Source organism: Anguilla anguilla, chromosome 12 (genome assembly GCF_013347855.1).
Source record: "Anguilla anguilla isolate fAngAng1 chromosome 12, fAngAng1.pri, whole genome shotgun sequence".
In the NCBI taxonomy this organism is placed as follows: Eukaryota; Metazoa; Chordata; class Actinopteri; order Anguilliformes; family Anguillidae; genus Anguilla; species Anguilla anguilla.
This window is the reverse complement of record NC_049212.1, coordinates 16,390,534-16,678,891: the sequence shown is the minus strand read 5'-3', so window position 1 is coordinate 16,678,891 and position 288,358 is coordinate 16,390,534. Positions and strand designations below refer to the sequence as shown.

The following is a 288,358-nucleotide window of genomic DNA, read 5'->3' as shown; positions in this document are numbered from 1 at the left end:
TAAAGCAAGATATCATGAATGCTGATGTCTCTAATGGCAGCCCAAGTCCATCAGAGAGTGTGATCTGAATGACTGAGGAGTCTGCAGTTGGATGTTTGTAGATTTTGGGATTAAAATCTTAACAAATGATTCTACACCTTATAGCCTACATTCTAGGCTCTTTGTGTTCAGCTGGATCTGAACTTTATTGTGCAGAAGAACGATTCATAGTAACACCTGTCCCTATTGACATACATACCCATGCCATCCCCAACCTATTATCACATACTGTGAAAATATATATATGTAAAAAGGTAATTGTCCCCTTAGTTACTCAATCAACCAACTAAGCGAATTTAATTTATACATAGATTCTGCTGATTGAACACAGCCATGCTAGATAGCAGCCAGCCCTGCTGAGTCTAAACCTCGCTCATATTGAACCTTACCATCAGAGTGAAGTAGTCACCTACAAACACACTATGCCACAATCAAAGGAAATTCCAGAAGAGATGAGAAAAACAGATGTTGAAATATATCAGTTTGGAAAGGGTTACAAAGCCATTTCTAAGGCACTGGGACTCCACCAAACCACAGTGAGAGCCATTATCTCCAAATGGAGAACACCTGGAACAGTGGTGAATCTTCCCAGGAGGGCAGCACATCGGCCAGTCAAAATTTCTCATAGGGCACAGCGACAACTCATCCAGGAAGTCACAAAATATCTCACAAGAACTTCCAAAGAACTGCAGGCCTCTCTAGCCTCAGCTAAGGTCAGTGTTCATGACTCCACAATAAGAAAGAGACTGGGTAAAAATGGAATTCATGGAAGAGTAGTAAGACGGAAACCACTGCTAGCCAAGTGAAATATCAATGCTTGTCTCACATTTGCAAAGAGCACCTGGATGATCCCCAAGCCTTTTGGGATAATGTTCTATGGACAAATGAGTAAAATATTTAACCTTTTGGATGACACAAGCGCCGTTATGTCTGGCAAAAAGCAAACACAGAATTTCACAGTAAGAACATCATACCAACAGTCAAACATGGTGGTGGTAGTCTGATGGTGTGGGGATGCTTTGCTACCTTGGGACTTGTAAGACCTGTTATTATTGAGAAAACCATAAATTCTGCTTTGTAAAAGAAAATTCTTACGGAGAATGTATGGGTCATATGTCTGTGACAGCGATCCAAAGCAAAAAAGCAAGTCCACATCTGAATATTGACACACAGGGACAGACGCGCAGACACACACTCACACACATAGACAGACACAGTCACACACTCGCACACATAGACAGACACACAGTCACACACTCGCACACAGAGACAGACACGCAGACACACACTCTCACACAGAGACACACAGACGCGCAGACACACACTCTCACACAGAGACACACACTCTCACACAGACGCGCAGACACACACTCTCACACAGACGCACAGACACACACTCTCACACAGACGCGCAGACACACACTCTCACACAGACGCGCAGACACACACTCTCACACAGACGCGCAGACACACACTCTCACACAGACGCGCAGACACACACTCTCACAGACGTGCAGACACACACTCTCACACAGACGCGCAGACACACACTCTCACACAGACGCGCAGACACACACTCTCACACGTTTGTGGCAGGGTGCCATCGGGGCTCTTTAGCTCGGTGCCTTAATGTAATTACGCCTCGCAGTGGTCCACATTTGAGAAATGAACACTCTGATGAAATGCGTGTAGCGGCGGTGCGCAGGGAGCGCTGGGGAGACGTATTTACAGCGTTGGCAGTGCCAGCCTTGGGCCTCCAAGGGCCCATCGGGGCCGGCCGGTTGGCCCGCTCGTAAAATGAAATCATGGCGCACGTGCTCGGTTTAATTTTGATGTCTTTGTAATGTATTACACAATTAGATTGATTTGACAATTTCCATTATGTTTGATAAAATATTTATCGAGGCCCGAGGATGATAAGTCTTATCTAACCACCATCAGTTCTGCAGATGTGACATATTTAATATATAAGTAACATCACTCAGATGTGAGTCCCAGTTAGCCCATTAGCTTTTATTTGCGGAGTAGAGCGTGAGGTCATCAATAACGGGGCGATGGCTGCCTGTCCCGCGCCGCGCTGACAGGTGCGTCTCTCGCCCGCGCAGCACGCCGAGCCGCCACCCATCAATCACGCAGTAGAAATTTACTGAGCGAGATTGGGCTCATCTGTCTCAATGCTGGATGCAGATGGAGTTTGTTCTGGTGAACGAGGAGCCGTTAGTCAGCTCCGCAGGCCAAGCCGCCACCCCCCCCCCACCCCCCCTCCCGGCCACCCGCCCCCCCGACCCCCACCCCCATCCCCCAAACACACACACACACGCACACGGAGCACCCTGCTCCACTCACATACACGTAGAGGCTCGAGAGGGAGGTGGGGGGGGGGGGGGGTGCGATGCGGACGGAGGGGATGGGAGGCTCTCGGAGCTGACCACTTGTTCTCCCGCCCAGCCCGGGCCCAGCCGCCCGGCTCCCTCGTTAATAAAGAGCCAAACGAGCGGCATGCATAAAACATGAAGCGGCGCGCTAATGAACTGCTGCTCGCGCACTGCTGCTCGCTCACCGCGTCTGAGGGGCGGCCAAATGAAGACAAAATATTTGTAAAGGGATTCTGTCACCTTTGTGAACACAGAACACTAATCACATCATCTCTACACCCGCGGAGGAGGGGGATTAAGCTACAGTATGCATTATATATATATATATATATATATATATACACACACATACATATATTCCTTTCTTTTATTTATACATTTATAATATTAATACATTTCTTTCTCACAAAATAGTTTCTCACTGAATTTGAATATTTGAGTGAAGTGCATGCTGGGATCAGCTCTGCTGGATTGTAGTGTGATAGACAGTGTACGGGGTTATTGCTCATTCGGGTTTTTGGGGAGAAAGGGCAGTGGCAGAACTCCAGTGTGCAGGGATTGTGGGTAAAAGCTGGCATGCAGGGGGCGAACAGAGTGCTGGTTTGAGAGTTAATGCAGGTGCGTGAGGCATAAAGAGCAGCATGTGATACAGGACACATGCAGCTCATAGGGTGGTGGAAGGGGGTCAGAGGAGGGTAGCTGTGGTGTGAGGTGGTGGGGGATGGTTAAGGGAGGCTGGAAGGGTATCTGGTAGCTGTGGTGGTGGAGGGGTGGATAGGGGAGGCAGGTAGGGTAGATGTGGTGGAGGGGTGGGGGTGGTTAGGGGAGGCAGGGAGGGTGGCTGTGTTGTGGGGGGGGGGTGGTTAGGGGAGGCTGGAAGGGTAGCTGCGGTGAGGGAGGGTGTGGGGGGGCTGTCGTGGGTGGGGGTGGTTAGGGGAGGCAGGGACGCTAGCCCCGGTGTGGGAGGGTGTGGGGGGTGCGGTTGGGTTAGGGGAGGCAGGGACGCTAGCCGCGGTGAGGGAGGGGCACCCTCACGCGGGCCCGTAACACAGATTGCTGCAGAGTCCCTGAGGTGACAGCGCGCGGGCGGGGGTGACATAATGAAGGTGCGGGACGTGTCCCGGGGTCAGCGGTGATCACACGTTCTGCTGGGCTGCCGCCGAATGAGAGGGAGGGGATGACAAACGAGCGCGATCCCCAAGCCGCGGCATCCAACACAGACAGACGAGCCCCCGCCACCGCCCCCCCCCCAAACAGCAGTGTACTTAAGCCTCATACACATTTCAGCTCCCATTCCCCCCTCCCTCCATCTCTCCCGCTCGAAAGATCCGCAGCGGACCGCTGGCTGCTTCTCGCCGTGTAAAAACACTGCGGGGAAAAGGCACCACATCTCCGTCCTCTAATCCCACGTGCGCAGAAACAGCGCTCAGTATCGGTCTTTGATCCGTCACTGCGCCTAAGACACGCTCACGGCCTAATGCTAGGAAAGCGCTGCCTTCATGTGATCTGTTAGCATCCTAATAGGACGCATCCTCGAGATTACGGGATTACATGTGATTACACGCTATTAGGCGAGATTAGCTCTATCGTACAGTAGCACATTACTATCATATACAGCTAACCAGCTGCATGTAGCGTCTGCTTCACATAAACCTTTATTTTAAACAAAACAGCACAGAGACATTGATATTTAAAAAGGTTAAACATGTGCAGGGTGAGAGGGCTTTGTATAACTGACTGTTCAATTTTGAGGCCCTTGAATCGTAACAGAACCTTTTGTTTTGACCACTGCCATTGTAGCGGTGAAAACAAATGCAGACAAGAGGTCAAAGGTTATCAAAACGGGCATCTGACAATTTGAGTGAGCACAAAAGTGCTCTTCATTATCTTTCCATCTCTCTCTCCTCCCTCTCTCGTGCCAAATGAAATTCAGTTGAGTGTTTTTATTTATGACAAAACATTATAAAGGATTGGCAAAGCAATTACGTTGTTAACATAAAATTATCAATCATAATTAATCAGCATACTGGTTATTGCCATCAATAATGATTACAACACTGATAATTAGACCAATAAGCCTGTTAATTATTAACATACATAATTTAAACATGATATGATATCAATTTAGGCACATGCGGTGTAGAATTGAACCATGCAGTAACCTTCAGGCAAACTGCTACATTTTAGACATCGCTATATCTGTTTTTTTCATTGTATGAAATGGTAACTTCTTCCGTATCAAGGTATTTCTCCTAAACTGCAAAACATCTGTACATTTTAAAAGAAATAGGAGGGTAGTAGGAAGTACATCTGCATTTAATTTGTCTTACACTGATCATATAGAATTTACTCTTTGGCAGCAGTGGATTTTTATATATCAGCATTTTTCTATGTCCACTTGTACAATCACATTTTTGAAAAATGGCAACAACAGTAATTAAGTTTGCCATGTGTTTTGATTTAATTGTCCCACTGTTTGTTGCATAATTAGGATCATTTCCATTTTTGGTGGTTTAACAAAGCTGGTCTGAGTATGGCAGGCTATATGTCCATACGATTTTCCAAATTAGTTCAAGACCAGTTCACTGAAATTTAAAGCTTGTGTTTTGAAACGTGTTAATCAGAGCATTGTGGGGACTTTGACCATCCTTTTCTGTGAATATCTCCACCTTTCCACCTCTCTACCGGTCTCGCACTTCCTCTCTGTTCGCCTTTTCTCCTCAAAATTCAAACTCTTTCCTCCTCTTTTCCTTTTCTCTCTGTATCTAATCAGTAACGGGTCCATCTTACGTGTTCCATTCAGAAAATCCAAGAGCATTTCCACACTCTTGCCAGACTGTCAGAAATGGAGCTCCAGCTCATGGAAGAATCTGAAAGGATGTTTGTCTCATAAATGTTGGAACGGAGTCACTGCCTTTGGTCCAGAAAAACAAAACATCTTTCAGATCTTCAGATTGTATGCTTGTAAAGGATGTCAGTTTCCTCATATTTTGACATTATTTACAGTAGGATTGTTTTGTTGTACATTATGCACATCTGAAACACATTATTAATATGCCACCCACTAGAGAAAGGGAGCATGTTCTACCAAAAATATGAATAAACACAGAAAGGCACATACTAAAAGTGTGAATAAATGATGAATGGATGGATGAATGAAGACATGCATGAATGAATGAATGAATGAATGAATGAACGAATGAAACAGAAACATTGAATTAATGTGCTAGTGTGTGAATAGATAAACAGCAGAGCGCTGCAGAACGGATGGATACAGATGAACGAGGGAGCATTGAAGGAGTGTGATAGATATGAAGAGTGAAGCCTGGAGACTGACAGCGAGATTGAGGAGAAAATGGCACAGGACAGAGATGGAATGAGATAAACATGACAGTAACAGCGAGTTAAATTACACTGAGGGGAAACGTGCCCCCCCCACAAATACACACGCTCAGCTCCAGCCCTGCAGCAAGGGCTGATGGGAAAGTGCCTCGCTCACTCCCTCACCCTTCAGAAACGCCCCGTTTCTCTTGCTTAATTGAACCAAACAGCTCCTTTAAGTAAAGCCGCACGGCTGTGCTCAAGGAATGACATTTTGTTTTTAAAACTTCATCTAATGATCAGTTTTACATTGAAATACTTGCCGATTATTTAAAAATAAATGGTCAATGTTCTTGAATGTAAAACAGAAGAGTGGACAAGATCAATTAGATGGTTGTGTTCATGAGCTGCTGATTAAAAGACCCATTTTCCAGTGTCCAAGTCCAGCACAATTTTCAGTAGAACTAGAGATGTGAAAAAGTCTACAAACAAAGGAGTTTTGGGATCGTTTTTCCAGTATGTATACATGACCTTTCCTAACCCACCTTAAATTATAGCGAACAATTTTTCTCTCCACAATTTCCCATACTAACTCTTCGGTCAGTGGTCATACACAATGAATAAATTAATTTTCTTTATTTTCTTCAAAAGTGAAATAAATGCATGGATAATGCAATATAACTACAAAGAAAAAATATTAATAAAATTTACATTACATTAGATTATTACAATTATAACAGTTTAACAGTTATTCAAATAAAATGCTGGTTTAAAAGCCTAAAAGGTAAACTAATTATTCAATTGTCCCAGACATTCTTCAGAATAATACCAAAAAAATGTTATTTTCTGAAAAACATAATAGATTTTAGTTTCTGTATTGAGACCTCACCTCTCACCCTACTAATGAGGAAGTACTACTGCACAGCATAAAACGTCTCACGCAAGGGGGACATTCATAAACCTACAAATTATTATTTTTCATTTTCTGCAATATTTTACCTCCACAGTTTCTTTTTAACTTTTTTTGAGTCAACACAATTTGCCAGAGCTGAAGCCTTATTCGACGGCTGTGATATACAAACTCAGTAATATTTAGTAATATTTATTTCACCCATCCTAAGCTAAATGTATGCATAACTAACAGTACTTGGGTGGTATATAAAATCTGCTGTACATGAGAAATGAGGAGCTAAAATTGTTTGACAAATCAATATGTGCAGTATTAATATTTATACAGGAAAATCAAAAAGTTCATTTTTTAGCATGCATTCTGGAATGATTTTTATACTGCTGATGAGAATGAAAATGGAAAAATTACACGGCACGTCATTAAAAAAAACTTTTTGTTTGAAAATTCTCCATGGCTTCAGCTTGCTGTGGTTGGTATACGCATGTTTACTCAGTTATGATTTATGCAGTGCTATTTTATCTGAGCTGATTGTGAGTACGCATCTGCAGCTCTGTCATTCTGGGCCTTACGCTGGATTACCACATGAAAACTATTTAAATTTACAATAACATTACAGCAAGCCACCCCGCGCGACATTAACATTTTTTTTAAACTGTAAATATTGATGAAACGGTGGCTTCCCCTTAAACGCATTAAATTTCAGCACAAAACCAACTCTGACCCTTCATCCCATCTTTCATTTCAGTTTTTTTTCTGAAAAATTAATCGGGGTCCGCAATTTTTCCTTTCAAACCAGTGGAGTGTTGAGAAAAGAAAAAAAAAACCGCCAACTCTAAACTAGCAACAATGCCAAAGCCGTGTCCACAGATGGAAATCAATACTAATTAAAACTGAACAAGTGTTCTGCTTTATAAACTCAAAGAAGGGATTGGTCATTAAATAAATTTTGATCACTTATTAGTTTAAGGTTTTAAATGAAGTCCATGGCGTCTGCGTCCTTTGGGATAGAGCTTAATGCCTTCGCACCCGTGTACTAAATTTAACCGTAATCAAACGGCAACAAAATTAAGTATCAAACAGTTTAATGTTATGTGTCAGTCTTTTAAAACAATCTATATTAAAACCAGTTAATTAAACTTTCAAATTCAAATGTACTAATCAGTTTTCTGCAGAGTGCACTTGTTTTCCGTACATTAAACAACAAGAACGCGCGCGCCTCCTCGCTCTCCTGGTCATTAACATGAAGGTACCATTTGCATTTCCTGATAGACTATTACAGTTTTAATATCCTTTTTCTTGTCTTACATCAATCACAGGAAGGAGGCCACCACAGGCCACCATTAACCCTCAAAATCTACCACAAAACAAATATTACAAGGGCTCACTAATTTGTAGATCAAAAAGCCACTTGTCCATTATATAATTGAAGTGGAAGCGGAGTGCTGCGGTTCTGAGGAGCTCAGTAATTACCGGCGGTTAATTGCACACTTGTGGTGCCTCAGTCTTAATTAAGAAGAACAGCTCGTCACCGGACGATAAGCCGCGGTGGAGAGCGCCGGTTTAATCAACAAAGCCAAGCCCGTCGTCTCCGCCGCCGCCAGCAGCAGCTCCGCAAATCTTCAAATATCCCAGGCAGATTAGAGCCCGTCCGTTCGGAGCGGCGGAGTTCTATTCGGGCCGCGGGAGCGCGGCGCATTTGAAGTCCTCCTGCCGCGGCGTCCCGGCGCATCGCCTCTAATCAGGCCTCCGCCAGAGCTGATCGGCCTGGAGCTCAGCGGGGGAGAGATGTGACCGGCCTGCCGGGCCCCTGCGCTCTCTCTCTCTCTCTCTCTCACTCTCTCACTCACTCTCTCTCTCTCACTCTCTCCCTCACTCAGTCTCTCTCTCTCTCCCTCACTCAGTCTCTCTCTCTCTCTCTCTCTCTCACTCTCTCACTCTCTCCCTCACTCACTCTCACTCTCTCTCTCTCTCTCTCTCCCTCTCTCTCTCTCTCTCACTCTTTCTCTCTCTCCCTCTCTCTCTCTCTCTCTCACTCACTCTCTCCCTCACTCACTCTCTCTCTCTCTCACTCCCTCACTCACACACTTTATCTGTCTCTCTCTCACTCTCTCTCTGTCTCTCGCTCTCTCCCTCTTACTCCCTCTCTTTCTCGCTCTCTCTCTCACTCTCTCTTGCAAATTTGTTACTTTTCATTAAAAAGAAACAACACTCCACTCTGATTGAACAAAGCAGGACAGTCCCTTACAGTCCCTGCCTCAGGTGCAATAGATAACCAGGGGATGGAGAGACTCTACACTTGTCAGAAACTCACAGTGTTGACCTGCCTGACTACCAAACAGCTGCTCCAAACTAGAGCAGAAAATATATAACAGGAGCAAAAAAAACTTTTTGTGCTGTAATATTCCTGATAAGGTATCTGCTATAATTCACCGCGTGTTTATAAGACAGAGACAGCTGTTTTGGTCAGCGGAGCAGCGAGTTCCAGCCCTCTCCCACACGCCTGTCACCCCGCGGCGGAGTCACCGGGGTGTGATAGCCCCTTGACCCGCCCCGCTCCCTCCCCCTGACCCTCCTGTGCCTCCTCGCTGATAAAAGTGTCTGCCAGGAAGTTCCTTTCTCTCGGCTTCCTCCCTCTAATGTTCAATCAACACCTGTCACCGCGGCGATGGCGCGGCCCGGCCGAGGCTGACGGACCCTGGGTTTGGACCGTCTCAGGGTTTATCTGAGGAAACACTCGCTCGGGCGAGGATGGGCTCGCCGCAGTGACAGATTAATCGCAGCGAGGCCCACTTCCTGCGCAGAGACGACACTAATGAGGAGGAAGGCCCAGACAGCACAATGAGAGCTGACAGCTAAGGAGAGCGCAGACTCTCCTTCCCTCTCCCTCGCTCCCTCCGTTTCTCAGTACTCCCTCTCCCTTTCTCTCTCTATCACATGGCACTCTCAGACTTACAGGTCAACTCTCTGAGTCTGACAAGCTTACAGATGCCCAAGCACACACACACACACACATCCACACACACACACACACACACACACACACACACACACACACACACACACATCCACACACACACACACACACACACACACAGTCTTCAGGTTCCCGAGTTAATGACATCCTGTTTACAAACAGTCAGCTCAGAGGTCATGGTCACTCACACCCTCCGAGTTATCTGTCTAGCAGTGATATCCTCGCTTTGAATATGACTGACCTTTCACCTTTGACCCAGAGAAGACAGTCTGACAAGAAACCTCAACAAGAGCATGAGAAAAAGCCAAGCGAAACTGAGTCTTCAACAATTTGAAAAAATTCCCCATTTCCTGAACACACGCACAAGCACAGAGACCTTCGGTTTCATGGAAACATGGCATCAAAGCCATCAAAACGCTCTTAATTAAGAAAGCAATTAGGCAAGGAAAACAGTGTCTCACATCCAGATGGAAACAAACCGAGCATTAAAATGAGCAGTGATAGAGAAGCCCGGCCAACATCACTTGTGTTTGTGTATTTTTCTATAAGCTCTCTGACCGTGTTATTTTACACAAGCCGGGAGATTTGAGGTTGAGGGGCTGTCAGCTGTGCGTCATACGCAGATGTTTATTTTTAGAAACAGATTGTACATTTGCTCAGAGCGCCCCCGGCCCCAGGGGTCCCGGGACGTTTGCGCGGGGCAGAGCGGTGTTTACTCGCGGCTGGGAAGCCGCGGGCGGCGCCTTTAAGAGCTTTTACTCAGCGCCCCTGGGGCGGGACTGACCGGCCCGCGGGGACACAGGGAGAGGAGCAGAGACCCCAGCCAGACCGCCTCCCCTGGGACCCCTCTGACCACAGGCCTCAGAGCGAGGGCCACGGCCCCACCCCTCCCCCCCTGCCGGGGCCTGCAGGCTGCAGTGCATCTCACTGCCCTGCCACTGCTCCACGTCTACACACACACTCCCCACGCTGGGACTGAGAACAGCAGCTGCGTGGTCGTGTGTGTGTGAGTATGTGTGTGTGCGTGTGTGTGTGAGAGAGAGTGTGCGTGTGTGTGTGTGCGTACATGTTTTTGTATCCCTACTTGCATGTGCATCCATTTAAGTGGACTGTACAGCATGTGTGCATGCGTTTGTGAGAGACCACACTGTATGAATGCAAGAAATTATGCACTGACCCAAAGTGTGTGAGTGATTGTGTGCGTGAGCACATGAGTGTATGACTGCATGTGTGAGTGTGGGTACAGGAGTGCGCGTGCACACACGTGTGCGTGTATGAGGTCAGGGGTCAGGGTTGTGGCGGGGGCCGGGGGGCGAGCGCGTCCAGCTGGCGAGGCGAGGCGGGCGTTGGGGACTCTGCCATGCCAGCAGGCGGGGCTGTGCCGCTGGGGCGCCACAATGCGCCTGTCAGACCTACGGGACGTCCCGGAGGAGAGGGGCGAGAGCAGCCCCCGCCAACTCGCCACATCAATCATCATGACACTGCAGCCCAGGGAGCAGGCCACAGCCTGGGAAACGCACCGGTCCACCCCCCCTCAGGGCAGGGGGGGGCTTTAATCCCCTAAAAACACATTGTTTAGTTTATTATGACTATTTAATGAGGACAGAGTGAAAACCAGCTCCGTTTCAAACGCTTCCAGAAGATGCATATAAAAGCCCTGGTGGACAGAGTACAGCAGACAGGGGTGTTTAATAGCTGTCTCTACGTTTTACAAGTGTGCAATCGAGATCTTGTAAAAGAAATCCTTGATTCCTGTAAAATGATTCATTTTGTGCCTTTCCCCAGACATCTGCCACCCTGTACTACAGTGAGCTGCTCTTGCCTCCGCACCTCCCAGCTCTTCTCTCTCCTTCTCCCAGTCTCACCTCACTTCTCCACCTTGCCCCTGCCTTCCCTTTCTACTCCATCTTGTTTTCTGTCATCCCTCTCTCCACCTCTCCTCCCCGACTCTCCCTGCGCTGTTTGGCCCCTCCTGTTTGGCCCCTCTCAGAGCGCCCCGGGTGCAGATAGCGGAGACCCCTCCCTGTTGCCACCGGGGCAAAGTGTCGGTCGCTGACGCGTCGGCTCGCTGCGGGGATTACATCTCTCACCGTTTGGGTGGCTCGCTGGGCTCAGCGCAGATAGTATCTGCTAAGTGTGAAGATCTTTTACTGTGGCGGGCTGTGAAAACAGGCACACAATGGCCGCCTAATCGCACTGATCTTCACCGGACCGCGCGGTCTGACAGCTCCATTAACGCCCCGCACCGGCGCGTCCGCCTTCGCCCGCCCCGCCCGGCCCGGCCCGACACTCAGCGTGACCGCGCCGGGCCGGCCGCCGCAGAGCCTGTTTACTTTGGGAAGGGGACCCGGAGCCAATTAAAACACACTTAGCCGAGGCCAGGCCGCGTGTTTTTTTAAATAATGCGAGCGCGGAGTCCCGTCAGCGCGGGCGAAGCGGGCCGCTCTCCGGCGTCATCGTCTCCAAATGCAGCTTCGTCACTCAAGACAAGATACGCATCGGCTGCGGCCGTGAGCGAAAATAACCCCGGAGTGCATTCTCTTTCAGCTACAACAATATTATCACCGTCATAACAACTCAATGACACGCTTTATCTAAAATACGGCCACTCGGAGGATTTTACTCATTCTCATTTTAGTATAATTTCTCAAATTCAAACATATCATTAAATTTGCGCTTCCCATGAGTATGAGTTACTTGTAAATGCAACATGAATGAACTCTGTTTGTGAATAGCTCTACGTAAATACGGATTTGCTAAGTGAGAATTCTCTAATTGTACACGAACCTCTCCAAATGCATGTGAAGTAGCTCTGTCTGTGAGTATGAATTAATACCGCAGGCACAAATGAATCGACTCTGTATGTGACCATGAATTAGTTATACATGTGAGTCAACTAGCTCTATGACCGAGTATGAATCAAATCCATCTTCGAGAATAAAATACACAGAAGAAGACTGTGCTCTGGTCACCTGTGCAGGTGATACTGTAGTCAGCTACACTGGAAGGGAGCCACAGGCATTTCCGCTGCAGAATTACCTGGGCCAACGGTATGTTGTTCAAACCCGGTAAGTGAAATGTAAATAGCCATGTTGGTCCAGCGTGAAATACCATAGGGCAGAACATGTCTGCTTCAGTTCTTACAGTGCTGGCAAGAGAGTACAGCACTGTTTGAATTATATATGTAAGAATTACAATAAGGCCTAACCTAAGACACACGCATACACAAACAAACACACACACATGTACACTCCCACTAGACACACACACACACACACAAATATCCACAAGCACAGACGCACTCACAGCGATGAGGTGCTGATAAGCATGGGTAGAGACAGGAGCTGTGTGTGTTTAAAGTCTGTAAATGAGTGAAACCCTCATGCGTTCCAGATGGAGGCAGTGAGGTCCAGATTGTTCTGACAGGCCTGTCTTTGATGTGCTGCTGCCCATTAGCGACATTATCAGGAGCAGGGCGGATTTCTCCCTAATCACTTCCAACACCACAGCCTGGCTGCATCAGAACAACACACACACACACACACACACACAGGTACAGACACGCACGCACGCACGCACGCACACAGATACAGATAGACACAGATAGACACAGACAGACAGACACACACACACAGGTACAGACACGCACGCACGCACAGACGCACACAGATACAGATAGACACAGATAGACACAGACAGACAGACACACACACACAGGTACACACACGCACGCACGCACGCACGCACACAGATACAGATAGACACAGATAGACACAGACAGACAGACACACACACACACACACGCACACACACAGACAAAATCAAGACAGTAACAGCTTTTTATGTATCGAGTCCCCCCATTTTAAGCTGTGCAAAATTAAGTTAATGGATGAACTTAAAACTAGTCAAAGCAATAAAGACTAATAGGCAGCATAGTCCTTCAATGCCATAACTGCATCAAATCTACCACCCATTGACATCACCAGATGTTTGATATCTTCTTTGGAAATGCTTTTCCAGGCCTTCACTGCAGCTTGCAGTCGGTCTTTATTTGGAGTTTCTGTCTTCAGCGTCCTCTTCAAGAAGTGAAATGCATGCTCGATTGGATTTAAATAAGGTGCCTGACTTAGCCAATCCCAAACTTTCTACTTTTTCCCACTGATGAATGCTTTGGTGCGTCTGGGGTCATTGTCTTGGATGAAGGATGAAGCTCCAGTTCGAGGAATGTCTTTGTACATAGCCAGACAAAATCCGTCTGTACAATCCCAAATTCATCTTATTGCGCCCATCCTCCACTACATCATCAATAAAGACAAGTGAGCCTGTTCCAGAAGCATCCATACATCCCCGAGCCATGACACTGCCTCCTCCATACTTCACAGATGAGGTGGTAAGCTTTGCATCATGGGCTGTTGCTTCATTTCTTCATACTTTTGGCTGCCCATTGTTTGGACAAAGGTTTATTTTGGTCTCATCTGTCCACAAAACTTTGTTCCAGAGCTGTTCTGACTCATCTCTGTATTTTTTGGCGAATTCTACTCTGGCCTTCCAATTCTTGCTGCTGATGAGAGGTCTGCATTGTGCAGCGTAGCCTCTATAATTCTGCTCTCAGTCTTCCCTGTATGGTGGCTTGTGATATTTTCACCGCTGCCTTCTGGAGACTGCTGGTGATGTCACTGACTGTTGTTTTAGGGTTTCTTCACAGCTCTTAGTATCTGTCTGTCATCAACTGCAGTTGTCTTCCTTGGCCAACATGTATGGTGTTTATTTCTGAGTCCACCAGTGGTTTCTTTCTTTTTCAAGACTTTCCAAAGTGCTGCATTTGATATTCCAAGTTTCTGTGCTGTCCTTCTTTATGAATTCTTCTGTTCTCTCAGCAGCTTACAGATCAGTTGTTTTTCAGCCATAATTAGTTATCTGGCCCTCAAGATGGTGTGTGCCTCTGACTCCAAATGCAACAGGGAAAAACAAAGGCTAAAACCATGACTAGACATTCATTGCTCTTTTATGTGTGAGCAATGCAAAAAGAAATTCCAGAGCAGCAGTTAAAACCTGTCAGTCATCCGTTCATTTTGCAGAGGTGACGAGGGGGGACTCAACACAAAAACAGTTGTTTCTGTAAAACTGTAAAACACACACATGTAAAAACCATGAAATAAAAGCTGTTTGTCCGTACTTGTGTCTCATATTTCATCCCAAATCCAAATGCCTTAAGTATTTAGCAAAAATAACAAATTTCACTCTACCCTCACCATACGTTTGGAGGGCACTGTATGTGAGTGCGCGCGCGTGTGTGTGTGTGTATGTGTGTGTGTGTGTGTGTGTGTGCGTGCGTGCGTGATAAACGTCCTGCACAGGCCCAGTTCCAATGGGAGCAATAGAGAATTTATGTATTTATGTTGACTAAAGCCATCATTCTGCAATAAATCTATGATACCTGAGTAAATATAGCAGTCACATACAGGCAGGAGTCAGGAGGTCCGGTATGTGTTTCTCACTCTCTGTGGGACCACTGCTTCCAAGCAGGAGCGAGTGGGCTCCAGAGACCCCAAAACAAGGCTCAGCTCTGACTAAACCCGCTCCCCCAAGCAGAGCAAAGGCCCAACCGTCTGCCCTCCCTTCCACCGTTTCACTTTTGGGGGGTCGGTGGCGGGGGGGGGGGGGGGGGGTGTGTGGGCGGGGCGCGGCGGCGGGGGAAGTCCATTCTTTATCTCCCGAGTGCAGGGGAATGTGGAGGGGTGCTCTGGAATCCGCCGTTTTGTCTGCTCCTCCAGGAGAGCGGGGTGAGCCCACTCCAGAGAGCGGGGGAGCGGGCTGGAGGGCCCTCCACGGGACAATGGCGCGGCCCGGGGACAAAGTGCCCGGCTGACGAGGGAGCGCTGGAGTGGCGCAGGTGTTTGAAGTGAAGAATGGGGGCCTGGTCCCCCTCCCCGCCCCGATAATCAGCCCAGACGGCTGAAATGACCCCGCTCTCCCGTCTCCAAAAAAGCCCTCAGCTCTTCCCCTACCCCTCTGTGCACCCTCCAAAACCCCCCCCGCAAATACCTCCAAAAGCACTGTCGCACGGAATCTCTCTGTGAACGGTCAACGCAAAACTTTTTTAAAGCAACAGAATGTGCTCCGTGCGAGACTACTGCCCCCTGACTCCGGGTCAGGAGTCGTCCCAGTGATCCGGCAACAATCCGTATCTGCAGAGCTGTTCCGCTCATTTCATATTGAGATTTATTTTTGTGTCGCTGAAATAACAAATAAATACAAATCACTCCCCGGCCTGCTTACATTACGTCTATCAGCGATGGGATAAGATCAGGGGGTCCCCAGGACCGCAAACAAACAGGGTACAAATCAGCATCCCTGCCACCGTAAATCAGCCGCACGACCGTTTTTGGAAAGTCCCACAGAGTCGGGACGGCACGTCTGCCTGAGTCGGTCCGGGGCGCTCCAGAGGGGAAACCGTCCCGAGAAGAGACGGACGCTCTGAAGTGAACATTACGGAAGTGTTGATAAAACGTCACATTCGACGGGACTTTTATTTGAAACCCAACGCCCGTCGTGCCTGGGGCAGGGCATTCGTACGGCCGTTAAAAATAATGAAGAGAAATGATGTGTTTAACCGAAGAGAGGGCTGGGCTGGACGGACGCAACGCTCACAGCCCCCTAGTGGAAAGCGGACTCCTCGTAAGCTGTCCTTTAATTCCACAAAGTGCTCCCGTTTCTCTGAACAGAGGGTTACGATCAAATGAAATACTCATATAAAACAAATGTTAAAAAAACAGTTTAACAAATGAACGGATACGACAGTGTCTGCGTGTCTGTGTTCGCGCTCCTGAATCCAGCATGTCTGTGTGTTACTGCAGACAAGCATGCAAGAGCACATCTGTCTGCATGCGCACTTTACTTTCCTTCCAATCACTGCTTGTTTATTACTTGCATACTTTACTCTGCAGAAGTATGAATGAGAACCAGGCCCTGTGTTACAGTACAATCACCTTCCATAACAAGGGGGGGGCATAACACTCACCCAAACCAGGGTACTGCACCCCTCATTTCTGTCCTTAACTCTGGCCCATTTCCTCCTCCACAGCAGTCAAAGCACTGCGTTCTGTACTTTGCAACAGGAGCACAAATAATTCCTTCACTTTAAGACGGCAATTCTTTAACGCTGCCTTCTTTATAGGAGCGCGCTGCCGGACGGGGGGCCTTGGGGAGATCAGCGCCTTTATACACCAGGCTCGGCAAAATAAAATACCGAATTGACAAACACCTGCCGCCCGGTCCCCGGAGCCCCTCCCCAGATGAATTACACCCCTCCCCGCTCCGGGGGCCCCGCGCCGGCCCCCCGATCCCGCCGCCAGATTTATCTTATTTTCCGACTTATTTTCATATCTATTTCCTTTTCTGGGCGAATTAGGCAGTAAATAAAAGCGCCGGGCCGCGCGCGAGCCCAAATCAGCTGGAATTGGCGCGCTGGAGGCGGCGGACGGGGTTCTGCCGGGGCCATCCTGCCGGATTTGGGAGAGCGCAGCTGATGCAAACAAGGCCTTAATGCGGAGGGAGCGGCCGGCGAGCCGAGCTCCGTGCGCTGACAAAGATGAATGGCATCATTCCGGCCGAATGGTAATTTGGGGGTTTTTTGTGACGGGACCTTAGAGCAGAAGCGACTGGCGCGGCACAAAGCATTCTGCAATCCCATTGAGCGCGCTCCGTACCTGCCCACCAGACACCGCGCATTGTTTACCAATCATCTGATATTGATCGGTTTCAGACTAAAGTTTGAAGATGAATTAGGGAGAAAGGAGGTTAAGTCTTAACCTTGAAAGATTTAGTCTCTATTCAGGCCGCGGGTGCGGGCCCTCCTCAGGCCGGGTGCGGAGAATAGAGAACTCCTGAAATTCAATAGGGGGGGACACAAAACGTGTCACATTCACCAAGTGAATCCACTGGAAAAACATAGAGGAGCCCCCCAAAAAAGTATAATCTGTCCCCACAGCTGATAGAAATGGTAATTCCGTGTGTGGGATAAGGCCGAGTCCCAGGCCATGGTCGAACAGACCAGCTATTTAGGTTAAAAAAAAAGGGCCAACAGAACAGCTCCTTCTAAACACTTTTGTTCGCTCTCTTTGGGCTTGAAATGTTTACTAAAAAAGAACCTTCAGACCCGCTCTGTGTCTCCCCCCCCATTGTGCGCCAGGCGCAGCTCTCTGAGCGCGGTCGCTCTCCCGCTTCAGACCTGAACGCTGATATTTCACAGAAAACGTGTTATACGTGTCGGCGAGCGTGGATCTCTGCGCGTAGCTCGCCGTTTCCTGTGAGCGAGACAGGAAAGAGTTTCGTTCGAGATGCTCAGCGGAACCCCACACCAAACGCCCTCCCTAACGGCCTCTTTCACCCCTCATCTTTAATTCAGATAACCAGCGCTTCAGTTCATAATAAACATTCATCTATATCTCTTTCTACATGATGTACCAGAAGTTAATAGTTTATTATAAATTGAGCATTGTATACGTATAACCCACACAGACAGACACAGACACACACACACACACTTCCAATCTAGGCAATGCACTTCTTATGAAAGTGGCATTTCCATTTTCCATGTGTATTACACTGAGTATATATTTTGCAGCGATTCTAAGCTTACTGTTGAAGTTCATGTGTGACTTGACCTGCTTGCATAGTCGATGCCTGTGTTCATTTTACACATTATCAATAAATACTGCAGGAAATGAATGGAAGCAATTTAAAATTACAAATGACATACTTTGCGCATAGTTACAACAGCAGTATTCCATCTGGGAACTGAATCAGCAACCTTCTGGTGTGATGCCGAACCTCTTAAAGCCCTCTGTGCCATTATTTACATACCTAGACCATTACTGCTCTGGATAGGGGGTAGTCGAAATGGATGGATGGGGGGTGGTTTAAATGGACTGGTGGGAAGGCCCGTCACAGCTGGCCCCGCCACTTAACCCCCCCACTCAACCTCCTGGCACCGTGATGTGGAAACAGGCCACAGCACAAGCTCAGCAGGGCGTTGGGGGGTCAGAGGTCAATGGCAGAGAGTGCTGGCCTAAACTATGACCTGCAAGCCAAGGGCTGGAGTCTGGATGACGGTCTCTGAGAGCCCCTGGACTCACAGCGCTGTCGTACAGGGTCTCCTCGCCTGTCCGTCAGGGGCAGGCCTCAGCACCACCGTCACAGGCTCTGTGGCAGGCAGTGGGACGGGACCAGGCAAGCCGCGGCTGAGACGCTACTGTACGGGAAGTGGGAGGGGCACAAGGGGGCGGAGAGGATGCAGCGGTGTCCACACGGTCCCAAGCACCGGCACAGAGTGGCAGGAGGGCAGACAGGGTAGGGCAGGAGGGGGGGCAAGAGGGCAGATAGGACCCCAGCCAGAGGAACTGTGGCATAAATCACCTGTCATCACCGTCTGAGGGAACAGCACACACACACACATTCGCGTGTGAGGACACACACGTTCACACTGACACAACTCAGACTCATACTCGTTTGGACACACTCTCTCTCTCTCTTTCACACTCACACAACTCAACAACTCAGACACACTTGAATAGACATACTCTCTCTCTCTCACACACACACGCACCTAGTGAAAGTCTTTTATACAGTATGTAATATGGTCCAGAAATATTGTCATTTTTTCAATATGAATAAATTGATGGAAAATACCTAAATAATTTAATATATAGTCAATATTTTCTAAAAAAAAAAAAACCATGGCATGCGATTATATGCAGCCTATACTGGAAATAAAAAACTACATTGTTCAGTAACAATTCAGCTCATTATTCTTTTAATATTTTGTTCCCCCTCCCACGTTTGAGTCACCCAAAATGTTTAAAAACAACAGTACTGTGACATAACATTTGATAATACAGGGGGAAATCCTGACTTGGAGAATTAAGGGCGGACTTCAGCACATTTTATGCACTTGACTCAAAACCATATCCTGACTCAGAATTGCGCCAAACTTAAGTCTGACACACCCTCTGAATACAGACTGAATATCTTGACACTGAATATTAACGGGACATATCCCAGTCTGAATGTCCTCAGAGGTAAAACACACACCCTCCTGGTGGCTAATAAAATACTTTGGCTCTGGCAATCATATGTTGGTTTAGCTGTGGTCGTATATTGGTCATATGTTACGGTGCATTAGATTGTTTTATTCTGACCATTGGAACTGAAGAATAATAATGAGTACCTGCCTATCATTGTCAACACGCCAATATTGTTTTGATGTAGCTGAAGTAAAATCCATGCTCTTGGGAAAATTTTCCTTGTGTGTTTATTTCAAGCGCTTACAAGTGGGAGAGTTACATATAAATTGTCAAATTGTCACAATCAATATCACATCATAATGAAAAATATCAATACACTGCAATATCGCCGGGCCCTAGCAGGCAAACAGCGCAAACTGAGGGCGAGGGCTTAACTCTCTGAGCCTCCATACTCCCGGCTTCAGCCCCCAGTGTGTGCAGCACTTAAACTTTCCCCTTTTCAAATGGGGAAGACAAAAACGCGACACGTCATCGAGCGGCCGATCCCACACAGGGGCGAGGGCCCCGCACACGCTCAGACGCAGAGTCCCGCGCGCGCATTCAGCCAGACTAGATAAATGGCAATCCTTTTGGGGAGGGTGCGCGGCGCGGGGTGCAGCTGTCGCGTCCGCGCGCGGAGGAAGAGCACGCTTGATTACGCCCTCTCTCCCCGGAGCAGCCAGAGGCCTTTCACCGCAGATAAGCCTCTTACTCATGAAGGAGCGCCCAGCGCAGCGCTTGAGTGACAGCAGGAAGGTTCCCCCATTCAGCGGACAATGCTGCATTCTCCACTTTAATCTCGCGGGCAGACAATGATCTGTATTTCAGTCCTCATCTCATCTCTTTCCCACAGCAGTAGGTGACTGGGAGGAGGAGGAGGAGGAGGAGGAGGAGGAGGGCGAGAGGAGAGGGAGCGCCATATCTCCCGCCCCTCATGTTTCCTCAGCCGGCTGGGGGGTGGGGTGGGGAGTTCCAGGCCAGGCGCATCAATCACAGATGCACAATCGGAAAGTGATGGTTCAGTGGCGTGGAGCGGCGGCCGGGCAGGTGAGGGGCCCGATTACGTGACACGGGCCCGCTTTATCGCCCTGATCAGCGCGGGCCGATGACACGACGCTGCTGCGCCGCGAGCGCCATTGTTCGGCCGTCCACGGGTCTGTTTACGCAGCAGACGCGTTTCAGAAGAAAAACACCGCACACAAACTCCTCCAGAAATAATTGCTGCTGATATTTATAGACATTCAAGTTCAACATATGGATGAGTTTGTTGTATCTTTTTAAAAAGGTGCCACGTTCTCCATGCCATGTCACTACACTCACCTGTGTGACTCTTTCACAAATGCACAACACTTGCAGAAGATCTATATTTCCAACATGAAGTGTAAAAATGTTTATGAAAGCCTGTAGAGGCAAATTAATAAACAAAGTAACAGTTTGAGTTCAGGAGAGAGGCTCACCTGAGAGCAACCTGTGGTGTATCACAGATTGTACACTTGTAACAGGGTTTGTGTGGTGTACTTCAGACTGTGAATGGAAAACACATGTATTAGGGTGTGAAGGCTTAATAGGATGAGTGTATTAGTGTGAAGGTGTAATAGGATGTGTGTATTAGAGTGTGAAGGAGTAATAGGGTGCATGTATTAGAGTGTGAAGGTGTAATTCAATGTGTGTATTAGAGAGGGTGAAGGTGTAATAGGATCTGTGTATTAGAGTGTGAAGGTGTAACAGGATCTGTGTATTAGAGAGTGAAGGTGTAATAGGATAGTTGTTTAGGGAGTGTGAAGATGTAATAGGATCTGTGCATTACAGAGTGTGAAGGTGTAATAGGATCAGTGCGGTGTATTAAGAGTATAGAGGTACCAGATCAAGGACCTCAAAACTTAAGTCCTGAAAGGCCACAGTGCAAGTTGGTTGTTGGTGTGCTTCAGAACATAAAGAAGAATTCCAGCCTAATTCTATATTGTGGCATTTATGAGCCCTGCCACTGTTGGCAGGTTTAAAATCCACATTTTCAAAGTTACGGTTATCTAGATAGCTTTCTTGCTGCATACACAATCAGAAACACACCACCTGGACTCTGCTATGCCTTGTCATTATATTGCCCAGACCTCCTTTCCCTATTTTTGGTTTTGTTTAACGTGCATTGAACTTTAGTGAGTGATTCAGATGGGATGAGGGCGTGCGAGTAAACGCTGTTACTTTTCATCATCGGAATAATAAATGCTACTTCGACCTTTCATTTCCCATTGCGCTTCCTTTAGTTGATTGATACTTTTGCAGCAGGCCTAGTGAGCGCAATACGAGACGTCAGCTTGTGTTTCAGATAGTAGGCTATCATTAAACGAGGCACACGAGACAAATTATTCAATTTGAAATTACACGTATAGGTAACGTTATTTAGCTTGCGAGATGCATTCGTCATAAATAGACACTGATCCAATTAGGAAAACAGTCAGCCTAACTGAAGAAAAGAGCTGTGCAAATAGTTTCAAAATATAGTTCGCATTATTCATTGATACCTTACTATAGCAATCCATCCATCAATCATTCAAACTTGGTATAGCTGAACTTACTATCTGCTTCCTAAACAAAAGTCTAGCTTGCTTTCTGTCTAGCTGTCCACGTAACGTTATCTACTTACTTAGAAAGCTGCCCAAAATTGGTCGCTGGTGTTGCACGGTGCGTCTTTGGGCTCTACTTCGGACAGCTGGGTACTGCTGTCCGCAGTCCGCTGTCAGCAACGGTTTTATCGCTGCCTTTCATGCTCTTGCACCGTCACAGCAGTTTCCTCGGGCTCGAAATAACAGTGACTAATTTCAGAGAAATTATACATTACATACGGTTATTTAATGTCATCAAACAAACTGTTTGCGCTAGTTATGTTTGATCGGCAGTTATAGTTAACACATAAGTTTAGTACCAGGACAGTGTTTGCAACAGGATTAATGTGGTCGGTGGCAAGGAGCTGTGTCGCAATACGTGAATTATCCAGCTCAACATCCGCGCTCATTTTTGTACATTGTTGACCTCTCGAGAGTGGGTGTGGCAGCCCTAGTGACGCGAAACACGAAAGGATATTCCAACGCCCAGCTGATATGTTCAGTGCTACCACACACCTGATCACTATTATAGCTGTGTACCGCGCGAGTACAGTACTTTAGTGAATATTGTGGTTGATGCCTGAACGCTGAATATATCCTAATTTCCTCGTTTCCCTCCACAATACTCCCTGGATCTGACCCTCTGTCCATCAGCAAATTTAAAACACCGTTTATCCTCTCCCCTAGCTTTCAGACAGACACACAGACACAGACCCCTTCAAAGCACACCGTTGATGTACTGTCAAAAATGACGCCTGAACTCCCTCCAACATGACCTCCCAGGCTGCAGTAATGACCTCCCATGTGCCTTTGAAAAAAGACGGTTGCTTTCTGTCAGATGTCAGCATGTGAAGGGGGATTTTAAAAAGTCTGCGTTTGAGACGAACAAACCTAAATGAATGGACTTCTGTTCGTGCTCTAATTACTTTATTTGCCAATGTTATGCTTAATGTCAGGAAACACCAGTCAGGGATATGGCAAACAAGCTTTCTGGCCGCTGTGTGGGTCTGTCTGAGTGCCATTCATCCCCAGCGCTCCCCCCATCTTGATTTGGTTTCCATGTCTGGAGCGGAGGGCGGCCTGTTGGCCTGTCAGTGCAGACGCAAGGGCAGCAGATTCTTACAGAAACACACACAAACGTTTCATTTGGCCTGGCTAATGAGCGTGCCCTTTGACCCCCTGCTGATGAGTTCCATACCTGCGTGCATGCGTCTGCGAGCACCTCTAAAAGCAGCCGCACCTGACAGGGGAATGACTAATGAATCCTTGACACAAATAATGGGCAGGAATCAGAGAGGAAAAAATGGAAAGAGAAAAAAGCTGGAAAGAGTGAAGGGGAGAGAAGGAGAAAGGGGGGAGTGAAAAGGGAGGAGGGGGGGTGACATGGGGGCAAAGGGTAAGAGTGAGAGAGAAAAGGAAAATGTTATTGGACCCTAAGAACAATCTCAGACTACATGTCAAAAAAATCAGATAAAAACTAACATAGAGTAATGGCGTGGTGAGCACAGCCTGGCCAGTCAGCACAGACAGACCTGCCTCAGTCTGGCCCTTAAACCAGGCTAACGCAGGCTAACCTGCCTCAGTCTGGCCCTTAAACCAGGCTAACGCAGGCAGACCTGTCTCAGTCTGGCCCTTAAACCAGGCTAACGCAGGCTAACCTGCCTCAGCCTGGCCCTTAAACCAGGCTAACGCAGGCTAACCTGCCTCAGTCAGGCCCTTAAACCAGGCTAACGCAGGCAGACCTGTCTCAGCCTGACACTTAAACTAGGCTAACGCAGGCAGACCTGTCTCAGCCTGACACTTAAACTAGGCTAACGCAGGCAGACCTGTCTCAGCCTGACACTTAAACTAGGCTAACGCAGGCAGACCTGTCTCAGCCTGGCACTTAAATGAGGCTAACGCTGGCTAACCTGCCTCAGCCTGGCCCTTAAACGACGCTAACGCAGGCTAACCTGCCTCAGCCTGGCCCTTAAACGACGCTAACGCAGGCTAACCTGCCTCAGCCTGGCCCTTAAACGACGCTAACGCAGGCTAACCTGCCTCAGCCTGGCCCTTAAACGACGCTAACGCAGGCTAACCTGCCTCAGCCTGGCCCTTAAACGACGCTAACGCAGGCTAACCTGCCTCAGCCTGGCCCTTAAACGACGCTAACGCAGGCAGACCTCATGCTGTTCCCACATGGTCACAGTTGGTAGGTTGAGATAGAACTGCACTGCCGTGCTACATATGCGAATAACTGATAATTACATCAGTGGCTTGTAACTGTTATCAATCTTTCCCAGAGCAATGTATTAATCTCATTAAGTATTTTTAATGCCTTTTCCCTCCTCTCTCCCCATTTTAGAATGCTCAAGTGTATTCATCAGTGCTCATTGCCATAAACTTTGCTATTGATTTGGGAGAACACAGACGAGCGTGTGCTCTCCTTCCAAGCATGTGATGTCAGCCGCAGCTTCTAATCACAGCGCAGTTCAGGAGCCTGGCTCCCACAGACAGGGGCCTGGGAAGGCGCTTCATGTGCAGCTTAATGGGCCCCTGATCGACCAGCCAGGGGACCGAAACCTTCAATTCAATTTAATTCAACTTTATTGGTATAGCGTTTTTAGAGACACTGTCTGAAAGACACTTGACTGCCTGTCCAGTCATCTGCTACCATGTGGGGAAATCCAGCCCTCAGCATCCTGTATTGCGCAATATCAGCACCTTCACCCAGACCAGGGTGCGAGTCTCCTCCTGCCACACCTTCAGAATTCAGAAACCCAACACCACCCATGAACATCGGGCTGAACCCTACAGCCCCAATCAGGGGTGCTGTAAGAGGGGGTTTGAACAATTCCATGGGTCTAGACTGACAGGGGTCCTCAAAAAATATAATATAACATAGGATTTTCTGCGGTGCTGGGATCCAGTGTGAGATCTTTTCACGGAGCCCAAAATCCCTGGTGGCACCCCTGACCCCACACTACTGGTGAGAGAAATAATTTAATCATAGCATAATCTGCACCCCAAGAAAAAAAGAACACATTTGAATTAATGTTTTGTTTTTCCAAACCAATTTATTATAATAGGATAAAAACACCCAGCTGGACATGAATCATAAATCATAATCACAGCTGATCACCTGGACCTGACCAGACCGCAACCCCCCCAACACACTCACCTGGCCCCTCACCCCTCACACCCCCCAAAAACTCACAAAACTGGTCCCACGTGCCCCAATCTGTGGAAATGCCAGGAGAGAATCGCATTAACACACAGAAAGCATTTCTTCTGAGGCATCGGGCCCCAACCTCTGAGATTCCCTTTGTGGATTGGGCTCCTCTAATAGAATCTCCCCCCCCCCCCCCCCCCCCGACACGCTTTTCGTGTTTAAACATTCAGGGACCCTGTCCACAAGGTTTACTCGCGTTCCGTTCAAATCCGCCCCTACAACTGATCAAATCAAGACGGAGAAATTACATTTATTCAGGACGATCGAATACAAACCGCGCGGCAACCTTATTAAAACCCCAGCCTCCGCTGAGTCCCCACTGCACAGGCTCGCATTAAACAGTAACATCAAATAAATAAAAGACAAAGGGAAATCCAATCTTCCCGCGTTTCACTTGTATTTTCTTGACTTGCTTTTCTGTGTGACAGGGTAACCCAAGCAAAATAGAGCAGGCTGCAGTCACTGTTTGCCACTTCAGATTAGTCACAACCGCAATTAAAGAGCAGCACCAAGAGCCACAACTTTCGAGACCACGAGAAAAAGTTGCAACCCCCCCCCGACAGTTCACCACCAAGGAATTTCACGTTGGGTTTGGTTTCGGGATATCTGAGATCACACTTGCGATATCATCATTGTTGGGAAAAAAAAAATTGGTTGTCAAACATGAACAAAAGTTCAAAAGTCATGAAAAAATGTCAAACAGAACATTAGGCAGATACCAAACTGCGCAGACACCTCACGTAATGTAATGTAGAGGTTCCCGAGCCAGTAAAGATCAGCAGATGGACAGACATACGGACAGACGCACAGATAGACCGATGCACAGACAGATGGATGGATGGAACCATAGAGATATGACCAAACAGATGGTCTATTGGCACAGCTACTTGAGTGACAGATGGGAGACTAAAGGAATGAGTCACCTCTCTACAGCACCTTCCTCACACCCACCACCCCACTGTCCTAGAGTCACAGTTTCTCGGTCTCTAACCCCCAACGCACTGCTGAACATCAGGAAACGCTGAGAGATACAGTAACGGACAGTCGAGCTCCGTGTTTTCTTTTGGGAAAAGGAGTATTGTTTTAGTGGAGCCGGAGCCAAAACTTTCGTCAAGCCACCATTTCATCAGTCAGCGTTCCGAAAACACAATGAAAACATTAGCGGTGAGGTGAAAAAGACTTTCGGGGGGAAGTGAAATGTAAAAAAAAAAAGAAGGTGGAGCCTCCTTTTTTTCCCAGAACCGTGTCGACACCACTCAGAACTACCGCGGCCGTTCCCGCGGTAACATGCGTGCCTCTGCGTGGGACAAGGCGCGAAGCACAGGTTCGCGTGATCATCACAAGAGTGTGTTTTATTCATAAATAGCATAACTCGTACATCATTTCCTCTCCCCGCGAACCGGCCGTCCACACAGCTAAAACCCTTGTAGACAGAATTTATAAGCCAATGTCTGCATTAAATTCTTCAATAGTGTTCTTAATCAAGCGGGCGTGTGCGTGCGTGGGGGCAGTATTTCACACAATACACAAGCGCGGAGAGCCGTAATATTTCTCCTCACGCAACGTCAGTGGAATATCTCCATTTCTCTGGGCCTGACAGCCTGTTTGTCACTCCCCCCCCCTCCCTCCCTCCCTCCCTCCCTCCCAATACTGACCTTCACTACCACTGCCCCCCCCCCCCCACCAACCCTCCTCCTTGTACTCCTCTCTGCCTCTCCCCCCTCTCCTGCTCCCTCTGAAACCTTTGTCATTGATCGCTGATGCGATTGGCTGCCCACATGTTCGCGGTGCGCCTGCAGGAGTAATGAGCTGCCCGTCTGCCCAAATTAAACTGTCAGTGGTCAGCGATGGATGGGCGGGCCCGGGGCCGACCTGCAACACCTGCAGCGCCGGACGAGGCAGGTGTGACAGGTGTAGACGCGTTTGATCGCCGAGCTCCAGCCGGCCCCACCGATCGCTGTGCTCTACCCCTGCGCTCTGCCCCTGCGCTCTGCCCCTGTGCTCTGCCCCTGCGCTCTGCCCCTGTGCTCTACCCCTGCGCTCTGCCCTGCGCTCTACCCCTGCGCTCTGCCCCTGCACTCTGCCCCTGTGCTCTGCCCCTGCGCTCTGCCTGCCCCTGTGCTCTGCCCCTGCACTCTGCCCCTGCGCTCTGCCAGGGAGGCCGGGAGGGGCTAAGGGGGGGAGCAGAGAGGAACAGCAGCGACTCCTCAAGCGCCTGTGCCAGTGTTTGAATGTGCCTGTGTGTGACTGTGTTAAACAGAGTGTGTGTTTTTACCTGCAGCATTTGTGAGTTTGTGCGCAAGTGTGTTTGTAATAGCAAATTGGGAGCGTAGGGGAAAATGAGAAGGAGAAGATGTTCGAGCAGGCCTGTCTGACTCACACTGCTAGAGCAGTGTTGTAATTGGCTACCGCTGCGGCTCACAGTGCTGAGGCAGTGTTGTGATTGGCTGGCGGTATGCTAACTGTCAGTGTAGTGTCTGTCTGCACTGATGAATGTGAGGTTTCCAAAGCCTCAGACCTCCATTCAGACGCTTGGTCCAGCAGAACAAGCAAGAGAACAGGGAGTCTCTCTGAGGTCAGGGCTGGAACAGGGAGCTAAATTTAAACCTTTTTGTGTTGTTGTAGTAGAAAAGTGCAGCTTTCGCAAGACAAGAGCTGGTAGAAAAATAACTGCCCAGACAAAGAACATGTGAACTTCAACAACGCTCTCAACTCGTGTGAAAAAGTGAGGGAGACAGAAATATCTTAGCGTGCTTGTGCACACACACATGCGCACACGCACACACACATGCGCACACGCACACACACATGCACACACGCACACACACATGCAGGCACGCACGCACACACACACACACACACACACTTCAGACAACCTGCAATATCTAGAGTAGCACTGAACCAATGTAATTTACAACTGTCACATGATCTCCCTATGCATGGTGGTCATAACTCTGCACATAATTAAGACGGGGAGTGCAGGGCACCTGGAAGTGTGGTCTTATGGAGCCCAGCTGGGGGCACATCGCAGTAGCACACACACACACACACACACACACAAAAACACACACTCTCTCACATACAAACACACATGCACTCACATACACCTGCACACAAATATAAAAACGCAAACACAGGTTCATACACACACACGATGCACACACACACACACGCACCCACACACACACCACACACAGGCATGCACACATACTCACACACACACACACACAAACATACACACAAACACAAACACACACACACACACACACACAAACATACACACACAAACACACGTGCATGCGCACACACACACACACACACACACAAACATACACACACAAACACACGTGCATGCGCACACACACACACACACACACACACACACAAACATACACACACAAACACACGTGCATGCGCACACACACACACACACACACACACACAAACATACACACACAAACACACGTGCATGCGCACACACACACACGCACACACACACACACACTCACACACAAACATACACACACAAACACACGCACATGCGCACACACACACACGCATACACGCACATGCACACGCACACGCACACACGCACACGCACAGGGAGAAGCTCAGCAGCCTCTAAGTTCTTCTGCATGAAGAATAACACCGAAGGACGGGGACGTTAACCTTAATCAAAACAGGACATCCTGAGGATGGGCCATCCCGGCCCGCTCGCACCCGGACGCTTGTTTTGTGTTTGCGAGGGGGCTCACAATCTCAGGAAGCGGGGAGAGGGGCTCATCAAAGCGCGGGCGGGCGAAGAGCGCCGCGGCTGGAATTCGCGGCGGGGGGAAAGAAGCTCCCATCGTCCCATTGTTGGCCCTTTCCTCCTGCTCATCGCTCGGCCCGGTCCGCCCGGGCCCCGCCGCGCCGCGCGGCCAGGACCGCAGGTACGGCCGCTAATCAGCCCTGCATTCCTGCCGCGGAACATTCTTTCCACCGACACACACCCCCCCCCCACCCCCGCCCCCGCCCCCCCACCCCCCTCGCCCCACAGGAAGAGGAAAGCACTCAGACGCTCTTCATTAGACAGGGTCAGGTGGTAATCATGTTCTGGTTGGGCTTCGCCCGCAGTCACCGAGGGCGCAGAACCAAACGGACGGGACGCCTTGATCTGAGAGAAAATGACACCTAGCACCTCTGATTACACCAGAGTAAGCAAATAAGCCCGCCCTCATCAACAAATTTCCACACCTTATTCCTGAAAGTAAGTTAAACTATCGGAAGCCGAAGGTCCCGTGGTGGACGTGACCTCTCTCTCCCTCTCTCTCTCTCTCTCCCTGTCTCTCTCTCACCCCCTCTCTTTCTCTCTCTCTGTCTCTCTCTCTTCTCTCTCTCACTCACTCTCCCTCGAGTTCATCATCAGCTGCAAGAAATGGTTTCCTTCCCCCCCAGAGATCACACTGTGGTGGAACAAACTGTTATCTGCAGTTTCACAAAGTGATTGTTGGATAATTCCTGTTTGTGGCTGCACTCCAGTGTCTGAAACAAAGGCCCCTCGGCCAGCAGCAGGGACATTTCACAACAGAAGCTGGAAAAACACAGAGGACGTCCAGTATGAGGACACACACACTCACACTCACACACACACACACACACACGCACACAAAAACACCAGGGACGTCCAGTATGAGGACACACACACTCACACTCACACACACACACACACACACGCACACAAAAACACCAGGGACGTCCAGTATGAGGACACACACACTCACACTCACACACACACACACACACACGCACACAAAAACACCAGGGACGTCCAGTATGAGGACACACACACTCACACTCACACACACACACACACACACACACAAACACCAGGGACGTCCAGTATGAGGACACACACACTCACACTCACACACACACACACACACACGCACACAAAAACACCAGGGACGTCCAGTATGAGGACACACACACTCACACTCACACACACACACACACACACGCACACAAAAACACCAGGGACGTCCAGTATGAGGACACACACACTCACACTCACACACACACACACACACACACACAAACACCAGGGACGTCCAGTATGAGGACACACACACTCACACTCACACACACACACACACACACGCACACAAAAACACCAGGGACGTCCAGTATGAGGACACACACACTCACACTCACACACACACACACACACACAAAAACACCAGGGACATCCAGCATGAGGAAACACACAAACACACACATACACACACACACACAAAAACGCCAGGGACGGCCAGCATGAGGTCACACACACACACACACACACACAAACTCCAGGGATGTCTATCATAAGGACACACACAAAACACACACAAAACACCAGGGAAGTCCAGCATTAAGACACACACAAAAACACCAGCGACGTACAGCATTAGGACACACACACACACACAAACACCAGGAACATACAGCATTAGGAAACACACACACACACACACAGTAGGGCTGTACAGATAGTCGTCCTGGGATACTGAGGTGTAAACACGGGAGACACCTGTTTTATGGAGTATGGGTGGAGTACGCTTTGGCCAAGATCAAGTGAAGGAACTTCACACACTTCTTACAAACATGCACATAGACACATGCACATGAGCATGCACGCAGGCCTTGATACACATGCAGTTAAATTCTAAAGTACTCTGACAGTTGTGTCAAATTTGTGTGTGTGTTTCCTCTGTACTAATCAAAATTGTATTTTAAATCAAACAGTACTATGAGGCAAAATTTACAATGTCTGCATTTATTTGATGTGTTTTTTAAACAGACATTTCAGTATTTTACAACAACGCTATTCAATGAGTCAAGTCCCCCTTTTCTAAGTCAGTATAAGTATTAGGACAAATGACTGTCAGCTCTTTCAAATTTCACCGGTTTACCATATCACTGAAATTATTTACAAATGGAAAGCTCAGAGTGTCAGGGCATTTGTACGGTCTACTTTACAACCTAAAAGATACAAGACAAGAAAACGGCAGATGAGGGCCAGAGAACTGATTATGGCAACCAAGACAGCCATTGTGAGGATGAAAAAAAAGAAAAAATGTATTAAAGCTGTTGCCAAATGTTCGCATATCCTGAATTCATCAGTATGGAATGTCCTACAGAACAGAGTCACTACTGGAGGACTTAGATATCACCGGCGATAAGACCGTCCGTGGAACGTGATGACAGGATGCTTATAAGAGCAGTGCAAAAAATAATAATAATAATCCTACATTGTCAGCTTGAGTAACTGCTAATGATCTCCATACATGGAGGCTAAACGTATTACAGGACACTGTGTGCAGAAGACTGAGAGAAGCAAACTGCAGAGGCTACACTTCCAGATGTAAACCTCTCATCAGCACCGAGAACAGAAAGGCGAGACTGGAATTTGGGAGGAAAAAAAAAGAAAGAAGAGCCTGATGAGTTTTGGAAACAAATCTTTTGGACAGATGAGACAAAGATAAACTTAAACCAAAGCGATAGAAAGATGAAAGTGTGGAGAGAGAGAGGGACTGGACCCTCAGAAACTACTTCATCTGAAGCATGGTGGAGGCATATGGTGGCTTGGGCCCGTATGGCTGCATCTGGAACCAGTTCAGTGATCTTTACTGATGATGCAACCAGTGATGGCAGCAGAAGATTGACAGCTGAAGTGCACAGAAATGTACTGTCCACCGACGTTCAGGGAAATGCCACCAAACTCATCACGGAAGATTAACACGCATTATCTCAAAGGATCGCAACATGAACCTAGTGACGGTCATGAGTAGTAGATTCAATGTAAATGATCAAATATAAAGGATAAGCAATTAAATACTGACCTTGAAATACTGATCATTAAATTTGTCTAAACTTACTTTGTCCTAATACTGACACTGACTTGAAATAGGGGGACTTGACTCATTTAATTTTATAGGCCTATAAAATAAGTGTAGATATTGTGCCTCATAATTATTGTTTGATTTGAAATACAAATGTGATTAATACAGAGGAGAAACAACCATGTAATTTGCCATGACTGTCCCAATACATTTAACTGTATAGACACTGACACATACAAGCACACTGAAAAACACAAGATATTCACAACTATGGGACATACTGATGTATGTGTGTTCACACAGACTCATTCACACCCATGTACTCATGCACAAAAAAACCAAACTACCCACATAACCCAATAAGCCTTCTTTAGACCCATTTTGGAATACAAAGTTTTCTGCTTCCTGGCCACTGGGGAGGTTTACCTCTGGAATTGTCCTTTATGGATAATGAGGATATGATTGCATGTCTTTTAACCTCGATGTATAATGACTGCATACTGTATATCTGAGACGCTCATTGCATTAATCACTGTCTTGTTGTCTGCCAAGGGACAACAGATGAAATTTAGATTGTTAGTTTGTTCATTCTGGGACAGCGAGCGGCTGTGCAGTATCTCTGTCAAATAAAGCACCAGGAGCATCACACCAGTGGGATCTGAAATGAAAAGCAGCATACTTTCTCATGTGAGGCAGTACAGTGTACAAAGCGAGGCAGTGGGATTACAGGTCCAGCTCATTACCTGGCCAGGGACATCTCTGAAGCAGTTTCATTAGCTAACGAAGCTCATTTCTCAAACTGAAACCTAACCTCACTGAGGATGCTAGCTGCAAAAGAAATCATCATTTACTTGGTGCCATGGTAACTTCCAGAATTCCAAACACAGAAACAATGTTCTCCCACATTCATAAACGCCAACACAGATATTCATCCACTGGCATCCACACACACACACGCACACACACGCACACGCACGCACGCACGCAAGTACGCACGCACGCACACACGCACACACGCACGCACGCACACACGTACACACACACACACACGCACACACACATGCACGCCCACGCACACACACACACACATACACATGCACGCCCACGCACACACACGCGCGCACACACACACACGCACACACATGTAAAATGTGCTTAGTTTTGCACCCGCTTGCAGATGGTGACCTCAGTCTTGGCACCGGAGTCTCGGACCGTGGACAGACCTCAGCCTTTGTCTGCACTCCCTATCTATAACTCAATGACCTTTGAGAAGAAAAAAGGGGTTTTTTTTATTTATAAAGGGTAAGGTTAGCTCATTGTTCTGTGTTGGTACGGTTTCCCTGCCGTAAACAGAGCGTGGTTCCCAGGCACACGGGCGTCCCCGCCCGAGTCGTTCCCACACTCCGTCTGGGTCAGAGCGCCACCTCACCCCCTGGGCCCGCCCGCGTCGCCCCGCCTGCGTCGCCCCGCCTGCGTCGCCCCGCCTGCGTCGCCCCGCGCGCGCATCGCCGCCACAGGCCCCCATCGTCTGTCCGTCCGTTCGAAAGCCGTAGCAGTCTTAAAATCACCACGGCGACCGCGTACCCTCCCTTTCACATTCTGCCGCACAAACTGCACCAGAGCCGAAGCCAACAGACAGGAAATCATAAATCATAAACACTTACACCTCCACCGCCCACCTCACTCCTGCCTCAGCATCCCTGCAACTGGCTGCCCGTCAAAACGGACTTTCAGAATTTACTTTAGGATTCTTTTCTGGGTTAGTAAGACTTTAAGAGCCACCGGCCCCACCTGCGTGAAAGAGTCGCCCTCCTTCTAGCCTCTCACACATTCTTAGGCCAATCCCCTCCAGACTGCTTTCTCCAGAACGACTTCCTGACCACCTGACGGTTCCCCAAAAGATTAAATCTGGTCTGAGAACTCACTGCCACCAGTTTCCATTTATGCAAAGTCTACAAACATGAAATATATGTATCCATACTCTACTCTAAAATACACTATACTGTATTGTGTTATTATGATTTGTATTCATGTTTTTCTTATTAATCTTTTTCATGATTTTCCTTTACTTTATGTACAAATGCAGGAATCATCTTCCTGGATTCTATATGGGCCAAGGCCTTCATGCAAGACCACCTCCTAGAACACTGCAATGGTACGGTCCAAAAATCAAGGGACTGGTGGGAGCTGAAGTCACATGTAGTTTAAACTCAGCCCACAGCCTCTAGGACTGGGCTTTTCACTCTACCTCCACTAGGGGCATCCCAAGCAGTGTTCAGCAGCTGTTTGGGATGCTGCTCATCTCTATGGCTACAGTAACTCAGAGAAAGAGAGACAGACTCAGCGTCTCATGCAGGGACAGGACAGCAGGAGGAGACAGAGAAAGGTGGAGGCTGTCAGTTACAAGTATAAAAGTCCAACAGTACAGACACCTGTACTCACACACTCAAACAAACACACATATGGACATACGTGCACAAACATGAACACACTTTTGTAAGTGAATATGCAGGTATGCAAACACAAGATACATTGACGTGCTGTATTATACAAACATAGTACATACACAAAAAGCATGCATTGACAAACTAATGTACACAAAGATACTGTAGATGCACACATGCACACACAGTGTATAAACAAATTGTATAAAAGGCACACACTCTCTCCCATACACATGCATGTATTTGCACAGACAACAGACATTTTCACATGCACAAAAAAATTGCAAAGACACATACGCATGCATAAAAACATACACATGCATGCATGCATGCATGCATGCAAGAATTGGGAATATTTCTGGTAAAAACACTTCTTCAGTACTGTTCTTTCTATATTTGGAAGTTTCTACAAGTGCTAAGGGAACACAGGCATTTATTTTCACAGTGAGTTCCCACTTTCAAATTAAACTCATTCATTAATACAAAATATTTATAAATAATAAGAAAAGGAAACGTACCTAAAGCCTAAAAAATTTGTGCAATTCATTTCCAAGAACAACTAAATTAATGCAGTGTGTCGGCAAGCATGAATAATAAGCAAGCGCTCGTTTTTTTTTTTCTTTCTTCTCTTTTCACAGGTTAATCAGAGATAATATGAGAGTTTACGCGGCGCTCGCGAAAGACCGGACCTGGGTCGCAGCCCCGGGAGAAATACGGCGCGCTTCGTCCGCCGAACTCCGGGAAACAGGCGAGAGAGAGAGGGAGCCGCGCGGGCACGGAGCGGCACGGCGCGGCGGGACTTCCCCAAACAACGGCGGTTTAATAGGCTCCCTCTCCCCGCACCCGCTCCTCTCACCTTCTAAATGGCCCGATCCATTAACCCTTTTGAATTTGGCTTATAATGGGGCTGCAGCAGACAAACAGTTGATGCATGGCCCATTGCACAATGCCGACGCACTCTTCAGGAATGAAACGCTGACAGGCGGGGAGAATGCAGGCTGCACACGGCTCTCACACACGGCTCATTCAAATGCCATTTCACACGGCCGCATTCCGGCTCCTCCAGTAATATCTGCCTTTGATTCATTTTCCTTTTATTGTGTGGGGCATAAACATAAAGTCTCATACCGGAGGAAGTCATCACTGGAGTCAAAGAAGTAATTGTAAAATCATAATATAAATTATAATAATTATAACAACCATGACAGTGTGAATTATGAGAGCTGAATTTTCTATGAGGACTATTTTCAGAATTTTATTAACCATTGTTTTATCACATTTGTATTTAAAAATGTTCAATAGGAATACAATGTATATGCATGTAAAGCGTTGTTATTTTACCAAAAATGTATACCATATTAAATAATCGCTGAAACTGGAGTTATACCACAAATCTGCTGAATATACTTGTTATTTGTCCCACAGCTCCCAAGAACAAAAGGTTAAACTTTCCTATGGTGGATTATGTGAGTAAAAAAGAAACATAATACAGCACAATGTGACTCAATGTTTCTAAATGACTCTGAACATCTCCCAGATCCTTATCAGCCTACTGCTCAAATTATGCCACTTAACCTTTAAGAAGGTCCTTTGCAGACACTTACTTGTGGCATTCACACTGTTAACACCAGCTCATGAGAAATAAAGTAACACAGATAAATGCACACGCACACGTGCACACACACACACACACACACACACACACACACACACTCATTTTGCTGAAGTGTGGATTAAATGGCCGTTGTGGGGTGTAAAAGCATGAGAAATGACGGTGTATTCTAACAGTCTCTCTGTTCTGAAGAACATCTGCTGTCCTCACGTCTGATGTCATCTCCCCAGCTTTTAGGAAACTCATTATGAAACTGGCACAAGTGACATAATCATCATGAGACTCCAGTAAGTTCACAAAGACAAAATAAGTGAACCAGCTGTGGCGGTGCAGCAGAACAAGGAGCTAACCGTGCTGCTCCTAGTGTGTATTCTCATCACAGTCAACCTCACTACACGTTGAATTCTGTTTTTTAAATTCACACTTTGTTACATTACAAGCGCTAGTGGGATTCCTCTTGTCCCCGACTTTCTGGTGTCCACCACAACTATTTTCTGACCATTTTTTACACTAAAACACCAACTCAACACCTCAGATGTATTGCGGGACATTTTACACCAAAGCACCGATCCTGGGAACAGATCAGGCAGTGCCGCACAGCCGGGCGCTCTTGATCCAAGGGAAAGTTTACGTTCTAAAACAGAAAACAGCACCTCGTATCCCGTCTGATTTCACATGTAAAGGCGTGAGCTTGTCCACATGGCTGTAGAGAGCCCAGCGTTTGATTGGACGCAAGCCTGGCACAGCTAGCGAAGTTAGCCTTCTGGGCAGCGTTCGCTCGACGCCGTCGCCACTGATCCAGGAACAGCGCCGCCTTCGCCTGGCTTTCTTTCCACTTTTATTATTTGAGGGGCCGTGCTGAAATCATACCAGCTCAAACAAGCACACAAAGAGATGTTCGGCAGGACGCGGCGGGCGTGAGGAGGCCACGGCGTGCGTTTAAAAGGGCCTTTCCACACAGATGCACACTGAAAGTATTTACAGGCAGAGCTGTTATAAGGAGTCTGGGAATTTAAATATTCAATGTTGACATTGTGCAGATCTGGCTGGAGGCCAAGCAAGCTCGGTCCCTGGGGACCCACAGCCAAGCGCCCTGAACATTCTCTCCTTCTGACTTAATAGGTAGAAATCTTCTTCTTACATCTTGAGTAAATAATAATCTTTAAATACGCCTCAAATTATCCCCCATTCTCAGATTGTAAGTAATGATTTTAAACTATGCCTGGAAGGGTGGTGTGGCTCCTGCTCGGCTCTCGAATTCCTTTACTTTATTTTTAGCCACAGTCAATCGCTCGGTATTAGTCATTCAAAAAGCACTGCTACACGGGCAGACGCTTTTCAATCTTCACCATCACTGCGTGTGTGTGTGTGTGTGTGTGTGTGTGTGTGTGTGTGTGTGTGCGAGAAAAGACAAAGAGAGAGCGAGAGATTTTAAAAACGCCATTATTTTTTTGAATAACTATTACTGAGGAAAACTATTAATTCAGAGGGAGAATTAAATCATAGAAAATAAATGTAGTTCCTTGTTATGACACATACTGTCCTCATGCAGAGCGGCAGTTTGACTCGAAAAGTTGCATTAATATCAACTGTGATGTACGGCCACTATCTAGATATGAACAAAAGCCCAAAGTGAGGACAGATATTCTTTTAATGCGACCAGGAAATAATATTTATTTACTAGTAAGATGGATTCATACCTATGATCTATTGATCCTTAAAAGCAGTTCATTCAATAGAAAAATATAATAATGATAATGACTATTATTGCCATTCGTGTTCTTCTTTATATTATTATTATTATTATTATTTACATTATAAAGAAAGTTTAGAAAAGGTGCACAAAAGGTCAGATGACTTGTGGCACTGAAAAGTTTACTAATAAAGTGGATGTTAAACTGTCAATTCCAGTTGATTTACTTTCCTTCATGTCCTCATGTATCGTGAAATGATTTTCAAGTTGTACAAGTAAGAAAAAGTCAATAGCAACAGAAATGATCAATTTGAATATATTTATGTTGCGCATAAGAGGTATTCTTTTAAATATGCAATGTTATTTTAACACAATAACTTCCCTGCAAAAATCGAACAGCATGCAAACATTGACTCGTGTATTTAATAAATGAATCTTGAAAAGATACATTACCTTGAAACATTACAATCTGCCCTTTTTAAAGTATCACCTAATTGCGATGCTGGGACGTGATGAAGTACTTCCAAGGAGTTTAACCGTCCCAGCCACTAAAGACTTTTCTCTTGGCGGGGGACAGTTACATGAAAAACTGCTATATGCAGCGGCAGTGGGTTTTTTTTATTGTGGACAGAAAATTAAATACACAATAACATGGTCACTGCAGCGTCTGGTGCTCTATAAAACGGATAACACCCACGACCTCAGCAAGTAAGAACGTCTGGCCCCGCAAGAATGTTTCTGAGGATAAAGGAAATTATATTTCCGAACATTATACTTATCCATTTCGGAATTATTTCCTTAACTCTAGTGCCTGATATTTAAACGTCACGAAGAAAAATATGTTTTGCTGTAATATCAACTCTACCCCCAAATTAAAATATAGTGTGTTTTTGTAGATATACAAAGCATCATAGTAGTTTTTTTACACTGGATTAAAGCGTTGCTCCAATGAACACGAATTCAAGCACCGCTTTTAAAATTAAGCTGTGTTCCATGCGATATCAATATCAAAATAGAAATGGGTTACGGCTACTAATGATCAATTTGCATATAGTGGTATTCATATCTGTAGGTTTTGGTTACTAGAGGCATAACAAATAAAGTAAGAAATAAAATTACAATAAATAAAGGGGTTCCTTTACTGTCCATGCCGGAAACCACCGTAAGTGTTTATTAAAGTAAATAGCAAACTGTGGCAATAGCCCCCAAATCATTATTTATACGCCCTGCAGGACATTAGGGAAGTTCAATTGCTTGCAGGTTTAAGAGTCATTCCTTAACTGCAGATATTAGCGAAGAAAAAACTTAACACGTAATGTTTAACAAATTAGCATACGTTTGGCTAGAATGTGCGCGTGTGTCAAATTGTCCCCAAACTTTCTTGCCCAAAGGGAAACGGTTAATTAAGCACCACAAATATATTTATCCGACAGAGACAAATAAAACAGACAATAAAAACAGCACGGCAACTTCTGAAACATTACATTTTGCAAAGTGATTACTCTTCCATTTTCACTTGTTGCACAATCCCTGAAACATCACCGTCAAAATACTTTTTAAAATAAATTTGACTGTCACAAAATAACGGCACACATTTATAACATATGCGAATACTATTATACTGCCACTAAAAAGAAAAGCTATATGCTAAATCTTACAGCACGCTAGCCTACTCGATACGCTTTACAACGTCCCCATTAATATGAGATTATAGAGTTATTACCCGGTTACCGGGTACCTGTAAATATTTAAATGCTCCTGGCAATTTTTCTGTGTCTTTCGTTTCCGGTACCAGCTCTAACCCACCTGCCTTTTCAAAGCTGCTGCTGCAAATTGAAGTGACCAGGACCCAAGCGTGTGCAAAAGCGGTGTCACAGAACCGGACAGGCAAGTTACGCTACAGCGCCCACTACGTGCAAAGCAACGCCGTTAAGAGCAAAATCCCAGAAAAGTTCCCTTCACGTTTACACAACTACAACTTTGTGTTACTATTTCGGGTAATTCCATCTAACGGACTTAGCAAAGAGGTTTTCGCCAAACCGGCGCTTGCGATGTCATTCCGAACCCTCTCCTGTTTCTCTTTTACAAGGCAGCGTGAAGTGTCTACAACTCGCGGAGAGGTCAGCGCCAACTGACATTAATGTAAAGAATACAGGTTGTAACTATGTTTAGATGTGAAAGAATTTATATCAGAGATATCCATGTACAAAATGGCAGTTTCAAACGGCATAGAAAGGGATAGTGCACCTACTCGTGGCCAGTTTCCGTGCCCTGCCTTTGGACCTCATGGTGCCAGTCTTTCGGCGTGGGTTTGTTTGATTTTTCTTGGATCTTTTCCTCCTTTTTCTTTTTTCTCTGTTCCTCTCTCTGTTTCTCTCAATCCAGACTCGCTATCTCTCCAGCATTGTCAGTTTGGACACCTTCGCACATGCGCATAGCCAAACTGCCAGCGCCGCCAAAAAGTTTGGAACGATTTATCACTTGATATTACTGATCTTGTCAGATGGTAATCGCTGAGAGATCCCCTTTCGTGTCAGATCTTCAAAGATCACTGAGTCAGAAACGGAGCCGTCCGCTGCCTCAGATATGCGGAGAACCAGAGACATTAATTATAATGAACTATTCTCAAACAGCTACGATACATACTTTGTGCTTAAATTAAATCACATTAATCACTGTTCAGCTAAATTACCTATTTAAAACGTTTTCATTAAACGTTTTATATATTTAAATTGTGTTTTTGACCATCATTGCGATTATTCGAAAATGAATGAAAAGTTTACCCCTCCCCCCAGCGTGTGGAGAGGTGGGGATTCGGAACCGACATCTCTAATAAAACGCTGCCCATTTTTTGCGGTGGTGACAATTATTAATCTGTAAAGTACTTTAAATTATTGCGTCTTACTGTGCGTACGTGTAAATGCCATTGCTTGCGGGGTAATTGATACCCCAAAACCTGCTGATAAATGGTACTCCTCAGTTTAAACCTCGCGCTAATAACGTTTAATAATCAGAGAAGGGTCCTTGTGGTCATATCCCTTTATTTATAATTGTAAGTCATGTCATATTATCCTTATGCATACCGGACAGTCTACAGTATAACTATAGTCATAAATGAAGGACAAACGCTGTTAATGCAAGGTTAGGTGTTAATTATGCTTTTGCCTCAGTTTGTAGTCATTAACGAAAGACCTTGGATTCGTTCCTTAAAACTGACTACTTTATGAAATACATTTTTTCAAAGGCAACTCAATAAAGATAACCTAAAAGTTATAAGACAGGAATAGTCGAAGAATAGCCGTATCATAATTGAGCGTTATTATCAAGCCTGAGAAAAATTTAAATGATCTGATTGCTCATAAAAAAACTTGTATGAAATAACAGTAATGGTGCATGGATACGTGTGAAACAGGTTGTAGCTCCCGTCCCTGCACAATTCTCAGGTGTTTTAATACATTCAGTGAACTATAGCGTCATTGTGCACACCACGAATCCAAACGGGGGTAGGACATAAACAAAACTGCGTAAACAATTTAGAAATAGCGTATAAATTGCATAACATCTGCTTTCTACATATTTGTGCTCCATGTTTTAAGCCAATTCATACCAAGTCCCTCACAATTCAATTAACTATTCTCTTCCCACGTTCTGATTTAACAGTGGATATTGGCTTATCGTGCTATTGTGTTGCACGTGCACTTGAAACAATTCAGCCTATGGGACAAACAGTTCGCTTACTTATACAATTACGAGAACAAAACTAATGCAGACTTCACCCTGAATGTTAAACCAAAAATAAAAAAACTTCGTTTGATTTTGAACTCGGTAGGCTATTTTTATTTTTTATTTAGGTTGACCAGGCTACTTCGACGTGTTTTGGTATTTATAATAGCCTATCAGCAAATTCATCGTCTAAAATACAAACCGTCAATATTTAATGGCAGAAAGAGCGTAGGGAGTATATACTACTATACAATAGAAATTTCAATGGTCTTCACATATGCTAGATCTAGGTTTAAGGTTAAACTACATTGTTTTAGGCTAGGCTATAGAAGGCATACATCGCGCTGTCTTGCTAATCAGCATAATAAATATTAACTTTGTTATTTTACAGTAGTTACAGTTCGCTTTACGAAGAAATACAAATAAAAATATTTAGATGATGCTGTAAAATATTACAGTGTGTTGTAAGGGAAGCACTGGAGGAAGCGGAATTTCAGCCTCACAGCTACAGCTCGAGGCAGCGCGCTCAATTAGCCTAAATGGAAACAGTTTTCATTCATTGCAATAACTCACTGTTCTCGAGACTACTTTCAGAATACATACTTTATTATGATACGCTGACCCCGTGGCTCGGAATGCCAAGACCGGGGAGTGGCGGAGAGATCTGTACAGCCCTGTGGGCTGTAATTATTAGAAATTAATTGGGTTCAGGACCCTGGCTAGTATAGCTAAATTAATAGCTTGTCCTATAGTTCAAATGTAAACCTTGTCCCAAAAGGGGGCAAAGCAAATTTAAACGGCCGCAAACTGTATCTTAACATTTTGTTTAATTCGTTAGGCTATTTACTACTTTGCATTAGGAGTAGCCCATAGTACTGCGTGTTTTTAAACAAAACTACCAGCCTATATGAAGTATTTTTGTTGTATTTGTGAGGTAATTTAGGGGTTAAAATAAAAACATAATTTGTGTAGTCGGAGCTGTCGCGCCAGTCTAAAAGTGAAAAGGGAGCCTCAGGCGCAAGGAAATTACCGCGCGCCCGCGTGACCTTTGAGAGAGGTAATCAATCAAGTGATCAACAGGGATATTTATCAATGCTACATCCGGCTCGGTACTTTACGAAATAAAATAAAAAGATGAGTAATTCCTATATCTTGGTGTAAACTGCATTAAGTATTTCACAGTACAATATTGTAACTTATTTTGTCAGGAATTCAATAATAAACGTTACCGCTCTTATATGCAATCCGTTTGGATTTAACTTGTTTCGGCTATTAGCCTACACACATCAATTTTATTATTGTCTTATTATTTTTATTATCATCATCACAATTACTGTTGCAGTTTTACGTGTTGTTCTGCTGCCATGAGTTTGGCCTATTTATATGCGCTTTCACAAGAACTGTAATTTACCTTCATGATTGTATTTTATATTAATTAATTCGGATTCGTATGATAAATCATTTGGTTGTGTTTGGTTTCAGAAGGGGTACATTTTATAATCAAGTTGGCCTATTTTTATTTACATTTTGGTACGAATCAGCTCATAAGAGAGAACCCGAGATCTAATTAATATAAATGCATTGGCATCGTTTCCTACTGTTATTCAGTGGTAATAATTCATATGTCTGATGTGAAAATATTTTGTCAGGAGTGGAGCTCGGGACTGGAGAAACACGGTCCCGGGGGCGCAGTGCCCCCTACGTGGAGACTAAAGTAAAGCAAACTGAAGCAGACTTGTTCAGGCACATATACCCCCGCAAAATTTAGCCCACCAGTGAATTTGACTGCAGACCACAAGCCCTGTGACTAGTTTACCTTTTAAAATAACCTGTGCGTCATTTCCTTACACCCCACGCGCCGGGGCACGAATCAAAATTAATACAATACTCTACGTTCATTTAAATGGAAAAATCGTTTTCTCCGATGTGAATGTTATAAAAAACTAAATACATGTTTGCTGATGAAAAACATTTTAAATATACTGCAATTATTTGCTCACGTTTTGTGGCGTATTTTGAATCGGTGTGTCGGAAAATATACGAACATTCCAAAAATAAGGAAATTGGCATAACATAACAGTTCACCTGTGAGAAAATAAACGTGCCGCAGTTTTTTTTTTTTTTTAAAGACAACGTTGAATTATTATGCAACTTTAAAACTTAAAACTTTAAACCCCACATTTTGCCATACCAGGCTGGCTTCAGATTCTGCATGAAATACCAGTTTATGCATAGGTTATAATATAACACGCTTTCGTCCCAGCATGGACGAGCTGATCTACTGGTGTTCTCCTGTGTTCTCCTGGCTTTTTATTATTAAATTGAATAAAATAGCCACGGTTTTGGGGTTATTTTCTCTATGCACTTTCAAATTTAGTGCATTCACATCAAGTACATTTGGGTACAATTTGCTTATTATTATACACACTGTTGGAAAACATTCATTTAAATATTCATAATTCTTTTCATTTTTTCACACACACAATCTATGGGTGCATACATGTTACCCATTTCAAATCTGGGTCTCGTGGCACAGCATGAAATTAACATTTGAGTAAAAATCTATTTTCATGTTTTCACTGTTAAGACAGTTATTTGGCAAACATGTTATAGGTAATTATTTGGTCTGATGAGTCCAGAGAGTGGACAGAGGTCAAGACCCTTCCCTCCAAACACACCTTATGTTGGGCTGTTCCATCGCCATGGAGAAAGCGCCACACTTACTAAGGGAACTGCTTTCCAACTGCCACCCCCAGCCACTCCACTCCTCTCTCTATAAATTTGCTTTTGGAAAAAGTGAGCCTTCAGAAAGGAGAAAGGGAATAAAATAGTTTTTTAAAAGGAATGGTTTTGGAAATGAAATTAGACGCAGGGCTGAGAGCGGAGGAGGTGATGGACAGCGTGCAGGGGAGGCCCCTCCGGGCTGACTAACAACAACCAACAAAGAGCAAATAAACATGACGCAGTTTCTCTACCAGGAAGAAGCCAGAGGAAACATGTACAATAGTTCCATTCATATTTCATAATGGGCTGGAGAGACGGCTGTTGAAACAGCCTGGGTGCATGGCACTGCATGCATGGGGGGGAAACCTGTGTTTAAACGGTCATTGAAAAGTGAGCGAAGAAAACACCCTTCCTCCCTCGTTTCTAACTCTGTTTAAAACAATTCCCCATTTTATGTGAACTCATTTGCACTGTGTATGGGGTTAAGTGGAAGGGACTGTATCCCTAATGTGAATTTCTCACACAGGGGGGCAGAGGGATATGTCAAAATGTGACAGCTGAACCTGTTGATTGGTCAAACAAAACCCAATAATAAAGCACACACCAAGCAGCCATTTCACCTGACCATGTAAAACCTCTTGCTGTCTCACACAGAAGTTGATTGGCCAACATCACTTTTTTGTGAACCTACATTTTAAGAATTTATATCAGTCAGGTTGGATACAAAAAATGGTTTTCCACATTTTTGGCTACTGTGTTCTTACAGTGAAAAACTGTACCATGTTTTTTGTATCCAACACCATCCTTTTGTGTATCTACATTTTAAAAACTTTGGATCAATCAAGTTGGATACAAAAAAATTGCTTTTCCACATAATATCTGGCCACTGGTTTTTATACAGTGGAAAACATTGTACATTTTTATCAAATGTAACTCGCAGTTACTGCACACCAAAAACTTCAAGACTGGGGAGTGTAACCAGATGAAAAGTAGCCATTCCTGGAGGTGTTTATTTCCATGCACATATGCTCTCACACATAGCTGGTAATTATTTTCTGCCTCCAGTTTTATATCTCCGCGCCATATTTTTTAAATTAGCATACAACTGCTTTTCCATTCATGTTGTGTCAACTATGCTAACATTCGTGGGAGATCACAAGCCGTTTGATGCCTGGAAAGGAACAAAATAAATACATTCAAGTGGAAAGAGTTATTACCTATTATACTATAAATAAAAAAGGACAGTAAATAAGAACATCGTTTTGGAGAGCATCATTAGAGAAGAGTAAATGATTGCTCACCTCTGACAAAACCAGTGTAAATATTGTGATGATTAATCATCATAAATTACTCTGAAGAATTATGAATTACTCTTATTCTTATGAAAAGGACAGTTTAATCTGGCATCATTGTCATTTTCTCTGACTGAAACACATTTACATTTGTCAAAAAGATTTGCGTGAAATGTAGACATTTTCCTGCACATATTCCAGTACACAGTAATAGCGTTGCGCATTTTAGAAAGCATTGGATCAGTAGTAAAAAAACAAAACATGATTTCATAAAGATGTCTTAAGTGACTTAAGTGACTGTAATAGAGGGTCTATTAAAGGTAGATTTTCACTGCAAACTCCACTTCACGTTAGTTGGCATGGCCCTTGAATGAGGTCATTGCAATCGTGCACACATCTTGTTTCTTAAAGGTCCATTCAATTTTAGTGACCTTTTTTAAGTTCAGTAAATATCTAGATAAATGTTCATTGGCTAAGTCCAATGGCAGATAGGTGCTGCTCAGTGCACAGAGGTCATCCTCACTAACCTTTACAATGAGGCCGTCCAACCTGACCTTTACAATACTTGTTCATGGGCAAGGCACTGAAAATGGAGAACGTCTTTCAGCGTTGCAAAATTAACAGACGCAACATTTGCAAAGAGAACTGTAATCTAAGGCTATTATTCCTATTCCATCTCAGTAAACTTCTGAAATCATTCCGAATGTAAAAAATGAATAATAAAATAATTAACGTTATGAAATAAAATTGAATTGTGAAACGATATTCCCCGAAGTTCGCACGTGGCATTGCATGGTATTTTGCTGCCACCTAGTGCTCACTAAACTACATAGCAGTACTTTAATGGAATATAGATATAGTGGTTGCCTAAACTGTCATTTTTTGTGGTGGGGTTGACGTTCATAATAAATCTTAAAACAATCACAACAACATCAACAATCGCATATAACCACTCTGACTAATTCAAGGAGTAACACCCACATAAAAATGTGCAGACATTCGAGAAGGTCGGCTTGTTACAGCGGGTCTCGATATTCGGGTGATGAGTGGGGCGGATTAGGCTACGATGTTGTTCTGGAGAAAATCTGTCGAAGTATTTATGGTCCCTCTGGGACAGCAGATGAACACGCGCAGACATTTATGTTTGATCTCTGCGGGGAAGGAGGGTCTACGATACAGTATACATTGAAGTTACAGGCTGCTCATCAATACCTATCGACTTCGCACTGATCCAGTGTGTTCGCTGAAGACACCTGACGGGTAAATCAATCCGAATCTCAATCTCTTTTATTTATCGTCGTTTCCCGTAAGAGCGGGCAAGAGGATTACCGTCAGATCCGGCCTGAAGCACGCTGTAAAAATAGTTTTCAGGGTGAGCGATCTGTGAGTGCGCACCGCAGGATCCTAAATGTCTATCTAGCAGAACAGTGTTGCTTTCAATTTGTCACTGTAATAATATTAACGTGACTGGCTCATGAATGTAATTGAATGGAAAAAGGATAAATAAATAAAAACTGAAATTATACAATATAAATTGATTATCAGAATGGAATACCAAATATGGCTATGTTGTAAACAAAGGTGTAGCTGTAGTGACGTAGCTGAGTAGATTTTTTCATTTGAGCTGAATTTTTTTAAATTTTTTTTTACATATTATAGTTGACAATTTCTCCTTAATTGCAAAGATAGAGTGTCATGCATGGTATCGCACACTTTTATGAAATTATAGGCCTATTTAGAGGCAAGAAAGAACTTGTTTATTTACGATAGCATCGACTCCTCAGGGTATGCTTCAATTTACTATTATCTCTAAGGATTCTTTGATGCCTCTATCAAGGAAGGAAGACAAACACTCTTTCACATTTGCATTTAGCAACTCAGCAAAACCCCAGTTTTCCAAAACTCGTTTTAGTAAACAAAGATTAAGGTCACGGTGCGTTGAAATCTTCTTAGTTTGCTTCTACTTCAACGCTGAATGAGAAAATGAAGTATAAATAAATACCATAAAATGGATATTATTCCATACATTAAAGCATTACCGTTGAAAAGGGGTTTAGCAACTCCTCTTATGAAATAAAAATATCTCCCATACACAAGAAATTACCACTCTTGTGAGTTATTTATTTTTTTAGAATTAAAGTTGTGGAAAGTCCAAAGAAAATAGGCCTACAAAGTTTGATTAACAGGCTAGCTCTGGAAATGTAGGACTGCTGATTACTTGCAGTGCTCAATATTTATTTATTTATTTGTTTGTTTGTTTGTTTTTTCTTTGTTTATGGAGGGATGCTTTAATACCCGAAAGCATGCATGCTACCAGAATCGGAAAAATTCAGTGTCCCAGCGTGTGATTTCTATGACATCACAGACACAAGGCGCTTGCTCTGTCTGTGAGAATGCGGGGCCTGTCAGTGCCATGTTACAGTGACCGTTGCAGACTGAGCATAAGCATGTGCATGCGTTCCACAAGTCCTCCATAAAAAAGCATCGCATTAACTTCAGTAATTATTGCATGAGAGGAACAGTCCAATCTATGCTGGACTTGAAGGGTGTGAGTGTGTGCATGTGTGATAATGCAGCATATATCACCAGAGGTTAGGGGAAATGGTTTTGAAGTGTGGGTTGAAATGACAATTTTTATAAATTCACTGAGTATCATCGACCTTTCCAGCAGGTTCTAAATTCATGAGGTCGGGGCCTGTTGGGCGAGAGGCAGGAATACACCCTGGACAGATTGTCAGTCCATCACAGGGCACACACACATCAATCACTCATGCACCCATAACTTCGGGCAATTTAGATCCCATTTAGAATTTAGTTTCTGATTCATACACCCTTCCCAGTAGGTGGCAGTATGCCCTTTTGGTTATTTTGGCACAGGACCATGGACCTGTGTCTATGGACCATGGTTGACCTTGTACTGACTTGAAGACTTTAACACACGTGGTGGATTTATGATTCAGAACTATAGCAGATCTGTAAAGTGAAAGAAAACAACAAAACTTGGCAGGGTGTAGCAGGAATGAGATGGTTATTCCAGTCAGTTCTGTGAAAATGCAAGTTTGCAGAAAAAACAACGTATTAAATAGCTAGCGGTAGTTACATTTTTTGAATGTAAATATAAAGTTGACTAACAAAATGATGACTGTGACGGAGGTGGATAAGAAAAAATATGTTTGACAGCGTGGTGTAAAGTGATGTCCAGGTAGCGTCCCGTTGGTTCCCAAATGGTGATAATTTGCATTGGCCAGTGAAGAACCGAAAAACAAGCGATTTAAATTCATTTTTATTTATTTTAGCCTGCTAAATTGATCAAATCGATAACTGTTCTATATTAGTGTTGTGGGCGGTCCATAATTCCTTAACAGTACCGTTGGTTCCCGTAGTGTAGTGGTTATCACGTTCGCCTAACACGCGAAAGGTCCTCGGTTCGAAACCGGGCGGGAACAGGTAGAACACCTTTTTTCTTAATTGTTTTTACGGAAATAGTGGATAACAACGTAACGCCTCCCTACAGTAACAAGATAACCGCATAGCTGCCGCTTAGCACGACTGCGGTTACATCGGTGCTTTTAGGAGGATAGGACGAGGCTACGTGAAGTTTAATAATATGAAGTGACTTTAAGGTCCAATTCATGACATTGGCTTCGTCTAAAAAAAAAAATTTTCCGCGTAAATTTTTTGCAAGCTGACCACAGCACAAGCCGAGAACTGAACAAGAACTGAACCGCATTAACACATTGTAAACGCCTTGGAACTGATAGTAGTATATTTTCACGGCAGGGAAGCGGGGGCCAGCCGGTGTAACGCGCTCACATGGAAACGATGGTTTGAATCCACCCGTGCACAAATAAATAATTGATTTGTTTTTCACAGAAGTGTGATTTGTTTTTCACAGAAGTGTCTCAGATATCACTTCTTCTTTTTTAGGTTTGATATTAACATGATATTTGTTCTCCACCTCCATTTTATTATGGAGAGGATCAGGAAATCTTTTCTGCCAAATCAATACATATAAAGTTATCAAAGTATTTACATCAGATCAATTATTGCAACAGTACAAATAGGATTACAACATTACATATTACAATTCTTAATAAACACATAAACACAACAACAGCCAAGTATAAATGTAAAGCTATATTTGTATTTTCGTTCATAACAGTATTAGCAGGGTTGATATGCACAAGCATGAAATGGGATTGAGGCTGGGACTGGAGCAGGTGGATTTACCAAGGCTGCAAGGTGACAACTGGCACACATGCAGTCGGACTGCCTGCAGTCACATGCTGCCACGGCTGCTGGGCCTCCTGAAGCTCCTCGGAGCTTGGGTGTTAAGAGAAGTACTGGCATTGGTCTGCTTTTGCCAAGTACTTCATGGGCCACTTCTGAAGCAGAAATTATATTTTTATATGCAGTGAGCTCCATAACGTTAGGGACAAAGCCGTATTTTCTTTACTTGGTTCTGTACTTCATAATTTTAGATTTGTAATAAAACAATTCACATGTGGTTAAAGTGCAGCTTTCAGCTCTCAGCTCTTATGAAAGGTTATTTTAATACATTTTGATTTCACCCTGTAGAAATGACAGCGTTCTCTATACATACATACAACCCCAATTCCAAAAAAGCCGAGACAGTATGGAAAATGCTAATAAAAACAAAAAGGAGTGATAATGTTAAATATTGTACATTTTATTTACCCTGTACTATATTTAAAACACTACAACAGCACATTATTTGACGTTTTACCTTGTGAATTTAATTGTTTTTTGAAAATATACACTCATTTCAAATCTGTTGACTGCAACACGCTCCAAAAAAGTTGGGACAGTCGAGTGTTTACCACTGTGTAACATCACCATTTATTTTAATAACGCTTATTAAATTTGGCCAATATTTTTCAAGTCAAAGCAAATTTAAAAATTACTGCTTTCTGTTTTATTTGCATTTCATTTACCGTCTCAACTTTTTAAGAATTGGGGATGTACATACATATTTTCAGGGTGCCATAATGTTCAGGACAAATGGTTTCACGTGTTTCTGATTAGTCAGGTGTGTTCAATTGCTTATTCAGTACAATTATAAGGTATGCCAATGGAAGGAAGCCATTATGAGGCTGGGATATATGAAAAAAACAGTCAGAGACACAGGCCAAACCTTAATCTTACCAAAGTAAACCTCTTGGAACATCATTAAGAACGAGAGCACTGGTGAGCTCAGTAATCACAAAGGGCCTGGTAGGCCAAGGTGGACCTATAGCCTACAGTTGATGACCAAAGAATTCTCGCTATAATTAAATAACATCAACTCGAAAACAGAGACCTGGACAGTAAAATTTGGGGAGGGTTTATATTTTCATGGGAACTGTACATCATGATGCTGTATAAATGGTAGATTCTTTATGCCCTTGACCTTATGTTTTGCCATTTTGATACACAACCTTGTGTAGCTTTATCACCCAGTATTATCAAATTCTCAACATGAAAATTATTATTGTTATTATAATGATTTTCCACTGATCTCCCTTTTTTGTGTGCTGTCAATCCAGGGGATAGGGTGGGAGGGGTAGTTAATATGAATTGCATTACACAAATTCTGTATTGTCTGAAGTTAAGGGCAGAGACGAAAATGTCGTTCCTTCATCGGGGACGGAACAGCGCCGCGAAATCAACGTGTGGCCGAAAACATATTACATCCGTAGTGTTAAGAACTACCGTTGAGAATGAACGGGAAAAGTTAAGGGAAGTTAAGCTTAACTATTAACGGGCCCCGCCCGCGGAGGCTCGAACACACACTCCAACAAACATGCACTAAAGTAATTAGCTCGATGTGACTTTGTGCAGCTACTATAATACACTGCAATCTATTGAGCAATATAAAATTCATGGTTTATATGCGCATACCGCATTCCACAGTATTGCCGTTTTAATTTTAACTGGAAAAATTAACCAAATTAAAAGCGGGAATCATTCACGCATAGCGCGTAATGTAGCTTCACATGCGCATTCACGTGAAGGCGAGTCGAAAAGCGGCAGGAAACCAGCATTGCTTGTGTCGGAGGTGCCGCGTGGGTAACAGCTTGATTCGCTTTCAGTCACACCTGTCCAGAATGTGGGCTTTTTAACAAATTAGGATGTGTCGCCACCATCCCCCTGCGAATTACGCTCATGCTTCATAGGATATGTTGACCAAAAATAAAAATGTTTAATTACGTCGGCCTTGTCCTTTAGAAATGTTTAATTCAGATGTGGAACTTCTTCTGCCAAGCCTCCTGCCCACCAAACTTTATTTTTAAAATAATAATTTACAAAAAAACTATGTGATGAAGCCTCTGGGGTGGAAGGGTATAACAAAAACCAAATTCAGCAAACTGTGAAAAAACAATACAAAACAAAATATAGTAATAAAAATGCAGACGATTGGTATTGGTGATAAGGACAGTCATAGACAGGCGTAGATAAACAAAAGGGACAAACACAAACAGACATGGACAGATAAACACAGATAGGGAGAATGGGAAAAAGAGAGTGTAAGGAGAAGAAAATAAATCAATAAAATAAAAACTAAGCAAATAGAATGAATCATAACCCGTTTTAATGGGCAGTGAATGTAAGTTGGTGTAGATGTATATGAGTGTGCCCACAAGAGAGAGTGAGGAAGAGGAAGAAAGAGAAGTGTCAGGGCATATTTGCTTACGTGTTTGAGAAGTTTAAGCAAGTACGGAAGTGATGATTGGGTGCCATGTTTGCTCAAAATGTTGCATTTGGTTGTTGGTAAAAGCAGTAATTTTTTCCATGGATATATACTTGAGTGGGAAGAGTGGATATATTTCTTAATAATACAGTTATTTATACACATGGTTAGATTATTAAAATAGTGAAACTGTGGTCTGCTTCTCACTTAAGCACCTAGCTGTCAAACTTTGGCAGGAAAAAGACAAATAAATGTTACTGGAGGTTCTAAATTCTAATCTGATCAATATAATGTCAGTATTACATATTGGCAAGCACACTATGCCCCCAAATAATTAAATAAAAATGTTTGTCTGCATGAGTTATTTGTAATGTTACAAAAACACCACACGGGGGAGCCCTACATCCTTGTACAGAATACAGCAGTTTGGTGGCAGGCATGACAAACCTTACCTGATCTCATTATTTATTATTTATGACAGGTGATCTTTCAGGGCCATAGTGACAGTGTGCAAGACACGCCTATCAAATGGACTGGTGGCAATCCAGCTACCAGCGTATTGCAGTAGGCCAGAAGTGGTAGCGCAACGGCCTGGACCACCGCTTCAGTGGAACCTGATGGCAATTTTTTTACAGTGAAGGAGAATCCGCAGGACTGGACTACCAACGCAACTGCGTGATTGTTAAAAGGAGAACTCGTCATCGAAGGTGGCACTGACATTACTGACAAAGTCGGATTGGATCGGTGTGGAGCTATCCAGGGTTACTTTTGGAAAGGAGAGCATTTGCTGGAATATAGTCCAGGTCTGTCTTGGAGAGACTTTCAGGTGATGAGTCACCATTCAGGCACAGATTAGGCCTACACAGTACACAGCGCGCTGTAATATACATGGATATTTGTGGATCTAATTGGGCAAAATAAACAAATGTGTTCATTTATGCATGCAATGTTATCGTATTGTTTGACCCATTATCTGCTTCTTTCCTTTATAAGAGTCCCTAATGCCACTGAGTATGTAAGTTGAGTACACTAGAAGAGAAAGTTCTTAAGTAGGCAAAATGTTCTTTAAAACTAGTATTTAAAATTTTCGGATGACATACTCATTTTCGCTAAATCATTCAGGAGCCCACTTTTCAGGAAGTAAACTATACTTTTTGGGAGGTTCCAGTGGGAGGTCCCATAAATCAGAGAGGAAGAGGCAGAGCCTCCACAGGGGTTGGACACCTTACAACACTTCTGCAGTACTGTTGGACAATAGTATGGAGGATATTCTTTTGCAAACTGCCCGTCGCATACTAAAAATACACACTAAACAGTCGGCAGTGTGTTTAGCCAGACATATGAGGACAGAGCAGTAAGGAGGCTGTTTCGGACACAGCCATAGTTTGCGAGTAAGAGGGGGCTGTGCTTCCGTGAGTGACAGCAGGTCAACTGGCTTGCTAATCCCCTAAATCAGCTATGTTGCCATGGCAGCATATTCACTGGCAGATGGCAGCAGCAACAAGGACAACTGTTCCCGTTAGCAACCAACGTTGCCTCTAGTCTACACCGATACTGTTCCTCAGTGACACGGCAATACATTTCCTCTAGTTCCAGTAAAAACCCACATACTCAAACCACACACCATATGATCTTTACCAGGAGAGGGCTGTTGTATGAGGAACAGACATGTCAGAAGAGAGATGTCCAGTTCCCTGCTGGAAGAGGAACGGAGGACATGCATGATGGCCATCCAGCCAGAATTACTGAATGATCCAGTCACAGATGGTCTAGCAAGACTCCAGGAATGATAAAAGATATATCACTCATTCAAAAAGTAAACAAAAGATTCAATGAGAAGATATATTCCCAATAGCATTTACATACATCAAAAACAAAAAGAAAACTAGGGTATCTGATCCACAATGGCAGCAATGTTATCTTATTACGAGAAAGCAACATATTAGGGGAGTAAAAAGGAGGGTCAAACGATAATTTCTCACACGCTCTGGGTCTCATACACTCTGGCTCAGCCCCTGATAGCAGCCTGCAGTCTGCGGACACCTAGCACATGATTGGGAGATATCAACTATGAAATATAAAAATCCAAACCGTTCTAGCCAAATTAGTCCCTACAAAACAGGTAGCTTGCATGTCAACAAGAAACGTGGAAATCTGGCTGGCTCATGTGAATGAATAACATCAGTCAATTCCTAACACCAGCTATTTAAATTACATATGCTGCGACATGTGCCACAGTATGCTGTTGAATTTATTCTGATAACGTAAGAGCATCTTTCTGTATGATTGCCAAGAGTGATTCACAAGAAAAACTTGTGTTGGCATGATCAGATATTTCTCCTGCTTTTATATATTAATGTCAGACATTCATTTTTCTGTAGTAAGTAGGGCAAGAATCTACACTGTACACTGAATCATATGAAGAGCCCCTGGGAAAGGATAAGAGGCGGTTTATCCTTGGAAATAATTTAATATAGGCCTATGTATTTATTTATTTATATTTTTCAAGGAGACCATATGATCTTCTTAAAGGAAAAGTCCGTACGCAATACAAGAAACTAGGCTGTTTCCCACAAATCGACTTTGTGTTTTATAGATGATTATACTGTCCTAATTCAGTGCCCGTGTCTAACAGGCAGTCTATTTATAGTATATGATATCATACCCATTGAGAGAGCGAGATAACAAAGAATTCTAAATGGTGTTAGCAGCACATCCGGGCTTTGTTGCGCAGTAGTGTCAGGCTTGAGCCCTGGCAATTAACTTTAAACCTTCCAAGAACAGTGTCAGGAAAATAAATGCTAAATTACTGTATGTAGTGCTGATCTGGAACATGCTTGACAGTTCTACGAGTGGTTAAGGAAACTTCAGCTTGGCAGTCAATCCATCATCAGAAAATACAGAATATGCACTTTACAAAGAAATAAACCGGACCTCCCCTTTAGTTTTAAGTCACATACATCAAATTTTATCAACATAAAACCATATTTAATTTAGGTACCACTATGTTGTGCTAGTTGATCTGTCTTTTTTTAAATGTATTTATTTTATTTTATTTTTTTACAATTTTTGGAAGTGAATATTAGTGGGATGTTTGAAGCCCTGTGTCGGTTGCTAGGCAACTAAGGAGTAATTGATTTTGAAGTGTGACAGCCCTAGTAGTAAATATATATATATGTTTTTTGCTTCAATGTACTTGAATGGACGAACACATTTAGATGCCAAATATCAGTTAAAGGTCTTTATTTTGTAAAATTAACTGAAAAACATGCCAGCCAGCCGCTTCAGTTTACCAGTAACCAATAGCATGCTAAAAGCCATATCATTCCTGCCGAGTTGATTGCTAGGCAGAGAAGCATGTTTTCCATTTCCTTTTCTTAATGGTTATCCAACAACCTAATAATTGGTTAGTAGAATGGGAATACTGTAAGACATATACTGTATAGTTACAATGAAGCTATAGTTTGTCAACGATTTGTTCATAATACAGCATATTCACCTGTATGATATGTGACTGCTAGAACATATTTTAATGTTTGGTATGTTTGGTATGTTTTAATATCCCATCCTGTGATTATCATAGGGGATTTTCTTTCTCCTTCTATCCATCTATCTATCTATCTATCTGTAAATAAATTTTATTTCATATAGCATCTTTCAAGCATAGAGCACAAAGCGCTTTCCAGAGCAGATAAAATAATAATGTGAAAATGACAATGCAAGTGACACAATAAAAAGCAGCATAAAAGGGAATAATGGACGGAAAATAAAATAGCCATATACGAAATGGCATTAATAAAACAAAGAATAAAACACGGAGAAGAAATAAGCACAGTAAAACTAAGCAAATAAAAAACAGCAGAAGGAAATGTCAAGACAGTAGCATAAAAACCCAGCAAATAAACAAAGAAAGAAAGAAGCACAACAAATAGCTATAGCGAAGTCATTACGGAAGGTAATTCAGTAAAAATAGGTCTTTAGGTTAGATTTTAAAAACAGGGACTGTATCAGAAGACTTAATGTTGTATGCAAGGCTGTTCCACAGCCTAGGGGTATCCATCCATCCATCCTCCCATCCACCCGCTAACCCATCTATCCTCCCATCCACCCGCTAACCCATCTATCCTCTCATCCACCCGCTAACCCATCTATCCCCCCATCCACCCGCTAACCCATCTATCTAAACACTTAAGATGAATACCCATAAAATTCTCATAATCTGTGAATCTATCTATCTCACATACCTTGGCAGGGCTATGGCAGTTTTCAACAGGCCTAATATATATAGCATTAAATTGCATTTGACCACAAATAAGGGTTATAGCATTTTTGTACAATAGTTGAAAACACTTAACCTTCTTAACAAACAATACATCAAAGAAGTTCAACATATGAGCTTCTCATTGAAGGACAGGTAATGTTTTCTAAACATAGTCATTATCTGTTGAGGTTTTGTGTACTTTCTCAAATATAGCCATTATTAATAAATCATATTCAAAAATTAAACAAAAAACTAAACAGTTATCAATAACTATTGGTCAATCCACATTGCAGAATCATCACCCCAAGCCACTGTCTTCACAGTAACTTACAACATTACAACAGTAACTCTCACTATTTCTATAAAAATAAACTTTATAAAATACATTTACCAAAGGATGTTACATGTGACAATTTCATGTGGCAATGTTCACGGCTAATTCTGAAATAATTGAATTAAAAGATAAGAGCAGCTCAATTATAATGCTTAATGGTTTATTAATTGTTTCCCTTGTGCAAATAGCTTCTGTAACATTGCAGGCAAACGGTTTACCAGATTATGCATGTATACTAAGCTTGTATACTTGTATAAATATAATTACAATCGCACTCTTACATTTGATGTAATATGCTAGATGAAATTCTCTCTGACGTAAAATGTACTCATTCCTCCCCTTTAATTTTTGATATTGCTGCTTTTCTGTGAGATTTAGAGATTTTGAAGTGTATTGCAATGCTTCTTCTCTACTGAACAGATCTGCTGCATTTGCTTCAGAAATTCTATCTGTAACCGGCTGCCCAATATAAATTGTGTCTTTGCTGGCCTCATTTAAAGGCCTTTCCAAAGGCAGCTCTCCCCCGCTTTTTAATTTGGAGTGCTTTGCTTCCTGAGCTCGTCCCAGCCAAAGAGTAATGAGGCTAATCTGAGATTAATCCTCACTTTTTAATGCTGGATTTCGGGGAATTTTTCGGAATCTCTTTAGGTTGCTAAGCCTGCCGGAAGAGCAGTCTCCATTAGCAGATGAATTAGCTCCTAACCAGAGAGTCCCGCACACATGCGCTCTCCTCCTCTTCAGCAGATGGAATACTCATAATTTAAGATTCTGTACCCATGGCAACCGCAGCTGCACCAGGCAGCCAATGAGAGGATGATGGGAGAGCGTTGAAGCTTAAGGAGCCTGTCAGCTTCAGCTGGGATTTGAATTAATCCAAACTACTGCTCATCTCCTTTTCTAAACTCCTTTGCACTGAGCATGAAACCCATTTCTGCATGTGTAAAATGGTAAAAAAAAATGTAGCCTAATAGTGTTGGTTGATTGGACGTGATTCATATAAATCATGAGCATTTTTTGCATTTCTATCAAATTATTTAGGAACTAAGGGAAATTCAATCAGACATTTGTGTGAAATGTGAATGCGTGGCTGGGAATTACACACGAAACCCGCTGGAAGACACCAACTACAAGCAGCTTCAGACACAGCACAGTACCAACTGCTGCATTATTGTGAAACTCAAAGCACACAAAGTGACACCAGTCACTACCCCTCACTCATTGCTTTGATATATGGATGAAATCCTTCAGTTTAGCTTTAACTTTACACAGACTAATTGTGACTATGACAACTATAACAATGACAAAGTGGCCAGTTCATCATTTGATCACAGATGTAAGTTTCACGTTCTTACGCATGTCCAAGACAACGGACAGGGACCAGAAGAGCTGGTGATCTGATCCCTGTGTTTAATCTGTGCATCGTATCTATTGGCTGTTTACAGAAATCGCACAGTGCATTTTAAGTGAGGAGAGTTTAATTAAGAGAAAAGCTGACCCTCAGAGGAATCCTAATCAGGCAGCTCCATCGCTGAAGAACATAAAAACACGGTCCAGCCTGGAGGAGAGCAGACCCACATTCTACTAATAGAAGGCTAATGCACACAGAATGAAATATTAATCTGGTACTGTACTACTCTCCCACTGCACGAAAGAGAGGCACACCCTCAGCCAGTCTGTTATTGCCGCTATTAATCATAACACCCATCAGAATCCATAACCACAGATGCAACCACTCCACCTCTGACACCCACTGCAAGATCCACACACAAATACACAATCACATGGACTCATAAAAATACACCCCTGGATGAACAGCAACACCACACACTGAAATGAAACCACTTCTATTTCTTAAACAGTTTACTGAAGAAGCAGAGTTAGGGGAAGAGATGCAAGAACTGTCCATTTTACCCTTGAGACACACCTATAATGAGTTCCCCTGGGTGGCATTTTGCTTTGTAGACGTGTAGGTGTGTGTAAACTGCAGTCAGGGTTATAAAGACTGGAGATACGTCCAGCAGAGAGGCTGAAGATAGAGAGTGGAGATGGAGGGAGGAGAGAGGCAGCACATTGGCTCTGGTACAACGCTGCATGAAGGCTGTGCTCAAGACCCTCACTGTTTAATCTCCTCATTCTATAATGTAATGAATGTTTTTTCTTTTCAGCAAACTCAGCAGAGCAACAGCGCAGGCTCCAAGCCTGCGGGTAGCTGTAGATTAATGCAAGACCATCTTTTCATCAATATTCCTACAGGAAGTTCACAGAAGGGTGATGCTGCCTCAGCACCCCGCACTGTCGTTACTGCTAACACGCCACAGCCACACCCACAAATACTGTAACCACACCCTCAATTACTCCACATTTATACATGGTAGATACACACACACTTAATCTAAAGCCATTGCTGTTCTGTTATAGATGTTTTTTTTTTTTCATTTGGTAACTACACCTTAAATACAGTGATGTCTCATTTTGAAAGTCAAACATAAGACTTACTGACCCTGTCACAAGAGAACCCAGCCTCCCGTTCTCACCTTCCCCCGGCAGTCTGTTACTGCTCTACAGTTCTTAACAATTTCCGACCAATTTCAAACCTTCCATTCCTATCCAAATACTGGGAAGAACGGTAGCAAATCAACCGTCAAATCACTCATGCACTAATAATCTTTTTTCTGCCCAATTTCAGTGTGGGTTCAGGTATTTTCAGAGCTGTGAAACCGCTCTGACACGTACGGCCAAAGACAGTTTTAATGACTCTTGATTCTGATCCATCCTCAGTATTACAATTACTGGACCGGAGTACAGCCTTCGACACTGCAGATCTCAAAATTCCTTTGCAAACTACATAGAAATCCATTTTGGAGCCGAAGGGTTAACATTAGCATGGTTCTGCTCCCATTCACTAGATAGAACTCAACATGTGATCTTTAGGAAAATTCGGTGTAACACAGGGATCAATTCTAGGTCCGTTATTATTTTCTATTTATATGGCGCCCCTCGGGGATATTATCCGGATTTTATTTTTATACTGACAATATTCTGCTGTACATTCCCATAAGCCCTGATGACTCCTCTCAACTTTTAAACTTACAAATTGCCTTGCTCAAATTAAAGCATGGCTGTCTGAATTTTCTGCTTTTAAATTCTGATTAAACCAAGCTGCTAATTATTAGAGCAGCCAAACACAAGCATCTGTTTGAAAATGTGACTATCATCATTGATGGCTGTAAAATATCAGAGCCCTACAGTTAAAATCTTGCTGTAATCAGTAACAGTCTCCTTCATTTCAGACCCACATTAAAGCCATAACTAAGACAGACTTATTGTGGTCTAAAAGCCGACCAATCTTAATGGCTGATGCCAAAATCTTAATATACACATTTTTATCTTCCAGATTTGAAGATTCCAGATTCCGTATTTGTCCTTTCCTCTGGCCTACCTGACACAACCAATTCTTCAACATGTTAAAAATGCTGTGGCCAGAATACTAACAAAAACCAGAAAATGTGATCATATTCTGTCCTATTTTCTTATTCTGTCTTCCCTCCACTGGCTGCCATTACAAGCTAGAGCTGATTTCAAAATCATTTTTTAATATATAAAGCCCTGTGATAGACTGGCGATCTGTCCAGGGTGTATTTCTGCCTCTCACCTGGGATAGGCTCCAGCACCTCCCACAACCCTGACCACGAATAAGCGGGTTAGATAATGGATGGGTAATGGATGGATGGACACATAAAGCCTTGCATGGATTGGCACCATCCTACCTCTCTGATCTTATTACACCATGCACAGCAGCACACACCCCGCGCTCCAAAAGAACAGGCTATTTATCACTCCCCAGATTCAATAAGAAATCAGCTGGGGGCAGAGCAACCCAACAGCGCGCTCCCTCCCCCCAGGAATGCTCCTCCCGCACCAATTACAAATGCAAGTCCTGTTCATATTTGACAAGAAGACATGAGACACACTTTTTCTATCTCTCCCAAGGCCCACCCTGACTGGTTTCATCTACCGGTCGAACAGCCCTAAATGAGCGGTTTTATTATTGTTGTTATGTTGCTGCTCACGTGCTGTGTCAGTGTGTTGTGTCTTTATCTTTCATTTTGTTCTAAATGTGCAGTATGTTGAGACTTCTGTGAAATGCACTCTAGGCTAAATAGTAAATGAAGACTTGACTTGACTGGATGCCTTGTGTACAAAATTCACTAGGCCTTTGGAAGCCCGTTTAGGTCAGGGAGCACATTCAAATGCAGCACATAAACGCTACGCAAGCAATGAGCCGCATTTAGCGTGTTTCTTATCACAAAAGAGTTTGCCAGGTTGACCATTTCCACAGGCTCACAGCCTGAGTGATGATGCCTATCGCACCTCTCCTCATCCCCTTCCCTCCAAGCCGCTCCAGAAGGCCGGCGAGTACGTCTGTACTCACCGCTCAGCACTCACCGCACACCAAACCCATCTCACAGAGCAGGGCCGCTAACTGCACATCACGTGCGCCTGCATGGTGAGGTAGCTCCAGTCCGCAGGTTCTCTGAATGTAGGTCAGGGAAGCGCTGGGTGTTTAAGGCTCTGGAAGAACTCTCCTGGCGCACTGCTGAGTTTAGCGACGACCACAGTGCTCATATCTCAGGGGCTTATGCTTGTTCAAATGCCTTTTCATTGTTGGTGCATTCAATGTCAGTTCATGACTTACAGTGTTTGCAGGGACTACAAGATGCCATATGCCCTCGTATGACACAGGCAAGACATTTTCACTGAGGCCTTCCATTAGTGTGCACGCTACCCGTTTCACATATCAGATTGGACCGTTCCCTTTCCACTGTGTTGAAATGGTGCTAGGATGTGTGGATTAAGCAAGGTGAAGTCTCCTGGGCTTGACGCAGAACAGGAGCACGATTCATTGCCTGATGTCATTACTGCCGCGAGACAGCGACTGCCCTCTCTCACTCACTGCTCAAGGATTAACCTGTCCTCATCAAATCTCAGCTAACACAGCGCACTGTTACACAGAAGAAGAGGTGGATTGTGGGAGGCCGGGTCCAGCTGCGGTTTTAGATGTCAAGGCTGTCTGAAAGAGCATGCTCTGTCCACACACCACAGCCTTTTCAACAGATGCATTTATTTAATTTATAATACATTTTAAAATCTCTGCAGTGGTATACCTGATTAGAAGAGTATGAATAACAGTTGGCATTGTGACCATCTCTAACCGAGCAGCACAGTCCACTCTTCTAATTTGATAGCCCATCTAAATCATATATGTCTATAGGACCAAGGTTCCTTATTGCAAATGGTGCATGTTAGTTACCTCGTTGGTGTGAGTGACAATGCTCTGATTCAAGCAGGTGGATCTTTGCCTGATTGAAAGTCCTTGTCCTCCCCTGCTGGTTAAGTGCAAGACAGTGCCAAAAAAAAGTTTCAAATCACAAACAAGCACACCCTGTAGGCAAAGAGGGGGTGAGTCTGACTCTAAGCCTGCCCAATACACCCCCCCCCCCACACAGGTGACCTCATGCCCTGGCATCCAACACACACCAAGTGTTTGTTTCCGCAAGTCTGTCCGTTCACGTATGTTTGCGTATATCGACACGTGTGTGTGTACATACGTATGTAGCGTGTGCATACACATGTATGTAGCTGCGCACCTTCCTCTCAGCTCATCCCCCACTCCTCTGATCTTCCCCCACTCGCTGCATTTTGCCATGCAGCACCTACATAGCAGGGGACGCATATTTCGAAGACAGCGCCCGTGACTAACAAATTTTTCCTTTAAACGGATTAAGCTTTCTGGGTTATTTCTGGCTGTGTAATTCCCTGAATGCATACAGTTTGTGTGAGAGGAAGACTGAGTGATGGAACACTCATGCATACGCATTATTAGTCAGAGGGATTGGACACACCTGTAAGCACAGGTCAGGTGGCAAAGGAAGAGACGATCCTGTCAGAGATTATCTTTCAATATAACAAGATACCAGACTCTTTATTCCCTGCAGTGACTTGAGCACAAAACTCTGATCTCACCGTTGATGACTGGAAGGTTCCATCAGCAGAACTCATAACTCAGCTTTGAAATTCTTAATTCACAAAGTGGATCCGTATTGCACTGATGTGGGCCAAGCCACAGTTATTCAAGTCACGAGCAAGTCTCACGTATTAGACGTCAAGCTCAAAGTCTCAGGTAAGTTCCAACAGTGCTCAGATCAAATTAGAAGGCCCCAATTTGAGATATCAAGTCTTCAAGTCAAAATAGTATGGTTTTATACACACTCAAATAATTGTTACATTGAATTGAAGTTATATCTCCTTTGTTTCTTTAACAACAGTACATAAACCTGATGGATAATGTTTGAAATATTTATTTATTTATCCGTAACAAAAAAGCTATTCATTCAAAATGAAGGAAATTAAATATTTACTCGTTTTTTCCTGCAACATCACGCCCACTCAAACTAAAAATGACAAGCTCCAATTACACCTTCGATTACAGCATTCGTGTTGTCCACCCACCTAAGATTGATACACTGGTATTTCATGCGTGTGTGCAGAAACTTGTGTGGTTAGTCTAACAGAATATAGCCTACATATAAAATGATAAAGTTAATCTACATTAATCTATGCCTCGCATAAACCCAGTGTGCAAGTACACAAGTTTCGTTTAAACATTCGGAATTCAACTGTAGGCCCACTACCCGTTAGAGCGCAAAATCAGAGCTTTAAAAACCGCACATGAACGCACATATTGGGGGCAGATCAAGACCCGATTAAGGCATGGGAAACTTCCCGCCTGTCTCCAAAAAACCTGACAGGCTGTCAAATTCAATTAAAAATGGCTCTGCGGCAACTTATAATTAAAAAGACTGAAGCAATACAATATCTGTTCGTCATCTACAATGACGACTCTCAGAGTGAAGACTCGAACTTCGAGCAATCTTCCGTCATCTTAATGGCTCAACTGCTAGAGATGCATAGCCTACTCACCTGCAAGACTGTGTCCCTCCTTTCTGCTCTTGATTTAAGACGTACTTCACAGCTATGGACTCCGTGAACTGTCAAACATGAACAATTCAGGAAAGCAGTATCAGACGTGCTACAACATACTACTCAGAGGAATCAGTGTGTCGTATTAAAAACCTTCTCATAACAGTTAGACCTAAGTCTTTCCGCTAGAGAAATTTCAGAGTTAGCCACACTTTGACTCCGTGTAAAATATTCAAAAATGTTTGCCTTTTTCGTTGGCTTGGCGGTAGTTCAGCTCCATAAACCAGCATACAAAAGCAATCTTGCTTGGATGAAATCAGGTTGTCGTTAGCTATTTAATTAGTTTCCATCTTAACATGGAGCCTAGTTTATGACGTTACCCAAGCTTTCTAGCTAGAATACCAAACGCAGATTGCATCAAGCACGACAATGTGACAAAACTTACATGATATAATGAACATCTTCATAGGGCATTTTATCTTACATAAAGGCTTTAAGTATTGGCCAGGTCAAGTTTCGTGCTCATGATGTGGCCAACAGTGCCTTGGCAGACAATCTCATATAGGCCTCCTCACTGTTGTTTGCGAAAGCAAGCAATCAACGGCATTTTGCTTTGCACTCTTAACTTTTTTTTCTTGTGGTCTAGTTCATTCAAGCCAATCAGATTACGTGTTTTTGAGACGACATCTTACCCTTCACAATGCGGATAAAATGAGCCAACTGTCTTCAACTGTGTTAAACGTGTGTTTAACTCTGCCTGTTCTACTGCCCAGACACAGCCTCAAGCATCTGTATCCACTCAACAACAAAAAACAACAACAATCTTTCAGTTGAGAAACAAATTTCCACGTTGACTGTGTTTGAGCTTCTGTTACTTTGTTGCAGTAATATTTAGAATAATTCTGGGTATTATTCTGAGCAATTATTATTTTGGGTATGTCATTTTCAGGCTTGTGTTATACAGCAAGGTCATGTGACCTAAAAATAGACCGTAGAAGTGTGGAGCGATACCGCTGTGGAGACGGGACCTGGAGATGTGGCGCTGGCGCACGTCACGAGCTGCGAGAGTGGAGACTGTAAGGGTGGCACGAAGCCGATGCCATCTCTGTGACTAAACCCTCGTAGGCAGCGTGACAGATCAGAGAGAGACAGAGTGTGGGAGGGAAAGAGACAGCTGAGTGGGCGAGAGAGAGGGACACATAGCTGTTAGTATTTTTGGACCAGTGGGGAGCCTATTGTCCCTATGTTTTTTTTTCTTTTGTGTATTTTCCCCCTTCGTATGAAATGACCTGGTCTCTGCAACACCTGCCATAATCAACTGTATTTTGTAGATTTTCCTCTTCTACACACAGTCATACAGTTTTGTGTCCGTATTACATGCAGTACATGTATGTAATATAGTGGATATCGCCATTGCACAGAAAGCCAAGTCGGATCTGTGGCTTGCAACACTCATAAATTTGCAAGCAGGTTCAGAATGTGATAAAGTTCTGTCACAATGAATAGCTGTCTGCAATTAATAATATAATTATAAAGTTGCCTGAAAGAAAGAAAAGCAGTGTTGTTGTTTCATGTTCTTATAAATTTAATGTTCACCATTTTTACTATCTTGTGTCACTTAGCTTGGTGCCAATTTTTCACCATGCCTCCTACCATTTTAATACATGGCAGTGAAAACAATTTTTTGAAAATTTACATATCTCTTGTTCTGCCACTCATGTAATCCTCAAAATGTACACTTTTACCAGGGAACATCCCTTTGATACGCGCATTTGAATTTGCAGTTAGCTGTGTCATATGTCTTGGCATGCATATTGCATATATCACATGTAAGGTACACTGACTCAAAGCGTTTTTTAACGTCATCCTTTACTCACAACGCCTTCCTGTCTGGTACATGCGGTCTATTTTTATTTTGCAGTGCCTTTGATATGTCGGTTCAGATGCACTCATTGACATAGCACAGCGGTGATATTTGTTCCAGGGAATGCAATGTGAGGGAAAAGCAGATCCTCTGATCGGTGCTTTGCATAATCCCCTTATTCTCCCCCCCCACTGCAGGTAGGTGACACACATAGCAGTACTGGCAAAAACACATTGACAGAGAGAGCGAGTGATGGAGGCAGAAAGAGAACAGGGCTGTTGGGGTGGTGGGAGAAAACACATCTGAGGGTTATCGTCCAACAGAAACTTGCAAACATCACCTCTCACCTTCAGAGGTCATTTTACTTACACAATCACTTTAATAGTTATAAAACTATCCACATTACTATAGTCCCTCTTATTTCAGCCAATTCTCTCTCTCTCTCTCTCTCTCGCTCATTTTCAGGTTCAGAGATGAAGTAAGCCATCGCTTTGTGAGCACACAAGGATCATCTGCAGTCTGTGAATGATGTAACAATCATGTCACGACCAAGCAGAGGCTTAAGGAAGTGCTCAAAGTCACAAGTTATTCCAAACCTCAAGGGACCAGACACAGACACCCTCCCAGCCAGGAGGCTTAACCACTGATTAGCACGTAGCAAAACAACACTAACCATTTCCCACTGCTTCATAAACGGTGGTCTGCTTGCGGCTGTCTGACACCATTGGTCTGTTAATTGGCCTCAATCTGTGGCTGATGTGCGGGTATTGATCTGAGCAGAGAGCCTCGGTGTCCCACACCGCCTGCTGCTATCCCTGTGGCAGTATGAGTTTTCACTGTGGGAAACAAACATGACTGATTCTGCTCTTCAGTCCCCAGCTGTTTCCCAGTTTGCCCTCCTACGGCCCCCTGGATTCCCCCAGTGGACCACATGAGACCTGCCTGATAGACTCAGCCCCAGAATCCATCCATCCATTATCTATACCCGCTTATCCTGGTCAGAGTCACGGGGGGTGCTGGAGCCTATCCCAGTATGCATTGGGCAAGAAGCAAAAATACATCCGGGACATGCCGCCAATCTATTGCAGGGGTGTCACAGAATATACTCAGAAAATACATAATCAACTTAACTCCACCCCAGCAATAAACAATAAACCCCAGCAATAAACTCCTCCTCAGCAGCAGGCTAATGTTAGCCACAGCCTGACTCTCAACTTTCAGCTGAAAGCTTCATTGACTCTGATTACTTTGCATGCAGTGTTGGCTTTACCTGTATCTCTTATTTGGTGATCAGCATTTCTAACAGTGGGGAAGTTATTTTGGCGCACTGAGTCTGGTGAGATTCACAGTACGCAATCTCTCACGCAACATTAAGCGAACATTCAACAGTACGCTAACATAGACACCATGTGTCCTTCACCCAAACTGGTCCGCACCTTCTCTGGCCATTGACGATAACAATGAGAAAAGGAATAATGATCCTAAAATGAGTGCTTTTGTGATGAACACAAAGGCACAGTGCAGCCTGTTACTGATGCTCTTTGTGTGCGGATAGACCCATTCTGACTACAGCTGCTCTGCTTGCTGCCTGGATACCTCCAGTGAAAGGGAGTATGGAGCAGTGGTTCCTCTTTACCCTCCCCTCTCTGCAGATGGAAAATGGGAGTGTATTCTCTCTCCTGACGGTGCCCCGTGTACACAAACGCTTGCGGTCACGGTAAACCGGTAAACAGAACAAACGTACAGCATCAGGGCCGCTGAGAGATCCTTTGAACTTAAAACGCAATCCTGCCCCCTGCGCATGTACGTTGTTTAAACAGAGGGCTTGTTAACATGCCCCCTCCTGGCAAGGCGAAGAATTGGGGCAGGAAAGCCCCGGGGAGAGGGGCTGTTTTATTCACTTATTTGGATTGAAAAACAATGTCTCCCTGGAGGCGGAGCAGGCGGGATCAGAGCGCGGCATGTTAAACGCCCTGGCTGGAGCACTTGAGCAGATGGATGATGTCATGTTGTGGGCGGAGTCAGGCCCAGAGTGATTGATAGGCGTGATGCCCCAGACAGACGCTTGCTGTGAGTCTCACACATAAACAGCGGGGGGGGGGGGGGGGGGGGATTGAAGCTGGAAGAGAAAGCAGGGGTGCAGGAAACAACAGAACTGTTCTCCTTCAGCCCTGAGAGTGTTTCCACCACACTGCTCACTGAGAGACTGCAGGCAACCGCATTTTCAGCTGATGAGCTCTGTCAGACACAAATGGTGGTTTTACAGACCGGCTTCAGCTGTGGAGCCTGGGCTTTGGGGGGCAGTGCTGGCATCATACGTAGTGAAGCGATGGGGGTGGGGGCTGCAGGGGAAAATAACACTCACAGCTAATGATATAGAGCAGATACAGTGATGCATACACACATGCACACAAACACTCATGCATGCAACATAAATACACACGCACACACACACATAATCTCCCTCTCACACACACACATAATCTCATTCTCTCTCTCACACTCTGTCTCTCTCACACACACACACACACACATGCACACTCACACTCACATAATTACACATGCACATACATTTTCTTTTCCATACTCCTGTCCGTATATTTATGGCTGTGGTAGTGTGGTAGTGTTATTTATGGGTGTGGTAGTGTGGTAGTGTTATTTATGGGTGTGGTGCTGGCAGAGATGATGTCAGCAGAGACAGTGAAGAGCAGGAATGAGAAGCTCTCTCTAAAACCAGGTCACACCCCTTGGAGAAAATCCTGCCCCCGCCCCGTGGAGCTCTTTGAGGCTCCGCCCCCTTTCCCCCCTCCTCCAGTCCTGGACCTGTCCATGGTGCTGAAATCCACTGTGACAGCGCTGCTGAGAGAGAGAGAGTGAGAGAGAGAGAGGGGGAGGGAGGAAGAGAGAGAAAGGGGTGACGTGATAAGGAAAGAGAGAAATAGAGGACAGGCGAGAGAGAGCGAGGGTGTGAAAGAAGAAGAGTGAGAGAAAACGACAGAAAGGGAGAGCGAAAGAGAGCGCAGGCAGAAGGGATGGGATTCGCAGAGAGAGCAGCGAGCCGGCTCTTTGTCAGGTGATTTACGGCGTGCGGTCTGTGATTAATCTGCGGTGGCTGGGAAGCGGCGGCGGGGAGGACAGCGCACAGGAGCCGTCTCTCCGGAGCAGAGCCCCTCCAGGACGCGACACGCAGGGGAGCAGCAGCGCCAGGAGCAGCCGGGCGAGGAGCGCCATGCCGGGAGGCTGCTCCGCCGCTCCTGCCCCGCGCCCGTGAGGCGGGGAGCTCGCGCCCGCGGGCGGCGTCGCTCGCAGCTCGGAGGACAAGGAGCTCCCGCCGAACCGGAGACCAGGGAGAGGCCCCGCCGGGGGGGAGGAGGAGCTTTGCCGACTCTCGGCGACACAGAGATGGCCGGGCGCCCCCGCGCGCCGTCCCGGGGCTTCCAGGACCCGCCCCGCGCCGCCCTCGCCCGGGAGAGCCGCGCTCGCCTGTGAGGCACGCGTCCTATGGTGCCGAGACCCGCGGCCGCCCGCACGCCGCTGCGCCGAAGGGGGACCTGCGCCGACGGCTCCTCCAGGGAGAGCTGAACCCTCGCGCGCGCCCGCGCCACCACGCCGGAATTCAGCCCCGTCCCCGTGAGTACCGCCGTCCGCCCGCCGCTCGATTCCGCGTGTCACTCCAGCGCGTCCCGCTCAGCGGGCTCACCGCAGAGCGGTTTCTGAGACGCGCGGAGGAATCTCGCATTCCTGCATCAGCACCGTCCTCATTTCAGTGCGCCGTTGCCTGGATACTGCGCCTCATTCTCTTAATTCTGCACTTAGAATCAACCCCCTGCTCCTGCAGGATCACACACACACACACACACACACACATTTGCCTGTTTGGATTTAGGGAAATGAGAGAGAGAGATGGAGACAGGGGAGAAAGAAGGGTAGAGGACAAATGAAGAGTGGGGAGAGAGGAGCACTAGAGGGAAGGAGAGAAAAAGGGAGACAACAGTTACTGTAGAGAGAAAGAGAACAGAGGAAGAGCAGAAGCTGCTCACATGAATCTGTGAAGCACATATTCAGATAAACACAGATTCCCAGCCTTGGCAGTGATGCCTGCAAGGGGCAGGCAGGCTTATAGGATTAACTCTCTCTCATGCACATACACACACACACATACACACACAGGCACACGCACACACACGCACAAATACACACTTACAAACACACAAATTCACATGCAGGCACACACACACACAAATACACACATGTGCACATGCACACACAGACTTACAAACATACATACATATTTACAAGCACACACAAAAAATACACACATATTCACACGCGCACACACACACACAAACACACATTTATACGCATACACAAAAAAGCACACACACATATTTACACGCATACACACACAAAAACACACACACACATGTACAGACACATACTTACACACACACACAAAAGAAACACACACACACCTACACATACACATATATATATGCACACACATATACACACACACACACACACACATATGTACACACACACACACACACACACACACATGTGTACACACACACACACACACACACACACACACAGGTGTACAGGAGCGCAGGTGGTGCTGGCCCCTGAGGTTGATTGATGCACAGATGCAGGAGCTCACGGCGTGTGCCAGACAGTAGCCTGTTTGCCTGTTAGCTGCACATTGGCATCTGGCCCGCCGCCAAGCCTCACGTCTGCACTCTCACCCTGGAGGAGGCAGGCAGCGCTCCGCCCCTCTCCCAGGCACCGCTGCATCCCTCCCTGAGAATGACCCACATAACGCAGGGCCGCGCGTAGCGGGCGCTAGCAATGCGGCACCGCGGAGGGCAGCCGGATAACAGTGTCAGAGCGCTGTGTGATCACAGCTCCAGAGAGACACAATGGCAGACGATGTGTAAAGAACAGGCGCTGGACTCTCTCTGTGCGTGCTGGGCCTCTCGTGCTGTGAGCTCATTGGCTGCAATCTGTATCTCAGCGACAGGCATGATGCAACTGTTACACTGAGCGAGAGCCAGCTTATCCAATCAGAGCGCCCTGTGAAGCTAACAAAACGAAGGGACCAGCACAATTACAGAGAGCCCTCAAACTCTCACCTTAGTCATCTCATATTTTCAATAACTCTCTTAGATTGACCTATTCACTCTGCAATTCTCTCACTCAGGCTTAAACTATGACATCCTCCCACTCAAACAAACACTTTCACTCTCATTTTCTGACATTCTCACATCCACATGCTTAGTCACATTAGCATACACATCATGCTTATTTGCATTAGAATAGTTGACAATAAATCTCTTCTGAAACTTCCTTCGTCACCCTTTCATAAATATACTCATATTACTCTCTCACGCTCACAATGTCTCACATTCACATTTACGTGTGGAAGTCATGTGACATTCACATCATGTGCATTCACAGCATACAAAATGGTATGTGTGAACAAAATAGATTTCAGCAGGTGAAATCCGAGTCCAAGTAAATATACATACAAATATATACACACATACAAAGTGCACATACATGTGCGTATATGTTGTAAACACCTGAGTGTAATTTACAGCAGTGTCTTCATCATGTGAGAGCAGGGTCTCCATCACTGACGCGTGTGTTTCCTCCCGTTCAGTGTTTGTGACTGGAGAACAATGAGCTCTGAGGAGGACGCCTTCAGCAGGTTTTTCCAGTACGTGGAGGACAGTGGGCTGAGAGCCTATGACGGTCTGGTCATCCAGAACGCCTCGGACATCGCCCGCGAGAGCGACCGCGTGAGGAATGAGACCAACTGGGCGTACCTGCAGGAGAAACACGAGAAGAGGAGGAGACAGGAGGAAGCCATAAAAAGGTAGGAGACAAGTTCTATTTATGCATGAATGCACGCAAAGGCAAACACACACATGCATACACACACACAAGTACACACACGTATGCGCTCACGCTCACATACACACACTCACACATACACACACACACACGTCTACACTCACGTTCAGATACACACATGCACACGTTCAAACAAACACGCTCACACACACATGCACACACTCATGCACACACAAACACACGCGCACGTGTGCACACGCACACACACACATGCACGCACACGCGTACACAGACGTATACGCTCGCACTCACATACACATGCACACGCTCACACAAACACACTCACACGCACACACACACACACGCATGCACACACTCACGCACACACACACATACACTGCAACAACAGATACATGTATTGGTTTGTATTTTGGAACTGTTTTAAAGTATCATTAAAATTCTGGTTCTATGGTATCCTTGCATTGTTTTCTGCAATTCATGTTGCAGTAATACGCAATGCATGCAACAACTGGAATACAGCCCTCCCACCCCCAGCCCTGCCCTCAGCAGATGTGTGCTGACCCAGAGAAAACTCCCTTATTTTCACCAGCCAGCCTTGGCAGGAGGGTGCAGAGACCTCCTGTTTCCTCAGTCCTCTTGAAGAGACATGTTCAGTCATTTTTTATTGGTCAATATTGCTGGTAAGAAATACCAGCTGTTAAGGGATCAGTAAGCACTGGGTCAGTATTGCTGAACCAGTACTGCTGAATGTACAAGCTCAGTTTAACTGAATCTGCTTTATTGTGCTTTTGCTACTCAATACTCCTGGGTCAGTACTGCTAACTTGTCATGCCAGGTCAGTGCTGCCAGTATACTGGACATTTAGATGTTCTTGCAAGAGAAGAGAGGTTGATTATGACTTACAACTTGCCAATAATGCAGTATTTTTTTGACAACAAAACATCACACTTCAAAATCACACATTTACAAAATGCTTTGAGGAATCAAAAAAGCCGTTGTTTAATATGACATCCGATCCCTTATGTAGACAAAATAGACTGTTATTATTATTCTTGTTATTAATATTGTTATCATTATTATTATTACAGTAGTAGTAGTGCTGTGATTGCATTAGTACGTTTGCTGTCTATCACTTACTATCACTGTTTACTCTTCTGTGTTAATATTTAAATATTTATATAAGAAAGAAATTGCTGCCAATTTTGAATTTGACACTGAATATGAGAGAGAGAGAGAGAGAGAGAGAGAGAGAGAGCAAGAATGAGAGAGACAGAGAGCAATAACAGTATTTCTCATGAAAAGAAACAGGTCAATGAGATGACCCTTCCCACAGTAAGAGATAGATAACGGGCCTGAGATTAAAGTGTGAGGCAGAAGCAGCACAGAGCTGGTGCTCACAGGCAGCCCTTCAGTTCTGCCCAGTGATCATTGATCCCACTTAGCCAATCAGGTTCCACAGCTGCTGTGAAACGGGGAGGGTCTTCCTGCATACTGCCCTCCCACTGTAAGTTTAGTAAGAATTATAACTAATTTACCAATGGGTAGTTACAGTATGATTGTGTCCCAAGTTAATGGGCCTGTTTCAGCAAATCCAGTGAAGTAACCTGATAAAACTGCTCTAGATTCCAGAGGTCAAGTTTGCACAGTCCACTCAATATCTTCACTCAGTGATAGTACCTAATGGCCTACTTCATCTTACTGGATCGTATAGTAAAGACTAGGGCCAGAGGGTATCTACGGTAACATGTCAGGTAACGTATTGTCCTATTGGCACAGGGCAATATTACTTTCTTAAATAACTCAGATCCACTCATTTATTTGCCAGACATAAGGATGTCATGTCCTTAACAGGACATTTCTAAACAAAAGGAAGACACAGTTGGTTAACCACTGGTGCAAAGTATCCTTTGCCATCTGATGGTGTCATTGTGTCCCAGATTTATCTTTTTCCTATCCTGTCATCTCTCATTCACTCCTCAGTGAAGTGGGTGCATCTGTGGCATTGCTAAAGTGCGTCTGTAAGTGTGCCAGCAACTAAATTGGCAACAGCCTCCCCCCCCCCCCCCCCCCCCGATTTCCATGGCACCCTACGTCCAATGAGGAATCCTCACATGGTGCGATTTTAGGTTGACAGTTATGTGAGTCTGTAATCTGTAAAAACTGGGATTTCATGAGAAACTATCAATGTGTACATCAATCAATCAATCAAATAAATGGATAAATGCGTTTAAGGTTGTTCCAGGTCTCGAGGTCAGTCAGGACCAAAACAGCCTCTCTTTTCCTTTCAGTTTCCTGTAGCTTTTGCCCTTTTCTTTCTTCCCCTCTCCCCACTTCCCTTCTCTCTGGTCGATACACTGCTGAGAGCAGTCTTATTCGGCGCTCTCCTACATGAATTTCCCAGCGCCGCCCTGAAAGCTCTAATCATGAGAGTGAAATAAAGGATTGATTTCCTTTAGAAAAGACCTACAGCGTCTCCCTGTGCATCAAAGCCAACCGAAACCCCCCTTTTCCAGAACACAGAGCCTCCTATCAACCCTCATTAACCCCACTTCTCTTCCAACACACACCAATCCCCCCTTTCCCCATTAATCTCACACCTCTTCCAGTGCTCATAATCTCCTTCTCCTCATTAACCCCACTCATTGTCTGCTGCTCACCCCTTCCTCTCCCTCTTTATTAACCCCACTCTCCATTTAACCCCTCTTTCCATTCAGATCGCTCTGTCCCTGGCACTGGCTCTCAGCAACAAACACACAGCTCCCACCCTGTCATTAGACCCCACTGATAAATACCCAGAATAAAGAGACACTGGGAATTGGAGATGTTAGTGCAAATGGCAGTTAGACTGGAAGAGAGGCTTGTAACCAACTAGCAGGTGTCAGATTGCTTGGGGATACAGCGCCCTTGTATTCTGGAGCTTACAGTACTTTGAATTGCGCCAGTAAATCTCCAGCTTTATTCAATGATTACGCACTGTTTATAATGGAATTCACCGCGGATAAAGTCATAAGCTATGTGGAGAATGAGCTACGTGAAGTAAATATGCATGTGTCACAAGTTGTACTGAATTTAGAGAAAGTCATGTGACATTGTATAACAGTGCTCATGTTTGCACTGTTGCGTTGTGCGCCTCAGTGGATGGGTACAGTGATTTCTGTCCCCGGCTAACCTTTCGGAATAAACAGTTATCTTTGATAATATTGATTCAGCACTCCCAGGTTTTTCTCGGGTCACGGTGTGTCTATTTTTGACTTTTCAGCCCTATTGACAGATAGACTTTGCAGTCGGGCAGAATCCAGATTTCCACACAAATGCTCTAATGCACATTTGTAGTTATACCAACGGTTCACAGTTCGCTGCATTTACATCGAACGTGTTATCATAAAAAAAAATGTCAGAAGGTTTCCTCCCGCAAATTTGCAACTTCGGACAAAATGTGGCCGTTGATGTGTTTTTTTAAATTTTATTTCCGCTTGGCAGTTTTATGGTGAGACTCACCGGTGATTGCTCCCCTCCTTGGCAAACCAACGAAGATTTAGGCTACTCTCTGCACATCACTGGCACAGTCTTCGCCCAGGTGCAGGCTATAAACTGTACCATTCCCAGTTATATACAGTAGCTACAGCTCAGTCAATTTTCCTGTCCAGCTATATCGATTTTCTAGCTAACGACTGCCCACATTTCCCTGTCTGGCACAGATTTCCTATAGCGGCAGCAGTGTAGCTGTTTCTACTGAAACTGACGGACTCGTAGAGCAACCATAGAGACAGGGAGGACTGTGCAGACATAATATAGTGAAATATCTGCATGAGATGTCAGGCTGAGGTAAGATAAACCTGAGCTTCTCCCAGCTGTGATCCAGAGCAGGGCAGCGAGGCTGTAATCACATCTGAGTGCTGAGCGGAGATCTCCGATAAATCAAACTATCATCCCTCTCACAAACAGCCCGCCGGTGACTGGAGTAACGCCGTAAATCCGGCTGTGCTGAGCGTGCTCAGAAGGGCGTTCTCACTGCGATGGGGTCAGGCAAGGGTTCATTGTGCTGGGGTGCGCTGGTCAGTGGGGCTCAGCTGACTTGGCCTGGCATTGATTCAAAGCTTTCGGGTCAGACCTGAACATCACACAAAGAGGCAGCTGTCTGCATGGCCCAGACCTTGAAAGAAAATGTATTTAAAGTATATCAATTACTTTATAATTATTTTTCATAAAATATTTTAACTTACTGTATATTATTTACAAATTGAAGTTGTTTTTTTTTTTTTAAAGTTTTTTAAATATTTGATTTATTTTCAGTTATAAGTTCATATCATAAATATATTTGGAATGTATATTGGAAAAATAAACATATTTTAATTATTTTAATCATTAAATAATAAATCATTATTTAAATCATGACTCAGGTCTGATGTGCAACTGCCCATCTACCTCCACCTTGGTTCAGAACACTCTCTCTCCCCAAACACATTCTGTCACTGCAGCTAACTGCAAGTGCACAGGTACTGCTTTCCTTCCCCTGTGAAACGGTAAACACAAAAATGTGATATTACACAGAATGAAAATCAGACAAATGAATGCAAAAAAAAAATCATCAAAATTTGTTATGATGATAAATTTGGAAAATGAGTGCTTTGCCTTTTTGTGTAGGTTTCATTTAAATATTTTCTTCCCTTGCAGCACGAAAATGCTGCTTCTGTGTGTGCTGGTGCTTGCAGTGATTTTTAGAGTTGAAATGGGGGGAGGGTCCGGTGAGGGCTGTCAAGGGGTCCTGTTAAGGGGGGCCTCTGTTGTTTGGGGGGTTCCCCTCACGGTCGTCTCTCTGCATGTGCTGCTCAGTTATGACAGCCTTTGTGTCTGGTTTGAGGGGTTTTGTTGCCAGGCAGATTTAAGCCTCTGACCAATGAGTCTCCTCCTGCTTTTTCTGCACTGCTGGTGTTTATTCAGGATGGAGACACATGGTACACACACAGCACATACTCACATACATGGATATGCACATGGGTATGCACACAAACAGCTTGCACACACATGCATGTACCCATTTAAACTGACATCCGCATGGATGCATACTACACACAACACATACAGTTCCGCACAAATACACCCACACTCACTCACACATATATGCCAACCCACAACTTGCACACATGCCACAAGCACTTCCATGCATGCAAATCGAAATATGCATTCACTCTCACAAATACATACAATAGGGGTTTGCAAAAATAGAAGCGTTTATAATTACCACGTGCTAGGAGAATCATGTGCACTACTGGCTGGCATACTGCCTTACAGTGTTTTTCTGCTATCCTAGTGGGAACTGTTTTCGGGGTGGGGGGAGGGGATAATCACGTGCACATGCAATGCTGTGACAAGCTATTAAACCTTTGTTTTGATGAGACAATGGGCCCCACAGCTGGCTTACCCAGAATCCCACGGGGTGCACAATATGGGGTGGCTGCTGAAAGTCACTGACCTGATACGAGGCAGGATTATCATCTCAGTCGTGTGGGTCCTGCCGTCGACCAGGAAAAACAGACTACATAGGTGTACCTACATGGCATTACAGCGTGTTCTGGACTGATGTCCAATGAATATCATGGCATGACCAGTTGGTACAGTAATTCAGAGTGATATTTAATCCCGCTCCCGCATATTAAAATGCACACTGAGCTGCTGTCGGTCTAAAGAGCCCTGAACCTGGAGGTGACCTTTGATGGCTCAGAGCAGGATTAATGTGACAACTCATGGAAGCCTTTGCCTCTCGACGTTTTTTCCAACAAGAGTTTTGTGCAGAAAACAGCCCAGATATTTGTCATTTCACCCATGAACTCACCTCCTCCGATGGAAGAATGAAAAGAGCCTGAGTCAGCAGAAGGTTATGGGTGGATGCATTCTCCTTGCCAGCATTCCCCATCATTCGCCTGTTCTAGCTGGACCAGCAAGCAAAGCTGAAATGAGAATGGATTTAGGCAGGCATGCTGGGTACTCCCAGCCCTCACAGATTGATGTCATCTGTCATCTTCAATTTACACCTGTACTTTTATTTCTTACCGTTTCATAATCTCTTAAAAGTTCTTTGACCTTTACTTAAACCTCATGTAATGCGGTAAATTTTATGTGGATACAGTATGTCTATGGTATGTCTAAGTTTAAATCCTCTTCTGTGTGCGGTGCACCTTGCAGGGAGAGGGTGAAGGCTCTTATCATGCGTAGTGTCTCAGAAGTGGAGAGTAATTTCCCTCTGAAGCAGTGAGTGGCCTCATTCTCTATCAGTAATGTTGTGTTGTCTCTCTCAGTAAGATTGTGTAATATTCTGCAAATTAATGTGGCTTTTGCCTCACATGGATACTGAATGTAAAATTATGTGGCATTAACACCAGACATATTTGCCCATCACAAGATAGCCTACTTCCTTAGCCCCCAGCACTTCCTGTTTGGATGAATATATAGCACAGCAACAATAGCAAATCACAGCTGTGGCATTTTACTGCCGTTTTCGAGAAAGACTGCATCCTCCTAATTTTCCGTAATGAAAGAGATTTTAACATCTCGGCTAGGTACACCACTAGCTAGCCTCCAGGCCGAACATTCATATTTCTGGGTCAATGCTGCTAAATACACAAATCTAAATACGTGCATTGGTGGGTAATTGGCGGCTAGTGTAATGTAAGCGGCATCAGCCTCCAGTGTAAAACTGACCAGATAGATAGAGCTGCCATTTTGTAGGTGAGAAATTGTTGACATATTTGATTCAGTTAATGTCATAAAGATTTCAGTAACTGCACCCCAGTAACAGTGAGAGGTTATTGGCAATTAATCACAGTATAGTGAAGCTGTCAGGCTCAAACATACAGTATTTATATTCCTTTATTTCTTTCTTTTGCTTTCTTGCTAGCTTTCTTCCCCCTCCTCTCCGTCTCTGTCTGAGAAACAGTGTGGAGTCTGCCTCTGTGATGAGGCAAATGAGGTTAGGAGGTAATGGAGCGTGGAGACTCCTGCTGTTTCCCATCACTGCCTGAATCTGCTGAAAACAAACTTCAAAAGCACATCCCTCTCCACAGCCACATTTACACCAGGTTTCGGCTATCTTGTTATTCCAGTTCCTACATTTTATTGTACTAGTATAATTGTACTAGTCATATCAAAGCACATCAGACAGCCGTGGTTTCAGACTGCATAGACGCAGTGCGCCAAGTGAGAAGCATGCTGCTCAGTTTGTACAGACCTCTTTATTACCACCGTTAGTTGATAAGACACTAGAAGATGTATGCTATAACCACAGTCAGTGAAAAGTGCAGGGGACATTGATTAATGCAGGAGAGGACAGTCATTATGCAAAAGTCACTAAAGTTGCCATGTGTATGTGCACATTAAGATCCAGCAGTACATTAGCTGGTATAATTCCCTTTTTCTTCACTAGCAAGCTGCTCATCAAAGGTAGGCTAACTTCCGTGGCTAGTAAATCAGAGTTAACAAAATCATACCTTGCTGGGACTGTAAACACACGTTCTAGTTCATCTCTTGACCTACTGCTATAGCTCCTTTTGAGTATTTGATGGCTGCCTGTTCAGGCTACAATTACTGGCACTGTCAAGTGTGAAATTTATCAACCCAATGAAATACCGAATAGTCTGCAGTTGTGTGAGCAAGAGAAGCAACTAGTTTGCTGGAAAAGTTAATGCAGCAATTTACAGTATGTGTGAAAGTGGCAAATCAGCATTTTTCAGTGCTGTGCTTCATCAGAAAGACTGAGTGTTCAGAAAAGGTTAAACTTTTTGAGATGGCTTTGTTCAGTGTAGTTCATTAGATGGGGTCTTGGATTAGCACCCATTGTCACTCGGTTTGGTTCAGTACTTATTCAGAGTACTTCATTTAGTGCACTTAGTCAGAATACTTGGTTTAGTGAGCTGTGTCAGAGTACTTGGTTTAGTGCGCTTGGAGTACACGGTGTAGTGCACCTGTTCAGAGTATTTGATTCCATGCACTTTGTTAGAGTGGCTGAAAGCCCATTTTCACAGTGTTTGGCTCAGTATACATTCAAAGTACTTCATTTGGTGCGCTTCACGGAGAACTTGGTTTATTGTGCTTCAGCGGAGTACTTGGTTTGCTGCGCTTTGTCAGAGTACTTGGCTTAGTGCCCTTTGTCACGGCGTTCGGTTTAGTGGACTTACTCAGAGGGCTTGATTAAATGGGTCTGATGTCCTGATCGGACTCAGATGCGCTGACACCTCAATGACACGCTGTCCCCCGCATCAGTGCTGCTGATGACAGCAGAGCATACAAGAAGGACGCCATTATTCAGTCAGGAAAGACTGAGCATGTCAGGGGTTTCTGGGTTGGTTATATTTAGAACCTGAATAAGTGAACATTGAGTATTATACTTTATAATTTTTTATAGTAATAATAATAATAATCATCATCAGCATCATCATCATAAATATTATCATCATCGTCATCATCATCATCATAATTTTTTTTTGTTCAAGTGCCTCACATTTCATAGCAATCTCAAAGTGTTTTACAGTGGGTAAATAAATAAAGATGCCTTACGACTATGAAGTGTGTTATTGGAATAGAAAAAAAATACATTCAGACATTCTGCTTCGGGTGAAGTAAAAAATCAATGTGACAAACAAAGAATTATCTCGGTTGAGTGGCAGTAATAGCACACTGATCATTAGCGGGTAAGAGAGCCATTTAGTCCATTAGCACACCTCTCCTCTCCCAGCTCCCAGTGTGTGTATGCAGGTGGGGGTGCTAGCTCGCTCGCTGCACCCTGCTACACGAGCTAGCATGCTCGCTGCACCCTGCTACACGAGCTAGCATGCTCGCTGCACCCTGCTACACAAGCTAGCACGCTCGCTGCACCCTGCTACACAAGCTAGCACGCTCGCTGCACCCTACTACACGAGCTAGCATGCTCGCTGCACCCTGCTACTCCAGCTAGCACACTCGCTGCACCCTGCTACATGAGCTAGCACGCTCGCTGCACCCTGCTACAGGAGCTAGCACGCTCGCTGCACCCTGCTACAGGAGCTAGCACGCTCGCTGCTCCCTGCTACACAAGCTAGCATGCTTGCTGCACCTTGCTACATGCTCACAGACACAAGCATCTGCCCAACACAAACGCTAATTATGGGAAATGTATTTTATTGGCGAGGCCCCTCTCCTTAATCTCATTTTGCCCAGGCAAGCGGGGACGGCCTCCGCATAGAGAGAGGCTGGGCATCCATTTAATCAACTTTCTTGCTGATTTACTGCACTCAGGGCAGTCTGAGGAAATTGGCTCCTTCTCGATTTCCAATCCCGGCAATTTGAATTTCAATTACCCCTCCATGCTAATCAGGGGCTGAGACCCTGTCACCTCTGCAGGACGCTACCTGAGGGTGACAGGTCGTCTGTAGGGATGTTCAGTCGCTTCCATGGCTGCTTGATCAGGGTTATGGTCAAGAGGTGATGAAAATGAATTTCATGTGCAGGCAGTCCAAAACACTTAAGTTGTGTAAGTATTGAATTTCATCAGGTACACTGTAATAAAGTTTAACCACAGGCACAACTGTTTATCTACTTTACTATACCATGACCTCAACCTGTATTGTTTTATCTGCTTTACAAAATGACGACTACAACCATTAAATACACTCTACACTCTACACCATGAACCAATGCACTTGTTGTGTGTCGCTCTGGATAAGAGCATCTGCTAAATGCCTGTAATGTAATGTAATGTAATGTAAATAGACATCATCTATTTGTAGATGTCTTTACCCTAGGGCAAATTACACAGATAATCTTTATTTATTTATTTTTTACAATTTATCTGTGCAGAGTGCTTTCGATTTATTGTAGCAATTTGGGTAAAGTACCTGTCTGGGTATTGCTGAAGAGCTCCACTGAGGATCTGAATCATAACAGTCGAGATCAAAATCAGGTACACCACACTGCCACCCAAACAGCCACAATTATTAAGTATTTAATACCTACTGATTCCATTATGTGTAATGTGTTCAAGGATCATATTTAAAATCCCATTGAAGATTAGAGGGACAGAGGGGGCGTGATGTGACCCTATCACTCTCTCCTGGCAGGATTGGTGAGGACGTCGCCAGGGGGACGGACGGCGGGTATCCAGGGAAACACTTCCGCATGGGCTTCATGACAATGCCCGCCCCGCAGGACCGTCTGCCCCACCCGTGCGGGACGGGCTTCTCCGTGCGCTCGCAGTCCCTGCACTCTGTCGGGGGCGGGGACGAGGACAGTAGCCCGAACTCTCGCAAGCAGCCCCCCCCGAAACCCCGGAGGGACCCCAGCACCAAGCTCAGCATCTCGTCGGAGACGGTGAACACAAGTTCAGCCTCAGGCCGGGCGGGAAAAGAGCTGGACAAGTCCGACGGTGAGTGTGTGCACCTGACCCCGCGGCCCTCTGAGCTCCGGGTCACACTGACCTTCCCCGCTGTCACCTCACATCACTGCTCCACGCCTCTTACCCTGTGTGACCCCAAACTTTGTCTGTTAACCAATCAAATGCAGATCGCACAACAGCAAAACGTACAGAGAGAGCTGGAGTGTGCACGATTATACTATTTCATTCTTCAAAGTGAATTGGAGGGCAACGTTTATGATATAGCTTTATTAATATAATGTAAAATAAATGTAGTACTTAGCTAGCAGAACCTTGCTTTGGTGGAACTGGGCTGCCAAAATCGGGCTCTGGTAGTAATCATGAAAGTGTCTTTTTTTTTGGTGGGTTTTGTTTGTTCTTCCATATAACTTGTCATCATGTATATTTCAATAACCAGACAAGAACACACTTTTTTTCCTTCTATATTATGACTGGATTTATAGAGCGCACTCAGTGGGAAATGAATAGCTCTGATTAAACGTGCCTCTAATTTAAAAGCCCATACCCTGCTGTGTCCTGGGCAGGCAGAGTAGCAGGCCAGCTACTGTAGCTCGCTAACATTGCTTCTGCTGACGCGTCCTGGCGAGAGGTGCAGGCTATAGCCCATCAAATCATTTTTGTACCTTGTTAAAACTTGTTTGTTGGCCAACTAATGACTGAAGCTGTTTTTATTTTCAAGCTAAGGATCTGCTTTTCATTTTTTCACTGAAGTTTTTGGCAAAACACATAAACATTACTCTTAGAAATTGCAGGTAGGACTACCCCTGCAGTGATCTGAAATGGTGACTCATGACCTGGTTAGATACAAAATACAGAACCACGGGGGTCACTTCTATAGGGACAATAAAGCCAAGCCAAAGGGAATGAATATTGCAACAACAAAAAAAACCTATCAACTGGTTAGGGTTACTTTAAAATTATATAGGGATGCTTATTCATTTCTGCTGCTAAATTAATTTCATGGTGTAAAACCTTTCAGTCCTCCTTTAATGGCCAAAAGCAAAACCATGAAAAGAGCCCCCTCAGTCAGCTAAACGTGTGTGCACTGCATGCTATAGGCTAACTGCAATCTGACAGCAATACCTTCCCTGAAGCTCCTTTCCTGGGAGAGAGAAGGGGAGGGAGAGAGAGGGGGGGGGAAGAGAGAGAGAAAGCGTGCGCGAGAGAGAGAGAGAGAGAGAGAGAGCTGTAATTTCACTGCAGTCTGACAGTAATATTCTGACTATAGCTCCTTTCCTGTTGATCGCCCCCCACCCAACACTGAGCTGAATAACAGCCAGGGGGAATCTGACACGCATGGCTGTGTTCTAAATCTTTCAACTCAAGCGTCATATAACGTAGGAGTCCCCTTTATCACACGAGCGTCATCTATATGCATGTTCTCATTTCCTCCTCTCTCCCTCTTTTTTCTCTCTCAGTTCTGTATCTCAGCTGTATGACGTGGTTCCTTCCTGCGGCACTTACTCTTTCTTGACACTGCTGCCTCCTGCTCTCTGTTTTGCTGTTTTTTATGAGAGGAAATAATGTGTATTCACATTGAAATGGATGTGTCATATCCATGCTGATGTGGTTACATAAAAAAATATTCTTTAGGCTTCCTTTGCTGCCCTTTCCCTGCCTCCCAGAGCACAATACTGTGCATCCACTCTTTTCTGCAGCCATGCACTGATGCCTCTAGAGACCAGAAAGGGTACTGCAAGGCCTTTCATCTTGAGTGTGAATGCAAGGAGCCTCAACTCTGACAAACAAGAACTGTGACCTGGACAAGGACAAGTGTGACTGACAACATACAGACATGCACATGCATGCACACATGCACAGGCAGTCTCACACACACACACACACACAGGTCAGTGTTCCCTGTGCTTGTACAGTGCATTGCAGGGAAAAGGACTATGGATCAGCTGAATCAGCAGTCATTTGTCCACCAACTCGCATTTATTTAAGCATGATGCAGTTCAGTGCAAGCATCGCCAGAGGAGCAAAGAAGGCTAAAATTCTGGCTAAAATCACTACCTTCTACCTGCCCTTTTACTGAGTAACCTAAGGGTAAAACATCTCTCTCCTTTCCTCCCTGACACCCCTCTTTTCCTCAGGACAGTGGATACTCCAAGACACCCCTGTCAGGACCTATTTATACATGTAATGGAACATGCAGTCCCCCGCCTGCCCGCCCACACACACGCTTGCACACATAGACACGTGCAGTGACAGGCTCACATACAGGCCCTAGTATGTTCTCAATGAGCAAGTTACCTTTGTGTTGACTCATCTTTTAAATGAATTCATGTAAATTATATGCCAGGCTGAGATTCCGCACAGAACAGTAGCTCTCCATTTCTCTGCCAGCAGACACAAGCACCTTCTGTCAGTCTTTATGTGCAGAATGCTGTCTGGGTAAGCACAGACCCCAGCACATTCTGCCTGACTGTGCGTAGACCTCATCACCTGCTATCTGAAGGTATGCACAGACTCCGGTACCTTCTGTCTGTGCTCAGATGTGCTCCCATTCTGTCATTCAGTACTGGTGCTGAGGGGGAGGGGGAGGGTCTCTGCTTGACTCCCTGTGAGTAGGATGATGTCATCACACAAGTAAAGCAAGCTGGTCTTCCGTAGTGCCACAGCAGCATTATCTAGCGCAGGCCCACAGAAGTTACGCAAAACCACCCATGGGACCGCCTCCTTACAGCTTCTCCAATCAGGGGCAAGAGACCAGGGACAGATCTGTGCGTTCTTCATTGAGAGGATACAGGGTTATATGGAGCTACCGACTGTGGGCTAATTATTCAGTGCAGAATTCATTCATGAAGCACAACTGACCTAGATCCCCCTCCCCTCCGTGCTCCCCCCTCCCCCCTCCCACATGCTGCGTGCCTGCAGCCCCACAGCGCAGTCACACAGCACACACACACACAGCACACACACACGCACAGCACACACACACGCAGCGCACACGCACAGCACACACACACGCACAGCACACGCACACGCAGCGCACACGCACAGCACACACACGCACAGCACACACACAGCACACACACACGCAGCGCACACACACAGCACACACACAGCACACACACGCAGCACACACACAGCACACACACGCAGCACACACACACGCACAGAGCACTCACACAGCTACTCAGCTGAAAGTCCCACTGCAAACGTGTACTAGCAGTGACGCACAACAGTGTGGCTACGCCCCCAAAGGGAAATGCGCCCACTGTGAAGCTGGGTGCGTGTGCTCGAATACAAAGGCGAACTTGGTCAAAATGGAACCACAGCCGAACACGGTGCCGCACACAGACGTGTGCACACTCACTGTGCCTTCCAACCGTTTGCTCAGTTACACTCCATGCCTGTGGGGCACGCAGGTTCAGATTCTGCGGTTGTAGTGACCAGGGGGAAAACACGGAGTTGACAACGTTTTCTGCACCAAACACAGAAAAAAAACAACGAATGAATGAATCATTGCATTTATATAGCACTTTTCCGTATACTCAAAGTGCTTTACAGTGATGAGGGGGAACTCACCTCACCCACCACCAATGTGTAGCACCCACCTGGGTGATGCACGGCAGCCATTTTGTGCCAGAATGCTCATCTCACATTGGTTAAGGTGGCTGCGGTAAAGTAGCATAAACCTCAATAGATGGATGTTGATAATGAAGTCGCTTTAGTTTACTTAAAGTAAACTAAAAAAAAATAAGAAAAGAACACAGAGAAGATGGTATGTTTGGTCACTCGTTCATTAGACAAGGAGACAAGACCATAGACTGTAGGGACAAGATGCCGCCAGCACAGTCACCCATGTGATATTTTAGACCAATTGCAACCAATCTCCGCATTTACGTTGGTGTGCGAACATTTCGGTTTGGCCAGGAGGGATGTGCACACTGCAGTGGCCGAAGTCAATGCAGAGTTTTATTTCCTGTGCAAGTGCATAATTTTATGTCATTTAATTACGAACCAGCTGAAGTTCGTTTCCACAGAAAATATACGCTCAGCTTAGTAATTCCTATAGACTGTGGCCAGTGCTTTCTCTCAGCTTTAGAAGATCAGTTGTAGCATCAGTCTGTCCTGTGTTTGTAATAAAATGAGAGAAAATATCATAAGATGATAAGACGTCTGTTATCAGACACATTTGCTTTATATGTGAAAATTGCTTGCCCTTAAAGGCTATCACTAAACATCTATGAATCAGCTTGGCAAGGCCAAGTGTCTTTAGCTCGATGTGTGCTTAGTACGTCCAGCTGTAACACTTTGTCCTGGAGGTCATTTCAAAAACTTACTGACTTCTCTCAGATAATATAGGCTGCACTGACATGAATGTCAAGTACCACTGCTTGGCTTTATTTAGCTGCAGTGAAGCACTTGTTCTCATTCCTGGATAAGGATTAATTTCCTTCTGTCCAAGTATTAATAAAATAACAGTCTTAAATAAAATAAGGTTAAGACTGAATGAAACATATGCAAATACTGAAGACAAACTAGAACTAACCTGGTCCTCTTCATTCACAGACGACATCTGTTTTGACTGTAATCAGTTGACATGTTACAGTCAGCCTTGACGCTCATTTTCTGTGTTTCTGTGCTCACCATGTCTCCCCTTCAGTGTCAGGCAGGTCCCGGCCCTGCAGCGAGGACCTCAGGAGGGTCCCTCCCCCGAAGCCCAAACGGAACCCCAACACCCAGCTGAGCACCTCCTTCGACGAGTCCTACATCAGGAACCACGGCAGCAAGAGGACGCCCCAGCGGGAGAAGTCCTCGTCGCAGACGCAGAGCCCCACCCGCGACACGGACGAGGACGAGCCCGTCTACATCGAGATGGTGGGCAACATCCTGCGGGAGTTCCAGCGGGACGAGGAGGAGCCGGGCGAGGCCGTGTACGAGGAGATGAAGTACCCCGCCCTGGAGGACCTGGCCCAGGAGCCCAGGTGGGAGCCGGTGGGCTGCTCCTCCCAGTGCTCCACGCCCACCATCCCCGACCTGGAGGTCACGCGGGCCGCCACGCCCCGGGGCTCACTGTGCGACATCCCCGCCCCCTTCCCCAACCTGCTGTCTCACCGGCCCCCGCTGCTGGTGTTCCCCCCCGCCCCCGCCCAGTGCTCCCCCAACTCGGACGAGTCCCCGCTCACCCCCCTGGACGTGACTAAGCTGCCCGTGCTGGAGAACGTGTCCTACATCAAGTCCGGCGGCGAATCGCAGCCCTCCTCTCACCGCAAAGCGGAGAAGGAGCCGCCGGCCACGCCCACCATCACGGCCTCGGGCCGCTCCTCCGCCCCGCCGCTCCCGTCCACCCTCTACAAGTCGTCGGCCTCGGCCCACGGGTACCCGCGGAGCCACTCGGCCTGCCCCTCGCCCGTCAGCATGGGCCGCTCGCTCACGCCGCTCAGCCTGAAGCGACCGCCGCCCTACGACGCCGTGGCGACGGGCGGCATGCCGCGCAGCGCCTCCGCGGTGCCGCACTCGGCCAAGGGCGCGTCTCAGGAAGGGGGCCGGCTCTCCGGCTCCTCCAGCGCCCACGGCTCCATGCAGAACGTGTCGCGCTCGCGCACCCCCACCAGCCCGCTGGACGAGCTCACCAACCTGTTCAGCACCGGCCGCAACATGCTCAAGAAGTCCTCCAGCGGCAGGAAGTCCAAGGAGCCCGCCGAGAGTGAGTACAGCGTCCCTCTGAGCTGAACGCCACAGGAAACATGAGGAGTACATTTTAATATCTTAATATACTACTGCACATCGTATCTAAATATTCCACAATTACTTCCTCTTTCACTCATGTTGCTTTACAGTTACATATATATTGTACAACATATTATCTATAGCATTCTACCATGTTTGCATATAATTATGTATCCATCTTTTAACAGTACATTAATGATTGCCTAAGCAGAAAACTTTCTCCAGAGCTCACAACTTAACCTATACAGCACAGTTCAGTATGCACAGTTAGATACAGAACTAATTTAGGTGAGGTGTGAATCAACCATTAGCTCCAAATTGTTTTGACGTTTTAAACAACGATATTGTTCTGGATGTCATTATTGAAAGAGAACAGCAGTATTTTAACTAGTGAAAGTGAACTGGAGCATACACAGTGCTGTTTAAAGACTGATAAAGGCCATTAAATTGTATAGCAGCACCTAGCTCATGCACATGTTCTCTTGTACCACTAAATGTGAAATTCCCCATAATTCCCATGGAGGGACCAGTCAATGCAGGACAAACGGAGGGCTGCATCAGACCCATCCTGCACTGCTCTCCTCTCTTTAATCTGGGAGGTCTTTAAAGTCTCCTTCAGAGAAGCAGCGTCTTAATGAAAATTTAATCTTGCACACCAGCTCCTGTGAAGCCCGCCTTCCCATCCAGTGCAGAGTTGCCGTGACAACAGCAGAAGATTATCCAATCAAAGCACGGGATAGGTCAAGACTCATTGGAGTGCAAATGTTGAAAATGCAGAAACCTTTAAATGACTAAATGTAACCTTTAAAGTGAAAGACAAATTATCCACTTTTTAAAAGAGATACATTTCTCATTAATTAGACCACAGATTTAAAAGAGAAAACATTAATATTGAGGAACTCCATGATGAATGGAGCTCACTGGATTTATCACACAATTCAGTGCATAAATCAGCACCACACTCAAAGGGACACAAACAGAACAGAGCTACATTAAAACAGAGAGAGAGAGAGAGAGAGAGAGAGAGAGAGAGAGAGAGAGAGAGAGAGAGAGAGATAGAAATGCTTGTTTACCCATCTGTCTGGCCATATGTCTGTCTGTCTGTCAGCCTGTCAGGGACCTGCAATCACAGCTGTGTTTTGGCGGAGCATGTAGATGTATGTCTGATGAACTCTGCATGTAGCGACTGTCAGCTGCTAATCCATCAGAGCTTGTGTGCTGTCAGGAAGCCAAATTATAAAGCGAACAATGCATTTCCCATGCCTCGTTCTGTCAATGGGTCCTTCTGCTATGCAGTCAAACACACACACACATACTGACAAAGAGAAAACAAAATACACACATACACAAACACAGGAATAAAGCAAGGCACCAAAACTCAAAAGAACATAGACAAACCCATAAACACACATGGAGAGACATCAATATTATGCATGTGACTTCAGGTCCAATGTTCAGGTTAGAATAGCCCTGTCTTTGTTCCTTGATTTTATATCACCGATTAATAAAAATGCCTTGAACCAGTTAGTTGAGAGGGCGTGAGGAGCAAAGCTACACAACTTTACCATTAAGAAGCTTCTATTTTGCCACTAAGGAGCTACTATTAACACATTATTAACATTGTCACTGTCAATATTAATGATTCTGTGTTCATCAGCTGGGTGCTTAGTCACACCTGCAGCACTCCGTGTCTCAGCTGTGCTGTCAGGTGGATTTTTCACACCGAAGACCTGTCATAGCTTTGCATTGCCCTGACTGTGCCAGATTCTGCACTTAGTGTGCACACACACACACACAAGTACACGCACGCACACACACAGACAGACACACACACACACACACAAGTACACGCACGCAAACAGCCACACAGACATACACACGCACACACGCATGCACACAGACACACACAGACAGACACACACACACACGCACCCATTCGTAGTTTCACACACACAGATGCCTATAGTCTGTGTCTCTCATCTCCATATGCACATACACATTCCTGCAGTGTCTGGCTGATTGTGTGGACCTTGGAAAGGTTATTAGCATTGATAGACTTGGCAGCAAAAATAATTGAAAAGCTTTCATCTGTTAACAGAGTAATTTCTTTAATGCTTTCGGAGCACTTGAAGGACATAATGAATGAGCTTGCTAATGGAGTATAAAAGTTAGTCATGGGGAGAGTTATATTGACAGGGCAGGGATATGGGCTTGGCCCCTTTCCGACACCATTACCGTTTCAGTGAATGCTGTATCCTCTTAAGACAAAGCAACTCATTTTTGTCCTCAGTAAGGGACATGTGTCTTTGGTCTGAGCCTCTGGTTTTAATCTCAAGAATCATATATTCTACTATGCTGAAACCTGTGCTACAAGGGACACTCAATACAAATAAAATGTAATTTTTGAAAATATTTTTACTGTAACATGTTTTTGTCATCAAAAATTATTACGTATTACGTCAGAAATGTACATACTTGAACTTTTTCTGTTGGGTCTCAGGAGGATAAAAGAGAACTTTCATTCAGTCACAGATATTGTGTAATATTGACCAGATAAGCAGCTTTGGCATTCCTTGAGTCCTTCACACTTCCTTATCTAGGAGGTTCTGTTGATCTGGTTCTCTTCTCTCTGCTTTATAGTCCTTGCTGTGGACATAACCCCTGCACTGCTCTCACCACATTCAATCTCTCTCTTATCTCCCAGATTTGAAGGCCCAATTGAATTTGTAGGCCATCCTCATAGTGCTTTGCCCTCTGTAAAATAGAGGCAGTAACTGTTTCCTATACAAGCAAATACGCACACATACGGGTTGAATATATTTTGTAGTACACTGTATATTTTGTAACATATTAAAAGTATACTTTTGATTTGAATGTTTAGATATTTGAAGGATACTGCTCCCTCCTTGTGACTCACACTGATATTGACTCCTCTCTATGACTCACACTGCTCTGTCACTTTTTTTTTGCAGGTGAGGTCAAGAGCAGGAGTCACAGCACGGACACGCTACCCCGTCACGAGGGCAGGGACAGGGGGGGTCACCATGGTGGCAAGGAGCCCCCGCAGGCGGGCGAATGGGACGGCATGTCAGGACAATCAGCCACGCCCACACCCACATCCACACCAATCAGGCTGGGGCGCACCTCTGTCAGCCCCACCATGATGCTGGGGAGCAGTAGCGCAGGTGAGGGCAGCAGCAAACCAAGCCGGGTGTGCCCACTAACCAATATCAGATCAGACTGAAACACAAAGAGCAACCCAAACCCAGAAATTCAAACCAGACCTCTACAACTCATTTCCCCACGTTAATCTAACTGTTTACGGCCTTCCTTTGTACACCGCTAGGCTAACAGTTATCATACAGCATGTGGGTTCACTTCAGAGAACACCAATGGGCAAGTCAGTGGCCGTGTCCGCACACTTGCATGCTTATTAAGTATACTTGTCGAGTACACTGGATGAGAAAGTTGAAAGCTTCTCTAAATGTAGTGTACTTAAAATTCCAGGATGATACTTATTTTTGAGGTTTTTGGTGAATATATTTTTGTGCATACTTTCCTGGAAATAAACAACCATTTTGGTCCCCTAAATATAATGTGAAGTTTCACTTTAAAAATGAGGCGGAGCTTAGCTGATGTTTTTCACGCACTAAACAGTACACAGTATGCTTATTAGACAGTACATATCAGTTAGTAGGCTGGTTCGGACACAGCCAGTGTGTGATTTACTCTCCCTACATTGTAATGATGTGTAAAGATTTTGAATTTTTTTCTTGCGAGACAGCCACCTAGTGGTAGCTTGTGAGCGGACTAGCATTCTAATTTTCCACCACTGAATCTGCAGCTGCCAGCTGGCTGCTGAGCTGATGGACTAGGGCTGAGATAATAATGGCTTCCTTAGTTGTAATGACCCACATATTGCACTGAACTGCCTTTTTCTCACACTTTTTCTTAAGATGTAAGACTTGGTGATTTAACTGAACCAGAGAGAAAGTGTTGACAGAGTTTGTTATGTACTGAAATCAGTCCCGTGCCCTGGCTGATTTGAGGCCTGCTCGGTGTTGGCTCACTATCAGACCTGACAGCTGTCTCTCCTTACAGAGGCCAAGGCCGGGTCCAAGCTGAGTCGGTCAGCCCCCACGCCAGGCGTGCCCCCCCCTGCAGGAACCCCCCAGCGGCAGGCCCCAGAGCCGCCGCACAGCCAGGTACCGCCTCTCCCCGGAGAATGACCCGGCCTCACCTGTGTGTCCCCTTACCTGTGTGTCCACCGTCCGCCCCGCCTCTCTCTCTCTGTGTCCCGACCTCTGACCCCGGCATCTCCTCTGTCTGTCAGGTTTATGCAGGAAGCTCTTTGTTGTGTGTTCTGCGTTTGTCCCTCATTCTGTAACATTGACGGATGGATATATACAAACATCAAATGAAAGTGATGATCTCAGGAGCAGGGATCCGAAGAAGCCATTGTTCTCTCTGTCCCTGAAACGGCCCAAGGTGCCCCAGACACCCGCTAAACGCCGCCAGGTTCAGAAAACCCTAAAGCAGCTATGCAGTTTGTACACCTCTGATGTCATTAGATTTTTCTAGAACACAAAACCACCATCTATTTATTTATTGTATTGTTTGATGTGTGTATATATGCATTTCATAACTGTGCTGGACATTTGTTGAAGCATTGTCTGTGTCTGTGGAAAAACTCTGTTGTCAAAACTGTTTGTGTTTCCTGTGGTCGGAAAACGTACTCTCTCACCCTGTCACATGTGTGTGGGAACCCTTTAAACTGTGAAGTCTTTAATGTCACACCTGATACTCACAAGGGCGGGGCTATGCCCCCTCACACGTGCCATCTACACAGTGCCACTCCCAGCAGACTATACCCTTTTATTTATATAAACACTACTGCACCTCAAAACACACTACTGTTCACCCAAACACACTACTACACCCAAAACACACTACTGTCCACCCCAAACACACTACTGCACCCAAAACATGCTACTGTTCACCCAAACACACTACTACACCCAAAACACACTACTGTTCACCCAAACACACTACTACACCCAAAACACACTACTGTCCACCCCAAACACACTACTGCACCCAAAACACGCTACTGTTCACCCAAACACACTACTACACCCAAAACACACTACTGTTCACCCAAACACACTACTACACCCAAAACATGCTACTGTTCACCAAACACACTACTCCACCCAAAACATGCTACTGTTCACCCAAACACACTACTACACCCAAAACATGCTACTGTTCACCCAAACATACTACTACACCCAAAACACACTACTGTTCACCCAAACACACTACTACACCAAAAAAACATGCTACTGTTCACCCAAACACACTTCTCCACCCAAAACATGCTACTGTTCACCCAAAAACTCTACTACACCCAAAACACACTACTGTTCACCCAAACACACTACTACACCCAAAACACGCTACTGTCCACCCAAACACACCTCTTTATCCCAAACCACTCTACTATACCCAAGACACACTACTATGCCCCCAAAAACACACTAACGATGCACCCAAACACACAGCTATACACAAACCACACTACTGTACCTCCCAACACTAATGCAGCACACCCATGCACTACAGATCCCATCAACCCTACTGCACCTCCCCACAAACACACTACTGCACCCCCACACCACCACACCCTGACACTGTGCTGCTCCTCTACTGGGCAGTACTCCCTTTCCATGTATGGGAATGTCATCTATTTAAAGCCAAAATTTAAGAAAATAAACCCCTTTGAACCCTCAGTCTTATCCTCTCCTTGTGGTGTTGTCCTTTTATGTCTGTCTGTGTCTGTCGAGTGAAATTATTTGCTGAAGTGTGTGTGTGTGTGTGTGTGTGTGTTCGTGTGTGTCCTCAAGAGCAAAAGCAAGAGTGAATATGCAGCGTTTGCGTTTATACAGAGGATAGTGAAGTCATGCACAGTGACACACTGACACACATAATAAACATTGACTCACACTCTCGTACTGACTCGCACGCACACGTTTAACACTAACACATACACTTCCTCCCGCTAATTTACACGCGGTCGCACGCAGATTTTCCTTCTGCCTGATGAGAAACAGATCCGCTCTGCTGACTCACCCTCCTGGCAGCTCTTTTTCCCGCCACCTGGTGCGTGCGGCTCATCTCCGTCCTGCAGCGCATGCGCACGCGCGCGTCTCCACATCTGCTGAAGTCGCCTGGCAAAAAATACGCCTGAAATACGCTCCTGCTCTTTCACTTCCTATTACAACACATTAAAGTTTCATATTGCATAAGTTACTGTTATTTCATTATGGAGAAAACGTAATATCTCTGGTTATTATAAAATAGCCACTAGAGGGCAGCAACTGTTACTGCTGTAACTTATATTTTGTACTGAACCTTCAGACACATCAGTGTTTATACATTCAAGAGATAGTGTATGTCACTGGCACCAGGTACCTATGATATCATATCTATGGTACATCAGCATTTCTAAGGCAGTAAGGTATCTACTATTACACCTGTATCTCAGTGGGGCACGTGTACAACCAAATGATACAATGCACACAACCAGCACACATATACACTACACAACTAACACCATAAACTGCCAAAGATCTGGACCAAGAAAATGTGAATCAACCTCATTCCGTATGATTCCATATGAATCTAAACCTGACATTTATACACAACCACAATCTGCAGACCCTGAGTTGCTGCTTTTCTCTTCAGTTCCAGATCTTCATTTTTAAATCTGGTATTCCAGTAAATTTGTAACCCACTGAAAGTAAAATCTGCAACACCTACAATGGCCTTAATGGCAGAAATGTCACTCCACATTTGAACAATACCCAGTAAGGAAGTACTCTTAAAAGATATGTTTCACACAGCAGTTATGCCCCAGACAGATGGATGCATACATACCCACATGCGCTCACGATAAAGTGTGCAGGAATACCAACCCTGTGTGCCCCCAGCAGGTGGCGCTCTTGCCGTGGGCGTGTGGGGACAGCACCATGATGGAGACCATAGAGAAGAAGCGCAGTCTGTGCCGGGAGATCAGGGCGCGGCGGGGGCCGGAGCAGGGGGCGGAGCGGGGCCTGTGCAAGCAGGAGAGCATGCCCGTCCTCCCCAGCTGGAGGAAGAGCAACGGCCCCAAAAAGTATGGCCCGCCCCCTTACTCCACCCACACCACCGTCTTCTGGGACACCGCCATTTGATAGGCTCACGCCCCGGTGCCACGCCCACTCTCAGCACCAGGAATGCATCGAGCCAATCAGAGTAGGGAAGAGGGCACGTCGGGACGTGCGGGTGGTCCAGTGTAGCAAACGAAAATATCCTGGGTTTCAGACGATCATGTTTTACTGTAATTGTTTATATTTCATATTTTTGTATTTGAATTATTGTCTTAATATGAAATCTACTCAGTATTATTAGCTATTTTCTAATCAAAGAGGAATATGTTTAAAAAAATGAAGAAATGTAGATTTAGTGATGAGACGTTTTGTTTTTGGATCTTGTTTTGGTATTTATATTGCGAGGCACTCATATGCATCAATATCGCTTTGTTGAGAAAAATATTATGATGTGTGTTAAAGTCAATTCAGTGAGTATGTCACTGTTTTTATATTTTAAAAAAATCTTAAAGATTGATTTTCTTAAGGTCATAAAAAGTACTATTTTGAATGGAATATATTTTGGCATGTTGGATTGAGATGTTTACAGGAGCCCTTTGACTATAGAAGACTTCCAGCTCCTTCCTGTCCATCCTCACCTTATTGAGCCCGAACAGAGTCCTCACCTGTGTGCAGCTTCACGACGTCTGTCACGTGACGTGTTGCGGATACAGGTGATGTCATAGGCGATGTCAGGCTTCACTGGTGACCTGGCACAGGAAACAGAAGGGCAGGGACTTTCTGATGGCGCAGTGGTGCCAGGCATGGGACGGGCACATGAGTGTGTGGGTGTGCCCAGCGCTGAATTAGGCCATTTGAATCATGGTGCCTGTACAGGAGTGTAGAGTCAGATGCTAGAGACAAACCTGTTTCAGCCAGCTAAAACCTGTGAGCTGAAATAACAAGGCTGTTACCCTGGACACACCAGAGTAGTGGCAATAACTACATGCAGACCATGATCTTTACCTGTTCTGCACCATGACCACGGCTCTCACACAAAATGGTGAGAATTTGCGTGTCAAAGAGGAACTCAAATACCTTTCCATCACTCATCACACAGCAAACTACCATTGCTTCCTGAAGTATTTCATTTGGCCAATTTAAACAATTAGGGTGGAAAGCTAAACGTGTCAAAGGTTTTCTTTTTAATTTTCATTGTAGTTCTCTTTAAACTGAATATAAGTAATTGTTTAAATTAACATTTCTACGATGTGTCGTTTCCAATGTACATGACCCCACTCCATCAACAAGAGTTTGATACCACTGTGACTGATAATTGGCTGAATGCGACATGTAATAAGCAGTGATTGGCTGGTTGCCCGGTAAATGGTCATCAGTCTGTAAGGGTGCCGCAACCATAGCTCCAGATCTGCCCATTAATAAGGGCTAAATCTGCCACCTCCTGAAAACTACCCTACATCATACTGAGATAAACACCTCACTGTCCAGACAGTAGAAACATTACATTTTCAGAAATAATGGCTCAAAGCCTGTTTTCCATTTCACTTGATGTCATTTATGCACTTTAAATTACATCATTTCACTTAATAATAGGTAAAAGTTTAACTTAACACCTGGTCTTCTTTTGGTGCCAACCTACATGGTTTTCTTCTAAAGTGCCCAAGGCTAATGCTATGACCGATGCAATCCAGTAAAGTGGAATCAGCTGCTAATGGGAAATCTTCATGTGAAACCATCAGGAACTGGCTTAGAATCACCATCAGTCCGAAAGCAAACCCTCTCCGTTCACCACTGCTATGAGTGGGCAACCAGGCACCATGTAGACCCTTTACTGGACACTTGCGTGTCTCATAAGTGGTCATGTCTGCTCTGTAGGACCTGAAGCCCCTTGCACTACTGAACGTGTTCCTGTGATGTGCAGGACTACATGCAGAACACCAGGCCACTCAGGGAGACACAGCCTAACTGTCCACAGTGCCAAGCCCCAAGAGAGACATCAGTGGGGGCTTCTCCCAAAGAACTCCCCTAACCCCTCAACTCCAATTCTCCCTCTGTCGCCTCCAACTCCCACTCCCTTTCCTGTTCCTCCTATCTCCTTCCTGTCCTCCTCCACCCCCCCAAAACACAACACGTGCACTAAGCCACACATGCACAAACACAGGCATACGTAAATTCATACATACACAGACAGACAGATAAGACAGAAAGACACACACACACACACACACACACACACAAACACACACTTGACCGGCGCCAGCGGACATCTTTGTTAAATGCGTTGCCTTGGAGACCAGGGTTCACTGTGACATGGTGGTCACTTTGGGGTTAAAGGTCACCCACACTGAGGGTGTCGGTCAGAATCACTGTTTCAGTTGCACAGTGAGCTGGTAAACAATGCGGGGTTGATGAAAATGAGTTTTTTCTTTTTTTCTTTTTAAAGAGCAAATAGCAATGCTATTGAGCTACCAAATATCTGCACTGCAGGTTAATGCAGAGGCCCAACCTGGAGGACAAACACGGCGTGCAATCAAAGACCAGCCTCACCTGAGGCTCACACGGGGCCAGAGAACCCCTGCCTGCTGTGCGTGTCCTGAGCTGTTAAACACACAGGTCGGTTATGAAATGATTGTTTAAAACTCTGGTCTCCGCGTCTGTGGGTGCAGATTTGGAATACAGGATAGTGCTGTACAGTATATTTTGTGTTGAGGTGAACTGTGGAATCTAAGAAAAGCACAGTGATGTCACTGTATATGTCTTTCTTGCACTGAGAGTGTTTCAGTTTTATTTTTTTGAATATGTTGAAAAGGTATGCTTATTGTAACTGTTTTTTTTTTGAGAATTTACAGAAGATGAGAAATAAATATGTTTTTGCATTCCATTGAGAAGAAATGCAGACTTAACGACTGGCCTCTTGTGTTTTTGATAGCGAACAAGTTTACTAGCATGGCTGTGCATCTACAGACAGACAGAGGAATAGTGACCACACCACCATCATTGCTAACAGAATTATAAGCAAGAGCTTTCCTTCAATGCTGTCCGAATGTTTCTCAATAATATTCTCACATTCTCCCAGCACTGTGTTACAGTCTTGTGATCTACTGAATGCATCCCAATTAAACAAATAGGGGGTGATTATCAATGAGAAATTACTTTTATACAATCTCCTTTTGGGCTGCAGCTAAATTGGGGTGAAATGTCCATTAGAGCAAAAGAAAAACAGACCTGCTGATTCCCATCTGCCCTGCACGTGTCCGTTTCTGCACTGTAGCACATATTCCATGGATTAGAAAAACAGGAGGAAATTCCTTGGTTATGCTGTGTCTAAAGTCATCAAAGGACAGAGATGTTAATGCTACATGCACCACCAGGTGGCCATGTTAGCCAATCGAGGCACACTGCCGATCTGCTCTCATACTGTAACTGACCGGTCTGCTTAACTGATGGGGGACTCTCGGGGACACACCCTCAGAACAATTATGCATCAAACAAGGTTGCTGCAAAATACAAAAGTGCAAATTGTTGATTTTGGCAATTATTACATGCTTAAATATTAGTATCCCTACCAAAACTGCTGCTAGAGAAAGCTGTATTGTGTATGTGGTGAAATTACCAACCAGCCAACACAGAAAACAGTAACTGACTCAGTCCTGAATAAGGCACTGTACACTGAAATATCTTAACCTTTGTATTTTGCAATGCCACAGTTTGACAACTTGCACATCAGATCAGAGGTCAGATTAGTGAGAAATCAATATAGACACTAAATATGCTGAATTGCATCCTGTAAGGGACAGAGGAGAGGGGGCGCAATTAATATTTTTAGTAAAATATGTATTTGCTTACCAATAATTATCAACAATGTGACGTCAAAAATATCATTTTCATTTTTACTTTGAATGTAAGATGAAGGTGGAAAAGAGAAAACATTAGGGACAAAGAAATAACAAGAAACGGGCAGAAAGCAAGGAGAAGGAGAGAGGGAGAGGACAAGGGGAAAGAGAACAAAAGAGAGCATCAGAAAACAAAATGAGGGAAATTGAGAGGATGAAAGAGTAAGGCAAAGAGGGGGTGGCAGAGGGGCAATAAGTGGAAAATTCCTACAGGAGACGATGTATTTCTCTTTCCTCCATGCGCGCGCACACACACACACACACACACACACATACACACAGATCTACAACAAATGTCGAAAGCCTGTTTTTCATTTCCTCATGTAGCTACGTGTGAGATGTGTTTATGTGCGAGTGCGCATGCATATGTGTGTGTGTGTGTGTGTGTGTGCGTGTGCGTGTGCGTGTGTGTGTGTATATATATATCACAGATATTCCCACAAAGACAGAGAAAACTCGGGCCCTTCAGGGTGGTGAGAATGTTACCAGGGTGACCGCCAAGCATGCGCTGTCCCTGCTGGCTTGCCTGAACCCCTCCACCAGCCCCAACATTCCACTCCTGTTTCCAGGGTAACCTCATAACAACAGCAAAGCTTTGGGCTGCCGTCCCTTTAACCATTTACTGACCCAGCAAAAACACTTCCTCTCGGTCTCACACTACGCACATACATGACAATTCACAAAAAGTGCTAATCTCCATCTCAGCTAAATAATAGCCCAGTGAATGCACGGAAACGTTCATGGTTTATATTTTGACACATATACTATAGCCACAGCCAAGCAATCACTGTTTATGTTAAAATGCATGTGGCATCGCACTTAAATTCAATTATGCATCACAACAAAGAGTTGATGCCATACCATTTTCACCGATATACCAGCATTTAATGAGGCCATGACAACTCATAAGTGATTTTGTACAAATTAATTATGTCTAATTATGTGTCTTTTATACTCAAAGCGAAAAGTGCTCCCAAATGGCACATCCAACTACAGTATTTAGTGTAGCTATGCACCCTGTGTCCAGACTCAAATATGGTGGCCCATTCAGACTGGGGCCAGGAGTCTCCCAGGGGGAACCATGATTTCCCACAGCTCCATCCAGGGAGGGGTGGGAGGGGTGTAATCTGCAGGGCCCTCCCTGCCTCAGCGCTCCATACTGCCACCCACGGTCACTCAGATGCCTCAGACCTCCCTGCGCCAGCTGCGTTAGCTGCGCAGCCACTCGGCGCAGTCGCCGCCACGGCTCGACTGGCAGGGTTCAACATGGGAATGAAAGGTCGACTGACTGACGTATGTCTCAGAGGACATGCGCAGTGTCTCAGATTCAACCCTTTAAGTCGCAAGATCACAAATATGCGATTATACTGTTCTAAACTGAACATTCTGTTGCAGATGTAGCTATCACTACTGGTAACTGAAAGCAATGGAGTTCAAGAACACAGACTTGTAATTCTGGGGGGAGAAAAAACAGTACAAAAAACCTACTCTTTAAAGGTTTAAAGAGAGCACAGAGGCTTTTTCAAAACTGGGGAAAAAGAAAAAAAAGAAAAAACAACAACCAAAAACATGAGCAGTTTGGCCGTCACATGACCCAGTTTGAGAAGGATGGTGGAAACAGAAATACAAGGGAATTTCAGATGCCTGAAATACCTGGTGCAGCTGCCATAACTGACGCAGCCATTGACATCAACCACTGAGCAACAGTGTAACGGATCACAGCGCTGTGAACTTCTCATTTATGTCCCCACCATGTCGCACTTCAATTTACTGAAGAGTCATTTTAAAGTTATAAAGAACGATAAGACAGCATTGGTAAACTGTTCCAGTACTATGCTAGGTTTGGCTACAACATGAGTGTGCACCATTTACAGTGTACATATACGAAAGACACAAGAGTATTTAGCTGCATTACAACTCCCACTGTGTGATTTACACCATCAGACCAGAATGATGGCCAAATGACCATAGAATAAATAACCTTAAAACAGGGGATGAGATTAAACTCCTCATTCAGTCTGAACCCTAAAGGCAGAACACGGGAGCTGGACTTAACTGAGGCTGTGTTACTTCTGGCATTGTGTTTGCGCACGTATGCGTTACTGTGTCTGTCTGTCTCCATGGGAGTGGTACACAGTAAATCATCAATGGCATAATATGCCCTTCTTTGTCTGTCGGCCGCTCTCTCTCTCCACAAGGGCGGTGCTCAGTTCATTAGGACAGCACTGTAAGGAGGCCTGGGCTCCGAGAACACAGGGCAGCAGCTGATACATTTCTGTGAGTGACGCAGGGGAGGCGGGGCCTCACACAGAGGGGCGTGTCTTACCGTTGATCGCTCACAGTTTCCCTGCAGCGGTTGTCAGAGACCTGAGGATATATTTGCCTGGGAATTCCAAAACAAGTAAAGGAGGGATACAGGGGCTCTGTCAGGGGCTCTTACAGCACAGGAGATCCAGTTTCAGTTGGCAACAGGTCCCACCCCTCACCCGGGCATCCATAATGCTGTCTCTTAACCCACAGGTTTAAAGGTGAGGACGAAATTAGCCATAATTTACATAAGAGGCACGGGTGGAATCTGTGTCGAACACAGAGAGTGATCTGACTCAGCTCACGCACATGAACACTCAGATTCACACGTGAAAACTCGCACGCAGGCACGTACACACTCGTTCAGTCACTCACTCACTTAAACATCTTTCATAATTAAATGCATGGGGGGTGGGGGTCTCGGGGGGTGGAGAGGGGCAGTGGGGTAAGAGGTAAGGGGTGGGGCTGGTATTGGCTGTGATGGTGGAAGGTTGTGGGAGTATTTATTTCACCCCCTAGGGCTCATCAAGGGTAAACAGTGTGTCAAGGCATTGCTGTCCCTTGAGTCACTTTAGAAAACCTCTAAGGGAAGTAAATGAATAGGTCCATTAAAATGTAAAAGCATAGATGCAGTAATTCCAGCAATGTTTATCAGCTATGAAACATGAGATGGCGCACACACACACACACACATACACTGCAAACACACACACACACGCACACACACAATGCAGTTATATTAAGTTACTGTGATCTTATCTAATGTAGCTGGTGTGTGTCATTAGGAGGTTCCTTTGTTGTTTAGAAATAGACCTGAAAGAGAGCAGTGCATCGTGGGGCTGTCCTTCAGGTGGTCTTTCTCCTGCGGGAGCAGGCAGGGCAGGGTCTTTAATGCCTGTCCACTGAGGAAATGTTACATGTCACTGGTGAAACCAGCTTGTTTGGATTACTGGGATTACTGGGATGTGTAACATCTCTCTTCCTCTAGCCATGTCACTGCGATCAGACTGGGTGAGTAAAAGCCTGTGCTTTTACAGCTCAATTTGCATTTTTAAAGATAGGCTAACACAACTCTTCAAGAGCAGTCCTCTAACGCAGCTCAGTGGTCTCACTTGCAAGTACTACGTTCACACACATTAACTACCTAACAAAGTCACACATGGACTGACTGACTGACTGACTGACTGACTGACTGACTGACTGACTGACTGACTGACTGACTGACTGACTGACTGACTGACTGACTGACTGACTGACTGACTGACTCACTGACTCACTCACTCACTCACTCACTCACTCACTCACTCACTCACTCACTCACGATTCTGCACCTGCAGTGCAGCCATAAGCCTGAACACAGCAGTGTGAATTCTGACTTGCACTACTGCAACACTAGACTGCGGTTTCAAAGGAAGAAGTTGTGTTAAGATGCCTAAATCTCCAGGCACATGCGCGCGCGCACACACACACACACACACAGAACACTAAATTTAGCTTCAAGTATCACGTTTCAGAAACCTTTAAAGGGCAATTATATTACTGTAAGTGAAATATTATACAACTGAAACTGGATCATAGTCATGTGGGGAAAAAATCTTTTTTTTTGGATAAACACATTTGTGTTACACACAAGTGAGAAGGGAAATACTGTGATTTGCAGTGAAGGTTTTTCTGAGGTTATTCTGTCAAGTGTGCTGTGTTTCAGGGAGTCTTGGTTTCAATGTTAGGATTTCTTTGTGTGTGCGTGTGTGTGCGTGTGTGTGTGTATGTGTGTGTGTGTGTGGGGGGGGGGTCTATCACATAGGGTGAGCATATGGTCTTTCAATCAGCCATCATCAACACAAGTGAGAGGAATAGGACCACAGGCCTCCATCTTTATAACACACAGATTAGGGTCGTTAAATCCAGTTCACTACTTGGCAGCTATGCCTTCCACACCTGTGATGTACGTCCATCACCCACACACCTGTCACAGAATCCTCCCCCCTCCCCTCCCCCAGAGAAGCAGTGCTGAAGTGAGAAGCCATTTTATATGTATAGTTGCATTAGAAAATGAGAACTGCACCTCAGGCCAAACACACTTCTATTTTCATCTGCCATCAGTTCTAGCCTAATTAATTCCAGTTTGTCACAATACTTTGAGAACAGTACAGCAAACACTTATCCATAATCCATTTTATTCTGGGTCCAAAAGCAAAATGGTGATTCACAGCTTACATTATTGTAGTATCTAAAGAGTTAAAACTAACGTTTCATTACAGATTTTGCATTCTGAGGAAAAATAAGATTTTTACATAAAATGGTTCTCAAATTCAGTCCAGGGAGACCCTGGTATACGCTGGTTTTAGTTACAACCACAATTGCAATCCCAGAATTTTAACAAGATGTTTTCTTAATTGCGTTTTTCATGTTTTGAGGGATTGTTTATTATCTCAAGCCACATTATGTCAGAATTTGTCATGCATGCCATGAAGAATGAAAGTCCCATACTTACATGCTATATAGCAATGATTAGTTATAGAGAGGTACAAAAAATCTGTAACTGATCAAATTCAAGACTAAGGGGAATCAACTGGTTCCTAATTGGTGAAAGTGTGGACATGTAGCCACTATAACTAAATATTAGGTAGATAATGAAGAATTGAAAGACAATGTAAATAATGCGCCAAACCCGCATAGTTTTAACAAGTTTAAGGATGAAATCAGAAAGAACATAAACATACATGTTCAAAAACCTTCACTGAACAAGGGATTGGCTGTAAAGAAAACCAGAACAGACACGAATCCACTAGGACCGAACTTGAGAACCACTGATCTAAAATACCAGCTGGTTGTTTGATAGCATGCTAACTTTCTAAAGATTAAGGGTCAAAGTGTTCACTTGGGGTCCAGATAGGGTTACCTAAAACATGACACGGGGACAACCTAGGACACCAGTGTCTCGGGGTATGTTTTAGGACCCCATTTTGTGTGTAATCTGTTAAAACTCATTGAACTTTAAATAATTTGAACGGCACATCTAATTCATGTAGCCCATTTTTAGCTAATGCACAAAACTTAAAGATCAGTGAACCTAAATCCTGCTAGACATCAGTCTGACAGCCCCCAGAAGGAGCGATCCCTAAAGACCATTATTACCATTCTTTGCAGCACAAGGCTTGCCAGAGTACACCAAACCAACAGTTTATCCTCAATCCTGAAGTCAGAGAACAAACAAGCGCTCTGTAATGTAGTTTTGAAATTCTCTTACTCTCATCTTTACAGCCCAAAGTAAATAAAGAAGCTTATGTCAGGCCTCATCCGAGCTTCACACTGCGTAAACAGCAGATGTAAGGGTGAGAGTGATGAAGGCAAAGTGGTGCTAAGCGGGAAAATTTTCACATTTTCCTCATAAATTCAACTCAGTACAACAGCTGGTACAGGCCATTTAAATGGTACGATTTGAAATACGAGCCTAACCAAGTGCTAGTATTTGTGCTATCTGGCCTGCATATTTGCCCACAGACTTTAACAATAGCTCACTTTTGTTTCCCTTCATTTGTGGACTAAGAATTCTGGGAATGGCGCTCGTGCATTTTCTATTCACAGCGTTTGAATCTACCTGACTCCGATGGTTCTAATGCGGGACCATCCCACCCTCTCACTGCCTCCGGTTGACAAAGGCCGTATAACACGCAGAGAACTGAGTGAGACGACTTTAGACCCCCGTCTGTTAGGGATGACATGTGAAACTGTGCATCTGGTTGCCTGTAGTACACACACTCTTTAGTAGACTTAATACACGATCAGACAACGCCAAATAATTTAAAATACATATTTGACTCAGTTCTAAGTTACAGCACAGAGAGTGTAACAAGACTGAGGGGGAAAAAGGATGGCGTAATCGCATTATTTTAAAGTCTTACTGACGCTGTGCCTTTTTCACAAGGCTTAGAGATCTTACTGTTTCTCTGATCTCTAAACTCTGTCATGTCACCACTGAGCAGAACTTGATCCAGACTTCATGGCACAACACTATAAAGCAGCTCAGGTTTTCTCTGACGTCACTTGTTGTTGACGATCACCGACGCAGCGGAGCGTCTACATTTCTGCTGAATCACAGTGATTTACAAATACTGTGATTCGAAGCTCACAGGATACAAATAGGCTTGTAAAAGATTAACTTCCTGTTGCTGGAGAGTACGTCATAAAGATAATTATGAGCTTTAAGAATTTCACTAGTTTAACATTCTGAATGTCTGAATGGACGCACATTCAAATCTGGCTGCAGGACTGGGCCTAAAACCTGCTATTCTCTGGCACCCTAATACATTTTGAATGATTCTCATAAGCTGAGCGTGGCTTTGGGTTTCAGAATTCCAAGTCAATATTCTGCCCACAATTACATGAAAAAGATCCCACTGCTAGTCTGACTCACTGTGGCCCTTGGTCTGTTATATTTCAGTGTTCTGTGCAAGTAGGGGTAAAAGGGGAGGCTTCAGTAGTTATGAGATGAGTGACTTATCACAGTGGAAGTCTCTGCCTCCATCCCTCACTCTCAAGCTCAAGTTCAAAAGTGTTTTATTGGCATGACAGGTTTACACTTGCATTGCCAAAGCATTTGAGAACAAAACTAAAAGCATTTTAAAGGGGACGAAAGAAAAACAAAAAAAACAATGAAATATATCTCTCTGTAACACATGCACGCACACACAAAATAGGGTGAGGTCAGGCTGTGACCTTGTGACCAGGTTTGGTGCCAGGACCAGTCTGCTCTGATGGTACAGAAAGAATACCAGAAACTTCTGGGTCTAATTATGTCGGGGGAACATGCCTTTAATGGGGTCACGTCATTCCAGTGTACAAATACAGCCTTAAAAAACCCACCACAGAGCCACACAGTCTGTAAAGGCTACATATCCTCATTCCTCCCCCGACACAACCGTAATATACACGCTATATCCCCAACGCTGACACTGTATCCCACAACACACTACACCCCTAACCATCAAACCACAACTCGCAAAACTCACATTCAACAAACCCCGGCAATAACAATGCCCTCCCAACACACAATATGTCCCCATTGCTCACACTATAAGGCCTTATGCTCCCACTCTTCCACAGACCTCTAACCTTATGTGACCTAGCACAAGACTCCTTAATTAAAAACAATTGCATGCTGTTCAGTATTTCCCCATTAATGAGCATTTATAAAAAATAAAACCACTTTTGCTGAGGTCAAATGACATTAAATAAAGCAATAAGCTTGGTGGAATTTACAGCTGGATTTCTGTGCACAAAAGATGTTTTCTTTAGAGTTTTAAGGCCAAAACAATAAACAAGACAGCTCTCAGATCAGATGGTTAATGAGCTGATGTGTACAGATGAGGTATGTGTATGTGTGTGACTGTGTGTTTGTGTGTTTGTGTGGTCATAGGGTGTGTCAAAGCAGCCTATCCAGAAGGATTTCAACTTTTTTTAGTGATCCTTTCAGAAACTCTATCAAACAGGGTCAAACATATGATTCATGACAAGTGGCCTTTTCAAGTTTCCAATTAATTCCACACTGAAGTAATGCGGTCCAATGAGATGCTACAATAGCAGGAATGCCTGAAGTATGTGTTTGCGCCAGATGCATCACGTTGAATTCGCCTTTTGCTGAGCTTCATCTCACGCCGGGTCCTGCGGATTCTCCCTTAACCACATCGTGAGAATCTGCCCCTTCTTCTTCCGAGGGGCTAAACAGCCACGTGCCGTCGGGCCACTGCAGTACAGGATACTGCTGCCCAGGCGGTCTTCAAACCTGCTCCAACCTGCCTGAATTTGCAAAAGCTACTCTTTTGCCTGCGCTGGCTTCTAGTGACTGCCCTCATGCAAGCAAAATTCCCTTCAGGGCAATAAAGGTTTTCATTCAATTCAAATCAGTCACATTGGCATCGCAAGCTGCGTATGGTACTGCTGCTTCCTGTTTTTAGATAGTGAGACTGATTACACAACACACTGCAACCAGGCCTCTCCATTCAGCCTCCCATCACCAGCTGGCTGTCCCATCGCATTCAAAGAACATTCAGCATTCAGAACGAACACTTATTACATTCTCTATGAACACGAGTAACAAGCATCCTTGGCATTCCGAAACGCTCATTTAGCAGAAGCCTTTAGCCAAAGCAACTTAGAAAGCGCATTTCCCATGGTACGCACACACTGCTAGAGCTAGAGATAGTCAAAGTTAAAATCATTCTGCTCCCCAGAGCCCCGGCACTTGTGACCTCATCCCCTGATGGCAGAATAACCTTCCCCAAACAGCCAGGAAGGCAGATTCACTGGCTATTTTCCATAAACATCTAAAAACACTTTTTTTTTTAGACTACACCACAATTTTTCTGTTTAAGAGAACAACACTAGCACTACTCCTCCTCCATCTCGCAGGTCCCAACGCGTGCGCCATGACAGTGGCACTGAAATGATTTTAACTTTGACTAGCTCTACCTCCAGCAGTGTGTGCTCACCATGGGAAATGCACTTTCTAAGTTGCTTTGGCTAAAGGCCTCTGCTAAATGACTAGACTGCACATTGTAAATTGTATGCTCCAAGTGTCTCAGAATGCCAAGGATGCTTGTTATTCGTGTTTATAGAGAATGTAATAAGTGTTCATTCTGAATGCTTTCATTTGGCATGGATGAGGATGCCAAATATAGGGCGACCTACAAGTCTGTAATGGCAGGATACATGAAACAAAAGCAGTAAGAGAACGATTATAGAGCAAACATAGATAAATGTGGTTCAGAAAAAAGACTTGCAGTGCAGATATAACCTTTTGTTGAAGAGCTTGTTTTGTTTTTGCTTCTCTTGCGGGACCGAGCGAGGTTTTGTCAGGAGCAGAGGCACGGGGTCATCGGTCAGTGATGGCACTCGCTCACCCGGCTCCCCTGCCTAAATGACATGGCTGAAACCCTGCCTTTTCTCCCACAGGGTAACGGTCCCCACACTGCCTCAGTGAACGGTCCCCACAACGTGGGTACTCTTCCGACACCCACGACACACACGCTCACGCAGCCATACACCAAACACTGTAGACATGCAGAAAGCACACTGTCCCTCAGCGCCAATGCTGTAAACGCTTACAATTAGCGACCAGGACCCTGTTGCCCTGTGCCTTGCGCCAGATTAAGAGGGTGCTTTTAATCCAGTGTTTACAGTTGGGCGTCCTGCGCTAATCCGAGTCACACTCCCCCCGAAGTGAAGCGGCTCCAATGTTTCCGTTAGCAGTCACACGACCGCTGCTATTTCTGGCCTGATTGTTGCCACAGCGGTGCGTCATTCAGCATCACCCGTAAGGCCCTCCGTTGCATATCTAAATATGGACATTGAAGGTGGGGGTTAGCTAACCAACTGTCAGGTCAGAGGGGCCAGGAGACAACGCTGTCGTGGCTACAAACACCACCGTCGGTCTCAGAACAGCTAAAAACAGAAACAAAACTGCCTGCTTCCCTGAGAATGTTAAACCCGATGATGAAGACTGTAATCACTGATAAATAAATAAAAACTCAAGATACTGCTCAATACAAACACAGGCCATCACTCTTAATCCTTAGAAACACATTCACGCAGCTAGCGACAGAAACCTTTCCGATACGCATTCTGCTGGAGTAAATGGAAGTGTCTGAGGCAATGGACCAGTCTGGCTCAGTTCTTGTAGGACATAAGACAAGTTTCTCACCCTCCACTCAACCTCAGAACACAGAACAGGCATTGAAACCGACTCCACCGTGGCAGTAATTAGCTTAATTAACTGGTGTGGGATAGCTCGAGTGGAACACAAACCCCTGGCAGGCGAGCAGGGCCTCTGGTATCAATGACAGAGATGAATGTTTCCACTCCAGCAGCAAGCAGCCACGAGGTGACGTCATGTCGCTGAGCTCGGGGTCAGATAAGAGCACATCTGCTCAACATTATCCTTTATGAGTGGAGGGGGGCTCATTCCTCTCTCTCTCGCCCTCAATCCACCCCCTTTCTCATGGACTCACCTCTCGTTTTTCTTTGTCCTTGCAAGGAGTGGAGCCACGCCCATCACTTGCACCTGTACATGACAACAGTAAAGAGCAGTTAAATGACAAACGGCAATCTTTTGACCCGTGTACTTTCCAAAATGGCTTCAAAATGCCAGTATGCTACTTCTGGCTTTTGTTCCTGAAAAAAAATTAACTTTAAAAATGTACCTGGCCACTCCCTTTCAGTTGGAATCCTTTTGTAGAAGTTCTCAAAGTGCTTGCAAAGATGGGGAAGTAAGGGGGGTCCTAAATCCACTGGGGAAGTGAGGGGGGTCCGGAGGAGCTGTAACATGATTGGAGGAACAATAAACCCATTTCCCCATGCAGTCTAGAGCCTTGTGCAGCCAACTGCATATTATTAGCCTTAAAATTAGCCTGTGTAGTTCTATATTTGAATCATCACATATATCGATCTGTCACAATTCCAATTTTTTGAAACAAGTTGTATTCAAAAGAATGGATTATGAAAATCATTTTTAGACACATTAACCAAAGAAGCAGTCTGTATTTTTTTTCATTCTTCAGCATTGCACTGGTCATGAAAGTCAAGGGCATTTGAATCTGCCATACACACACTTCAGATTAGCATATGAGGCAGTCAGCAGTCAATGTGTTTACTGCACAAAAAAAGCTTTAATTTCACTCATTTCTGTAATGCATTCTGGGATACATGATATTAATTTGAAGTGGCCATTGCTGTACGGCACGGGAGCGTTACTCCCTGTGAAAGTGTGAAGCTCTTCCATTAACACTAATAAACCTAAAACGATTTCAGTGCAGATCCCAACGTACTTGGCTTCTGCAGTTACACATGACATTCATGTACATGGTCAGTCATCATTGGGAAAGATCAACACATTGGTTTAATTAGCCCAAGCGATGCTTGCAGCCGACCAGTTGACTGAATCTAGTTGATCCCTTGATAGCAAAGGAGCAACCTGAACCTCAGGAAAACATAGATTTTTTTTGTCACAGAATGCAAGCCAAAACCTTGGTGAAACTCAAGATCTGAAGACCGAGGGCAAAAAACAAAAACAAAAAAACATACAGCAGGTATATGGACTTCAAGAAATGAGCCGCTTCATTTGAGTATTGAACTTCCTTTGGTTGATATTCCTCATTAAAAAAGTATACACTTATGCACCATCTGGTCCACTCGCCAGCTATAGAGCTGACAGAGACTCTTTTGAACCCAAATACTGCTAAGCCATCTACTTCCTTTAGCAAAAAAGCCAAAATCTAAAAAAATGACTTGTGATGATTTTGAAAAATTTCATTGTGAACAAACTCCACAAAATGTTTTACTTGAGTAAAACATTTCATTCCGCTGCTACTGAAGTGGATCCTTTGTCACTGTGTATGGTTATCGCTTTGTACGAGTATGACAGAGGGAAATGAAAGCTCTTAATTATTCGGTGTTTCTTCATGAATGTGTTTGTCAGAGAAAGCTTGAATAGTGTATGTGGAAAGAGCGGAAACAGGCAGGAAATTAGTTTATTCTGAAGCTCTAAGACCTCCTCATTCTGCCTTTTAAAGTCCCATTACAAAACAAAACTGCATGACACCAGTGTACAAGAGAAAGGGAAACATCTCTACTTTATTACACAACAGGTTTCAGAGCAGACAAACACTTCCATGTTCTCTCAGGTTGGAGGTGGGGGGGGGGGGGGTGTCCATTCTGCTGGAGCTGCCCTACTGCTTTCCATTGCATTCGTTCTTTCATTCATCCATCCATCCACTCACTTCTCCTGTACCAATTCAAACATCCATTGGATTGTTCATTCGTTTAAATCGAGCACTGCATTCATCCACGCATCCGTAAATTCACCCCAAACCACCAGTTTCCTCAATTTGACATTTGTTCATTAATTAACCCACCCAATTCTCTACATTTTATACAGTGGAAGACGTGGTTGGTGCTGGCGACGACCGGGCAGGAAGAACTACGAGCCTGTCCCCGGCCGATCCGAATTCAGAAGACAAGATGGCAAAATCAAAACGCGACGAGGGGGGCGGTCCGACCCGGTGGGCAGGGTGCGGTGGCACACCCGCCCACGGACCACCTCACAGATGTTCACTACACATCGGGCATCGTAGGTAAACGGTCACCCGTTCTTTCCACGCCATAATTAAGCAATTCTCCCGTGTCGAACAGAACATAAAACAACCGCAGACACATATCCAAAAATGTGCCCTTTACATTTCATTTCCCAAAAAACAAAGAACCAACATAAACCATGAAATGTTAAATACTTAACTCTGAGACAAACATGAATGCCATTTTCTATATTAAATAATTTACACAGACTGTTCTCTTCAGTCTTTTCAGCAGCAAATGAGACAGATATTATGAACTCCTGTTTTCTTGTAGCTGTGATCCCCTTAGGCACACAACTGAGGATTTCTGATAAGAAATGAAAACCACAAAAGTTAAATAAAAACAGCAAGCAACTTTACAGCAGGTTTTCTGCACAAATATTAATTGAAGCTTACAAGAGAAACAGGTCGGAACAGACTCGTTCATTGGTTTATCAATTTAAACAATGGTCAATTTTGATTTGACATGGGCAACCTTTTGGCTAGATATAAGAAAAATAAAAAAAACAACTTTGGGCATTGGTCATTATTACAAATCAAAGATCGAAGATCACGGGTCACAATATCTGAGTGGTGGCCCAGAAGAGATAACAAAAGCGCGTGGAAAAGCACGCGCAGCGGTTCTGCATTCTGATTGGGTTAGGAAGCACGGTTGCTCAACGCGTCGCCGCGCCAGTCGGACGCGCCTGACGCTCCTGATGAGCCGTGCGCTCGCGCGGCACTGTGGACCGCGGGCACCGGCACGGGACAGCGCTTCATGACACGGAGCGATGCTACTGCTAAGCGGAGCGCTGCTCCAGACACTGCAGGAATTAAACGCCGCGAGGCGCTGAGCTGTGACCCGCGATGGAGAGCATCAGGCACAGGGGCTTTGGGGGGAAATGGCATGTTTGTGATCAAAGTCAAAGCATGCGACCGTTATGTCAACAGCACAGTCACATGGTGCTCCGCCTGCCCGGAAATCAGACAGGGGGAAAAGAAAAAGAAAAAAAAGATACTAAAAATCCCAGCAAAAGTGGTAGCCCATCTATTCTGTAACAAGTCATAATTGTTATAGTAGGAATTGTTGGAATTGCCCCCAAACATAAAGAGAAAATCCCTAAGAAACAGGGAGAGGCAATGCGGATTGGCTGAGGTGCCGTGGAGGAATCTGTCTGCACTCCGGTGTGTGCTTCAGTTCACTGGGTCCTGAGATGAGACTGGGTAAACAAGGCCGCCTGAAAGCACTGTCCTGCTTGCTGAGGCTTCATGCCTTTGAAGTACTCCACTCTGAGGGGAATAGACGTGCTACACCATAACGCTCATAAGGGTGGTGCTGTACCGTCCGTCTGTGTTGCACCATCACTGTCCAGAAGGGCGGTGCTGTACTGCTCGTCTGTGCTACACCGTCATGCTCATGAGGATGGTGCTGTACTGTTACTCTGTGTTGCACCATCACTGACCAGAAGGGTGGTGCTGTACCACCTGTCTATGCTGCACCATCACACTTGGAAGGATGGTGCTGTACCGTCCGTCTGTGTTGCACCATCACTGTCCAGAAGGGTGGTGCTGTATCGCTTGTCTGTGCTGCACCAATACGCTCATGATGGCGCTGTACCATGCCTCTATGCTGCACCATCACTGTCCAGAAGGGTGGTGCTGTACCGTGCCTCTGTGCTGCACCATCACTGACCAGAAGGGTGGCGCTGTACCGTGCCTCTGTGCTGCACCATCACGCTCAGAAGGGTGGTGCTGTATCGCTTGTCTGTGCTGCACAATCACTGTCCTGAAGGGTGGTGCTGTACCGTTCCTCTGTGCTGCACCATCACGCTCATGATGGTGCTGTACCATTGATATGTGCTGTACCTTTACTGTCATACAGATGCTGTACCCCAGGTCTCTGCTGTACCTTCACGGTTGGAGGGAGGTGTGCTTTGTGGCAGGGTGGGCAAGCTGACTGGGGTGTAGGGAGGTCCAGGTCTTCATTCTGCAAGAGGCAAGAAGAGAAACACGCAAAAACCTGGATTAAGCAATATTAGTTTCCCCTGACATATCACACCCAAAAGGTAAATGTTCCGGTACTAGGTCTAGCACACAACACCATAAAATGTATTCTTTATTTATATGCTTGTCATGCAACTTATATTTAAAGACATTTTCCATTTACTGGGCTGGATATTTACTAAAGCAATACAGGATGCTCAATGGCACAATGGCATCGCTTGGATGTGAACCTGCAACCACGCTACATGTCCTGTCCCCTCGTCGCTGCTCCAGGCTGTGCCGGCCATGGAGAGCTTGCAGGGTGCTTACAGGAGGCTGATCCCGTTAAGCTGCTAAAAGCCAGGGCCATTTCAGTGCAATGCAACATGGAATAAAGCCTTAATGGTTTGGGAACAAATGGTCTCCATGTTGCTTTTCCGGCAAATTATAAAAACAAGTAATGAAGTCCTCAGTTTTAACTGAATATGAGCCCACTTACTAGCAATATAACAACTCCTGTTTTTTCTAAGTGAAAATATGGCTGTTAGGGTCTGTTGTTGTAATAAATGTTTTTTACCACTATGTATAATACGTAATGCGATAATGATATTCTTGCTAACTGATCACCCCACCTTTGTGTATTTTAATAGCTGATTTCAATCGCATGATTCACAAATGGACAGACATTTTAATTTTCCAAATATTATTACTGCAAATTTACATACCAACCATGTACGCAATTCTAAAATGGCAAGAAATTACCTTGTGACCTAAGAAATCCACATGGACAAAATTTGGAGACTTCACCTTGAAAATTCACTAGCATGAAACAAACTTAAATCTATACTTCAACATGACAGCACAAAGGTTTTTCTGCTTCTCCAGAACTGTTCTCAAACACAGATGGATTTAGGAACCCTCAGAGAGGAGTTCACCACTCATTCAGGCAAGATCAGGTAAAACTTCAACATAGCACTTCACTTTCACCAGTGAGGGAAGTCCATCATCTAACATTAACAGCAGTGACCATAAACAGAGATGCAGGCTCTGCGTGAAGCTGGGAGAACGAATGAAGGATCATGGGAACGAAAGACCTGCAGAGGGTCCACTACATTTGTAACTAACAAACAAGCATCTGTGTTTCCCTAGCAACCCATAAAACGGCACCAGACGAGCAGCACGGAGCGAAATCCCGATGACATCATCTTCTGGCAGAGGCAGTCTGGGAGATCTGCCCCCGTGCCCCACGCCACACCCTGCCCCCACCCCCTGCCCCCACACCCCCAGGATTAAGAGAGGTCTGCTAAGGGAATGTCCTGTTCTTTCCGCACGTCTGATCTGCTCTCTCACTCCAGACTCCTGCAGGCTTTTGTTGTTGTGTGCTCGTTACATAAGCGCCCCGGTGATTATGCGGTCCCAGCAGGGGGGTACCCACAATCACAAGCCCACGGTCACCAACCAATGCTCCTGACTCTGCTCATGGAAGATCCGCATCCCTGTGACTGGCAGCCAGACAGACAGACACAGTTACTCTGTGCCCTATATACGGATGTAGCGATGTGCAATGATTCCTCTGGACTCCAAATGTCCTCCCTGTATTGACCAAATACCTCCACTAAACTCCATTACCCCCCCAACACACACACACACACACACACACACACACACTCTTTTATTTTATTGTATATCTACCTCATCCAAGTGTGTCTTCAGTGTCTTCAGAGGCTGCACACAGACACAGAGTCTCAGTGCTCTGCCTTCGCAGCTTGTGACTAATTTGTTCTGACAGCTGCTTTTGGTGCATTCTGGGAGATCACGCAGTGCGAGAGAGTGATGGGCCAGTCACTGAGTGTCACCGTTCCCACGGACAGCTACCGCAGGCAGTGAGAGCGGTCTCACGGACAGCTACCGCAGACAGCGAGAGCGGTCTCACGGACAGCTACCGCAGGCAGCGAGAGCGGTCTCACGGACAGCTACCGCAGGCAGCGAGAGCGGTCTCACGGACAGTTACCGCAAACAGCGAGAGCGGTCTCACGGACAGCTACCGCAGGCAGCGAGAGCGGTCTCACGGACAGCTACCGCAGGCAGCGAGAGCGGTCTCACGGACACCATCAAAGGGGAGCCCAGCTTTTCATCAATGACCTTTCAGCGTTCTGATCACAGCCAAAGTCTCAGTACAGCACCAGCAAAGAAATTCAATTCCAGCGCTTTCATAAGGCGGGGCTGCACTTCCTGTGAACACGCGTGTCATTTCACAGCGCTGACTGGCGAGTTAGTGACAGAAGGAGCGATGGGAACTGCTCAGCTCTAGCTGGCCTAAGCATGAACGTCGCTGATAGAAAACCACAAGCGGAGTCACCCAGTCTGCACGACACATACCACACACAGCCACATCGCCAGCGACCCCGTGACTTACAGATTCTTTCCCACTGAAGGGTGTGACATGGTGGGACGAAGGAGAGAGGGTTTGCCTGGCAGCGGCTGATCTGGGGGGGACGGGGTGGGGGTGGGGGCTGGTGGGGCGGGATCAGGCCATACGAAGCCCACGGACTGACTTCCCCTTTTAAACACGGCTCTGAAAAATTAGCTGCTGTTCACCCTAAATCCAGCAGGGACAAACTCAGAGGCATTTCCACCGCATGTTTGGGAGGGGGGGCAGGGGGTGGCCTAATAACACTAAGGTCAGAATCTCCTTTTAGGGGTGCGTGCGTGCGTCTCTCTCGCACCAGCGAGACCACAGGTGCTGGGTGGAAGGAGTCCAGCTTGGCACCGGGAGATGCATTTAGGCTGGGTGAAGACATGCAATTGCCACACTCAAACTGCTACACTCTTGTAGCTACTAGTTTTTTTCTTTTTAAGCTTCGCAACACTAGTCAACTGACACTGGTCAGATGAATGCAGTGTATCAATGTCCTACATGCAACTAGAAGCCGGCGGAAGCGGTAACCTAGCTCTAACCTAACAGGTGCCAATCTGTTAGCTATCCACTGCTGTGTAAAGGCAGTCAGACTGGTCAAAAACGCACAGCTGCAAACAGTGCCAAGCGCAATTAGCTACAACCACCGTTTGTTCACTAGCCGCCTGTACAGCGCACTTACTGCGCAGCTTTCCCATCATGCCTGGCACCAACCTATGACAAATAGACATACTCGCTTTACCTGCCATGGGGACGCTTGTCTCAAGTTGCACAGCTAGCCTAGCATTATATGCCTTACTCTCAAACAATAAACAGAAGCGACGAAGAGAAACTGATGAAGAGATGCTCATTTCCAAATGCAGCGGAAAGGTAGCCTACTTTATGTACCCGAGCAACCAGTAATTTCATATAATATCTCAACTTCAAAAAACCCAACCAATATCATTTAAAACAACCCAAGGGTAAAACAGCCTTGTTTACAAGTTTTAATTTGGCGTCAATAATTACAACATAACAAAACCATCTCTGGCCCATGAACATAAATGACTGAGCTCAGGGTGTGTATTTCTAAAGGCTCACTCAGCAAAATACACAGTAACACCAGCTGCAGAAGATGCGCATTGAACAGCTCAACTGGAATTTTAAGGGGCCATTCCAAATTGAAGAACAAAGAAAAACATTTCCCAAAAAGGCTGCACACAAATACATTCCAAATCGGAAATAAACTTTCAAAATACCGGAATGTAATTATGAATTACGTAAATCGTGTAATTACTGTATAGGGCTACGTTACAGAGCCACAGCAGATAGGCCCCACCACCTGAAGAAAATGGTGAAAGAAAATGAGCATTTTAACTGAACAGGAGTGAAGTCATTTCTGTGAAAGCAGCAGAAAGAACAAACACAAAATGTGCACCTTGGTCCCCATAATTATCTGAACAGAAGCAAAAACCACCAAATGTAATTTAGCTAGCAGAGCTGAAGTCGTACCACATGCCCTGTTTTGACACCGGCTTTCACCAGCCTGTCTACAGTCCACTGGAAGCTTTCAGTTTGTACAGACTCACCAGCTGCATGCCCACATCCTGCCCTCCTGCCTGCCCGCCTGCCCGCCCGCCCGCCCGCCCGCTGCTGATGTGGGAAAGCCATTAACCGGTTGGCTACGAGGCAAAAAATAAGTCATGCAATAGTGACCTGCTTTGGCTTAAACTCTAACATTGTGTAACGGCACAAAACTGATTTATATCATTTTATTTTAAAAGGTTGTAAATCAAAAGAACATCCGGAGGAGAAAAAAAGCCTTTAAAATGGAAAGCTAAAATCAGGCAGATGAAGCTTTTCTTGCTGAGAAACAAAGAATGCAACGCTTTAATCATAGCTGTGTGATGTGAAAGCACTTTTGACTTTGCTAAATTCCATTCCCTTCAGCAAAGAAAAGCCTTCCCTCCCCCTCGATCCCCACATGTTTTGCCGACTTCAGCAAGTTGAGACACACGCAGGTTTTTCCCCGTTCGGCCCCCTGGATGCTGTGAACCCGGGGGGGCCCTGCAGCAGGTTCTCCCGGTGCAGCACAGCCCTCGCTATGTTTGGCAATGAGGTCATTTTCACTGAATCTTCACCAGAGCAGCAAACGGACAGAAATGTAGCGTGTTTGACTCCCTGTCTCCACACACCTGAGCCGTAGCATGATTTAAGGAGCGGCGCAAGACCGAACGCAAACATTTCCAAGTCAAGTCAAGCTTAAAGACACGAACAAAGACAAGTTTCCCAGTCTGTATTATATCGCTACATAAAAATGACATCACAAAGCGCTTAAACCTCATATGAACCAAAGAAGGCTGCAGTGTGCTGGTTCTATCCCTGGATCAGATAAAAAATGAATGCAGCTATTGATGGTGACGGCTATAGCATCTATCCTGCTAGACAAGAAGAATCACTTAATTTCAACAATGGAATTTTTACGGCTGAATAAATACTACTCAGAAACAAAAAATAAGTGCCCATCAGCATGTCCTTATTATGGACAAAAAATAAAGAAATAAACCCCTGCCCTAGAGGTGAACTGGGGGCGGGGGGGGACCTCACACAGGACGAGCGGAGCAGCTGAATAAGAGCAAGAGTAGGTCTGCACAGCAGAAACAAAGGAGGGCTCAACGCAGCGCATAAAAACATGTAAAAGTTTCCAGCTTCAGGCAGAGACATGCCAGAGCGGACGCACTTCACAAAACTTTCCACTGCTGCTCCCGTGACCTCGGCGATGAGGACATAAATAAGGACATAAGCACTTGTGGAAATAATGTCATAAGGCTGCGGGCGATGAGCCGGGATGGCCGCCGCAGAAGGGACGCACATGCAGCCCACAGCGGTTGTTTACAGTCTAAATGCAAACACGGCCAGGTTTCAATAAGTTTGTTGTAGTTTATTGTGGCTTCTCCTGGACTCCCGCCAAAAAGGAGCCCTCCCATTTCTTCGCGGGAAAAGGGAGCTCTGCAAGCCGAGAGGCTCTCCCCCCCCCCACCCACCCATCCCCCCGAAGAGCAGGCGACCGCTGATCCCGTGTCTGATCAAAGCGAGCGAGCCCGTCGGAGCCACGCGGAGACCCGCGGGTCACACAACCTGTCCCGGTGACCGCCGGACCGGCCAAACCTGAGGAACAGCCAAACACCCCGCCGGGCCTCTTTCTGGACACGTTTCACTAGGACCGTCGCCACGTAGACGCAGCACAGATTAGCTGAACTTCACAGCGCGTACCCAGGCTGTCATCGGTTCAGTGTGTGGATCAGACGAGCCGATCCCGGCCGCCAGAACCCGTGAACTCCGCGGCGCGGCTCACCAGCGGTGATCTTTACAAACGCCAGCCCCCCGCGAACAGCGCAGACCCTTCAGACGAGCGGCTGGCCGGGTCTGTCCAGACCGCGCTGCGCTCTCCCCCCTGCACCGAGCTCTGTGTGCGTCTGGTCTGGTCTGGCCCGGGCCCAGGCCGGCCCGGTTGCCAGGTTACCCTCGGCCAGGGGTGAAGCGAGGACAGTGCGCCGTGCGCTCCAGCGGGGCCGGGCAGATCACACAGAGCCGGGCGGGGCGGGGCGCCGCCGAACACAGGGGCGCAGGCATCCCTCGCCAGCCCCAAACAGAAGCCCCACATGTTCGCAAAACTTTGGGCCAATTTTCACACCTACTAGAGTGTATTCAAACAGACTCTTAAACCTTCTCCCCCACATACTCGTGCGATGGCTGGTTTGACTTCACACTCGTGATTCTGAAGTGCACCACAGTCCATATGCACATGGTGATCCATTCCCCAATTCTACTGGCCCCAAATCGCAGGAGTTTACAGAAAGGGGCCAATCATGGAGGAGCGCTCACAGAGTGACATGCTTGCCAGTCTTCTTTTTTTGATTTGGCGGGCAAACCAAATGGAACTGGATGAGACGGAACAACATGAGACTGCCGAGATTGCGTGTAGTGAACGGAGTGCTCTTGGAGAGGATGCTGCAGGCGTGCTCTTACTGTCAAAAGGTTTCAGAGAAATCAGGATCTGATGGCGCACGCATTCATCAGACTGTAACTGGGACCAACTGCTGTGGCCCGCCACCAAGGTAAACACCGACTTTGTGCACAAAGTCCACTAAACCACGTAAACGAGCTACGCGTACTTGTGCAGTCACAGCTGCAGTAATGAAAGTCATTAATATCACACTATAATACAAATGTGCAGATGACGGACAGCTGTATATACTACAAAGTATGTACATCTTTACATTTTACTTTAATTGTGAAATTTAAAAAAAGGATATATAGGCTATTCAGGAAATTGTAGGGAGCGTGCTTTAGAGTGTTTTTTTGTCATTTCAGAAGTTGTTATTGAAACACTGACTGTATTAGCTAGTTTTTCCACTGTAAATACCGTTAGAACTTTAGCTGAGAATTCTTATAACAAATGGGGTTAAAATACACAATAGGTCTATTTAACAAATGTGTTTAATGATGGACTGAACCAATGAAGAACACTACCCTTGGAGGTGGTTAAAACTACAGTGATACTCCGAAAACAGAAAATCAAGGCAAATCAAAGATTTCTTTCACACAGCGAACCGTACCACAGTTCACAGAAAGTGGACCCCCAGACCCCTGTTTTCACATGGACTTGAAACTGGCATTTTGGTGCTTGCCAGATTTAAAAAAAACTTTCAAACTAAACTAAACGTACAGCTTTCGGTGTGACAAAACAGCTTATTACTGTGAAGGACCCACAGAAGACAACTGATTGTGAATAAACATTTCCCTGTTCCCAAGGCCAGGGGTTATGTTCCTCACGCACACTTCCATAGGAAGTTAATGCATGTCATTGCCAGGGCGGTCTGAATGCCAGTGCGATCTGTACGCACCCGAGTCATGCAGTCAGCCTCTCCACCGACCCTAATGCTACGAGCTTTCAATTCAACAGCCATGCGGGACGAGGCAGAGCTTAAGGAGCTGTGGAGCTGCAGGGCCGGGCGGAGGAGGGGTCTGGGATGGAGGGACATTTGCAGATGGGTTGAGAGATGCCCCCCTCCCAGCAGAACATCCGGAAGCTTTACAGGAGCCCCCATGATAAGACGATCACCAAAAGAGAGGCGCCGAAATCACAGGACCATTGCCACAGAGTTTCAGCCCTGGAGCTACACTCTAACTCTCAACACCAAACGCCCCCCCTTTTATGGACATTCCTGTACAACCCCTCCTTCAAAAAGCCCCCCGCCCGGCCAAACTGGTGTTGTGTGCAAATGCTAAACGAGTGCAAAGACATTGCTCCATTCAAAACATTGCAGCTACCAAGGTAGTCTGTTACCAGACATCTGGACATTGGTTGATCACTCTGAAAACAAATTTTCAGTCACACAGTGGGTACTAAGAATGCAAATGTGGTGGAGCACAGTCTGATTCTCAGGAATGTGTTAACAAGAGCCTCTTTTCCTCACTGGGAAGTGTGAAGTCATTGAAACAAATGTGTATTAGCCAATAAACCTGAATGGAGCATTTTTCCCCAAAAGAAACCTCTTATCTAAGTGCCATGATGCTGTGCAGTTTTTCCCCCAGTTTTCTGCTCTGAAAGTCACTCCGCATTTGCAGACAACATTTGAGGGCAGATGACTTGTTCATTTCTGCTCACTCTGCTTCTCTCGGATATGGCTGGCCGTGACACCGACAGAAGATCAGTAGGGCAGATAATGAAAATGTGCACCATTTTCACTGCCTAGGCATCAACTAAAATGTGAGGTTCAAACAACGAAGCTCACGTGGCATAAAAAAGAAACCTGTATTTTCATTCCAAGGTCGGTTTGATTCCAGGGCAGTCCATGACCAGGGCGCCGTCCTGCCTACACACAGCTGACCAGCCCGTTATAAAGAGCGGACAATGACAGGCCATTCAAGCATCGGGGGAAAAAACGGCAGCAAAAAAACAAACTTCCCAACATACATGCGCGCAAGCGTGCGCCGACACGAGCTAGCATGCACGCACACGCACTCTCAGTTTCTGGCGTAAACAGGACATTGTTTTTACCCTCAGCATGTTAAACACTTCCCCTAGATAAGACGCCCCTCACAACCCGATCCCCCCACCTCCCCCCCCCCAACCTAAATCCCATAAAGGGTTTCCCACAGGGGCACACATGCAGCGGAGCAAGAGGGTTACACAACCATGCATGCCCCCCCACCCCACCCCCACAGCCCTGGATAATCACCGCTCTAAAGCATGGGATGCCTGCAATTTCACTCCCTTTCAATTATTCATTACTCCGCACGACACAGACGCGAAAAGGCCTCCTATCTTCTGGACGTGTGGGATTTCACGCAAGTGCTGGATGCCATAACCGGATCCACACACACACACTCACCAAAACAAACACTGCACACATGCTCACAAACAAATGCACACTGGCCTCGCCCCACGACTCTCTGTAAAGGCTGTATTTATAGGCAAGTGAAAAGTACTTCTGTGAAACCCTGTTCTGGTGACCAGAACAATGGAGGATACGTTCTCATGTGGAGACACCATGCGGTTCGATATTAAAACGGTTTTCCAGCCAACGCCAAAACGTACATTTCAGTGAATGTTTTTTTTAAATAAGCAAATATTTACAATAACCCTTCCAGTATAATTATACCTTTCACACAAACAAAAAGCTTGTGATGCATTCGCTGTGTCCCAACATTCCATTCCCAAACCAGCCATCATCCGCATGTGTACAAACCGGCAATGTAGCTTAGATTTTAGACTGGAGACCATAACGATGAACGTATATCCACCAGCAGACACACCCACCCACACACCCTACACACTTGTTCCTAGCAACAGACCCTGTGACTGTTTCTCATGCATCATCAGTGAACCACTGTATTAAAGCATATGTAAAGAAAACTACATAAATAAATTAATAAGCTCATATCAACTCCTTCTCCTCCTTCTCAAGACAAGCTTAGCTTTTTGGTTCTCGAAACTACACTTTACTCCAAAGATCAGACAACAGCAGTGCATGTCGCAGAAAACATACAATAAACTCCTACGCCCATACAATCATTTCATGACGACAGTATCTGCTTGGGGCAGAGAGATAACGGCAGTGTGCGTGCGTGTGTGACGGGCTGACCTTCTCTATGTGCCGTGGCTTTCCTCAGGTCTTCCTCCTTCTGAAACCTGATGCTGGCGTAGGTGCTGGGGTCATCAGAGGGCCCGGCCCTGGGCGGGTTCTGCTCCTTGGCCAGGTCCAGGTCCATGTAGTTGAGGCCGTTCTGGAGGGCGGTCGGCGGCGTCGCCTCCCTCCTCTCGCACGGCCCCAGCTCGCCGGGCTTCAGCCACACGTTCTCGAAGGAGGCCGAGCTGTGGCGCTTCACGTCCTCCGCGCAGGGCGAGGCCGCCGCCACTCCGGCTACCGCGGTCGCCGAGGAGAAGGTCTCCGAACTGTGCCGCCTGCGCCCTTGCGGGTCGGCCCGGATCACTTTGGCACCCTGGTTCCGGTTAGGGCTGGAATTGACCCGGGAAAAAGCGCTTAACCCCGACATTGATCCCATCAGCCCAAGACAGCTGGTGTTTGGGACCTCGCTCACCAGAGCCCCCTCCTGGTTGGGCGAGATGGAGCAGCTGGGGGTCTCAGCAGTGCTGCTCACCTCTGAGTACCCGACTACCATCTGAGCTTCCGGGTAGCCTCGGCACAGAGCTCCGAGCTGCATGTGAACGTACTCACAGGTCTGCGCTCCTGCACAGGGACCTGCAGGCGGAGGGGCGGCAGTGGCAGCCTCTGCACCGTCTTCAGAGCAGGCAGGGCCTGGGGCTTCAGGCCTGGGCTTTCTGCCCTGGGCCCCCAGCTCCATGTTCATGTACTCTGAGGACCGCGGGGCCCGTCTCTCGGAGTTGCTCTCCGCAAACGCGGGCGCAAGGAGGGAGGCGAGGCTGCCGGAAAAAGGCCTGTCGTTAAACTCCATGTCAACGTACTCTCCGGGGCTCGTAGGTACCGGGGGGAAGGGGCTGTCCCGGGCCCGCGGGAGCGTGCTGGCCCGGCTGCCGTCCAGGGAGAGGCGCGTCGGCCGTGTCAGCCTCCCGTCCGCCTCGTCCGGCGGTTTGACCGGCAGCTGCCCGCTCCCCTGCCCTCCCAGGCTGTCACTGCTGGTGGAGGAGGAGGAGGAGTCACCGAAGGCCAGCCGGGCGGAGCTCACGGAGAAGCGCAGAGGGCTCTGCTCCTGCTTCCTGTGGGCGTGCCTGAAGGAACGAGGTAGCGAGTAGTAGGAGTGCCTGGGTTTTGGCGCCTCTTCAACCTGGTTAAAGTAGCAGTCGGGCGGAGTGCTGGTGGTGGAGCAGCTCGCGGGGGACATGTTGATGTAATCCCCGCACAGGCCTTTCCCCTCGCTGCCCCCGGACAGCGTGGGATTAGCCCCATTGGTCCAGACTTTTCCAAAGTTTGCGCTCTCCGGGGAACAGCTCACGCTAGGCGACATCATCATGTACCCACTGGAGTCCACTCTGCAGTGTGGCCGTGGACTGAGGATCTGTTGGGGCGCAGACACACTTTTGGGACTCATGGGCATGTAATCATTGCTCTTGCAGGCAACAGGAGCCACGCCTGGTGACATGGGCATGTACCCATCATCCACCAGTCCTGTCCTGCTGCCCTCCAGGGGCAGGTCCAGACTCTCCTCAGGATACGACTGTGATGGCAGAAATGCGGACTGCCTGTACGACGATGTCCTGCCGTAATTGGGCATCATGGGGGCATACTCCTCCAGTGACGCAGTGGAGGACTGCGACGGGGTCTTCTGGTGACACACGGTTGGGGGCGAAGCACCCGAGGAATGGGTCCGCTTCCTGAAGCTCTTCTCCAGCTCGGAGTCCTCCAGCCGGGGGGGCGTGCAGCGAGGCTGGGCACGGCTGCAGTGCCCGTTAGGCACAGGGCTGGGCTTTGCCATGGACATGTAGTTATTCAGCTCTTCCTCCCGGGCCGGTGGGGTGTGCTCCAGGGAATCGGGCGTGGCACTGCGGAAGGAGCTCCGGAAGTCACAGGGGCTGGAGCCATACTCGTCAGAGGAGATGAAGCCCCCGTCGCTGGGGGAGCCAGAAGCAGAGGCGCTGGAGCGGCGGGGGTACAGGCAGTCGGAGGTGGACCCATGACCGCTGGTGCTGCTGGATGAGAGGCTGACGGGGCTGGTGGCCGAGGGGGAACAGCGGGAGGACGGCATGGGGATGGACCTGCTGTGGCTGAGGGGCGGGTGGAGCCGGGAGCTGCCCCTGTGCCTCTGAGCGTGCGTCCGAGCAGAGCTGGGACTGCCTGGGCTACCCTCCACAGAGGCCGGCCTGGACATTGTGCCCTCTCCATCGCTGCAGGCTCTCACTCGGAAAGAATGACTCTGTTTCCCTCGGGTCGCTGGAGACGTGGCCGTAACGCTTTCTGCCCGGGACCTCCTGCCGAGCCCCACCTGGCTGGGGGGCGGGTTGTTGTGGTGGTGTCTTCTCAGCGGTACAGAAATGGGAGTGGAGCAATTGGAGGAAGACTGACTTTTACTCCTTGGGCGAAATTCCTCACTCATTGCTTTCATGGCTTCTAGAATAGTTTCGTGCATGTTCTGCGCTACAACTGAGTCATCAACTTGCATCCAAAATTCCCCGGGTCCTGTAACGGCGGATCTCCCCACTTCGATGAAAAAGAAATTCTCAGAATGACCACATCTCCGAATGTTCATCAGCTGCAGAACAACGGCGGCTGCGTCCGAGTTCAGCTTAACAAAGCTGATAGTTTTATTCGTTAGGCACAATCTGTAAATCCCGATCAAATTTTTTATTTGTCCCAGTCCCTTTGGTTTTAAAATAACTTGCCAAACTTCTTTGAAGGCAGGTCCCGGCGTGGCCTCTCCGTAAGTGTCCTCCCCCATTCCGCTGCCCGCGGCGGGCTCGTGCAGCTTACCCCTGTTGTGCAGGTCGAGCAGCGCTTGGTACCACAGGTCCTGCTCCTGTTCACTATCGGCTGCGATTGCAAAATATTCCTCCTTAGTATACAGCGCCACCAGATACTTGTTTTTGGAGTCGGCCCTCTTGTTAATATTGAAGCAACTCTCTAATGGAATCGATCTCTTGGGAGCGCCCGATTTGTGTCTCCATTTTTTCTCGTTTTCGTAGTATTCCAATCTGGAAGGTCCAGAGACACTTGAAGTCCGCAGTACAAAAAATCTCCTGTGCATGCTTTTGGGTTTCCTTAAATAACCCACCTTTCTCACGTCCGAAAAACAACCATGATCGGAGGCCGGGCTTGCCATGTTCGGAAAATATGTGGCTGTATATACTGTGTTCAAAAAGTGGAATAATCTCTCGAAAACTCCAAATCATATAGTGAGTCAAAAACAGGTTGCACAACGAGACTGACTCAGCTATCTGCAAAACACGTTTACGTACCCTTGTTTCATTAGCTAGCAACCTCGCTAACGTAGCTAGCCAAGAGAGCGGTTCAATTAGGTAACAGCTCCGTGCCAAAACAATCCCTTGCTAGAGTACGGGACCTTCGCAGAGTGTTACATCTTTAAATATTTCAGCATTTATAATACACTCGCTGTGTGCCATATGCATGGTAAACTACTCAAAGATTTGAGTAGAAAAAATAAAAGAAAAATTGTATCTGCTTTCAGTCCGGAGTTCCAAATGCACGACCAAAACAAGCACCGTTCCCGTACGACCCCATAGAGATAACCAGTTTGCTGATTCAGTCAATATCCCTGCAAACGTAAAAGTGCAAACAAGAAAAATAAAAGAAAATATGCACCCGACTTTTAAAAAGAACAGAAAAAACTCAGAGGACGCCAAATGTGCAAAACCGGCACAATGCGCTGTATTCCGATAACTGTTTTCTCGCCCACTCAATTTGTGAATCAAGAGCTCCAAAAACAAGGCGCCGTGCCTGTTTGTGTGCACAATCCCTCCTGCCGACTCCAGCTAGCTCTGAAGGAGGTGAACACGTGATGACTCGTTGCGTGGACAGTTCAAAAAGGAGGTACAACCTACCATGGCAAAACACTACGGTTCGACCCGCCTCCGTAGTCTGATTGGCTAGTAAATTCACGGGGACTCAAATAACCCCATAGCAAAAGCCGGGAGAAAATCTTGGGCAAACTACTTGTTTAGATTATTCTTGGGTCCCGATTGGACAAACATTACATCAATCTAACTAAATGGCCAAATGTTCCATTTGAAAGTTAGATAGAGCTAAAGCCGTCGTACTAATCGTATAGTAAAGGTAGAATAGCGACGGACGCCATTCTAGGTCGTTTGTTCGTGCCTAAATATGTTATGTATTGTCATGCATTCGATGCTACCTTGAATAGCAGGTGTAATCGAAACGCTTAACAATTAAGAGGTGTGGCAGGCTGTTGAAATAGTAGTTGTTCTCTGAAAGTGACTGATCGCCCTCTTGAGTGATTCTAAATTACTTTCAAGTAGCAGCCTACGCAAGCCTGCTAATGTTGGCTTTAGCGCCAACATTTTATAAGTGCGGTAAATTTTCTATATAGCGTTATTTAATCGTTATCGTTGACAATCCGGACTGAATTAGAAGCGAATTAATAGGCTACAGTTTATTTCGTCCTTATTTTCATTCAAAAACTTTTCTTAAATTCGTATATAGCTGGCACTTGGATTTGACTATCATAAATATTCTCCATATTGTTACACCAAGAAAACAAGGAGCTGCAATATGGAGAATTTGAAAACAAATTCTGCAATACAATTTTACGTTACCTATTACATAATGTATAGAAATACGTCATGAACTGATTAGGCTATACTAATATCTATTTATTATTCATTATTCTGGACCAGTTTTGTGTACATTAACTGATTTAGGCTCAATGAACGGTTCATTGCTTAGGCTACAGTAGCGGTATCAGTATCTTAAAAAAAAAAAAAAAAAAAGTCTGGATTGTCCACTGCAGCTTGACAGACCCCACTCGGGCGCGCGCTGCCCAGCTCACCACAGTGACTGCACAGCACGCAAGCTCAAGCCTGTCCACTCTCCATCAACAGCCCTGTCAGCTGCAGCATCAAATAAAACAACCGGCTCCTTTTCATAGCACACTGTTTCCACTGATTAGTTCTAAATGATTAGGAAAGCACGTACATAGTATTTCAGGATTGGGTAAGACAGGTGAAGCCTTTGTTGTCAGAGACCCATTGAACATCAAACAACACCAACGATTAATACACCTGCAAAAGGTGGTTGAACTCGGATCACCTTTAACATCAAACCATGAAGCTAGATGGTTTACTTCCTCGTATAAAAAGGGAAAAAAAACTTGCAATATTTTTGTTAAAATGAAGATCCAAAAATTTTTTTATTCACGACCTACACATTTGGTAGACTTGCACATGTCTGTGCTGAACTTTGTGCAAACTTCGTTTTTTTAGACAGCCAGTTCTATTCTGAAAGAAAGCCGAACAATATAGCCTACTTTACAGACATTCAAGAAACGCGCTCCCGACATATCCGAAGGTCCTCGCCTTAAAGGGGAAGGCTTATTTTGAAATCATGTGACCAAATCGTCACTATTAATTTCACTGTCATCAGTCGGAAAAGACTGAGAAATGACGAAATTTAATGAAACTTGAAATAAGTGACGTGTCGGAAACTGGTTGAACAAATGTTTAAGACTGAAAGTAAAGTGCAATTCCGTGTAAGGGGGTCGAATCAAAGGATTGATCACACTTCTGCGGGCGCACAGGAGAAGCAGGAAACCAGAAGTAAAATATTCGGTTGCAGTAACTTGTCAACCGGAGCTACAGGGCCGCTCAAAGGCGATTAATAAAGTACGTATGGCAGCTATTTTTCTATAGTCATCCAGTTTATTGGCCAAACTGGGCATCAATGCGATTAAAATTTTGTTCGATGAACTTGATAGGAATACATTTTCGGCAGTATAAGTCATCTACAGAAGTTATATTAGTGGAAACGTTAGGCTACATTAACATTGAGTAAATGTGTAGGCTATTGCGTATGATGAAGTTCTGCAGCAATTCTAAATTTCTGGTTTAAACGAGACTTTCGTTATTTTACAGGCTTGATAACTATCTCAGTAACGTATTAATTTCAAATGCGCAGTAGTCTATTTAGTCGAGATGCTTCAAGTACAGTTATGTTTTCGTAGTATTTGAACGACGTCACCTACAACGTTTACACGTTGCGTGACAGGATAACCTTAGCAACTGGTAACGAAATCATCTAGCTAGGTTTAGAAACCGCATGCTGCTGGGTGGGAACTGCATCGCATCTGCGCGGATTGATTGATCGTAAAATCATCTGGACAGTTCGTTCTGCCCACTGATTTTATCCAGTTTTGATGAAGATCAGTGGATGTGCGTAGGCTCTACTGATAAAGGCATATTTGACCCAAATAGTATGTGTTTATTATAGAGGGACACAAATATAGGCTTGGAAGTATATGCATTATGCAGTCAGAATGAACAACGTAAGGCAAGTATCGCTAACATGTGAAGCTAATATGACGTGGATTAATGCATGAAACCGAAGTTTAGTGGGGTAGGCAAGCGCTGTAAACATTAGGGGAACCATTGTATTACAGTAATGAACAGTATGTAAGGAATGGTGGTAGTTCACAGTCCACCCCCCCCCCCCCCCCCCCCCCCCCCACGCTACTGTTTAATGAGGGTGTTTAGTCACATGGAGGGTACAGTATTATAATCACAAGTATTTTTTTCTTAAATAGACTAATTGAAAACCACCACAAAATTGCACACATTTTGATGATCAGTCCTGTTAATGCTATAGGCATAATAGTTAAATGTCAATGGAGTATGAAAATATTAGTACATGAGTGCATATTTTTCCTCAGATTTGTGTATTTCATGTTTAGGCATGACATTTTCCTGATGAACAAAAAGTTCATATGGGTAGATGGATTGAAAATAGAATATTATTATGTTAGAATTATGATAGTTCTGACACGTATGTTTTCCTTAACATTAGTTTTGTTTTGAATGGGGCTTGTGCAGGTGTAACTGCGACCTAAAGATGCAGGCCATACTGTAAAGCTATCCTTTAAGCCCCCAGGCCTTCAGATGGTCTTTTAGCCACGTGCCATGATACCTCTTAGTAGTGATTCCATGGTTTGTGGAATTGAGGACCTAAGAGGTGGTAAAAAAAACAGCACCATGACGCATATTTTAAAATTGTCTCTAGGCATGGGGGCGACCCTCAACCTTTAGTAATGAGTGGCACAATTACCGTGTCTCGCAAGACATCTGGGAATTGAAGTTTCTGAGGTGGCAATCCTGGCATGTATGAATGGAGGGAATGCAGTGCGGCATTATCATAGCGATTCAGTAGCCCAGTTAAGAAGCAGTGCAGAGGCTATATGGTCAGCAAAAAACTGTTCTGCACAACCCACGTACAGTAGTGGTCTCATAAGGATTTTGAATTTTTCTGAAGAAAAAAATAACCGTTATTTGAAATTTTCCCATTATGTGTATTATAAATGTATTGTCATAATGTATGTGGATTTTATGTCAGAAAGATCTGTTGATCTATTTGAATTGTTTATTTTCACTTAGTGTTCTTTTGGAGTAAAAATTTGAGCATATTGTGCAGGTGGGTGAAGATATAGGTGGCACAGACTCTTATTTTTCATTTTAACCCAGGCTTAAAATCAACATCTTACAGAACCCTGTAAGTTTAATTTCTTATTTTATTTCTATTAGGACCAATGATGGTGAACCTGGATTGTGAATCCCTAAGAGGAATGTTGGCTTTGTTAATTAAGCAAACATTCCTTCTTCTGTGTAATTAATTCAACTTTAATATTCAGGTGGACAGATCACTTTATTTCTTTAAAAAATGGCCACAGTATCAGGAGACGTGGACCCGTGTGTTAAAACTGGTTTACCTATGTGGTGTGTGTCTATATATCAGGCCCACCTGTGCTTTCTCAGCTTACTGGTCCATCACAACAATAACTCCATAAAATGGATGACTTTAGCTGAACCTAAATCAGAGCTCATGAGAGACAGTAGCAGCATTACACAGCTTGGGGCCCTCACCAATTAGTCGGTCCAAAAATGTCTTGGATGGCTAATCTGATTGGCTGAGAACGGCTGAACTCGGGGTACACTGCGGCTGGATCCGACGTGACAGTGGCACTAATGCTCTGGCCTACAACTAATTTTCTCTTGGGAAAAATAGTTTCCACTGTCTCTCTGAGATTAGAGAATTTTTTCCAGTTTGTGGATCAGGGAGGAACAAGGGTGTATGTCAGCATTTAGCTGCACTGTTTCAGACAAACACAGTTGGTAAATGTTGCATATTTTCATAGCCGTGCATAAACACATTGAACACAGACTGTGTGGGTATGAATCACTGCCGAGCCGTAGTGCAGTAAGGTCTCCCAGCAGACAGTCCCGTGTTTGACACAGATCTTGTCCCGGCCCTGCCCTTTTGGGTGCTCATTCACAGCCATATCTGTGTATAAAGCATTTCTCAATTGTAGCTGATGCAGGATCGCTGTGCTGGTGCATTCCTGACATTGCAGACCTTGAGGGCACAGTCAGCTGCTGTGTGTGTTTGTTTCCGTGCATGAGCGTGTGTGTGTGCCTGTGTGCCTGTGTGTGTGTGTGTGTGTGTGCGCACGTGTGTGTGCCTGTGTGTGTGCGTGTGCGTGTGCGTGTGCCTGCGTGTGTGTGTGTGTGTATGTCTGTGTCGTTGTGTGTGTGTGTGTGTGTGTGCCTGTGTGAGTGTGTATGCCTGTGTGTATGTGTTTGTGTGCCTGTGTGTGTGTGTGCCTGTGTGTTTGTGTATGTGTGTGCGTGCGTGTGTGTATGCCTGTGTGTGCGTGTGTGTGTGCCTGCGTGTGTGTGTATGCATGTGTGTGTGTGTGTGCCTGTGCGCGTGTGTGTGTATGCGTGTGTATGTGTGTGTGTGTGTGTGTGTGTGTGTGTGTGCGTGTGTGTGTATGCATGTGTGTGTGAGAGCTGCGCTCTCATCCCATCCTGCCCTTCATTTGCTTAGTGTGGGCGGTGCAGAGGTGTCGGCGCGTGGCTGCCCCGCGGCACACAATGGCCCGTTTCAAACCGGCGCTGGAAATTTGTACATTCTGGGGGTGACAGCATGTTTTGGAAGTTGCTGCAGAAGTTCAACAGCATTGCCCTTGTCTGCCTGTTACTGCGAGTTCTTGTGCGGCAGATGAAGAGGTCGGGGGAAGAATTCAGGATGAAAGCAGAGAAGTTTTCCACTCAGATTCCCAGAGCTTTCTCACCCTCTTTCAAGTGAACGCAGTGTGTGATTAGGCGGTTGTGTGTGATGGGGCTGGTTACACATGAGGGAGGGAAGCTGGCCTGTTTTACAGTCTGCCCTTCACTGTATTGCCTTGCGGTGGCATCAGCAGGAAGTACTTGCCCATGACCTCCCTCTTTCCCACGAATCAGGGTTATAAGCCTGTCTCCTCCCGGCAAACACATCTTGTGCTGTGGTCAGAAAGTGCATCTCTGTGATTTTTATCCTGTTATACATCAGACTGGGAGAGCCCCTAATCTCTGTATCGATCCTGTGAAATTTTAGGTGTGACTCTAAGCGACCGTTACAATGAGGAGCAGGCAGAGGGGTGGGGCGAACCTGGGCCTGCTGCTGCTGGCCTCTCAGATCTTCCAGATGGGCGTGAACAACATCCCCCCTGTGACTCTGGCGACGCTGGGGCTCAACGTCTACCTGTTCCTGGCGCCCCTGGCGCCGCTGATGCAGGCGTGCATCAGCGTGCAGACGTGCTGGGGCAGGGACTGGCGCCGCCTGCTGCTGGCCCCCCTGCACCACGCCGATGACTGGCACCTGTACTACAACATGGTGTCCCTGCTGTGGAAGGGCTCCCGGCTGGAGCGGCGGCTGGGCGGGGCCTGGTTCGCCTACCTGCTGTCCGTCTTCTCCCTGCTCACGGGCGTGGCCTACCTGCTGCTGGAGCGGGGGCTGGCCGAGCTGACCCACGACCCCTCCTACGACATGCAGTGCGCCGTGGGGTTTTCAGGTGTGTGTGTGTGTGTGTGTGCGTGTGTGTTTGTGTGTGTGTCTATGTGTGTGCATGTGTCTGTACACAGTACCAGCATTTGTGTTTATTTCTATCTCAAGATTTAGATTGTAGCAGCTACTGAGCAAATCTGTACGTGTGTCCAAAGTGGTGTTTGCTGAATCGCCATTTGATTAGATATTGGCAGGTAACGGTATTACTCTAGCACTTTAGAGCTCAGTATTCGCCTTAAATTTCTTCACGTTTTAAGTTGAAAAGGATATTATGACTAGCCGTTCTTGCCAGTGTCCATAGTATCCAATTTCTGCCCCCCTCTGTCTTCCAGGAGTGCTGTTCGGTTTAAAGGTGGTGAACAACTATTACTACCCTGGAGGAGCCACCAACGTGATGGGCTTCCCAGTGGCCAATAGATATGCCTGCTGGGCGGAGCTGATCCTAATTCATGTGATGTCACCAGGGTGAGTTCTACTGGACCAAGTTTAAAGCAGCGCTATGTGCCTTTTCATCAAAATTTCCAGTATTTATACATTTCAGACAACCCACATCTCCATCATTCTCATGAGGGAAGGGTGAAATGTTCAGAGATTTCCACCAGATCAGGCCCTTCAGGTTGAACTATGACAACAAAGAGGTCCTGACAGGATTTTTTTTAAATAAAAAAAGATGGACCACACTGCCCCCTGCTGATGCAACTGCATTCTAGTTTTTTTTAACTTTCCGGCTGCAGCGACAATTATGTAAATGACTCTATGCCTCATATTGTGCTCAACAAACTTGTTGATCCAGTCATTTCATGCATGTGTGTGTATGTGCTTGTGCGTGCGTGCATGCAAGTGTGTGCATTTGTGTGAGTGTATGTGTGTGTTTGCATGTGTGCATGTCCGTGCGTGTGTGTACATGTGGGTGCGTGTGTGTGCATGCTTGTGTGTGCATATGCATGCATGCATGTGTGTGCCTATGCGCGCTTGCGTGTTTGTGTGTGCGTGAGCATGTGTGTTTCTGTGTGATAACGAGTAGCCTATACTGATGAAAAGAGTATTGACCACACAGGACCTCATTTGTGGGACATCTGGCTGGTATCCTTGTGGGGCTTCTCTACACCACAGGTCCTCTGAAGTCTGTCATGGAAACATGTGCAGGTGTGTCCCCACACCTCCCTGCATTTCTCCTGTCATCACGCTCATGCCCAGCTGTGTCCCTCCCCCCGTTCCTCACACCCATCTCTCTGTCACATGCATCTCACCCCTTTCCTCTTCTTCCTGACACTTATCACCATAATTTAATGAATGTGTGTATGTTCTGTTTATGAATATGACACTTACATTTATTATATTATGAATCTGCACATCATATTCTACATGAACACCATGTCATACAGTAAACTTATAATATACAGTGTATGGTAATTTTTTTTTGTTGACAAAACACAACTTCTGCCAAGTAAAAACTCCTTCCAAATAATTATTTATCACAGTTTTATCTTAATTTGTGGAGAACCTCTTGTTTCCTGTTTCAAATAATATGTTATACAGATAGATGTTTTGTGTGTTTGTGCAAAGTTAAGAAATGGTTATATTTTAGGGGTTTTGACATCCAATGGATACAGTGCAGGACAAAGAAACTACTACAGTTCCTCAGGTATGACAGTGCAAGCGCATGTATGAGACCTATAAGACGGTTCAGTTCAGTAACACTGCAGTATACTTCACACTTAGTAAGCAATTTCAGGTAATCATTACTTCTCACCTCTTTCCCTTTGTGCAGTGTTGATAACCTCTGACGTTTGACCCCTTTCCAGTAAACATCTTCTGCAAGCCGTTTTTGGCATTCAGCTGTGTTAGAGGTCAGGCAGAGGTCTTTGTGATCAAAGGCTGCTGTATTGGTGTGAGGTTCTAGGCCTTTGTCCTGTGCGCTTTCAGTTGAACAAGTCTTTCAAGCAAATTCCAAAGAATGGCAGACATCTAATATTGTGTAATTAATTTAATAGCCTATGCTTACCGGAGTATATTGCAGTATGGCTGCTAGGAAGATATAATTTTCATAAATACTGAATCTCATTCCGTTGAAATACTGTATACTGAAATGTATTATTCACTTTCTGGTACTAATTCTTGTTGGTGGTTTGTGCGGGTACACCATGCAGGATACAGTGGTTATGGTGGGACACGTTCAAATTACCCCTACCCCCAGAATGAGTCCCCCAGGACCCACACTTCCCGCCCGGGGTTCCACCCCTATGCCACTGGCCTATCAGAGGAGGAGGAGTATGAGGCTGCAATCAGGGCCAGCCTGAGAGACAGAGGTGAGTAACCATTAGTGGTTTTTATGACCATATTAACTCATTAATTTTTTTTTGTTCTGAGCATTTTAGAATGACAATAGGGATTGAGTTCACATGGTTTTATACAAGACTGTATTAGGTCTGTTTAGTTCTATATTAGCTTTTAGTAATTGCAGGATTGTTGTGTGGAGTTCTGGTAGTTTGTTCCCGTAGCAGTTCATGACCTTTAAACAGACTGCAGAAATTCTACTTTTCTACTTTCTAACTGATTGTTGGTCTTAAGCTTTGGTTTTACTTGAATAACAAGCACTTGTCATCTGAATAATCACTTGGCATAAACCCAAAAGCATTCTCTTAATTGTCTCACATTGGAATGTCCTCTGTTTCATCACACACACACACACACTCTCCCCATTCCATCTTAATTAAATCTGGAGGTATAATGTGGTTTGGTTTTATGTGTATCCTCCTTCTCAGCAGTGTTTTTTCCATGTGTCCTTTAGGGGGCGCTGCTCACGAAAGCCCAGCCTATGGGTTTAATATCCCACAACAGCCAGATGTTTTGGAGGAGGTTCGACAGCGCAGACTGCAGAGGTTTGACCGCTGAGGAGGCTCGCTAGAGGGCGAGTAGTCTCCCCTGAGGAGTGCTCGGGATGAGATTGGGCGATGAAGGGTTAACTCTGCGGACTTGGGTGGCATGAGTCCCTTCTCCTCCGCTTGAACTACAGCCAAAATGTGTCTGTTTACAAATCTGGAAGTAGTACGAAGATCAGTCTTCATCAGACTGCCTTCACATCCAGCTAAGTGCTGAGTATCTTATACTCTGATAGGCTTTCACACAATTCATTGGCCCCAGCTTTTTAAACCATACAGTTTTCTCTTAACATGGTTTGCCCGCTTTGCAAATCAGTGGCCATTTTTAATGGAATGAAAGTAAACCTGGTCAGGAGTGGACGGACTCCTGCTCAACATCGGTGGACTGAGCCATAGGAAACAGCTTCGTTTTGACTGAAAGGACGCTGCTTGGTCATTGAACAGGTTATTGTTTATTGTATTTCCTAAGCTGATTACAAAAATATATTGTGATTAAAAAAGTATATTTCAGTATGTCCTACAACATGTTGGATTTGTAATACATTTATGTATTTGTACATATATTCATTTATTTTTTTGTAAAATAAAAATGTATTTTTCTTTTTTGTTATAAGGTATATAAAGATTTGCTGAACTATTCATAAGGATTTTACAGAATCCTCAAAGACAATGTTAAATACTCTTCATATATACCAGTGTGTGTGGCCGAATTATTGAACAACAAAACTTGACTCAATATTGAGAACAAATATCTGCTATAAGGTGTGAGGTTTTGGCTGTATTTTCTCATGGAAATACTTGCAATACTGGCATGTGCCGAGAGAGATGTAGGGGTGTTGGTGGAAGTGTGCGGTAAGGGTTCAGTGCTTGTAGGGGAGTCATCCTGTTTGATTAAAAATCAGAGACTGATGGTATTTATCATTAGTGTATCACTGTCTGGATTGACTCTAGTTTCAGAATCGGCTATGCCCCTCCCCTACTACTTGTGTCCATCCGGTCAAACTAAAGTGCTTCTTCAGACATGGCCTCTGGTAAGAGTCTTCAGAAGCCCAAAGACTAGGCTGGGAACTGTGAACTGGTCATGCCATTTTTAAAAGCTCAGTGAATCCAACGTGAGCACAATCCGTTTAAAAGCAGCGGTGGCCAAGAGCTCTTAAAACAACTGAACATAGGACAAAGAGATGCAGCTTACAAATGTTTATTTGAATATCCACAAACCCTTTGATAAGATTTTAAAATCCTCCTTTTAAGATAAAATGTTTTGAAAGGTGAAGTGCACAGTCATCTATGGCATTTGAGCTTTGCTGCTCTGTGGTGCTGGTGTAACTGGACTACAATTACCAGGGAACTGGGCTGAGACAGCATAAGAGAGGCGTACAGGGAGCGTGCGATGTCTCGTTAAACACCCGTCCAGTAAGTGACAGGCTATGTCGTGGACTGTCACAACATGATGTCATGTCTACTTTATCCACGGCCTTGTTTTCAGCAATGATCACTCAATCACTGTAGTCATCAAGACAGCAATCTGATTAAACTCAAAATATAAATGCATTGATTTTGCAAGGAACAATGGCAGCTCTGTGTTATGAACAAGCAATTTTTGTGTCATTTGCACTATATGGAAGATTAAACTAGTAGGTAGTATAAAGTATTCAATTTCAGTAACCATGTAAAGTAAACTTGGCTTATTATATAAATAACCGAGTCAGAACACTGTTGTGTTTCAAGTAGAGCAAAAACTGCAAATTATGCTCCTGTTACTGGAATGTGAAAAGTTTCAAAACTGTTACTTGAAAGTTTCAAAACTGGATTTTCTCCTACTCACCGACACACGGCACTCAGAAATGAACACGAATAGTTTGATGTAGGCCATCGCATAATACAGCAACCTGTGGCTGCTGTAATAATAAACCTGTTGAACACAACCTTGTCTATTATTGGATGGATTGAACATCTAAATGCAGTGTTCAACCCGCCCATGCTTACAAATAAACGGCTGAAACATTTAAAAAAATCTAATATCAACAGGGTTTTAATGGCAGCCATTTTAAAGATGGTATTTATGTGTGTTCAATAACTTTAAGCCCGGGTGTTGGTGACCCTGGTGCTACACTGGATGTTGAAGCATCATCACTTGAACTCTTCCTCTCCCTAGTGGTCTGCTTGGCCTTCCCACATGATGGCCAAAAAACCTGAACCTTTGACAGCAAACTGGAGACATACGTGATGCCCTCCTCTTTGGAGAAAGCACGTTCACCATTTCAAATAGCACCAAAATTATCTATGCCTAAATAAATACTCTTGACATTTACAGTAAAAATATAAAGAAATCCTGTTCGTTAAACAGTGCAAACATATGTACATACAATAGAAAATAATGCAAGGTTCAAAAACATTGAGGAAAAAGATTTAAAAGTCTGCGGTTTAGGTCGTATAAACTGCTATATGTGTGAATATTACGTATCATTAATACTGTACTGTGTTAGTTTTAACTGCATGTTAGTCTTTTGAATGTGAGTTAATTTGTGTTGTGGGCAGGTGGGGTGGCCTGAAAATCCCTTGGGGTGTTGTGGAGGAATTGCCTTTACCTGCTAGGTCTCTGAGCCTGAGAGCTCATTTTAGTGTTGCGGTGACGTCAAAAATGGTGGACTTCACCTGACACCTGTGTGTCAGACTATGCAGACTATGCCCCTTATACATGTAATTGAGGCAGAAAAGGCAGAAGAATAAAATATTAATGTCTTTTAAAATACTGTTCGCATTTGTGCAAGTATGCAAGGGGATCCCTGCAGTTGAACGTGTGACTGAAACCTGACAAAACAGCTCCAATTCCAAATGCTGTACAAATCAGATGCTGTCAATGCACGTTACGTCAACATGTACACACATCATATACAACGTACTGAATTTGAATGTGCTAGCAGTAGGTACTGGGACTCAGAGGAAAAATTATAACTGAGATGGATACTGGCAATGAAGTTTACAGGCTACAGATGAAACACACAGGTGAGCACATGCATATGAACGCATTCAGTGGAGCGCGCACACGTTCGGACAGTGTTTAGAGATGGGCTGCATTCCAAACTGGTCCCTTGACCCACACTCGGCTGTCGGAATGGGGCGAGCAAAGGGCAAGACCACCATAAGAAGGACCCCCGAAAAGTGTTAAGGTAGTGATGGTCTGCCCAGTTTGACTGAGTGTCAAGATCCATGTTCATCCACAGAAAGGGATTTCTCAGTTTCACCTGCACAGACCACTATGTGAAAATTAAAAACAAGTCTCTTAAGGACAACACAGAAAGAAATGGCTTACAGACCTCTTGTGGTGATTTTGGATTACTTGCTTAAACAAAAAAATGAATTATCTATATAAGATTAATGGTAAACGATTAAAATTGCAAACATTTTTCAAAGTGCTCTCATACGGATACCACCTTAAACACCCTGGTACAGTATTTCATTGATTCGGTTGCATTTTAAAGTGTTGTTTCAGTGTGCTTCATAGTCACTCGCCGTGGGGTGCAGGGGTGAGGGAGCAGAACGGAATGCAGCCACAGCTCTCTGACCTGTGTCCCAGCGGTCTCCATTGGGCTTCTCCTCCAATGGGAGCTTGCCTTACTGACTGTGGAGCTCCAAGCCAATAGAAATATGCATAACTGTATGTATGCAATACTATTATATCACTATTGTTGTTTTTTTTACACTAAAAAAAAACAAGTCTTGTCAAGTAGGTTCATTGAATGAACTTAGATACAACACATTATAAAGGAAGGTAAATATCAGTGTGTGTTCACAGCCTCTCAGATAACCAATCGGTGTGTTCACAGCCTCTCAGATAACCAATCAGTGTGCTCACTGCTTCTCAGATAACCAATCAGTGTGCTCACAGCCTTTCGGGTAACCAATCGGTGTGCTCACCGCCGTTCAGGTGATCACTCGGCGTGCATTTTCAGTGCAGTTCTCACAGGAATGTGGGCAGGAGCGGGCCTCGGGTGCGGCTGGCGGGTCCGAGACCGCGGGCGTGGCAGCGGAGGCTTCACTCCCTCATGCAGACGTTGCAGCGGCTGGTGCGCTGGCGCTGCTCCCACTCCTCCTTCAGCGTGCTCATCGGGGGGGCGGGGCTGAACTGCTCGGCCATGCCCACGTGCGTCAGCCAGAAGCTGTAGGCGCTGGCGAAGTAGTGGCAGGTGCCGCGCGGGCCCTGGCACTCGATGAAGGGCTGCCGGCGGAAGTCCTTCAGGCAGCTCCCCGAAGACGTCAGCGACTGCCCGCCCCCCTCGTCACCTGACCCCGTGTGCTGCAACACACACCTCACAGCTCACGTCCTGTTCGCCGCATGCACACGCACCAGGAACCCCCTCCCAGACACAAAGGCATCCAGGGGACCCCATCATAAGTTAGAAAGATTTACATCAAAAAAAAATAAAAATGTTGTATATTTTGAAATATTTTCTCAAATCTATATATAATATAATTACAGTAATTCCATAACAAGTCTGGCCAGGGACTCCCTATAATACCTTTAAGGACCCCCAGGGGTCTCTGGACCCACTGCTGAAAGCCCTGGCTATATAATGAGCACAGGCACTATGTTATGAGGAATTCTCTCTCTCTCTCTCTCTCTCTCTCAAAGGCACCAAGGTGAAGGCATACCGTGCTGGAGTACTGCACGCAATAGGACAGAGTCACTCTAATGTAAAGACACGGCACTTAAACACACACAGACTCACCATGAGGAAGGAGTAGCCCATCCACAGGCTCCTCCAGTTGTTGGGGCAGGCGGGGACGCTGGTGTCCTGGCTGTGCACGGCCACGGCGGGGGAGGGGGCCTCGCACACCACGCAGCGGCTCACGTGCCGCTGGATCTGCGGCCCCGACACGGGCGTGGCCGGCGCCGGCGCTGTGGTCGACAGCCAGTACGACTTGTCATTCCTGCTGGCGTAGTCGCAGGACGCCATGCTGCAGGAAGCGAACGGCATCGTGCCGAAGACCTTCAGGCACGACCCGGCGTGGCCTGCGGGGGGGACACGCGTGCGAGAACGCGCACGCGCAGATTCACACGGAAACATACACTGAATTAGAGACGCACGTGAGCATACGCACACAAAATCACACACTTTCCAGCGGAACCAACCACTTCATTTCTGTTTGTGCGTGGGAGCGCGCAGGCATGTATGGATATGAGTGCGTGTGCATGGGTTTGTGCATATGACTGTGTGCATTTGTACATATTTGTCTGTGGGGGAGTTTGACTTTGAAAGTACGAGCACGACTGTGTGTATCACTGCGTGCGTATGTGTGCGTGCGTGTGCGTGGCGTGTAAATACCCAGGTCTTGCGTGTGCGCTCTCTCCTGTCCCTCCAGGTACAGCAGACTGTAGCCACTCCACAGCGTGATCATGTCCGCCGGACACTGGGGAATGGCGTCTGACTGGCTGTGCATCACCAAAAGGAAGGCGGCGCGAGACCTCCCGGTTGGGCCTGGATATCCGCGATCCCCCATGGGACCAGGGGGACCTGTGCCAGCAGGGAAAGGGCAGTCTCAGTACATTGGGCAGGAGCAGATCTCCAGCCAGGGCCATTTCAGACCACCTCCCCCTCATGCTCACCTTGCTGGCCAGGGCGTCCCAGCTCTCCAGGCAAGCCTGCATCTCCTACAGGTCCAGGTGGTCCTGGAAGCCCCTCTAATCCCGGGAACCCAAGCCACCCTACCGATCCCTTTAATCCTGTAACAACACCCACATTAAGACTTCTCAACATGACCTGAAACTCCCTCCACCACAAACACAGGCTCCTCAGCACAACACATACTGAGACTCCAATACACCATACACACTGAGACTACCCTTCATCACACAAACTCCATCATAAGGCTACTCCACATCAAGTACAATGAGACCCTCATTGCGTTCCTGTAGACAGGTCTCTGGGGTTAGACGAGCGTTACCTCTATGCCCTTCTCTCCCTGGGGGGCCAGGTTTGCCAGGAATACCCAAAGGCCCCGGCGGGCCAGGGGGCCCTGGAATCCCAAGTGGGTGAGGTGGAGGTGGTGGGGGCACAACCTCGCCTTTAGGACCCATGGGGCCTGCAAAGTCCCAGAGAAGAGTCAGCTCAGACAGAGCATTCCACTACAGAGTGTAGTTTCAGTGTGGAAGAATTAGGGGGCAGCAGTGAGTCAGCATTTAGCTTTTGAGGGCTGAGGAGAATCATCTACAAACAGGGGGACAAAATTCCTGGTATCACATACATCTGATGACAGCGATAGCAGAACAGTGTCTTTACAGAAAGTGACTGCAGAATGTGCCCGAGCACAAGTAGCATTTGTGGTTAGGGATTTATCTTGGATGGGACTGATTCGATAGGACGCTTCATTTTTGCCCTGCAGCAAGTTGTGTGCAACCTCTTATTCTGTACCTGCTCATGTAGCATTTCTGTTCTGTAAATTACACTGTCCTTTATGTCAGAAAAGGGTAGCTGTAGTGCATAGACTTTACCAGCAGGGGGCAATACTGACCCGGTTGTCCTGTGAACCCTTTTTGTCCCTTGCACCCAGGGGCACCAGGTGTGCCAGGGAGGCCAGGGGGTCCTGGATACCCTATTAACCCAGGAGATCCTCTCTCACCTGCAAGACAAACATCCAATGATTCACACACGATGGTGCTGGTCTGGCCAGCGCAATTCACTTCCAATGCCTCAGTTAGAGCCAGCATCTGGCCGAAATGCAGACGTACTAATAGTGGCAATTCATTTAATGTTCAATTAATTGCTTCCCGTATCTCCCTGTCACTGTCAGCAAAATTTGTCCCTGATATTCACACACACTGTCAACAGTTTTACATTCTCTTATCATCACTTAATTTTAAAATCAGTCCAATGAAGCATTCTTCCTGCATTTCTTCAAAAAAAATTATTACAGCACTTTCCAGTCTCAAGAAACTGATTGGTTATGGGGGACACAGCTAGCTGCGGTCATGTGACGGGCGCTAACGGAGGGACAGACATGTGTTACCTTTGGGGCCTGACAGTCCTGGAATCCCAGGAGGTCCTGGGGAGCCTATAGGGCCTGCTATTCCTTTGGCCCCTTTGCATCCTTGTCCACCAGGGTCCCCCTGGTCTCCCGGGATCGGTACAGATGGACCAGGGGCCCCGATTTCACCCATTGGCCCTGAGCATCAACACACATATATACATAAGATCACTCGACTGTTTAACACGCACACACACACACACACACACACACACACACACACACACACACACACACACACACACACACACACACACACACACACACACACACACACAATCTGACCTGGTGGACCATCTGGTCCAGGGAAGCCCATCTCTCCATAAGGCCCTCGTCTGGCATCTACACAGTCATTGCCTGGTGGACCAGTAGGTCCACGTGGTCCAGGGGCACCTACAACAATCACAATTTTTCTATGAGTAATGAAAGGGTCAGAAAGGACAGCAGATTGTATAGCTCAAGGAGGGTGCGACACCAGAGACAGAAAATGCATTAGTTTTGTATTTTTCAAAGATGCATTTAACTGGGAGTGACTGAGGAAGAGAGGATTCAAAATTTCAATATTATGAACATTGAAAGTCTAAAGTTAGTGATACTCCAGATATGCAGGAGGTAAGTTTCCAGGATTTCAAATTTAATTGTTATCAAAAACCTAGAGATTACAGCTACACTAGTTTGGTATAGTTTCACTGTGGGCTAGTTGGATGTTTAGTACTGGAAGCAAACAGATACACCGTCTGAGATTGTAAGTCTGGATATTAATATCAGACGTTTTCTCTCAAAAATAGCTGACTTTGGAAAATGTATTCTGAACTGAAGCAAAAGCAGAATGTTTCGAATTGTATTTCTTAAAGATTTGAAGTTTGTGGTTTGAAGATGGCAATCCACCAGTGCAGACTGAAGGGCCTGAAGGATCTTGTAAGATTCTGTGAAGTTCCTCCATACAGAATGAATTTCCTCCATATAGAATGTTCACCAATCTCATTCAACGCAATGGAAGATGAAGACATAATTCTGTATTTCACATACCAGAACACCCCAGCTGACCCTGGGAACCCTTTGGGCCTGGTTGGGAGGGCCCAGGAAGGCCCGGGGAACCACAAGGGCCCTTTTCCCCTAGGTAGCCTCTGGATCCTGGGGGCCCTGGGATACCTGGTCCTGGAAAACACAAACTGCCACATAAAAAATGGAGAATACACACACACACAGACACAGACACACACACACACACACACACACAAATAATGCACAAACAAGGAGTACCACAGGCAGAGCAATAGAGCTGACAGAATGTGTTCATGGATACCTCTGACCCCCTTCTCCCCTTTCACCCCCTTCAGACCATCTAGACCGTGTAACCCAGGGGGTCCAGGAGGGCCTGAGAAAGAAGGAACCAAAAACATACAACCATCAACCACATTGACCGGTTCGCCATTCTTGCATCTCATTTAAAATCATCTGACAATCACATCAATACACGTCTTTATCAATTTCACACTCACCATTTTATTACTACCATTGGTAAATCACACAATTGTCTGTTGAAAGGTACTGTTTGGTATCATGGCCCATACATTTTCATGTCATAAAAATACTACTGAGAAGCCAAGTGCCTGAGTAAAAATTAAATTACTATCTAGGAAAGCTGTGGATGTTCAGCTAGTTACATAACAATTAGCCAGACTGTTTGCTAACTTTTCAGTAAACTATAGTAATTAACAACAGTTTACTGAATATTTTCCAGTCATACAGTACACACCACCATCCATTGCATAACAAATACAATCTGGTTCATGATTTCAAGGCAATAACTGATGCTGAAGAGGTATACCTCTGATTCCAGGGTATCCTGGGTTTCCACTGGGCCCCGGATATCCAGGCTGGCCCATTGGCCCTTCAGCCCCTGTTTCTCCACAAGGCCCTGGAGGCCCGCAAGCACCTTCCAGCAAACAGTGAAGATAAAGGATCAACTGGGGCATGTTTCCCTGGGCAACATTGTCAGTTAACATAATAATCAACCCTTCCATCCAGTTAGACAACAGAGATCAGTGAAAGTGCAAGACAATCAGGGACCAGTTTAAGAACCAGCCTGGGATGCGTTCATTACCTGGGGGCCCTGGAGGGCCCGTGTGTCCTTTCGGACCAGGATGGCCCCTGCACCCTGGGGCACCAGGCATTCCTGGGTCACCATCATCACCTGGTTCACCTGATGGAGCTGAGGACCAAAAAGAACAGTGAGAAGCACAAATAAGCTGTGAAGCAACCTAATCTGAGTTCAGGAACCTCATGTTTACTCTACCTTCTTTTAAACACAATAACTGACTGGCTTAAAAATGAACTGCCAAACTCAGCTGAATAAGCACTCAAATGAACTAGCACTCACACTGGAATACTTCGACATCATACGTGAAAGATACAAGAACGGAAACTTGTACCCTTTAATCATGGAAAACAAATTTCTTCAGGCCAGGGTATAGAGGAAACAATGACACAAGCAGTTCAGTACATTCACAGAAAGAGGGATTGATTGTCAGAGGTTGTGCACATGCACAATGCACATCCCATCTTTGCCAGGCCCCTCCCCAGTTTTGTGATTATGCTGCAGCTTTTTACCACGTTGTCCATTATCACCAGGCGGTCCTCTGTCGCCAGGTGGACCGGGAGCACCCAAAGAGTCCCCTCTGTCTCCTGTTCAGGAAAAGAGCCGAAGTGACCACCTCCTCAAACTCAGTATCTCTCAGTCACCATGCCCTCTTGTGTCCCAGTCACCCCAATCAGCACTGAAACAGCTGCTGTCAGATTAACTAACAATCTACTCATAGGACCTGATGGTGGGTTCATAATATACTTCTCTTGTTGGATCTGACAGCGGCATTAGTCATCGTCAATAATAACATCTTGAGTAGAATGGAGATTACTCTCAGTGTCTTTGATTGTGGCTCTTTCCACTTAAAACCCTTCCAAAAGGGTCTTTAAGATTGAACAAACCTGTCAACTCATCAGAACCCTGTCATGCAGGCTTTTGTAATGCTTGTGGTATTTTTGCTTTAATACTTCCTGACTGCAGTGAAACAGGCTAACGGTACATCAGTCTTATTTAGCCCTTCTCTCTCATTTACATGCTATATACAGTTACCTGCTCAGCTAGCTCTCAGTAACTCTCACCTCTGCCAGCCCCCTTACATCTATTACAGTCTCACCCCATTATCTCCAGCAGGGTTCAAATTATGGGGTAACCAGGGGGAGCTCAGCCCCTAGGTAACAGACCAGCCCCACCCCCCGCAAGAGACCTCAGCCCTCCTAGTCAGCGACTGCACCCCCCGCCCTCATCAGAACCTTTCCCCGGAAGCCAGAGTGTACTCTGAACCCTGAGAGCCCCCAGTGCTCTAGCATCATGTACTTTAGAGAAACATTATACTGTATCGTAGGACAGTCTGACCTTTAATGCCATTGGCTCCGGGGGGGCCTGGATTACCAGGAAATCCACTGCGCCCAGGATCACCCTGAAAGAGCCAGAGATTGTGCTGGTCAGAGATTTCTTCCTGACAGAACTTATAATAACAAACATCCAAACACCATTAAACACCATACTTCAACACAATCACACCTCCAACACCGTCCACCACATTGTAACACACTCAAATTACATAGTGACTCTACAATGTCATGCAGTAAGGGAGACACACCACTCCCACCATCCACGGCACTTGACACAATCATGCCACACCATAACAGTATAACATTACACTAACACAATCACAACACACTATGACATATTCAAACATATCTGTGAAATCATCACACCACACTAAAACACAATTAAACCACCTTGTAACCCCCACACACGACACAGTAGCATCATGTCTGCACAGTTACAGCATCATGCCACTCTAAATACACACAGACAGTGAATCACTATAGCTAACACGCTACAGGTGAATTGATTCAAATTCAGACTCTGAAGAGTGAATCGCTGTGACTGCTTAAGGGACAGTGCTGCCAGTCATCTCTCAGCTCTCACCTGGTCACCGGCGTCTCCAGGGAAACCAGTGAGTCCCCTAGGACCAGTGGGCCCAGGTGGGCCAGGGCCACCATTACGCCCACTCTTCCCAGGTGGTCCTCGTGGGCCCACCTCAAAACCTGGTGGGCCGTCCCAACCGGGATACCCAGGGTCACCAATATCTCCAGGCCAGCCCTTATCACCTGAGAAATTATCAGTGTTAAACACAGCACTTAAATGATGTAATTATACAGCTATGGAGTGCATTACACTCAACTGACTAAATTGCAACAAAACCGCATTGTACTGCATCTTGTATAACTGGTCATTGGCTTTACCAAGCTCACTAACTTTAATGCACAGTACAATCCCATCATCTTGCATGTATACACGCACACATCGTTTAGTGGCCATGAGAGCCTAAACAAGAATCTGCGGTTATGAGTAAAACTCTGTAAACACTAATTATATAATTAAATCCAGACGTATTAGACATTTAATAAGCTAGTTGCTTATTATGACATTGAAAATGAGTTCACTTTATGCAAATTAAATTTGACTGGTGGCATAGCCATGTCACCTCTTCTTCCAGTGAAGCCCTGAGGGCCACGGCTTCCAGGGCCGCCTGTGCAGCCCTTAATCCTGCTGATTCGCGGGGGTGCAGGAGGGCCCGGATCCCCTTTGCGGCCTGACAGGAAGGGGGGAAGGAGAAATCAAGGGACAGTCAGAGCTGTGTATGAATGAAACACACAATAGATGGTGCTGAGCGTATGAGTGAAGCGTCAACCACAGCTGCGTTCATGCACGAACCCCACAGCTGATTCGGAAGAGCGAGACATCTGTGCTTCTCCTCCAAAACAAGTGGCGTTGGCAATCTCCTTCTTTCCACACCTCAGACTACAGCTGAGCTTCCACTTGACCCTATGGAGCTACAGGCCACAGCTGGCACTGGGACGGTCTGGATTTAATCCGAAACTGTGGGGCTCATCCATTCACCAGAGCGTGGTTGACTTAACCAAATGAGCCACCTGGTTGTTGCTTGCTCATTTGTATTGCACATACTTGGTACAGAGTGTGTGAGTGAAATGTCAGACTACGCACTGTATGCTGTGTGTGAATTAAATAATAGCATAGCATATGTATTCTATGTGAGATGGCAGTTATTGAATATAAAAGTGAGAAAATACGTCTGTGACGCGTGGGGCATTATGCGTCCCAGTACCCTTTTCTCCTTTCGGTCCATCATCCCCACACCAGCCATCACGGCCTTTGAACCCTCTCTCCCCTTTTTGTCCCAGACTTCCAGGTGGCCCTATCTGTCCAGGGCCACCAGGCGGCCCGTCTCCACCAGGGACTCCACGAAAGCCTGTAGGCATGACACAGCACGTTCCAAAGCACGTATAACATTACAGTGCAAGTCCAAGAGCAGGCATGACATCAATGTGCATGCGTGTTCCGAAGCATGTACAGCAATTCAGCCCATGTTCCAGCGTAGCCGTGGCATCAAACCCTGATAGCCTGGTCCAGCATCTCCACTCACCCTTCTGTCCCGGCGTGCCCTGGAGTCCAGGGTCCCCTGTAGGTCCTGCGGGGCCCTGCTGTCCAGGGCACCCAGGCTGCCCCGGGCGGCCCGGTTGCCCAGGGCGTCCTTTCCTACCATACCCGGGGGGCCCTGTGTCTCCCAGATCACCTTTATCACCCTGATAACCTGGGAAATAGATACATACTCATAACAGTGTGGCTACTTCCATATAAAACAGATACATACTGACATTACTGGCACTGTAACCTTGGAGACAAACACACTGTCATAACAGCATCATTGTCATCTTGGCAAAAAGAAAGAAGCTCATTACAGTCTAGCTGCAACATAGCAAAGTCACAGACACACATTCATAATGGTGCCACTGTAAACTTAGATGCAAGCATACTGTGAGTAGGAAATAGGAGCTAGAGTATCATGTTAAGTGTACTTTTGACATCACCCAATGAACCTGCTCCTACCTAGTGGTTGAATGCTCAGTGGTGAGGATGCTGCTCTATGCAAGAAGACTCACCTGTAGGGCCTCGATCACCTTCTAATCCATTAGAGCCTGGGGTTCCTGGCCCTCCCATGTTACATGGAGGTGTTGGGCCTTGGGGGCCTGGCTCACCCTCCTCCCCTATGTCCCCCTGTGGCCCCTTTCTCCCAGGCAGGCCGGGGGACCCTTGGGCACCTGGGAAAGCCCCTCTATTAACACTCAACTACAACATAATTACAATTCATCTACATTGCCTCTAACAGCCTATTTTTTTTACAGCCATAGCCCACATTAACCATCCTTTGAATGACTTCAATGTAGACTTCAAAACAAAGTCCAACCTAGCTAGTGAACATTAGTTATATGTATATAAATCATAGATAACTAGCTAATGACAAGGAAATCATTACTTTATAAAGCATTCATATTATGACTGCAAGTGCTCCATGAGAGCTTAAGAGTAAAAAACAAACAAATCCTATAGGCCTCATTGTGCAAGAGTGCAACATCACATTTGACAGACTTAAAGAGGCAGAGAAGCACGTACACTCCTGTTCCCTCTCCTTTTCACACACACAGCTGGTACCTGCTTCTCCAGTTGGACCTGGAGGCCCCGGAACTCCTTTGGGACCAGAAAAGCCATGTATTCCTTTGGGCCCCATAGGCCCGGATGCACCGTTTAAAGAGTCTCCTGTCGGGCCCTGGAACCCTGGTGGACCAGGCTCGCCCCGCTCTCCCGGAAAGCCATCATAGCTCAGCCCTTCAGAGCCTGGGTCTCCCACATCTCCTACCCATCCGGGCATTCCTGCACGAGGAGGAACGCGAACACACACACATTAAAGGAGTACCATGGTGATTTTCACACTTTCTCGGTTTTATGTGCTATTTGCACAAGAGGCATTGAAGAAACACAATGAGCAAAGTATTAAATATGTCCGTTCTGTATTTTTGGAGAAATATGCGTCCTATTTTCAACCGGTTGAGAAAGTTGTCATTTTTCTGCGTCACGAATACAGTAACCACTCCCATTTCCACGCCCCGTAAAGAAATCTGACAGGACACACCGTCCTGCTGTTCAGACAATGCAAATATTTGACTAACGTTAGGTTCACTTAAATTAGAGTGCCTTTAGATTATTTCTGCTTATATTCATTTAGCTAGCTAGCTAACGTTAGCTAGCTAGGAGGTTTGCTTTCATAAGGCAATGTTATCGATAACGTTAGCTTGCTAGTTTGCTTTTATGGGGACGTTATAGTTGTGCTTTTATCTTAACTTGGCTAGCTAGATAGCAAATATTATAATTGGATATAAGTCAACGTCCTTACCTTAGCTATCTATCGATACTTCATATACTACTAAGCTAGCTAGCTTGTGAAAATTCAGTCTCCCAAAGAGAGCGCGTATCATGGGGGTAGCTATGGTAACGGGGCACGGTCTGTCAATCATAGCTAACTGACAGTTCTCATTACCACACCCAGACGGTTCGGGTGAATTTTTATAGTGGGAAATTTAGGCTTAGAAAAATATGTTTTAAAGTACATTGAAATGACAGAAGAATAAAAAAATTATGCACATTTGTTTTGTTGTTGCCTAAAGACAACTGGGAAGTGTCACGTTCAACCACCATGGTACTCCTTTAAATCTTTTCTTTTCTGTGCACGGACAAACAGTGAAAACTGGCTCGCACACACACACACACGTATTTACTACATGCAATGTGAACATTTGACCTGACTCAGTACCTTTCGGACCGCTCACACAACAAGGCCCAGGCTGTCCCCTTTCCCCCTTGGGCCCGTCTAGCCCAGGATACCCGCGGTACCCCTCACTTCCTGGTGCCCCTCTGTTCCCTGGACAGGGCCAGACAAAGCAGCGGGTCAGTCTTAATTCACTTCATTTGCCCCGAGCAAGGACATGAGGTTTACAGTCCGGGTGTGAAAAATAACATAACACACAATATGAGACAACTACCAAAACAAATAAATGAACAACATTACAAAAAAGGTGCTGAAAATACAGTCACATCTTTTGCAAAAGTGCATCAGGAAATGAAGTTCGAGCAGCCATAGACAGAACAGGGTAAGATCACTGAGGCATGCTTCAGCTGACCTGGGGTACCGGGCAGACCCTTCGGGCCAGAAGGACCAGGATCGCTGGGCATGCAGGGCTGTGAGTCACCTGTAGGGAACATTTAGAGGCGAATGGGATTGGGCTAAAATATTTTGACCATGGTGATCATAAAACACATGTGCAGCAGTGCACAGTACTGTCTGTATCAAAGGCAGGACACATAACACCATGACCTGGCCGTAAGGTGTCCTTCTACCCCCCGGGGGTTTTACCTTGGACACCTTTGGGTCCAGGGGGTCCTGTAAGTCCTAGGGGGCCCTCCTCTCCTTGCGGTCCTCGCTTGCCCACAGGGCCCATGATACCAATGCCAGGGGGGCCCACTAGACCAGGGGGTCCCTTTTCCCCAGGATTACCCGTATACCCTCTGTCACCAGGAAACCCCGGGGAACTATCACCCTGAAGGACAAAGCAATCAAACACAGAGCCGTGAGAACAAAGCAATACAGAACAGCCAGGCACATCAACACACATCGTGGACACCATTGGCTTTAGTTGTGTTATACAAGTAACTCCTGTGAACTTCTTCAGGTATATTTACCTCAGGGCCACGGCTCCCAATTTCACCATGCTTCCCTTCCTCCCCAGGTCTGCCAAAAAATCCCAAAGGGCCAGGGGGGCCAGGGGGCCCTTGGTCACCTTTCGGACCTGTGGGTAAACCACTGGCTGGTTAAAATCTGTCCAGTAGCGTAGCCCACAGGGACACGCTGTATGACAGTGCTGCATCTCACCTTTAATGTCAACGATGAAGAGGTCACCTTTCTGACCCTTTTCACCTCGATGCCCTGGAAATCCCGAGAAGCCCTGCAAAAAGAAAACATCATAGAACAGCGTTAAATAGGCAAAGCAGTGGACATAATCCACACAAACCAGCTTGATTGTTTTGCAGTGTTTTAGCTTTAAAAGACAATGGCTGTTGGCGTGAGTGTCAGACAGTGTAATCAACAGGGTGAACATTATGTCTGGTTTTGGTGAGTCATCAAGACAGGTGAAGCCCTCATAAGAGCCCTGCACCCACCTACCCAGACCACGTCTACAGGTTGCAGCCCAACACACGCCAGATTGCTAATTTTGGGGTTTCTCTTGAAATGCATGCATGATGCGTGTGTGTGTGTGTGTGCTTGAGCATGTGTATGTGTGTTTGTGCATGTGTATATGTGTTTGTGCATGTATATGTGTGTGTTTGTGCATATGTGTGTGTGTGTGCGTGTGTGTGTTGGTGTTTGTGCGTTTGTGCATGTGTATGTGTGTGTGTGTGTGCGTGTGTGTGTGTGTTGGTGTTTGTGCATGTGTGTGTGTGTGTCTGTGTCTGTTTAAGTACAGAGAGGGGTGATATCTGTGCTCACTTGTGTCCCCCTTTCTCCAGGGTCCCCCAGCTCGCCTACATTGCCCTTCCTCCCTGTACTTCCAGGGGGGCCTCGGTAACCTGGTGGGCCCCGTGGACCCATAGGCCCAGTGTTTCCAATCAAATTCATGGGACCCCCACATTCACAGTCTCCGTTGTCACCTGTGAGAGGAGACACCAAAATGGCAACACGCACAAACACACACGTGTGTACATACGCCTGTATGCACATACAAATACACAGAAATACAGACACTGATATGCATACAGTGCATCCACAGAAAAGAATACACCCACACAGACATGTACACACACATACACGCTCTCTACACTCTCATATTTGCACTTTTAAAAGTGCACACTCATATGAAGACACACATTAATGCATGCGCAGATACACCCCCACACATGTGCAAATGCACACTCACAGAGGCATTACCTTTCATGCCACTGTCCCCGGAAGGTCCAGGTGGACCTTTATCTCCATCTTCACCAGGGTCTCCCGTCAGGCCAGGCACACAGTAATACCCTGTGTGATTAAAAACATCAACCTATCAGACACAAACTACATTAAATGTGTAAATGTAATCTAATAATACATGTAAAATCAACTTTGATAGAATACTTTTAACGCTAACAGTGTCTCCTTTTGACTTAGTCAGCTGATTTAACACTACCAGAGTTATCCGGTGACTCTTCTGTGAAATATACTCCCATCACACTGATCGTCATCTCTATCTCCTCACTGTCTCACTCTCTCAATGCCGTATAGTACTTCAGAATTCCAGCTTGGAAACGGGAGAGTGCCAAACCTGCTAATCTAAATCTGTTGGATCTACATTACCACAGTAATGATAAACAAACATGTTTCTCTTAATAATCTAGTATTCTGTAAACAAAGATTTCTAAATGTATTTTCATAACCTTAATGTTGCTGAGATAAGCAAAAACAGTGCTCACCTCCAAAGCCTGCCGGAAGCCCACCCCAAAAACACCATCAGACACACAGTGATGATGTCATGCCAGGGAGACACATATCGAACAGCATAAGAGCATGCAGAACAGACATTGAACAGGCATCAGAGTTCAGAACACAAACATACTACGGGAAGAAGACAGCATCTACTGTATTAGAAAGTACTGACAAACTGACAAACATAAAACCACTAGATCACACATTATTGAACTGTATTATTCTTAAGGTTCTAAGAAGTCACATGCTTCTACAGAGGTGACAAAGACAACAAATGAACCGAAAGAGAGAGTGAAAGAGAGAGAGTGAGAGTGAGAGAGAGAGAGAGAGAGAGAGAGAGAGAGAGAGAGAGAAAGGGAGACAAAGGGAAGAAAAGAGGAAAAGGGAGGAAAAGTGTAATGGTTAGGTAAGCGGGAGAGGCTGGATGGGAGTTACAGGGATGCTATGTTTTTCAGAAATCTCATACCTGGATTTCCAGGTTGGCCTATGGCCCCTTTTGGTCCTTTGGGCCCCTGTTTCCCAGGCTCTCCGGGTGTTGGCCCATTCACATAGAACCTCCCAGGGTCTCCTTTCATCCCTTTGGGTCCAGTGGGGCCTGGAGCTCCTGGCTGGCCCTTGGGCCCTGAGGAAGGCAGTACGGCCCTGTCAATCACTCCATTGACCTTCCAATGGTAAGCCTGCTGCTCTTCTCTGCCAATAAACACTAAGCTTGTTCACAGCAGGGATGGGAAGGTGGGTGGTAGGTGGATGTGTATCTTTGAGGTATATCTGTACTGGAGCAGCTTACCCACAATTGTCACACCAGGAGACCCAGGCACCCCATGCATCCCCATCTCCCCCCTGCTCCCTTGGGCACCCATTGGCCCAGGGGGGCCAGGGTCACCGCTGTTCCCTGAAAAACAGGAAATCATAGGAATGACGCTTCCTCGTGCAGCTAGTGGCCAGTTTTTAAATATTACAAGTCACCACCACATTTGATGGGGATAATCCATCTTCACTGATTGAGCTGGTCTGATGCAGTTGAACGGCTTCAAATCCGGTGGTCAGTTAAGTATCAGTGCCCACATGTCTGCTATATTTCTAATGGATTTACAGTAGGGCGCTAGTACCGGTGTTATTAGTTTGTCCTCACCTGTGCAATCGTTTTGTTGGAACATTTGGCGTCCTTTCTCCCCGGGGTCTCCTCTGATGCCCTTCAATGAATTGCAACAAATTTTACACACATTTTCAGCCCTGGGGCTAGAGGAACATGGAGGCGGTATCTATAATTCAACACTGTGTAAGCAAGGGGCGTGTTATGAGCCCAGTTCACCTTGGGCCCTGGGTTGCCGATCAGACCTGGAAGTCCAAAAGTCCCACCTGAACCCTAGAGAGGGAAAAAGGCAAAGCTATAAATAATACATCCACTCACACACTGTCTCTCAAATACACACACATTCTCACTAATTCCCACTCTCACCCTTTCTCCAGGTAGTCCAGGAGACCCACTATATCCAGGCGGGCCCTAAAAACAAAACACAGCATGCATGAGTGTGCATCACCACACTTGGTACTGTTTCCCTTACAAAGGTCACACTATACCTTTTCAGGTTTCTACTAGCCGGTGAGATGGTTGGAATTTCTAATTCCATCTATATTCTTCTTCTACCATCTCCAGTTGGGACAGTGAGGAGCGATGATCCTTTACAGCCAAGATTAACACATTTTCATTCCTTTCTACTCCTCCAAACGTCCACAAGTTTACTTGAAGCATTCCCTCTTACAGCCAGGAGCTATTCCTTACAGCCACAGCCTACATTAACCATCCTCTTTATGACAATATAAACTTCAAAACAAAGTCCAACCTAGCTATTGAACATGAGTTATATCCATGAGAATATACATAAATCACAGATAACATGTTAATGACAATGGAATTAAGCATTCATACGTGACTGCAGTGCTCCATGAGAGCTTAAGAGTAAAAAGCAAATGATAGGCCTATAGGCCTCATTGTGCAAGAGCGCAATATCACATTTGACAGACTTAAAGAGGCAGAGACACAGAGCTCAACCAATATGATTGACAGCATTTACAGAGAGGAACAGGGCAGCGTGACAGCTCCTACCCGCTCTCCAGGAAATCCCACAATGCCCTTTTCTCCTTTCGGTCCTGGGGGGGTGTCTCTTCCCTGAGACACAAAACGGATTCTGTCACACCGCCACCCTCCTGCTGGTTTGTGTCATACACCCACATGAGTACACATGTACCCAAATACACACACTACTGCAGTCTCTGGGCTTTTCCTGGCTCAAAGAAGGACTTTCAGTGACTTTGCGTGACAGCGACTTCGGACGGTCTGACTTCACTGCCACCCGTCAACTGTCAGCTCAATGCATTGTCCCCCTATATTCAGGCTTTAGAGTGTAAAGTTCTGTAAAACTTCATTTCCACTTCCCATTCCATTTTAAAAAGATTGCATATTTGCATAAATCATTATATTTACGATATTTTCAGGGAATTACGTCCAATTACATGGCATAATGATCTATAAATATAAATATACGATGAAAGTCGGCAGATGCCTCATAAACAAACCGACAATTGCCCTAACAAGCCACAGAAGTGGGAACATCTGTAAAGGCAGGCATTTTCTGTTAAAACTCACTTCTATATGGACGTGTGAGTGGCACTTGCAGTTGTCGGCACAGTCTATTGTCTCATTCTTTTATGCAATGAAACAGATTCTACTGAAGTTAATTTATTGTGACTAAGGGTGCATGTAAACTTGAAAGCAGTCAAAACTTTAAAAACTTGAAATGCGTACATTGCAACCAAACTGCACCAATAAATGCATGGAACATTTCTAATTATTTTACCAAGGGGGGGGGGGATTTTGTGCTATTTCTTCTATAGGTGGCTTAGGCGACTTGAAAAACACTGAGGCGGCCCACCTAAGACATCGTAATGCAAAAAACTTACTCTGCTTACAGACACAGAAAAGTACAGTAGCCAGCTCACATGTACTTACATCTCTGCCGCTGACACCACACAATCCCTTATAACCTTTCAGCCCCTGTGAGAGAACAATTCACAGGAATGAAAGAGTGAAGAGGTACTGAGACACTGCAGTGCTGACCACGGAGACGCCAGAGCTTCCCCACCTTTTCTCCTCGTTTGTGATGATCCTCTGGTGGCTGAACAGTCTCAAAGGGTCCTGGCTCGCCTTTGGGCCCTGGGTCTCCCTGTCCCAGACAAACAGCACTATTACCAACAATAGGCAGGCCACCTTGTTTTAAAGAAGTCCACTACCATAGTTTCACCTATATGACATAGGGAAACTATGTAGCCACCTGGTGGTCAGGGGAAAATCTTTTGATAGATCCTTCCCTCAAATGAGTAAATTGTTTCCTCAAATTAGTGATCTGCACCCACAAATTACGTAATTGGTTTACTAATTTGATGGAACGGATTACTAATTTGAGAGAACAATTGATAAAAATGTTCTCACTGGAGACCAAGAGGAAATAAATAATATTTAAATAATATTTTAATAAATAATAACAAAAAAACCAAATCATAATTATGTATGATATTTAAGATACCACATCCATTTGTGCAGTAGGTCCTTCCTAATGACAATGACTATTTTTAATTCTGAGGTATGAAATAGTAGAAAATGTAACTAGCACACCTAGCGAGGGTGGGTGGTAGCCACTGCAAATTAGGCCATGCGCTAAAAAGACCTAAATTATTTTCTTTGTGTTTATAGATGGTTCTAACCAAACTGTACAGGCACTGAGGTGACTCATTTGGATGTAAAATTCACCCATAATCAAATCGACCTGATTTGCACACATGTCTGGTAATTCAGAAAAACAATCACATAGCAAACCTGAAAACCCTCTGAGGCATATTAGACATTAGGGCTGAAAACGAGCAGCACTCCCCTTTTCGATGTGGCAGAGTTTGAATGGAACCAAATGAGAGTGAGCTGAATATAGTGAGTAAAATCTAATTCTGCACTTTTTCACTGATATATAACAGCCCTGACATACAACACTACTGCTGAGACCAAATTATTGCTGTTTGAAAGTGCTATGAGTGACTCACAGGACCATTACTGACCCAAGGTACTATTATCGATAAACTGCACTGTTACTGACATACATTACTACTGTATCACTGACATACACTGCTGCTGCTAGCATACTGTACATCGCCATTACTGACAAAAAGCACTATTACATAAGCACAGCATTGTTACAGAACAATTACTGATCTGTTTAAATTTTACAGACACAAAATACTACGACTGACACAGAGCACTGGCACTGACAGTAATAATTACTATGGACATCTTTAAAGGCACTAAATACTGTTGATGGCAAATTACACAATGCTATCACTCCCACACACCACACATAGTCACACTCTACAGCGTTAGTGATGCAGTGACTGTGACAGACAGTGAACATAATGAAACAGCCAACAGTGCCTTTAATGACAGACCTGCAGTGTGTTACAGTCACACCATGCAGCTTACATGGCTGATTTGAATCGTAAATGAGGAACTTACTTCCTCTCCTTTGTCTCCTTTAAGTGGCCTGCCCATGTCTCCCTGCAAGACCACACACATACATACACACACACACAAACACGCACACACACGCACACATGCAGACACACATGCACACGCACACGCACATGCAAACACACACACACACACACACACACACACAGTAATGCACTGTTTAGACAGTTGTGTAGTTTGCATTCTGTTGAAGGCACCAGGTCACATTTTACTTTCTTCTTCTTTAAAGATAAAATATAAAATACAGCATGAACAGAAATGATGACACTACTGCCTCTTACAGTTTACAGATGGTACTGTAATATCCGTGTCTCTTACAGGTAATAGCCATGCATACTCACAGGTTCACCTCTCGGTCCAGGAACACCAGGCGGGCCCTGCACACAGAAGCACACAGATGGATAAACAGACAAACAGTGAGAATGCACAGGTTTTCTCTGACTCTGTGAATCGTCCAAGACAAGGTGAATCACTCACTTCGAATCCATTGAAACCGATGCGTCCCATGGGGCCCATGGAGCCAGCAGTGCCGGGTGGTCCCTGTGAAATGGTAAGCATTGTGAAGACACCTTATTAACACATACCATAGATGCTGCGTACTGGAACTCAAAATATATTTTGGGGCACTTTGGTGGTCATAGTAGAGACAACGTGTTTGGTGGTAATAAAGATATAGTACAGAGTGACAGTGTTTGGTTATTACATACACTCATAAGCACATGTAAATAAAATGTCATCATACATCACTGCACAAGGACAAGCTTGGCAACAGTTATGATAAGAAGCAGGGAGACTGATGAAATGACTTACAGGTTGCCCGGCACGCCCTGCTGGCCCAGGGTCACCCTGTCCAACAGAGAAGGAGATCAAAGTTAAAGTGAAAGACAAGACACGCTCTTCACAAAGTTCATACATATGTCCTGCGGAGCTGCGGAAGCAGCAGCATGACACCGTGTCGACTTGTGAGTATCAAACTTCACATCCCTATATTATTGTTTTCTGTTGAGGACGGCTTGCCTGGCTTGTCGTGTGGATGTTTTGCTTCCTGTTTGCTCTTCATTTATTAATATTATATTCATTAGTATCCACTGTTGCTATGGTTCCCTGGATTAATAAAAGGCCAACCATCCTTTTCTGTCAATACGTGTCTGTTCACCTTGTAACGAGGCCCTCGTCTGATGTACATCACAAATATGTATAAATAATTACAAATTATGTAGGCTCACACTATATTACACACCACAGAAAAGGGACGGAGGCAATACAACACAACGCACTGATGCTGAGATGGAGGGAGGGTAACTGAGGTTTAGGAAGGGTAGGTGGAATGGAGGAGGTGTCGCTCAGGTTGTGCTTACAGGAAGACCAGGGAGCATGTTGAAGTAATGGACAGGCTCTCCCTTGGACCCCTTCCGCCCTGGAATGCCCTGCAAACACACAAAGGCTGGACCCATTTGCACCCTGGACTTCTGCATAAAGCAGGTTTTAACACGCAGGCAACACCACACTGATACACACGCTGCACATGCACTGTTAAAACAGGAAAGACTGATGTGTGTCAATAGTTTTTCTCACAGATATCCCAGGAGGTCCATCCCGTCCAGGCAGTCCAGGGAAACCGGGCTCTCCCCTCGACCCGTTACAGCCGTCTAGACCAGGAAGTCCTGGGTGCCCCCCTGGCCCAGGATGACCCTAAAACAAGGACAAAATGGTCACACACACATACATACACACACACAAACGAGACGGTGGAAAAAATATGAAAATTAACAAAAATTAACAACACATACCTGAGTCATATTTTTGGGCTCAAACATATGGGGGAGCCATATACTTATATACAAACACAATAATTTTTCAAAACAAAAAGATATTATTGAGCAGCACAATTTTATAGGTTTCAAAATTATTGCCACCCCTGTAATTAATATTTGGTGACGCCCCTCCTGAAGAGGATAACAGCACTGAGCCTCTTCCTGTAATGTCTGCCAAGGTTGGAGAACATATAAGAAAAAGCGGCAATGTAGTATAATCGGTAAGGAACTGGTCTTGTAACCTAAAGGCCACAGATTCAATTCCCAGATAGGACACTGCCATTGTACTTACCTGCATTGCTTCAGTATATAATTGGCTGCAATATAAATGCTATGTAAAAGTTGTCGCTCTGAATAAGAATCAGGGCCAGAATCACTGAAAGCTCTCTTATACCTGCACTAAGGAAGCAACTGAACACACCTGGGTAATAAGAAACACCTGTGAAACCATTTGTTCCAAACGTTATGGTATCTTGAAATGAGAGGACTGTGTTTAAAAATGCTGTTATTTCCACATGATGAAACCAAAATGTAGAAAAATATCCATTAACAAAAGCTGACATGTGAATTCTTTAATTACAAATCTTAAATTGTGGGGTACAGAGACATTTTAATTTAAAAAACTATGTCTTTGACCCAAACATTATATGCTCATTATATATAATACTGGCCATTAGAGGGGGCTATTAGCCTATATATGCCCATGCATCTGTTTCTTGCTTACGGTCTGCAGCCTGCGTATCAGTAGCACCACATCCTGGTGGGCTGCAGTGCCTGCTGGTTTCTGTTTTAACCATAAAAATCAGTAACTAATTCAGGCCTAAACAAACAAGTAAAATGAGTTAATTGATCAATTAATTGCTGGGCAACAGTGAAAATCAGCAGACACTGTTGTCCACTTGGATCAGGGTTGGGAACCACAGAGTTACAGTATTAATCATTAAGGCAGACATGTTCTGTTTTATCCTGGGGCTATTGTCATTTGTTTCTGACGGCTAAGCTGCCAACATCCGTCCACTGTCCTAGTAATCCACCTGATCTCTCTCATCTTTTCACCAATGGATTCAAAAAATTCTTTCAAATCCATGTTTGATTAATGAATAGCTTCTTACATGTGGATTATGAAAGATGTAGCCAATGGCCATGTGGCAATATTACAGGCTCTGCAGGTTCTATAGCCTTCAGTCCTTGATGCTAGCCAAAAGTTAGCGAGCCGCCCATCCAACGTGCTGGACTGACTACGGTCTGCAGAATGGTGCACAGGTACACTCACCGGCAAACCGTCGATCCCAGAAAATCCAGGCAAACCCATCCTACCCTGTGAAAGAGCACAGCGTCAGGAGACACAACACACACAACTTAGTATTTTTCAAAATGGCCGATATTTGACACTGGTACTCGCCATGTCCCCTTTCATTCCTGATGTCCCGGGGAAGCCATTGTCCCCGTGCTGTCCCTTTTCTCCCGGGGCCCCCTGAGGGCCGGGGAAACCAGTGGGGCCCCGGGGCCCCTGTGATCCCGGTCTTCCTGGGGTTCCCTGGAGAGGGAGGGAAAGCACAGACACTTCCAACCTGAGGATCACTAGAAAAAGAGTTTACTCTAATCCCGGGTAAAAGATTTGAACAGTAGGAACAATTTTAGATTTTTTGATTTACAGCTGCAATGTTCACTGGCATTATTAATTTATTGGCTAAACTGCCTCAGCCAAAGTAACATCTACAACTTTTCACTTTTAATTCCCATAAAATAGTAAAAGAATGATTTTTTGTGGGTTTGCACAAGAAACATGTATTCAAGCTTGTATATTTCCTTGATTAACCTCATGTATATCACTATTCTCAATTTTGGATCTGGTCAGCACAAAACAAAATTCTGATGTATCATTTTATAAACTATCCACAAGAGGGCAGCATACCACACTTTCATGTTTTATAATTAACTCATATCCATAATTTTTATGTCTGTGCGTGTGTGTGCCTGTGCGTGTTTGTGTCTATTACATAATGATATATTACATTCTGTTTGGCAGAAAGAAAGACAGCGTCTTTCTCCCGTGAGAATGACAGTTTTCAAAGAACTCTGTCAAACACAACATACGCCATGAGAACCCCATACCCTAAAGGGGCAGAAGAGGGGAGGGTGGAGGAAAAAAACATTAGGCGAGGGTAAGCTCCACACAAACAGTTTTTTTTTAACAGGGAGAAAGTCTGGCACAGCTGTTTTGCTGCTTTTAATTACATTTCACAACCAATTCCTTCATGCTTACACATACACGTACAGAGAAGTGCCTGCGGTCCCAAAGCGTGTAATAACAAATCAAACGCACAGATACAAACAGGTAGGAAGCCATGTCAGTGATCCTGGCCATAACAGAATCACACTAAGCTGTGTGTGTGTGTGTGTGTGTGTGTGTGTGTGTGTGTGTGTGTGCGTCTTTGTGTATGCGTGACAGAGAGAGCGACAGAGATTCAATGTAAGTTAGAGAGAGAGACGGCAAATAGTGTGAGACGGAGAGACAAATAATGTGTCTGTATGCGTGTGTGCGCTTGGGGGAGAGTGAGATTTGGGCTATTTTGAGAGATACAAAGCTGTGTGTTCTGTGTCCTTTAAAATGCACAATTGTTATAGTTGTCCAAATGTGAATATGGACATGGATGACAATGTAGAACTAGACGATAACACACACACATGCGCACACACTACAATAACAGTGTCCACCATTTTCTGCCCTTATACTCCTTTGAAGTTCATAATAAATGAAAACATGCAGTGTGTTTACCTTTGATCAGGACACAATGGGAAAGGGTAGAGGGCCCATGTAAATGAACAAAGCCCCGTTCTCTTTGATTGTATTGTGTGTCTGCACGGCTTCCAGTTGAAGTCTATTACATCTCAGATACTGAATAACCGAGAAGACCATTTCATACAGGATGGCACCCTCACTACACCATCCTTTTAAACACACAACAGTTGAGTTTTTCAGTCACTGGTCCAGCACCCCCCTCCACCCCCCCGCCCCCTCCATGCCCACCCTTTCCCCCTTCCTTCCCCGCTCTCTCGGGCCCTCCCACCCCTCCGCTCCCCTCCCCCTCAGCGTGTGTGTTTAGCGTGTCCCGCCCCCCTCCCCCTCGGCGTGTGTGTTTAGCGTGTCTGCGCGGCTGGGCCCTGCCGGGCTGATAAAGCGGGCGTCAGCGGCGTGCTCACGCTGGATGTGACAGCGGGTAAGCTCTGTGCTGGCTGCGTCGCCCCTCTCTTTCTCCCGGCTCGCGGGGCTGTGATAATCGGAAGCCCCCCTAAGACCCCCGCTGAGTCCGTGTCACAACAGCTATTATGCCCGCCGGGCCGAGGAGGCTGGCACAGCGCATTGCGGCTTCAGCCCAGCTGTGCAAATAAAGCGCCGGGCACCCAGCGCCGAGGCCCACAGAACCAGCGCCGAGGCCCACAGAACCAGCGCCGAGGCCCACAGAACCAGCGCCGAGGCCCACAGAACCAGCAGCCCGGCCCACAGAACCAGCAGCCCGGCCCACAGAACCAGTGCCGAGGCCCACAGAACCAGCGCCGAGGCCCACAGAACGAACAGCCCCGCCCACAGAACCAGCACCGAGGCCCACAGAACCAGCAGCCCGGCCCACAGAACCAGCACCGAGGCCCACAGAACCAGCGCCGAGGCCCACAGAACCAGCAGCCTGGCCCACAGAACCAGCGCCGAGGCCCACAGAACCAGCAGCCAGGTACCAAGGCCCACAGAACCAGCGCCGAGGCCCACAGAACCAGCGCCGAGGCCCACAGAACGAACAGCCCCGCCCACAGAACCAGCACCGAGGCCCACAGAACCAGCAGCCCGGCCCACAGAACCAGCACCGAGGCCCACAGAACCAGCAGCCTGGCCCACAGAACCAGCGCCGAGGCCCACAGAACCAGCAGCCTGGCCCACAGGACCAGCGCCGAGGCCCACAGAACCAGCACCGAGGCCCACAGAACCAGCACCGAGGCCCACAGGACCAGCGCCGGGGCCCACAGAACCAGCAGCCCGGCCCACAGAACCAGTACCGAGGCCCACAGAACCAGCGCCGAGGCCCACAGAACCAGCACCGAGGCCCACAGAACCAGCAGCCCGGCCCACAGAACCAGCGCCGAGGCCCACAGAACCAGCGCCGAGGCCCACAGAACCAGCAGCCCGGCCCACAGAACCAGCAGCCCGGCCCACAGAACCAGCGCCGAGGCCCACAGAACCAGCAGCCCGGCCCACAGAACCAGCGCCGAGGCCCACAGAACCAGCAGCCCGACCCACAGAACCAGCGCCGAGGCCCACAGAACCAGCGCCGAGGCCCACAGAACGAACAGCCCGGCCCACAGAACTAACGCCGAGGCCCACAGAACCAGCAGCCAGGTACCAAGGCGGAAACCCAGCCCACAGGACCAGCAGCCGGGCCTCCAGAACCACCACTGCCCGGGAAACACCCTGGCACTGGGTATGGCACCCGGTCCAGCTCCGGTGGGAGGGATCTTCCAGTCTACTGTGATGAACCCCAACCCAAATACACCAGCCCACATGCATTATATATTACAGACACACACACATACACAAAGGCACGCACGCACACACACACAGCTCCACTAATCTTCAGAAATATGTACTACCTGAGATAACCTCATAATCCTCTGAATATACCTGTTGTGACACACTGGATGCTCATGCAGCAGTTGTAACAACAATAACGGGTCTTCGGATACAGAGCAGAGACACTGAGCGTGCCCGTGCTCCAGGTGTGATGGTAATGAGCACATATCTGGTGAGGGTGGCGTGGGGGTCAGAGAGCAGGATGTGATGTGGGCGGTGCTGTACAGTTCCTGAGCAGGGAGCGGGTACAGAGGACTGTGCTGGAGGCCGGCATGATCAGAGCCAGATAAGATGGAGGAGACTGAAAAGACCTAATCAGCCACAAAGACAAAGCAGTCTCGCTCTCTCTCTCTCACACACACACGCACGCACAAACACACAACACACACACACACACACACAAACACAGACACACATGCACATGCACAAACACACGTTCGCACACCGACGCACAACACATACACACACACGCACACAAACAAACACAATCCCTGTAAATGTGTCTCTCTCACAGACAGGCACACATGTTTAACAATAAGCACTGACTGTGTCACAGGCTCTCTTGTTTGAGAGGTAATGAGGTATTGTGCAGACAGGGAACAGGGCAGAGTGAAAGAGCACTACTCTGTGACCCATGTGGAGGGAAACTGATGCAGCATGATCCAGAATCTGGATCTCCTTTAAAAGGTAGCACTCCCACCCTCTCTGCTACAGAAGAACCCCTGTATGTGACATCACCACTCTCTAAGCGATGCAACGCCTCCGTGTCCCCAAAGCTTTCCACGTCAGTGACCACCACACAGTCCACTAAATTTTTAATTTCACAGGTCTGACCTTTAGAGCTCCACATAAACATTCCATCGTTCCTGAGCAAACCGCCACCTCACTCCCTCACAGTTCTGCACATTCCTAAGAACCCCCTCGCCTCCATACCCCTACGTCACCTCCCGATCACCTCTGCCCCGCCCACCGCCAGAGCCACCTCCACCTTCAGCGTGCGGCACCTCCCCCTTTCCACACCGCCACCGCCCACTGGCACCTGAAGCAGGTCTGATCTGACACTCCTCACCTCCTCCATTATCATTTCTCAAACTATAGACTTGGCAAATAACACAGTCATTCCATATAGCTAAACAGATAGTTACATGAAATCAGTGAAAATCATACTGTAGGTCTCTAACTAGCAAAACCATTACCCTCGTACAAATGGTAAATGGTAAATGGACTGCATTTATACAGCGCTTTTATCCAAAGTGCTTTACAATTGATGCCTCTCATTCACCAGAGCAGTTAGGGGTTAGGTGACTTGCTCAGGGACACTTCGACACGCCCAGGCCGGGGTTTGAACCGGCAACCCTCCGACTGCCAGACAACCGCTCTTACCTCCTGAGCTATGTCGCCCCACAATTATAGCCTGGTGGCTAATTTACAGTTGCGATTAGGCATTTCCTTATCATCATAAATGTTTGTTCACTATTAAGATCCGTATAAACTATGGTAAGCTGTATATGATGACTACCTCTACCATGTGTACACGTTTGAGCCATGTACTAGCATAGATAGTAATGGAATATTGGTTAGGGAGCTGAGTCTGTAACTCGGACACTGAAGATTCGATTTCCAGCAGTGCCACTTCCATTGCACCCTTAAGCAAGGCCCACAGGCTCAACTTGGTACTTGTTCTGAATAAGAGCATCTGTTAAGGCCAAAACGTAAATGTCTAAATATGTCAGCAGTGCACCAGCACAAGGATATGAAGGACAATTCATTTTCATTTTAAATACAATATCTCATACATGCATTGCTTCCAAAGTAAACCCTTAAAAAAACAAACAACAACAACAAAGCATTTGAATACTAGAATACACCACACCACAATGTAGAACTGTACATCACACTAGACTATGAAACACCAAAGCACATTACAGTCCATTACACCAGAGAAAACTAGGCCTTTTTACATTACACTGCTGTCCACACATCTACTGCACACTTCCCAACTCTCCACTGCAGGCTTTCTGTATTATAAGCGTCCTAAAGCTGGTGTTGTATGTCATGTTGAGTGTGCCTTCAGCTCGGTGCTGCTAGGGTCTCCCGTTCTTAACTCAGATTTATGACGCTCGCGCTCGTCTCTCGGACCGCGGCCGCCGTTCGGCGGGGCAGATGAGACACATGACATGAGCGTGATAAATACCCCCGCACTTATCTGCCCCAGCTCCCTGTCTTCACTCCTCATTACCGCAGATTACTACCCACAGCAGCCTGTCTGTGATTATAGGGCTGGCCCCTCTTTCCCACTCTCCTTCTTTCACTCTCGCGCCCGCCTCAGACGCGAGCGTCGGCTCGGGCTAGACGGCGAACGCTGTCTCACGTCTAATTGCGTTGTCAAAGTCTAATGATTGTTTGAGATGCGTCTAATAAAGTTGCAGGTAAAGTTCAATTTACTCTTAAATTCCCCTATACTCCCATATTCTGGCCCATTGCTCTCTCTCTCTGTCTCTCTCTCTTTGTCTCTCTGTCTGCCTCTCTTTCTCTCTCTCTCACACACACACACTCGCTAATCCTATTTTAGCCAGCTGTAGCTTCACAGAGGTCACATAAAAAATCAGCAGAACAGACACCTGCCCTTGGGGTTGTGGGAGGAGTGCCGATGTGGCTGCCAAAGCTGCTGTCCAATTAGAAGAGAGAATGAGCTCCACCCTTCCACATGCACGTACAGAATGCCCAGGTGAGATATGAATGTGTTGTGCAGCCCTGTGCAGATTTAATGTGCTGCCATATGTTCCTCACTGAATGCATCATACATCAGACTAGTCGTTCCACAGTTATCCTTCCAGAGGTTTTCTTCTTCTCTCTCTCTCCTTCTCTCTCTCCTCTCTCTTGCTCTCGCTCTCTGTCCCTCTCTCTTTCTGCCTGTTCTGCATGACAACATGACCTGACCGTTACACTCACTGTGTACAGTGGGAGCTAATAGCTGAGAGACAGGTTTAGACAGAAATAGAGAGAGTGAAAAAGACAGAAGGGAGGGGACAACATGACAACTAGATCATGGAGACAGAGGAGGTGACATACTTTAACTAAAGAGGATGAGGCAGGGAAAAGAGGAGGCTTGCTGCTGATTTATGAGCTCTCTGGTCCGCTGCATTCCCAGGATATTTCATAGTCCTCATAAGAGAGGAGTGAGGAAGGAGAGTCGTGACAAAACGGACCAGGAGCAACTAACCCAGCCTAGAGGACAGCAGTGTGTGTGTGTGTGCGTGTGTGTGTGTGTGAGCATGTGTGTGTGTGTGCGAGTGTGAGTGTGTGTGAGCATGTGTGTGTGTGTGCGAGTGTGAGTGTGTGTGTGCGTGTGTGTGTGTGTGCGTGTGTGTGCGTGTGTGTGTGTGAGCATGTGTGTGTGCGAGTGTGTGAGCATGTGTGTGCGTGCTTTTGTGTGTGCGTGTGTGTGAGTGTGTGTGTGTGTGTGCGTGTGTGCGAGTGTGTGTGAGTGTGTGTGAGCATGTGTGTGCGTGCTTTTGTGTGTGCGTGTGTGCAAGTGCGTGAGCATGTGTGAGTGCATGTGTATGTGTGTGTATGTGTGAGTGTGTGTGTGCGAGTGTGCGTGAGCATGTGTGTGAGTGCATGTGTATGTGTGTGTATGTGTGAGTGTGTGTGTGTGTTGGGTGTGTGTGTGTGTGAGCATGTGTGTGAGTGCATGTGTATGTGTGTGTATGTATGAGTGTGTGTGTGTGTGTGTGGGTGTGTGTGTGAGTGCATGTGTATGTGTGTGTAGGTGTGTTTGTGCATGTGTGTGTGTGCAAAAATGCATGGGTGTATGTGGACATGAGTGTGTGTGGTGTGTGCATTCTTGAGATGCAGGCTACTCTGAAGGCATCTCCTTCTCTATCGTTCATTGTTAAAGGGAACAGTAATGGTTTTTAAAGTTTTTTCATATTATTACAGCTCTAGCGTATGTTTTTGACTGACCCAGACAGTTTTGTGCACGGTAGAAGATATTTCATATATTCAGAGAAGTTAAGACATTTTGGGGGTTTAGAGTCTAAAGCAAAGAAACAGGGCAGTGTTATGTTTCCAGAGGCAGTTCATACGGCCATTTATTTTATAGCATTTGGGCACAATTCTTTGCTGGTACTTCTTTCCTTGACTCCAGCAGTGCCAGGTTGCAGGTGCCATTGGAAATAACACCAAACAAAAATGATATTGAATATTATTTTCTGAAGAATAATTGGGTAATATACATACACACAACCTCTGGACACACAATAATTCATTCCCTTTCATCGGATGCAGACAGAGTAGAATCCAGCCTGACCTTTGACCTCACTGGCCCCAGCTGAAGTGCCAACAGGTTCCTGCTTCAGTCTACAGGGCATTGCATTATTTTAAAATAACTTCACATCAGCAATTCTAATTCACCTTTCCCATGCCAGGTTAACATCAGCAAACATGTGCATTTATATTTCCACAAATATACTAGTGCCATTAGGAAATGAATATCCTTCGAAGCCACAGCAATACATTCTGTCCCCTGTACAGGACAGAATTCTTAATCTGAAGCACCATATATTTCATTATGCTGAAACCTTAACTGCAAGGAACATTCAATAAAAATAAAATAAGTTATATTTTTGAAAATATTTTCACTGCAACATGTTTTTGTCACCCAATACAATGTGTACAAAGCCTTTCAAATGCTAACCCTGCAACACCTTGTGCTATCTAAAAAGCAAGTTTTATACCCAATTCAGCACCGTAAGAGTAAAAAAACACTTTCAATCAGTTGAGCATTACAAATACATTTGAACGTGCATCTTGTGCATATGGCAGTTCAACTGGTCAATCACTGAGCTCCAAAGTCTGACTCAAATGATCACTTTCTATTATGCATTGTGTTCAAGAACTGTCTACAACTGGTCAGTGTTTAAACTTAAGATAGATCTACTTTCAGCTTTTTTGTGTTATTTACTAACCCCCACCACCACCCCCTTCCCCGAAGCTACACATTGGAACTGCAGTACGTCTGCAGTTACAATGCAAAAAAAGTTAATGTGCACCAGCATTTAAATGGCACTGACCAGGGTTATGAACTGGGGTCACTTAGGGCCTGAAATCTTCCCAGAACTTAGCAGCGTGAAAAAGGCAGTATATTACCATGAGCTCAAGGTGATTTCTGGGTCAGACATGTCTAACCAGTGAAGTAAGAATAGAACTTTCTAGTCCTTATATATGAATTATATTCTTACCATTGATCCCTTGGCTGGGAAACACTGACACACAGAGCAGTCTCTTCCACCACAGGGCTCCAGCAGTTCTCCCTGAAACCAGAAACCAACAGGTACTGTAACTGACAGGTACTGTAAGAGCTATAACAGACAAAAAAGTGCTGTACTGTTTCATGTAGAATTTTTTAACAGCTGGGACATTTTATGGCAAAACTTACATTATCACTTTCTACTGCTATGTAAAAATGGAGTTTGAATGTAAAACATTGCTTTTAAAAACAATTACTAATTTTTAAGAAATGGCCACCATACAGCCATTGATATTTGAGCAATTGTTGTACAGTAGGGAGAGCATGGTAACATACAACTAAGAGATCGATGATATTGAGCTAAGCTGGATGTATTGAGCCTGGGCATATGGATTATACCATACTGGAACAGACACTGCACACACAGTTATGGTTATACACACATCATACACATGTATGGGAACAGGTACCGCACACCGGCTACCGAGGTAAAAAAAGCTAGCCTCATGCTGACAAAGGCATGCCAACAGATGGGTACGCTAACCCAGATCCCCCACCCCCAAACGGAGTGAACACAGATCAGTAACCAGTAAACAGCTCAGAATGCAAGCACGAGTGACACATTAATCAACATAATTAATCAGTGAACAGTCATCAGGACCCTGGTTAGCCTGTGTTCCACATTAGGCAGCTTCCTGTGATGAACTCTGACCTGCGGCACATGGTCACACGCTGTACGGGACAGAGTGGCCTGAGTTGACGTGGGGTGGGGCGGGTGCATGCGTGCGTGCCAGGAGAACAGCAGGAATGTAAACACTGGGTTTGAGGGGGGGATGTGCCTTTTTGCAGGTAATTGAGTGTGCTGCTGTGGGAAGCCGTACAGCAGAGGACAATGTAACTGAGAAACTGGGAGGTAATCACACTCCCTTCTCACTGCAACTCCCCGGGAGAGGGATCCACATAAGGGAACACACTCACGTGCGCGTGCACACACACACACACACACACACATACACACATACACGTACACACACACACACACACACGTACACACACACGTACACATACACACACACACACATACACACACACGTACACACGTACACACACACACAGACAAACATGCACACACACACACACACACACACACACACACACATACACACACGTACACACATACACACATGTACACACACACACACACAAATGGCACAATTTACACTAAGCAGAGTCACTACCTGCAGGTGAGAGCAAATCTCCCACAGTGTGCCAACTGTATTCTACTTTAGTTCACTGTGTCCCAGCCAAGTGATCGTCACTGCAATTCAAAAGAAGCAGCGGCCTGCTCCAGCTTGGACCGGGCTGGTCCTAACTCTGACTGCTTCAGAAGACATTAATGTTTGCATGTCTGTGTTTTTCTTGTCAGATATTATCCATTATAAGTCAACCGAGGTGCCTTTCTTTCCAAAATTAAGTTTCATTCGCAAGTTCCACCCAGAGCACACTGCAGGCTATGCAGGGGCATATCCACCCGGAGAGGTCCTATCTGCTCAAAGGCTTACTGTGGAATCCCATAGAGCCTGAGAGCATTCAAATGCCTCACATCTAAATCTGAGACTGCATGAGGGATCACATCCGCAATCTGTGAGGATTCAAGGCTCTCAGAAATGGAGGAATAGCTGTGCTGTATTTCTGTATTTAACTGTATCATTGAGGGACTATTCTGTAATGCAGCAAGCTCCATCTGTGACCTCAGAGAGCCCTGTCGGTTATCAAGCGAGTGCTATCAGCGATCCAGAGATCTCTTCTGCTGATCTAGAGCTCTGTACGTGATCTAGAAAGCACAGTCTGTGACCCAGACAACTCTCCCTGTAATACAGAGAGCTCGGTCTGTTATCAAGAGAGCCCCACCAGTAATCCAGAGAACACTGCCGGTGCGCTCTTTGCAGTTTTTGGGGGGGGGGAGTGCTGTCTGTAATCAGGAGCGCCCTGTCTGTGACCTGGAATGCTCCGCATGTGATCCGGAAAGCGCCGTCTGTGATAGGGAGCGCCCTCACTGTGAGGAATGCTCGTGTGCGCCAGGACCTTTCTGCGGATTGCCTCTGGCCACAGTGCCGAATGCCAGTGTTCTCCCTGCGCCACTGACAAAACACAGCACGCTCAGCGCTGTCACGGGAGCGGAACGCAGATGCAGTGAGCACGCTCAGCGCCGTCACGGAAACCCCTCGCTGCTCCGCCGCGCCGCCATCCGCAGCTGGCCGGTCGAAACCGCAGCCGCCAGCAGGAGCATAGCCGCCGGCTAACGAAAAGCACTGCGTGAGACGCGCATCCCGCGATTCTGAACAAGAGTACAGACGGCAGAAAGGCGGTGCAAAACACGCTGGATACAGCCAACGGTTACGCAAAACCGTCTGGTCAATGTAAAGAAACAAGGATGTACAGACGCTGCCTGCAACACTGCGGGGAAACAGAACACTTGGCACAACCGGAGAAAACAAAACCATCATACCTGCCTCCATACAAGAATACACTGCACTGACTGATGTCCTTAAGTCACTGAAATAGTCATCAGTTCTATAGTTTCTACTTAACTACTACTTCCAAACTACATGATATAAACATATAATGAAGCCAATCTTTACTGTAAAATAACATCCCAAGAGGTCACGAGGACAAATGACATGACAATAAAAAATTCATTCATTCACTAACACACACAGCTTAACATAATCCATACATACACCTGTACTCACCGAGACATTAACAGGAATGATGGTCAAATGCATGGAATTACATAAGTTTAAATGCCATTTTTCATACAAAACATGTAATCTTACTTTCCTTCCAACAGTCGGCACCCATAGGTTGCCAGTTATCTTCAGAAAGATAATCTTGCTCTGATCAATGCTGAAACATATACAAAAATGTTTTTGTCAACTAATTGAGTAAACTAAAATTTGATGTGTAGAATCCCAATTACTTTAAGACAGATTTGAAGCACTCTTGATGTTGCCAAATGATTTATTTTTATGATTGCTTCTGCAATAATTTCACTGAATACCACACTGTACATCTTTAGTTGGGAGGATTTCCCACATTGCTAAAATCTATAAACTGTAATGTACATTATTTGTACATAAGGCAAAAGTCTTCATATTCTGTATTAGCCTAAGTTTTGAAATGCATATCCTGCTCTGAGGCGTCCATGAGAAATAAAGTGTTTTGCAATGATATTGGGTAAAATATGTGCAAATTGAGCACAACCTCTGGTCAACAAATTTGTCTGCTTCTAAGTCACTTAATTGTGAGCAAATTTGTGATGAAAATAAACACGAAGACTGCATGCAATTCTTTGAAATTACTTTCTAATTTTTTGTACACAGTTAAAAAAAATATTATTTTTTACTACTCTGAAATATTTTTTTACTGCTTACAGTATATTGTAAATGCTTACAATATATTTTTGTTTATGTTTTTTCTGAATTATGTAACTTTACCCCATATACAGCAAGGGATTTATTAATAATGAGCAATAGTCATTCATGTCCAAATGAATCAAATGCATTTCCTATGTGTCTCCCACACCCCTCCCCTCTCACCTGACCTGTGCTTCCGACTCCTCACTTTCCCCACCTCTCATTTCTCATACTTCTCTCTGGCCCTATCATCCTTTTCTCTGTGGAATGCAAATTACAGTGCTTTTGTCTGTGTTTGTTGCTATTGTTGTTTTTTTGCCATTTTTGCCTCTGTCCTCTGTTGGTCTAGGGAGGGTGTCGACTGCCACATGCCTCCTCCGGTACGTGTGGAGTCACCAGCCGCTTCTTTTCACCTGACAGCATAGAGAGCGTAACGCGCGCGGGGTTCACGCTATCTCCCCCAGATCCCCTCCCCGCTGAACAACGACCAACCAGTAGGAGTCGCTAATGCAACGATCAGGACTCATACCCTCACCGGCTTCCCACCCGCGAACACAGCCAATTGTGTTCGTAGGAATGTATGTATTGCATGTATTGCAATAAAAGTATATAGTTTTCCCATATGTTTGAACATAACATATAGATTATTATCTGTGCCATTTATTATATGCAGCCTTTTTTCTTCATTTTTATAAAGGGTGCCAATAATTCTGGAGCCCTATATATATAAAAATAAAAATATACAGTGAGCACCATAATTCATTGGACAGTGACACATTTTTTGTTATTTTGGTTCTGTACTCTAGCACCTTGAGTTTAAAAGGATACAATGACAATGAGCAGACTGCCAGCTTTAATTTGAGAGTATTTTCATCCATATCGGATGAACCGTTTAGAAATGACGGCACCTTTTGTACATGGTCCCCCATTTTAAGGTACTACAGGTATTTGTTGAATTGGCTTCACAGATGTGTTTCGTTAAGCAGGTGTATTCATGTGTCGTTAGTGAATGCAGAAGAGAGCTGTTGATGTCTAGTCTTGATTCTAGACTTTGCAATTGCCGTTGGAGATTGTTGTTGGGGTGTGACAACATGAAGAAGACAGCAGTGTCGATGCAAATTATTCTGGCCGTCATAAGGCTCAAAAATGAAAATCAATCAATCAGGAACATTGCAAAAACCCTGGGCATGCCCAAGTCACCAGTTTGGTTCATCATTAACAAGAAAAAAACTACAGGTGAACTCAATTACGTCAAAAGACCCGATAGACCGTGGAAGCCCACTATAGTGGATGACCGGAGAATACTCCCTATGGTGAAGAAAACCCCCCTGACAACAGCCCAACAGATCAAAAACACTCTCCTGGATGCAGGTGTAGATGTGTCAAAGTCTACCATACACAGAAGACTACACCAGCAGGACTACAGAGGGTACGCTACAAGATGCAAACCACCGATAAGCCTGAAGAACAGAAAGGCGAGATTACAGTTTGCTAAAAAGCACCTAAACGAGCCCCAAGAGTTCTGGAACAAAGTCTTGTGGACAGATGAGACAAAGATTAACATGTACCAGAGTGATGGAAAGAGGAAAGTGTGGAGAAAAAAAGGAAATGCCCATGATCCAAAGCATACCACCTCATCCGTGAAACATGGTGGAGGGGGTGTTCTGGCTTGGGCGTGTATGGCTGCCAGTGGAACGGGCTCACTTGTCTTCATCGATGATGTGACCGCAGACGAAAGTAGAACAACAATTCTAAAGTCTACAGACATATTTTATCTGCTCAGATAAAACCAAATGCCTCCAAACTCATTGGACGGCACTTCATCATGCAACAAGACAATGACCCGAAACATACTGCTAGAGCAACAGGGTTTTTGACGGCCAGAAAGTGGAAAATCCTTGACTGGCCGAGTCAATCACCGGATCTGAATCCAACTGAACATGCATTTTACATGCTGAAGAGGAGACCGAAGGCAAAAAGTCCCCGAAACAAGCAGGAACTGAAGATGGCTGCAGTACAGGCCTGGCAGAGCATCACCAGGGAAGATACCCAGTGTCTGGTGATGTCTATGCATCGCAGACTTCAAGCAGGCATTGCATGCAAAGGATAAGCGACCAAATATTAAAAATGATTACTTTATTCTACATTATGTTAAACTGTCCAATATTTTTTTGATGCCCGAAAATGAGGGGGGGACCATGTACAAAAGGTTCTAGAATTTCTAAACGGTTCGTCCGATATGTATGAAAATACCCTCAAATTAAAGCTGCCAGTCTGCACTTCAACCTCATTGTCAGTGTATCCTTTCAAACTCAAAGTGCTGGAGTACAGAACCAAAATAACAAAAAAATGTGTCACTGTCCAATGAATTATGGTGCTCACTGTATATTCATTTCCCCTATGCTCTTCGCTTAATTCTATGTTCAAGGTTGTAAAGGCAAGCTTACTTTCTGGGGTTTCTAGACATTATTTAGGTTTTGGAGTATAATTTCGATTGGTTGAGTGCTTGAGACTGTTTTGTGTGTAGTGAAGGGTATTTAAGATTCACAGAAGCTTCTAATGACCTGCTGGCTTTACAACAAGTAAAGCGCATGACAGGTTTGTGGTCTATAGCAAGAAAATACACTTCAAGTAACTCCAAAGCAGCTTATACAGAGATGTTATACCTCCAGAGGGAATAAATATGTATATGTATTATTCATACCTAATTATCATTTTAAAAATATGTTACCAGTTTAACTAGTTTGTATGTTCCGTGGAAACTGGAACCACTGTGCTGAAGGAAATAAGTACCGGTACAATATTAAAATTAACATTTAAGCAAAAATTTTATATTTATGCTAATATTTACATTAAAATATAATATTTATACTAAAATTATGAACAAATGTTAAACAATGAATCTGTTCATATGTTCAGCCTCTGGAAAAATGCTGCTTTAGAATGACCTGAAACAGCCATCAGAGACCTCTCAAAAATATCACACACAGAAACTGTCCCGACCAATCGAAAGCACACACTGAAACTGAAACAATATCAGAAAATCCAAGAAAACTTATTATACCTTTTATAAAAATCAAAGGAATAGTAACACCTCAACTCTCTCTCGTCCTTTCTCTCTCTCTCTCTCTCGACCACTCTCTCACAGTGGCACTGCTGATAGAGGATTAAAGGAGGGTTTTAACTTAAGTGAATGAAATGATATAAGCACAGATGATGACATCATATCTGTGGGTTTAGGAGATGATGGGGAGGGTTATGTCATGGCTGACCTCTCAGCACACCAGATTGCCCTCATGCTTCATTCACGTCCCAGTCAAACATGACAGACTGTAGATACGATAGCAATGCTTCTCTTGAACTCAACCCTCCATAGACTGAGTACAGACAGATGAGAATGAGCATTGCCTTAAATGTACTAGGACTGAAAATGCCAAACAGGTACAGCAAAGCCAAGTAAACCTGACATAATTTCCTCTTACCCTCTTACTTCAGATTACATGTAGGACTTATTGAACAATGAGACTCTGGAATCTAGTTCGACATTTGAGATGAATGCAATTACAACCACTCATCGGTGAAGCTGCATGTACTAGTGTACTAAGTGCCCTTACGGTGTGACACTCAATCAATCAGGTTGATTCTGAACTTCAAACAGGGCAGAGAAATGTTCCAGAAAAGACTAAATGTTAGATTCAATCAAATACAAGTTGCCACTTCAAGAGCATATGCAATTCAATCAAACAAGATCTGACGTCTTTTTTTGTTTAATTTACTAGAGTCAAACTTGTGCTCAACATCATCTGCCTTTTGCTTATAAGGACTGAAATCCAGGGAACAAGAAAAGGCTATGAGTGAAAACTAGGAGACACAGGCAAGTTAATTTCCAAAGAATCTGTTCACCTGTCTCCAAATCCCCATTAGTTTAAAAAAATTAATAAAAAGGTAAAAATGAAGAATGTCATTACAATATATTTATTCACTATTCTAAAGATACTAATGATTACACACGCACACGCACACGCACACACACATATTAATATTAGTTTCAGAATAATACCACATTGAAGGTACATTGTCTATAAATGCACACTGGCAAAAATCCATTTTCACTGCATGATATCTTCTTAATATGTTGTTCTGATGTAAACACTGACCTGGAGTTAGCATGTCATGACAACTGCTCCACACTGCTGCACTGACCACTGCTCCACATTTCTGCTCAGACCACTGTTCCACACTGCTGCTCTGACCACTGCTCAACACTGCTGCACTGACCACTGCTCCACACTGCTGCACTGACCACTGCTCCACACTGCTGCACTGACCACTGCTCCACACTGCTGCACTGACCACTGCTCCACACTGCTGCACTGACTACTGCTCCACACTGCTGCTCTGACCACTGCTCCACACTGTTGCACTGACCACTGCTCCACACTGTTGCACTGACCACTGCTCCACACTGCTGCTCTGACCAATGCTGTACACTGCTGCTCTGACCACTGCTCCACACTGCTGATCTGACCACTGCTCCACACTGCTGCTCTGACCACTGCTCCACACTGCTGCACTGACCACTGCTCCACACTGCTGCTCTGACCAATGCTGTACACCGCTGCTCTGACCACTGCTCCATACTGCTGATCTGACCACTGCTCCACACTGCTGCACTGACAGAGCAGCAGAAAAAGAACAAGCAATGGAGCTTTAGGTGAGAGAATGGGGTTGTGTGCAGGCAGGAGTGTCAGAGGGACAGGGTGTAAGATTTAGGTGAGAGCTTGGGGTGGTGTTAAGGTGGGAGTGTCTGAGGGACAGGGGCTAAGCTTTAGGTGAGAGCTTGGGGTGGTGTTAAGGTGGGAGTGTCTGAGGGACAGGGTGTAAGCTTTAGGTGAGAGCTTGGGGTGGTGTTCAGGCAGGAGTGTCTGAGGGACAGGGTGTAAGATTTAGGTGAGAGCTTGGGGTGGTGTTAAGGTGGGAGTGTCAGAGGGACAGGGGCTAAGCTTTAGGTGAGAGCTTGGGGTGGTGTTCAGGCAGGAGTGTCAGAGGGACAGGGGCTAAGCTTTAGGTGAGAGCTTGGGGTGGTGTTAAGTTGGGAGTGTCTGAGGGACAGGGTGTAAGCATCTCCTAGCTGTCCTCACTTTCTCAGATAGCTGACATTCTTCGGCTGAGACACCATATTAGACATGTAAAGGAATGATGTTAAAAACAGTGGGTTTTCTCCTGCTGGAATTTCAGAGCAGAGAATAAGAATGTATGTACAGTATGTATGGCATGTATGTATGCATGCATGTATGTACATACTGTATGTATGCATGTAGGCATCTATAGTCACTTGCATACATGGAAAATAGCTTCTCTTGTTCATGCAATCAATGACTAGCCTGGACTCAACTGAGTTAATAGGATTCACACCGTGCCAGTAGGTTGTCTGAACAAGCAGTAGTCAAATACTCAAAAAGACCTATGAAAGTAGGTCATGGGCATAACCAAAACTTATGTCCCTATCTATTAAACTCTGGCTTACTCTCCACTGAAGGTGGATATCATTAGATAACCTAAAAATGAAGAAAAAGGGAATCAGAAGAGCTAACATCCGGACACATTGTAATGTGCATGTAGCTTACACCTATGGGAATTTTTATATGCATATATAACTTCATGGATGTTAGACGGTAGAATAGAATGAATGTTAGAACAGCATCTACTGTGTAGCTATTTATTATGGTATCATTTATAATCATTTATATCATTTTTTTCAGTAGTGAGAAAAAACATAGCTGGATGGATGTTTGAGGGAAACAAATCAATTTTTTTATGACTGATACAATAAAGTTAACATTACATTTCCGTAATGTTACTAAGTCCTGAGCTGGCAAATTGCCAGTGCGATTTTTCCAAAACGTTGACTCCTGCTCTCATTCACACATGACCCCGTAAAGGTAAGGTGCTGTACCATTTTGGGGTTGGCTGCATGTGGGAAAAGAGATTGTGTTTCTATACATGTGTGCGCATATGCGAGAGAACATTTGTGCCTATGGGGGTGTGTGTATATATGGCTATTTCTGTTTCTGTGTGTGCTGTATGTGTATACGTTGTGTTTGTGTGTGTGTTTGTGTATATATGTGTGTTTGTGTTGGTGTGTGTGCACATGTGTGTTTGTGTGGGTGTGTGTGTATACTATATGTGTATGTGTGTGTTCATGAGTGTATGATGAGTGAAATTGTACACATGTATACTGTATGTGTATACATGTGCTCGTCCGTGAGTCTATGCATGAGCCTGAGATCCAGAAGCAGCTGTGTTCTCACACCTGTTCTCACGTCATCTCGTGCACAGGTTTATGACCCCCAACAAACCCCCCCCCCCCAGAGAGTACACACAGACAGAACCCCCGAGGCACTCAGACAACGGGATGCCTTTGACCGTCCTGAACACACAAATACACAGACAGATTCAGAGCAGCTTTGCCAACCAGCACATGCTCCTTATATCGCCATATCTCTACACCCCCATCACCGCGCAGTCCTGCACCCCCCCCCCCCCCCCCGTCCCCTCTTCACCTGTCCTCCTCTCTCTAGATTTTACAAGACATATTCTAGGGACTCAAAAACTGTGCAATCAGGTCAATCTCGCCCCACAACAACTGCAAAGAATTGACATTAATATTTACGTGTGCCACAGACTTATTTAGGTTGAGTGCAGCGGCCACATTCCGGTGCCATTGTGTAAACGCAGCCCCAGCCAGGCATGCAGACGAGGTGTGTTTATCTGATGCTCAGCAGCAGATTATCCACAACTCTCATTGCTTGGTTTTCATTTGCAAAAAAAGAATGTGCGTATCCACAGTTATCTCTAATCACATGAAATGTTCTGTATCCATCTCTGTCTGCATGGAAAAGCCCATTGCCTTCATCCAGGTGAACTGCACCCCTCAAAAATAAAGCCCCCTTCCTACCAAATGCACCCATCCAATACATTAATCCTATTTCCCAAACACATAATATTTTCTCTCATACTTCCACGCAACTCTTCAACAGGGAGGACTGGGAGTCCATAAGGATAAGGCAGTGAGGTGGTAAATTAAAAGGACCATGTCAACAATCTGGCACCTGGGAACTTTGATTGCATCTTATAGGAAAATCAGCAGAGAGAGACAAAGAGATGACAGGCAGAATGGCCAGCCAACTGACGGACCAATAAGTGGACAGAACAGATGACACAACAGACGAATGGACAGGCTGAGTCACATGATTCATCCTTCACAGGAAGAAGGACAGATAGATACTTCAATGGATTCACAGGCTGAAGCAAAGAACAAGCACAATATCTCCATATTCTCTCACAAGATTCTCCCTCAACCGCAACTGTTATGAGGGTCTGAACATGTGCCCATTGAGACCACAACGGTAAAATCATGGTAGAGGGAACTTTGTACCAAATATGCATCTATTACACCTCAGAACCCATGGAACAATCGCTCAGACACCTCTTCTGTGTGCTCCACACTTTTCCGTAGCCCAGGCATCAATATGATCTTTACATTTATTTTGATTGGATGGATTCATTTCTCTGACGTTAATCCCAGACACTCACCGCTTTCACACTGTTCCCAGAAAGATACACCATCACCATCCACCTGCAAATAGAATTGGGTTGAAGGTTGTGCTTTATGCCCAAAAAAAGGATGAACATGAACATCTCCTCCTGAAACCTGCTACTGTTATGTTATGCACTCTCTCAACATCACTCTCTGCCTTATGTCATTTGACAGTTAATCAGATGAGATGTTCTATTTACAATTATGTACATAAAATTATACCTGGAACTGGAGTTTATTTCTACTTTCTATCAGGGAAGTCCATAATGAAGAAATATCATAGCTAATCACACCCATCCCCCAGAAAAAACAAGTACACAGACAAATGGTCTTGACAGGATTGGTGCTATAATGCAGAACAGGACTAATGTGACTGAGAGAGGGTCTAGACACCATTAGTGTCACTGGGACAGAGTCAGACAGAATTTGATCATCGGTGGAATGATGTGTCAGCTTAAACTCACCAGAGATAAATTTCAGTCAAGGGGACCAAGCAGGAAAAGTGCTTCATTTCCGCAGTTCAGGGTTCGTCCTGTCAGCAGACAACCCCTTCAGGGCGAGGCCTGCTTGCAGAGGACACCTTGACCTCTGTGCTGCTTTCGTTCGCCCGGGCCACTAGCATCTACCTCCTCTAACCTCTGCGATGACCTCTGTGCTGTGCTGATGGCTAGGACAGCACTTCCCTGTGATGCCTGTACAACATAGAAATAAATGCCGTTTTACATATGACTGGGGTGTGCGGAAACACAGCCTCAACATTTCATTGATATAAGCAGTTAATATGACAATATAATATGCCTGATTGAGAACAGTCCTGTATTCTAAAATGTGTTGAATATATCAGTAAATATCCCATAAATTTCCTTTTTTTTTGGGTTGATGATTGGTTTAACAGATTGATTTTTTGATACAGCCTACTGATAGATTTATCCATTTGACTGAACCATAAAAATAACAAAAACATGTACAACCACCAAACATAAACAACTACGCTCAGAACAATAAATTGACCTTGGCCTTGCAAATAGAAAACAATAATATACATTCGAGAAATACAGACAGATGATAGGTTAATTTCTCTAAGCTATCGATATTTCACCCAGCAATATCTACGCGTCTGTATGTCACGGCATAGTACAATGAAACCTATTGCAGACATATTCACACAGGACTATTATTACACTATTATTATTATTATTATTATTATAACGCGATGTGTGATGACCTAATTAAAATAGCGTTCCTCCACTAAAAAAATACCAAATACACCACTGAAAGTAACCTGATTATTGCGTGACTGCTTTCAAAAGCATTCTGGTACATACGCTAACGTCAAAGCGGAGATACTGTAGCTCTATTTAAAGGGATCATATACTTTACGTCATGGTTAACTCTTTTCGGTAATTTCCCAATATTGTTCTTTGTGGAGGGCCCATTTCACACGCTTTGCATACGGGCCCAAAGGACACTAGCGCCGGCACTGCTCACCCATTATAGTGCAAAAACATTAAAATAAAACAAATAGGCTGAAAACAAGCAATAGTATGCGGACAAGCCCGTATTCAAAGTAATTATAGATAAAATTAAATGTCATGATACATGTACGCAGTATACACAGATGCAAAGCATTAGTTGTAATCCAACATTTTTCATGCTACGTTTAAGTTTTGAATTTTAACAAAATAGAATTCTGAGAGTTATGAGAATAAATGTTAATTCGTGTCATTTTAAACACCCCAATGCGTGTGACGCACAGTCAGCCTTCTGCCTATTACCTATTACCCATTCCATTTAAATGGCCCAAAGATTGATTAAACGCACATGCAGCAGTAAGAACCCAGAGATTAGAATTAACCGATGCACCGAATTAAAAGCGACTGGATGCCGTGCAAGTTCAAGTCTGACTCAGTGACAGCCCTTTCGGCTACACTTGCCGTTTATCCGGGTAAAATGTCCTATTTATCCCAGAAGATTAAGATGAAAGAAGAGCTCACCTCTAGAATCCTTGCTCCTCCAATAATGGCTTCATCCCCACGCTAGAAATTAAAGAACAAAGCGCCAAACCAACCAGCATTAAACTTACTATAACATACCGAATTCGAAACTTTTACAAGTGCCGACAATGCCGCGGTGCCTCAAGAGTTTACCGTAATTACCGTACGTGAGCACTATTTTCATTGGTAAAGCGATATACAGTAACTTGAAGTGGGTTCTTATATATTATATGAAAATAAACACGAACAATTTGTTTTTAATGTTAATAATCGCGGTTCCGCAGTTTAAAATCCATAACAGACATTCAATTAAATTAATTAGATTCCATAAATTCAAGGTTTCGTTTTCTGAGGATATATAGTAGGTACTACGGTAAACGCAGCAAACTCTTTAGCATAATGAACGCAACTTTTAATCTTATGTACGACGGTTTGAGCGGACTGGTTCCCTCAGTATAAACATTTTCAATGCCTGGATGTTCCTTAAGCTAATACTTTAATTTTATTCCATAAATACCCGTTTCAGGTGAAAACAGATGCTTGCTCTTAAGTACTATGGGAATTTCTTTCGGGCGTGAATGGGGACATAACACTGATCTCAAGAAAAGGGGCATCAACTGTCTTGATCGGGCTGTCAGAATATTACGCACAATTTTCAGTTCCTCGGTGACTTGGTGAACAGTAACGTAAATTGCGTGTGGAGGGCCCCCTGAAATGATCCGTGCAGTCCACTCACCGGTCGCATTTAGCGTTTTTCTGCTGGGGCTTTGGTGTTGTGGGATTCCAGCAACAGTGCGCTCGGAGAATGTGAGTATCAATATAATTTATTCAAATTCACGCGCACACACATAAACACGCATACAGGGAAGTTGCTTCATTTGCACAATTCATTAATAATAGTTCAGTGGATTCACTTAACAGTCAGGACAAGGGATGTGCGAGCGATAGACCATTGGGGTTAGATAGTTTTGAACTTTAAATGTAATTTATTGTGTCAATGTTTAATTTCACGTCGAGCGTAAGGTAGGCAACGCTGCAAATCCATTCCCCTTCAGTGATGGGTGATTGAGTTGCCTGTTTTTAACTAAATTGTTTTTTAATTTTCTACCTATTGATGTTTAGTCATAGACGCGTTTCTGACCTAAACAACAGAAACATAAAACGTAATGAACTCAAATGCACTAAGTTAAATATGAGTATTATATGCATAGAAAGGAAAGAAACGGTACCTGTGAGGTAATGCGTTATGTTATATAAGGAAATCTAGAATTGCGGGATGGATGGGTCACCTAGTGACAGGAATTTTTCACATAGGCTATATCACAAAAGCTACCTGGTGTTTTACTTATATATTTTATGGACAAATATGTTTTTTTGTACCTGTTCTGCCGTTTCTTGTTTTTGACTGTATTCATTTATTTATGACGTCGTACGGGTTGATTCAGAGGTGTGTTGATAGAAGATGCTTACTCCCCTTGTGACAAAAAATTGACGTCACTCAACATGGATCGTGCGCAATGTTTGCTTTTGCTGTGTAATGACATTCTGCGATGGCCACAACGAAACAGTGATCAACCCTCCCTTGTTCCTGATTCCTGCAGTTCTGCAGGAGTGTGGAATATTCTCCTGAGACCCGGCAAATCATTTTTGTCCCCTATAGTGTTAATCTCAAGAACCAGATATACTGCTATGCTGAAACCTGCACTACAAAGGAGGTTCAATAAAATAAATAATATTTCATGATCTTGTCATCAAAGACACGATTGTATTATCTCAAAAATTTTTAAATGCGTAAACTTTTTTTCTGCAAGAGACTCAGGAGGACATTATTTTGACTGGTTAATAGTGCCACGCCACGCCCACTTAATGGTGTGCAAATCTAGAAGGCTACAGATTCCAGACTCCTGTTTTCCTAGAGCACTGTCACACCCATGGCAGCTGTGTACTGTACACCCACTTTGCAGTGCGGCAGCAGTGATAACTCCCACTCCTCTTCTCTGTGACCGCACTGCGCACCCACTGCACAGAAGAACCACGACGAGACCACTTCAGACGACATCGGTTACTGCACATAGGCTTTAACACGCATGCATATTATTTTACTGCACATCCATTTTTTTCTATCGCACGTCTGCCTTGCACACACAGCCTACAGAACGCCCCCTTTACTACACACCTGATTCACTGCTCAACTGCCCTATGACACACCTGTTTTACCACACACCCACTCTACTATTTAATACCTTCAATGCATGACGAGTTTTGTATGCATCCAGTTTTCTGCAGTTGTTGGGGGTCGGGGTCTGATCGAAGTGTTTAGTTGATTCGGTCTTTTTTGAGACAGACAGGGTTAGGTGACAAGAAAAGGAAACTTGAATATTTGCAGCAGGCATGCTAAAAATATTTCATTCAGAATCAAGTGTAGCAAGGACAAAGCCTTTGGGGCTAATCATAAAAAAATAAACGAATAAAGTGGAGATTTGGCCATTCAGCTCATCCAAATCAGTTTAATGTACCACATTTACCACAAGGTCCCTCTTACAAAAAAAAAAAAGTATTTTTGGGAAACTGTCTGGTAAAAATATAGATATTAAACACAGATATTAATATTTTATTCAATATTGATTGAATAAAACACAAACCCATCCTCAACCCTTTTTTCTACTACACTCTTGTGGCTCTCACTCCTGAGGTTTGTCTGCCTCTTCATTACATTACATTACATTACAGGCATTTGGCAGACGCTCTTATCCAGAGCGACGTACAACAAAGTGTACGTCGGTCATTAGCGGTCTGGAATGGGGTTGGGGCTGGGGTTGCAGTTGCTGGTGTGAAAGGGTGCAGGTTGTCTGCTGTTCAGTAGTTGTTTTACGGGCAGATTATCTCCCTCAGACATCTGGGTCAGTCTTCTCCCGCTGGTGTAAACAGACTCATCCCCGAGAGGGAACTGTGTGTGCAACTGTTTTTGTGTGAGAGCGTGTGAGAGCGAGAAAGTGAAAGAGAAAATCTCTCCGTGCTGACAAAGGAGTTTTTTTAACCTGCCATGACTTGAAGGTCACTGAATGACCACCAGAATATACTTTTTATATGTATTAGAACTTTTGTTGATCACATTTATACTACTTGTTTTTACTGACTGTTCATGTGTAAAATTTTAAAGGTATCACTATACTTCTGCCATCTTTACAAATAATTTATTGCTGGTAAAGAATAGTGCATAGTGCGAGAGAGGAATCATTTGAGGTGCTACTACTGCTGTGATTTTCTGAAGTTCTTTTTTTATTACCGCAATTCAAGCAAACCCAGGAATAAGCGTAATAATTCACAAACCCAGGAATAAGCGTAATAATTCACAAACCCAGGAATAAGCGTAATAATTCACAGTTTGACTATCATTTCTCTAAGTTTGCTTTGAGCAAAGAGCTTCTTTATTGCCCATTTTGCATGGAATTGAAAAGGATTATGATTCAATTTGTATGCAATATAGTACTTAAACTTAAAATAACACTTAATCTTTGTTTTCAACGGACACAGTCTGAAGTTGCTTGCTGCTCTAGCCCAGCTTTGTGAGAGAATCAAAGAGGGATAAAAATAGAGAGAAAGTAAAATATTGTGTGTGTGTGTTTTGCATGAATGTTTGTGCGAGTGTCTATGTGATTGTGTGTATGGGTGGGGGAGGGGATACAAAGGGATACAAAGATTCTATGAGATGAAAGCTGACCTCGACTTTCACAGCGGAAACACAGCTTTAGAAAATACTCATGGAATTTGTTGAAGGAAATAAAACTAAAGCGAGAGAGAGAGAGAGAGAGAGAGAAAGAGAGAGAGAGAGGGACAGAGACAGCGACGGATCGACAGAGAGAGAGAGAGCAGTCCGGAGATAGCAGAGATGGTGATTGGCGTGATGGGAGCATAGTGCACAGCAAAATTACTGGGTAACTCTTGCAGTGTTAAATCAACTCTCACAGAGTCAAAACGAGACACCATTAGAGTTAAAAACACTCTATCAAAGTTTATGCATATTATTAGATTCCATTTACACATTTATTTTAGTTTATGTCTGATAGGTAGATGCTTTTAATCACGCAGGTGAGAGGGAAAACAGAAAAGAGAAAACAAAAAAAATAGAATTTAGTTCTGTTCAGGTGTTATTATTAGTGTAACACTGGTATTATTCTGTTATCCTATCCAGTGATGTAACGGTGGTGCATGTGGTGTATATACAGTGTAAATTGTGGAGTAACTGTTGCAGCTCCATGGGATATTTCTTAGAAGCCATTATATGACCATTCTAGCAGAAGCACTAGATCTGGTAATTAATCCTCAAAACGGGGTCTAGAAATATAACTAAATTAATACTAAATTCCCGAGTGCACTGGGAAATTTAGAATGTTCTAGCATTCAGCGGCAACAATGGAATGACTGCCCATAGACAAGGAGACTAGTTTGGCCTGTGGTGCAGCACTAGCTTAATACAACACCTACGTGTGCTCAGACACTCATACATGGGAGTTCTCTTTGGTTTTGTGATCTTAGTGATTTTTATTTCTAAATGTGTTTATGTAATAATAATAATAATTGATGATAATAACTTTTTTTTATCGTAATACACAATGAGTACAGACACAGATTCAGTCCCAGAATGATATGAGTAAGATATAATGTGAGGGAAGAGAGTTGCAAGCCCCCTCCCCTACCCCTTTCCCAAATATTTCAACTTATTGCCCTCTCATTGCACAGGGTAAGCCCCATTTCCCTCTTATCTCTCCCAAATCACCCGCTGCTCCCTGTGCCGCCTCCACCATGCTCCCGGACCTCCATTTTCACTACCAGACACCCACCCTCTCCGCCCTGTCACCCGTCCTTCTTACAGGGCTGTCCCCACATTCTCACCCTGGCGTCCCGCTCTCACCCTGTTGCCCTCCTGTTCTGCCCTGAGTTCTCCCCTGGTCTCCAGCAGACTGCAGGCTAGCAGAGCAGCGCGCTTTATTTCTGCCTGGTTTCACTGAGGGGCCCCGCGACTGAGTGCAGGCATGCACACCATCACAGCGCATCTCCACCCTGGGGCCAGGGTGGGCTTGGAGCGGGACAAAGCAAAAGGGGGGGGGGGGGTGTTCCAAACCTTGGAGGCAGGGCCCTGTTCCACAGGGGGTGAGAACAACCAGGACGTCTCGGACCCGCGTCCTTCCTCGAACTCCCAGTGCGAGCACCGTTAACGGGTTGTGGCTCATGGCGAGCAGGGGGGGTGAGTCCACAGCGGCCCGCGGGCCATGGGGAGCAGAGGAAGCAGCGCCGGCCTGAAACGGGAGGCGGGGGGGGGGGAGAGAAGCGCGGTCCGCAGTCAGTCTGAGCGAACGCGCCAGTGCGTTTGCGCTGGATTAGCGCGCAGCGGGAGGTGGGGGGGGAGGGTGCAGGTTCCCCCGGCTCCGCGCGGGGAGCGCTGAGCCTGCCAGACTCATGAGCCGACACGCTGGGGGTGTGCAGAGGGAACGTGTTGATCTGAATGTTTTCTATTCATCACCTCTTGGGTTCGGTTCAAGTATGCGACCATTGTGCAGAAACGCTCTGATACCATCCAAACTTCCTGCTCACCTTTCTACCCTGCGCCTAATTATTTTTTTCTCCGAAAAGCCGCTAGATTCATACGAGTGAGAGAGAGAGAGAGAGAGAGAGAGAGAGAGAGAGAGTATGAGAGAGAGAGAGAGAGAGAGAGAGCACTAGAGAGTACGAGAGAGAGAGAGAGAGAGAGGAAAAGAGGAAGGGCTAGGTAAGAGGGAGTGGGGGTTTGATGAGTGATGACTTTAGTTCAGGTGTAATTACTGCTTTAACACTGGTATTATCCTACCGTAATGTAACAGTGAAAACATTCCAATGTGAAATCATAAAACCACTTCCTGATTTTCCCTACCTAAACCATGAAGAAACACTCTAAATCATGGGTGAGGGAATAACTGCCCCAGCTGTGGCGAGGGGGTCTGAGCAACTGTATCTAAAATATCCCTACATCTCGCCTATTGTAGCCAATCAAATGCTGAATCTCAGTCATTCCTGGGTATCAACTCTGGCTTTGCCAATAGTGTTTCATTACTTTCAAGCCAATAAAGCTCTTTGAATGCAGTGATGTAATGCTGGTGTAAATAGTGAAAATGAAGTGGTACTATGGTAACTGGTGCAGCTCCGAAGTAAATGAGATGTTTCTTATCTCTCCTCTCAACAAAAAAAAAAAAAAAGCTGAAAAGCTGCTGTATTCACCCCGGAGTATCATTATCACAGGAAACCCCAGCACTCCCCTTTTAAAACAAACCGGCCAAATGAAAGAAAGAAAAACAGTCATGAATGCAAATTATCCTGTCTGGTCTCAGAATTCCCCCCCAGTGTGGGAGCAAGTCCCGCCCCTAAACATATGCAAATGACAGCCCTGCTGTACCGTCTGCGAGCGGGCTCTGTGGATATATGAAAATATAAATATACCCTGCGCCAGGTATGTACCTCCTGTCAGCGGAGGGGGAAAACAGGTGTTTAAATCTGAGACTTGAGGTGTAAGGTTGGTTTGTACTGTACGTTGTCCTGGATAAGCGCACCTATTCAGCAGACAGTAAGGAATACTGCTCTGAAATCATAACACAAGCACACAAAGAAGCTTCTGCACCTGACAGCGGCCTTCGCCGGACCAACTGCTTCCATTGTGTTACCATACACTGCCATTTAGCCAGAAACCCCACAGACAGACCTCTAAACTGGGTGTTTTTAACTGCTAATATTTCAGAGACATGACCGTGCTGGTTTCATGGTGTAATTTCAGGGTATGGTCACACTTTGTGTCAGTCAGAATAAATGCTAACTATGTATAATTTCATGGTAGATGGTTGTAGGTTGTATATGCATAGGAGTTCGGTGTATACGTTGTGTTAAAGTGAGATTGTGTGTGTGTGTGTGTGTGTGTGTGTGAGAGTGTGTGTGTGTGTAATTGAAGGCATGACTGTTCCTGTTCCAATAACGTAATTGCGTGTGTAAGAGTGTGATTTGGTATGTGTGGTGTGTTACAGAGTGCTGAGCGTGTGTGTGTGTGTGTGTGCATTTCAGTGGTGTGTAGGACAGGAGCTGTTGCAGGGTTTATCCTATGTCCCTGGATACAGGAAATCTTCATTGTTTTCTGTGCAACAGTAAAGAAGAGTAACCACTAAACATGCTGAGAATCTGAGACAATGTAGGCTTTTGTTGGCTTTTGCTGAGGTTTGTTTGTTCACATGGTGTTTGTCTGCTGTGGATGGCGTGCTCTGGGCGGAGAGGGCGCATGTTTAGTCTGCCCCGTAATGGCCATATCTCTCCAGCAGATTTCATTCATTCAGCTCGGCCTTTTTCAAGAAATAGACGTTGTTTGGGTGACAGCCTGGATCAGTGTGTCTCGAACAGTGTTCTTTGTGATATATCCAGGTGTTCTTTTTTATCATAGATTTTTGTTTAAATGCCCTACTCTGTTCTACTCTGAGGCCTGCTGTGGCATCCTCTGGTAGCTCAGGAAAGTACATTCTAGAGGCCCTCAACAGGCCTACCAACCAGAACTCCAGGACCCAAGTGGAGCAAACTGCAGGCACCCCATTGGTCCCCTGGTTGTGGACAATCAACTGAAGCCCTCACTATGTAATTGGCCAGCCAGGCTCTAGCATGTGGGGCTACTGGCCACAGTAGCATAGGCACAGTCAGGATTCAGGCCATGGGGTACATCACCCACTGCTTTAGCAGCTCCAGGAGATAGTGTTTGCTAATCAAATATTGTAACGCCATTAACAGTAGGTCACATTTACATGAGCAGTAGAAAATGAAACACAGCATAACCAGCATGCAGAGCAGTGAGGATGCAGGAGCACTCACGTGAGGCTCTGTTGCACTGCAGCGGTCTTCTGTCCTCACAGTGCAGCTGACCTCACGCTCGCTGTAAGAGCTGCTCACACTCTGCAGCACCGCCCAGACGCAGCGACGGCCGCGAGCTGTGAGACGGCGCGGGGCTGCGCTGCTTTGGCTCGAATGTTTCACAGTTCCTGAAAACATACTTACTGGATGGCATTTCAAAACACAGCCGCGTGCGGGCAGATCAAAGAGCCCCCCCCCCCACCCCGCCGCCCCCCGCCCCCCTCTGCCTGCGGGGTTCGCTCCCCTTCTGCTCATTCTCCCTCCTCCTGATAAGAACATCTGAGGGGCTCAGGCTGCACGTCTTGACCGTGACCGTGACCATAACCCTGACTGCAGCTCAGGTCACAGAGGAGCACATCGCTGCAGTATTTAAGGCCTCTTATGCTGCCCCCGGTGGACAAACATGGTATGAGGGATGAGGGTTACGGCTTTAGTGGGGCTCCTAGTGCCACGCCACCAGAGGTGAGAGGGTAGCGTAGCACAGGGCCGCCCAACCCTGTTCCTGGAGATCTACCATCCTGCTGGCTTACACTCCAACCCTAACAAAGCACACCTCATTCTACAGCTGGAGATCTCATTGAACTGCTAGTAGAATCAGGTGTGGCAAGGGTTGAAATGAAGACCTACAGGACGGTAGAACTGGAAGGTTGTAGGTTTGATTCCCTCCAGCAATGTATCTAACCAGATTTGCTTCATTAAAACACCCAGCTGTGCGAATGGGATATGTGCAAAAAATGTAATCTGTGACTCTGCATAGGAGTGTGATGAATGATGAAATGTGAAATGGGGGAGGGAGAGGAGACCAGGGGAGGATATGAGTGGATGGGGAAACTGGGTTCCATGAGTGAGGGGGGGCATTGAGGTTTAGCATGTGAGAGGAGAAGTGGGTAAGAGCAAGAGGTTATGAGAGATGAATGAAGGTGTGAGAGGATGTTAGGGTCAGGATGTTAGGGGATGAGAGCGCAAGGATATGAATGGATGACTAGGGTAAGGATATTAGCCTTCTGAAGAGTCGGTTTTTGGAATGTCAGTGTTCTAGAACTCCATTGCTTTCAGTTGCCAGTAGTGATTATCACATCTGCATTAGAATGTTCAGTTAAGAACATTCTAATCACATACTTGAGATCTTACATCTTAAAGGGTTAAAGGATGAGGCTTCGAGAAGGTGATAGAGTAAGAATGTTGGGGGATGAGAGGGTGATGACATGAAGGGTAACAGGGTGCAGACGTGATCTCTGTGGATGATGTTGGCGGACGTCTGGAGAGGCAGGAGCAGACCTGTCTGAGCATGCTCAGAGAGCAGGTGCCTGCATGCTGGCCGAAGGCCTGTTCTAGCTCATATGCTGCCTTTCCACTTGTTTTGGAATTGACTGCATTCACATTTGGCTTTGAAGTTATGGTATGGGCCTGAAAAGTGTTTTTTGTTTGCCAACACATTGGGAATATTATGAGTTTATCAGAAGATCTGCTTTTTGTGGGACACATTTTTGGACCCACTTTGACTGTTCTGCTGGAATCCAGCATTGCTCTTGGTGGGGAAAGGGTGTGGGCCACGATGAAGAAATGCATTATATAGCACCTTAAAGGAAGCACTTTACAGTAGTGTGATGGATGGTCCTGTAGCTTTAGCCACTGAGGCATTGCCACCCTCCCCCCCCCAAATGCACAGAGAACCATCATTCATTTGCTGAAAAGGGGGGCATTTGACTTTTTCATCAGGACAGGGGATGGCTGGAATGGCCAGATTGAGGATATGGCTAAATTACCAGGGAACCCCAAACTCTGTTTGTTGATAAGTGCCATAGGTTCACATTAATGACCCTAGGCAGTCAGGACCGTGGATTACACACCATCTGAAAGACAGAGCCTCTTACAGCACTGTGCCCTCATCTGCACTATGGCATTAAGAGTGCCAGCTAGTACACCCAAGATCCACATCCAAGATCCACACCCAAGATCCAGCAGATGTCTGCGTTTTCTGTCTGCTGTGTTTCCTGTCATCCTAGTAGGAATCAAATCAATAAATACATATGTATTCATATATTATACACACGCACACACACACGCGATGTGTCTGTAGCATGATTCCACACTGTGCCATAATAGTTCTGATTAGGATGTTCTACGCTATTAATGTAAGTATTGCTCTCCTGCTACCTCTGGTAAATGGACTGCATTTATGTAGCGCTTTACAATTGATGCCTCTCATTCACCAGAGCAGTTAGGGGTTAGGTGTCTTGCTCAGGGACACTTTGACACGCTCATGGTGGGGATCGAACCGGCAACCCTCCGACTGCCAGACAACCGCTCTTACCTCCTGAGCTATGTCTCTCTCTCTTCTTTTTCTTCTTCTTATTCTCTAGTTTCCTTTCTTTTTCCCCTTTCTATACCTCTTTCTCCCTCTCTCTCTCCCTCTTCCTCTCTCAGATTCCGTCTCCCCAGCATGTCCCAGGTGTCTGCAGGTCTGTATCTGATGGTGCTTATCTAAGTATCTCAGAATCTGGGGCTCCTGAGCATACAGATTATATCACTCTCTCTCCCTCATTCTCTGTCCCCCTCTCTATTCCTCTCCCTCTCTTGCTCTCCCTCTGACGCACACACACACACACACACACAGATACACATCCGTAAATATGCACACACCCCTGTAGTAGCTGGTGAACCACTGTGCATTATATGCAAAAGCGTAATCTATATGGATACATGCACACACATGCTCATGCTTTCTCTCTGTCTCGCTCTCTCTCACTCACACACGCACACACACACACACACACACAGCTTGAAACCTGGCAAGCACTAAGGGAAAAGTTCCTTTTTATGTCTTATGTATTCTTAAAATAATTGCATATGAAGGAAGTTGTTGTTCAGATGTATTCTTATTTGTGTTATAGTCCAGCACCTTACCTGATGTTCCAGCTTAGCTTTTCCCAAGGGAATGCTCTGCGCTTTAGCACTCTTCTCCCATGCGCTCCTCACCCGTCATCTCCTGAACACATTCATCTCTTCCGATGAGATTTACTGACATATTACACCTGCAAACATCTATTTGTTTTCTGCACCTGCAAGGACTAACCCCTGGCTTAAAGACTTTTGTAAATAGCTGTGCCTTTGCCCTTTGTGTTAGTCTCTATGTGTGTCCACATTCATGCATGTGTGTGTTGATGTGCATTTGTATGTGTTTGAGAGACAGAGAGTGAAAGAGTGTATATGAATGTCTGCATGTGTGCATGCATGTGTGTGAGACTGTGTGTATGAGTGTGTTGCTGTGCATGTGTGTGTTTGAAAGACTGATGGAGAAAGAGTGTATATGTGTGTCTGCATGTGTGTGAGACAGAGTGTGTGTGTGTGTGTGTGAGTGTGTTGCTGTGCATGAGTGTGTGTGAGAGACTGGTGAAGCAGAGTGTATATGTGTGAGCTCAGTGTAGATAGGAGCTCTCTCTCTGTGGCTTTCCCCATCCTCTGTGTGTCAGTGTTGCATGCCTGCAGAAACCCAAACAACCTGCAGGACACGATGTCTATCACAGAGGGACCCGGCGATAATTCCGTCTCCCCGCCGCGCAGACGAGCCCATTCATTAGAGCCGTGCGGCCTCCTGTAAACAAAGAGAGATTCTGTTACATGGAGACCGGGATGAATCACAGCAGCACGTCCTGAGCCTGATATAAGATTATTCGCATTCTTGTCTGACCTAGTTTTGAAAAGGCGACCCGTGATAGGTGGGCTTGGACCCCACTCATTCAGGGCTATCTGGAGCGTTGTCTGAAGAAGCCGTTGATTTGACTCGGGGGGGAAAGGCTCTGAAACATGCTTGGCGTATCTGCTGTATCAAGACACGTCATCAGGTTTTCTCGAGTGGAACGTTTATTCTTTGGGGTCAGGCAGGAACCTGATCTCGCTGTGGCACTGTTTAAGGTTCTGCCTCTGTTGCCAGGGTGTACTTCCAGTTACTTTACTGTCATTGTCCTGATGCAGTGACTCTGCTTGTGATGGGCTGTGCGTGTATATGTAAACGCAGTGTATGTGCGCTTGTCCCCTCCATCCAGCACTTATTGTGCCTTGTATCATTGTCTTGATGTTGTAGCTTGTAATGCCTCCTAGTTTGACTTTGCATAGGTTAGGTCAGAGTCATGTTCACTGTGTGAACTGCACTTAATGTGTTCATGGCTATGAATGACTGTACAAAATGTGTATTGTACCTTATCAGACCTGTGTTTTGTAGTTGTTCCAATGACCGTTGGTATGCACTTATTGTTTGTCGCTTTGGATAAAAGCATCTGCCAAATAAGTGTAATGAAATTAATGAATGAAATGTGTGGTTTTAAGTGTGTGTTTTTATGCATGTACAGTGATGATTGTGTTCTTTTTTCTCAGGAGTGTATCTGTAACAGGGCATCCAGGTGTCATTGTGATGGAGTGAAAGGCAACAAGGTAAGCAGAACATCTGACCCCTGGATCTTCTCCGAATCCTGTGAGCCCTGTCTGAGTCCCGCCCCTCCCCTCCTGCCACAAGGGTCCCCACCCCTCGTCTAAAACCTATACATGGTGTGACTGGGTTCACTCTTATCTGTTTAATGAATGTTTGCAAAGAATTATAGTATTACTGTGAAACTAGGGTTTTAAGTAGAAAATGTGTACCTGGGAGAGCACACAGTGTCTGTCTGTGTCAGAGGTGGTGTACCTGCACACTGGCTCTGGATGACATATTCATACACCAGCATTGCTTTTTAGAGATGTGTGAGAGACAAGAATATGAAAAGTAAAAGGAATGTTAGAGTATGTAAAACGGAATGTTAATGTGTGTGTGCATGTTTGTGTGTGTGTGTGTGTGCGTGGGGAGGGGGGGGGGGGGGGGGGGGGGTTGGTTGGTGTTTGTGTGTTTAAGACAAGGCAACTGCCGTTTCTCCTTTGACTTCTGTATTTTTATATTCAAGCCATTTACGTGCAGTGTCTGCCCCCCAGTGGCTAACTATGGTATTTCAGTTCCTCAATGGCCACTTCCTGCATTGTAAAATGCTGTTACTTCATAAATGGAGTAACCACTTGCATTGTGTTAATATTCAAGAAACCTTTTGAAATATGTTCTGGGGATGAAAAATTATGTAATTTTAGTCATTTTAACAATTTTCAGAACGCGAAGTCCTCTCTTTTGAATATTTTAGTCACTTTCTAAAGAACCAGAAAGGCTTGTATAACCTGTATCATAACAAAGTGAACAATGATAGGTATCAACCCCTAAACCTAATATTTTATAACAAATCTGACACAAAACCCAAATCTTTTCATGTTGATGCCTGCTGTATGGGCATCTTAAAAATTGAATTGCCTTTAAAGTTTCATATTCTGGCCAAATATCACAATATCAACCAACAATAGCGCTGTATGAATATATATTGAAGACTTAATGAAGACTTTTCATAATGTAACATCAGCACACTGTACAATTTTTATATCCACACAGGATGATGAGGACTACACCTTTGTCATCACAAAACATTATGCATATTCCAAAATACAATATGAACATTAACTAGAAAAAATAAATTCAACAATTTACAGCGATAGAAAATATTTAATTTGAAAGTTCTCTCTTACTCAAATCCTGAGGGTAGTCCTGACCTTGCCTGTCACTTGCAGGGAGAGATGGGATACCCAGGGTTTGATGGTCCTCCAGGAGAATCTGGTTTCCCAGGGATTGAAGGTCGTCCTGGACCAGTAGGCCCAAAGGTGGTAAAATCCCTTCATGCCAAACAGACACACACGCACGCACGCACACACACACACACACTTAAATACAAAATTATTGGGACAATCTTTGTTGTACTGGCTTGGTACAAATTCAGATTCAACTCTAGACCTTTTGTTAGCTTTCTTGTGATGAACTAATGATGCAAAGACACATAGCAGGTCAAGGAACAGCTGAGCACTGTCCCATTACTTTTGCTCCCTAAATTGCAGGTGGGCTATGTAAAAAAAAGGCCACTAGTAATTCTAGTAATTCCACTTACTAGTAACCTGCGTTTATTTGATATCAAGCTATTTGTCAAATATTGAAAAGCACGAAACACAAACAGATAGCTTTTGGTCACTGTTGACAAAAGCATGTAGCCAGTGGTCAGTTTATCCTTCCTCTAATAGTAGCCTGACCTAATAGTTATATTCAAATCAATAAGTTTATCTAGAACCTCTATTTGTGGGAAAGTTAGTGGATAAAAAAATTAATAAATGTATTTATCAACATAATTTTAAGAAATCGAAATAGTATAATATAATATACTATTTTACATTAAAACTGTTTTTTAATAGGTATTTTAATTATGGAAATCCTACAATCCATTGAACAATGGACAGTGTATTTTTATAGTTGAGACTCCTTGCAGTAAAGCAACCACACCAGGACTGAACAGACCCCAACTGGTTTTGAAGAGCGCCAACATTTATTTCAGCCAGAATGGTTTGCTGTATAAGATTAAAGTACTGGATCACATACTGGCACAATCAAATTTTACACGGCTATTCGTAAAATTCATATTTTCCACACTGTCTCAGTTTTGTCTAAACCATTCTATCATTCTGGCCAGCAGTCTACTGCCTATATTAGCCACACTGTAGCTCACACGGAGGGGAGTAGATGTCCAGTCCTGGAGGGCTGCCACATTTGCAGGTGTTTAGGGTTTCCTTTCAATTAACAGTTAATTTAGGCCTTGGAAATGAAAGCAAGCGAGTACTGAAACGGAGCATACACACCGGTCCTACAGGCTGTGCGCTCCTGCCCATGACCGCTGGCTGGCCTTGCTCTGAGGATGTGTGTTTGAGCGGTGTGTGTTCTTTCCACAGGGAGACATTGGCTTTCCTGGACCTCCAGGACCTAAAGGCTCACAGGTGACTTCCTGATTACTGTTAATGAGTACTTTGTGTGTAGACATTGATTTGTGTGTAGACCTGTAGGTGTGTGTTGTATTAATGGATTATGGAGGTGTGTATATGTGTGTGTGTGTGTTCAGTGCACTGCATAATTTCTCTCTGGTGATTTTAACAGGGGCGTGATGGGAGTCCAGGATTCTTTGGAGCACCAGGGCTGCCAGTGAGTTTCTTTAACTGCTCTTTCTCTCTGCATATTATCCAGTCAGTTCAGGATTCTGTATCAATGTGGTTCCCTTTTCACAAGAGCAGATAGATCCCTGTGCTCTGGACATCAAGCTTGTGCTGTGTTATTACACTGCTGTGATCTTGAGTCCTCTGCCTGCAGTACACTGCTGGTTTCTCTCCTGCCTGCTGTAGGATGAAAATGCATTTCGTAATGCACATGTTACTTTCGTTCATTGTTGTAGAAATTTGTGCCAAAAATAGCTTGAATCATTTTCAGCTTTGAATCAAACAGTTTAGCGGTTCTGTTGGGCTCAGCAGAACTGATCTTCTGATTTGGGATTGTAGTACAATTCCCATCACGTGTTTAGCCAGAATAAATCCCAAAGAATTAAAGACAAGTTACGAAGAGCTTGAATGCTGATGTACATGTACTTATCGTATTAGTTCTTTCCAGTTACTTCAGGAATAATATTTATAACTTTAAGACGTGCCATCTTCTGTAAATTGAAATTAATCACATCTTGAATGGCATATTTCCCCATATTTAGAGTTCTGTGCATTTTTGAGTTATGTGCCAGTAGGCTTGTCTGAAGAAAAACTGCTAGTTAGCTCTGGAATTTCAAACCTTGACAATAAATTTTCCAAATAAATAGGTGAACAGTTGTTGTCTTGACTGATGTGTTTCCTGAATGTACTTGACCTTGATGCCAGCGGTTCCACTTAGCTTCAGCTGGTCACCTGCTGCCAGCTGTTGTCACAAACCCAGCTCTAGCTGATTACCAGCTTCCTACTCTAGTTGGTTACCAGCTACCAACTAACAGCTAACAGCTTATCCAGCTGCCAGCTGTTTCACAAACCTAGCTCTAGCTAGCCACCAGCTACCAATTACCAGCTATCTCGTTTCACATACCTTGCTCTAGCTGGTAATACTGATTACTAACTACCAGCACAAGCTGTTTTTTCCAGCAGGGTGATAAAGCAGGGCTTTACACATATTACCTTCTGGGTGTGTTTATATTAGCGTCTGTAAATAAAGCTGAAATAAAATTTTTCATCATGAAATTTTTTCCTTTATTTTGGCCGGTATTTATCGTATTAGCACTAAAAGCTCACTCACCTGCTCTTCTCTCTTCCCCTGTGTGTGAATACTATTTTTAGGGCTCCCCTGGAAATGCAGGACCTATGGGGCTCCCTGGAATCCCAGGATGCAACGGGACAAAAGTATATCTATATTGGCTGTTATTTCTAATGCATGCATCACACACACACACATACACACATGTACATTCACACACTAACATTCATGTACTCACATGTACTTACACCTCACACAAGCACTTGCAATTCTATTATTAAAAAAACCACTTCAATGCAAGCATTGTCATATAACACCTCTTTCCATATCTCTAGGGTGACAGCGGATCTCCTGGGTTCCCTGGAGTGCCTGGACCAGTTGGACTGCCAGTAAGTAATACTTACAATATGTGGTTTCTTCTGTAAATAAGTTATTTCACCATGTTATTTAGCTGTAATTCTTCATCAGTTACAGCTGGTCATGTGATTGTGAAAGATCCTACATCATGTGAAAGTGTCTGAGAGACCTGTCCTGATGTGACTGTTTGTGTGAGGTCCTTCATCATTTGACTATGTGAGAGGTTCCACATAAAATGCCCAGACCAATACTTGATTTCTTTTTCAGGGTTTAAATGGAGAAACTGGACCCAAGGTATAGTTTGGCCTCTGTTTCCTACCAGACATTCTTCATCATTGTCTTGTGTTTGATTGCAACCCAGGATGTGCTTCTTTGTTTGTGTGTCATGTCTGGTCATGTGTATGAACTTGTGTATGGATGTGCATGTCAGGGAATTCACCTTCATGGTGAAGTACATAAAGAACAATTACAGCCATTGTACTTGTGCCAAGGAGTGTCCTTCCCTTTAAAGAAGAGAGAAACAAAATAAAATGGTTTCGTAGAGTATCTAAAATTGGTTGAGGTTTTAAAAAAAATATATATGTATGGTTAATTTAAAAAAAAAAAGCAAAAATAAATATAAACATTTGAAAGCACTCCCACTACATTGTTTACGTAAGTGCATTTGTGTCTGTATGCATGTGTGTGTATATGTGTGTGTGTCTGTATGCATGTGTGTGTATATGTGTGTGTGTGTGTGTGATGTCTTTACTGTTATGGACTTCTGGATTGTTCCGTAGGGGGACACCAGCTATATGCCACATTATGTGGATGTGAAAGGAGAACGTGGTCCACCAGGGCCGAATGGTGTGAAGGTTTGTAAATCTGTCTGTATGTACCCCCATGCCACTATACCCCTCACTGAACTTCTGTGTCCTCCAAAATGATTCATTCCCTTTATAAAGATCAGCAAATAAGGCTGTATGAAATTAACCAATACTGGTAATGAGCTCTTTTGTATGCTCAATCCTTTTACACTAATACAGTTGCTGAGAGAAAAATATTTAGTTTAACAAGTAATATTTTACTTTTACAAAAAAATATGTGTCAAAATTATTCACACCTCTTTCCAGCGCATTGTAAACCCTCCCTTTGCAAGGATAACACCACAAGTCATCTTCTGTAGCTGCGTACTTACACATACACAGAAAGCCACTTCATGTCTGACTGAACCATCTCATTCAGGGCCCCCACGGGACACCAGGCCTGCATGGCCCTCCGGGGCCCATGGGACCCCATGGTAATCCGGTGAGTGGATCGCTTGGCCTTTTTTTTTTACATGTGAAGCACCTCATGGACCTCAGACCATGGCTTGTCTGTTTGTCTTTCACTCTCTCACTCACTCACTCACTCACTCACTCACTGTTTTACTCACTGACTCACTCTCTCACTCATGTTTACCAGGCTGAAAATTCTGCACAAGGGGGAACTCTTAGCACTCAAGTACCTGAATGGTGCATCGCATCAATGACGCTGTGTGTCCTTGTTTCGCCTTTGACTGTCCTCTCTTCCCCTTAGGGGTTCCCAGGGTTACGCGGTGTGCCAGGTGAGAAGGTAAGTGTCAGCTCGCCGCTTCCTGTCTCTTTACCTAAAAGGTATTGAAATCCACATTAACAAAAAAAGGAACCTGTGCTTTCTCTGTCTAAGCTCAAAGACCCTGGAACAGCCTCCAGTGGACATTAGAGAAAATGATTCATGTTTAAAACCATTCAATAAAAGGTTATGAAACCCTGATTGCGCAAAAAGAGCTTAAAATGCCAATTCATTCATATGGTCTGGAAATATCATAACATTTTATATCGACTGGCAATCTAGTGCACATGTATGTGTTTATGTGTGTGAAGCTGTGCCTGACCTTTTCTCTGCCATGTAGGGTAGAGAGGGGTTGAGGAGTGTCCCAGCGCCACGAGGTCTGAAGGTAAGCGTTTGCTCATACTCACCTCCTGCCCCATTCACCTGCAGCTCACCTGCTGGACTGTCTGTCACCTTCTGTAACTGAACGTATTGCAAAGCAAGGGAGTAGCCATCAGCTGTAAAAAATAACACAGTAAAAATAACTCTTGGCCCTGGTTGGGATGCGGTTGGCCCTGACGTTATTCCAGCACTGGGTCAACGGTCCTTCAGGAAATTTGCCTTGTTTCACAGTGGGAGGAGAAGTTAGGAGCTGATTGCTCCTCCCGTTAGTGAGACCCTCATTAAGGACTGGGATTGTCACATGACTTAGTGCCACTGATATGTCAAATGTGTTTATTAAAATACAGCTCAGCCCTCGCACAGAAAAGGGTGAACTGTGGAATTTACTTTTAGGGAAACAGAGGCGATCGTGGACTACCTGGTGAAAAAGGAGTAAAGTTATATCTGCTTGGACAAAATGAACTGAAGGTAAAATACACACGTGCACGTGCACACACACACACATACACACAGTATACATGCACAGGCATATAGTATCCATATAAACACCCACATGCAGAAGCCTACATGCACACACATACTTGCACATGCGCCTGGACACATACTCACAGACCAAACTTACGCCAGTGCTCATATGCATAGAGGTGAACACAGTAAAATACCAGTGAGCAGAAGTACAAGCATGAATAATGAGGTGTTTTGTGTTGGATTGCAGGGGATGCCAGGTGACCCAGGAGAGAAGGGCTGTGCTGGGATACCTGTAAGTATGCTCCTGTACCTGAGCTGAGCTGGCTGCCCCTGTAAGCTTAGGGCTGTAACTAGGTAGCTGTTTCGTCGGTGACTTAGTTAATGCACTCGTCTTATCTACTGCTTGTTTTTTTGCGTAGACTGCGTTGTTGCTGTTCTCGTTTGTGTTAGTATTAATCAGGTTCTCCTTCAGGGTCCTCAGGGTTAAACTATGCGGTTGTTCCCGGCACTTGGAACGGTACTTCTCTCTAGGGTTTTTGACACACTCGTTCCTGGTTATGGTTATACACTTTGTTGTACGTTGCTCTGGATAAGAGCGTCTGCCAAATGCCTGTAATGTAATGTAATGTAATGTAATGTTACTCTATGGCCTGACTGTGTCTGCAGGGTCGTCCTGGAAGACACACGCGTGACCCGGAGAAAGGCGACCAAGGAGAGCCTGGCCCTGAGGTGAGATAATTCTCTTTATGTCTGTGTAGCATTGATCTTATGACTGAAACCCATGAGCCAACTCACTGCTGTGGGCATAGACTCTCACACGTTCCCAAAGATCTGGACTTCAGCAAGTATTGTACATTACACTAAACAATGTAGATCTCTCCAGCAGTAAAGCCACTGAACCAGCCTTTACTAGGAATGGGCGTAATCACCATAAGCAGACAGACATGCAAATTATGGGACCGCTGTTTAAGTTATGGTTGGGTTAACAGCCATCTGGGAGACACAGAATGGTGTTCATGTACCAAAAAATGAGGTTTCAGAGCCAAAAAGAAAGAAAAAACTCAGCAAAACCTCATGACCTCCTCAGTCCTGAGTACAGCCCAAATGAGTCTGCGAGCTGCAAAATGGCGCCAGCCTCGCCTTCTTTTCCTTTATTTGTTTTTGTAGTGCTTTTATTTTGTATGTGTGGTCAGTTGAAGTCGGCTCAATAGATTTATCAGCTCATTTTTGCAGTGATCTGTGTCTGCTTGCTAGAAACTCTTTTAAAATCATAACTTTTTTTAGGGAAAACCTGGGAAGACTGGTAATCCAGGGTACCTTGGCATTAAGGTAAAATTAAGTGTTTATTAAATGTCAGTCACATGTGAACATACATACAACATACTTACCATAACTTACACCCTGTGTCACTGAGCTGTCTTTTCGTGATGAGGAGTGTATATAATGGCAATTCTGTGCATGATTTTTGTTGATGTCTCTCCAGAAAATACCAAAAGCTTACGCTTTTTTGCTAAATGGGACCTTGGCAGGTGGAGGCTATGAATGAGTTAAAAGAGTCAAAAGGCCGACCGCCACATTAATCAGCATTACTGTGACTCGCATTCAGTCTCTGCGATCAAGGTCATTGGTTCATTTTAATTATGTCATGTGTAGGGGGAAAAAGGAGAAAGTGGCAACTCTGGCCCTCCAGGAATCGAGGGTTCAACGGTCAGTTCAACAGCTTTTTGATTCTAAAGAAATCTGTGTTTCAGTTTTGTCTGTCTGTGCCCATAATTTTTTAATTCCAAAGAAATCTGTGATTCAGTTTTGATTGTCTGTCTGTGCCCGTAACTGGAATGTTTGTGTCCCTTCAGGGCGATAAAGGAGACACAGGTCCTGTTGGGCCACCAGGGGAAGTGAGTGGAAGTGATTGCATAATGCCACTGATGCAGATATCTATGTCATTCATTCTTACCTAACTTCTTTCTATTTGTATTCCTCAGACTGAAGTTGTTGTACATACGTGTGTATTTAGTATGGCAGGATTCTTGCTGTGTTCAGTGAAATGCTGCGTGTCATGCACAGGTGCAGTACAGGGACGTTTTCATCAAAGGGCAGCAGGGATTACCTGGCCCTCCAGGACCCCCGGGCCCGAAAGGTTACCCAGGTACATGTCTGCTGTGTCTGTCCATTACTTATTCAGCCTGTTAGTCAAATGTGTGTCTGGGCCCATATCTCAACCCCTCAGTTAAGACTATGCTGTCACGTTATTTTTCAGGTGTGAGTGGTTTCCCTGGACAAACTGGCCCACCAGGTAACTTCTGCATCGATTTGTCTCGCAAAATGAACAGTGCAATCATTCTCTCACATTGTAGGAAAACAAAATACACACACATACACACACACACATACCTAAAATCCAGTTTTTCTGTATTTTTCTAGGGTTACCTATCCCTGGCCTTCAGGGGTCGCCCGGTTACCCTGGCTCTTCTGGCCTGAAAGGGGACACAGGCGACCCGGGCCCTTATGTCAGGGGCTCCCCTGGACCGAGTGGAACTCCTGGACCGGTTGGTTCCCCGGGAGATCCTGGGCCTCCTGGAAGGCCAGGTAACTCCTTGTGTTGTCCCGATACTGATGTCCACTTCAAAAGGCAACAAATAAAGCAGGGTCACGTGGGCAGACTTATGGACTGATCTGAATGTGAGAGGGAACAGCAGGCTACTGTCCGCTAACTGGTGACGTCAGGGGAAGACCGACTCCACATGATCTTTTCTTTCTCACCGTCAGATGTTGCAAAGGGCCGCCCAGGACCCCCCGGAGTACGGGGCCCCAAAGGCAGTGGAGGCCCCCCAGGAATGCAGGGCAATTTCGGAAGTCGCGGTTAGTTCATTTCTCTCACATAAAGGACAAGGGCAAAAAAAGATATTGGGGCAGGAGAGAGGAAAAGGCACACAGTAAGCAAGTAAAAAAGGATCAAGCTGTCCACACCCGTCCTCCAAGCCCTGCACCTCTTCTCACTGGTTTAAACCTTCCCTCACCTGTCTGTGTTGCTTCCTGTCGTGTCGTCTGATCTTTCTGTATCCAGAGAAGGCCTCTGCATGCCCTCCTTCTTGGACCCTGGGGAGTAGCTCACGTGGCTCTTTGTTGCAGGTGAGAAGGGTGATTGCTGCAGACTCTGTCCGCTTACAGAAGCCGAACCTGGACCGCCCGGCCCACCAGGGGTCCACGGCATGCCTGGATGTGATGGTAATCTCCCTCTCCTACATCTCACCTGTGTGTAAGGACATTAGAGCATAGCAGTGCTCGCTGATGAGAACAATCCATTCAATAAGGTTCATCATTTTGGCCAGTCTAGACAGCATACAATACTGTAGATCATGGTTTTTAAATGCTTCTACTGAGCCGTGATAAGGTATTCCAATCCTTAATTGTATGGACATATTTATAATTATAATGAATAATTCCTTGCATTTATATAGCACTTTTCTCACACTCAAATTGCTTTACAGTGATGATGAGAAAACTCACCTCAACCACCATCGATGTGTAGGTGATGCATGGCAGCCATTTTGCTCCGGAACAGTCACCACACATCAGCTGAGGCAAAGAGGAAGAGAGCAATTTTAGCCAAATAAACTGGTGGATGATTAGGTGGCAGGCTGAGAAAGCCAGGTTAGGAATGTAGCCAGGATATTGCGGAACCCCTTACTCTTTGCTATGAACGTCATGGAAACTGTAATGACCACAGTGAGTCAGCCCTCGGTTTAATGTCTCATTCTAAGGATGGATATACAGTATATCCTAGCATTGACATGTGTTACCCTTCGCTTTTCAGTACTTCATGAAAACTTCTATAGGCTCCTATGAAAACTCCTATAAATTCCAGCGAAAGAGCTCTATACTCAATATTGTCTGATCAAAGCATTGTTAAATTGCCTTTATGTGTGTCAATTGGAAAAGAAATGTTTATTTCCACCCCAAATCCTTCTTTCATGTGACTGTACTGTTTTAAAACTCTCAGGGATCTACTTTTTTTTTTTTTTCTTTTTTGATTTTCAAGTGGAGGTATTTCAAAAAAATGTCTGACCCAGATTTGGACTTTCTGCAAAGCTGTGGGTACACATGGTGGGCAAAATAGCACCCTTGTCAGTCTACTGTCTATTGTATATTATTTAAGTGCGCAGTAAACAGTCATTTGACTACAGTTACTCATTTAAACACTTAAAACAGGCACAGCATTTAAGACAGAAGCATAGCAGGACATTGGTACCTTTTGTGTCGAGCTTACTCCCCTGGCGCAGAAAAAGAATATTAGTTATGTGACTGTATTTGCAGGTTACACAGTATACAATGATTTGACCTATGTAAAATAGTGAGAGCATGGCAGGTCCTCTCTGTGCACATTGATCTGATCTGTGTGAGAGACAGTGAGAACATGGCAGTCCTCTCTGTGCACATTGATCTGATCTGTGTGAGAGACAGTGAGAACATGGCAGTCCTCTCTGTGCACATTGATCTGATCTGTGTGAGAGACAGTGAGAACATGGCAGGTCCTCTCTGTGCACATTGATCTGATCTGTGTGAGAGACAGTGAGAACATGGCAGGTCCTCTCTGTGCAGGTGAACCAGGAGATCCAGGGCCTGAAGGATATAAAGGAAGCAAAGGTCTGAGGGGTCCGGTTGGTCCTCCGGTAAGTCACATTTACATTATATGTCTGCAGCTATCTGGGATACTTGAACTGGACTGCACACCTGCATGGCTACAGATCACGCGCGATAAAAAAATGTAAGACACTAAGAGAGAGTTGTGTACCACTTTGCCTGTCAATCAGTCCATTATACAATGGAAATAGTCTTGTAACAGGGAACAGGTCTCGCTGTGCCCTTCCAATACTCCTGCTGTATCTCTTTGGCTACCAACCCGCTGAATACACTGTTATCCATCCTCAATGGAAACCCTTCTGACTGTGCTAATTCTTATCCATCCTGCTATATTTCAATGGCAACCCCTCTGGTGGTACATACTGTGACCCACCCTGCTTTATGTCAGTGGTTATCCATCTATTGTTATCTATCACACTTTTTTGCAGTGGTATCCCTTCTGGCTGTACTTCCTGTTACCAACCCAGCTGTATCTCTATGGTGATTTCTCTTCCTGAGTCTGCATAGCTGTTCTTCCTGCCTACAGGGACCCTATGGTGAGCCAGGACGAAAAGGTTTTCCAGGACCCAAGGGTGACAAAGGCTTCAGTGATGAGATTGGACAGAAGGGGGAGATTGGATTTGCAGGCCTTCATGGATTTCCAGGATCGAGTGGTGTGGATGGGCCCCCTGGGTACCCAGGACCAAAGGGTTGGCAGGGTCCAAAGGGAAATCCGGTTAGTGTCCGCCCCAATTCCCTCAGTCTCTGTCTGAAAAACAGACCTTTCCAGTTTTGACTTCTCGTTAGATTAGTCAAGAATAATAAGGTGTGTCTTCTACAGGGATTACCTGGGCCGAAAGGAGACATTGGCCCCCTTGGGCTCTCTGGGCCCCCAGGATGTCAAGGGCAGTTGGGGGGACCGGGCCCCATTGAAATGGGGCCTGAAGGGTTTCCCGGACCGAAGGGAGATAGAGGGGTTCAAGGCCTTTACGGGAGACCTGGAGACCCAGGTAACAGAGTGAATGTAGTTCACTTATACCCCATAAATATAATGTACAATTTAGACACACACACACACACACACACACATATATATATATATATAGCACCAGTGTAAAGCACATGTACTTACAGCAGTACCAGAAATAGCACACTACAATCTACAAAGCACCAAATATAGCACATTACACCTTAAAACAGAAGCAAATATAACATACTACACCCCACAAAAGCACACACCATGCAAGTAGTGCCCAAAAATGGAGACATTGGGGTAAATGAGGTAGTATATGTATGAAACAGGGACCATTACACAGGTGTAGCTGAGCCATACATAAATAACATCCCAGCATGCAGTGCTAAGTGCAATTACTCACATGCTTGGCAAGAGGATACCTCACTGATACCTTTTTAAAAGCTCAATGTTATTAAATGTTTCTGAAACATTGACCCAATTACAAGGCGGACTGCCAGCAGTAGCCCATTTGTGATTTGGTCCTTGTGACTTAGGAGTCCTCTTGACGACCCCTAACTTTTTTGCAGATTTAATTCAATTCTATTCAATTCAATTTTATTTGTATGGCACTTTTCACAGAGAACTGTCACAAAGACGCTTTAGAGTAGCAAAAAAATAATAATAAAGAAAAAGGAAAAATGGCAAAAAACAGAGGAAAAAAAGGAAACAGAGCAAAAACCAGGCCTGAACCTATAAACTTAGGAGCTGGCCTTGGTGCTAAAATGCTTTGTAAATTACTCGTAGACTAAAGGAGTGCTAAACTTAGGACTGGCACACCCATTATTTTGAAGAGTTTCTCCTAAATCAGCAAACTAGGAGCTACTTTTAGAGATGTTTTGTGAATATGGTCCATGATCTCTGACCACTGAGGCTTCGCTTCCTACAGGAGAGAAAGGGTCGCAAGGCACAACAGTGCCAAGCCCAGGTGATCCGGGTCCGAGGGGTGAGAGGGGCGTCTCAGGCAATCCCGGACCACCAGGTGAGCTGTACTGTGTGGGTCTGAACCTGTCATTGGCTGTGTGTACCCAAAGGGTAATGGCTACAGAGGGCAGTGCTATCACTGCCAAATACACGCAGCTTTGTTTGCAGAAAAAGCGTTCATTTTGCATGCACTGGAAATAAAACAGACATAGGCTGTACAGACTGAGAAAGAGTGACGGCATATGCGCGACAAAGTTAGCCTCCTTTTAATCCGCAGTGGCGGTGGCTTTTTAGGTGATCCTGGCCCCACAGGATTCAGAGGTCTGCCTGGCACTTTTGGCAGCAAGGGTGACATGGGTTCCTTCGAGCATGGTCCCCCTGGAGACCCCGGGGTCAAAGGTGAGAGGGTATTCCTGTCTGTGTTCTGTCAATATTGCTAGATCACAACACAAGGAAATAGCTAAGGGTCCTCATCATCATTTCTTTCTTTCTGTAGGTGACAAAGGCCAGCCAGGGAAGCCAGGTGAAGCCAGTGTGGGGCCCCCAGGAAGAAGAGGGCCAAACGGAGCCTCTGGGAATCCAGGGCCAAAGGTCAGAACCGGCTGCTATATTAGGTGTACTCAAAAAAAACTTCCATAGAGACTTCTAGATTGCTGAATGTCTTGTGTGCACCGTCTATTCTCAGGGTGACATTAGTTTTGGGCCCCCCGGCCCAACAGGCAGACAAGGGTCCCCAGGGGAAGAAGGTGCTCTTGGGCCTTCAGGTAATATGGGGCCACAGGGTCCACCTGGATGTGCTGGAACACCTGGGTCAGAAGGCCCCGCTGGGGAACAAGGTACTGCCTCATTCATACAAGCCTGTATGTACACACTGAGAAACACACACACACAAATGTGTACACATGGACACACACACACATACACACAAACACACACACACAATCACTCACATACTCTTTTGTTCCCAGGTCCCCCGGGTTATACTGGTATGCCAGGATTGCCAGGTCCTGCTGGGATCTGCTCACCTGGATGTGAGGGGTCACAGGGTCCAGCGGGTCAGAAAGGCTACAGAGGCCCCACTGGTGAGTTAACAGAAGCCTTCCTCATTGCTTACAGTCCTACGCCCATTTACACCTCATTAAATGTTTTTTTTTTACCTTCCTTTACAACATTGCTCTGTGTTGTAGAGGCTCTATGATCCTAATGAAAATCATTTGCTACAGTATCTATCCCTCTCTCTCCATTTGCTCTTCTATGCTCCCCATGTTCTCATTTTCCCCCATCTTCCTGTCTTTCCGTCTTTGTAAATGGTAAATGGACTGCATTTATATAGCGCTTTTATCCAAAGCGCTTTACAATTGATGCCTCTCATTCACCCATTCACATACACACTCACACACCAACGGTGAAAGGCTGCCATGCAAGGTACCAATCAGCTTGTTGGGAGCAATTAGGGGTTAGGTGTCTTGCTCAGGGACACTTTGACACGCCCAGGGCAGGGGATCGAACCGGCAACCCTCCGACTGCCAGACAACCGCTCTTACCTCCTGAGCTATGTCACCCCGTCTTTGTACACTTTGTACACTCCCATCTCTCACTCTATACCTTCCTCTTCCTGTCTCTCTCTCCCTCTCCATCTCTTCCTCTATTTGCAGGTCAAACAGGACGGAAAGGAAGGACGGGGGACCCAGGTGACCCAGGGGAGGGCTTTGAAGGCATGGTAGGCGGCTTTGGCCCTCCAGGGATTAACGGAACACAGGGATCAGTGGGACCTGCGGGGCTGAAGGGTTTCAGAGGACAAGATGGCTTCCCTGGAGCTTCAGGTAACACTCCTGGGCACAAGAAAACTGCTTTAGCATAAAAACACCAAAGAAAGGATCATTTTTAGCAGCTAACAGCTTTCGTATTGATATTAGCTCTTACATTACATGAGGGGGCAGCATGTCCCTGTAAAGGTATCTCTGAGGACAACACTGGCTGTGGATGGCCATGCATGTGACAGTGCTGGTAACTGGACTGTAACCTCTATGTTCTTGCAGGCCCCAGGGGTGATCCAGGAAGCCCAGGGACCTTTGGGCAGCCTGGACTAGTTGGCCCCAAGGGACATGAGGGCCGACCTGGCCCCAAAGGTATGACTCACCCCCACACCAACACATATATACACACAGGCAGAGGTGCCGAAAGGTGTGTGTGGGGGGGGGGGGGGGGGGGGGGGGGGGGGGGGGTTTAGGACAATTCCAAGGGCCCTGACTGACAGGAGCCCTCAAAACATATTAGACCATAGGATTTTTTTGGGCAGTGGGGCCTAATGTCTGCTTCCACCCATTTGCATGTAGGTATAGGTAAATGCACATGAAGATGTATGCGTACCTACTCATGCACACACACACATCCATTTGTTGAGATTTTTTCATGAGGTCCAAAATCTCTGGTGGCGTCCCTGCAAACAGGCATAAACACGCACTCTAGCACACGGAAACACACAATTTGGAATAGAAAATGATGCTGATTGAGAAAGAATGAAGAGAACAACACTAATTTTGGCTGTGTGATAGGGCTCATGGGCACTGATGGAGCGAAGGGTGCGAAGGGGTGTAAGGGAGTCGTGGGGGCCAAAGGACACCAAGGACCTGGAGGACCCCCTAATGACATTGTTGTCAAAGGGCCCCCTGGGGATCCTGGACCAGCGGGTGAGGAGGCCGACCTGTCTCCTTACTGAACATAAGACAACGCTGCATGTATTCCTCAGATATATTTGTGTGCTTTAGATCATTTTTGTGTGTGAGATACTCTATTTTGTTTAAGCTGACTTCCTGCAGTCATGTCAGGTGATACCTTCTGCACTTGTGGACCATATTCCCACTGTGGTTCTTGTTTGTACTGCTGTTGACATTCTGTTCTCTGGTAGGGCTACAGGGGCGCACAGGCACTAAAGGGGATCCAGGAGACCCGGGACCCGGTGGGCCTTGTGGGAAAAATGGGCCCCCAGGAAGTCCTGGTCCACAAGGTGATCTCCAGCTATATCCACACTGTCCCAACAACCTCTCCTTATCCAGATTCCATTCCCTGTCCACCCCATCTACACCACCTTGTACCCCATCCTCACTACCCCAGTACCCCATCATCACCACCCCTTTACCCCATCTGCACCGCCCAGTACCATGTCTGTGCCACCACTGTACTACTCCTCCACCAGCTCTTTACCATTGTACTTTTGACAGATTACCAAAATTCCATATGTTGCCCTTCCTGCTTACTTGTCTGAGCAGTCCTATTTACAGCCTTACAGCATCATGCTAGCCCTTCTCTCTCTGTTCTTAGGGCCTCCTGGTGATCCAGGTGTTGACGGGAACCCTGGAGGTCCGGGTTTCTCTGGTAGCCCTGGTTTCCCGGGCAAGGATGGCTTACTTGGTAAACATAAACACTTATCCCCTCCACAGTCTCTCTCTCTCTCTCTTGCTCTCTCTCTCTCTCTCTCTCTCTCCATGAGGCACACATCTGCTTCCACCCATTTGCATGTAGGTATAGGTAAATGCACATGAAGATGTATGCGTACCTACTCACGCACACACACACATCCATTTGTGTAAATACCTGCTCTGAAAACACACATTCACGCACATAAAATACATCTGCATGGTAGATAAGGAAGTATTTTGCTGTATATTGTAAGTTGCACTGTAGCTACCCAAAGAAACTCACAAGTCTAAATGCACACGTGAACTGGCAGGCATTACTGTGGAACAAGTGGCCTTTTTAAACCTGCGGTGTTTAAGGCTCTATGTTTAATTCCTTCAGGTCTGAAAGGTCAGAAGGGGGTTGGTGGGGCTGCTGGAGAGCCTGGGTCACGTGGGACACCAGGTTCAAATGGACGTAAAGGGGACAAAGGTCAACCAAGCCTACCTGGGCCTGGTCCCAAAGGACTGCAAGGAGAAAAGGTACAAACTTTCACCCATGTGCATTAACCATTAACCAGTCCTGCCCCATGTAACATTACACTGTTGAGTTAACTTATTTAACTCGTTTAACAGCCCCGTCACCCCCCTTATTTGGGTTTTTTCTTTCTCAGTTCAGTCACAGTACTGCTCTGAACAGGGGAGGTAGGTATAGGGTCTGTACTGCACAGCTGTGATACAGATTCTATACCAACCTCCTGTGTTCAGGGCAGTACTGTGACTAGACTGAGAAGACAAGGGATTTTAATTGTGGCATCATATTGCCAGATATTACCAAGTTTTTGCCCTTTCAAAACAGAGTTAGTACATCATTTTAATCAACAGTCAACAAAAAAGAATGATCATTCCGTCTCTGGATAATTTAATGCACGTGGGAAATTAAGCCAGTGGGCATGCATTAACCAGTGTTTTCCACAGCTGTGGATGCATGCTTACTATATTAGGTTAACCTGTTTTATAATAATAATGGCAGCTCTTTCAAATAACGTGGATTCTGTATACAACTACTGTCACTCATTAGATTAAAGAATGAAGAAAAAATTGATTGGAGCACGTTAATACATTAATGTAATAAATTATGTTATTGCTACCACACATTTTGCAGAACATTTTCTCTACTCATACCTATATTCCTCATTTGAAATGCAAAATGTATTTGTCATTGCCGTTGTCTAGCGAAGGCTTTTTCATCACTTTAACATCATCGCCACTATCACCGAAACAGGCTGCTGATGAAATCTTTCGCCAATATTTACGCTAACGAAATTAAAACAGTTCCGAGGTTACTCCACCATTACGACCTGAGCTGGAGAGACCCTGCCAGTGGGAGAGGCTTTACTCAGAGAAGCAGCTTTTTAATTAACCTGAGGGAAGCAGAAACTATCTGCCTAATGCTGTCTACACAGGGCAGTCATAAAACCACAGCAAGCGTTCAAATTCTTTTTGTGCTAAAGGGGTTGTGGCGGGTGGGAGGGTGCTGAAGGAATTCCCGTTTCATAACCTGTGGCCACAGGCGCAGGCGCTGGGTTCAGCGGGTCTGCTGACCTGTCTGATCTAAAGCTGCGTCAGTGTGATGCGGTGGCCCCTGGAAATAACCGGAGGAAGCTGTGCTTCGGGGCGGCCGCAGGGCGCTGTGAGCATTGCAGAAGATAACGGAGGTGCTAACAGGTGCGCTGAGGGGGACAGTGAGAGGGCAGCCGGAGGCCACAGAGAGGGCAGCTCATGGGATCACAGATTGTGTAACAGTGGGAGAAGGGCATGGGAGAGGGGGAGAGCCCACTGTTCTTTCCATTGCCCGTTGGGTCTGTTTAATAGTTTCTCGTAGTTGAATTGTAAATATTATGAGTCAGGAGCACCCCCTCCCCCCAGTTTTATTTATTTATGTGGTTGTTTATTCATTATAAAATACATTTGTTGGTTTGGATATTTACATTTATGAACATTATTGCTCATTTACTTTAATTCACCTTTAACTTTAAATAAAAGTGACATAAACCCATTTTTTCTCTCTTTTCCTGTCTTTCATCCTTCTTCCCCTCTTCCCCCTTTCTCACTGTGGTGTTCCATGCGTAGGGTGTACCAGGCTTCCCAGGTCATAAAGGAAACAAGGGGCACAGAGGCATTTCGGGTAACATGGGGCCTGAGGGCTCCCGTGGTCCTCCAGGACCCCAAGGAGACCCGGGCTTCCCAGCAAATCCAGGTACTTCTGAGAGTACTCCCCGTCCTAACTGCCACCCTCCAACTACCCCTCCTACCACATCTGCTACCTCATATGCCTCCATAATTGCACTGCTCTGTAGCCCTACTACTCTAGCCCAAGACTCCATGCTGGGCCCCAGTAGGGACACTGTCCCCCAAAAGAGACTCCGACACCTCCCTGACCCCCCTAGTAGAGACACTGACTTCTGACTCACCAGCTGAAGGGAGTCCCTGGGCTTCTGTGTTTCAGGATCCCCAGGGCCGCCAGGGGACAAAGGGAATTATGGACTTTCAGGACTTCCTGGCGCTCCTGGTCCCAATGGCCCTCCAGGTAAGATTCTGATTCTCCCCCAATGCACTCTGGGATAGGCTTCAGCACCCCTGTGACCCTGTACAGGAATAAGTGGGTATAGATGATTATACCACGCAGACAAAGGCCAGTCGACTCCTCACATAAGCAATTTTTATTTATTTACAGTTCTTCATTTGCTTATTCCCGGTCCCTAAGGATGTGGTAGGATGATTCATATTTAGTGACCAGATTCATAGTTTTTCTATCCTCACCTATAGGACGAGGATCGGTTTGTGTGTTGCAGAAGAGAGAGGTCTTTGTTTAAATTGAAATTGTAGGTTGTATTTGTCACACAGTTTGAGAAGGATAGTAGGAACTGTATCTCTGACTTGGTTACATGCAGCTTACAGTGCTCATTCTTCATCCTCTCAGTATGATTTATTATTGGCCTTTTTCTATTGCAAGTCTGATCACTGAGTTTGTCCTTCAATGGCACAGGAGTCACAGGGAACGCTGGAGATCCTGGTCGGCAAGGCAACAAAGGCAACCAGGGCCTCGATGGAATCCCAGGCCCCGTGGGAGAGAAGGGCGACATGGGTGGTGAGTGGGGCACCACACACACACGCACTTACTTGCACATACACACACGCAAAGCACGAACACACTTGTGTATACTCTCATTCACATAACTATATAATCAGTCTGAGATCCTGACCTGACCATGCTTGTGTTCTTCCTCCATCAGTTGTTGGAATAGGAAACCCAGGTGAAACAGGCCCAAAGGGTCCAACAGGTGAGTGTGAGATGTGTGACCCCATTCATGCACGACTCTGACCTCATTCACATGAGCACAGGTTAAAGCAGAGAGATAATCATAACAAACTATCTTTCATATAACAGGCTCAAGTTTTTCCTGCAGTCTCCCAGCATGCTCTCTGTCCACAGGCCTGAAAGGAGATCCTGGAGTTCCTGGCCCCTTTGGGCCCCCTGGTCCCAGAGGCCCCCTCGGTGAAACTGGGCCCTGTGGCCCCCCTGGCCCCCCTGGCAGCACTGGCCGCCTCGGGCAGGACGGAATGTGTTTTAGTGGGACGAAGGGCGAGCGAGGGCCTATAGGCGCTGTGGGGGGACCAGGTGAGCGGGGAGAGTAACTGTCACTAGCACACGGTCTCATTGCCCTTCCTCTGACATTCCCGCAGCCTTCTCCCTGCTCCGTACCGCTGTTTGTCACTACCTGCCACGTGTCCCTGTCTTTCCACCCGCCCGTCCTCCCAGACTGCCTCTCTGCCTGTCCCTGTCTTTCCACCCGCCCGTCCTCCCAGACTGCCTCTCTGCCTGTCCCTGTCTTTCCACCCGCCCGTCCTCCCAGACTGCCTCTCTGCCTGTCCCTGTTTGTCACTACCTGCCACGTGTCCGTCTTTCTACCTGCCCGTCCTCCCAGACTGCCTCTCTGCCTGTCCCTGTCTTTCTACCTGCTCGTCCTCCCAGGCTGCCTCTCTGTCCCTGTCTGTCTCACCTGTCACCCACCTTTTGCTCTCTTTATCTGTCCATGTCTCTACCTTCCTTCTGCCTCTGCTTCTTTTTAAGTATCCGATTCAGTATACTTACCTGTGCCTCTTTACCTGTCAAGATGTCTTTGTTTTTGGTCTCTGTGGCATTGTCTTGGAGTCTGTGTGGTAAGCCGCCCACCCCCCCTCCTTTAGGGTCGCGGGGCTCCTGTGGGCCTCCAGGACCTCCAGGGCCAGGGTTTAAAGGAGACAAGGGGGATCCGGGGGCCCCGGGGCAAGAGGGTCTGCCTGGGGAAAGAGGGGACGTTGGGTTGCCTGGGAGAAATGTGAGTGACACCCTGACCTCAGAGAGTAACTCCTCTGTCCACACAATCCTTCTAAAACACAACACCCTCAAACACATCAGCTGCTCTTACCTGGACACTGAGTAGCTCAGCCCCACAGACTAGTAGACTCTCTTAAATGGATTGACTCATGCTCACTCATGCCCTGGGGCTCACACATTCACATGCTCACTCATTCGCACACTCTCTCACACTCCCTCACAGCACTCACTCTCACACATCACTCACTCCCTCACATCACTCATTCACACAGCACTCACTCTCACACATCACTCACTCCCTCACAGCACTCACTCTCACACATCACTAACTCCCTCACAGCACTCATTCACACAGCACTCACTCTCACACATCACTCACTCCCTCACAGCACTCATTCACACAGCACTCACTCCCTCACAGCACTCATTCACACAGCACTCACTCTCACACATCACTCACTCCCTCACAGCACTCACTCTCACACAGCACTCACTCCCTCACAGCACTCATTCACACAGCACTCACTCTCACACATCACTCACTCCCTCACACCACTCATTCACACAGCACTGACTCTCACACATCACTCACTCCCTCACAGCACTCATTCACACATCACTCACTCCCTCACACCACTCATTCACACAGCACTCACTCTCACACATCACTCACTCCCTCACAGCACTCACTCTCACACATCACTCATTCACACAGCACTGACTCTCACACATCACTCACTCCCTCACAGCACTCATTCACACATCGCTCACTCCCTCACATCACTCATTCACACACATCACTCATTCTCACATATCACTCACATATCACATATCACTTCGGTGCACTAGTTCACAGGCCCATCCACTCACTGCCTCATTCCATTCCTGTCTGTGCTTCCTGTCTGTCTTCTCACAGGGGGGAGATGGTAAAAATGGTTTGCGAGGGCCGAAAGGTGAATCTGGGACATTAGGACCAACAGGACCAAGTGGTAATGATATTTTTAGCATTTTCAAAAACCTCTGTCAAGACCAGCCACATTATGTCCATTATGTTAAAGTGACATTACAGCAGTCATCATTGGTATTGCAATACCACAACCGTATATCGCATGAATACACTGTATACTGTATATTGTACAGAAGAACTTAGCGATATGAACTGACTGGCCAGCCAAACGCAGCACAAAAGCAGAAGTTAGGCTTTATCAACACGCCGAGCTGCTCTCACTGATGTAGAAGCGTGAGCGTCGGCCTGAACTGAATGAGTGAGTAAATGGCCGTCCTTCACTGCAGGTGTGACAGGAGACTCCAGGGCGCGGGGTCTGCCTGGGCCCCAAGGAAATGAGGGGCCCCCGGGGCCACCAGGTGAGGACTGTGCTCTTCATCATTTTACTGTACCACTCAAACCCAGGCCCTGATCAACGCTCGACATTTATCTCTGTGTGCCACGCAACGCCACTGCCTCTGTGCTGCCCAAAGGAAACTGCTGATTCAGATCATCATTTGTGCCTCCCTCTCTAATTGCTTTTTGAAAATAGTAACATCCAGACTAGCAAGATTTTGCCGAATTGTGCGGAGCTGTGTTCGCACGCAGTGGAAACGTGCACACGGACACTCCGGGTGTGTGGAGCGGGCTTGCAGAAGCAAGCTGCTGCTCTTCTGGAGGTTGAGCTCCTGTTCTCTAACTCCTGTCTCTCGCACCAGGACCGAAGGGCGAAGTTGTTTTCATAGATGCAATATTCTTCCCGGGGGACCAAGGTGATCCCGGGCCTGAAGGACTGTATGGGGAACAGGGACCGCCAGGAGAGCCAGGCCCAGTAGGATTTCCAGGTAGAATAAAATCTGCATGAAGCACTATCAAACTTCCGTTACCTCATACATAACCACCCCTCACTGCACCCCTTCTCACCGCTATCCCATACCAAAAAGAAATACAAATAAAATAGACTGTAAAATGTATGCATCTCATCTACACATATAAAGGTAAGACATATAATAGAATTATATTGCTGAAAAGTTAGTTCCTGTAGTAGTTAGTCCTTTTTATTATACAAACGTGTTTGGACATATGACACATTTTCTTTTACAAAATATATAAGTTTATACAGTATATGTGAAATGTAATTCCTTCATTTATGTTGATGTGTGTGTTTTTTTATTGTCGACCTGATCTGTGGTAGGACGCCCCGGTCCTAAAGGTGCCACTGGCCCAGGAGGGGTTTCTGGGCTCCCAGGGCCCCAAGGACCAAAGGGTGACAGAGGGCCCCCAGGACAGTCAGGTGTGAATGCAGCCCCTGCATATGCGTGCATATGCGCATACATTTTGCATGCATTCAGTCATCCCCAGCACTCACACATGCATGCAGTCATCCCCAGCACTCACACATGCATACAGTCATCCCCAGCACTCACACATGCATGCAGTCATCCCCAGCACTCACACATGCATGCAGTCATCCCCAGCACTCACACATGCATACAGTCATCCCCAGCACTCACACATGCATACAGTCATCCCCAGTACTCACCCGCCACTCACACTCCACTCCTCTGCCTGTGTCCCGTCAGGGCTGCAGGGGTTTCTGGGCTTCCCGGGCCATAAGGGTATCCGTGGGCAGCCAGGAGACCATTTCTCAGGCCCAGGGCAGGACAGCTTCCTGTTCACTCGGCACAGCCAGAGGCAGCAAGAGCCACAGTGTCCCGACGGGAGCAACTTCATCTACTCCGGCTACTCCCTCATCTACATCAACGGCAACAGCAGAGGACACGGCCAAGACCTAGGTATTACACTCACACACATACACACATACACACACACGCACATGCACGCACGCACGCACACACACACACACACACACACACCATATGCAACAATTCTAGATTCATATTCCCACGATCCTGAATCTAGATGCAAACCTCACATGAAAACATAACCAATGGAGGAGCTTTGAATGAGGCTTGTCTCTTTCAGGCACTCTGGGAAGCTGTCTGCTCCGGTTCTCCACCATGCCCTTTCTGTACTGCAACCCAGACAGTACCTGTCACTACGCTTCCCGCAACGACTACTCCTATTGGCTGTCCACTGACGAACAGGCGCCCACTGACGCGCCACTCATCCCGGCTGAATCGGTGGAGAGATACATCAGCAGGTACAGCATAGCTGCAGAACCAGCACAGGGTCAGAACGCATTCAGGGCAGACTGTGCCTGAAGGGACCTGGTTGGACATCTACAGCAGCCCAGCCCTGTTTCTGGAGATCTACCATCATTCATTGAAACCTTAATTTGGCACAAATTTGCCGCTCAATGACATGTCTAGCTGTTGAATGAGGTGTGCTGTGATAGGGCTGAAGTGAAAATCTACAGGACGGTAGATCTCCAGGAACTGGCTTGGGCAGCCCTGGTCTAGGACATGGACACCTGATGATTTTACCAAATGAGGGCGTTCCCAGTACTGGTTTTCTCTTTTCTTCCCTCTCTCATTTCCTCTCTTCATTTCTCTTAGGTGTTCGGTGTGTGAGACCAGTGCCAGTTTAATCCCCGTTCACAGCCAGACCAATGAGATTCCAGAATGCCCCCGTGGATGGCGCTCTCTGTGGACAGGCTACTCCTTCCTTATGGTAGGAGCTCTTCTACGTGTCTCAAACTCAGACCTAATTACCCATTAGCCTCTATTCTAAATACAGAGGGGCAGAGATGCTCTTTCCAGAAGAGAACAAACAATACCGAAATTGCTTACACCTAAAATACTGCCCTCCACACTTCTGTTCCATGCCCCCCCTGTAGTAACAGGAAACAGGAAGTTCAGGCCTCATATGGCTGCTTTGTTTCCACAGCAAACAGGCGCAGGAGCTGAGGGCTCTAGCCAGCCGCTGGCTTCGCCAGGGTCCTGTCTGGAGAAGTTCACTAAAGTCCCTTCCCTGGAGTGCCACGGGCGTGGAACCTGCAACTACTACAGGGACTCCTACAGTTACTGGCTGGCCTCTCTCGACCCCAACAACATGTTCAGGTAGACCATTATTCCTATGCAGAGACCACTGTTCCGAACCGCTGCCCAGTGTAAGCACAGCACATCATGAATTTGCCATGTTCACTGTTAACCAATGTTGTGCATTTGAGTGAGCTGTTTTCAGTATGAAAAACAATTTCATTATTTGCGCGTGTGTTCAGTATCACTACAGTGTGCAGTATTTGTGTGTAGCGTTCTGTACGAATAATGTACTTTTGAGTTTGTGTGTAGTATTAGTGTGCAGTACTGTGCTATGTGAATATTAACAAAATTTATAGTATTATGTCTGCTGTTAATATATTCAGTACTTTGTGTTTGGCGTTAATGAAGTGTTCAGTGTTGAGCTGCGTGTTGTAATGTGGAAGTAAGTGATCGTACCGCCCCGCGTCTGTGTTCACGCAGCCAGCCGGTTCCTTGGACGGTGAGGGAGGACGCCCCAGGGAGCCTGATCAGCCGCTGCCGCGTGTGCATGAAGCTGTGACCGCAGAGCCCTGCCCACAGCGGGGCCCAGCAGCCGCGCCTGCACCGCCCGGTCCGGCAGCAGGGGGCGCCAGTGGGCCCGGCCAACGCGAATGCGAGACTGTAATCATGGTGCTTTAATCACGGTGCTCACCGCGAGCGAGGCGCAGCACCACACGCCCCTCGCCGGGTTCCCTTCAGTATTGTTTCGTCGTTCTGTTCTCTGTCTTTGGACGCAACCCCTTTCGTTTTAATGAACATTTCTCGGTGCGTATCTTAATTTAACGTTAATGCGACGTAATCTTGAAAAGAGCAGGACAAATGAGGTCATCACTCATTTTTTTTTAAAGACAGTACTGTGGGCCAGATTTTCTAAGACAGTGTTAAATGAAAAAGATATTATTTCTCAAATCCCTCTTAAAAGTTTTGTTGTAGTCGGTAACACACGTATCACAGAACGCACATCAACAACATATGACCTGATCCAGATCATTTATTTTAACCTTGGGTTTTTGTGGTAGCAGTCTACACCAAATATACTGTAGGTTGATTTGTTCTCATAGTGTAAAATGTAGCTATCTTATTAAATTTTTGCTATGCTCAGCTAACTGGCCATCCAATTTCCCATTGCAATACAATTCCCATCAAGCCTCTGACCAGCATCTCATTGACGTCACTCACAAAGACGCTGGAATGAACTATGGGACCTCGAGGCAAGGGAAATGCGTAAATGGCTGTGTAAACTGTGTTTCAGCATATACTTAAAGGTCATTGTAGAAGAACATCATGCTCCACGGACAGCGGACGCCTACCCCACATGGATAGATAATTGATTCTGAAATGAAAGATGATGACTAGTAGGCCAGAGCATGATTACACATTTTTTTGGGTCCAGCTGGGGCAGAGCACTTCCCACCTACGCCGTCAGGGAGTGATTTCTCTAAAATCGTATAAGCATTACTTGTTAAGCAGGACATTAATTGGATGTTTGTGTTATTGTCTGCAACAGTAAAAATTCCTTTTGTATGTTTTTGGGTGAACGTCTTCTTAAAACAAACATATTACATGGTCTGTTGGATGATTCATCATGTTAAGGTGCTGTTCTAAAATGTGGATGGGCCCCATGGTATGGTACAGACCAGTGTCGACCTTGACCAGGAGCCCAGCATCATCGACCATAGTGTCAAAATGGGGGGGTGGGGTGGGTGACATCATGGACAATCGGATGACATACAGATGGACGGATTGACAGACAGGTTCAGTTGGCCAGGATGAATGCGAATGCCCTCACTTACTGTAGGTTAACACAGTCAGCCTGCCAAAGCTGCACATGGTCTTCCTCTGACTGATGTCTGTGGACTGCGGTGTGAAAGGTAGCAGCAGCAGGGCATCATGGGGTTTGGCTGGACTGGCAGAGGCTGGTGAATGTGGATGGTTAATATGATTGGGCGATCTTTACTGTTACACAAAACACCTCATCCACAGATTACTGTTTCAGCCCTTTAAGCATTTCTGAAATAATGTAGCTCACATATTGTACCTTGGAACAAATGCATCAACACATAGTACATATTAACGGTTGCAATAAATAACAGAATTTAAAGAGAAGGCAACATAATTATTATATATCAATCATAATCCTGTTGAATTGATCTGTTGTGGAATGGATCTGGCTTTAGTGATTTTGGCACATAATTTTTTAAACGGACAAGGTACTTAGCGCCAAATGATTTGTTTGACATTTTCAGAAACCATTAACATCCCACCCCCCACAACCCACACTGCCCAAAAAGCCCACCCTCTGCACTTCCACAACTTTCTGATAATTTTATACCACACAACTCATACAGCTTAACTTTTGCCCTAATCACTATAGCAAACTTTTATCATTCTGTTTCTACCATGCTGACTACTGTCTGACTACTACCATCTACTGTGTATTGTTATCTCCCAGAATACTGGCAATTACATAATTATATATTTTTTATTAAATTGAATTATGATTGTCGTTATTGTTGTGTACATGATATGACGAATGATTATGAGGTCTTGAAAGCTTAAGGTCTCATGGATCCTATAAGTGTAGCACTTCTATCAATGTTAGTCTAGGAAAAGAGGCAGTAAGATTGCTCCAGCTAATGCCAGCCTTCTCCTGCTGATCACAGCGTGGCCACAGGGTGTCAGCACTGAGCTGTGCATGTCCTTCAGCATCACTGAGCCAATGACGCTGTGCCACACGTTAGTACGCCACGCGGCTCAGTGTCACGACGCCGGCCTGCGGCTTTCCTCTCACGGGAGCTTCAGCTCACTGAGACTCTCCGTTCGGACCCCGCCCTCCTCAGTACAGCTTTGGTTCGACTCCTGAATTCCCACACATCCTCATATAGATCACACTTCATTCAAATGTTATGGGTGAATCAACATGCATCTGTCACGCCTGTATTCACACTGGTTAGATTAAGCATATGTTGAAGCCGCACCTTTACCTGTTAACTCAGGTGTGTGTGTGTGTGTGTGTGTGTGTGTGTGTGGAGCCAGTGAAAGCTTTTTTTCTTAAAGCTTGGATCAGATCATATTCTTAATCCGGTTTGAGGGCTATGTTTTTATCATATTTCATGTTATAGTTACAAGGAGAGGACTGCCATTCTATATTCACAAAGAGAGTACCGCCATTTCACCTTGGAAAGCCATTAAAGGAATAAAGGCCCTAAAATAAACACTGCAATCCTGTGATGTCATTAGATCTGCTCTTCGTGGCTTTTTCCTGAGTGAAGTGGTTTACAGAGCAGACATTTCTCTGTTGCGTGTGCTTTAGATTAACGGAGAGTGCTGGGCCTGTACGGAGTAATAGTTTTATTATACGGCCCTTCTATAAAGTCAATATTACCAACCCCTACGCTGCCTCTGTGAGTAAATGGCCAGACGCGGAGGCCCACTACCGGGCCTCTTAAGTGATTCAGGGGCGCGGGATGCCATCATCGCCGTGGATACATGGGAGGGGCCTGGCCCCTCGGGTGTGGAGTTACGGCAAGGGGGCGAGTTTTAAAAGGCCCTGCGGCCCGTGCTCTGGACATCACTCCAGCACGTCGAACCCAGCTCTCCCAGAAGCATGCAGCCCCTGCGAGTCCACAGCGCCCTGGCCCTCCTGGGCCTGGTCCTCACCCTGTGCAGCCTGAGCGCCGCCTCACAGCCCGACCTGCGCTACCGGAGAGTCCTCCAGAGAGCCAGAGCCGCCGCCGCCGCCATGGGCGCACAGGTACGCTCCGTCGCCACGGCAACACAGGCACGGTGTACTCGTCTCCGTGGAGACGCGGGTAGTTTGTGAAGCGGGGATTGGTGTTCTTGTCGTGAAAGTTTCTTGTTGTGTCTGTGTGAAAGTTATTTTTTCGGAAACTGATTCGTTTGGGAGTGAAACCATATAATTGCCCCACCGCAGAATTTCCCTTCACCATTTGGATGGAAAGCTGAATAGTTATCACTACTGCAGCATCTTGAATAAATATAACTTAGCAGGCTTTGCAAATGACATTCATTTTGCATTCACTCCTTAATCTTCAAAATTTTTAATAAGGCTCCAACCCTTCTAGGCCTGTTTGTTAACAAACAACACCCACAGAGCATGCTGATCAATCACTAGAGGTGGAAATTATACTCCAAAAAGTTCATTCAGGCAGACCACCTTTTTTTCAGAGCCTTTACATTTTGGAATGCTTTACCTTTTGAAAATAGGAAGTTGCAGTGCCTATTCTTTCACAAATAATCTCAAAACCTGGTTAAAAAAACATATATATCAGAGTTGTTGCCATAATGTCTAAAATGTAAGACTTGTCATTTATTACATAACCATACCATCTACTGTCATACACCCTAATGTTCTTTCACCCTAATGAGTCTTTTTCGTGTTGATAGTTAAAACATTGTATTAAGTGTCGATCCCCAGCCAAGGAACGATAGATGAAAATAGCAAAAGGTTTAGCTAACTGGCCTCTGTGCATTAAAGAAACTGCTGGCGTTGATTACTGTGCATTTTCCCTTTTCGCTAAATAAAGTAAATGAATAAGTAGCCACATGGCTCATACACAGTGTACGTATGACGGTTTTCCTGCAGGACTGGAGTAAGCGTGCGGTGGAGGACATCCTGTCCCAGCTGGCTCCCCCAGAGGGCGAGGGCATGGAAGGCCAGGTGTCCACAGCGGACGAGAGCGAGGACGTTCGCGCGGAGCTCCAGCGCTCCGTTGACAACCAGCAGGGGCGCGAACGCAAGGCCGGCTGCAAGAACTTCTACTGGAAAGGCCCCACTTCCTGCTGAGCGCCCCGCCCGCCTCTGCACCCGCCGCCACACCCCCCTGCAGCAGCCGCCCCCGTCACACCTCCGACCTCCACCCGACTGATTCGCGAGATCACGAGAACGCTGTATCTGATTAATCGATGAAATAAAGATAAAAGCTTCATTTGACGGATGGGGCTTCTTTGCTTTGAGTGCTCGCTTGTCTGAGGATGTCGGTGATACGCACGCGCACATAAATGGACATACACGCACACGCGTGGGTACGACACGCACACGGGCACACACACGCATGGGTACGACACGCACACGGACACACACACACGCGTGGGTACGACACGCACACGGGCACACACACACGCGTGGGTACGACACGCACACGGGCAGACACACGTGGGTACGACACGCACACGGGCAGACACACGCGTGGGTACGACACGCACACGGGCACACACACGCATGGGTACGACACGCACACAGACACACACACACGCGTGGGTACGACACGCACACGGGCACACACACGCGTGGGTACGACGCACACGGGCAGACACACACGGGTGGGTACGACACGCACACGGGCACACACACGGGTGGGTACGACACGCACACGGGCACACACACGCGTGGGTACGACACGCACACGGGCACACACACGCGTGGGTACGACACGCACACGGGCAGACACACACGGGTGGGTACGACACGCACACAGACACACACACACGCGTGGGTACGACACGCACACGGGCACACACACGCGTGGGTACGACGCACACGGGCAGACACACACGGGTGGGTACGACACGCACACGGGCACACACACGGGTGGGTACGACACGCACACGGGCACACACACGGGCACACACACACGCATGGGTACGACACGCACACGGGCAGACACACACGGGCACACACACACGTGGGTACGACATGCACACGGGCACACACACGCGTGCGTGCGGTTTGGGGCCCCGGGGTCACGCGGGAGAGGAGTCAGCTCGGCCACGCGTGCTTGTGAGCGACATAATTGCGTCAATGCGCAGGCACACAGGACACTTCCGCCAGGCTCCTTTTAAACAGCGGGGGACTGCGGTCCATGATGACACAATTAGGGGTGATGAGGAGGGGAAAAACAATCTGTTCCCAGCCGTAATGGAGGGAAGAGGCAGCAGAGGAGAATTAGAGACAGCTCGCGCTCGCACCGTGGGCTGATTAAGTGAGCTTCTGAGAGAGGACTAATGGGCTTGTCTGATGCGTTTTTCATTAGAACGCTACTGCCTGAGAAAACAGGGACACCTTTTACATGCTTTTTTTCTCCCCCCCCCCCGGGGGTTCAACAGACAATGTGGAAAAGCATTTAGTCAGCAGTAATTGTTATTTAATTGTGCTTTTGAAACTGTCAACATTTACACACATCCGAGCAGTTTCATTATCGAGCTTGAAAAGCAGCTTTGTCAGGCGTTAAAATATTCGGAGAGAATGTTTGCACATCTTCTGTGTGTGCCTGTGTGTGTGCCTGTGTGTGTGTGCGTGAGTGTGTGTGTGTGTGTGTGTGTGTGCCTGTGTGTGAGTGAGTGAGAGTGAGTGAGAGAGAGAGAGAGAGACTACCATGTGTCTTAAGAAGCAGTGAGTGTGCACTTGTGAGTAAAATGTTAAGGTATGTGCCTGCTTGTGTATGCATTTGTGTCTGTGTACTATGTACAGTGCAGTCTGCAAGCATGTGTACAGTGACACAATTTTTGTTGTTTTGGCTCTGTACTTCAGCATTTTGGATTTTAAATGAAACACTTGATATAAGGTTGATGTGCACATTAACTGTCAGCTTTAATTTGAGGGCATTTACATCCATATCGGCAAACCATTTACTGTAGGAATTGTAGCCCTTTTTATACATACTCCCCCCATTTTACGGGACCAAACATAATTGTCCAATTTGCTGCTCAGCTGTTTCTTGGCCAGCTTTGCATTGTATCATTAGGTCATGTGCATGAAAACTAACAAAAGGCCTCAAGTTGATGCAAGACATTGGAATTAGCATTTGGAGTCTCTTACTGTTGTCTCTCGACATGAGAAACGAAGAAGTGTTGCTTTCAGTAAAGCATGCCATCATGGGGTGGAAAAATAAGAATAAACTGATCAGAGACAAAGACAAAACATGTGATGTGTCAAAATCAACAGTATGGTACAGTACATTGCTAAGAAGCAAGAATGCACTGGTGAGATAAGCAATAGCACGCAGTCTGATAGATCATGGGAGACCACTCACAGAATACTTTCAGTTGTGAAGAAAAAACCCTTTTTAATTGTCAAACGGATCAAAAACATTCTCCAGGATGCAGGCATGGACACGTCAAAGACTAAAATAAAGAGAAGACTACACCAGAGGACTCACTGCAAGATGCATACCATTGGTAAGCATAAAGAACAGAATGGCCCGGTTAGAGTTTGCCGAAATGTATATTTTAAAAACCTGGAGATCTGGAACAAACTCTTATGGACAGATGAGAAGAGTATTAACCTATACTAAAATGATGGAAAGAAGAAAGTGTGGAGAAAGAAAGGAACTCCTCATGATCCAAAGCACTCCCCTTGTCTTTGAAGCATGGTGGAGGGAGTGGCTTGTGCATGTTCGGCTGCCACTAGAACTGGCTCACTTGTCTTTATTGATGATGTGACTTGATGGCAGCAGGATGAATTCTGAAGTGTACATAAACATCTGCTCAGATCCAACAAAACGCCTTTAAAACTCATTGGATGGCACTTCACCTTGCAGCAGAACAATGACCCCAAACATACTACCAAAGCAAACAAGAAGTTTTTCAGCACGCAAAATGTGGGAAGTTCTTGTCTGGCTAAGTCAATCACCCAACGTGAATCCAACTGAACATGCATTTCACCTGCTGAAGACAAGAGTGAAGGCCAAAAGCCTCTGAAACAAACAGGAACTTAAGATGATGGCAGTACAGGCCTGGCAGAGCATCACCAGAGAAGATACCCAGCATCTGGAGATGTCTATGGGTCTCAGACTTCAGCCAGTCATCGAATGTAAAGGATTTGTGACCAAGCACTATATAAACAAGACCTGGTCAAAACCTATTATATGGCTGGACCGGCCGACCAATGGTGTAACTTCATCACTCAGTCACTCAGACATTCGCGTTTGTAGGGCTGGCCCCGCTGTTGCGGTCCAGCCAACAATGACTTTATTTAAGATTGAGTTAATTAGTCCAATAACTTTCAGTAACCTAAAATTGAAGGACTATGTATATAAAGGACTGTAATGCACACATTGGATAATCACTGGACATGGATGTAAATAACCTTAAATCTGCACTTTAACCTCATATTCAGTTCAAATTCAATGTGCTGGAGTAAAGAGCCAGAATAACCAAAATTGTGTCATTGAACACACACCATCCAAACATTTGTGTGCATGCGTGTGTGTATACGTGTTTATATGTGTGTTTATCTATGTATGTGTGCATGTGTGTATGTATGTGAGTATGCGTGTGCGTGTGCAAGTATGTATGCGTGTGTGCATGTGTGTGTGCTTGTGTGCGTGTGTGTGTATTGCGTATGCGTTTAGAGTAGAGACAATATAACCCTATCTCTCTCAGTCATATGTCAGACTCATTATGTGCTCCATTATGTTAGGGAATGTAATCACTGTGTTAATAATAACATTCCTCTCAGAGCTTGGTCGCCTGTCACTCAGAGCCTAGAAGCCTAACTGCACAGCCAAGGGTCTGAAATGGAGTGCCTCGAAAACCAGTTCCACAAAAAACCTGCCTACCAGGCCAATGGTAGGCCTGGCCACAGCATAGAGGGGAATTCCACACACAACTGACCATACAGTCAGTGGAATATCCACACAGACCAGACCACACGGTTGAGCAGATTTACAGACACACCTGACCACACGATCGGCAAAGGTCCATACTGACCACACAGTCTAGTAGGGTGAAGAACAAGAAACGGCCTTTGTGGAGTGTTTGGTTGGTTGGGTAATATGTGGTATATATGGTAAAAATACATGAATTTGCCATAATGCATCTATTCTCACAAACATGGTATTCAGGCTTGGATTGTACAACACGAAACTTTAAATGTAAAATGCTCCCAGATGTTCATCCATATGTACTTTTTACTTTACCCTCTCCTCACACACTCATATAGAGTTATTAATTGTTTAATACTGCAAGAATGATAAGTGTACTTCATGGGTTGGAAATTTCCCTAATCGTGATGTTCACAGTTTGTCACTGTGTACGTGTGTGTGTGCGCACGCGTGTGTGTGAGCATTTGTGTGTGTGCGTGTGTGCGTGTGCGCGCATGTATGTTTATACATACACAGGGGTTCAGTGCTAAATTTGTAAACACTTGTATGTAAGTATGGCTATGACATCACAGTAAGTATTAGCACGCAAGATCCAGCAATTCAACTTATTTTCCAGTAAAACTCCAATTAAGCACTAAGTTCTTAAGACATTTAAATGATGCCGGCTGCCTCACAGTTACCAGTAAATACGAACACACAGTGAACGTCTCCAATGGGCGTGTGTGTGTGTGTGTGTGTGTGTGTGTGTGTGTATGAGTGTGTGCTGCTCTGACGTCAGACACCAGAGTGCTCGGCTGAGATAAGGCCACGTTCTCCGATTGGAACAATGTGTCAGAGTTTTAAAAGCAAGACCATCTGACCACTGGCAGCCAACCCACGCAAAGCATGCAGCAGAAGATAAGGGTGGTACGGTATGGTCAACCCTTTCTCCCAAGCCTCCCTCTTAAACCTATCCCAATGCCTGCGTGCACATGCTCTTATACTCACTCACACACGAGCATCCACTCACTGACTCATTCTCTCACATATATGACAAAAATCAATATATAATAATGAACACTCAAACTATTTACTTATTGCTAAATGATGCTAAGATGTTAGGCATTAAACATACTTATATACCAGCTACTCCTAGTTGATGCATCCAGACCACATGCTCAAAGTACAGAAATAGATGTGCTAAATGTATAATATAAATGTATAGTACAAGCATGCCAACATTTATAATTGAATATTTATGTTATCAAGCATAGTATGTATATTTATTGAACCATGGAAAAATCCTGTACAGGTATGCAAATGATCAGATGACACATGCATGACAGATAGATTTCCAGGAGCTTCATTATGCCAGTAAACTGTAAGTACATGACGTAGCAACATAAAAAATATACGGCTGATATTTGAGTCTCAGCGAAGCCAACATGCTTGTTGGCCAAGTGTGGCCTCTCTTCAGCCGCATTTTCAAAAAACCTGTGGTTTTTTAGTCATCTTTATCTGGTTTGCAGTATCTTTAATTTATCATTCACAGCATTTATGCACACACACACATACACACACACACACACACACACATGCACACACACAGGCACACACACACACAGGCTCACACACAGATGCACAAACACACACACACACGCACACAGATGCACGGAGGCACTGTTTGAAATACTCCTCTTTCCCTGGCTGAGGGGACATGTAAATGGATCATTATCTCAATGGGGGTAAATAAATTGGATGCTACAGTGAAAGTATTTAAACATCAATGGTGTGTGATTCCGGGAGCAGGTGTTCTTTTGAGTGCTGTTCTGTTTCCATGAGCTGGGAATTGAATGGCATGAACACCTCTGCAATTCCACAGACCAGAACGACAGAGCACAGCACACCAGCACTGCATGCACAGACACCAGCTTGGACCAGGCGACCAAAACCGGGCTGTGTTTCTGAAGCTCACCTCCTTGACTTGTTGAGACACGTTTCTCACTAGCGCCACTGCAGTTGGCACCAGTATAAGTGTTTCAGCCACCTGTTTTAATTTAAATCAATGGCAGCAATATGGTCAAAATATGAAGTCAATCATTTTTTTCCACAACAAAAAGCAGTTGCAATAGGTGTTTTTTCTTTGTCTAATCTCTTCCCATATGCCGATTTGTTAATTTTTTGTGCTATTTGAACAAGCGGGTAATATTTTGTGGAGGAATCAGGGACAGTTTGCGTCACTACCGAGTCACTGTATCACATGTGCTTAGTGGACGACTTGATTTCAAGACCCTACTGCGCAGTACCTGGCTCCAATTTGAACAATGACACCCACAAACTACACCTTCCGGGCTTCAAAACCCTTTTCACCACGCCAATAGAGAGTCAATGGGTGACGTTACAATGACTTCGTCAATATTTCCCTATAGTCTATGTTCTATACCAGCTCAAAAGACTCCAGAGCAGACTTATTCTTCATCTACAGACAAGCACTACAGGAAAACACTGCATCATTACTACATTACTACCCATCACCACTACAAACCAGAACTACCCCGCATCACTACAAACCAGCACTACCCATCATCACTACAGACCAGCACTACCTATCATCACTACAGACCAGCTCTACATTGGCTTTAAGTGCCAATCTCATACCTCCCCAGAATAAGTTTGGCAAAAGCAGTGAAATCCAGATTCATAAAACAACTATTTTTTAAGGATGTAATCCCTTCTTAAAGAAGGCAGGTCTATGGTTGGAGGCACTGAATCAAACAGGAAAGCTAAGAATACACCCAGTTAAACAGGGTCATACTAAATCAGCTTCAATCAGGCATGGACAGAAAAACTCAAATCTTCAAGAATCTCCATTTAACTTCATAATCAACAAACTCTGTCATTAGGCTAGTTCACAGGGGAATAATGTGGCTCGAGGAACATAAACTGTGAGACAAACACTGCAGAGCTGTTCTGGATCAAACAAACATTTGCCTTGACTCAGTACTAAATGTTCTGTGAGTCTGTTTCTTCACCAAAACAGTGTGGCAATCACAGAAACCTCAACAATAAATAACACTTAAATTTAACAGAGTTAAGATAATGTTAGTGAATTTTGAATAAATCCAGACTAACAAACTACCAGTGCATGTACTGTACAGCCCAGTAATACAGACCAGGATTATTTGCACCAACAAAAACTACAGGCCAGTACTACAGAACTTTTGCACACAAGCAAAATATACCCCAAAAGCCTTACCCTCGGAAACAAATCATGCTTAAAAGCAGTCATTTTTTCAGCCAATAAAACTCTATCTTTCAAAGCGGTCATTGAAGCCTCCCCAGCTCATCCTGTGGCTCGGAGCGAGGGGACATCACCTGCTATAGTCGCCTGATTACTCCTCACGAAGACAGTCTTTAATAGCAAGAGGGATGCGAGGTGACCTTTAGCATAATTAAAATAATGAGAAGATTGATTTCTATTTGAAAAATGTATTACTGGTGGTATTATTCACAATGTTTCATTTAAACTTTTGTGTCTTTAATTTCTGCAATTAGGCTGAAGATTATGAGAATTTCCCCGGGACAATGAGAGTAATAAGGGTGGGTTACGGCTTGGCTTAAGGCTGTTATTCATCTTCACTGCTGATGAGAGCTCTTCATGAGTCTGCAGAGACCTTGGAGGGGAGACGTTTTCATTGACAGGTTATTGTTGTAAAATAAAATATGTTCTCAACCAAATTAACAAGATTAAAAATGTAGGATTAAAAGTAAAAAAACACTGCTTCATGGATGCTTGTAGTCCCTCATTGGCAATGTATGTGTGTCACAAGTATACTCAGTGGCCACTTTATTAAGTACACCAATCTATTACCAGATAGGACCCCATTTAGCCTCCAGAACAGGCTGTGTCCTTTGCGACTTGGATTCAACAAGGTGCTGGGAACCTTCCTCAGGGATTTCGGTCCACGGTGACTGGATGGCACTCGCGTCCCACCTCATCCCTAAGGTGCTCCACTGGACTGAGATCTCCAGACTGCGCAGGCCATTGGAGTAAACTCAAGTCACTGGCATGTTTGAGGAACTACCCTGAGATGATGCAAGCTTTGCGCATCTCATTATCCTACTGGAAGTATCAATCTGAAAAAGGGGAAGACTGGCCATAAAGGGATGCCTATGGTCACCACGAATGCTTGGGTATGTTGTGGCAGTAAAATGATGCTCAGTTGGTATTAAAGGTCCTAATGTGTTCCTAGAAAAAATTTCCAACACTACTGCACCACCAGCAGCAGCCAGCACCACTGACACAGGGCAGGATGGATCAATGGATTCATGCTGTTCACACAAATTCTGACCCTAACAGCTGCATGTTACAGTATAGCAGAAATCGAGATCTGTCAGACCAGGTGACACATTTCCTGTCTTCAGTCATCTGGGGTTCAATAATCATACGGGGTTCAATGATCATACCATGGTCACAGTCGCTCAGATCACACGTCTTGCCCATTCTGATGTTCGATCAAACAACAAGTAAACCTCTTCACCGTGTTGGCAGGCTTTACACGGTTAAATGCGAGAGTATTGGGACAGTGAGGCAATTTCTGTTGTTTTGTCTCTGTACTCCAGCACAATGGACGTGTAATAAAAGAACACAAGGTTAATGTGCGGACTGTCAGCTTTCATTTGTGGGTATTTACATGCATATCGGGTGTTCCACGCAGGAATTACAGCCCTTTTTATACACAGTCCCCTTTTATACATTTCATACCATAATGAATGGAAACATTTGAAGTTAATGAACTACCATCCAGTGTAAATGATTTTTGAAACGCATAAAATCCACGCTTTTGTTCCGGTTCTTTGTTCTCAAACTTCAGCCTAGTGTCTAGTTTGTTTAAGAACAAAGAAAAAAATCTCATATATTTTATTCACTAAAATTCACAACTCTCAATCACAGCTTAACCTAAAATGATTTATTGACATCTACCATATATTTACAATTAGCATTTGCTGTGCTTGATGACAGTAGTTAAGAAACTAGCAGGATTTGTCCAAATATGAACCTTATAGGAAACGAAGGCAAAAAAATATCCTGAAACAGTTGTTTGTGGCTGATTAGATGAAAAAAAATTGGATCATTTTAATTTAGCGAGCAACCACAGTGCTCAAACATAACCACACATACATAGGCAGTGGACCAGCCAAAACAGCTTCAAGATACTGCTGATAATTATTTTAAGGCAGCTTTGATATGCAATTCCAGGACAGAGAACACCATTAAGGAGAACTCAGGTCACCTGGAAAGCAGATTATATAGTGACAATAAAACACTTTTCAGTTGGCTTTAAAAATAAACAAATCCATGGATTGCATTATCATATCTTGAATGCAATTAGACTGAATAGTAATTAGTATACCATTTGAATTTGCCTTAGAATGTAGAATTGCTTATTATTTTTATGATAAAAACTGGAAAATGACAATGGCAGCGTCCACTGAATTGCAGTAGAGCGGACGTGCTGCAGCCAAGCATGCGTCTGAAGTGAGGCAGTGGGCTTTGTGTTTTTTTAATTTTTTATATAGTGGCGCTGATTCTGAAGGGGGGGGGGGGGGGGGTGGAGGTGGGTGGGTTCACTGCGCTGTGCTGTTCGAGCCGTTCCCAGAAACGGGAGGTACCCCATGGAGCCGCGGAATCAGCGCTGACTCACGCGGCTCGGGGCCCGAAGCCACCTGAGGAACGCGGCCCCTCTCGTCAGATCCGCGGGCTTTGTGTGTCACCGTGACGGCGAGCCGAAGCGTTCGCTGAAAGGGACATAAATGGAAAAGTGAGTAATGCGCGCGCACGCGATGACGGCAGCAAGGTGTGGACGTGGAGGACGGATCTCAGGCCTGTTTTGATGCGATCCAGTGTGTCGCCGTGGAAGCTCATAAATAATTGATGTGAAGGTGGGGGGTGGCCCATGCCGAAAAGAAGACAAGCCAGTAAATTAAACACGCACAACCAGCAGAGAGAATAATTACATATCAGCAGGACTAATGGGTTGTAAAGCTGCTGAGAACACTCTCCAATCTTCTCCCATCTACCCATGAAGCTTTACCAATACATCTCGAATTCTCCTAATAAACCAAAGACGTACTCACATCGTCTTTCATCTCCCCATAGAACCGATGAATACACACTTCCTTCCAAGCTCTCATTGTCCCACATCTATCCATCCAGCTATTCCAGCGCTTGGGTGTTCCCTCAGTCTCCCCACAAACCCTATAAATGTTGCCCTTTTTGTCCCATAACAGCTTCCGTCACAGTGTACTACATGATCAAATATGCTTGGCTTAGTTCACATCTATCTTTCGTGATACATTTCATGAGCACATTCCCAGTGACGGGTGACATCTTTCAAAGAAGACAAAGTACAAAATAGACTAAAGTCTGCGGTCCAACCTGCCATCACTCGTCACTAATCACTGCCCACTCATCACCATCACTCATCACTAGGGCCCAGAGCTTTTTAGAGCCAATCGTTCTCCAGCAGCATGGTGCCAACGCAGCCTTTGTACCACAACACCTGACAATCGTCCACCTATAGTCCTTAAATCATCGCACTTTCCAATTAAAAGATCAAAAGGTGTAAGTAATTCTATGAGAATTCTTTGAGTAGCGCTCAAGGCTAATGATAAATATTGATTTGTGTTATTCAGCCGTACAATAATAGGTCAATAATACATTGTTTACCCAAATGTATCAACTGGGAATTTTTTGCCTTCTTACTTATTGTCTTGTGAAAAAACAGTCTTTCATCCATCTCTGTACAGTCCGGTACACATTTATTCAAGAAGACACTTTTAGATGCAAATACTGTCATCTAATCGTTTCAGTTTATATAATGTGTCAGATTGCACCAAAAACATGATGACTGGTCTCTCTAACTCTATCCAGCCTATCTCCTTAATCTATTAATGAAATAATATTTCTCTTCTTGTTTTCAATGACAGCAGGTATAATAACAAGTAACATTTTTCCATTTAATTAAAGGGTAAAAAAGTTCCCAAAAAACGATCTGTGAAATGTACTGTATTATCTATCAAATCCTTTTCATATACATAATTTAAATTGCACAAACATTTTAATCGAACTACAGTTCTTGAATATATTCCTTTTCATTATTCAAATTAAGTCCTAAACTTAAAAAAAACTAATTTTCAGTTTGTTTGATCAGCAAACATGCAGAGAAACATTTGTTCATACTTTGCTGTCACATCCAGTACTGCAGGGGACCACTTATAACTTCAAATATTCAATTCTCACTTCAACAGCTGGGACCGTCATAATGAAACCACGCTGCAATGCAGTTGGACTGTTAGAAATAATCAATGTAGGTGAAGGCTGGGGCGAGTGCATTCATTTCTGACCACAAATGTCTGCCAAGTGCAAGTTTCTGTTTGGCCCAACCAGAAAAGAACTGATAAACTGAATTATTCTGTAAACTAAAAATGGAAAAAACCATGTCCATCAGACCAACAGAGAGAGAGAGAGAGAGAGAGAGAGAGAGAGGACAGGATGGTGGTAAAGCACTCATCAAAAAACAGAAAGATCTTGTTTGGCCTTCCATATCCACATGCATGCAACTTGACCTCTCCCGCTCTTTAAAGTTGGACCAATTTGTAAATAGAAATATTACTTGTCTAAAACAATTATTTGTGTTTGTGGATAACATTTATTGCAGAGCAGATTCAGCAGCAGTACTGTCTCGTTTCTTATTGAGATGTTCCCCTGAGAGTTCCAGCCTGTTCCTTCATGTTACTAACAGAACTGAGAACTGTTACTAACCAAGTAAGACACAGACTGTAAATAGAAAACATGAACATTATGAACAATGGAAAGCTCATTCACGATTCCTCATTTAAAGTTAAGGGTTTTTTTCCCCCTGACTACAACAACATTTTCATAGGAAAGTAGACTTTTATAATTCAGGAAATATAAGTAACGGGAAGCCCAATCAGGTACCTAATCTGCAGTTTGACTCTTCTCATATCGCTTCCAAAAGATCCACACAAAAATTATAGTTACAATAATACACTTTTACATTATATTATATTCAATGTCTGGGAATGGCTGTCTTAATAGCGTAATTAACAGCTTGTGTGAACTCTTCCAATTTTACAAAGCGACCCATATATCAGCAGAGCTCATATGTAAGAGACGCGTCAGCAGTTTTGCAAAACGCATAACCTCTCATTTTCATCACTACGGCTGAAGTTAATGCGTCACGCGTCACGAGTCATGATAAATAAATTAAATCCAATAAAATCAATTCTCATATTTTTTCCATTTCCCATTATGTTCACGGATTTTATTTTAGTGTCCCCAAACGTTTCAAATCTGTGCCATATCTGACATAATATAATCAGTTCTAAGGGAATAAACCAGAAGACAGGTGTATTTTGTAAGCAAATACAATTTTAGATGGTAAATAATGGTACATTACAAATTCAAAACTAATGATGGACCCTGGCTTACTAGTAGGTCGATTTGGCCTTCCAAGCAGCTTAACAAATACGCACACACACACACACACACACAAGCCTATAGGCACGGGGAGTAATTAATTTCCCGTTTTTAATCAATGGGTATTTCGCTCATAGAAATAAACACGAATTTTCGATCGATATTTACATTAAGATGAAAAGGTTGTGTGAGTACAAGAGACCATCATTTTACATCACTGGACGTATTTTGATTAGTCATTTAGTAACTCGACGACAGAGGAAATGACCATTTATCCGCTTTGTTTTCTTACGGAAACACGCCTCTAATCTGTGGAAAGTTTGTTACTTGAATCAGTGTGGTTAACGCAGCGCGCAGCCCAAGACCCCCCCCTACACCCCCACCTCCTCGCCATCTGACGTCAGACAAATCGTTTAAAAGGCAGATTTTGGAATGTTGAACAGCAGAAGAAGCAACACTGCACCATCTAAAATTATCCAGTTCACTTTGCTAATTGGCAGTTTCTTTTCAACTTCAACAAAGATGCTTTCCACACGCGTCCAGTGCGCACTTGCGCTCCTTTCCCTCGCGCTGACACTCAGCAGCGTGTCTGCAGCACCATCGGACTTGAAGCTCCGCCAGTTGCTCCAAAGATCACTCATCGCGCCTGCTGGAAAACAGGTATTGAATTCAATTTCAAAATGGAAAATGCCAAAACTGAGAGATATAACTACAATTAAATAGTAGCCTGTCGGCTAAATTAATTAAACAACCATAGTCTCGCAACTAATGCGCAAACGGATGATTCTAATTGCTGTACACCGCATCTGAGATAGGTAGAAACATGACATGACTTTCTAAAGAACATATTTAGATTTTATTAGCTATTTTATAGGCCAGGACACAAAATATAAAATGCTAAGTACCGTGCTTGTATGTTCTGAGTCTTCCGCGCTGCAACGGAGAAATATCCATGGTTCCGAGATTACCTAGGCTGAAACTGGAGTTAAGGGTTGCAAGATGCTCCGATTTCCATTGTGAGATGCAGCACGTGAAAGCAAACATGATTGAAATTCCATGGTTGATTAATTGAATATATTTTGTAAATATAAACGTATAACACTTTTATGGAATACCATTGTGGAATTTAAACATAGGAACCAAATGGAAAATTAGACTTTGTTCGATGAAAAAAATAAATATCATGAAAACGCCTTGTTTGATTTTGAAACATGTTAAAGTTAAAACGTTTTAAAGTTTCTTGTGTAGACTAGTTGAATGCACCTTTCTTGTTAGTTGATAAATTGACCTTTTTTACTGAAGATATACAGTCTTCTGTAGGACGTCATTCCATCACTATATCCCATTATTGAATTAAACGTTAATAAACTCTTAATTTTCATGAATATTGGAGAATTTAGCTTACTTTTAAACAGTGTACATGCTACTTACATAGAAATGTAAGTTATTGCTTTTTTGTCAGCAACAAAATTATTAATCCGTGTTATTCTATTTTCAGGAACTTGCCAGATACACCCTCGCAGAACTACTGTCCGAACTCGCGCAGGTAGAGAACGAAGCGCTCGAGTCCGACGATATGTCCCGTGCTGAGCAAGATGAGGTGCATCTGGAGCTGGAACGAGCTGCTGGCCCCGCACTTGCTCCTCGTGAACGCAAAGCTGGATGCAAGAATTTCTTCTGGAAAACGTTTACGTCGTGTTGACTTGTTTCTGTACATATCTGAACCATATGTATCTCTCTTTCTCTCCCTCTCTCGCTCTCTCTCTCTGACTTACTTCATGCGATTTTTCATCTTTGACAAAGTTCAACCGACAACTACCCTTAAAAATAAAAGTATGTAAATACATATAATATAAACTGTGATAATGGTTACTTCACACTGACATTGATAATAGTTTGACTTAAAAATAGTTCGATTTAATTTCAAATATTTAAAAGTTTTTCGCCCGTAAGAATTGTTCAAGAATGTTCTACAAATGTATGAAATTCTGCTTTCAATAGTGGTTTATGTATTCTGGCAGATATACTATTTTTAATTGTTTGTTTCAATAAAATCTACGTTTAAGACTTCAATGTTTTCGGAACACCATGTTAAGAATTTGATTTAGTTGTAGCCTGTCATTAAGGAAATTAGTTCGGTTTACGGTTGGTCATTTTTTTCCGAATATCTGCTGATGGTAAACTGCAGTCATTACACTTTATCAGAAATAAAACATATCAAAACATGTCAATCTCCAGTGGATACGTTTTATATAAATAAATATAATAAAACAAATGTTTACACGGTGTCTATATGACACTTTGCGCTCAGCCTTACCCATCCTATGACGCAGTCTTGAGCCCGTACAATGCAAGCGCTCTTGTCATCCATAAGGATTCTAAAGGAATTGACCAACCAGCAGCGAAGATGATGAGATATTTTTGCATTTGTTACTTTTATGAAAACTCATTCCCACGAGATGAAAGAGGACGAGGGAAAGTTAATTGGATTCTTGATTTACCGAATTTAAGTAGTAGAATAAATAAGGAGCGATGAGAGCGAGAGGACGATGTTTCGGAGTGTGCTTTTGCAGGAGACCAAGAACACCTACAGACATAATACTGTCGTCTAAGCAATGAAATCGCTTCTAAAGAGCAGGACGGTACCCCTTCAACAGTCAAACCAAGGATCTATAACTTCCTATGTTACTGCAGACAAATGCATTTGCGTTGGTTAAATAAAGACCATCCGAACACTTTTGGAAATGGGGATGGATACGTTTCCATCAGTACTGCCCCTGAAATAGCTGCATTTATATATTAAAAAATAATAATTCTGATACTACCAACCAACAGACCTTTAATCTTCTTGATATGAAATGTTACAAAATAAAATTCGGCTTGATTTATAAGTTTGATTTAATTTAAATGAATTTAATTTCTGTGAATATCCCAGTGGCCCATTATAGTAACTCACAGATAGAGCAATCGAGAGAGAGAGAGACTTTGATGCCCCTTTATTAGAACTTCATTATCAATTCAATACATTATTATAAAGAAAAAACAAACAAAAAAATAATAATGATAATAAAGCGACAGAGAGAAAGAGAGGGGGAGAGAGGTAGGAAGGGAGAGAGAGAGGGGGGAGGGAGGGAGTAAAAGAGTGAGATGTGTGCCTACGTGTGTGTTTGTGATGGTGTGCTGCCTGTGCCTGAGACAGCGGGTGCGGGTAAATGCCACTGCAGGTGTGACAGTCCATTCCCATCCGTCTCCAGGATAAACATGGGGAAAGCCAGCTGGTCTTTGAGATTAGCAAATTGTACAGAATGAAAAGTGCTCTTAATAACCCCAGCCCTTATTAAGGGCTTTGGTTAAGAAAGCTCTTAAACAATTAGAATTGTGTGGGTAAGACGTTGTCAGAGGAGGGAGAATTTGTCACTCGTCTTTAACCCTGTCGGTCTGCCGGATGCTGTCGCCTGGAGCACTTGAATCTCTGAGCAGCGAATGAGAGCTGAATAAAAATCTACGTGTGACTACTGTTTCCATCACCATTAGGCCAAATTTACGCAACTTTTAAACATTCATTCATAATGTGCGATTTTCCCAGTGAGAATGGGCTATGGTTAGCCCATATAAAAATGGAACCTTATAAAAATAATAGACCTTTGCAATAAGAAAAAAAAACTGCTTCTCTGGCATTAAGAGTAATTTTAACAATCCATTACCATCTCAGTGATATCTCCGAAAACCTAGGCTGTGGTTACGGCTGGGGTCTGATAAAAACACAAAGGCACATCAGGGTAATAAAAAAGATCGCTCTGGCCATGTGAAGCAGAACTCTGTCACCCATGTGCGAGACTATCTGCACCTCCACTGGGGTGTGCTTTCTGGCCTCTCATCATGACCTTTGGGCTATTTATCTCTCTCTCTCTCTCTCTCTCTCTCTCTCAAACATCTCTGTCAGGTGAAGCACGTATGCTGCCTGCTGGTTATAGGCTGGCCTTAGGCATGACAAAAACTGTATTTAATACTGAAATTAGAGTACTCTATATGAAAAGACAATTCATAAACAATGGCTATAGCTCTTATATAGCCCGGAACTCCAGTAACTCTTCTCTCACAAACACACACACACACACACACACAGTGTCAACCTCTCTCTCTCAATCTCTCTTAGTATCGTCACTATTCCCTCATTTTAACTGAATAATTATTTCTGACATTACATACAAAACACATTTTTTGACATTTAAAACAATTGAGTAATCAGGGGAGTAAAGGTCATCTCAGATTTTTTTTTTGTTTTTTTCTTTTTCAGAGGGAGTGTTTTGCACTTTCCTGTATTTTCTGACTGCAGCTACACCCTTGTTGCTGTGCTGCTCTGAACACAGTACTCTAAATGTGAACAAACAAGACACTACACAACATTAACATACATTTCTACTCATTGCGCTCATCCACACAACCCAGCCTTGTTTTGCACTGTGTCACAACGTCCAGATCCGGATCAGTCAGGAATGCTTATATTTGCCTGCCTGTCCTGCTACAGCTAAAGCAAGAGGCTACACCCATTCAGCTCTGGCCCGACATTGGTGAGATGAGATCCAGTCGGGACAGCAGAGCCACTCATCTTCACTATGAAGTTCTACCCCTCATACAGCATCTTGAACAGTGACACGTCCTAAAGACTCACCTGCTCTAACAATACCAGGATTAATGTACCTAATCTGTGGCACATCTGCCGTCTTTCAGTTGTACATTTGTTTGCAGAGTATCCCCATCATAACCTTGCGTGCTGGAAGTGTGCAGCACTGTGGCACAGTCACAGATTTACCAGGGTGCCCTGAGCTTCAGTGCCATACTGTATTGTAATCAGGCAGACGGGAGGTTTATTGGTGCCAGTGCTGGCTAATGGGGGCAGTAATTTCTGTGTGGAGAGGAGTGGTGAGAGGACTAATTGCTGGGCCTGGGGGTCGCTGGCAGTGAGCCGTGTTGCGATGGAGTGAGAGCACATGACCCAGACTCCAGGACCGTCGGCTGACAGTTATTGCGGTGGTCAGGGCTTGCCCATTGTACTTGCCGAGTAGCCGCCGTGGTGTCGAGTCTTGTCCTTGAACTCCTGAGACCGGAAAGGGTGGACCTATGGGAACATTGAACAGCATTGAGTGCTGCGATCTGGGGATGTATAAAACGAAGAAAAAGATTAGACTGCGTAGGACTGTAATTGTGCGTGTATGTGTGTGTGGATGTGTGTGTGTGTGTGCGTGTGTGTCTGTGTGTGTGTGTGTGTGCGCCGTGCGTGTGTGAGCGCGTGTGCGCACGCATGCATCCATACAGTCACAATAATCACACTAATTTCCCATTTGTTAACACATAATCAGGCTTTGGAACATCTCTTTCACACATTCAGCTTCTGCTCTACAGAAATGACTGACATCTGCTGCACCACTTTAACTGCAATTACAAAGTCCTTTAAATAACCTGGGTTTATTCAGTCCTATTAAAATTGAAGAAAAAAACCAAAAAGAACCAGGAGTACATAACTTATAATCAAATGTTCACATCCAACTTAGTCAACTAAAATGCCAAATCATTTTAAAGCGAGGCATTGATTTGTGTATAAAGCAGCAAATATATCACAGCAAAGGCAGTGCAAGAGGCTTATGTCTTGAGTTTTTCCTCTCGTTCATTCGTACTGAAAAGGATTATTTTAACTGCTTCCTCTTATTACCTGAATATGTGTTGATTTCCCTCTTTCTGTCATGAGGAACTCTGACTGTACTGAATCTATCATCGGCAGTCATTGGTACAGCCTGTATGTGTGTCTAGGCAACGGCTGCGTGTCATCTGTACCCTACCCATCTATTGTGAGGAACGGGCTTCAGAAGAGTGGACCAGGGACAGAATTTAAGTTGAAAAAGTTCAGTATGTGGCTGATTATTCTCTTTATGCTAAAACATATGATATGATATACTGCATAATGAGGAAAACAGACATAATGATGATCCAGACAGCGACATCTTTTTTAAATTGCTTACATTGCATATTATACTGTCATACAAATAATACAAACCATAATATGTATGTAAGGAATATATATTATATTATATATTAGACAAAACAAATTGTTGGGAAAAGTTTATGATGCTGGAAGAATTCCAAAGCCATAAGAATTCCAAAAGAGTGGGTGTAGAGGGCAGAGCATACAGAAATGGGTCATAAGCAGAGCCTTGGGGGACTCCAGAAGAGTAAGGGCAAGAAGAAGTAGGCAGGATGACGCAAGTGTGAGTAAAAGACGCAGAAAAGTTATTTTTCCATGGCACAAATACACTGTCATCTAGTTCTGATTAAAAAATTATGGTTATAACCGTGACTATGATTATGCAGCATAAATTACAACATGGTTCATCTTAATAATGTCAGTTACAAATACACCTTTAAATGATTCACTTGAATGAGAGAGGTAATATTTTGTGTTTGTATGGAAGCAGAGGAACTGGTAAGAAAGGGGATGCTCACAGAGATGATGCACTGGTGCCAAGAGGTTTGCTTTTTCCACCACACTCCTCACATAGAACAACTGAGAGGCTTGGATTTCTAAATGCAACACCTTAAAATCTGCCACTAAAAAGCGACAGTGTGCCGTGTCACAGGTCACTTCACTGGTTTTGCATGTGCTAAAAGGTTTTGCACATGCTGAAGGTCTAAGTAAATCATGCCCTTAAAGTACAATAAGTACAAAAGTGCTCATTTAAGTTTGCTTGGTTTAAGCAACCAAGCATCTAACCAATCTTTAGTTGGCAGAAAATTCCTCGAGGTTAGGGACAATGTTCCAAAGTTTACAATTTTTCTGGTTTCCTGGATGTTCCTTAAAAATTTAGGTCACAAAGAATATTGAAACAAGAATGACCTTGATATGGTATTGTTTGTGATATTCCAGTTAGAAAAAAGACAATATTGCAGAAGGTCATTCATTTTATGACGAAAGTACAACATATCTGACATTTAGATTTGATGTACACTACATTTCCAAAAGTAAAGGGTCATCCGCTCTAACCAGTGGTTTAGGCTATTGCAGCCACACCCATTTCTAACAGGTTCTAACCTGTGTCTATTGTGTGTGAATAATTTTAAAGTGTGTTTGAAGGTCCTAGGTCCATTTCTCTAGGAGCTATTGAAATTGAAAGAATTTATCATCTGTAATTTGTTCAAAAAGCTATTGAAATACCTCATTTGAAATATTCATATAAAATTGCATGAGGTAAAAATGGCCAAATCAAAGGCTTAGAAACCTGTTGCCATTGTTTGTGAAAAATTTAAAAGTGGATTGAGGATCCTAGGTCCATTTCTCTATGAGCTATTGAAATAGAAAGATTTTGTCATCTGTAATTTGTTCAAAAAGCTACTGAAATACCTAATTAGAAATATTCATATAAAATTGCATGAGATAAACATGGACAAAGCAAAGGCTGTGCAACCTGTGTCTATTGTGTGTGAATAATTTAAAAGTGGTATGAAGGTCCTAGGTCCAGAACGGGACCGCCGAGTGCTGAAGTGATAAAAACCATGCCCTCGGTTGCAACGCTCACTACAGAGTCCCAAACCTCTGTCCAAAGTCCACACAAACAAACTTAACAAACTTAAGATTGGCAAAAATAATCTTCCAAGCATGACATTACATCAATCATGGGAATGCTATAATACAAATATAATAAAACTTTAACTGTAACTCAGGTTATCTGTGTTTTTTATTAGGACTTGGATGAAGATCTTATGATGTTTTGCAAAAAAGTACAAACCATCCTAAGGGGTTCACAGACTGTGTCCCAGCAGCGTAGCATAATCTCTATTAATATGGAAATTGCAAGTGCGTCATATTTGTGCAAACAGGCTTGCCAACACAGAAATACGAAATATTAATTCATTCATTTGTTTGATCAGTGGTGAAGAAGAGCGGCGATGATTTCAGCAAGACTCTGCTCCTAACTCCTAACTCTGCAGCAGTAAGGGAGGGGGGACGGTGAGTCTGCACCGGAGGACGTGTCCCTACTGAGGCCCCCCCACCCCCGTCACCACGGACCCCCAGCCCACCCTGGAGAGCGTGCGCAGGCAGAAGCAATCTTCACATGCAGATGGGAGCGAGGCTGGCAGAAATCTCCAGAGCAGGGATGTGGAGACAGCGCCCCCCCCCCCAGAGAGAGTCGCTCTGGAGCTGCCGTAAATGGCCTGTATTAAATGAAGTGAAACACACAGATACTCACGCAATCCAATAAAACAAAGTTAAAAATGGAAATCCACTTCTCCTGAAATGTGACTCATTCACGCAGGCACGGACACAGACACACACACACGCACACACATATATGCAAACGGATGCACACACACACACGCAAACACACATATATACACACACATACATACACATACATACGTACACACACAGACACACACTCACAAACATACATATATACCCACACACAAACACACACACACAAACATGCATACACACACAGCCACGCACACACGTGTGCACACACACACACACACACACACACACACACACAGGTTTCTTCCTCACAGTCACACACTCATGAAAATGTATGCGGCGGCCCTGTGATGAGTTGGTAATGAGGTTATCTCTGCAGAGAGCACTGAGCTCAATCAAACACTCAGCATGTCTAAGTGATGTTTGAGAAACAGTGCGGGCGCACTGGCCCGCGTTCATCTCCGTCATTAATGGGCTAACGGACGCAATCAGGCCGGCCGCGCGGGACCAGCCCCCTTGGGCGAGCAGCAGGGAGCGCTCTCCGCGGTCAGCCTCGCGACGCCGCGTCTCTCGCTCTCATTAAACGCCGTGTTAAAGGAGCGCGCCGCTACGCGCTCTTCTGCTCGCCGGCGTGCACCTGACGCGCAGACTCTCAGACACGCACACACGCTTTCACACATTCATGCCCTCTCATACGCTCACACAGACTCTCTCTCTCTCTCTCTAATTCAACAGGCTTAACCTTTGGTATGAGAAGATATCTTTTTTAAAAAGGAAAATAGCATAAATGAATACCCATTGAATATACTACCATGTTATTTCAACGTTTGTCTCATTTTCGTCCCAATTTGCAATGCCCGGTCATAACTCTAGGCAGGTCCCATCAGAGCGGCCCTCTCCACTGATTCAGCAGGAATGCACACACGTACGTACATCTTCCAAGGCACACAAAGCCAGGCATATCCTGCTACCAAACCATCACCTAAATTTCAGCCAAATTGGATGAACGGCAGTAGAAGAACCTCCAGAACACAATGAGGCAGGGGTTACCATGCCGATTGAACCATCCCTCTTTAGGGGTCTCCATGGCCAATAAAACAGCATTCCGGAACTTTCACCTACAGTCACTGACAATGTCCACACTCTCTCTGAGCTGATCATATTATTTCTCAATACACAAATGCTACATGTTTGGATTTTATAATCCCATTTTAATCCTCACTACCTCACTTTATTTTGTCCTAATCTGGGACTGCCACCTGGTTGTTGAGAAGTGTCGCTCCCACTGCCGGAACGTTCTCAGCCTGAAGAGCGTGTGAGGAGCCGGGGCATTATTTTTACTGAGCAGCGCGACAGCAGAGCTGGGCAGTAAATGCAGCGCAGGAGACTGCAGGCACCTGAGTAACCCCAGGGTTCCCTCTCACACACAGACGGAGGAGCGACGCTGACTGACACACTCACGCGCTGCGCATCCCCATGGCAAAGTTTGGGCCAAGTTATGGGGCAGCCAGCCAGCACTGGTATGGGTAGGATTCTCCGATTCTCTCTCTCTTTCTCTCTCTCCCTCCCTCTCTCTGTCTCTCTCTCTCTCTCTCTCACACACACACACACACACGCACGCACACAGACAGACAGACAGACACACGCACACACAATGCAACATACTGTGAGATGTTGGAGAACTTTCAGAAGGGGCAACACAGTTGTCCCAGAGTTTTCTAAACTACTCGACCCAAACAAATCCATTTGCCTGTATTTACATATCATTTCCACAGCCAATTACCACACACACAATTACTCCAACAGAAAAAGCATAAAATAAGCAAGGCACAAGCACATACAATCACACACACACATGCACACACACACAGACAAATACGCACACGCGCGCACGCATACTCACACACAATGCAACATACCATGAGATGTTGGAGAACTTTCAGAAGGGGCAACAAAGTTGTCCCAGAGCTTTCTAAACTACTCGACCCAAACAAATCCATTTGCCTGTATTTACATATCATTTCCATAGCCAATTATCACTCTTATGTGCAACGCTTTTATGAAAAACGTTGGATGTAAAAATTATTCCACCCTAAACTCTCCTCTGTTTTCAGATACAGCCTGGAAAAGACACTGGTACAGTTACAAAGATCAAAACCAGAGGCTTGTAAATCAAACGCCTTTGAAAATTACAAATACAACTTTTATACAAATTGCACTGGAGGTAACCACCTAGTTTCATGTCTTTTTTAGTAAATGAATTCATCCACACTTTCCACACTTCACCTGCACAGCTGTAAAACTGCCTAATATTATTCATGCAGAGAGCACTGCAGACAAACTGCATGAAGCTTTGATATAGTCACCTGTGAACCGGTGACTGTTTTACATTAAAGAGCTATCAAAGATCAGAGAGGTGCTTCTGTCTCTGCAACAACTGATATCCTGCAGCCCCCTGCTAAGTTGCTAAGGGGTGTTTATGCAGAGACAAGCTGAGAATCCCCATCTAACGTAACCCGGCCTACGCTGGGACGATGAAGCCAAATGTCCCACTTGGTCTTCTGATGATCAGGCTGTAGGTCTCAGAGTCTACCAGCTGAGCCAGTCAGGAGCTCATGGTGTGACTGTGCTTAATTTGTCCTGTTTCTGAAATCTGCAACTGTGAGCTTGCGTGAAGACAAATGCTTTTGACAGAAATACTGGATTTTGAGATACGTACCTTTAATATATTTTGTATATTATAATAATAATTTCATTTTTTGAAAAACATTTGAGATTTTGCAAAGCAAATGACTGGTTTGATTCATTAGGTAACAGCTCCAGGAGCACAGAGGACACTGTTTTCAGAAAGCTGATTAAAGGGTCTAAGAAAAACAGAAGGTATCACACATAAGTGGTTACTCATATGCGCTTGTGTGTGTACAGATTGTGATGAGTCCGTGTTGTGAACTCCAGTGAGACAGCCTGTGTTTAATGTGGTAACAGCCAGGTTATACTGTTTATGTTTGTTGCACAATCAGACATGGAATCTGTGTTTGTGGCACAGACAGTAATGCAGCCTGTGCTGTCTCTGATAGCTTGAAGAAAAATGCTTTGCTACTTTGCTGATCTATAAGATGCACGGAGTGAGAAACTGCGGCAGCAAGGGAAAAAACTCCAGATACCTTTGAAGAAGAGAGGAAGAAAAGAAAGGAGTTCTGCCATCATTTAAAACCAATGCGTTTGAGCAGGAGCCTCCATCAGGGCTTTTGTCAGACGAATAAGAGGGACATTACTTATAATTACTTCCTCTCTACTTCAAGTGAAGCAGGAGTTTTTTCCTTGTCGTCTCTGATAGCCATCAGAGAGCTAATTATTACAGCTCATTAGCATCCTGGCCTACACCTGCTCCTCAGGTGAGTGGAGCATTGCGCTTCACACAAACTGCCATTTAAATGATACAGGGCCCACCAAGGTGACTGCAGGAGCAAAGCTGCTGCTGGGTGGTGGCATGCATAATTAACCCTTTGAAGGGTAGGTTTTCCGGAATGTTTTTTTTTTAATTCTACGTCAGTGTGTTCTAGAACTCCATTACCAGAAGTGATTGTTACATCAGCATTAGAATGTTCAGTTAAGAACACTCTAATCACATAATTGTGATCTCACATCTTAAAGGGCTAAACAAAAATGAAGACTTCCCACTGATGACCAGCTGCACCTGTCACGGGAAGCTTTGCTTTTGCATATGAATGGTGACTGTTCACATTATCCGAGATCTGCCACTTGACCAGACCTACCTTCCGACTTATAGAATTAATTTACTTTATTCATCCAGCAAAAACAAAGTAGTGAAAAACCACAACATGAATGCACTTGGACCACAATCTGAACTGATGGAATGTGACTAGTGTGAGACAGAGGCCATTGATTAGGGACAGAAGGATTATCTTGGCCGTCTGAAGATGCTTGTCTGAGATCGTCGTGGTGATGAGTGCTGAAGTTGCCTGGCGACAATGGGAGGTGGGGGGAATTATGGTGATGCGATAGAGATCGGACACAGTGTCTCTAGGGATTTACGTGAAGATGCTCATGTGAGATTGCCCAAAGTCTCTTTCTTCGTCACCCAATAATCCTTCCTCATTCCGCGAGCACCCCGCCGTTTCTGCGCTTCTCAAGGGGAGGGGGGCGCTAGAGGACACCAGGTCGCATTGCCCTTGAGGGAGAGGAGCGATGGAGGAAGGAAGAGGAGGGGAGGAAGAGGAGCCGAAGCTGGAGGGGCCGGGAGGAAGAGTATCACGCATTGTCTGATTTCCCAGCCTGCAGAAATGGATTTATTCCTGGAGGGACTGAGCGATGGCCTTCCCCAGCAGCACAAAGCCAGCTTTTGTTCAGGGCTTTGTGTGGAGGAGGCCATTAGCAACACAAGAAAGACAAAGTCTCTTAATTCAGGGCACAATAGAGGGCAGGGAAACGGCTTCCATAGATAACAAGCAGGATCCCCCCCCCCACCCCCACCACCACCCCCATTTCATCCATCTGCTCACTACCTGCCCCCTATCCACTGGTCTGTGCACTCCTGTAGTCTGTTTCACACACACACACACACACATACACAGACACATACACACACACACTCATAAAACATAAATGCAGATACACACACATACTAACAAATACGCCCACAGACACACACAAACCCGTTAACATACACACACATGCTCATATACACTCACGCATAAACGCCCATGCTCAAAAACACATGCATACATGCTCACAAACACAGAGAGATGCTCTCTCAATCTCTCCCTCTCTCACACACACACACACACACAATCACACACAGACAGTGAAACACAAACAACATATGAAGAAATGAGCAGTAGGTTTGCACAGTACTGTTTAATTTTCAGTTTGTGAGTTTTTGGGAAGCAAATGAGTGTTTGTTTGGCTTATTACTTTATGAAGAATTGCAGCCGTTGGCAAGCCAGCGATATTAGATGTACAGTGATTAATGAGGAAACTGACTCTGCAGAGCAGTGGAGATGCAGGCACTGATTCTGAAGGGGTGGGGGTGGGGGGGGGTAGTCCAGAGGCTCATCACACTGAGCCCTGAAAACACCACGCAGCTGCAGGCAAATGGCAAGTCAACCAAATGATATCAGAGCACAAACATAGACAATTAAACTCTCTCAAACTTTAACTGAGGGATGAAAGCTAATTAAAGTGTTATTTGGGGGATAAAAAACACTGGGGAGAGATAGACTGTGTATTGACCTATCAGCTGCTCTTATTCCAGGATGATTTACATGGCATGTATCATCCACTTATACACAGCTGTATATTTACTGAAGCAGTTCAGATAAAGCACTTTGCTGAAGGGAAATGCAGCACCTGCCAGACAAACACTAAGGCATCAACTTCCAAACTGTGACTCCATACCGCCCCCCACAGGGGAATGAGGGACAGACAGCGGGATGCACAGAAAGCTATGAGAGTGGGGCACTATGGCAGGTTAATAACGATGCTCTGGATCGGGGTGCTCAATGTTATCTGAAAAGGGTCGGTATTGGTGCAGGTTTTTGTTTTAGCCCAGCAACAGGACACCTGATTGTACGTATCAAGGTCTTCACTGAAGACCGATTAGTGAAGTATTTGAATCAGGTGTCTTGGTGCTGGGCTAAAACAAAACCCTGCAGCCATACAAGCCCTTTTCAGATTAGATTGGACACACCTGCTCTGAAGTGTGAATGTGTGTGTGTGTGTGTGTGTGTGTGTGTGTGTGTGTGTGTGTGTGAGTGCATGCGTGCGTGTGTGTGAGCGTGTACACAATGTGAGTGCAGAGTATGTGCTTACTGTACAGCATGTGCAGGGGGGCTATTGTTCTGTAGCAGTGTAGTCTGAGTGTAGTATGAATATGTGCATTCTGTGTGCATTCTGGGTTTTATAATAGTGAAATTCCATTCAAAGATGTGAAACTCAGTTGGTGGCTTCACTGAACGTCAACCCCTTCCAGGTTTAATAAGGCATAGGTGTCTCCAGTACAGGCAGTACAGTGATATATTTGACAATCATTTATTGTCCAACATGCTAAAATTACTGTATAGTCCTGCAATGGTGTCCGCCTTGTTCACCTGGAAGACCCCAATGCCAATTTTTCTCCTTTCCTTAAACTTATCGATTTCCCCATGTCCTTTTATTTTCTCATACTACGCATATGTTTTCAAGTGGTTTATGAACTTATTGTTTGAAAATCAATAAGATTTATAGAGGATTTATGGCTGTCCCTCACAACATTAATTGCAGCTTCTCATTCAGTTCGAAGAAGTTCAGTATTGAAAAAAATATTTTCTCAGGTAAACAGAAAATAGAAAATTATAAGAACAATAAGCTATCACCAGGAACAATCTGAAGTGCGTCAGAACTCTTGCCCACCTCACACCTGGAGAAACATGACAAGGAAGATACTCCCAGCAGGGGTGATTCACTGCAGAGATAGTAAAGAGCTCCCCCTAGTGGCAATCAGGCGAACTATAAGTGGAGCCCACTCCAGTGTTTTTTTTTACTGATTTTGCCGAGAAGTTGATGAAAAAAGTACGTAAAATGAACGAAAGCCAAAAGCTTTAACCTTGCTGTAATGAAGATGCTTCACCAAAGCGTAACTGCGTAAGTGTGTAACAGATCAGCTCTTCATGACCATGAGCAGGGACATGCAGTCACACAGCCCTGCCTGGAGCAAGCTCTCCTGGGGTCTTATACAAGTGAGAGATAAAAGAGTCAGGACAAATGATGAACTGATGGCATCTGCCTTTTTTTGGCCAATTTCCCTCTCGGGGTCTCTAGCCGGTCAAATACTCACCGCTAACTACGACAAAAATATTGTGTCCGAGCACGGATTTACAGAAATCCATCACTATCTTTTTTGAAACCACGGGGAATGAGGAATGAATAGATCAATGTGAACGGGAGCACCACATGGAGTGACCCAATGGGCTACCGGTCTGTGTCTGGCCTCACATCATAGCTTCAGAGAAGCACCAATCAGAGCGCGTCCTCACATCACAGCCCCATTGCTGCAGCCATTACATTCTGACCTCATATCAAAGTGCCCGAGAAGTTGCAAAACACCACTAATACATGCATAACATAGTCACATTAACACACTGCGGTTGTCTTCTTTATGGAAATTAACAACAAACAAAAAACAGAATTTGAATTTTATATGGAAAAACTGAAATTACATTTGATAAAATGCCCCATATACTCTACTTGAAATGCATTTTAAAATACTAATAATAGTGATAATCTTCGTGTTAAATGGATAATATCACTGGATATCTCTTTGCAGTGATGTGCCACATGGCCAACAACCACATTCTGATTATGCCACAGTGTCTGTGCTTTTCTTTTGGAAGAACTCAAGTAAAAATACTATGAACTGGGAATCAAAATAAGGAATCAACATCAAAAAAATGCAAAAAATAAGTTCTAACAAAAACACAGAAACTTACTCATCACACTATGTCATCACATAATGAAGATTCGCATAGGTTTGAAAAGTGATATTGAGTGCATTGGACAATATTAATATGGATTGGCTCTCACTTGCAAAGTCAATACTCATTCCAAGTTTCCTCAATGGCTCACTTCAAAACTAATTACAAAGACTGACCTTTTAGCAAAAATCTAAGTCCTTCCAGTGTTAAGAAATAATTAAGCAATAATAATAGTAATGTATATTGTTTTTTTGGAATTACTGTGTTACAGCTGAGACATACACTAATGTTTAAGGTGATCTGTGCTGGTACTGTGGTTGGCTAGGTATTGTTCTCTTTAATGTATGACAGCTGGTTATGTGGAGTTGTGTAATGCCCATTCGCCTTCAAAGCACAGTTCCCACTTCTGTGACTACCTCCCTGGACCCAGAAGTAACTCCTTAAGATAGGAGTCGTTTTGAGATGTCAAAAAGCATTGGCGTGATTTTCTAAAGTTGATTGTGGATCTCTAGCTGTAAACAGTACTAAACACACCTGCCGTCATCATTTGCTAATTAAACCCCAACGACAAGAGCCGTGGTGCGTTTCTGAACCGGGTTTCAACCTATCCGTTGTTCTAGACACTATAGTGACATCTACAGTTACGTTCGTGCGTTACACTCTCTCTGACAAAAGGTTGCAATTCGGTCGCCTCAATATATACTACAGGCCTGTGTTTCACGGTCACCTAATAACCACAAAACGATGCAAATTTTGTTTGAGCACTTTACGCATCTTAAAAGTGTTTGGTGTACATATAGACTTATTTTCTGTTGTGGAACTGTGCGTGCGTTTGTATGTGTGCTTAGCCTTTAAAGGACAAATACTCCAATATTTCATTTATATTACACCAATTAATATTAGGAGCACTTTTCAAGGAAACACTGCTGCTTTTCGACACTTTATTCGCAACCGTTGTGTAAATAATAGATTATAGTAGGGTGACATTACTAAAATCACTCTTAATGAACAAAAGTGACAAATTGTAGGGGCATTACGTAGATACAACTAAAAAACAACAATCCCGTTTGCGCTGTTATTGTATGTAATCGTATAACCGTCGTGTTAATGCGGTGCACCACAGCAACTTACCGCTACTTCTGAGGAGCAGACGCCCGGATGGAGGTCAACCAGTGCAACCAGTCTCCAGAGCAACGATGTCGAATTAGCTGGCTATTCCATTTGATGGATAGAACAAAGAGGGAACTTTATATTACAATTGTTAATTTGGAGTCTCGCTTTCGTTATCCAGGGTTATTTAGGTACCTGAACAGGGTACCTGTGAGAATGTGTAATGCAAGGCTGGTTTGTACTATGCATGTTCTACAGAGGGTTCCGAGGTAGTAATAAAACTGAAATATTAACTAGCTATCATCTTCATGGTCTATAAGAAACTAGTATTTAATGTAGCGGTCATGCCTATAACATTTGGACGTAGCCGGCAACCTACTTTGTATTTACTTCAAATAAAATGTGGCTTATGTAAGTCGGAACAAACAAGAACGTACACCCAAGCTCTTGCCGTCTCTCAGCTGTAAACACTGCCTCAGCGAATCATTGAAATGTGACGTGAATTGTGAATGCGAGTGCACGCGGGGATCTAGGAATACAAAGAGTTCCTCACTTAGAGAACTGGGAAGCCGTCGCAACTTCTACAATGATGGGGTGAGTAGCCTATTTTACCTTACTTTTATAACACAGAAGTAGTTTATTACATTTTAAAAACAAAATGTTTTGTTAAATGTTTTAGATTATCCTAAGAAATTGTATGTTTATTTATAATCAATATGTATTTGTTTAAATCGTATAAATGTCATATATATCAAACGATAAAGACATACACTCTGACAGACTGCATTTACGGTAATGTTCTGCTTGAACATAAAAGTTGCTTTATGAACGCAACTGTGAGGTGAAAACAAGAATGAGTGAGTGGGTTGAACTTGGAATCTTCTCCCTGAGTCTCGCGGACGAAGGAAAGTAACAGTCTACCGGCAATCAATAGCTTCCTAATTAAGCTTAGGTTAGATTTAGTGAGACACGATGGAAGATTGGTGGTTGAAACCACTTCTGTCCACACATGTCCAGGTTAGTGAGAAGCTCCATGTCGGCCCTGCATTCAATGGATTACTTCAATGGATTATAAATTGATACAATGTAAAATGCTATTTAAAAGTTGTAAAAGTGTAAGTTACAGGCAGGCTAAATGCCTGTAATGTAATAATGTAATGTAATGGATTAATTTATTCGTGTGTTTAAATTATTGAAAGAATTGCAGTTAAGACAAATTGCTGTTGTCCCCTTGCACAGAGTCCTGGGCGTCCTACTGCTGGCTCTGGCCTTGCATGAAGCACAAGGAGCCAACCTGACTGACATGTATGGTACCCTGCATTCCCCCAACTACCCAGAATCTTATGAAAAAGAAGTGGAGGTCACATGGAATATCAGCGTCCCCGATGGATTTCAAATAAAACTTTATTTCATACATTTTGATTTGGAGCCTTCCTACCTCTGTGAATATGACTATGTAAAGGTAAGAGGTCACATCCCATGGTCTCACCTGTACCTGGATAACAGCAGTAGCTCTACACAGTACAGTTTGCTATACAGTAGTGGTATTTACACTTGCCCTCAGAAGGTCAGTATGTCCAGGTTTATTGTTACTCAGCACTTAATTGATTAATTAAAACTTTTAAGTCATCTTGTCTGGTGTTTTGGGTATAAAATCAAGGTTATTTTAACAAAAACCCACAACTCTGCTCTTCCCAAATGCAAGAGTCAGTATTTCAGATTGCAGCTGATGTTTGGAAGTGAAAGGAGAGATGGTGTGCCAGCAATCTGGGTTGAAGAATGTAGTGGTGGGGGTTTGGGGTTTGGAGGGGGGGTCTATGGGTTGGATTGGGGGTGTGTGTGGTCTCTGTGAATCATTCACTCCTGCTGATAACAGTCTGATAACAGAGTCTGTGTTCACGAGTCTCCATGTCCTGCAGGTCAGTAACCTCAGTAGCATCAGCTGGCCAGTTGGCCAGCACAGCACCCAGAACATGGCCCAGCTGAGCAAGAATATAATTTATCTTGCTCTCCAAACAGGTGCACAGAGGTTATATGAGAGAACCATTGTTGTTGAAGTAACGTCTTATTCATAAATAGTTAGTGCTCCCTAAATTTAAAGTCACGTGATGCCGTATGTCCGTATCTTGAAGGATCATTGTGAAAAATGCAAATATTTCATGCAGTTAGAGTCCAAATGGATGTGGATTTTTAGAGGGTGCCATTTGCCAGGGTAAAGCTCCATTGTGCCAGTGTGTGGTTGGGGAGGTGCCAAGTCCCCATCTCTGATCTGAGGCAAATAGGCATGGGAGTTCTTACAGACATTTTGATACCTCACTGTGTGATTACCATAGCAACAAAACAATGATGTGGGATGACCTAGCTGACTGAATCGCAAGGCATTGTGTGCGGAATCACACTGGTCCATCAGAACTGTCCAAACAAAAGTGCACTGAGGACAGAGCTACACCTTTACTTTAGGGCAAACCAGACTCCCAATGCATCAGGGGTAGAATTACTGACAATTTTTTTTCCTATTCTAAAGAGTAATTTTCTTGTTAACGTTCTGCATGTTCGGGCACAATGTAATTCTATAAGTACATTACCTGAGACTGGAGGGGATTGTTGCTGGTTTTTGTTTCTGAAATAAGTGGGGCACATCAGGGTAGAGTATCAGAGCTCCAGCACTTTCAGCTCGGTGCGCTGTGCAGTTGAACGCTGGGTACATCTGGGGAGCAGGACGAGCTGCAGGAGGTGCACAGAACCTCGGGGGGTCACCCAGAAGCATATTCATATTCTAATGCCCCACCGAGCTGTAGGGCAGCCAGAGCGGGGCAGCTGGCAGACACAATGGGCACAGATGGGGGGATGGGGGCAAACAGATGACTGCATTCCCACAGTTTCTTCACTGACACCTGACGCGCTCAACACTGACACAGCCACTGACACACTCAACACTGACACACAGTCACTGACACACTCAGCAGTGACACACAGACACTGACACACTCAACATTGACACACAGTCACTGACACACTCCACACTGACACACAGTCACTGACACACTCAACATTGACACACAGTCACTGACACATTCAACACTGACACACAGTCACTGACACATTCACTAGAACAACATGCAGTTGTGAGACATGCATGACACACACATACTTGCATGCATACACATACATACAAATAGAAATATCATGGGTGGAGCTCTTGAGGTGCCAGGCAGGAAAGAAGCAAGCACAGATGACCGTTAATCAGAAGCAGTAGTGTACATTAGGTGCAGACTCATACTCTGCTGCACAGCCCTCATGGGAGCATGCAGTTCATGGAGGAAGTCTTTTGTTTGTGCGTAATAAGAAGTCTGGGCGTCTTTATTCGGCCCTCCCCCACTCAGCTCAGTAGCCCCAACTCCACCCCCACCTCATACGAACAATAGTACCTTTTTTCTCACACTGCCCATCGCTGTCAGTCTCAGAGAGCTCAGTGTTGGGGGGTCTGTTCTCACTGCATTTACATAAAGTTGCAAGGTCGACTTTTTTATCTGAAATAATTCCCATAGGCCGTCCTTGCTTAGAGAAATAGCTGTAGGTCTTACTAGGGTCAGCTGCTTAAACTTGTTTGTTAGTACAAGCATGCCTGTGATTTAACTTATACTGCATGTTTGACCTGGGAGTGTGGTTTACTAGGCTGCAAATAGGCTTGCAGACTGCAAATCAGTTTTGCTCATTGTATTTATGTAAACTCATTGCGCACTCTTGATGAGAGAAAACCTTTTTAACCTATGAGGATTGGATTTTCTAAGCAATTAACTCCACTATATATATAAATTTAAGTATACTCCTGGTTATATGATTACCAGAGCATTATTAGTCACTATACTATGACTGTTTACAAGGACATGAGTTGTGTGATTTATGTATTGATATTCTACATGTAGAATCCTAAAGATTCAGCAGCAATCTGTGAACCAATCGGAGAAATACAGTTGGGCTACCAATGGCATTGGTATTTGAGGTGAGGGGTATTTCCACACAGGAAAGTAATCTTCAAACAAACAACAGTGTAGAAATTACTGGGCAAGGTGTTGTCCTGAACTGAAGTAAAAAATAAATAGAAAATTTGCAGGGGGAGATTCATGACAATTTTCCTGTCTCTTTGTCTACTATTCACAAATGAATGTATAACCAGGAATCAATTAAAAACCTCTCCTGCTCTGGAGTGTTAATTTTGGATTGGCATATCACGTTATAAAATTGTGTGAACTTTCATGTTGTTATGTTTGGTTAAATTTAGCTTTGGATGCCTAAGTGTTTTCAGCAGGGTGCTGGTATTGTTAGGATGCATCCCAGGGTTCACTGACTCTGTCACTGTAAACTCAATGCATGGGAAGCAGATAAGAGAGGCATCTGTGGAGCATGCAAGTCCTGAAGCCCCTCCACAACCTCTTCTCTCTTTCCTTCTCTCTCTCAGACCCCTTTCCAGGCTTCAGTGTATATTTGGGTTTGGCTCACCCATTCCCATGTCCAAGAATGACTGACATTTTATGATATAAGGATACCAACAACTGCAGGTTTTAACAGCAAACAAGTCACTGTCACCAAGGTGACAGAATCAAAAAATGAGGAATGTTTTCAGGGGTGGCAAAAGCATGAGATTTTATTTAAAGCTACGAACCAGATTGATAGAAATAGTTGGTGGCGTTGTCCTGAAGAGTCAATATAAATGATGCATATTCTTACATTTAGCACCCTGAAGCATTAACCTCCTACTTTATCGTTCCCCAGTCTATATAGACCAGAGCGCTCCATCTGAGGGAGAGACTGGAGTGGGGTTCTGTGTGTAGTCATGCTCTGAGGCACACAGCCCCAGAAGAAGGGTCTGAGCGGAGTCATGACTTCAGACTGAGAGGAAAGGCAAGCTTATGTTCTTTAGCAGGGCATTCACATAAATTGGAGCATGTGATTAGTCTGCTCCCCTGCTTTGTCCTGCCTGAGAAGTTTGTAGAGACTGGTGGTAGCAGACAGATGATCCAGGAAAAACTCTGACTGGCCTACACGTGATAGGCTATCAGATTTTGTATGAATGTCAGATGTTGGCAGTACCAACAGAAACATCATACAGTTCAGAGAAAAACATATTCAGGAGTCATCATCATTGTGTGTCACAGGTGTTAACTTTCTGTTATCAAACATCAGTAAATAAAGTGGTTCTCTCCACAGACTATTTAATATAATTTTCTGACAAGAAGGACACAGGGAGTATGTATAAAAAGTGCTGTAATTTCTAAATGTATAAATCCCCTTGAATAAAACTTGAAAATCTGCTCTTTAACCACATGTGAATTGTTTAAATCTAAAATTGTGGAGTACAGCCCCAAATCAATGAAAATACAGAGCCAAATCATGAAAAAAATGTGTTTATCCCAAACACTATGGAGCTTGTCGTATCTACTGTATGTCCATACCTTTGTTTTATTTTTCATTTTGCGGCTTCCTTGAAAGCTTGTTCCCCTTTAAAACTCCGTGATTGTGATAGACCCTGACACATGCATTGGTTATGTTCCTGTGAGTGTTATGTTCCACCCTGCAGGTGGAGGCGGAGCAGGAAGTGCTGGCCACGTTCTGTGGGAGGGAGGAGACGGACACAGAGCAGGTCCCAGGAGATCAGGTCATCACCTCCCCCAGGAACGTGCTGAGCGTCACCTTCAGATCGGACTTCTCCAACGAGGAGCGCTTCTCCGGCTTTGAGGCCCATTACAGCGCAGTGGGTGAGGCCCAGAACCTGCTCCAGGGACACCAAACACCAGCTCCCCCCCCCCCCCCCCCCCAAACAACACTGTGCTGTCCCCTAAAGTACAGCATCCACTCTCACCTTGCACCACTCCCACCTCCCAAAATCACTTCCTAACTTAAAATAGCAAAATAAAACAGTAAGCCAAACAGCTTCATACATACATCTTGTGAAATGGTTGATGTACCCATGTGCATGTAATGCAGACAGCTATACACAGTTGGGGCCCTTTCCTCCTGCAGATGTGGATGAGTGTCGGGACAGGAACGACGAGGACCTAGCCTGTGACCACTACTGCCACAACTACATTGGGGGCTACTACTGCTCCTGTCGCTATGGTTACGTGCTGCACTCCGACAACAGGACTTGTAGAGGTATACCTGCTAATGAAATAAAATAGTATACTTGAGCATATGTTAAGTATTATTATATATATATAAGTTTTCATTTCATCGTACCTCAAGTGTTTTAAAGTATAAAATAATACACTTGAAGCATACTTCACTTGTGTACGCAAACCACACTGCCAAATGCTGAACAAAAGAGTAGCTCATTTTAACCGGCTCTATACTGCATTTATCCAGCTGTGAGCAGTAACTGCATCATAAGCACCATGCGTGCTGTGCAGCAGCTTCATACTCCATAGCGATCTCTCCTGTGATAACGGTCTAGCCATGCATTAATCTATGTGTGTCTGTGTGTTGTGACTGAGTGTATGTGTGTGAGTGTGTCTGATATCTCGCTGTTTGTGTGCTATAGCCTTGTATATAAGGACTGTGGTGCAGGGGCAGTATAGCCTGCTCTGTGTCTCTATTGGCCCCTGTTTCACTGATAGCAGCTGGAACTGGTTGTAAATATTTGTGTTAAAGTCCGAACTGTGGAAAATGTCCATGAGGTTCAGATAGGAGCTATGAGCCTTCTGAGGGAGCCTGTCTGCTACAGTCACTGCTCTCCCCATGGGACCAGCTTATGTTGTATGGTGTGTGTGTGTGTGTGTGTATGCACGCATGTGTCTGTGTGTGTGTGTGCGCGCGTGTGTGGGCATTGCTTATTTTATGCTATTTCTGTTTGAGTAATTTTTGTGTGTGCTTAATGTTGTGCACATGTATGTGCAATGATTATGGCATTATGGTTTGTGGCATGATTGTGGTATCTGAATTCAGAGAGGAGAGCTTAAGGTGGAATACGTTTCGCATCCAGTGTTTTTCATAAAAGTGTTTGTAATTAAGAATGGTAATTGACTATGGAAATGATATGTAAATACAGGCAAATGGATTTGTTTGGGTCAAGTAGTTTAGAGAACTCTGGGACAACTATATTACCCCTTATGAAAATTCTCCATCTCACAGTTTGTTGCATGCTGTGTGTGTGTGTGTGTGTGTGTGTGTGTGTGTGTGTGTGTGTGTGTGTGTGCGTGCGTGCGTGCGTGTGTGTGTGTGCGTGTGTGTGTGTGTGTGTGTGTGTGTGTGTGTGTGTGTGTGTGTATATATGTGTGTGTGTGCGTCTGCAGTGGAGTGCAGTGACAGTGTGTTCACAGAGAGGACGGGGGTTCTGTCCAGCTCAGACTACCCCAGGTCTTATCCCAAGAGCTCTGACTGCCTTTACCGCATTGAGCTGGAGGAGGGCTTCCAGGTCAACCTGGAGTTTGACGATACCTTTGACATCGAAGACCACCCTGAGGTCACATGTCCCTATGACTACATAAAGGTGAGCTGGGCGCTATACACACCTAAAACACCTATGCATGATTGTGTAATCATGAGGTCATAAAATCATACGCAGATTCATGTTTACTCGTACACGTATTGGTAAGCTATAGAGAACTAGTGGAGTATAATGTAGAACATTATGGTCCCATATGTCATTAGTGTTTTATAAAAGCTGAAATGTGAAAAGAGTTGAGGAATCTGTATAAGCCTGAAAATCTGTGCATAATCTCTCAAGTGTTGCATCATCAGCTAGATTACTCCTTTTCCTTGTCGAGGCTTATAAATAACTTCTGCCAAAACATTAATTTTCAACATCACAGCTAATAACTGCTCCACAGAGCCGGACAAACAAGGTCAAATGACTTTCCGCTTTTGTGAAATTTGGAGCTCTAGTGTATTTAAAGGTGAGAGAAACCGTAGCAAGATGACTAAGCTGGAGCTATTCCCCGTAGGGGGACACACCAGAAGTTGACTGTTTTAGCAAGCTCAAAATATGAAGGATGCTAAAGCTTGAAAGCAGAAGGCAGGACAAGTTGGTAAATAACACCTCAGAGAACTACTTGCATTCCAGGCCTCGCCCCCTGTTTCTAGAAGGATTTTTGGGTCAGACTGGGTCACGTCCTGGCCCACGGCGTCCCACTCTTCCACTGCTCAGCCGTGAAATACCACGACGCTCTAATCTCCACGACTGCTGCTGAAACACAATCGTTCACAGGCATAAACGGTCCTGTCCTCAGCGGTTAGATCTTATGATGACCTCACAAAGATCTCAAATCTACCTTGACTCTTTTATAGATATATGCAAGCCATTTCTCTATTTTTTTATTGATCAATTTTAACTAAATTTTGATATATGGGTTGTTTGTTTAAAAAACAAAATCTTGAGTGGTGTTTTTTTTTATAGGCCTTCAAGGCTACGAGCTGCAATCTGCACTGGCATGGTCACAAATCAGATTGCTACACACACACTGCTACTACACTGAAACGTAGTAGTACTCAGCACTGAAATGCTACTGTGTGATTTCATTAATGAAGCAATTTTTTCAATACTTAATGTCCATATTGAGCACCTTTGTTTGTTTTTTAAACTAAGGCAGTAATGGCAGTGAAGGAGAAGATAGCAGTGATGGTGATAGTGGGACAATGCTGATGCTCGTAGTGAGGGCTGTGATGATGGTGGACGTGATGCTGATGATGAGTTTGGATTGCAGATCCAGGCAGGGCAGAGGGAATTTGGGCCACTGTGCGGTGACCGTTCCCCTGGCCGCATCCAGACGGGAAGCAACAGCGTCCAGATTCTCTTCCACAGTGACAACTCCGGGGAGAACGTGGGCTGGAGGCTGTCCTACACCGCTGTGGGTGAGTGCGTTCCCCGTGTCTCAGCGAGAAGGAAAGCAACATGGCTTAAAGTCAGCTATGCCATGAATAAGGTTGTCTGCTGGCCCTAATTCCTCCAGCGCTGAGTTGGCGGTGAAGACAGAGCAAGGTTAAACTCGCTGTTCAACATAACTTCTTTTTTACAGGAAGTCAGTGCCAAGTCCTACAACCCCCAGAAAATGGGCAGCTAGAGCCTGTTCAACCACAGTACACCTTTAAAGACCACGTCCTTGTGACCTGCAACCATGGATACAAAGTGTTCAAGGTGAGACAGGGATGTGGTGCTGTTCTAAAACTGGCTAAGCATTAATTGGCGATAAGGCCTTACTGTAATCCGGGCACAACTGTGACACCAGAGTGCCAGGAGTCTATTAACAGTGTTAAAACCACAGGCCTGAGGTTCCATTTGACAGTATGCAGAGCCAGGAATATCTGTCCCCCAGAGTCTGTTTTGCATAAGGAGCTGTGGGTTTGTACAGGGCTAGGTATTTTGAACCCCCAGTTGGATACGCAAACTGTATAGTCATGACTGTTTCTCCTTCAAATTCAAGATGGTCTCCTACACATGTTCAATTGATTCAGAACTTTTCTCTCTTTCTCTTGTGGATTAATACCTTTGAATGACTGACTGCTCTGATTTTATAGGATGATGAAGAACTGGAACACTATCAAATTGTGTGTGAAAAAGGTGGTTCATGGAGCAGCACAGTGCCGACTTGTAAAAGTAAGAAGCACTGTAATTTCTCTTTTAGTTTGTGGACTTGCGAAGTTTGAAATGGAACAGATGCTATCCTTTTTATTTATGACTAAGTTACAACCAAGTACCAAGGCTAAATTTGGTACTGCCAGCTACCAAGGCTACATGGATGATTTGAAGTTATTGCTGCTGTAGGTACGAATGCCATTACGTCTAAGAACAAATGCTAAAATATAACAATTATATTCTTTAAAAAAGTAATTCCACATTTGAAGTTTTGTACATAACAAGGCCGACACCAAAGTTTCCCAAATATAACCAATAACTTTATTTTACAAACCATACGGAATAACAAAAATAGCTGCAAAACATAAGGTAAAATCAGGACATGGCCGTGGTCGAGAGGTGAGGAGAAAAAGCCCCCCTTTTTGAGAAGCCGACTCCAGGCTTCTTAAAAGGGCACCGCAACAGGTGCTATCAATTACCTGTAACGAGACAAAAGCATGTGTCCAAACGGCCAGCGCCCCCACCTGAGGCGGAGGGACGTAACAAATGCATATTGAGAAACAAAACATTTTGTATTTGAAGTATTTTCCCCTGTTGAGCTGGCACAATTGATGTTTGTGGCTCCAGACTAACAAGCTAGTGCTAATTGTGGGACTAAGATGGCGAAATATGGAGAGTGGTAAACATACATATTCATATACTGGTGCTTCTGTTCGCACATATATATATATATATATATCAATGCTCAGTGCTCTGTCTCCTCCTTCTTTCTCTTCCTCCCATCCACTGGTTTCCAGAAACGGATTCGCAGAAGAGTCGACGATCATTGCCCAGCATCTTAAGCAACCAGATTCTCTACTAATGCTGTGCAGGGGAGAGGGGTGGACTAAAACAGCAGGGTCCTCTGGTCCGATTTGTGCATTTTGAGACAGTATGAGAAGCTTAGAGCTTTCTTTGTGGATCATCATCACAGTAGTTGATAAAAGTGAAGCATACTGGTGCATTGCTCCTTGACCCCTGTCCCTTGTGCCCTGTACCCAGAACCCATCACCTTACTGCCTGTACCCTATAGCTTTGCTCTGCTCAGTACCTGCGCTGTAGTGGAAGCTACTGTTCCATCCATCACTCTCCACTGCAATTAAAATAAACACACTGCTGCTTTACCCTATCGGCACAGTCTGGGCTGAAGTCTGTCACTGGGTGTACATGTGTGTGTGTGCGTGTAGGCTTGTGCTGTTAACTGTGCTGGTCTCACTTTATATCACTGGAAGACACCTCAGAAATGAGTGAACAGGAGAATTTGCTCTCCTGGTTAAATGCACGCAGTACGCTGGCATACAGTCACAGAGCAGGAGGCTGTGCACTGTGGAAGGAAAGAGCGCTCTTAGGCCAAACACAGTTTGTGCTCTGGAAGTGAGGTATGATTCACTACCTTTTGCATCAGTCTGTCTCCTTCCGATCTCCCATCTCATCGTTCCACATTTGATTTCAGCATCCCATCCGATCACCAAAATATTTCTAGCTTATACGTAAATTGTAGAAATCAAATCATTATGTTTCATTTACATCCCATGCCGTAGAGCATGCTTTTCTGTATCCTAAATCAAATGTCTTTGCTGTATCCCAAATCGCTCCCATAGGCTACTTGCACAAAAAACTTTATCAGCACCTAAGCTGCATTAGGGCAATCTGCATTGTGTACTGAAGTTAGCAAAATGTTTACGAACAGGAAGTTTGAGAAAAGTCTCAAGTTAGTTGTGTTTTATGATTTTGAGGATGAAGACTTTTGAAGACTGCTGCCCAATAAATCTTTTCCTAACTTTGTCTATAAACTAGAGACAATTGTAAATGTACCATGACAGTGTTTCTAATTCCTGGAGGAATATTGACCAAATTAACCAAATATTTATTCATTATGCTTTTTCAGCAAGTGTGCTCAAAGGAATTTTGTGATGCCCTTTGTGCAAGTAGCCTTATTATGTCAGAAACTGATGTTAATTTCATCTTAATGTGAACATCCGCTGTATGTGTGTACATTTATGTTAATGTTACTAATCCTGCACTGAATTAATTAATAAACTAGTGTTTTAATGGATACTCTGTGTATGACATCGCTCACTTACTGCTGGCAGATTAATTTAAGTGAGTTTGCTGAATGTTTTAATAGTTATTATTATTATTATTATTATTATTATTATTACTGTATAAGAAGTACAAATAAGAAGGGGATTTTACATATTATTACAGCTTATTGCTTGTTTAGGCATCAGTGTGTGGTGAGTCAGAAATTTGGGGAACAGTCCTTGTGTTCTGATACTCATGTATTATATCCTCTCTGTCTCTCTCTCTCTGTCTTGCCCTCTCTCTCCTCTCTTTGTGTCTCTCTCAGTGGTAGACTGTGGTGCTCCAGAGGAGATTGAAAATGGGACAGTGACATTTGAAGGCCCCAGCAACAGTACCTTGCTTGGTTCAAGGATCCAGTACTCCTGCACTAACCCGCTCCACCACCTGTACCCCAGCGGCAACAGTAGGAATCTCTCTGCTCATGTTTACAGCACTGCCTCCATATCTGCATCACTCTTACTGTCCCTCGTCCTGCAGGCACCTACACCTGCACAGAGGCAGGGGTCTGGACCAGCGAAGAGCTCGGCACCAAACTGCCGTCCTGTCAGCCAGGTGCGCGCTGTCCTGTCACATGGGTGTGAGCATGTGACATGGTCCAAAATGTTGTTTTTTTGTGGAGTGCCAAATTGCATTGTTGAATTTAAAAAATACAGTGTTTCAAGCAAAGCAATACTTTTTATACTTTATGAAACATGTTGCTGCATATACGTATGTCATCACAAAATCATGCCAAAATAATTAATTCATGAGTAATTGATTCATCATTCATTATTTGATTAGTTTTATTATTATGTGTAATATCTTAGTCTTTAATATTATTGCTGATTTGATTTACCCTCGGACAGTTACACTCCTGCACTTTAAAATGGTGAGAAGCCCTGAATTTATCAGGAAGCAGCATAAACACTTTTGTGGGCCCATAATGGAGAAAGTGTAAACGTACAGAACATATGTCTGCATTCATAGAAAACATTGCCTTTAGACACCCACAGCAAACCTTACACTGCGTCCTGCACTCATAAACTCGCTCTCCATGTATATTTTCCTGTGTTGATGCTCACATTTGAGTGTGTGAGGGTGAGACAGTGTGAATGTGTTTGAGAGTTCAGGGGTGTGTGTGTGTGTGTGTTTGCAGTGTGTGGAGAGCCGGGGCAGGCGTTCCCGGCCCTGCAGAAGCGCATTGTGGGGGGGCGGAGCGCGGTGCCCGGCCTGTTCCCCTGGCAGGCGCTGCTCATGGTGGAGGACGTGTCCCGCGTCCCAGAAGGCCGCTGGTTCGGCAGTGGGGCGCTGCTGTCGGAGTCCTGGGTGCTGACGGCCGCCCACGTGCTGCGCTCCCACCGCCGCGACGCCAGCGTGGTGCCCGTCTCGCCCGAGCACATCCGCGTCTACCTGGGCCTGCACGACATCCGCACAAAGCACCTGGCCGTCAACCGCACGGTGGAGCGCGTGCTCCTCCACCCGCGCTTCGACCCGCGCAACTACAACAACGACATCGCCCTGGTGAAGCTGAGCCAGCGCGTGGACCTCAGCGGCCTGGCCCTGCCCGTGTGCCTGCCCCCCCCCGGCCAGGACAGCTCCCTCCCCCTGCCCAACACGCTGGGCCTGGTGGCGGGCTGGGGCATCTCCAACCCCAACGTCTCCACGGACGACACCACCGCGTCCGACCTGGGCGATCGCTCGGACGTCCTGCAGTACGTGAAGCTGCCGGTGGTGGATCAGGAGGAGTGCCGGTCCAGCTACGCGTCTCGCTACCGGAAGTACAACATCACAGAGAACATGTTCTGCGCAGGCTACTACGAAGGGGGGCGAGACACCTGCCTGGGGGATAGTGGGGGGGCGTTTGTGATGGAGGACCCCCACACGGGGAGGTGGGTCGCCCAAGGCCTGGTGTCCTGGGGGGGTCCAGAGAAGTGTGGCAGCCAGCGCGTCTATGGCGTCTATACCAGAGTTTCAAACTACATGCCCTGGCTGCAGAACCACCTGGACTCAGACAGCCAGCGGTGAGAGATACAGAAGGCTCCAGCCCCCATAATGCTCTGCTCTGTCTCACTGCACTCCAGCCCCCATAGTGCTGTGCTCTGTCTCACTGCACTCCAGCCCCCAAAGTGATCTGCTCTGTCTCACTGCACTCCAGCTCCTGTAGTGCTCTGCTCTGTCTCACTGCACTCCAGACCCCATAGTGCTCTGCTCTGTCTCACTGCACTCCAGTCCCCATAGTGCTCTGCTCTGTCTGACTGCACTCCAGTCCCCATAGTGCTCTGCTCTGTCTCACTGCACTCCAGACCCCATAGTGCTCTGCTCTGTCTCACTGCACTCCAGACCCCATAGTGCACTGCTCTGTCTCACCACACAGCCCCCAAGGTGCTCTGCTCTGTCTCACTGCACTCCAGTTCTCATAGTGCTCTGCTCTGTCTCACTTTGCTCCAACCCGTACTGTATTGGTTAGCCATTACACTTTACACTTACACAGTTACTCTTTTTTGTTCCCTCCCACATTTGAGTAAAAGCTCCTCCCTTTTTCCACTCTATCCCATCCAGTATTGTGCTCCTCCCTCGTACTCCTTTCACACCGTGATTTGGCCCCACCCTCTTGTGGTCAGTCACTCCTGTTATACTGCCCAGAGTGGCAGGCATTGTAATCACTGCAGTCTTCTTAAAAGAGGTCAGCATGTATTTCTGTAGTCTACTTTAATACTCTTGTGTTTGGCTCATTTGTTTATTTAGTACTCATTTTTATATTGTTACTGCAGTTTCGTACGTGAGTTATTACGATTAGTTGCTCATTGAAAAATAAAGCCTTTTTTTCAGTAAAGTTTGTGTTGAGGTGACTTTGTGCTATGCATGCAGTTTAACTGAGAAACACTACAGGGACCAGCATAGAGATACTGTGCCCATGTGCTGAGGCTTACAGAGAGAAACCAGGTGAGAACTCTGCCAGGATGCCGGTGAGTGTTTTACACAGTACTGTTTCTGTGGTCTGTGTGACCTCATGGTCTGTTTTCTGAGGAGAGGATGTGGTATGCAGGCCATGGTGTGATTGGTCACATGACTGTGGCTGTCCATACAGAAGATCTAAATTAAGCCGTTATATCAGATAGATTTTCAGCTTTAATAAAATGAAAAAAACAATTTGTCAAAGAGTGAAAACGGTGCTAATTTGAGGATGTTGTAACACTTTAGGAATGCTGGAGCTAATGTGGTGTTCAAGCTGAGGAGGCTGCACAGAGAGAATTATTAGCTAATTATGTCACTCACTGACTTTCATCATGTTTTATATGTATATTTTTATTGTATAGTGCCTTGATTATTCAGAACATTCTGTCATGCAATGCTGTAACTTATGAATGTGATTTAATTGGCATTCACTTTATCTTGATTGGCATCACACATCCTTCTGTCCGTCTATCTTCTGTTCTCTCTTTCCCTCTCGCTCTGCAGTACGTAATGTCCACACACGCTCTCCATTAGAGAATACTATAGTGCCCCCTGCTGGCCATTAAGAAAAAGGTAGAACTGTTCCCTCAGATAGATATGAATCTGAGCCAGCAAAAAGAGTCTATAAAAATACAGGAAAGTTGTTCTTTGTAGCAGATCTTTTGTACATATTCATAAAACATGTGTGCTGTTGTTTCCAGTGTACTCTGTGTACTGCGTGTTCCAAGTGAGGAAGAGATACACAGAGAGATGGATTCACACCTAATTCATGGCTAGCATCACAAGGACAGCTGTCTGTTCCCTTGTATGACTTATTCTGGACTTATTCTGTTTGATACTGGGAGAAACTGTGAACAACATTTCAACTGCATATTAATAAATGCCTTTGCATTGTATTGACCAGATACACCTGCATTTCATTCTGTAATTTATTTTCAGTACTATAAATATATCAAGCTCATTTAAATGAAACTGTAATCCAGTATACCAAACACAATTATTTCACAACCAGACACTCAAAAAACAATTAATTTACACTTCAGACCACAGACTCACAATAAGTAAAACCTGTTTTTGCAACATGATAATAGCTCCGTCACTACTTCTGACATAAGATTAATTCTATCACCCTAAGACAGAATTTTAATTGTGTTCAGGACAGTACGTTACTGTATTATGCAGTATAATAAAGTCAGGAAAGTACATGTCAGCATTATTGCATACAGTTTTTTTGGTCCTTTCTCTGCATTTAACTAAAATATTTGGAATCGGCTCAATTGCCTTTACTTTAACTTTGACATGGACCAATACACATCAGACCTGAAGCCTAAACATGAGGCCAAAGAATGGCATGGCTGTGTGCCAGTGGTAGAGGTGTGGTCACAACGTGCATGTTCAATGTGAGAGACAGACAATGCGTTCTCTGTGAGGCTGTGCCTGAGGGGTGTGTTTCTGGGAGATAAAGTACGTGTGAGAGAGACTGAAAATGAGAAATCATGTAATCCTACAACCACAACCACACCTTCGTATCATCAATTTTATTGTCAAGGTCACGTACAGGCAACCTTCAGTCAACCGTGAACAGTGTTTGTAAAAGGACTGAGTGTCAGATAAGGTTGTACAAATGAGAACGGGTTGACAGCGTACGTGTAAGCATGAGAGTGAGAAACAGGAAGGGTTGTACAGGTGAGAACAGACAGAACAGTTAGGTGTATAAGGATGAGTGTGAGAAAATGGTATGGTTTGGGCCGATGAGCTGAAATACTAGTAAATGGGGTGGTGTGTGTGGCAGTGGTATGTACACTGTGTTAGACTTGCCCGCTAAAGTCACCCTGCCAGTGGTGCACAGGGGGTGGGGCTTGGGGTCATTCCTCGTGCTTCGTCTGCCGGAGGAGGGCCTGTAAATAGAAAAAAATTAACTGTGACCACACCCACTAGCATCTCTCCAGCTCACATTCACTCACTTTGCCCCCGGCTGCCCACTCTCTGCGTGTGCACGTGTGTCACAGTCCTTCAGTAATATCATTGTGGCGTTGCTGTGAGGAATAAAGGGGCGTGTCCTACCTGCAGGCGGAGACAGGAAGGGGTGTGGCCTAGCCCCTTGTGCTGGGAAGCCGGCCCGCTCCGATCCGATCAATGGGAGCGCTCACTCGCCTCCTTGGCACCTCCACCTTCCTGAGGAGCGAGGCGCACGGATTAGCCACACCCCCCGCTACAAAAGCTACAGGACCTGGCGCGCGGCCTGTGACACACAGCTGCGAGTGTGCGGCTGGCTAGCGCTGTGCGTGTGCGGCTGGCTAGCGCTGTGCGTGTGCGGCTGGCTAGCGCTGTGAGTGTGCGGCTGGCTAGGGCTGTGCGTGTGCGGCTGGCTAGCGCTGTGCGTGTGGGCCCTCTACGAGAAATGTGGGCGCCAGACGCATTGACGGCACAGCGGATTGCTCGCTCGGCTCCAGCCGAAGAGAAGTCGGCACGGAGAGCATGATGAGTGCGATCCCCATGTGGGCCCGGCCTCCCAGCCCTGCCCTAGCTGGGTCTGCCCTCACAGCGGCCCAGAGAAACACAAGATACCCTGAGGCAGCACAATGAACCCGTGATTCTGCACAGCCCAAAACTGGGAACCGCGCAGACAGAAAAACCTAAAGGGGGAAAATGAAACGGGCAACGGTTCCATTAAAAAGGGATACACCCAAAAAAGAGAAAAAGAGAAAAAAGAGAAAACCTCTTAATGAATTAACAAAGAAAGTCCTGATTTTCTGATATTATACGCATGTACATAACCACTACTGTAATGCAAATCCGCAGTAAAAAATAAATGTGAAATCGGTACACAAATTCTGTACATTCTGCTTCTCGCCATTTTGACAAATCAGAGGGCGCATAGCAAGCAAGATCTGTGTAACAATCTAGAATCCTGTGGCTGATTTGAAAGAAAGTAACACATTTGCAGATCAACAGATTTAAGCTTTTTCTTTGAAAAAAGATTATTAATGACAGTGTGATGTACAGATTACAGTAATCTATGATTAGATTGATTGTGTGCAGCTGTAATGCAAAATTATTGATGGATACCTTCTTTCTTTTGGCATAAAGTAGTGTATTAAATATTTTTCCTGGAAATAGTTCAGTTTCCTATAAAGATATAGTTTTATTTATTTTTTTATTTTCACATTGTTATTCCTTCTCCTGGCTGTATGATGTCATCCACAAAGTGAATGTTGATATGAGGATACTGGCAGTGTAAGTGCTGATGTCATCAGCTGAACGAAACAGAAACATCATACCTTCGCGCAGCCTACAATAACAACTGTGAATTCTACCTGTTATTTAAACGAGTTGGACTTCAGGGCGGCTCGATGGTGCATTCATTTAAGGCGCCACATTTTGGTGCATGGATGAACCTCACGGCCTTGGATCGCATCCAGTCTATGCCGACTGTGACACGCAATTAGCGATTGCATAGCCCAGGGAATGGAGGTGTTCAGTCAGGTAGGGTTCTGCATGCATTGCTATCTAGCAACCCCTGTTTGTTGATTGGGTGCTCATAGGTTGCAGTGAAAGCCACTTATGAAAGGTCTTTGTCCGAATCCACTCTTTGCGAGCTTGGCCGTAGACTACATTGTGAAAAGAAGCAGCTGGCAGCACCATATATTTTAGAGGAGAACTTTGGGTGTCTACTCGCTCCCAGATCTGCAGTGGGATTCACGCATGTACGTGGTTGTGTTTGCAGATCTTTGGCCAGATCTTTGGGGTGGAAACTAGACATGCTCAGCCCCATGTTGGGTGCCAAAATTTAGAAAAGGGCCGGACACTTTAGCATGTCGGAAAGATGAGCATGACTGTGTCATAAATGCCAGTGAGAGTATAGCTTAACAATTACACCATATGAGGAGGGAATTTATAATTTAGAAAGTTAAAATCCAAAAAGTTCCCTCCTCATGTGTGTGGGGTGCTACACATAGGAGGTGGGTGAGGTGAGGTCCTACTCATCACTGCAAAGCACTTATGGAAAAGTGCTATATAAATGCAATGAGTAATTCATTCATACATTCATGAATTTCTGCACTGCTGATACAGCTTGGATTCACAGCATATGCAATATGTAATATGCCCTAATAATCTCTGCTGTCCTTGCTTCTCTTTTTCTCTGTCTCTCCTCCTGGCTTTCTCTCTCTTCCTCTCTCCACATCAGTCCTCCCTGCCTCTAGAGGGTGCTGATTCTTACCTCTGTTTCCCCTTCAAGTCCATGTTGCTGATAGACAGGCGGTCCAGAGGGATGTTCCCACCGCTGAAGCTCCTCTTCTTCTTTGTCTCAATGACATCGTTTTCCAGGTGGACCAGCTGGTCCAGCAGGAGCAGTTTGGCTGTGAGGCTGCTGCCCGACTTCTCCTCCCCAGACTGGGCCCTCGCGCTAGACTCTTCCATCACGGCTGAGTCCAGATACTAAAGACAGGAAGGGAAAGTTTCAGCAGGACCTGTCACAGCTGACCCTTGAAGCTCACACAAACCGAAGAAAGTCAGACCACCACGTTTCACCAGTAGCTGTTTTGCTGCCCTGCCCTGGTGCAGCTTTCCTGGCAGGATATAAGTTCAGTAAAGGCATACATCTGGAAGATAGATACAGGAGGAACCAGAGCTGGCAGACTCCGGGCTGGTTTGAAGTCACACAGCAAAGAAAGTGAGAGAGAGAGCCCGGGGGCTAATCCAACTGTGTGGGGACTGCATAATTAGATAATGATCTGAGGCATGGCTGGAGAGATGGGCGAGCATACCTCTCTTTATCCTCCCTGTTGTTTTTACCTCCATCAGGAGAGGAGAGATGTATTTATAGCCCTCTCTGTATGGGCGATGACAGCTCGTCATCTCAATTTGTTCCACATAATCGGATGAGGGAAGGGAAGCGTCCTGGCCTGCCGATCAGAGCCAGGATCAACAGAGCCCGAGGACTGGGCCCACCTCGGCTCCTGTGCTTCCCTCCGTCTCTGGGAAACGCTGCTGCACTCTTCTCCTTCTGCTGAGAGCACTGTGCTCTACCCATGTATGTGCGTTTATTGCATGTCTGCCTGTGTTCCATCTGTTTATTGCATGTCTTCCTGTGTTCAGTCTGTTTATTGCATGTCTGCCTGTGTTCAGTCTGCTTATTGCATGTCTGCCTGTGTTCAGTCTGCTTATTGCATGTCTGCCTGTGTTCTGTCTGTTTATTGCATGTCTTCCTGTGTTCTGTCTGTTTATTGCATGTCTGCCTGTGTGCAGTCTGTTTATTGCATGTCTATCTGTGTTCCGTCTGTTTATTGCGTGTCTGTGTTCTGTCTATTTATCGCATGTCTGCCTGTATTTTGTTTGTTTATTGTATGTCTGTGTGTGTTCTGTCTGTTTATTGCATGTCTCTGTTCTGTCTGTTTATTGTAAGTCTGGTTTCTGCATGATAACCTGTCTCCTGCTCACACTATCCATTGTAACACATTTAATTGTGTGATATGTAATTTCACTCGGTGAGAGAAGTTTATCTGTGCCAAATAATATTCCTGAATGTTTTCTGATTGCTATTTTCAAGTAGTTTGACAATACCTGATGTACCTTTACGTCCCCTCACCCAATATATCTATCACCTTCTCCTACCCTACCCCCACCACCCCACCCCAGTTCCGGTTCTCACCTGTGGGGTGTCCTGTGTGATGCGCAGGCTGTCTGTACCACAGTGGAGAAGAGTTACAGTGAGGAGACAGGAGAGAAGAACACACCCGCAACCTAGCATCTGAAACACACAAACACACTAGTTACTCTCTCTCTCTCACACACACGCACACACACACACTCATTTCAGTTGCTCCATACTCACAAACTCACATACTGATTATAAACATTTTCTTAAGCATCCGCACTGCTTATACAGATGCACACTGTCAGATAACTTGTTCAGTGACTCGGTGACTGTGTGTACGTGAGTGACTGAAAATATTCAGTGCGTTCAGTACGTGTTTCCTGTGTGGGCGTGTGTGTTTAGGGGGGGGGGGGGTGGTGGGGGTGTTTAGAATGTGAGCATTCAGTGTGTTCTGTGTGAGCCTTCCCTTTGTTCTGCTGGACACAGACAGACTGAGGTGTTGGGTTTCTGTGATACAGAGCTGTGTTTACCTTCATCAAACCTCCATCTGTGAAAACAGCAGGAGCTCCCTGCAGCCCAGCCCCGAGTGTGAGAATGGACCCAACGCTACTGAAGACACACCCCAGCCCTTCCCTCTACGCAAACACATGACATCAGGACCATCATCCAATCCACGTCCACCCTGACCTTGACCCTGACCTAACCCTGACCCCTACCCTAACAACTTCCACTGCATGTGCTTTACTTCTAACCAAACTGTGACTCTACCACTGCCTGTCCATTGACCCTAATCTATCCACAACACTACCACTGCTCACGTTTAACCCTAACCTAACTGTGACTACCACTGCCTGCCCTTTGACCCTAGTCTATCCACAACACTACTACTGCACTGTTTAACCCTGACCTGACTGGGACTCTACCACTGCCTGCCCTTTGACCCTAATATATGCACAACACTACATCTGCACTCTTAAACCCTAACCTAACTGTGACTCTACAACTGCCTGTTCTTTGACCCTAGTCTATCCACAACACTACCACTGCTCAGTTTAACCCAAACCGAACTGTGACTACTGTCTTAGCCTGAACACAACCTTAACATTATTGAGGCCTTTCATGTACCACCAGACAGAGTTTGCGGTAATCTAAATGTCACAGGTGAATCTAAACGATCAGCTGAATTTCCATATATTGGAACAGTCATCCCATTATTGACCTCACATTTACAGTTTTTCTGTTCCCTCTGTTCCACTACCTGTAAATTCTGTAATATCTTTCACAGGTGACCATTCTTTCAGTACTCCACACTGCCACCTTCTGTCATTTCTGTGAAATGCCACATACACTGCAGCATTGGTTTGCCACTACTGCCCCCTACCTGTCACTGCTCCCCACTGCCCCCTGCAAAAATCACATCCCAACATTGATGTCTTTTCTAACTAGTGAAGGCAAACAAATGTAAAGCCTGCCCAGATTATAGTTTAAGTTAAGAATGCAGTTATAATGTTATAAAATTACATCACTCTATTTAATTAAATAGAAGATGCCCTTATCCAGAAAAATTGAGGTATAATATCTAATTATACATTAATTAAACAATTAAACTCAAGGCTACAACAACAATGCTCCTACAGTTATTTAACATGTGCACCTTTTTCTGTTGATGTATGCATTGGCCTAAATAAATTATTTTGAAATCCTGCCATAAGTGTGATGAAAATGGTTGTTTATATAACTCCAACAACAAACATACAAACATGCACACACAACACACTAGCAAACACACCCCCACGCACATGCTCACACGCACACAAACACACACGTACACACACACAAAGGAGCACACACACACACAGTACAACACATACACACACAAGCTCAGCACAATCTCTCCAAGATAATTTATCCTTCTCTCTCTTATACACACACACACACACACTCACAAATTGATGCACACATGCGCACGTTGCACATACATACGTACAAACACAGACATATACAAACTCACACAGTATGTCATGTACTCATGGACCCTACCTTCAGTCAGGACTATGGAACACACTCCCGCACTAAGTTCCCAGGATTTCTTGCGTTTCCCCTTCTCTTGCTTTGCTTGTTCCTGGTGAGGACTTTCCCGCTTTTATAGGCTCTCCTTAGGAACCCCTGTTCCAATCAGTGTGTGCGATTTCTCTGACATCATTTCTCCCCGTTTTCCACTGCTCCTTGCCCTGAACCCCTCTTCATTACCCTGCGTTTGGCTGTTACCTGCTAATGGGTGTCTGTAGCTCTGAGGACCAGCTGGGGATGGCATAAGGGGCTGTTTCTCACCCCCACAGCCCCCTCCATAGGGCACCAGAGTTAATGTCCCAGAAACAGAGCGAAAGGTCAGGCGCTGTGCTGATGAGCGGGCTATCCCAGGGACAGCCTTAAAGCTGCAGTGCGCTGTAACGGATGGGCAGGAGATTACGCTGGTGAGTCAGTTAGCTCATCTCATACTTCTCCCTGGATTAGATCTCTCACAGTCTAAACTCCGGTCTCTCACAGTGTAAAGTGATCAGCAACAGGCTGAACTCTGATGCGCTACAGACCAATCTCTGATCTGTCACAGTCTAAACGTTAATCCGCCACTAATCTGTTTCATGCCAAACAGATTTGCTGCAACCTGTACGCTTAAACTCCAAAATGTAAACACTAACTAATCTGCTACAGTCTGAAATCAAGGATCTTACAGTCTAATCTAAAATGTATAATAATAATAATAATAATAATTATTATTATTATTATTATTATTGTTATTATTATTACAGCTATCACTTATTGACATAAAGACAACATGTTCTGTGTGTGTGCATGCATGTGTATGCATGTGTGCGTGCGTGTGCATACGTGCAAGTGTGTGTGTGCGTGTATGTGTGCACGTGTGCGTGCGTGTGTGTGTGTATGCGTGCACGTGTGTGTGCGTGTGTGTGTGTGTGTGCGTGCGTGCGTATGCGCACGTATATACGTGTGATGCATGTGTGAATGAGGCCAAGGAAAAGGGGATGAAATCAGCGCTGGGCGGAGGTTTTCTTGGGGGGGGGGGGGGGGGGGGGGGGGGGCGTCCGGTTAAGGGAGATGAGCGAGGACGTGGGGGTGAGACTCATCTAATGGCTCTTCATTAAACAGCAGTGTCTTTCGGAAGCTCCCGACTGCGTTTCCTTGACAATACTCTTTTAAGGAAAGAAGATCCATTCCTCTCCAGTCCAAACATCTGGGTCCGTCTCGCAGATCCACGGTCACATCAGCGCGAGTTCGGTTACATCTGATGGTTTTCCCAGCAGCCCTGTCACGGGCCACGCCCAGCGAGCGGCGCGGCGCAATAACACCCCGTACTTCACCCCTGAAGCGCGAGTCTCTGCAGGAACAATATTTCCTCTCAGTCTACACACATTCAGCGCAAAACCAACCGTCTGTATGCTTTACCCAGTGAGCGCAGTGAATTATGTAAAAAAAACAGCATAGATTTTATTAATCCGCGCTTCAGAAGAGCACCACACTTCACAGCAATACTGCAAGAAAACAATCTCACCATACACTGTAGAACATTACACCTTGATACAAATCTCCAATACCCTGCCACACTGTTCAGCAAGTTATTGCATGAAAACACTGTAAGGTCATTGAACACGATATTGCATGAACACACCATAAGACCACAACAATAAGACTACAACCAATACTAAAACACTACAAAGCAATGCCGTAATACCAGCTCAGTGATGCAGGTAATCTCTGTAACAGTGCTGTGAGTACAGTTTGGGGATTGTGGGGGGGGGGGGGGGGGGGGGGCTGGCATGTCTTCTCTCCTCGTACTAACCCTGAGCTTTTAATAGACTTAATAATGAAATGCAGTTGGTCCTCAGTGCAGCCCTGGCTGCATGGAGCAAGACCTCTCAGCACCTCTGTGTGCTATAATTAAACCACATCAGCAGCCACTTCCCCATCGTCAGCGAGCGTTCGGCGTGTGTAAAAACCAGGCGCGCGGGGGACCGCAGGGATCGTGTGGCCGTCCCCTCCCTCCCCCCACAGCGCTCTGACAGGCCCCGCACACCGGGAGAAGGATTCGGTCATTGAGAAAACACACCTGCGCTAATAATGACAAGGCTAATACTTTAATAATGTCGGAAACTGCACCTCGTTCCGGAATCCCGGCTGAGTCCCGTCATTAAAGAAGACCTCAGTGGTGATGTCATCGGTCCCACCTGCCGTTGCTAAGCAGCGGGGCTGGGGATGGCGGAGTCGGGGTCAGTTGGAGAGAGAGGCAAGCTGGGTCACCCCTGTCAGGGCTTCGAGTCCTGACCTTGTAATGAGCAAGCAATCACACGAGCGCACACACATGCAGTACACACACACGCACACACACACACGGAGCTGGAAAAAGTGACAGGGCTGCATGTGATTTCAGTGGAGCAGTGAGACAGGCAGGCTTTACCTCCGAGGTCTCTGTGGTGTTGTTTTAGCGCAAATGATTTTAATTTCCTTTGAAATGTCCATTTTTGTGCAACCAAAGCACCATCTGTATTTTCATTCTTGGTTGCAGGTCATATGAATTTATGGGTTCTGCTCAGTATCTCAGCTAAACACATAATATCTGAAATGGAATCAGCTCCCAACAAAATTTATCACACCTTGTTGACTAAATGGCCAGAAGCTGCTCTTCTGTTTTCAAATGTTTTTCTGAAATACCTGTTGCGTGAGTTGTGGGAGTCTCATGTTTTTTGTTACATGAGATGTGCATTTGTGTTTTGTGAGATGAGTATTTCCACTGCGTGAAGTGTGTAGTTACACGTGAGATGCCAGTCTGTGTTGTATGATGCATTTTCTGTCTTTGCGTTTCACATTGCGTTGCAGGCCTGCATCTGATGTGTCATTGTATACATCATGTATGCCCTTCATTGTGCTCATTTTGCATAGCATTTGTGGCATGCATTTGCAGGGCTTGTTTATGTTGTAGAGAAGGGGGTATTCAGACATACCGTGTGGGCTGTCACACAGAGAGAAAGCTGAGGAGAGAGATCTGAGTTTGCTTCCTTAAATCTCTCCAGTAGCAGATGCCAGACAATGGCTTTCTCAGTGTGTTCTGTGGTTTTACAGTGAAAAGCAATTGTCTGTGAATTTCCTAGACTCCATGGTCCCTTCAGGTGTCCATAGAAGTGTGAAGGTCTGTCTCTCCATCTGGTGCCTGTCTGAGGGTAGATCTATCTGCGCTCTCAGCACACTAGACCAGAGCTAGTCGCCATTTTTTCTCCTGGATTTACTAGTAAATAGTAATAATAAAGCCTGACGCATTGGGAATAAAGCGGGGAAATAATAGTCTATATGAAGATCTTATTAAAGGGACTTCACCCCTTTAATGCTGAGGCTCATTTAATATGCTTACTCCCAGTGGGAAATTGGTGCTGGGGAGCAGCATATTGCCCTTTGACTGACCTACACGCAGTCCTTTAATTGTGCAAACAAGCCCTGTTTTCAGTGTTTCAGTTTTCAGGGTTGATATGCATTGTTTATGTCTCCGCTTTTATGTTTGTCTCTTGGTCACATTGCCTGTTTATTTGGTTGTGACCTCTGACCTCTGTCTGGGTGAGATGACCAGGGAGAGATTGGGAAGGACAGAGGTGTTTTGAGATTGGGAAGGACAGAGGGTGTTTTTTAAGCGGCGGCACCTGCTGATTCTCGCGGGCCACATCACTTTCTCCACTGTGGACGTAAGACGAACATTATCTACTTTTTCCACATTTTCCCAGTAATTGTTCGCTCTTGGCAGCATGTCCGCGGAGCGGCATTATCTCCGGGCTGGGAATGGGAGCCCGCCAGCCGGAGCACCGCCTCACCTGTTGCCACGGCGACGTGGCGAGGAGCGATCACAGACAGAGCTCACGAGGCCCTCCCAGGAAAAGCTGCAGGGAGGAAGCCGGGTTCCGCGCTCACCGCCGGCCCAAATCTAAGGTTTCCCCCGCACTTCCATTAAAGGGCGATTCACACGGAGCCTCCGGTTACAGCGGCGGGGGCCGGCGGGCCGCCCACGGCGGGAGCGGGGTCCGGGCGTGGGCGGGACGAGCGGCGCCTCTGCCGAAGCGTATGATTACACTCATTGCTGGGTAAACAAACAGGGGACAGAGTTTGACTAAGGAAACCCCCTCTCTCCTCTCCCCCTCTCCCCCTCTCCCCTCTCTCCTCTCCCCCTCTCCCCCTCTCCCCCTCTCTCCTCTCCCCCTCTTCCCCAGCTCCCCTGTCCCCCTCTCCCCCTGCTCCCCTCTCTCCTCTCCCCCTCTCCCCCTCTCTCCTCTCCCCCTCTCCCCCTCTCCCCCTCTCCCATCTCCCTTCTTCCGACAGAATCGGCCGCTTCCTGAAAAGCAGCAGCGCAGTTCCAGATGTGCCTCTCTCAACGTTTCCACTCGGCTGCCCGTGGAGGGGAGAGCACGGAGCCAGCTGTGACTCCAGCGGCACGTCGGGCTGAGAGAGACTCTTATCTCCCTGCGTAAGGTCTGCACACATGAGCATCAGCAGGTCCAGGTGTATCGTGTGGAGGTGGAGATGAAAATGAATCAGTCTGGGTGTAACTAGTGTACCGCTGGGCACAGCTTTTATTTGTGTTTTATTGTAACAAACAACTCGTTAGAGTGCTTATTCGTGATTCCAAAATTGGTTATTGGATTTAAATTACGCCATGAGGCCCATGATAATTACTGAGGGTGCAGGTCGTACCATTTAAACAGCCAGCTGTAAGCATTATGGCCAAAATGGTTTATTTATAGAGAGCGTAAGAGTGATTTCAAGCTGATTTTTTTTTTAAATACGCAATTATGTTTTGATGACCATTACAGTGACAGCATCATAGAACTATGGTACACTGCTCTGACAGAGGCAGTGACAACAACCCCAAAGCTCATTTACTGTGGGCTCTGCCAGCTCTGTAAGAACAATGAGAACACCATAAAGACAACACATAAGTAATGCATGGAACACGCACAAACACACACGCGCACACACATGTGCACACACACATGCGCATGCACATGCACACACACACACACACACACACACACACATATATATATACAATTTGCCTCAGTGCTTCTGAATTGTATGAAAAAAATGTGTGTCATGAATCTCTGTATATATTTCCTATGTACATTATAATGTATGCATGTGTAAATTTATGTCTGCATAGTTTTCTTCACTATCTCCTTATGTGTATGGATTTTGATACGTGGATTGAAACAAGATGCGATTTACAAGGTATGACTTCCTCTTTTCCATTTCCCTTTCCACCTTGCCACGAATACCCCACCCATCCATCACTCTATAGTTGCATTGAAGCTAAGTGTGTTTCCAAGTCTATTATGGTTACCAATATCTCTGTTCTCTGTGAAAGTAAAGTACTTATTTCTGTTTCAACTGGAGAGCCACTGTGTCCTTGGGAAGTTGACAGGTTGATCCCCATTCATAGGAAAAGCAGTTACCCTGTTATCTTGTCAAGAAGCTGGCTCCTGTTTGGTCCTGTTTGGTCCACCTCAGGTTCTGCTGTGATTCCGTTTTATTGCAGAGCTGGTCAAAGTGAGCAGTAGAAACTGTGGATTCCAGCGGTTCCGATTGTTCCTGTTTCAAAAAAAACAAAAAAAACAACAACGAAAAAAAAACTTAGGCTGCACGTTCCCCTTCCTCCAGTTGGGGGAGGCAGAGAACACACATTTTCTCTGATGGGTTACTTTGTGGAATAAGCAGCATGTCAATGAATAATAATAAAAAAGTGCAGAATTTTCCTTGAAGAAACAGAAAGCATCTGAATGTTGAACTGGCTCTTTCTCTCTTTGATTCTTTTCTCCCTCTTTCTGCAATGTTGCCCCTTGAGGCTTGGCCCCGGTCCAGAGCTTGCCCCCTTTGAGTGGGTGAGGTTGTATTTGCATTGGGATACTCCCTCCCTGCCTTATTTGTCTCTGGTAGTATTTTGGCTTGTTGGGAGTGGTACTGGCGGTGTTGTGGTTGGCTGAGGACTGGCTGGTTGCGTTGAGGTTGGAATGAGTTACAGAGGTTTGGACCCGGGCTGGTTGCTTTAGGCTGGTTGGAGATGCTCTGATTATGTTGAAGCCAGGATCAGGCTGAATTGTGGTTGGTTGTGTTGTGGTTAGTTGGCACTAGGTGCAGGTATTTGTGGGGGATTTAAACTAGACTGGTTGTGTTGTGGTTGGCTGGGGCTGACCTGGTTGTATTGCGGTCGGTTGGTTCAGGGCTGGGATTTGATGTAATTGTGGCTGGCTCTCTTGTGGTTGGTTGGGCATGAGCTTGCTGTATTGTGACCGGCTGAGGCTGGGCAGTGGCCAATTGGGACCCATGCCAGGAGCCCCATGGAAGTCAGTGGGGAACAGGGATTCAGGGATTTCTGGCTCTGATTGGTGGACTTGCCCCTCATACGAGCGCGGGCTGGAACAGCGCCATCCTTTGACTACCTAAAGCAGCGGCACTACTGCCACCATTGACCATGCAATGCATATTCATCACAGAATGGAGGTGAAATCAGAACCATGACGTATCATTGCAAATGATCCAAACAACCTCACCCCAAACATCCTCTTTACAGCTATACTGAGATTAAATAAACAGTCACCCCCCTGGCATTGACCTCCTGCCTGCCCCCTCCCAACCTTAGTATGAGCCCCCCAACCTCTACAAATCCCCCCCAACTCCCCCCCCCCCCCGTCCCTCCCCCACAGAGGGTTACTCCAGGTCACACTGCAGGAGTAGAAAGAGGCTTTGAAACACAGAGTAGGTGCAACTGCAGCCAAGTCTATGAGAGTCTAGCTGAGTTTCTCATCCCTGTCAGCAGGCTGATCACATCATCAAACCTGCAATTCAGTCATTATTTGGCCATTCCTATTATATGTGTGTATATATATAGATGGGCGACAAATTAAAGGAAAACCCAACATGAAGTGTCTTAGGTGTTGGGACACCATGATCCACCAGAACAGCTTCAATTCACTTTGGCATAGATTCTACCATCTCTGGAAGAACTCTAGTGGAGGAGTGTAACAGCATTTTCCCAAAAGATATTCCCTCATTTGGTGTTTTGGCGATGGAAGCGCCGTCAAACACATAGATCCAAAATCTGGTGACTGTGAAGAACATAGCATATAATTCACATCATTTTCATTCTCATCAAACCACTGTGACACCTCGTGCCCTGTGAATGGGGGCGTTGTCATCCTGGAAGAGACCACTCCCATCAGGATAGAAATGTTTCATTATAGAATAAAGGTGATCACTCAAAAAAACTTTGTATTGCTTTTCAGTGACTCTTCCCTCTAAGGGGACAAGTGGACCCAAACCATGCCAGGAAAATGTCCCCCACAGCATAACAAGTCTGATCACATCCTGCATTCACAGTCACCTGAGGAAGAGTTGCTCTTCTGTTTTTCCTTACATATCGCACTAATGCACAAGCATCACAGTCATTGAATATGTGCTTTCGATCACAATTTTACGAACCTATTTACTGATGTTTTTCCCATAGATCTAAATGTAGATATCACTTTAGTCACTGTTCCTACTGAAACACAAGCCAAGTGAGCAGTCTTTGTGACTGAAGCTCCTGTCATCCATTGCCCAATAATGAACACTGTTTCAAAGTCATTTAAATCTTTTCCTTCTGCCATCTTGATCCAAAATCAAGGTCAGCTGGGCCTGCTCAGCATTTTTATACATCCCACAGAGCATGCCTGGATGTCAATTGTTTAATTGAATCATGCAGTGCACCTGTATGGAAGCATCTGCATTTGTTATGTTCTCCACTTGTTTATTCAACTTTATCCTTTAATTTGTCACCCATCTGTGTGTATGTACATATATATATATATATATAGAGAGAGAGAGTGAGAGAGACAGACAGACAGACAGGCATAGACAGAGATACAGTAGTTAGATAGATAGATAGATAGATAGATAGATAGATAGATAGATAGATCGATGGTAAGCTTTTTATTTCACATTGCTATCCAGTTACATTACCAACTGATTAGAGTCTGGTCACACTTGGAACTCTTCCTCAGGTGACTGTGAATGCAGGATGTGATCAGACTGGTCACACTGTGATTCACTTGTGATTGCAAGTGGCTGCTGTTGCCTGATGAAAATTCCCTTGTCCTGGTGCAGTGACAGCATGTGATCTGCAGGGGGAGGCTTGTGTCTCTTTGCTAGAGCCAAGAAGCTGAACTCCAAACAACCCAATCCTCTCTACGTTCAATCTGTTATACAAGCGGTACAATCACCCCCACACTAATACACACAGATACATACACACTGTGCAAACACCCTTCCCATCACACGCTCACACACACACACACACACACACACATTATACAAACGCTCAAAAATCAGTGTGATTAAATAGTATAATTCAGCATATGTGAAGCATTGTTACATAAGCACCAATCACACTTCTAGCATGCTACGGTATGAAATAGTGTGCTTAATATTCATATGGGAGGACACACATACACAGAAACAGGAGTGTGAGGGCTGGCCTGTTGAGCTTGGGGTGTCATGGTGAAGCAGCAGTACCTGAAAATGAGGGGATTAGAAAGCTGATATTTTTAAGCCCTTGTCTTTATCACACTTTCCGTCTGCTGTCAATTGTCTTGTTCCTCTTGTTCGCCTTCTTGAACAGAGTACATGAATGTCTTCTATACATGTGTAAAATGTTTGCTTGACATTAATTATGAGCTTAAGTGTGTGTGGTTTTCTTTATTTTTTTTACTAGCCCATTTCAAATGAATCTTTAGACATTTAAGATCAACGCCTTCATATTTCTTTTGCTTTTTGAATTACAATTTCAAACAGGCACTCAATTTCCGTCACTCAATCTACCGACCACACTTTGTGAGCAACTGCATTGCTGTTAATCACTATCCAGGTATCTGATCCACGTGGGCAGTGTCTACAATAAAACAAAGCAGACCACAAGCACGGCCTCTACTGTAATGCACTACAGTGCCCACGCACAGTCTCCACCACCAATACTAGAAACCTTCCATGGAGCCTACTCACTAAAACAGTCTTCACCCTCAAATACTACTGCGCCACAAATATTTGTATTTGCCACCTTAAAGCACTACTGGCCAACCATTTCACATTTACATTTAGATAAGTTGGCAGATGCTCTTATACAGAGACTTGAACACCCATGACAAGGCAACTTTACATCCACATAGCCACATAGCTAACATAGCTAACAAGACAACTAACTACTCTCTACACAATTAGTAAGGTTTTTTTTTAAAGGTAAGTAAGGGTAATGGAAATTTTTTATTTTATTACGGGTAAGTGCAGAGTAGGTTAGGGTTTTGTTTCAGGTTTCCTTTGAGGAAATGGATATTAAATCTGCAGCAGAAGATGGCGAGAGACCGTGCTGTTCTCATTCCACCACTCAGGCACGAGGACAGAGAAGAGCTGTGACCTGTCCACTGGATCCGTGCAGAGATGGAGATGCGAGGATCCAACACCTATAACGCCACAGGCCACCGGCACATTCTCCCTCCAAAGCTCGTCAGACCGTTCCTGCCCTCTGCAGTCGGCACCCTCAAACCCCATTGGCCACACGCGCACGCTCTGTGGTGGACTGCACGTGCGACCCGCACTGCAGGTCACATGTTCAGCTCTGCGTACCTCCCGGGTCTTACCGCTCCCTTTGGTGATTTGTTTATTTATTGTCTCAGCGTGCCCCCCAGGTACCCCCTTGGGTCAGGGGGGCTGCCTCCTGAGGTACATTCTCACATTCTGTCTCCAGGCATATGACTCTCAATCTCACTTAGCAACGTCAGCGAAAGCGGCCTGCATTGTCTTCCCAATCTCCGTCATCTGAAAATGCAACCCTCAGATTGGTGGGACCTGTGCATTATCTTCATCGGCGTTTGAAAGAATTTGCTTCTTTTACAGTACAAAGCAACATTTCTGCAGTCGTTATTTCCAGTTGAGAAAACCAAAACAGGGCCACAAAAGGATCTTTCAGCAAGTCAATGATCACAAACAGACCTCAAAATCACCTAATGAATTGTTAACAGACGACAAAATCATTTTTTGAAAAAAGCCATTGCGGGCTTCAGACTTGAAACTGCGAAAAGTTGTGGTTTGAATAAACTAGGGCAATCCATGTGTCTTTGTCCCAAACATTATGAAACTCACTACATACATTGTTTTTCTTCATTTGGCTTGATTTGCCTCTTTTGTGTGTGTTTGTGTTTGTCTGTGTGTTTTAAAAAAAATTCATTTTAAAATAAGGATGTCTTAACTTAGTTTGCAGCCCTAGTAAAGGTAGAATAGAAAACTTTAATCTGTAACAAACTCTCCTGCAGGGCCCTGAGGGTTCCACCTCCGCAGAGCGGATCCGCTTACACGGCCATTCTGGAGCTGGGGTTTCTGAGAGGGCAGAGCCTCACACAATCTGTGGAGCGCTGGCTAATCCCTTTCAGACACACCGCCTACCTTCCCCTCCTCTTTGAGCTCAGGCCGGCCACTCTGACACGTGCCAGGCAGCCAGAGTTGGCACGCTTTCATTCGTTATTTCAGGGGAAGGTTTTTACTGTTCTCTTCCTGTTGGTTTCCTTGTGCCGAGAACATCTGTGATCACAGACAAACCTTTAGTCGTCTTTAAGTGGCTGCTGTTATTTGAGAAGGGGCTTAAAATGAAACAGAACCCTTATTTGATTTTACCTTCACAGAAAAATGCAATCATGATTAACATTAAAAACAATTTTCCTCCTTATGTGAGTTTAACTCTCACACTCAATTCACTTTCCCCAGGATTACAATAAAAAAAGTGTACACTATAATCACAGTATTTATGAGCAAGCAGTTCCACTTTGATCTTTTTTGTTGGGTGAAGGTTTCTTTGCCTGTATGTTAAGAACAAACTTTAATGTTTTTTTATATATTTTATACATATATATATATATATATGTTAAACACAGGCTAATATTAGTTGTTAAAAATTTGAAGGGAGACTTCAGGGAGTTAAATGGATTCCAGGCAGGATTATAAAAGATTATGTGTGTTCTGGGGCTCCCCACATAGTACTATGACTTTATAGGAGAGACTGTACTGGGGAGAACTTAAGGGAGAAACTGTACTGGGGGCTCATAAGGGAGAGACCGTACAGGGGAGCACATAAGGGAGGGACTGTATAGGGGAGCACAAAAGGGAGAGATGGTATAGGGGAGCACATAAGGGAAAGACCGTACAGGGGAGACTGCAAAGGAAAGATTGCACAGGAGACATCATAATGGGGGGACCAAGAAACTGTAGTGACTGTTAATGAAAGAACAGGATAAGCTGTACAGCAGAGAGACAGCACAGCAGAAACTGCTAACAAAACGATGCAGAAGCAACTCAGATCACTACTCTTCCTCATACGCGTACAGTCTGGTGATCCTATAAGCAGACCTGTCCTGCACAGTGCTGTCAGGATTTCATTCTTCTTCACGCCTATACTGGGAGGACCAGGTACCTGACAGATATGGCATTGGCCAGGGCAACATGCCCTGCTCCAGTAGGTCACAAAGCTACCCCCCATACACCTTGAATGTGCCTCATAAGGCCATGCTTCCAGGATATATTATATATCCTCTACGCTTGGCTGCTTCAAGGGAACAATTTGTCCAAGCATAAACTTATGCTTCTGAATTTCAGCCCTGGTTCCTGATTAGCAGGCTCCTTAGAGCCATACGACTAGCAGAATTCCAACGGAGGATAATAGAAGTGATGTCGTCACCATCATTATTCTCGACCGCTGTTCACAGACAAGTGGAACAGCTGCCACATGATATTACACTATTGTCTCTACGTGTAGTTTATGTAAATGATGCCAAGGTAAGCCTGGGTTGGAATTCAACAGAATGCACACACCAAGGTTCCCTTTTACAAAGGCATTTACCATTTCCTCATAATTAGTGTATAATCAAGAGCATAAATCCAGGTCTCATATTTCCCGTAATCTGCAGGCATTTTTTGTTGTGCATTCCATACGCTGATCCTTATGAAACAAAATGAGAACTATGAGGGAACCATGGTGTTCACAGCAACCACAAGACCTCACTGCATTGGAATGTAGGGGGGTCAGGGCAGTACATGAGGGTCAACTCTAGGACTCTTACCTGGTTGGCTGCATTGACCAGATAATCATCCAGTTGATTACGTCTTCATTGGTTTGGGTAGACACACTTCAGTTGTGCTGGACGGCATATGAATCAGTCTGATCTGATGATGTCACAACGGATGCACAGCAGTCAGGTGGATCCGACGTGGATTCGGGTTTCCCAGGTGAGGCCGATGAGAACGAGGGACAGCGGACCCTCCCCCGTGGCGCTTTGATGTCGGGACGGCGGCAAGTTCGCGCCTTGGATGGCGAGGGGGCGAAGGGGCACGCGGGCGCCACGTGTCCCGCAGGAGCCAATATGGCCCTCCTGCTCCACACAAAGGGTCTGTTTAGGGCAGCCCCCCGTCTGCCGGCGGGAAGCCCCCTCAGCAGCTGGGTAAGCCCATATATGT

At 45.2% G+C, this 288,358-nt stretch overlaps 10 protein-coding genes, 3 long non-coding RNA genes and 1 other non-coding gene across 26 annotated transcripts in view; 7 read left to right on the top strand and 7 right to left on the bottom strand.

Moving 5' to 3' along the window:
• mecom (MDS1 and EVI1 complex locus) overlaps nt 1-40,697 on the bottom strand; it is a 138,419-nt gene extending 97,722 nt beyond the window's left edge. For 3 of the 7 annotated variants that reach the window (XM_035385689.1, XM_035385693.1, XM_035385694.1), the window contains exon 1: nt 40,358-40,697. In XM_035385689.1, the coding sequence (XP_035241580.1) occupies nt 40,358-40,394 (37 nt within the window). In that variant the 5' untranslated portion in view covers nt 40,395-40,697. The remainder of the gene's footprint in view (nt 1-40,357) is intronic. The other 4 variants (XM_035385687.1, XM_035385688.1, XM_035385692.1 and 1 more) reach the window with 2 other exon arrangements.
• Nucleotides 40,698-49,218: 8,521 nt separating this feature from the next.
• On the top strand, nt 49,219-49,291 carry trnav-aac. Its single transcript has one exon. It is a non-coding gene; the product is annotated as a tRNA-Val (tRNA).
• A 19,588-nt stretch (nt 49,292-68,879) lies between these two features.
• Nucleotides 68,880-97,991, top strand: nyap2a (neuronal tyrosine-phosphorylated phosphoinositide-3-kinase adaptor 2a). Of its 2 annotated transcripts, none has more exons than XM_035383832.1 (7): nt 68,880-69,606; nt 71,639-71,854; nt 81,942-82,246; nt 86,871-87,914; nt 90,910-91,122; nt 92,039-92,142; nt 94,933-97,991. In XM_035383832.1, the coding sequence occupies exons 2-7, from the start codon at nt 71,658-71,660 to the stop codon at nt 95,170-95,172; spliced, it is 2,103 nt and encodes a 700-aa protein (XP_035239723.1). In that variant the 5' UTR covers nt 68,880-69,606; nt 71,639-71,657; the 3' UTR covers nt 95,173-97,991. The 2 variants fall into 2 exon arrangements, with proteins under 2 accessions (XP_035239723.1, XP_035239722.1); XM_035383831.1 differs by having other exon boundaries at nt 94,930-97,991.
• On the bottom strand, nt 71,367-75,780 carry LOC118208875. The gene is made up of 2 exons (XR_004761647.1): nt 75,352-75,780; nt 71,367-71,804 (listed from the first exon to the last, which is right to left on the bottom strand). It is a non-coding gene; the product is annotated as an uncharacterized LOC118208875 (long non-coding RNA).
• On the bottom strand, nt 91,106-94,150 carry LOC118208876. The gene is made up of 3 exons (XR_004761648.1): nt 94,070-94,150; nt 92,194-92,318; nt 91,106-91,177 (listed from the first exon to the last, which is right to left on the bottom strand). It is a non-coding gene; the product is annotated as an uncharacterized LOC118208876 (long non-coding RNA).
• Nucleotides 97,992-110,894: 12,903 nt separating the features above from the next.
• irs1 (insulin receptor substrate 1) lies at nt 110,895-126,777 on the bottom strand. The gene is made up of 2 exons (XM_035385917.1): nt 122,927-126,777; nt 110,895-113,384 (listed from the first exon to the last, which is right to left on the bottom strand). Exons 1-2 carry the CDS (start codon nt 126,075-126,077, stop codon nt 113,380-113,382), a joined length of 3,156 nt encoding a protein of 1,051 aa, XP_035241808.1. The 5' UTR covers nt 126,078-126,777; the 3' UTR covers nt 110,895-113,379.
• A 1,551-nt stretch (nt 126,778-128,328) lies between these two features.
• rhbdd1 (rhomboid domain containing 1) lies at nt 128,329-136,395 on the top strand. Of its 3 annotated transcripts, XM_035386225.1 has the most exons (8): nt 128,330-128,613; nt 129,218-129,277; nt 132,374-132,830; nt 133,156-133,288; nt 133,881-133,969; nt 134,412-134,468; nt 134,974-135,132; nt 135,615-136,395. In XM_035386225.1, exons 3-8 carry the CDS (start codon nt 132,398-132,400, stop codon nt 135,716-135,718), a joined length of 975 nt encoding a protein of 324 aa, XP_035242116.1. In that variant the 5' UTR covers nt 128,330-128,613; nt 129,218-129,277; nt 132,374-132,397; the 3' UTR covers nt 135,719-136,395. The 3 variants fall into 3 exon arrangements, with proteins under 3 accessions (XP_035242117.1, XP_035242116.1, XP_035242115.1); XM_035386224.1 differs by lacking the exon at nt 129,218-129,277 and having other exon boundaries at nt 128,331-128,613; XM_035386226.1 differs by lacking the exons at nt 129,218-129,277; nt 134,412-134,468 and having other exon boundaries at nt 128,329-128,613.
• Nucleotides 136,396-138,338: 1,943 nt separating this feature from the next.
• Nucleotides 138,339-190,428, bottom strand: col4a4 (collagen, type IV, alpha 4). 3 transcript variants are annotated; one of them, XM_035386187.1, is made up of 49 exons: nt 190,339-190,428; nt 187,589-187,763; nt 180,937-181,164; nt 180,469-180,511; nt 169,449-169,520; nt 160,987-161,121; nt 160,858-160,902; nt 159,346-159,462; nt 159,129-159,197; nt 158,581-158,616; nt 158,248-158,310; nt 158,112-158,147; nt 157,756-157,797; nt 156,341-156,421; nt 156,208-156,252; nt 155,305-155,367; nt 154,657-154,701; nt 154,510-154,563; nt 154,330-154,390; nt 153,985-154,089; nt 153,664-153,819; nt 153,185-153,193; nt 152,664-152,753; nt 152,226-152,386; nt 151,611-151,683; nt 151,421-151,527; nt 151,095-151,278; nt 150,862-150,930; nt 150,495-150,602; nt 149,339-149,557; nt 148,789-148,947; nt 148,272-148,439; nt 147,954-148,097; nt 147,312-147,419; nt 146,753-146,934; nt 146,171-146,234; nt 145,345-145,419; nt 144,839-144,946; nt 144,563-144,670; nt 144,038-144,109; nt 143,761-143,889; nt 143,017-143,124; nt 142,714-142,869; nt 142,219-142,326; nt 141,652-141,789; nt 141,314-141,430; nt 141,033-141,221; nt 140,436-140,719; nt 138,339-140,002 (listed from the first exon to the last, which is right to left on the bottom strand). In XM_035386187.1, exons 3-49 carry the CDS (start codon nt 180,981-180,983, stop codon nt 139,742-139,744), a joined length of 5,013 nt encoding a protein of 1,670 aa, XP_035242078.1. In that variant the 5' UTR covers nt 180,984-181,164; nt 187,589-187,763; nt 190,339-190,428; the 3' UTR covers nt 138,339-139,741. The 3 variants fall into 3 exon arrangements, with proteins under 3 accessions (XP_035242078.1, XP_035242077.1, XP_035242079.1); XM_035386186.1 differs by lacking the exons at nt 187,589-187,763; nt 190,339-190,428 and adding exons at nt 182,467-182,508; nt 182,984-183,062; XM_035386188.1 differs by lacking the exons at nt 153,185-153,193; nt 187,589-187,763; nt 190,339-190,428 and adding an exon at nt 182,467-182,610.
• Nucleotides 183,086-221,144, top strand: col4a3 (collagen, type IV, alpha 3). The gene is made up of 52 exons (XM_035386190.1): nt 183,086-183,273; nt 194,752-194,808; nt 196,015-196,104; nt 197,215-197,259; nt 197,417-197,461; nt 198,625-198,687; nt 198,877-198,930; nt 199,166-199,192; nt 199,678-199,752; nt 200,123-200,185; nt 200,456-200,491; nt 200,811-200,855; nt 201,245-201,319; nt 201,567-201,611; nt 201,986-202,048; nt 202,604-202,648; nt 202,973-203,026; nt 203,173-203,214; nt 203,384-203,465; nt 203,577-203,612; nt 203,741-203,905; nt 204,086-204,178; nt 204,449-204,544; nt 205,919-205,989; nt 206,487-206,675; nt 206,781-206,949; nt 207,841-207,933; nt 208,170-208,274; nt 208,372-208,466; nt 208,561-208,711; nt 208,844-208,957; nt 209,531-209,698; nt 209,915-210,004; nt 210,431-210,565; nt 210,784-210,882; nt 211,197-211,286; nt 211,674-211,813; nt 213,404-213,530; nt 213,780-213,860; nt 214,320-214,421; nt 214,567-214,614; nt 214,767-214,952; nt 215,522-215,652; nt 216,568-216,640; nt 216,945-217,016; nt 217,356-217,481; nt 217,832-217,930; nt 218,220-218,432; nt 218,623-218,800; nt 219,156-219,270; nt 219,487-219,659; nt 220,062-221,144. The coding sequence occupies exons 1-52, from the start codon at nt 183,181-183,183 to the stop codon at nt 220,138-220,140; spliced, it is 5,001 nt and encodes a 1,666-aa protein (XP_035242081.1). The 5' UTR covers nt 183,086-183,180; the 3' UTR covers nt 220,141-221,144.
• Nucleotides 221,145-223,175: 2,031 nt separating this feature from the next.
• On the top strand, nt 223,176-224,574 carry sst1.2 (somatostatin 1, tandem duplicate 2). The gene is made up of 2 exons (XM_035386243.1): nt 223,176-223,374; nt 224,227-224,574. Exons 1-2 carry the CDS (start codon nt 223,228-223,230, stop codon nt 224,425-224,427), a joined length of 348 nt encoding a protein of 115 aa, XP_035242134.1. The 5' UTR covers nt 223,176-223,227; the 3' UTR covers nt 224,428-224,574.
• Nucleotides 224,575-237,148: 12,574 nt separating this feature from the next.
• sst1.1 (somatostatin 1, tandem duplicate 1) lies at nt 237,149-238,799 on the top strand. Its single transcript, XM_035386240.1, has 2 exons — nt 237,149-237,386; nt 238,225-238,799. The coding sequence occupies exons 1-2, from the start codon at nt 237,159-237,161 to the stop codon at nt 238,426-238,428; spliced, it is 432 nt and encodes a 143-aa protein (XP_035242131.1). The 5' UTR covers nt 237,149-237,158; the 3' UTR covers nt 238,429-238,799.
• Nucleotides 238,800-239,707: 908 nt separating this feature from the next.
• On the bottom strand, nt 239,708-253,857 carry LOC118210227. The gene is made up of 2 exons (XR_004761820.1): nt 253,575-253,857; nt 239,708-241,845 (listed from the first exon to the last, which is right to left on the bottom strand). It is a non-coding gene; the product is annotated as an uncharacterized LOC118210227 (long non-coding RNA).
• A 148-nt stretch (nt 253,858-254,005) lies between these two features.
• Nucleotides 254,006-268,057, top strand: masp1 (mannan-binding lectin serine peptidase 1). Of its 2 annotated transcripts, XM_035386194.1 has the most exons (11): nt 254,006-254,147; nt 254,793-255,015; nt 259,132-259,309; nt 259,575-259,706; nt 260,843-261,039; nt 262,253-262,400; nt 262,565-262,683; nt 263,064-263,142; nt 265,511-265,648; nt 265,723-265,797; nt 266,381-268,057. In XM_035386194.1, the coding sequence occupies exons 1-11, from the start codon at nt 254,140-254,142 to the stop codon at nt 267,247-267,249; spliced, it is 2,166 nt and encodes a 721-aa protein (XP_035242085.1). In that variant the 5' UTR covers nt 254,006-254,139; the 3' UTR covers nt 267,250-268,057. The 2 variants fall into 2 exon arrangements, with proteins under 2 accessions (XP_035242085.1, XP_035242086.1); XM_035386195.1 differs by lacking the exons at nt 265,511-265,648; nt 265,723-265,797; nt 266,381-268,057 and adding an exon at nt 263,919-264,289 and having other exon boundaries at nt 254,009-254,147.
• Nucleotides 268,058-269,698: 1,641 nt separating this feature from the next.
• Nucleotides 269,699-276,047, bottom strand: ostn (osteocrin). The gene is made up of 5 exons (XM_035386241.1): nt 275,819-276,047; nt 273,833-273,931; nt 272,402-272,619; nt 270,244-270,354; nt 269,699-270,077 (listed from the first exon to the last, which is right to left on the bottom strand). The coding sequence occupies exons 2-4, from the start codon at nt 273,929-273,931 to the stop codon at nt 270,273-270,275; spliced, it is 399 nt and encodes a 132-aa protein (XP_035242132.1). The 5' UTR covers nt 275,819-276,047; the 3' UTR covers nt 269,699-270,077; nt 270,244-270,272.
• Between the last annotated feature and the right edge of the window lie 12,311 nt (nt 276,048-288,358).

Coding starts and splice junctions, on each gene's coding strand:
- sst1.2 (XM_035386243.1), top strand. CDS start 223,228: ATGCAGCCCCTGCGAGTCCACAGCGCCCTGGCCCTCCTGGGCCTGGTC. Junction 223,375..224,226: donor CCGCCGCCATGGGCGCACAG/GTACGCTCCGTC, acceptor GTTTTCCTGCAG/GACTGGAGTAAGCGTGCGGT.
- masp1 (XM_035386194.1), top strand. Junction 255,016..259,131: donor GTGAATATGACTATGTAAAG/GTAAGAGGTCAC, acceptor TCCACCCTGCAG/GTGGAGGCGGAGCAGGAAGT. Junction 261,040..262,252: donor GTCCCTATGACTACATAAAG/GTGAGCTGGGCG, acceptor TTTGGATTGCAG/ATCCAGGCAGGGCAGAGGGA.
- rhbdd1 (XM_035386225.1), top strand. CDS start 132,398: ATGAGGAGCAGGCAGAGGGGTGGGGCGAACCTGGGCCTGCTGCTGCTG. Junction 132,831..133,155: donor GTGCGCCGTGGGGTTTTCAG/GTGTGTGTGTGT, acceptor TCTGTCTTCCAG/GAGTGCTGTTCGGTTTAAAG. Junction 135,133..135,614: donor GGCCAGCCTGAGAGACAGAG/GTGAGTAACCAT, acceptor TGTGTCCTTTAG/GGGGCGCTGCTCACGAAAGC.
- nyap2a (XM_035383831.1), top strand. CDS start 71,658: ATGAGCTCTGAGGAGGACGCCTTCAGCAGGTTTTTCCAGTACGTGGAG. Junction 71,855..81,941: donor CAGGAGGAAGCCATAAAAAG/GTAGGAGACAAG, acceptor CTCTCCTGGCAG/GATTGGTGAGGACGTCGCCA. Junction 91,123..92,038: donor GCTGGGGAGCAGTAGCGCAG/GTGAGGGCAGCA, acceptor CTCTCCTTACAG/AGGCCAAGGCCGGGTCCAAG.
- col4a4 (XM_035386187.1), bottom strand. CDS start 180,983: ATGAAGCACTTTTCCTGCTTGGTCCCCTTGACTGAAATTTATCTCTG. Junction 159,463..160,857: donor CTGGGATCGACGGTTTGCCG/GTGAGTGTACCT, acceptor TCCTTGTTTTAG/GGTCATCCTGGGCCAGGGGG. Junction 149,558..150,494: donor TTGTGTGAGCGGTCCGAAAG/GTACTGAGTCAG, acceptor CTCCTCGTGCAG/GAATGCCCGGATGGGTAGGA.
- col4a3 (XM_035386190.1), top strand. CDS start 183,181: ATGATCCGTGCAGTCCACTCACCGGTCGCATTTAGCGTTTTTCTGCTG. Junction 199,193..199,677: donor ATGGAGAAACTGGACCCAAG/GTATAGTTTGGC, acceptor ATTGTTCCGTAG/GGGGACACCAGCTATATGCC. Junction 208,712..208,843: donor AGGCCCCGCTGGGGAACAAG/GTACTGCCTCAT, acceptor TTTTGTTCCCAG/GTCCCCCGGGTTATACTGGT.
- irs1 (XM_035385917.1), bottom strand. CDS start 126,077: ATGGCAAGCCCGGCCTCCGATCATGGTTGTTTTTCGGACGTGAGAAAG.
- ostn (XM_035386241.1), bottom strand. CDS start 273,931: ATGCTAGGTTGCGGGTGTGTTCTTCTCTCCTGTCTCCTCACTGTAACT. Junction 272,620..273,832: donor TCACACAGGACACCCCACAG/GTGAGAACCGGA, acceptor TCCTGTCTTTAG/TATCTGGACTCAGCCGTGAT. Junction 270,355..272,401: donor GACTTGAAGGGGAAACAGAG/GTAAGAATCAGC, acceptor CTCGCTCCTCAG/GAAGGTGGAGGTGCCAAGGA.
- sst1.1 (XM_035386240.1), top strand. CDS start 237,159: ATGTTGAACAGCAGAAGAAGCAACACTGCACCATCTAAAATTATCCAG. Junction 237,387..238,224: donor TCGCGCCTGCTGGAAAACAG/GTATTGAATTCA, acceptor TTCTATTTTCAG/GAACTTGCCAGATACACCCT.